Source organism: Adiantum capillus-veneris, chromosome 6, assembly GCF_014529385.1.
Source record: "Adiantum capillus-veneris isolate H3 chromosome 6, ASM1452938v2, whole genome shotgun sequence".
In the NCBI taxonomy this organism is placed as follows: Eukaryota; Viridiplantae; Streptophyta; class Polypodiopsida; order Polypodiales; family Pteridaceae; genus Adiantum; species Adiantum capillus-veneris.
In genome coordinates, this window is record NC_140936.1 from 92,829,318 (window position 1) to 93,117,675 (window position 288,358).

The 288,358-nt window shown below is 44.4% G+C and overlaps 2 protein-coding genes and 1 pseudogene across 8 annotated transcripts; 2 read left to right on the top strand and 1 right to left on the bottom strand.

The window, feature by feature from the left end:
- Positions 1 to 15,492: 15,492 nt before the first annotated feature.
- Positions 15,493 to 20,126, top strand: LOC147455895 (uncharacterized). 7 transcript variants are annotated; one of them, XM_086514521.1, is made up of 6 exons: positions 15,493 to 15,599; positions 17,468 to 17,636; positions 17,843 to 18,110; positions 19,197 to 19,284; positions 19,377 to 19,443; positions 19,541 to 20,126. In XM_086514521.1, exons 3-6 carry the CDS (start codon positions 17,984 to 17,986, stop codon positions 19,598 to 19,600), a joined length of 342 nt encoding a protein of 113 aa, XP_086370647.1. In that variant the 5' UTR covers positions 15,493 to 15,599; positions 17,468 to 17,636; positions 17,843 to 17,983; the 3' UTR covers positions 19,601 to 20,126. The 7 variants fall into 7 exon arrangements, with proteins under 7 accessions (XP_086370647.1, XP_086370645.1, XP_086370642.1 ...); XM_086514519.1 differs by having other exon boundaries at positions 17,848 to 18,110; XM_086514516.1 differs by having other exon boundaries at positions 17,468 to 17,581.
- Positions 20,127 to 53,520: 33,394 nt separating this feature from the next.
- On the bottom strand, positions 53,521 to 205,876 carry LOC147455896 (uncharacterized). Its single transcript, XM_086514524.1, has 25 exons — positions 205,644 to 205,876; positions 205,229 to 205,352; positions 204,907 to 204,975; positions 192,382 to 192,483; positions 149,917 to 150,085; positions 149,720 to 149,818; positions 116,683 to 116,832; positions 116,567 to 116,606; positions 115,938 to 115,998; positions 115,773 to 115,855; positions 115,558 to 115,656; positions 115,360 to 115,475; positions 114,206 to 114,324; positions 114,051 to 114,121; positions 83,451 to 83,556; positions 83,216 to 83,361; positions 56,114 to 56,272; positions 55,785 to 55,888; positions 55,459 to 55,637; positions 55,176 to 55,353; positions 54,980 to 55,079; positions 54,660 to 54,828; positions 54,404 to 54,486; positions 54,182 to 54,258; positions 53,521 to 54,085 (listed from the first exon to the last, which is right to left on the bottom strand). Exons 1-25 carry the CDS (start codon positions 205,713 to 205,715, stop codon positions 53,914 to 53,916), a joined length of 2,847 nt encoding a protein of 948 aa, XP_086370650.1. The 5' UTR covers positions 205,716 to 205,876; the 3' UTR covers positions 53,521 to 53,913.
- LOC147455897 (uncharacterized) lies at positions 160,122 to 161,820 on the top strand (annotated as a pseudogene).
- Positions 205,877 to 288,358: the final 82,482 nt, after the last annotated feature.

A 288,358-nucleotide genomic window follows, 5' to 3' on the forward strand; every position in this document is an offset into this window, starting at 1 on the left:
CCCAATAGCAGAAAGAGCAAAAAAGGGCATGATTTTCAACTAATTTTAAGGGTTGTTGTTTGATTGTAAAATTTTCTAGACTAACCCAAGTACATATGCCCTTATACAGCATGGATCTACAGGTATATGGGGCCAAATGCCAAATCAAGCCCCTAGGTGTGTGTATATAAGTAGAAATAGCCATTTTTTTGGCAAAATATTGATAAAACGGAGAAATCCGGCCATAAAAATTGCATGTGAGTGTATATAATGTTTTGCGGTGATGTTTTTTATTTATTATGATTTTTGGGGATTTTTTGGGTTTGATTTGCTATTTTCCTTTTAATTTTGCTAATTTTCGGTAGAAAAACTTCAAAAATACAAAAAGCAGGTGAAAAACGGTCGTAATGAAAAACAAAAAATATGGGGATGATCAGTGACTATAGGACAACCTATGGTACAGTGGGGGTGCAATTATAAGACTGGAGCGAAAAGCGTGTTTTGGCCAGATTTTGACCGAAATGCCAAATCTCTGGTAAACAGGGCAAATGGAGTCCAAATCAAGAAATTATTGCACCTAAACTGCATCTCGCAAGAAGTTGGGAGCACGTGTCAAATTTCATGAAAAGTGGTTTGGGGACCTCCATTATCAGAAATTTTCACTTCATTTTTAGCTCATTCCACTATTAACCTTTGAGAGAGAGCTTCTGCCACCTAGAGCGAGCGGAACTTCCAACAGCTTCTACAACGTGCACGACTACCCGACGGGCTTCAGACATGAGAGGTAAGCTCACCACCTTGATATTTTCGCGCATGTTTGTCGTTTTGTCGTGAAAACTAGCGTAGGGTTCACACACAAAGTAGGCAGTAGAGACCTACAACTAGAAGTGGCCACCTAACGGCTAACCCAAAAGCAACGAGACTTCATCGGCAGCTTACCCTAGCATAGGAGACTAGTCTTGGATGTCCAAAGGCAGTAGAAAACCATCAGGAAAAACCCTAATTCCTAGAATCCCGCAAGAGGCCACCAAATGGGAAATCGGCGAAGAGGCGCCCAAATGCTACCAAAATTCATGGGTAGGAGCATCTCGACATGCTTGACAAGTCTATGTAGCCCACACGACCAAAAGGTGACCCGAAGCGGCACTAAACTTCAGAAACGGCATCAGACACACAAAGCGTCAAATAGCTCCCGCGGCCAAACCGCATGTCCGTTTGCCACCAAACTTCACAAGCGGCTCTCCTAAACCATCAACAACCAAGTCCTATGGTGGTAGACCACCACAAATCATCGAAGACATGTAAACGCAACCATGGGTGCTTCTAGAGCGACAAATTGCCAAATGAATCTCCGATGAAACCAAAGTCGACAAAAACCATACGCCAAGGATCCCCAAGGGATCGAGAAGCTATGGAGACCAACATCAAGAAATTTCATCGCCGAAAAGCACTCCAAAAGTCAGAAAACGGCTTGGAGGCTCTGAAATCCACAAAGGGAGTTACTTTTTATCCATTTGACTTTTTTGTTGAAATTAAGCTTAAAAGGGACTCAGGGGGACTAAGGGCAGGCACTAGTGACGGTTTCCATGAAAAAATCATCAGGAGACATCCTACGCATAGGACGCGTAGGATGTCTCAAGGCCATTTCTGGGCACAAAACCAAACATTTTTCATCACACACATTTTTTGAATAGCCTTTACATGCTACCCACCAAGTTTCATCACATTTGGACCAAAATTGACCTCATATGCATGAAAAAAAAACGCAAAGTTGGGGCATAGAGGCAATAATGGGCCATAGACCTACCAAATCTTGTTCAAATCACATGAAACTTGCACAACACATTCATGAGCACATAGCCAACCAACCTGTGTGGTCACCTGCAAGAAATGATGAAGTAGACATCCTATGCGTAGGATGTCTATTTGACATTTTTGGCCTACAAGGGGTATTTTTACATTCCAGATCTTTTCTTATCATCTTCAAGAGCTCATATATCAAGTTTGAAGCCATTCTAATCAATTTTGACCCCCAACACCTTCAAGATACACTTTTTGAGCCCAAAAACACTACACAGGGTCTTACAATTCTTGTCCAAATCAAAATCCAAGAGCATGGCCATGTTCCACATGCCAAGGACTACCCACAGAACAAATCCCAAGCCATTTTGATGAAATAGACATCCTACGCGTAGGATGTCTCAAGCATGTTTTTGAACTTCTGTGCAAAGAATGACATCATGGGAGCCATTACCATGGTGCAAGGAGCCCATATATCATGAAGGAGTACGAGCGGAAGTGTGACGCGAGAGAGAGTGCGAGAAGAAGAGCACGACGATATGGTGAACTCGCTCTACTGTAATGTGTAGAGCATCGTTAGTTCTTATTAGGTATTTACAAAAGAATATGTGTACATACCTGGCGGCCCGCCCACTTACCTGGGCGACCACATTGGGCTTTATACCCCAACAACCTCCCACTTAAAGTCCAATGTGGTACTTTAAGTGTGAGAGAAGCTACTATACAAGCTAATGTACAAGAGATGTAGAGAAGTGATGTACTACCCTACACCTAACTGGTTGCGAAAATGCGCAAAGCTCTGTGAGGGAAGTCCTTTTGTAAGTAAATCAGCAGGATTTTCTGTGGTGTGAACTTTGACAAGCTGAAGTTGCTTATCCTCGAGCATTTCCCTGATGAAATGATACTTCACATCCACATGCTTTGTCTTTGAGTGATAAACTGGATTGCGAGCCAATTGTATAGCACTTTGACTATCACAATATAACACAGGCATCTCTTCTTTGATTCCCAAATGTGTTACTAGTCGATTAAGACAAATTGATTCTTTGCATGCCTCTGATGCTGCAACATATTCAGCCTCTGTAGTAGACTGAGTAACACAATCTTGTAATCTGAAACGCCATGATACTGCTCCACCAGCCAATGTAAAGACATACCTTGACGTAGACCTTCGGTTGTTTAAGTCACCTGCATAATCTGAGTCTGTAAAACCCTTTACACTTAGCTCCTGACTCCCATAGCATATACGCATACTCTTTGTAGCTTTCAGGTATTTCAATATTCCTTTCATTGCCTCCCAATGTTTCTTGCTTGGGTTTGACATGTATCGACTTACTACTCCCACTGCAAATGCAATGTCTGGGCGAGTAGCAATCATTGCATACATCAAACTATCCACTGCAGACGCATATGGAATCTTATCCATTTCAGCTTGTTCTTCCTCAGACACAGGACAATCTTGTTTGCTAAGTTTCACATATGGTGGCAATGGAACACTCAATGCTTTTCCCTTCTCCATATTGAAACGTTGCAAAACCTTGTCAATATACTCTGTTTGAGATAACCAAATCAACTTCTTTGATCTGTCTCTCTCAATGCACATACCAAGTATATGACTTGCCTCACCCATGTCTTTCATGTCAAACGATTTTGCCATCTTTGACTTCAAAGCTAAAATTTCTTCCAAGTGCTTGCCAGCAATCAACATGTCATCCACATACAAAATAAGGATCAGCCAACTGCCATCCTTAGCCTTCTTTGTATATAGACAGTGATCGAACTCACTACGTTTGTAGCCTTGAGAAAGCATAAACTTGTGGAACTTATGGTACCATGCCCTCGGTGATTGTTTTAAGCCATAAAGACTCTTTAACAACTGGCATACCAAATCTTCCTTGCCTTTCTCAACAAACCCTTCTGGCTGCTGCATGTAAATTTCCACATCTAAATCACCATGCAAGAACGCTGTCTTGACATTCATTTGGTGCAACACCAAATCTAATATGGCAACCAATGCAAGAAAGCATCTCAATGTAGTCATCTTGACCACCGGAGAAAAGACTTCATCAAAGTCAATGCCTTGTTCTTCCTTAAAGCCCTTGGCAACAAGCCTTGCTTTGTACTTTGGCTGACTATCATGAGCGGTGATCTTATACCTGTAAACCCATTTACAAGGTAGAGCCTTTTTGCCCTGTGGTAATTTAACTAGCTTCCATGTCTGGTTTTTATGCAGATCTTTCATCTTTGACTGCATGGCCAATTGCCAATTCCCGGAGTCCTTCATTTGCACTGCTTCCTTGTAACATGAAGGCTCATTGCAATCAGTCAACATGACATAGTTCATAGATGGAACAAACCTATCAAGAGGTCGCGTGATACGTCCAAATCTACGCACAATAGGTGGCTCAGGCTCAGCCACAACCTGTGGTTCCACTCTATCCTGTCCTTGCTCCTCTAGAGCCCTGACATTTTGTCTTGCACGTGCAAGTCCATCTTCTTGGAAGAAAACTCTTCTAATCTCCTCAACCCTCTCTGGTTTAGAATGATATTTGGCTTCATTAAAGTGAACATCATTGCTGCGGATAACCTTTCTCGATTCGGGATCCCAAAGTCTGTACCCCATCTCACCAGAATTACCATAGCCTAGAAAGATGCACTTTCTACTCTTGGGCTCAAGTTTGTTCCTAAATTCCTTTGCAACGTGAGTATATGCCTCACAGCCAAAGACTCTGAGATGCTTGTATGAGGGCACCTTGCTTGACCATACCATCTCTGCCACTAAATCCTTCTGCAAAACCTTGCTAGGAGATCTATTTATAAGATGAACAGCTATTGATACAGCTTCAGCCCAAAACCCATTTGGCAGTTGTGCATTAGACAACATACTTATGACCTTCTCTTGTATGGTCCTATTCATCCTCTCAGCAACACCATTTTGAGGAGGATTGTAAGGAGCAGTAAGTTCACGTTTTATACCTTTTGACTCACAAAAGTCCTGAAAGTCCTTTGAAACATACTCTCCACCATTGTCAATGCGTAAGCATTTAAGCTTCTTGCCACTCTAATTCTCCACAAGTGTCACAAACGTTTTGAAAACACTAAACGCTTCATCCTTGTGCTTGAGAAAGTAAACCCATATTTTCCTCGAGTAATCATCTATAAATGTCATAAAGTAAGAAGCTCCCCCTAGAGATAGGTTAGGCATAGGTCCACACAAATCACTATGAACAAGTGCCAACTGTGTATCTCTTCTACTGCTTCTATGCTTATGTGGCTGCTGTGTTTGCTTACAATACAGGCAATGTTCACAGAATTCAAAATCATTAAATGACAAGCCAGGCAAATAACCAGAACGAGACAAGATTTCCATTCCCTTCTTGGACATATGTCCTAACCGGCTATGCCACAAAGAAACGTTCGGCTGCTCAGTTACATTGATTACATTTTTAGAGACATTTGATACATAAATCATGTAAAGTCCTCCAGACTTTACTCCATGTGCTACTGTCATTGAACCCTTGGATATCTTCCACATGTTTTGTCCAAAAGTGGTGACGTAGCCAGCATCATCAAGTAAACCTGTGCTGATCAAGCTCTTTGTAATTGCGGGAACATGTCTCACATTCTTCAGCGTGAAAGAAGAGCCATTCTGAAACTTCAATTGAACATCTCCAACACTAAAGATCTCGCATGTCTGCCCATTGCCTAGCCGAACATGATCTTTAGTGGTCACATAAGAGGTAAACCACTCCTTGTTTGGAGACACATGAAGTGATGCCCCTGAGTCTATAATCCAATCACTCAGTGCATTTCCATCAGATGTTGTAAGAAGAGTTGAGTCCATTGTATTCTTCAAGAAGTAGATGTCTCCTGACACTAGACTGTCATCCTCTGCAACAGTGTTTGTCACATTTATTTCTTGAATCTTCATTGAGGACTTGTTCTTCTCACCATGGTCTTCTGCTTTCTCTTTGCCTTTTTCTGCTTTCCATTCTCTTCAGTCTCTTTTCATGTGACCCTTCTTGCCACAATGGTAGCATTCTATGTCACTTTTGCCTTTAGCATTGCGGGACTTGCTACGAGACTGATCCCTCTTTCCACCTTTGTACTTTTCTTTGGTCCTTCCTCTGACAACTAAGGCTGTTCCTTTGCCTTTGCCTTTGTCCATTGTATTTCTATTGGTTTCTTCAGTAAGTAGACTTCCTTCTACACCTGCTATGTTCAAACCATCTGGAGGTGCAGAATTACTCAAAGCTGTGCGAAAAGTGTCCCAACTTTTCGGCAATGTGATCAACAGGAACATAGCTCTAACAGGTTCATCAAACTTGACACCTTGAGCTGACAACTGACTGTAGATGGTGTTGAATTCATTCAGATGATTGGACATAGGTGTCCCTTCTTTCATCTTCAAGTCAACAAGCTTCTTAAGCCAGTATACCTATGAAGCTGCACTCTGCTTCTCATAAAGATCACTCAGCTTTGTCCATGCTTCATAAGCCGACATCTCGTCTGCTACATTGAAGTAAACGCTTTCTGCCAAAGTCAGCATAATGGTAGAAAGTGCCAATTCATCCATTTCGCTCCATTCATCTTCGTCCATATCTTGTGGTTTTATCCCCTTGAGCTTTATAGGTTTTATCTGCTTCTTTGGTACCAACACGTGCCAAATTTGCTTCTTCCACAATGGGAAATTAGTTCCATCCAGCTTCTTGATATTGTAAAGAGCAGTGTCCTGTGATCCAGCCATAACTACGCTTCACAGTAGTTTACTTTCCTGGGAAAAATTCGGCAGAGTTTCCCCTGTAAACTATCCTCTGAACCAATATCAACCTATCAAATGAACCAAGAAAGCTTCAGATTCTGCAGAAATTTCGGCAGAGTCTCCTTTGTAAAATGGCTCTGGTGTACTAAAAAACAGACCAAAAACAGCTCAAAAAACCACTGTCTCTCTAACACTGTAAGCTGTGGGTAAACCTGTCCTCCACCTGTACTGTCTCTCACTGTCCTGTCACTGTCGTGTAAGCATAGACTGCGACAATGCCTCAACGGCAGTAAAGCAAAGATGCAATCCCAATTGTCTAACTCACAGTCAATACATCCTAGCTGCCTATCTAAGGGTGCTCGAGGGATCGCTCCAAGACCTGTATCACCGAAAGGATCTCAACATTCGAGAATCCCCCAGCTCAATAAAACCTCACTCGACCCTCAACAAAGGCTGCAGTAAATCTGACAGTACATAGTCTTCCCACAAAGTCATACATCCACAAATTTCCCACTATATGCTGTAACCGCTGCCGCGGTTGTTTGCTGCGTGACTCACAGCCAGCAAACCCTCAACAGATATACATCATCTCTGACAATACATCCCATGTGGAAGTACCTGCAATGTCAGGATGAAATCTGGAATATCAAGCAGCAAACACAACCTACCTGATGAACTAGTGAATGTCGCCTACAGTCTGTGTGTAGATGCGTCCGTGTCGTATGTGACACGCCTCCAAGTTCTGCGCAGGCCATTTTCGACTACGTGGTCTCAGCGGGTGCAGATCCGACTCTGCAAATTTGGGGTTTGTAGGTGACTCTGGCTACCTACAAATGCTGCCCCGAGCCACGATCTGAGCTCTGATACCAGTTGAAGGAGTACGAGCGGAAGTGTGACGCGAGAGAGAGTGCGAGAAGAAGAGCACGACGATATGGTGAACTCGCTCTACTGTAATGTGTAGAGCATAGTGAGTTCTTATTAGGTTTTTACAAAAGAATATGTGTACATACCTGGCGGCCTGCCCACTTACCTGGGCGACCACATTGGGCTTTATACCCCAACATATCAATTTTCAACCCATTTGGACATCAATTGCTACCAATTGTGGAGATTCTACCCAATTGGTGACCTAAAGCCTGAATCAGCCCAAAAATCCGCTTTTTGATGCCCAAATCCAAATCCAATCACATAGCCATGTTGTACAGGCCAAGGACCACCAACATGACAAGTATCACCCAAATCTGATGAAAAAGACATCCTACGCATAGGATGTCTAAATGAATTTTTTTGGCCAAAATGGCACTGGGAGCACATGCACAGTTACCCAAGTTCCTTTTAAGTTTTATTTTCAATTTTCAAGTCATTTGGATAGTTAAAACTCAGGTTCTTAGCTGATATGGAAAAAAACGCTAACTTCGGACTATTGAGTGCAACAGGATCTATGGCAGCCGCCAAGTCAGCGGCAAAGAAGAAGAGGATGACCATAAAGGATTACTTGGAAGAAGTAGAGCCCTTCGTCATACCATAAGGAACTTTAAAGCCAACAAGCACATGGATCCAAGAAGATCTGCTAGAGTCAAATGATCTAAAGATTTACCAAGGCGTGTTCAAGGACACCGAAGGAAATGTGATAGAGCTACCAATGCTACCGCGAGAGCTCAATGAGTTCGTCAGAAGCAAAATGGCAGAGTATCTGGAGAAGATTGATCTCCACAATTATTTTGAAGTTGTGCCAGCAAGTGTCGACATAAAAAGAGTATGGGAATTTGTGACGACAATCAAGGAAGATGGAGTGGCTAGAGTAACGGATCTGCAGGGCAAACCAGGCACAGAGATTCTAATCACAGAAAGAGTAGTGGCTGTTGCACTAGACCTCTCCAACAAAGGGGATAGTGTAACCAAAACAAGAGACGAAGTAAAGGTGTACACCAAAAAGAAAGGCAACTATACCTTTGAAGACATTGCCAACCCCAAAGTGGCAATCATGAGTCAGCTGTACAATCAATATTTCCATATGTGTACAAAGCGGCCACAAAAGTACAGGATGCCGCCTGCAGCAATTGCCACAACATTCACCTGGGCAATGCAGAAAAGCAAGCCGAAGGTAATCAATTATGCAGCTTATGTACATGATAATCTGGTGAAGATGGGCAACAAGAACCCCACATACATTGTGCCGGGTGAGCTAATCACGAAGGTGATTTATGGAGCATTGCACGCCAAGGGAAGATGGCCCAACCCTCCATCACAGAACGACTGGCTAAGGCTCAAGGAAGATAAGGAAGACGAACAGCCAAAAGCACCAAGGGTGGCAACCCGTTTAAAACACCGGTTAGAAACCGTGCAAGAAGAGCACCCAGAGATGAAGAAGGGAAAGAAGGAATATGCCCAAGTGCCAGCAAAAGAGACGAAATCACAGAAAGCGGCACGGCTAGAGCAGCTGATGGAAAGCTTCAGGGCAGAAAGAGCCCTCAAAGGAGATTTAGACGAGCTATGGAAGCCGTCTCTAGAAGCAATGTCGGGATCATCTTGAAGGGTGCACAGAGACAGATTCGATGATTACATTAAGAATTTTGAGATTCTGGATGCCACAACAGAAAATATCCCACATGTACCATTTACAGAAGAGGAAGTGGAGCAAGTCCGCTGGAAACTGCTAGAAGAGCAGGAAGGCCAAGAGAGAGAAAGGAAGACAAAGGCGAACAGAGATTTCAAGAAAAAGCCAACAACTCCACCGGCCAGCCCTGAGTCCAGCCCACCGCCCTCACCATCTCCTCGTAGCCCTCCACAAAAAGAGAAAGAGGAGCAAGACAAACCAGAAGACCAAGAAGAATCAAAGCAAGAACAAAGCCAAGAGCAAGAACCAAAAGAAGAGGCTAAGCCTAAGAGTGAGCAACCAGAGCCAAATGAAGCAAGGTATAACACATTTCTAGACCTGCTGGCTGCCGGATATACAAAAGAAGAGGCTGCCACAGCCGCATTCGACTTGGCAAGCACAGGGCCCAAGGAGCAAATGCAAAGCCTACGGTTAGTGGAGCTAAAGGAGATGGCCACTGATACAGTGGACCTACACCTGCCCACCAATGATTGGGATGTGGTGATGAAAAAGCTAACCGGGCTAAGGCCTCAGAAAGTGAAATGGCAACCTTTAAAGCCAGTGAAGTGCAGATAAAGCTTGAAGTCGACACGTTACAAAAGCAAAGCCAAAGGCAGATAGGGAGAGAGACAGAGCTGCAAGCCAGTTTGGCAAAGGCATTGCAAAGATGCCAGGAAATGGAAAGAGAAAATGAGGCAGTAGCTCAAAGACTGCAAGGAGCCGAAGAGGAGTATAGACAACTCAGCAAGTCATTGACAGATGCAGAGAGGGAAAGGGATAACCTAACCTTACAACTTGCTGAGGAGTCCAAGGAAGTTGAGGCCATGCGAAATGCCAAAGAAAAGGCAGAAATAGACCAGGAGGCTAGCCAGGATGAGGTCCTTGAGCTCAAGGACCAGCTTAAAGTTAAAGATCAAACCATCAAGCGGCTACGGGCATCTCCTGCCAGAGTCAGAGCTACTAGCTCGACTCACACCACTACAGAGAGCCAGATCTATGAAGAACATATGAAAGAGCTCCAGAAGGAGTTGACCTTAGAGAAGAAGCAAAGGTTGATGATGGCAGAAGGGTCGGTGGTTATGCAAACACGCATGGAAGAAGAGCAGAAAGCAATGCAAGATGAGCTAGAAAATATCAAGAGAAAGCTCGAGGAGACGGAGAAGATAAACTCTGAGTTGACCTGAGACTTCATCTTCATACTCTATAGACCATCATTACCTTTTGCATGCAGTTCTTACGTAGGGTGTGCATACATTTTTAATTTATGTCTCGACTCATGCACGAAGTCAAACACGAATTGTGACGGCCTTTAGGCCCGCATGCACTCTGGTGAAAAAGGAACATCTCGACAATGGTAAGGTAGGCAATTGAGCATCAAACACATGTTAACGCTATGGGTGATCATCCAACATCATGTCCATGCATGGAGGACGCTTTTGCGACCCCTTATAACTGCAGCAACGACCAAGACCATATAAGGTTTGAGTTTTCCTGTTCTTGTGGTTTTCATAGCTTTATGTATCAGCTTGTCTTGCAAGCTCATATAATTAGGGTTCTCACCGTCATGGCACCCAGAGAGTTTACCTACAGCTCAACTATGACCATGGTCGATGCATTACGTTCACTTCATTTGGGCATTATCGTACTTTGACCGAGGGAGCAAGGCTCAAATAGAGATACGAGAGAGGTAATCGGCAAGGCCGATCATTGGTTTGATTCTAAGAAGCTGGCCGCCAAAACAGGTTATATGGTACATTCCAGCTATATGGTACATGCTAGTGATATTGGGCAACACAGGACTTTCTACAATGCCAACTATGTTGCTTTAATCAAGCATAGTTTGGCAATAGGTGACACTTGATAGCTAAGTTGTAGATGCTATCTCTATCAATATTGGGCAATCTCACGATTCTCAATACAGTGCACGATTCGGCAAGGCCAATTCTCTATGAACTTTTGACACGATCGATCTTCTCTACTTGGACACATATGTGTCACAAAGCGTACCTGTTTGCTATGAGCATTCAATATCAGTTTTGTCTCATCTTATTAATAGACTTCTCGAGAGCAAGGCTTCCCTTTAAAACATATGGCATAGCAATTTTTGACGTTTGGAATATGCTATCAACATATACACTTGGGAGTCTTTGCATGTTCTCTCAATAGAAATCGGATTAAACCAAGCCAAGAAGGCATATGCGGGACATCCAACAGTTCTCAAGTTATTGGCATATATGGCTATGAGCTGGATTCGAGTGCACTACCCAAAACCTGCCCACAAGTGAGCGACAAGGTTAGTCAATTTCAAGTTATATTTGTTTTTGTCTATATTTTACTTTTCGTTTTGGACAAGATCTCTTTGCTATGCAAAGCAAAGTGCTTGGGCAGACTCCATACAAAGCAAATGTACAAAGCAAAGTGCTTTTCCTGTCTTCATGTGAAGCACTACTTCTCTTATGTGCCATATATTATTGATTGACTTTGGATGAATGCTTATGGCACACATCTTTGGCACTATGTGGATATCAGCTCATAGTTTATGCAAGGGCGCACTGTGATGTATCCATGCCAGTGTAATCATGCACGGCACGTATACAACAGCTCACAAGGTTGAGACTGTCATTGAAGCCAAGGGCTTATCATTCTATTTATTGATATGTCTACATGGCCTACTAGTATGATGGACGTACAACACCCATCATTGCATACGCTTCCTCTCTCGCACTAGCTACTCTGTCCAGGACGAGCTCAATTGTTGCTATTTTTAGACATTTTATTTGTATGTTTATTCACAGGCAACGTGCCATACATCTGCACTCTGATATAATCACGCTCACATACAACACATTAGAATAAGGGGATTTCCTCATCCCAACATTCTCTCTCTCTCTCTCTCTCTCTCTCTCTCTCTCTCTCTCTCTCTCTCTCTCTCCAACTTCTATGCGGGAAAGGCGAAACTAGACACGATTTTATTAAAATCTTTCTATGATAATACGGTAAACAGGAAGGGCTAAGAGCCATCACTTACCACCTATTTGGGCATGGCTAAGAGCCATCTGTTTGTAAATGGACAAGCAAGAGTCTTGCCATTAGTGATTTTTTGGACATTATTTTCTCACTCCACACTTTAAGTGTGCAAGTCAAGTTGAGTTTTTTGAACGTCTTAAACTCATCCGGGCATATCTCTACCAAGGTGTAAGGATGAAGCCAACATTTCAGACCGTACGACTACTCATAAAAACCCCACATTATGGATTTTTGGGTGTGATAAAGATCTAGTTGTGCATACGAGTCCAATTTCAGTGGAGCTCCTATTAGCACTAAGAGTGCCTATATGAGTACAATTTGGGGTAAGACCTAGCGCATGATTACTAAATCACTTAGTAAGGGTTGATGGTCCATTCTTGGAACCTTCACACTTGCAGTTTCAAGGAAACAAGTCCACAAACTGCCAAGGGGTAGTGGAAATATTTCAACTTCAAAAGTAATAAAATGCCACAGGCAAACCCAAGGGGGGTCACGGACAAGGGCCAAGGGCCACAGCTGCTCGTTGAGCAGTTTTCATGTAGCATTTAATCAAGGGGTTTGACAATGTTGCTTTAACCAAGGGGTCTGAATTGCAAAGGCAACACCCAAGGTTACATGTGCAATCATGTGAAATACTACTTGCATTTTACTAATTTTCAATTAGTGTTCCTAGGCCTTTGCAGGCGGGAAATTTGGACAGATGCCTACAAATAAGTGAACTCTATGTTCACCCTCTAGGTACGCATCTGATTTGGTTTTATGTTTTTTGTTTCCTTTTCCACGTAGGATGCACAAACTATGTTATCATCCATTTTTTTCTCTTGCGAGGAATGACAAGGTCATGTACGGGCCACGAAATTTGGGCTGTAGTGTCCAAAATAAGTTTCTGCATTATGCAGTTATAGACCCACCTATAGGGTTTATTTGGCACATGTTGTCACACGTGATGCAACATGGTCTAGGAACTCAAGGAGTTCAGTTTAGCCAGTGTGGAGCATGGATAATGAGGGTCTCTCTCATGCACGTCGCATGCGTGTTTACAGTTACCTCCGCACCGAAATACATCTCGTACTTGAAGGACGTTCTTTCAGACATCTTCACATGTGGAGAATATGAGTCCCAGACATTGGCGCCGCTACTTCAATTATGTGTCGCGAAGATGTCCCTATGCGCTGGTCATATCTGTTTTCTAGACCATTTTCAACACGATGTATCAAGAGCAATTTCAGTGGCCAGAAATTGTTGGATACTTAGAATGACTTGTTAGGGTACAAGTGCTCCTAAACAACATTACAGATGGTTGTTTATACATATAGAAAGGCTATGAGTTGTTAATGAACAAGTTTCATTGTTTGCACCTAGAAGTGACTTCTGTTTCACCTTCTATTATGGTTCAAACATTTCAGCAAGGCTTTCAAATGATTGCAATAGCAAGTATTTAGTTTCTTTTTGCAACTATTTACACTCCTCTTCAATGTGCGCTAGGAGCATCACATTCGCCATAAGTATTGGCAAGGATGATTATAGATATATAGGTTCAGATTTGTTTTTTGCTAAATGCATGCACACTAGGTGTTATGGGCCCTAGTGTTTAGCAAACACTGATTTGGAACGGCATACGTATTCATCAAGTTGTCGCTTATGAAGCATTTTGCACTCTATGTGCAGTATCTCTATGAGCTTACTTTTGGGTCTACCAATCACCAATAGAGGTCATGGCTCGGTTTGGATGCTTGTGGATCTTTCAAGTTAACCACGATGGTTATTTAGGACATTGTTGATTCCTCAACAATGTTGTACAATATTGTGATCCCTGTTTACCAGTCGTCTGGAAAGACTGTCTGTAAATCGTGAGGGAAAAACACCTCAGTACTGTCATTTATCCAAGGGGATAGACAGATTATAAAGTATAATCTTGTGCTAAAGGAGATGCAAAGTTCGTACGTTAGCACCCGGCAATCCAATTAGTAAGCATTTATTGCTCTAGTTGGAGTTTGTTTACCATAAGTTATAGCATGCTTGCGACTAGGTTTAGTCTCTTCATGTATAAGTCAGGTTCTCAACCTTGAACACTAGTTATGGTGGGCTTGTCTGAGAACAAGTCAAGGACTTAAACTTGGCTGATGAGTTATGTCAGCAAGTTACTTTCATGGAAAGTGAAAAGAGGTACTCTTTCCGGTACATCTTTGTTGTGATAACTTGTTTAGCATGCTCATGTGCGTTCTAAATGGAGTCTACACACTATGATTGGATAGGAACCGATACAATCAGATGGTTGCAAATGGTACAACTTGTCCATGAGAAATGCCTTGATCAACAATTTTGAGAGGAAAAAAATACCTTTGTTGGATTTGGTATCAAGTACCTTGAAACTTGATATTTTTCATTAAGCTAATCTCTCTGTTGTCTTTCTATAAAAGGGTGCCAAACAAAGACCTTTTGGGAAACAACAACTCTTTACCTCCTGCTAGGCTCAACAAGCTCCTTGCAATCCCCTAATCCTCGCTCGTCGTCCTCCTTACAGCCCCCGCTTGGTCGCTCGCCCTCCTCCTTGAAATATGTTCCAATCCCCCTCCTTGCACGCCCCCACTTCCCCCCTTTTAGCACAAGAAACCCTGCGACCTGCGAGAGGCCCTGCGAGGTCTGCTTTCCTACGCGTGCACGATGGCCCTACGAGTGGCTGGCTTTTCTTTTCGGTCGACTCGCAGATTTTCGCTTTCATTCAGACGCTGTCGGTCGTGCGATTGAGGCCAAGGGCAATGGTCTAGATCATGCCAAGTGGCCACTCTTAGAATCAAGAAACTAAAAAAGCTCATTAGGCTCACCAAGTAAATATATGGGAAAATTACCAAAATACCCCTCTAATTTGTGGAAATTTCCAAAATACCCCCAATATTTTGTCAAGTATTCCCAAAATGCCCTTCAAATTTTCCAAAATTCCCAAAATACCCTTGGTTGTGAGATTAAATTTCTCCAAAGATAAAAAAGTTTGTAGCTTTTCGTAAGAATACTATTGTCTATCAATCCAACTAGAATTTGAGTTGGCTATGCAGGCTTTGGAGATGAAGTGCTTCGTTATTTTTAGACATAATTGCCTTTTTTGCAAGGTAATTTGAGACAAATTACATGCTAAGCACTTAAAAATGGATCTCAATTGTAAAAAAGGAATAACAATTAGAAAACCTTTACCAATCGAACCAAAATGGATACAAGGGTATTTTGAAATTTTAGGGGTATTTTGGGAATTTCCACGAATTAGAGGGGGATTTTGGTAATTTTCCCTATATATATATATATATATATATATATATATATATATATGGTCTGTCCGACCGGTCCGTCTAAAGAGCAAGATTCAAGATTCTTCCCTTTCGATATGCAGATCTGGTCTCTCCTGCAACTTCATCGAGCTAGGAGGCTGGAAACGCACGCAAGGTCTCTCTCTCTCTCTCTCTCTCTCTCTCTCTCTCGCACACACACACACGCGCGCGCGCATACATTATAAAATAGCGCCCTACCCCATCTGATGCAACAGTAGATCTAGCTTGCAGTGCTTTCAAGCGAGACCCAGAGACTCGTGTTGTTCAGCTTTGTTGATAAACACACACAAAGGGGCTCTTTGCGTGATAAACACATATGTAGAGTAGTCCTTGCAGGAATGCTTTTTAGCAACAAAAGACAGTTTGCAAAAAGTGATGGCAACGTGCGCAGTATAGCACAACAATAGCCTCGTCTTCTCGCTTACTTTGTGAATGGATACAGTGCTTCCAAGTGTCTGACATCGCCATTTGGACGATGGCATACGAAGCCACATCGCCACTGCCCCTTTGGGAGAGGATGCCATCGTGGTTTTACTGTAGTGTAGTGCACCAGTTGGCTGTGCTACTTTGATATCCTTTGCATGTATTATGGTAGGTGGATTTAAGGATGCTGTCGTGGTTTTACTGTAGTGTAGTGCACCAGTTGGCTGTGCTACTTTGATATCCTTTGCAGTCTCCTTGCTTTGTATGTCAGATTTTGTGACCTAGCATGTTTTGGTTTTAGCAGTTCTAAATGTAGTAGAGCTACAAAGAGCCCACTTATATATGTGAATTGACAGCTCGTCAAGAAATTTGGTTTTATGTTTTTGCATTTGTGTTATATGTGTTTGCTTTGATTGCAAACAGGGTTTTGTGCAACTGGCTTTTCATGGATTTCCTTGATGCCACATGTCTTAAACACAAATCGATTTCATGCCTATTGTATTTCTTTTTTACTTATCTATTGCAGAGCACAGGTGTCTGGATGCTTGTCTCCTTTCTTGCAATGTGCTCAGTGGTTCTCCTTGTGTACATTGCTCTCTACAAGTGTTATTCTGACTGCTTTTGTTATTTTAAAGCATACAAACTGGAAAAGTGGATGGAAGTTTTATATGCAAATGTTTAATCTGAAGGTCAAAGTCTTGGATGTCACTGTCAAGGCTTGGATGTCACTGAGGGACAAAAATAGTCCTGGAAGCATAGTTTTTGTAAACGGAGAAACGAGAACAGAAACAGAAGCTTATGGGAATGGAAAAACTTTGTAGTTTTGGGTAGCTACAGGAAGCAATGGAAACGGAAATGGACATAGAAACAACAATTTTGAGAAACAGGAAAGCAGTTGAGTTTCAGCCGAGGACAATCTGACCAAAGCAGGATTGCTTTAGTGTAGCCTGCTAGGTTGTGAAGTTATTGAACTTCTTGGCTTTGCGTAGTGAAGTTTCAGAGTACTGAGGATGCAAGCTTTATAAACTAGGCATCTTGTGGTTGCTCATTTCAAACCAAGTTTTTTCTTGTAGAGACATTTATTTCACTTGGGCCTTATGATCTTAAATTTTTGTTTGATAATTTGGTTATTCTACTTGCTTGTCATAAAAGGTCACTATTTGAAAATCATTGTGGTCCTTTTACTTTCTTGCTTCTTTGCTTTAGGAGCAGTGTGACATATCAATAGGCCATGTTGATTCAGCCTTGAATTTCAACGGTTCATTTGCTATGTTGGATTTTTTACTGCAAACCTTCCTTGTGGAACAATTTTGAAAGGCTATGCATTGTATGGTTTTAGCAGATGAGGGTTTCTGTGAGCTAACCTATATGGTATGAGAATGGCTGGATGTTTATGAATGGTGCAAACATTAAAGCAATGTTTTGCCCTTACAGCAGGACTTGTGCTTTTCAATGGCTTCCAAAGTTCCTGCTTATGTTTTGCAGTTTTTTGGTTTTTTGAGTAGACATAGCGTGTACATTTTCATTCTTAGAAGCTAATGTTGTGATGTACGTTGGCAGATTTTTGACAACAGGCACAGACAAGGAGGGATGCATAGAGGACAGACATTCTTAGTTAGGCTTTGCTTTTGCAAGTGCTGAGGATGAACTTAAAGCAGGGTTGTATTCATGGGTGTACGTGTTCTCTGGGTCATACACTCGTAGCATCGGGTTGAGTGGCGTGCATGGGGTCTGTCTTTCATGACTAGTCTTTATTGTGCTTTTATAGCAGTTTTTACTCTCTCTCTCTCTCTCTCTCTCTCTCTCACACACACACACACACACACACACACACACACACACACACACACACACACACACACGTCACATGCCGTTCTTACCTTTGAAGTGGGTTTTGCTTTAGTTACATGGCTGATGTGCTAAGGTTTTCAACAGAACAGTGGCTGTGTTGGAAGCTGTGCAAGAAGCACATCTGACGCAGTCATAGAAAGGCCATCGCGAAGGCACAGTTCAAGAAGAGATTTGCAAGGTCGTACTATTTCACATCGAGAGTGGTGGGCTGCCAGTTCTGATGAGATGGACAATAATGGGGCCAACTCCCGGTCTTCTCAACGGAGTACTCCATCACTGGGTGGTGCTGGCCCTCATGCGGGAAGTAGGATATCCTCCAGCAATGCTAATGGCACAGCTTTTGTAAATCATGGTGAGTCTCTTTGTATGTTCTCCTTCAAGCAAAGAGATTTTTTGTGGGTATTACTACATTATCTTTTTCCCTTTAGAGGTTAATGCTGTCTGCCTTGATTGCGTGTTTGTTGTTTTGTGTTTGATCCCATCCTATAGTTTGTAAGTTCAGACTTTCTGACTTCAAAAGGATGGTCATGTAGAGTGCTTGCCGAGGAAATGTTTTGACCTTTATGGTTTGGTATTAAGTCTAAGATGAAACCGGTTTAATTGATCATGTTTTCTCAAAGCTTGTTTCGCTCTCCAAAGCAGGCATCTGTCCAGGGTGAATTATGTAGATATGGAGCAGCTTCACGCCTTAATTTTGGCCTCCACTTTTCCTTCTTGTGTAATACAACCTCATATGGTTCTAAACCAGTTATAGGGTGACTAAGTTTTGTGCACATGCTCTTGCTGTGAGGTTGTGAAAGAGAGAAAGTTGCCTGTTTCATGCTAATGGGAGTGTTGCCATCTATTTTCGGTAGGGGTTTCAAGTGACAAGAGGGCTACCCATCTCTTAATGCTCAACTCCAATTGTAGGAACTGTTGTCGGTAAGTGACATGGGTGGAAGACCAGCACAATGTGCTGATCTCAATGTAGGTGGAGGTGAGGTAAACCAAAAGGTGGGTTGCTCCTGAGGTGCCTGTGTTGCTCGACCTGTGCATCTGCGCTGTGACTCATTCGACCTATCCAACATGCTCACTTGAGTCCATTGAAAGAAGGGCGCGATCAAGTGTATTTATCCCATGTATGCCGGTATCCACGTCATCGATGGTGTAGACGAGGCTGGCATGCGTCCTCTGTCCCTCCATTCCCTCCATCGTTGATCCCCTCTATCGTTGATCCCCTCTCCCCTTACCCCCACCACTTAAGGGCTGTAGGCTGTTATACATGCACAGCCACATTAAGTAAATTTTTTATTAACCTGGTTTTTTTAGTTTCTTTTAGACAAAGACGATGTATAATTAGCAACCAGATACTTCACTGTCTGTTTTCATTTGAGCAATCAAAAACATGTATTCAACTCTGAAAGTACCCTGAATGTTTCTTGTTGCACTACAAATGCAGCCTTAGTACTTTGGCAAGAGAGGAGGAGAGAATGGGTGGGAAATAGGCGTGAGCCACGACCTCAAGGCCCACGTGAGCCAGTTCTAAGGTATGTTTTAAGGTTAGAGCCTCTCTTCATTCGTTGTGTTGTTCGTTCTTTGCTTTTTGTGGTACTCAGTTCTGTATGTGGGCCATATGTAGCTGGACTGCCACCTATGATGATCTTCTCGCAACCAGTCGGCCATTTGCTAGACCTATTCCTTTAACGGTTTCTTTCATCTTGACTGTTCAAATTCATTGCGTTTAATCAAGAGAATTTAGCCAGTTTAGCTGAGTCACTTGTTTTGCCATCTTTGGATATGCAGGAGATGGTGGATTTTTTGGTGGATGTCTGGGAGCAAGAAGGCCTTTATGACAATTTCTGAGGAAAAACAAGCATTGTTGTGTTTTAGTCATATTGAGGGAATTTGCAGAGTTCCTCATTTACATAATTCCCAGGGGGCAGTCATGTTTCTTACGGTCTGTAGAGTCTCGACTCGATAAGTTGAGTTTTGGGGGAAAGCACTCCCACCTTTAAAGAGGTCATCAGAGAGCAATTTGTGAGTATAGCATGGGCAAAATTGCTGAATAAATCAAAAGAAGTGGAGTGAATGGATTTTGTTGCTTGGTATGGGATTTTGACGGCTGGTTTTTGTGAGCATATATTTGGGGATCTTTCAGCTTGATGGTGCCATTTTTACGCGTCAATGCACAATCATTTGGCAGGGTAGCCGTGTCTCAGGTGCTGTCAGGAGTCGAATGGTACCCTTTTTACACCATAATTGGCAACTCTTGACACTCACTATCATGATTTTTGATGAGATAGCTGTACCTGTTTGGTACCTTGGAAACTGCGATGTATTATGACATCTTACAGCAATGATTCATTGATCGTTTTGATTCGAAAAGAAACTGTCGATATAGCATTTGGTTTATATATTGTGTTGTAATGTGTGGTTCATCCGGTTATTGGCATTTTTTTGTAGCTTGATGATTGAAGATCTCTTCTGGTGTTGATTCTTGGCAAATTTGCTGAGATGATTCAGTGGGATGCAAATCAAGAAGTTGCGACTTATATGTATATGTTTTTAAGTATAGATATATGCACATTTATATGTAGATATAAGTATTGAGAAGCGTTGGCCTTTAATAGGCGACACAATAATCTTCTTCAGTTTCTCATTTTCCCTTTTTAACATGTTTCGATCCAACGAGTTATTTTTGGATGATGCCGACGCGTGGTTCTCTCTCTCTCTCTCTCTCTCACACACACACACACACACACACACACACACACACACACACACACACAATCACATCCACCCCCCAATAGAAAGCTAGAAAGAACTAACATACGAGCATCTATAGCTCAAATAAGAAAGAAGACTGTTGCTCCAAATTTTTCCCTGTTTCTTGATCAGCAGATTAAAGAAGCTATTGGAAACTGCAAGCTTGGGAAATGTCTTGGTTTGGATGCTTTGCCTGGATGATTTTTTGCTTGCATTTAATGTTGGGTTGAGGTAGTGGACATGAGTATCATTGTACTGTTGTTGGGCTTCACTGACATGGTCTACCTACGGAGAGTATTGGCCACTTATCTTGCAAGTGGAGGTAGTGGACATGAGGATCATCGTACTACCGTTGGACTTCACTGACATGGTCTTCCTATCGAGAGTTATGGCCACTTATCTTGCGAGCTCACTCACTAGTGGTTTCACATTAGTTGGGTACGTATTCACTGTGGCATGTTGATTTGCAGTTACTAGCAATTTCAACTTCATGTTCTTGAGTTGCAAAGAACAATTCAAAGTGAGGCAATCTTTATGGATTTGCTCTACCTTATGGCCTTGCTTCTTATTGTAATTGCCCTTGTAGCATGTGTGTAGGCCAACCCATAAGGGCCATGCGGACTTGATGTCATTCCCACCTTCTTTGGTAGTAGAACTATATGCAATCTCTTGTGAGTGCAACATCAACAATCATTCGGAGTAGTGAAAGAAGTATCCCAACTTCATTGTGTGCTCTCTTGGTTGTTTGCGTGTGTGCTTGCAAGAGCTCAAGCGCGCTCCTTCTCTATCTCTTTACATGGTAGCAGATCTTGGTTGTGGCTAAGGGGGTATGAGCGGCAAGTAGGAGTAAAAGAAGAGGTTGAGGGGAAGGGGTTCTTGATTCTCCTCCCTTGTGTGATGGTACTCACTCATCCTTGGGAAGCAGGGGTCGGTACTGATCTCTATTTTGCATGTTTTGTGTAGGAAATCATGTGTTTTGGGATTCTATTTACTTCTTTGGACTCATCCTTTGCACTTGGTTAAGTTTCAGGTGCATTTCAACCTCCACTTTGCAGTAGATCGTGTGTTTTGAAATTCTATTTAGTTCTTTGGACTCGTCCGTTACAACCGGATTTAGCTTTAGGAGTATTTCGGCCTCCATTCTACAGTTAGAGTGTTCTCTAGCAAGAATGCTAAGGTTTGGACTATACAAACCTCCCATTTTGGTGTTGCAGGAACCTCAGCTGATGCTATAGTGTATTAAGGGTATTTACGTTTAGTGGTCACAAATTGTGACAAACACTTGCTATTTCTTGTTTGCTTGCATGTTTTCTGCAGATTTTTGCAAACATGTCTTACAATAATGGAATTAATGATATTGTTAGTGAGAAGCTCGATAAGAACAAGTTCCATGCTTGATAGTTCAGAATGAAAAACTTTATCATGGATAAAGTTTATTGGGAGTACATTGAATGTTGCCCGAGGACGATTCTACTTCTCTATAGGTCAAAGCCTTCAAAGATAGGAACCACAAAGCAAGTTAAGGTCATGTATTGGCAGTCTATTAGTGTGGAGAATGCCATGATTAGGCTTATACAGATTGCCGAATCCCCCAAGGAGGCATTGGAGAATTTGGTCTTGCTAGACGTGACCAATAACAAGACAAGGAAGTTGTAGTTAAAGATAAGAGCTCAACACTGTAAAGAAAATGGGCCTCTCAGTGAATGAGTACGTTTTGAAGATTAAGGACATATATAAGCTCCTTGCTGTATTGGTGTCATGGTTGATGACAACATGGAAGCATGTTTGCGTGGTTCAGGGCCACTGCACAAGTAGTTTAAGGCCTCTAATCATACTTCGGAAAATATTAGATCATGTGTTCTCACTGATTGTGGAAGAGAAGAAAATCGGTGAAGATTCAACTTCACAAGGTGCAGATAATTATGTATAGGACTTCTCCAATAATAGACATAGTGATAGAAAATGTGGTGCACGCCAACGAGGCGACCAAGGTCGTGGAAACCGAAATCACAAAAATCTATTGATGTTTGAAAATCAAAGGCAAAATATAGGTGGTAGAGGAAACTTTCGAGTTAGGGGGAGTTAAAAGAGGTCATGAAAACTATCACATAAAGAATGCACTTAATAATGACACGAGACATTGGACATGTGTGATTAGACGAAGGGGGAGATTACTTCTTTGATGAGTTTAGATTTTTTTATAAAAAGAATGGAATTTAGAGGTAGTTTTCATGCAAGTATACTCCACAGTAAAACGGTGTTGTTGAGCGGGAGAATAAGCACATTGCAGTAGTTGCAAGGGCAATGATGGGCAACCTTAGTGTCGCAAGTTCATTGGTTATTACTTTGAGCAGAAAGGATGTAAGTGTTACAATCTTGTCAGTCATCAAGTGATGGTGAGCAAGGATGTTGTTTTTTATGAGTTAAAAGAGATGGTATACTAATGTAAAGGATTATTTTGGGGCTGATGTAGGAGAATGTGGTGCAAAAAATGTAGGTGCACAGTCATAGGTTTTGAGTGGATTGCAAGGGTCGCTTAGTTCAACTCATGCTCAAAATGCATGGATTGGAAGGTTTTTTGAGAGAGTAAGTTTTACAAATCATCAAATGTATCAAGGAAAGGTAAATGATGCCCCAAGGATTCCAAATTTGAGTGCGGGTCATGGTGATGGTGATTCAAGTGGCTCTGGGGAAAGTCATGATAACTCCGGGTGCAAGAATGGTGCATACAAAAAATAGGGCACCTGACCATGATCGTGGGTCACAAAGATATGGGAGAGTAGGGCAAATATTGACTTATGATAGTTATCTGGCTATATATGATGAAAATTGTGCAAGATGTAAATCCTACGTGTTTTGAGGGTGCTATTGGAGATCCCAATTATGATCGAGCTATGGATGAGAAGATATCTGTTCTTGATGCTAATGGAACATGGAATTTGATGCGATTGCCAAAAGGAAACAATGTGTTCAGTTGTAAATGGGTTTACAAAGTGAAACACAACGCAAATGGCTCAATGAGCATATACAAAGCTAGATTGGTGGCACAAGGTTGTGCACATACCTATGGCATTGATTATGAGGAGACATTAAGCTTCCTAGATAAATGAAAACTTTGTGTACCATTACTGCAGTGGTTATAGCAAAAGGTCAGGTTTTGCATCATATGGATGTGAAGAGTGCTTTCTTGGATGGTGACTTGCAAAAAAAGGTGTATATGGAGTAGCCAACCCTTAGATATTGATGGTCATGAAGAATATGAAGTTGAGCAAATCATTGACTCCAGCGTCTCTTGTGGAAGACTTCAGTACCTTGTACATTGGAAAGGCTATGATGCAAGCAAATAAACATGGGAGCCTGCATCTAACCTCCATCGTGAACCGACCAAAGTTTGGGAGTTTCATCAACAATATCCATCAAAACCTGCCCCTACATCAAGAAGGATAACCGCTCCTCATGGAACTTGTCGCTAGAGGAGGGGGTACTGTCACGGATGCAAGCTCTTAGAAAAGTCCCAGAAAGTTCTAGAAGAATCTAGAAGATCCTAGAAAGTTCTAGAAGCTTGTAGAAGAATCTAGAAGATCCTAGAAAGTTCTAGAAGCTTGAGGAAGAACCTAGGAAGAACCAATCACAATTGATTTTTTGAGTATAAATTGAGTATAGGGATGTTGTAGAGGAAACATGTTAGCATGGCTGAAGATGCTATTTGGAGAGTTGGATATAGAGATCAAATGCCCATTTTCATCTATTGCGACAACCTTAGTAGCATATAGTTGGTGTGAAGCGTAGTGTTCCACGTGAGGACAAAGTACATTGAAGGTGCAATACCACTTCATCTGAGACAGAATCTTGACTGGTCACATTAGCCTTATGTATGCGAGGATAGATGAGAAGGTTGCAGACATCTTTACAACGGTCTTGGGAGTAGAGAAGAGGCAATTTTGGGCTATGCATTGAGTACAAAACATGGAATTGAGCTAGAGCGGAGGTGTTAAGATATTAAGCTCAACACATATGGTATGCTTGGACCATCAGGAGAAGTTTGAGGTCTCAAATTACCCTGTAAGAAATGGTAGAGAGAGAAAATACTTTTTATTTTTGAAGAAATGAACAATGAATTTTAAAACCTAAAATTGGAGGGAAAACTTTATATTTTTACTGGGTGCACGAGATATCACTTTTCGGGGCCCCACATGTAGTGTCGTTTTCCAATCTCTTGGGAATGTATCCCTTTCCCAAAAATTCTCCCTCCCAATGCACTATTTTTCTCTTTTGGTCCAAATTTCAAAATTCTCTTTGCTCATTTTGTCCTTTCTCTGCACCATATCCAACTCATCATCTTCCCCACATTACATCCATGAATCCTGCTAAAAGAGGTATCCATCATCTCCATGTCAAGTTGTTGGAAGATGAATATTCCCCTCTTTGAAAAATAAGTAGGCTTTGTGAAACTCCTCCTTCTGCCACAAAAGCATTGAGATTAGAACAAAAAAAGCACATTGATCTATGGACAGAGGGTAGATGGTATCCCATAAACCCCATCACCAAATACACCCCACCATTTTTCTCATTGATGATATTTGTAGGAGATGGTATGAAAGGGCTATTAAGCTATACACAAAACATTGTAGCAAAGAGGGCCATTCTTAAGCTGGAAAACCATTTGCTAATACAGTTGAAGGATTCTCGTAATCATCAGCTTCAAGAAAGCAAGGAGAAGGTAAAGAACCTCCAATTGTTGTTGCTGAATACAGTGAGAAGAAAGAGGACAAAGCTTGGGCTTAGACAAAGACAAAGGAAGTTGAAGAATATAGATAGTCTCAAGCGAGGAGGTGGAGGCTGTAGTAGAAGAATCAAAGTAGTGAGGTAAAATTACTTTCTTTTATCAAATTGATATATGTTTTGCAAGTTGGTATCTCTGGGTGCTATAGTCTTTCTTTGTGTTTATCTCAGGTCCTTAGTTCAACCAGACTGTTCACAAGGAAACATGAGAGGTGCATCACAATCATTTTGTGAAGTGATTCCACATGTTGGCGACAACCTATTGAATGAAAGAAGATTTAGGGTTGCTAGGCAAAAATGCATCAGTGGATTTTTACAAAGTTCTACTTTGGAAAAAGATGAAGTTCAAGGGACTTTGGACAAAGTTGGAATCATAGGGCAGGTTATCGAAAGCTATTCAAGCTCATCAATAGAAACCTAAAGCAGTCAAGAGTGAAGGGGTCCTTGCTACCAAAGCCATCAGTTGTCCAACATGCTAGGCTCAAAATTAATTCCAAGGTCATGGAGATGCTTGGAGAGCCTTTCCACATCAATGACATACATCCTGGTAAGAAGAAAGACCTCAAGTTTAACGTCAATCTTGGAGGTAATCAAGTGGAGGCCAAGGCAATCCTAGATTCCGAAGCTCAAAGAAATCTCATTTCCTATGGCTATACAAGCAGCTGACACTTGATGGGCAGCTTCAACCGACACATCAGGAAATTCAAAGTTATTCGGAGCACTCAATCAAAGCAATAGGATGGGTAGTTGCGTCCTCTTCCCCCCTTGCCCACCCACATAATCTCTCAAGCACTTCTTTCCTCCTTTCCCATCGTCCCCCTATGCTATTGCCCCACTACTGTATCCCTCAACCCCTTCTACTTAAGAAGAAACATCTTTGCCCAGCATTCCCTGATAAGCAATCCCATTGACGTAAATCCAAGAGACCCTAACAAGAAATCCCATTGTGAATTCTTAAAGGCGAGAGAGAGAGAGAGAGAGAGAGAGAGAGAGAGAGAGAGAGAGAGAGCATGCAGTCTGTCGCATGTTTAGGGAGATAGGCCTCAAGGCCACAAAATTTCCCAAAACACAAAAATAACCTTAGCAAAGACAAAGACAAAGTGTCGTACAATATAAGTTAGACGTGGAACTTCCTTTTGCAAAGGAATCCCCCTCAAGACAAACATAGAAAGAGAGAGTATGTGCTGAGAGGAGTTGGGTTCCTTCAAGTTCTTAATTATGAGGAATAGAAGTCCATAATTTAATCCATGGATATTACCATGGCCCACTAAGGATTAGGAGGGAATAAGCAAAGGCATGAGAAATCCTTGCGGCTTGCAATGTGCAGATTTTACACACTGACATATCATGCAAGTAGACGTAAAGCGATGCTCATTATGTTTCAAGTTTTGCCGATAAAATTGTTATTCACAAGCAGAAAGTGTATTCAAAAATCTTGTAGACATCGTATAGTTGCATATGCATTTCTTATAATACCAATTGATAATAAGAGTCACTCATAAGTTCAAGAGAAGAGATAGAGTGAGTGAAATATGATTTCTGAAGGATGCCTACTAAGGGCGCATTTGAAAGTACGTTTTCAAGTTGAGCTTGGTATATGCTAAAAAGATTGAACAAATTTAGCTATTTTATGTGTCTTCCAAGATAAGGGGTTGAGGCCAAAGGTGGCAAATACTTCCATCTTAATAAGAAAATAAGATCCGGTGAGCCTTAATGTCTTTATATGTTCTTATACATACTAAGATACTAACAGCTATGTATAAGATACTAACAGGAAACGTTAATTAATTACCCATTGTGATGCCAACATAATCTTGCAATCCTAAACGAAAATGAAATTGGTATGTCGGCATCAACACAACACCCCCCCCCCCCCCCGCGCGGCCAGTGTCCCCATTGCCATGTGCCTGCGTCGGGCCTCACGGACATCCCCTCAGATGATATATTTCCCCTCCCAAGCCTGTGCTACATCTCCCCCCCCCCCCCTTCCCCCCCTCTCTCTCTCTCTCTCTCTCTCTCTCTCTCTCTCTCTCTCTCTCTCTCTATATGTCCTCCCTCACGATGCCTTGCTCTACCATCGTCGCTTGCAGCTCTGCATTGCTTTACAAATGCCAACCTCCATAACAAAAATATTTTTTTTTTCCTTTCACTCCATGCGTCAGCACTGCCCTTGCCTCATCTGTCTTTTTTTTCCTCTCTCCAAGCGTCACCACCATCGCTTCGCACACGAGAAATATCGCATCGACACCTCTACACGTGAAGATTCATTTTTCCAAGCAAACAAAATTTCTTTCCTTGAATTTGTGAAGAGGAAATTTCATAAAATTAGGTTTATTTTTTGGGTTTTCACACTAATTTTCTCTTTTGAGATAGAGTTTCTCTTTTTCCCCTTGCCCTCAACTGGCATTTTTGAAATTGAAAACGGCACGATATTTAGCCAAGACACATTTTTCCCGAACGTTGGTCCCTCAGAAAAAAATTTGCCATGTCTAAAATCTCTCTTTGTCCCTCTCTCTATCCCGTCCACGTGCCATGTCCATGCGCCCCCCCCCCCCCCCCCCCCCCCCCCCCCAAAACAAAAAAGAAAAAAAAATAGATGTGGCATAGCAACACACTAGCTGTAGACAAAGATGAGAGCAAAGAAGATGATAAGCATATGAGGTATAATCCTCTCTCATGCACAATTGAGCTCCTCTCTCATGCATGTATTTTCTTGTTTTAATTAAGCTCAAATTTTGCTTTCAAACGAGAGGTACTTTCCACTTTCAGTAGAAAGTACATGCTTCATTAAAAATAGTGTGTATGGTTTAAGAGAGGCTTCCTATGAACTAATAGGTAAGTAGGCTTTGCACTTTATTGTAGAACTAGAGGCCACCCACAATGATGAGTCCACATCTACTCACGTGCCAACACACACCAATCACATATAAGATCATATTTCTCACCAACGAAATATTTGAAGTGAATTAAAAATAGATAACAACATTTAATTCACATTTTCATAACATTGAGGGCACTAAATGATGGGCACAAATTGGATTTGTCGAAGGGGAAACACGCCTCTATACCTCTACTTTTTTGCATCATCATCAAGCAAACACCTAAGCCTACTTGAAAGGAGCTTAAAGAGAGTTAAAAGGACGCACCATCTAGCTGGTTTCCAACTAGGACATAATAGTTCTAAGTGCCAACATACCATACCATGGAACATGTAACCCAATTAAAAGTTATGACATGCCTAATAATGACACTCTAGAAGGAGAGATAAAACCCAAACTCCCAAAATCCCAGCCACATAGACAGTTGGATCCATACCATGTGCCAAACCTTTCTATGGTTAGTTTTTCCACAACAACATATAACACAAGGAAAGCAAAGAGCAATTCAACATGCCAGCCCACAAAAGAGAGTGAGCTAAACAAAGAGAGATTGATTGTTTTCACAAATAGGATTACATTGTGGCATCATGTTGATAAGTGATAAGACATTGGCCCAACCAAGAGAGGCTACCCTTGCAATATGGTACATGGTAGCATGCCTTATGTGTAGGTTATTGTGTGCCATTTGTGTATGGTGATGATCATAGCAAGAATTGTGTGATGTTGATGGTGGTGGTTAATGGTGATTTCTTCCTTGCACTATCATCATAGTAGGGAATGAAATGCATATGGCTACTATTGGGGTAAATCCCTATGGCCACCCATCCATGACTAACACCCTACACACTAACTCACTAACTTGATTTGATCTCATGTGTATATACAATAAAGCAATCTGTTGTTTTTCCCAGTTACTTTTCTCTTCTTCTTCCCTTTCCCACGCGCACGTGCATGGACACATCGCCTCCCACACAACCCCCTCTACATCTATACGATTTTGAGCATCAACGAGACCAACATCGGCATTGAGGCTTCTATTGAGGTTTAGAGATGGGGATATTGGGTATAGGGAGCACCCTTGGAACATGCCTCTTTTCCTCTGTCTCACAAGGGGATCATTTCTTAGTTTCTTTCCATGCAACTCCTAAATTGCCCCATGATGGCGTAGGAGATCTCTCTATTCTTTTTTCTCTTTGGTGCCATTCTCAATAATGGTGTTGAGGCTAGCAATGATGTTCCTTAGCTTAGCTACATCCATGGCTAGATCTTCCCTTGGCATGGCATACAAACGTAGCCATGAATGAGTGTCAAGAAGGGAAAGAAGCGCAAGCTCATAAATTTTTTCGACACCAAGACATTGTATGTCATGCTCAATGACGATCATGTAGAAGGCAAGGCCATTGATGCACAAAAGAAACCTTGAATGAAGCTAGGTACAACCAACAACTTTCACCATAGCCAAGCTCAATGAGTTCTTTATGCCATGCACACAACAAATCCTACAAATTTCCACACAGAATCAAAATATTGTTTAATTCGTGTAAAAGGGTTTTAGGTAGGGGCTTTGTTAAAACATGAGTGTGTATAAGCAGACTAATTAGACAATTATCTAGTCATATGTACAAAGTAGACAATTGAGCATTAAATGCAAAAAAATTATGCCATTAAAAATCTCATGGAAAATTCTTGTTATGGGTGACTATGATACATAGGATTCAAGCATGTGTGTAGAGAGTAGTGTGCATCTTCTTACCAAACCATGTGATAAGCCAACAGAATGGTGCTTGCATGCATCATGCAACAAAAAATATTAGTGCTTGCAACATGGAGTGCAAGTGTCATATTGATGCCTACTCTATGCAAAAAAGTGCATGATCTACTACATCATTTGAGATGCTAAGTTCATTGGATTGCAGTTGAAGAAGTAACGATCGATGAAAAATTCCTCTAATTGCCAAGACACTTGGTCCACAACCATCACTTTTACGAAGAGCTATAATGGTGAGTCCATGTTGAATATGGCAGGTGCATGTGGGAAAAGTGGGGAAGTGAAGGAGCCAAATAAATAAGAGTGGTCTACCCACCCTGGTGGGTGCGGAGTTAAAATCTCTAGACATGCAACTTATTTGTTTTAGTGGAACCATGTGATAAAGGATTGTAGGACAAGAAAAAATATCACTGATTGTATCTAATAAGCCATATAGAATTATCCACATCATGGGTGATATCATTACATTAGAGAGAGTTCCCAAGTTCTTCTTTACATCTATTAGGTTTTGTGTGTGTGTGTGTGTGTGTTCCCCCCCCCCCCCCCCCCCCCCCCCCCCCCCCCCCCCCCTCATCACTCTCTCACAATCAAAGGCTTGATGCTTTCTTGTTTCCTCTCCCTAACGCTTAATCCTTGACATCATTAGTGAATTTGATGTAATGGAAATGGCCTAGGAACTTTGAGAGTAGCGGAATTAGGAAATTAAAGAAAGCAGTTTTGTGAGAATACTTTGTGAGCATAAAGGGTGAGCTTAATTGATGGTAGCAATATAATCATAGTATTTAGTTAACTTGGCATGAACAATACTTTTGCAAGAGAGAGAGTTTAGAGAACATGACAACAGTTGAGGACCTGATTTATGTGGAGCCGATCTTCCCTTCAATAGGCATTTGTATTATAGTTTCTCCCATCAAGAGAGACTTGGTACAATACAATCTTTGTGTTCCTTGTGACCTAGGTGATTCTATGAAGATGAAAAGCTTTATGCATCACGAGCATAACATGAACTTTGCAAAAAGCATTAACTATCCTAAGGCCTCAAACACCTTCGAAGGTGGAGAGAGCTAGCGGGGAATGAGGATGGGAAGAGGAAGAAGAAACATTTCATAGGAGAAAGAATTAGTTCCTCACTTATCATCACTCTTCTTGCTAGCATACATAATAGCATAGTAATGAAGATGGAGAAGATGGCAAGCTTAAGCATTGAAGCATGGCTCTTGGTTGGATTTGCATTCCATAGCCAAGAGTGTTGGTGTAGGCTCTCAACTTCTCTACTAGTTTGGAGAAGGAGATGGAGCTCTTGCACTTTGCACTTCACACAATACGAGTGTGTGTTGAGTGTGTGTGGGAGAGTATACCCTCCAAGCTAGCCCCATTCTTGATTTGGTCGACCCCCCCTTGTAGCTCAAGCTTGAAGCTCATTGGACCCGAGGAATCCCAAAATTCGAGCAAGCCAAACCGAGCGAGCTATAAACCGAGCAAAACCCTTGAAGTTTATGATACCTATCCACAAAATGGTCAACTCACAATTTTAGGGTTGTTGTTAATTGGATACACATCCACCATCATATAGTTTTTAGATAGAAACTCTCTATTGAATCACTTGTTTACATGTCAAGTTAATTTTTTATGAAATCCATGCATGCCAAAAAGCTTGTATCAAAAAATGGTTATTTTAGTGATTGAAAAATCTTCTCATATATGCATCAAAAAGATACTATAATAGCATCAACAAAAAAATAGCGTACAGTAGTGGCTTGTTTTAGTGAGAAGCAACAAACATATATCTGTACTAGAGAATTATTGCATATTCAGCTTAGAAGTTGATCCTCCAAACTGTTTTTGACTTGACATCCATTTATGAAAAAACATTTCCAAACCTTTATGGTTGCAGATTCACATCGTACCTCTTGGAATCACTTCACTTTTGTTTAAGTAGCATGATGCATGAACTCATGACCCCAAGATTCAAGGCAAAGCACCTACATAAATATAACACAAATATGTTTATAATGCATATATGCACATCTCTTGCAGATGCACATTAGTAAAATTCAAATTGCCGTCGAGTATGTCACTCCCTTTGCACTATCATAACAAAGAAATCATGTATTCTATTAAATATAACAATGACCTCTTGTGCTAACTTTATAGCCATGGTTCTCTACCCAAGTTAATCGTGCTTTTTTATTTCTCACTAATCTCGATCTCCATGTCACAATCTTTCCATCTCAAAACTTGGGATGGAATGCACTTGGAGCTAATTTTTGGGCAATCAAAATATAGCCAATGTCATGCACTTGGTTTGCCTCATGAGGTTGTAGGTGTGTGCCCTCTGCCAGCATGCATACATTAGGAGTAATATAGCCATCGTAATAAATTGGGAGATCCTCAATACACACAACTTTCTTAGTTGAATGAAGTGCAATGCATAAATTTCTTTGCATATTTTATCATATCAATCACACTAGTAGGCACCACAACAAAGGAGGAGTTTTGGTCAGTGTCCACTTGAGCTATTATTGTGTTTTTGACCAAAACACTTTTGTTCAATTCATATTTTTGATATGAACCTTTTAGAACAAGTGCAATTCATGTCGATTAAGTATGAAGGTTTCTTCACTTTTGTCTAAAATTGTGGCTTCCATCTTCACTTTTGATCCCAATAATGTCCAATGAATGGAGGTCAACATGCTCTCCATCAAGCTAGAAATATGCTTTCAAAGTAGAAACATACACTTGAAAACATCTACTTTCAAGCATACACACTAGCTTTTGACCAAGGCAACGCTTGAATATGAATACTGCAGGAAACTCTACTCATTGAGTGGCTTGATCAAATTCCAAGAAAATAGGACACCCACATGTAGTTTTTTTATTTTAATATGGTATCACTAAAGCAATGTTTGGGAAAGATCTGCCTCAATTTAACCTGGAGCTACTTGAAAATAAAAAAAAAGTAAAGATCACATGAAAACAACTCATAAATCTTGCAAGTTTGCAAAAACCTACTAGTATTTCCAATTTTCATCTTTACAAGGAGAAAAAACGTTCTTGAAAACTACAATGAAAATTGCATGTTGAAATTTTCATTGGAAACCATAACTCTATTGTTGGTTGCTATGTTTTAAAATAGTAGGTATGACCAAGGTGTAGAATATTTTTAACTGCCCTCTAAATTTTTTACAAAATCTTGGGTAGATTCCAAGCTTGTGTTGAAGAAAACTAGTAAGATTCTACAAGTACATACTAGTGTAAGTGTACCCTTATTTTCTTTATTTAGAAAATATGTTTTTGGCAAACGTGCTACAAAAGATCTGGAATGTTGCAGCTGTCAGTCAATTGCCAATCCCTCTCTCTCTCTCTCTCTCTCTAAACCCTCAAGGCACACTCCCAAATTTTGCTACTAATGTGTACTTGTTCTACGCGTGAACTGAAGCTCTTGTCAATCCCCCCTCTCCTTTGCCCTGCATCAGCCCCTCCAATGGATCTTCACCCTTTAGTGTCATTGAGGAGTTCAACATCTGGCGTAGCAAGCCCGAGCTTGCCGAAGCTATTGCAGCCATCAAAGCTCTCACCCTTGTCATCTAGAGGAGAGAGGCAAACACCATGATGGGTCTTGAGAAAGAGGTCCATAATGCTTCTGAAGCACTAAAGGTACCCTATCTGACATTGATACTGTTGTGTTCTGTATGGCACTGTTCAAGGTGTAGATTGCTGCATGCAAGACGGTGTCAGTTTAGAAAATATCATCAATAGAGTAATTTGCATGCGGTACCTTCACACATGAAAGAAAAGTTGGCTGGATTGGATGGCATTGTAGAAAAGTCTACTAAAGAATGACCTATTTTTATCAGCCATCACTACGCAAGGACCAAAAAACTCTCCCTCCCTTTGCCAGATCGTTTGGATGCATTGCTACGATCAAATTACGTGTCATTTGCTTGTCTTACGACCACATGGCTCGTCTAGTTGCCTCTCACGCCTCAGGTACAACCGAGGGGATAACTGTGAGAGAGAGAGTTTCCCTCCATCGCCTTGCGATTACATTATCGTTCCTCCTAATGATTGCACCTGAGCTTGTCAGCCTACCTTACCCCCCACCATATCTAGATCCTAAGGTCAAAGGCAGTGCTCTACTGCAAGGTGTAAACTATGCTTCTGGTGCAGTTGGAATTCTCCGAAGCAGCGGCTTTCACTTTGTAAGCGTCCATTGCTCTCTGCATACTTGAGTAGCATGCAGCATTAATGAAATCAATCCATGGTGTCAATTGTGATTAATATGATTCTCCAGCTGTCACTAGGTGTAGATGCATCATTATACTAATATTAATGAGATTCTTTACGTGTCATTAAGGAGGGTTAGACGTCTACATGCATCTTTATACTATCGAAAGTGATTGATGGCGGATGCAATTCTCTTACCTGTTTTTAGTGCATCCTTTAAGTGGTCAATCTTGTAGGTGAATGTTGAGAGAGAGATAAATGGCTGTGCTCAGCATTAGCTGTAAAAATTTCTACTACCAAGGCTAGAGAGCCTTATAGCCTTGCATGCACGCAAACACTTTTACAGTCAAGAGGTGTGCCGAGGATGGAGAACCTTGTAGCCTTGCATGCACGCAGACACTCTTACTGCAGGTACAACACTAGACGGGATAGCTGTGAAATCCAAGAGGTGTATGGAGGCTGGAGAACCTTGTAGCCTTGCATGCTCCACGCAGATACTGTACTGCCTTGCTAAGTTTCCTATTGTTCCTATTCATCTTCTGTCTGCTCAACACGTCCAATTACCTAGCGCTGATGTTCAACATGTCTGCGCGTTGTTCCCAACCATGACAACGGTTGACACTAACCCTTTGCTTGTCATAGTTGACATGAAATCCCAATCATTGCGTGCATCTAGGGGTTGAGACCAACCTGCTCCTCATTGCCCCGCCCACCACGACAATAGTAATTAAAAAAACTTTGGTGGGGGGCGTAAGACTTAACAAGACCGGTTGCTCTTTGTATATGACTCTCCATTCACCCGCCTCTAGCCATCCACGCCGTCATGGATGGCTTGAGGTATAATGCCCATGGCCTTAGAGGATATACCTTTGTCCGGATGCACCTGCTTGAGAACTTTGAAGATGTAAATCTTGTAGGTCTTGGTGCTCCTGGCCTTCTTCTTCTTCTTCTTCTTGTCACTGCCTTCCTTAGCAGCAACAAGCTTCTTCCCAAGCCGCTTCTTAACCGCCTTGACGCCCTTCTGTGCCTTTTGCTTGGCTTTTGCAGCGAAAGTAGCACTTTCCTTGGATTTGGGCGCCATTCGAACTTTGCGAAATTGAACACCAGAGACGACCCTCTCTCTCTCTCTCTATAAAAACTCTCTGAGAGAGCACTCTCTCTCTCTCTCATTCTCTCTCTATAAAAACTCTTTGAGAGAGCACTCTCTCTCTGAGCTTTTTATAGAGAGACTCTCTCTCTCTATATATATAAAAACTCTGTGAGAGAGCACTCTCTCTCTCTCTCAGCTTTTTATAGAGACTCTCTCTCTCTCTCTCTCTATAAAAACTCTCTGAGAGTGCTCTCTCTCTCTCTCTCAGAGAGAGAGAGAGAGGGGGGGGGGGACAAGGTTTACATGCTTCAAGTTTCAATCAGCATCATTCAGGATTCTGAGTCGAGAAAATCAATTTCACAAATATACAAAATCCCCTATATGATAGATCCAAAGAGGAAATTTTACAAAATAGCCACCATTCTTTTCAATTTAACTCTAATCCTTCTTTCTCTCCAGTCAACCTAATGTTTTGATTTTTCAACCGGATCAATTCTAAGGTGAGGCACACTTTCCCCAAGTAGTGGCTTCAATGGTTGCCAATTTGTGAGTAACCTATAACCAGCCGTGCCACATTCTTGTGAGAATTACGAGCAATTGTGTAACTAATTAGATATAGGACGACTTAAATTTCGTGAGAGCCTGAAAAAGTACATCACAAGTGTCACTTTGCTTGTTGTGGTCTACCATTCCCAATGCCTAGGAGCAGGAACGGTTCAACTGGTTGCACCCTTTTTTTTCCCATCACAAGTGTCACATTGATTATTGTCTTCCGTCATTTCCTACTTGCTCCACCCTTGCGGGGAGGGTGCAACTGGTTGCCAACTAGTTGCTCCCTTTTTTTCCAGTTTCTCATGACTTGGTCTAGGGAATTGTGTGTGTGAGAGAGAGATCAAGAGATGCATTGGTATGGTTTTCATGAGGGCTAAGACTAAAGTGGGAGAATGCGCAAGCTGAACAGAAAGAGAAGAAAGAATAGCGAAAGATTTAAGTAGACCTAGTCAACTTTGGTCTCTTAGAGTGCAAAGAATTTCTCTTGGAGATTCTCTAGGCTCGACATTTTGTTGTAAAGATGTTTTGTATCTGCTAAAAACAAATTCCTTATTGTCCCGATGATAGTGATATTGATATTGTCCCGATGATAGTGGTAGTGTTTCTCTTTTTTTCTTTTTTTCTTTTTTGAGAGAGAGAGAGAGAGAGAGAGAGAGAGAGAGAGAGAGAGAGAGAGAGAGAGAGAGAGATTGATTTATCATCCACGTAGATCATATATGACCCATGGGACCATCACAAAAGACATTTCATCGACTCGTTGCTTCTAAGTGAAGCCATCGGATACATATCAGTTAAGGATTGAGGGTCCAATCATCGGGGTAAAAGAAAACGCGAAAAAAACAAGATCTAGGAGGGTTGGATAGAGCCTTTTTTGGGTTCAAGATTCTTGGATGACACCTCAATAGACTGCCCATTTACCTTGTTTGCGGGCTTTGTGCATCTTCTTGAGCTCGCTCTTTTTTATCTTCAATTGATTTGTCGTCAGCTCCTTGTTGATCCAAATCTTTGTCTCTTTGAGGAGTCGGGCTTGTCGTAGTAGCTGCATCTTATCATCTCTGTCTTTGAAAGTGAGAAGACAGTGTTTAGGCGGCACTTGCCTGTGTGTGTCGTTGATCCAAGAAACGTTTTTAGGTTTGATGTTAATTGGTTGAAGGATATCGTTGAGCTTGGTGATTACTTCCTCGAGAGTGTCCTCGATGACGCACCATGGTCAGGGGAGCCCACCAATTCGGACCTTGAGGGCATTTTCTTCTTGAAGTCTTTGTTCGCGGAACTCTATTGTCACACAAGTCTGTACTTTGGCAAAGGTGGCCGATTGGGCTTGGGTGACCTTTGATTCGACTTCTTTTACTTTGTCGGTGGCAAGCTCGACCATGGAGTCAAAGCGTGCCTCAAGCTTGCTAAGGCAAGCTTTGAGGTCACTGTTCTCCTCCATTACTCGGTTGAGGGCTGCTTGGAGCTGTCCAATCTGAGTGAGCTTGCTCGGGGCTGCTACGATTGCTGCGAGGCTTGGTCGGCTCTTTGCGGAGGGCTTAGGAGTGTTCATTCTTGAAGTAGGTCAACTGCCGCGGGAACAAACCCTAGGCAAAGAGTTGTTTGAATAGACTTAGGCGGTTCCAAGAAGAACACGAGTCGGGGCAGAACAAATGACAGGGCAGTCTCATTATGGGAGAAGCTGTTGCTGTATTGTTGGCGAGACCAACGAGGGGATAGGAGCAACCTCGTTGCGAGAGAAGCAGGAAGTTGCAGTTCGTTAGATCCATTGATTGGTCGCGGGCTCGCCAGGGGCAGGGCTGTGGCTTGACGCCCCTCCACAGTGGCAACCCCTCGCCCAGGGGGAGACAGAGAGGGTGCATGACGACGACGATGGGAACATGAAGAACAAGAAATGCTAGGGTTGAGAGAGAGAGAGAGAGAGAGAGAGAGAGAGAGAGAGAGAGAGAGAGAGAGAGAGAGAGATCTAATCATCTTCTCTGCGTTCTTCCCAGTGGATAGACATGACAGCTCTTGGTTTGGCAAGTCCCTATTGTCTACAAAACAATGTGTTATCAATATGATGCAACCCTTTCCCTCATCTAGCTAGCAAGATTTCCATACCACCTTGTCTTGAGCAAATACAAGCTCAAAAGAGACCGAATTTTACAGCAAATAAATTATGGCCTTCCTGATATCTGCCTCTATATGAGTTTCGGAAATCTCTCTCTCTCTCTCTCTCTCTCTCTCTCTAGAAAAGAAGTATACATATAATTGAGCAACTCACTTAATAACTTTGCTCGATTTTGAGCTTGCTCGGATAAGTTCACTCGATGTTTGGTAGAACCCATTGGACCCCTGCAAGACTGACCAATCACATGTAGAATTCATTACAAGCAACAAGGTTAATCTTGGGACAAGTGTCCGCCTTTCCCCTTTGAGAGAGAGGACTTGATAAATGCAAAAACAATTAATTAAATCTACTAAATTATCATTGGACCCCTTGGGAGGCTAACCAATAGGCTTTAGGCACACATGAGGGAAACATGAGGAGGAACTTGACAAGTGTCCTATATGCTTTCTTTGTACCAAGCTTGCCTTATGTGAGGGTGTGTGTGTTCTCTCTCTAGCCCCCTCTTGTAGGGCTTGCCCCCTCCTTGTAGGGAGAGTTGTTTACTTTGTGGAACACCTTACCCTCAAGCATCTTAGTTATCAAGCATGACAAAGCACCTCAAGCTCGGGTAATGTTCCCACAAGCATCTCAAGCTACCTAGTCGGCAAGCACGACAAGCACCTTAGTCAGCAAGCATGACAAGCACCTCAAGCACCTTAGTCATCAAGCACGACAAGCACCTCAAGCTTGGACCGGGTTCCTACCTCAAGCTCATCCCTAGCTTACCTAAGGTCAAGGACTTTTAACACTAACCTTTGGAGGTCTTTAATGAAGGTAACCCTAAGGTCATTTATGCTCCATTGACTAGCCTTGCTCTTTGACAAACTATCTCTCATTTGGGCCCCTTTACCATTGGCCCCGTGTTGAGATAGATCTGTAAGCACATATCTATATTCTAACCCTTGTTCTCGTTTATTCTCCCACATTAAATGATTAGTTTAATATGAGAAAATCATTTGGGTTGGTTAGATATTAGATTTTATGACATTACCTCTCTCTTGAAATCATAGTCGTCCTCGACTATGAGGTAGAAGAGATAAAGCCTTAGTCATTAGTCAATTTTCTTAGCGGGTAGAGGATCCCTTTTTACCCTATGACATCTTTACAAGATGGATGACTAATTCATTTGGTGCTTGGGAGACATGTTGGAAGAGGAGGAAGGTGAAGTGGAAGGAGAAGAGGGTAACCTCTTTCTTGCCCTTTTCTTCCTTTGTCTTCTTTTGGGGGTCTCTTCAAGAGGTCTCCTAAGCTCTCTCTCCTCTTGGAGAGGAAGGGAAATCCCATAAGCACGAAGTTGTTGAGTAACTTTGGATTGCAAATCAGGTTGCCCATAGCTTGTTGTAACCTAGTAACAAGATAATTGACAAACATGGGGGCATCATCAATAGCACCTGCATGTGCAAAATCAAAGTTATCAATGTTCATTCTACTCTCTTGGTTATTGTCAGCCATGTTAAAAAAATTTGAGTACTTGCTTAGTGTATGGTTTGGCAATTCAAAACCTTAGTTGCTACTCCTCTTAGCCTTTGAAAATCAGCACTTAAGTATCTACACCCACGGCTCAATTGGTTAATTATAGAGAGTAGTCGAGTGGGTCTAATATTGCAAAGTTTCCAAGGGATAGCTCATTTTAGACTTCTTATGACTCAATAATGATAAATCCCTAGCCAAGTCTAGAAAGAATCCATTATTAAGACCAAAGCTCCCAAGGTGTGCACCATATCCCACATAGTGAGCTCATCAAAACCGATAACAGATCCCAGTCCCACTTACCCTAATATAATTAACAAAATCAACCATTTATAGGCTACTTAAGGACCTCTCTTCTTAAGCAAGAAAAGAGAAACCAAATGCTCTCATACCAATATAATGGAAATGACCTATGAACTTTGAGAGTAGCGGAATTAGGACATTAAAGAAAGACGTTTTGTGAGAATACTTTGTGGGCATAGAGGGTGAACTTAATTGATGGTAGCAACATAAAAATAGTATTTAGTTAACTTGGCATGAACAATACTTTTGCAAGAGAGAGAGTTTAGAGAACATGAAAACAGTTGAGGACAGGATTTATGTGGAGCCGGCCCCCCCTCCAATAGGCATTTGTATTATAGTTTCTTCCATCAGGAGAGACTTGGTACAATATAATATTTGTGTTCCTTGTGACCTAGATGATGCGATGAAGATGGAAAGCTTCATGCATCACAAGCATAATATGAAATTTGCAAAAAAACATTAACTATCCCAAGCCTTAGTCCCAAGGTCTCAAACACCTTCGAAGGTGGAGAGAGCTAGCAGGGAATGAGGATAGGGAAGAGGAAGAAGAAACATTTCATAGGAGAAATAATTAGTTCCTCACTTATTATCACTCATCTTGCTAGCATACATAATAGCATAGTAATGAAGATGAAGAAGATGGCAAGCTTAAGCATTGAAGCATGGCTCTTGGTTGGATTTGCATTCCATAGCCAAGAGTGTTGGTGTAGGCTCTCAACTTCTCTACTAGCTTGGAGAAGGAGATGGAGCTCTTGCTTTGCACTTCACACAATGCAAGTGTATGTGAGTGTGTGTGGGAGAGTACACCCCCCAAGCTAGCCCCCTTCTTGATTTGGTCGACCCTCCCTTGTAGCTCAAGCTTGAAGCTCATTGGACCCCTGCAAGACTGACCAATCACATGCAGGATGCATTACAAGCAACAAGGGTAGTCTTGGGACACACAACACATTGATGATCAGAACTAAAGCATAGAACACACCAAGGTGGAATAGCAAGCACTCACCATATAGTGTCTAATGTTTGTTTCACCCCATGCTGTGCAACCACCTTTGTGAACTCCACCACCAAAATTTGGAATTGTTGTCCCTGCTCATTGGTTGTGCTTGAAGCCATAGCATCTTCATCATCTTCCTGAATACCGCCCGCACTTGCTATCGGCTAAGCACAAAACTTGCATTTCTATCTTCGTCCATTGTATACTTGCAAAGACCCTTCCACAACTCTCATCCACCTTCAAATGTTGATGATCTTGCATGTGCACTACTTTCCTTGGGTGGAACCCTTCTCAAAAAGTGCCTTGCCTTTAGTCCAGTCATGGACACTGGTTGGTGGGCCATTTTCTGAGTTCTTGCATTGTTCTTATGTGCAACAATGAAGGTGTTGGTCCCATGATAACCGATTGGATTTAAGAGCCCTTCCACTTTTGAGATAGCATCAACCGACCTCTCCGTAGGCTTCACTGTAAAGGCATTATCAATATGAAGCATTAATAAACAATCAAAGATGTGCATAAAAGCATGAAGTATGAAAAAATTCACATTCTTGAGAGGAAAGTTAATTATAGGGTTCCATTCAATGTCTTTTCTAGCATGATTGGGCTCCTCCAGTATAGGACATCATAGCACCGAATGCTCCTACACACGTGTAATTTGTGAATCGTCGCCTTCCTCTGCTTCGTCAACTATTGCGTTTTTATGTGCATTCCCCTTATAGCCCTTAATGCAAAATGGACAAGGATACAAGGCTCCAGTACCCTAGTATGCACTTGATTGTTTTCAAATTTTCACCTAAGTTCCAGTCAACTTCAAACTCCCCTATGCCATCTACTGTCAATTTCTCCACAACTAGCTGTGCCTTTATGACATCTGTTATCTGTTAAGGTATGGAGCCTGATTTACCCCTTGTAATTTTCTGTGGTAAAAACGCACATTTGTAAGGCCCCCATTATGAGGAGAAGCCATCGTGCGTGAAGGAAAATCACTCGCCGAAAATAAAAATCACTCACCGGAAACCAAAATTTTCACGGCCAACTTTAGGGGCCTCGGGGACTGACTTTTTTTCCTTCGCCGGAATATTCCTTTTCGCCTGAATATTATGGCCGGACGGCGCAAAAAAGTGGTCGCAAAATGACCGGTCAGTTGGCCGGTGGCCGGTAGTAGTCAATGGCCGGTGGCCGATGGTCGGAAGTCAATAGCCGGTGGCCGGTGGCCGAATTCAAAAGTGGACTTGTCTTCTCAAGGGCGGCCACACATGGGCGGATTGGAGTGTCCTATTTGGACTTATCTACACAAGGGTGGCTACACATGGCTGCCTCTCATGAGAGAGGGCAGCCCTTTTGGCCTATAAAAGGAGGCCATTTCTACACACATTTCATAGTGTGAAGTTGATCCAACAAGGTGGGTGTGAGGTGGTGAGAGTGAAGCAAGGCGGGAGCTATATAATCCCTTTGTAAACTACTTCTTGTTTTGAAGTACTAAAGCCATTGAGTGGCTTCTTTCCCGTGGACGTAGCCCACATTGGGTCCCAGGGCAGTCACTTATCAAAAGACCCCTATATCACGTGCGTTCAAGAGGTAATTAATAATACCCCAATATACATACTATTTTACATTGTGAGCCTATTTAAAAAACCCCCACCCCCCTCTGTAAGTATACATTTTTATACATTTTGGTCTTTTAATAATCCTCTCCTGTTAACTCACGTGATATCATACACATTCTAAAAAGTGACCGCCCCGGGCATTGGGTGAACCACGTATATTGTGTGTACTCTCTCCCTCTCTCTCTCTCTCTCTCTACTCTATAATCTCTCTTGTGTGAAATCTATCTCTCTCCATTAAGTAATCTACTCAAATATCTATTTAGCTACGTCAGATTTCCTAACATTATCCATGGAATACGTTTAAAAATCCAAGCAAGCACTTCATGGGTCTCCTTGGGAACCTCAATAGCACCAAGCCACCAAATTTCTTTCTCCAACTAGACACTAAAAGATGATACACGATCCTTGTTCATAGCTATACGTTTTGCATGAAATAATGCCTCTTTCATGAGAGTGATACTCATCCTTTCTAGTGTTCATTTCTTCACAATTTGATACTCGTCTAGCTTGAGCACAAACACCAACTTTGATCCTAGCACTACAAAATGTCCAAAATAACATATGAAAAACCATAATTTGAAAAAAAGAGACTATGCATTACTGTAGTCTCACCTTTAGGTGGTAGAGCATAACAATCTACTATTGCCATTTGAAGCTTTCTCAAATCAACAAAAATAAATTTATTTGACATTAAGAAAATCCCTTGTCCACTCTGTCTGCACCTATGCTTGCATAGGTACATTTCCTTACTCCTTTTGACGACTTGGTAAAGATGGATGAAGGCATTGTCTCCTCTATGTGCAAATAGCCCCCTATTCAAAAGTACACATCCTCATTCGAAGCCTTCTTAGCAAGATTGACCTTAAGTGGTATAGGAAAAACATTCTCAGTAATTCCTCTTTCCTTAAAGCATCCTTAAGGAGACCATATAACGCAATGTAGCCTTTAGTACTAATTCCCACTTCATCACATGCCTTCTGCATATCAACATCGCTAACAAGATTTGAAAACTTTTGCATCACCTCCTTTGTAACAACATTGTTTAAATGTTTTTCATTTGGTGCTCGTAGAAGGGCTACGAAATCTGATTTCTTGAGGCACAAACTCAACAAATGGATGTGATCGTCCTGGTTGTGGCCACCACACAACTCTTGGATAAAATTCCAACAAGAGGAGACAAAATCATAACCACAGAAGCAACTTAAAGCACAGATTGGAGCATAGCAAAATGCACCTTGTAGCTGTAACCCTTCTTTTGCGAGCACCGTCTTTGAGGGCTAAAGTCTCTGTGGATGAGATGATCCTCTTACGTTCCCTTGCACCTAAGGGCGTCTTTTAAAGATGCAGGATCTTACCTTCAACCTTCATAATCTTAGCATCCTTATCTTCCACATGTAGCTTAAGAGTTTCCACTTCCTCCTCTACATGAATGATGCTTTCGTGCAATCCACTAATGGTATGTGAAAGAAGTTTGCATTGATGCAAAGACCATTGTGCACTATCAACTCCCATAGTTGACAATCACTTGTAGTGTCCAAGAAGACCTTGCTCCCCTCTACCTACATATTGTAAGAATATAGCAAGCCTATTGAATGTTGGATACATATTGATGGCTGGATCATTAGAATAAAGGCAACCATGCACCCAAAGGTCCACATTGGTGTGATGTGCACTACTGCGTTGTTGTGTAGTTTGCAAGTAATGATGCTTTGAGGGTGCAAAGTCCTTTGGTAGCTAAAGATGTAGAGACATCATTTTCAAAAGTGGAAATCTTGCTATGGATGGGAGATTTGTAATGTCATTTAGCTCCATGGAGAGGGGAATAAAAGCTAGACTCAAGCAAGAGAAGGAGAGAGGAATTGTAGAGGGGATTAAGCTGGATGTTCAATGAAGTAAAGAGCTATGGGATGGAGAGCTACAGTAGAGCTACAAAGTGGAGAGCTATGGAAAGGAGAGCTATGGAGTGGAGATCTATGGGGGGAGAGCTGCAAAAAAGCTATGGAGTGGACAACTATGGAGAGGAGAGTTGCAACAAAGAGACCTGCAACAAGGAGAGGGAAGGAGGAATAGTTGTGTTGAAAACTAGGAGATAGAAGAGAGAGGGGGGAAGAGGGTATGCTAACAAGCAGGAGAGAGAAGAGAGAGGGAGAGGAGTGAGAGAGAGGATAGTGATTTTGGAGGGAAATACAAAAAGGAGGGAAGTTTGATATTTTGCGTGTGAGATTTTGAGGGAAAAATTTGGTTTTTGGGTATACATATAGGTTGAGGAGAAGTTTTGAGTAAAAATAAGGTCTATTTGTTTTTTTTTGAAAAAAATGATTTTTTGAACTGGGGTTATGGACACCCTTGATGATGTGGCAAACAAAAGGGAAGGAGGGTAGTTATTGTCATAAGGGCCACCAATCTTTTGGTGGGTAGAGAGAGAATGTACCTATCCTCCCTTCCTAGCCTCTATTTCAGCCTACAAAAACCCTGCGACAACTTAGAAAAAAGCCTATGAGAATACTCTCATTCAATGGCCTTGTCTTCTAAATCACACACATTTTTAGCCTTAATCCCTTGAAATTAGGGATCCTTACAAGGCCTTTTTGGGGTTCATATTTTAACTAATGTACATGTGGTAGTGATGTGTGTGAACACAATGATGACCACCGAGGCATTTTTTCTCTCATTAGGAGGTCCCCCCCCCCCCCCCCCCCCCATGCATTGTATATACGCCCATCATTCTAGGGATATCTTATATTTCCATTGCACACTAAGTAATACAACTCTCTGTTGTGTGCAATGAGCTTCCTTCGTCTTCTCCAAGCTGTGTGTGCTTCCTTGCAACCCTATTTTAAACAATTAGTATCAGAGCAGGCTGTGTCCTCCCGGGCATAGTTGCCAGCATCACCAGCACACGCTTGCTCACTTTCTTCGATTTCAGTGAGCTTTGTGAATGTTAGAAGGTTCATTTTGGCCTTCGTTTTCACTACAGACAGTGTTGTTCAAGCAATCTTGTTGTTTTGTGCAGAATTTATGTTTACTGCCGTTTTTTGCATCACAGGTCCTTACAATCTTCTTCGAGTTGTGGTACTTTGATAGTGGTGCTACAAAGAATATTACCTCCCATTGTGACTTGTTTACCTCTCTCGAGGATATCCCTCATGGGAATACAATCACTTGTGCTAACAATGTCTCTTATCCAGTCTAGGGAGTTGGAAAGATTGTGTTGACTGTTGCAAATGGCAGTTCTTTCACACTTGTTGATGCAATGTATGTACCTAGGATAAAAAAGAACCTTTTTTTTTGTATCTGCACTTGCTAGACTTGGTGTTGGAAAATTTGTGGCTGGCAGATGTACAATTCATGATCTTAGTTTTGGTGATGAAAGTGTTGCATCTGGCATTTTATGCCGTGGATTGTATAAGCTCACTTTGTATGACAAGTGTGGGTAGAATTTTAAAAATGAAGTTGTGGATTCAAAGGTTGTTTCAGATGCAAAGCTTTTGCATGCACATTTTGGGCATCTAAATTTTTCCAATTTACTACGTTTGCAGAAGTTTGATATGATTGCTTCTTTGCTGCCTCTTGAAGCACCTGTGAATCATGTTGTGAAGGCTAGGAAAGATGCGGCGTTCGAAGTTTCCAAAGGATGGTTCGATTAGGGCTACATGCAGATTGCAGCTTGTACATAGTGATGTTTGTGGGCCCATGCAAACTCCATCCTTGGGCAATTCCCTTTACTTTGTGAATTCCTTGATGATTACTCCAAGCATGCATGGGTATATCCGCTTAAATCTAAGTCCAAAGTGTTTATGTGCTTCAATTTTTTTTTGGCTATGGCTAAAAATGGCTCTAAATGTACTATGGGCATCCTCCGTTCCGATCAAGAGGGGGAGTACACGTGTCATGAATTTAGTGCATTTTAAGCTAGTCGTGGGATAAAACACCAATGTACAATGCCGTATACACCTCAGCAAAATGGTGTTGGTGAGACCAAAAACAGGCCGCTTACAAAAATGGCATGATGTATGGTCAAAAGTCAAGCTTTGCCACATTCGTTTTGGCTTGAGGCTATTATGTGTGCAACTTATGTACTTAACAGGTGTCCTACAAAAGATTTGCAGTCTATGACTCCATATGAAGCATGGCATGATAGAAAGCCTTCTATTGATCACATGCACGTTTTTGGTTGTTTGGCTTATGCTTTAGTGCCACAAACACAATGCAAAAAATTGGATGATAAGGCTGTCAAATGCATTTTTGTTGGTTATAGTATTGAGAGCAAAGGATACAAGTTATACCACATGCAAACAAAACGTATCTTGGTTTCATGAGATGTTGTGTTTGTGGAAGATTCTATTTAGCCCTTGTTGTCATGTACTAGAGACAATAATGTAAGCTCACATGACATTTATGATAGTTTGTTGCCTCTTTTTAGAGGTGGAAATTTGAATGTATGGGTTGAAGGAGACATTTGCTCCCAGTTGTTGTACGACTATTGTGCATTTTCTATGTGCATTGGCAACTCATTTTGGTTGGGATGTACATCAGTCAGACATTGTTACTACTTTCTTGAATGGTGACATATTTGAGGAAGTTTATGTAATGAAGCCTCACAATTTTGTCATCAAAGGGCAGGAAGATAAAGTGTGCAAATGTAAGAAATCTTTGTATGGGTTGAAGGAGTCTCCTTGTGCTTGGTATGAGAAGGCTGACACTCATTTGGTCAAACGAGGCGTTTGTAACATAACAAAAGCACTTTGTATGTAAAGCATGAGAGCGACGTACTTCTCATTGCTTCACCCTAGTGTTGATGGAAAAAGTGCAACATGTTTGGGTTTATTTGTGCACAAGTTGAAGCATCTATCCTGGTTTTTTTGGATGCTTTCATAGTATATATACCCTCTTCAAAAAATGAGTGTGCATGCTCATGATTTTTAGTGGACTGAAGATGCACAAGGAGCTTTTTACAGGGTGAAGGAAATCCTTCACGACACACATATTGTTTGTCCTCCCAACCATGAGGATGAATTCTATGTTGCTATGACGGTGGGTACGGTTACTATTGAAGCTGGTTTGCTGCAGAAGGTGGATAGATGTTACAAGCATCCCATCAGTCGGGCGATAAGTCCAAGGGAGATGACTTATACTGAAGGTGAGCAGTGGGTGATGACCTTGGTGTTTGCATGCAAAAATAAACTGTACTTGATTATTTTCAAATTCATGTGCTCACATATAATAATTTACTGCCTGAAGTGGTGCTCCATTTAAAGCCAGGGAGGCGTATCATGAATCGGGTGTTGGAGTTGGAGGAGTTCGAATTTGAATTTAAGGTTGACCATACTAGCGGGTCTCATCATCTAGCAGATAATCGGGTTAACAAAGGTGTTGATTCGCCGGTGGTTTGAGAAGAAGCTAGTAAAGGGCTTGACTTGGAAGGGGCTTGTATGATGTGGTTTGACATAGAGTCATGAGAGTGATGCAAAAGCAGGAGGAGGAGTGGTGTTACAAGATGTGCAAGGTAATATTTTATAAAGCTTATGATCTTGAAGATGTTTACACAAACAATGAGGCCGAGTAATTGGCTCTCTATTTGGGTCTAAAGCAATGTGTAGAGTTTGGAATTTCCAAGCTCATAGTGAAAGATGATGCACTCTTGGTCATCAAGCAACTTTTGGAACAATGGAAGGTAAAAAGAGACTCACTTAAGCTTTGGATTTTCTCTATTAAGAAGTTATTGAAGTCTTTTGAAGTAGTACAATTCAAGCATGTTAGAAGGGAGCAAAATCAAGTGGCAAACGGACTGACTAGTAGTTGTTTGCAAGTACATGTAGCAAGGCAATATGTAGCACCCGCCACATATGCATGAAGAGAGACTTTAAAGGAGATTGATGATTTTTTTGAGTAAAGCTCAATGTTGGTCATATATGTCTAAGCTACAGAAATAGAGAATTGTTCAAAAAGCTTGCAAATTTACTATGGTGGGTGAATATCTCATGGATTATGGTCGTGATGGGATGTTGAAGAGAGTCCTCTACAAAAAGAGGAAATTGGTATGGTTCTGAAGCAGTGTCATGAGGAAAGTAGACATCAAGGCAAAGATCATGTACTTTTTCATATTCTTAGAGTTGGATTTTGGTGGCCTTTTATAGTGTGAGATGTTCACGATTAGGGCAAGACTTGCCATGAATGTAACCATGGGAGAGTGAAGGCTGATAGTAGAATCACGAGGAGCTGTCATAGGTCAAAATATAGTTGAAAAGTGGGGTTTGTATGCCATTGGTTCACTTCCCAAGTCAGTAAGAGACGAAAAGTACATTATGGTGGCCAATGATTATCTTACAAGGTTGGTCAAAGAAAAGGCAGTCAAAGAGGTAAATGTTCGCACAATAGCTCGTTGTTTTTTATTGCATTTTTTGCCGTCTCAAAGTAGCATGGGTGTTGATTTTTGATAGAGGTCAAGGGTTTCGAAGCAAATTGGTGCGTGCATTAGTGGAAAAGTTAGGCATCCAGCAATGGTTTTCTTCACCCTACCATCCTTTGTGCAATGGTTTGGTTGAGAATGCCAATGGGCAGATTGTCAAGATGCTTACAATGTACGTGTACAAGCAGGTAGAGGGTTGGGAAGCTAAACTTGAAAAGTGTTTATGGGCTTATAGAACATCCTACAAGGCTACCACTAACTTTACCCCATATGAATTGGTTTATGACAAAGAGGCGGTGCTACCTGTACATGTCCAGTTGGGTGAATTGAAGGGTACATAGAGATTTAATACATCTCACCAAGATGGTTTGCAACATAGGATTTCTTTCCTTGAGGCATTGAAGATGGATAGGAAAGTTGCAACAGATTTCTATGTGAAGCAACGAGAGAAGTGAGTTACAAAGTTCAACTAAAGCTTGCCAGAGAAGAAGATGCAGAGGGAGATCTAGTGATGAAGTATGAAAGGTATCTCAACTTTACCTTCTAGAAGAAGTTCAAGAAAAAGTGGATGGAACCCTACAAAGTCTATAAAGTTCTTCCCAATGGTATATATTAGTTGGTGCGGTTAAATGGTAAACATCTCAAACACAGGATGAAGGGTGTACGTCTCAAGTTATGCTTTGAGGTGCCAAATGTGCATCAAGTTGTAGCAAAAGGGGTTGGGCAACCCGCTTAGAGAGAAGTTGCAGGAAATAAAATTAAAACTGTACATATGATCGTAGTTTTTTGTGTTTGCTCAATTGTTTGCTAGTTTTGCAATTTCCAAGTCAATAAGTACCTTTTTTTAGTTGGGCATCAATGCTCAACTAGTGAGTTGGACAATAATGGTACAACCAAAGAGTGTCAAAGCTAAAAGTCGTCACAAGCCAAGCTATGGATGTTTATATGTGCATAACAATGTGCAAGAGTAGGTATGAAGGTCGAGGGCAGCCTGGGGTATCCATCAGCGTATGTATTTGATGGCTTGTTTGGCCAAGAAGCTCTGTTTTGGGGCTAATCAGGGTGGTTTCTCAAGATGTCTAAAGTAAAGAGATCGTGCCACAAAAGGAGGTCTTCAAAGTCCTGTCCAAACTGGTCCAAATGGCTCCCAATCGGAGCTATAATGGTCAAGATATTGCACATCAAAGGGCGAATTAGTTTACAGATCCACCTCGGGGTGGACAAGTGTGGCCATAGCACGAGGAGTATGTGAACTAATGGGTTTGAAGTGCTCAATTTATGGTGCATGCCAGTCTTTGTAGATCAGCAATCGGAGTCCAGATGATCAAGTTAGCCTTGGAGAGCATACCATCGGAGTTTGTCCCAAGCTTGCAAGACTTTTCAAAGTTAGTGTGTAGTATATGGAACAAGCAGGAAGTTATAGAACCTTGATCGGAGTTACGAGTGCTGAGATATGGCCGGTCCAAGTTGACGACAAGGAAAGGAAGAATGGAAGCAGGTTAATTTTTCCACTTTTAGGGCTCTTGGTTTGAGGTCGCGTAGACATTGAATTGCGAAAGGGTTTAAATGTGGAATCTTGCCAAGGTTTTACAGATCGATCATTGGGCAACAGAATTGAATATTATTAGGTTTCTCAAACTGCATAATTTGTTCTCCTTTTGGGGGAGTTTGGATGATCTTAAACCCTTGAGGGGGTCCTTCAATGTGGAGCTTCCAACACATGGCAGAACGGTTATCCCACATACAATGGAAGGAGGGAATGCCATGGGGTATATAGCTACCATAGGTGCCCTCATTTGGGTATCAAAGTGGAGAGAGAGAGAGAGAGAGAGAGAGAGAGAGAGAGAGAGAGAGAGAGAGAGAGAGAGAGAGCTTGGGTGAGCCTGGCTATGGCACCCGTTCTCCCTCCTTGCACAGGTGATTGGTGGTGCTGTGTGTGCGTGGGCAGTAGCAGTGGAAAACGTTGGGTGGCTCTGGCCAACGTGGCGGACTATAACAGTCAATTTTACAAGGGTGGTTTCACATGGGGCCAAGGGCGCCCCCTTTTTTGTAGAGGAGAAATCCACACCCCACTATCGATATCACTAGTGCTAGGGGGGAGATTACGTGGGAGATTATATGGGAGAGGAGCATTTCCATAGCCAACATCAACCAATTGGTTGAGCACATGCAAAGATACTAAGAAGGTATCAGATAAGTGGGTATTGGGGAGCGGTTACTAAAAATATAGGAGACGTCTTTTATAAATAGATTTTTAAAAGCCATTTGGAGGGCTTTTTACCCTGGTCTTGAAGGAGAAGCCCGTTTTTTGTACAAGGGAGGATTTTACAAATTTTTTGGAGCAAGATCAAGCTAGCTCCACTGATTCCTAGTGTCGTTTCCCCTTCCCCTTCTTCTAGCTATTCTCTTGTGCGTGCGGTGTCAAATGAGTGTGTGCATGTCTCTCACCCCCCCGCCCCTGAAGGTCGTCTATGTCATGTAAAGAGTGTGTGTGTGTGTGAGAGAGAGAGAGGTATTGTGTGTAGTGGAAAACCTAGGACGGATTGCATCGATGTGTGTGTGTGAAGCTATCATGTTGCCGAGCGTGTGTGTTGGATCATGTGTGCAGACAAGGGTTTTCTAGTGGAAAGTGTGTTTCTGGAAGGTGTTTATGAGAGGATAGGGGTGTTGTGGATACCCTAAGCTATATAGAGGCCTTTCTGTGTGCTTTGGGTGTCATTCCATCTCTCCAATGTGTGCTATATAGCACAGCCTAAGGAAGTCTACAAAGTGTGCATTTTTCAAAAATCTATACTATCAAAAAACTTGAATAAAAGGATAAAATTGCCCGTGCAATATTACTAGTGCTTCATTATAGGCCAAAATAAGCCTGAATCTAAGTTTTGACAATACAGACCTCTACAACCATACCTAAGGATATATGCGAAGTGAATGCTTACAAAATATCACGTTGATCTAAGAAGTTGAGATGCCGAATCCTACTCTAATATCGATTGTTGGAAATGTACTTGCAAGAATGCACATGAAAGTGGAGAAGATGAAAGAGAAGCTCAAGGGCACACAACACGGGAAGTAGTATTCAATGTGCTAAAACAAAAACGAGACACTCTGTAATAATAGGTGTATATACAAGCTATGAAACAAAACCTTCTACCTAGAAAAGAAAAGCCCCAACAATCTAAGTGTGCTTGTATACATTACTACCATAATATGTTCACTATTATCTCTCCTTGTTTGCCTACACACTCGATATTGTTGTTGGAAGGCTCTCTTGGTATCTATCAAATTTTAAAACAAGAGGCCTCTCTTCGTTTTAATAAGCAAATATAATCACCTTTTGAGTATAAAGATGTTCTTACACTAAGGGTTAATGGTAGCTAGGACATAAACCTTGGGTTATGACCTCAAATGTGCAATGCCCCTCTAGATATTTACCCACGAATATCTCATATGGTCTTCTAAGTTTTGGAAAGAGTCTTTGCCAAAGTCCTAGAATTTTAGTCTGATCTTTGATCATTGGAGGCAATACCTCTTGATCATTGGAATAGGGGTGTTCAACAACCCTTGATCATTGGAGGCTTGCACCTGAGTGAAAGGGACATTTAAGTTTGCTTTAACTTCATTGTGACACCATGTGCACTAAAAAGTATAGATATGTGTACAGTTGTATTGGTTTGAGGTAATCTCCAAGGATATTTTCCACTGCTTGTTGGTAGGGAGAGATGCCTTGGATGATTATCAAAATGGAATACAAGATAAACCTTTCATTAACATGACGATAGGTAATTAAGTGATGTAGCAACAACAATGAACCATTAAGAGAGAGAGAGAGAGGTTAATCTCTACTTAAGGCCAATGTGGCCTATGAGACAACGAACTATATCTATATTTTAAATCACGTTATGTTTGATATCGTGTGTGTGTGTGTGTGTGTGTGCACGCGGAGAGAGAGAGAGAGAGAGAGAGAGAGAGAGAGAGAGAGAGAGAGAGAGAGATTCAAATTGCCCTAAACCACAACCTATTGATTTTTACTGGCAATTGAAATAGGCCATCTTTAAAATGTTTGATTTTCCCTTTAACATCATGGCTTTACTTTAGCACCCTCGAATCATTTGATTCTAAAGTGTAGAGATCATTCACACTAACCATGGATGGCACCACTTTTTCTCAACAGATCCCAAAAGAAAAAGAAAGATACCCTCATTTTTTGAATGTGTATGCCACTTGGGCACAAGGAAAGCTTTTTTACATGATCTCAATGACAGTATGCAACGCATAGGTTGACCTTCTTTCTTCTGTTCTAAAGAATTTTCTATGTCGGAAAATAAACACACCAACAAAATTGCAAAATATGGTATAATTCTGTAAACTGTATACATAGGCACGCATAGTTCCTGTTATGTTGCTGAAATTTGCAATGTCACAAAAAAAAAAACGATGTCTTTTTTGATACCCTTTTAAGTACAAAAACTATGGCGAAGAAAATGCTAAATGGGAAATAAGCGAAGAAAAACACAAACGTATTAAGGTGCACTTGACCATCTCTATTTATATGGACACAGAAAGTCTTTTGACTTTCGACTTTCCACTTTCCACTTCCATGGGTCTTTTCATTTCCTAAACTCACCCTTCACTTATGCACTCAAGATGTTTTGAAAGGCTTTTTAATTTTCCGAGACTGGGGAGACCTAATGGCGGTCAGTTAATGCCCGGAGAAAAACAGGGGGGATATTGCAGATATTGAAACAATGAAAAATAAAGACCCATCTGCGCAACTAGTGCCCACCATGGAACCGTACCGTTCAACTTCAAATACTTCGATAGACGTATTTTTTCATAAGAAAAGGAAATGGTGTCATTTTTACACACATTTTCCTTGCAGGTAATCTTCATTACAACAGAGCTATACTTGGTTGTACAAAAATTGCAGATCACCAGAGCCGATTTCAATTGCCTTGTAACAGGTTACAGATGTACTTTAGCTTGCTCTGCTATGCTCATCATGATCTCCTGATTCTTTCGAGAACAATGCAAAGAAGGATTTTTCCTGCTAGCATACAGCTCATAGTTGCTTCATAATTGCTATTTGGCACCTTTCGAAAGACCCTCCTTGTTCCTTCTCATTTGCCCCGTCTAAACACCGATCTGTCTTGGGTAGCTCGTTCACTGGAGTGGGTCATAAGCTAATTTATCTTCGGCTTGCTATGTCTTGGTTTCAGCCACAATAAGGCAAGCACAGCTAATGCTATTATGCTTAGTGCCACATATATTTCATAGCCCACCGCTATCTTTCTTTGGCGGGTACAGTGTATTGGATGCAACTCAGCTAATGTGGCATTTGTCGCTGTCATGAACCTGCTTAGACAAAATGTTGATAAAGATCGCAGCCAAAAACAAAAGGAATATTGTAAGGTTCATGTGGGATACTACATATGGTAGACTTATACATACCGTATACTTGCATCTTCAAGGTGGTGTAGCAAGCGTACCGCATCCAAGTAATGGAGATCCTCCATATTTTTAGCAATCTGTATCCATGCACACATTAGCTCATCTCACTCAGACTGATGTGTTCCGCAATAACAACATGAAATAAAAAGATACGAATATAGCTCAAGGTGCTGGTGGAATGCTGTAGTGTAAAGTTTGTAGAAAAAAGGGTAACCATTATACCCGCTTCCAAAGATTGATGACTGTGTTGTAGCTATTGAGGAGTATATGCTCTTGCCTTCTGAACGCTTCAAAAGACTCCTTATCTATCACGATTAAGGAAACAAGCTGTGGTAAAGATGATTGTAATTCTAACATTGACAAGCATACATGAGAAAGCATGCATCTTAATATGTCCACACTTGCATGCTACACCAAGAAAACCTTCCAAGGAAAAAGTTGAAAATGGCATGCATGGTCTTATTTGAATTTGGGATACATGTTTGTTCTTTGACTAGTAATTTGATGGCCTCATTCATTGTCTCAATGGCTTCGTCAAGGGTGGTAACAATATAGCTTCTCCCAATAGCATCATTTTGAAAAAGAGAAACATGCCATCCTGAAGCCATGCTTGAAAATGGATGGCAACCAACTGCCCATTTCCAGTCCTGCAATTTAACAGAGCAATTCAAAAACCTTGCGATTCTTACTGAGCAATGCTTGCTTGTTAGAAAGTATGGAATTTGCACGACTTTGCATAGCCAAGGCAACAAGGTGAAGCTGCATCTTCTTGCACAACTGCACATGACTTTGTCTAACCTGATCCCCTTTCTCATGGGCTTGACTGAATGTGAAGTGAGATGGCAGCAATCCCGCAACATGCTCAGCTACAGCTGCAATCGCATCTTTCAATGGCCGACTGTGATGCATGAAATGAAGCACATGAATCATCTTTAATTATGCTAGTACCCAAGATCTATAAAAGATAATAAGCTTTTATCCGCGTGCTACCGACCTTAGATCCCACAAAATGGGCTTCCTGTTGCACTGCAAGTGGCTTGGCCATGCTGCATTGCTTGATTGAACTACCACCACCATGTCAGGTAAGGCCTTTGCTACATGATGTTTATCTATAAGAAGAGGCTCCCCTTGCTGTATGAACCAGAAAATAGGGACTTCCAAAACCGATCTCTCTGCCCAGAAAAAACAAACACTTCTGAATCACATACTTGTTTCAATGCACAAAAAACCTTTTTCAATTGAAAATAATGATGTCCGAGGGTAGTAATAGAAACTACCACCAAGTGAAGAGCCACTTCCACTGAAGCGTTGCAGCTGATGTTGTAGAATCAGTGAGTCAAGGTACAATCGTGTTGTTGTCCTGTGTGTTCCATTAACTAGAAGAACAGGAACAACAGCAGCTCGTCGAGCCACGGAAAAAGCCATTGATAAAGCAGTGTCTTCAGACAAAGATAACCTGCAGTTCTTTACCAGTCAGCACCAGAGTCGATTGAACAGAAACATAAAGTTCATTAACAGAATTCATTGAAATATACTGATTGAAAGCATGTAGTCCCATGAATGAACTTGATGTACTAAAACAGTGGAGGAAAGAGAAAGAGACGTTTTTACAGAATATTGCACTTTCTGTCCTGGTACCGCTATGCCAGTGAGGGCCTCTTTGAAAAGAGTGACGTCTAGAGGAAGCAAATCCTTATGCCTGACTCTCTGCAAAAAAAAAAAAGCCCAGCTGATTGAATTTGTGTCTGCAATAGAGACACCACATATTTGCCTTATACTAACTAAGCAAGTAAGAAGTGCTCTCTAGATGTATCAATTCTTCCTACTAAGATCCCTTTTAATTGCAAGCACACTTTCAAAAGCTGCTAAAATTAAGTGCACACAAGAGGAAAAAAACAGAAAGAAGCTTTTAGAAAGGAATGTAAACATTACCTCTTGGGTGATCACATATATTTGGAAATGAACCTTCTCATAATAATGAAATGCCCCATCTGCAGTTGAGGGTGTTACGACATGCTTCATTGAAGACCACAACACTGCACCCATATTTGCCAGAAACCAATCACGTGCCACAGAGTAATTACGAATAGGCTGCAAAAAAAGTGCTGAAAACATTGGACCAGATTGTAGACTCCGTATTCTCCAGTAAAAACATATATAAATACCTAGATGAATCCAGGATAAGCCCAGATTCACCCTAAAGGGGAAGTGCATATTTGCTGATTACAACATGCAGCACTGCAGACTTTGACATATTTGATGGGTTACTACATGCAGCATTTGCACGCTTTGACAAAATGAAGCTTGAAAGCCTATAAGATATGGCAAGAGTGGACAAGGCTACAACATAGAACAAGCGGATTCATTGAAAAAGGAAACAATTGTGCACAAAATGCAAATTCCAGCCCGAAGCGACCTGTCTGAATGCAGCAGAGCGGTGTGCACACCGGCTGCCAGCCATTCTGCCGGACTCAGCTGCCATGCCCCTTGCAATAATTTGCGATGTTCTGCCACGGTCTGCAATTTGCATTTTTGGCAGTTGGCTCCTCTTGTTTTCAGAAAAGCGCCAAGCAGCTCTGAGTTTCTGGGGTCACATTCTAGCGGCCAATGTAGTCTGCCGTTTTTTGTGCTTGTTCAAGCTTCCCTTACCATTCTAAGGTGTGGGAGTTGGCTCTCTTCCTTCTATTTTTGTTGTCTTTGGTTTCTTCCGGTTTTTTTTGTTTGTTGTTTATTTGCTTTGCTCTTGGGGTGGGGTGACTTCCATTTCTTGGGTCCTCTGCAACAATTCTAGATAGTTCTAGCATCCTCTACACTAGATATATTTCTTAGATATTGCCGAGTAAGATGCCTACATGGCGCAATAGCATTGCAAATTACAAATATTATCTCAACCTTTATATGCCTATTAAAAGGCCTTCATACAAGCATGTGATGTACTAACGAGTTTATATATACCTAGATGAATCCAGGATAAGCCCAGATTCACCATTGAAGGAAAGTGCAAGGTATGGACCCATGGTAGTCACCCACAAGACAAATATAACCATCAGCCCCATCATGCATAGTATTGACTAAATACCACGACATCCCCACTAACGTCATCAGTGCCCAATAGTGGGTGTAGAACTAGGTACTAACATATGCTCCCCAACACAACACACACCACACGCACACACATGAGCATACATCAACACAAAGTTCAGCGTACTGAGTTTCTGTCATGACTCCGGAGATCAAGGGCAGGCTCAGTCATAATGAAGCCTAGCACTAACAGAAGTATTAAATCGGAAAAATTAGCACAAAAATGTGATGTACTAATGAGTTTGTTGACTAAGAGCAATACATTGCTAATAGCCCTAGCTATTGCAATTCCATTGTTATCCTCTCTCTCACTCTCACCATGATCTTGTCAGCCTAAGCATCCCATTAATGGTGCACACACAGGAATTAAACTTTGTGTTAGGAAACTCTAATCGCTTATGATGTGATTAGCAACTATTAGAGAGCTCCTAAGCGATTAGAGTGTAAGCCCTAGTGCTATGCATAAATGAAACTCATCCAGTGAGTGCCTCCACTACCAATGGAGGAGCACCGAGCTCCGCCCTAACAATGTCATGTGGTACCGAGGCCTTGGCCCTAATCATCCGAGAAATCATAGACACCAATGGCTTCTCCATACATCTCCATCCATCAGTACTGCCAGCTCCACTATGCTGATCAATTGAGGGGCCCCATATCTCCACTCAGCATGGCCGAAGTGACCAAAGTGTCAAAGAGCCAAAGCTTTGTCCGAGGTTCCTGGAACTGAACCTGCGAACATATCCTCTCAAGTCTCCCCAATGCTGCATAGGCTTTGGTCAATCGCGTATCTGCTACACGCCTCAGGGAAAATATTGGACCACTGAAAACCGCCCCAAGATAAGTGTATGTATCTATTTGCATACTCCACAGTCTCTTGACCATATGTAAAAGTGGGGGCGGACCTCCTTACCCACTGTGCCGTGGTGTTAAACACCATTACCTTGGTCTTACCAAGGTTCACAGACAATCCACTGACCCGTGCAATACATGCAGTGCATCCAAATGACGCTGCATCCCTTCTGGAGAATCGGAGATGAGCACAATATCATCAGCATATAATAGCAACGGAATCCATGTCCCTGCAAACTAAGCACCTCTATCACCCTCTGTATGTACATAATCTGAAAACTCATCTACATATATCCCAAAGAGAGTCGGAGATAGGGGACAACCCTGCTTCACCCCAATGGTGGAGTGAACTATGTCGGACATGCCCTGAGTAGTGCGTACCTGTCCTACCACTGTCATGTATAAAGCTAAGATCCCCCAGATCAGCTTTGTGGGCACCTCCATGTCTTGCAATCTGCGTATGAGTTTGGCTCGTGGCACTGTATCAAAGGCTTTGCGGAAATCCACAAAGCTACAATATATCCTCTTGCCATGGTGTCTACCCTCCTAATTAATGGCTCTAAGTGTCAAAATCTGGTCAAGAGTGGAGAAACCTCTCCTGAACCCTGTCTGTCCTGCTGCCCGTATGCCCTCTCTCTCTGCCCATCCACTTAACTCATGCTCAAGAATTGATGCATATAGCCTAGCCAGAGTGTGACCAACAGAGTTACCGGGGAACGCCCCCTAGCCCTCGTTCCGGCATTCCGGGGGGCAGTTCCCTTCCCGAACGTTTCGAAACGTCCCGGAACGTCTGACGTTCCGGGTGGCCAGTTCAAACCGGAACGGCCGTTCCGAAACGTTCTAGAACGCCCCTGGAACGTTCCGGAACGCCCCCGGAACGGCCAACGGCTACAAACAAATTTGGCAAAAATTGAAAAAATTGAAGTAAATGTTTGGGCTTCTTTTTGAAGTGTGCAAGGCCTCAAGGACTCATAAAATGCACCCCCCTCCCCCTTTCTCTCCACAAGCTAATCCTCAAGGCTCAAGCTCTCTCCCTCTCACACTCTCAAGATCTCTCCCTCTCAAGACTCACTCTCTCAAGGCTCAAGGCTTCAAGCCTTCAAGCTCTCTTCCTCTCCCTCCCACTCTCTCAAATCTCTCCCTCTCCCTCTCACTCTCTCGAGTCTCTCCCTCTCTCTCTCTCTCTCTCTCTCTCTCTCTCTCTCTCTCTCTCTCTCTCATCATCTAGTCATAGCAAGGTTGAATGGTCTTCAAAACGAGTTTTTTGTGAGTATTAGAGTCAAAGCACTCTAATACTCCTTGTATTTAAACGCAAGGAGCTAAAAAATGCACTATTTGGGTGTTTTTTATACCTCCCGTTCTGCGCCGTTCCCGTTCCGGACCCCTAGCCGTTCCCCCGTTCCACACGGATCCCGTCACCGTTCCCGTTCCACGTTCCGGGTAACTATGGTGACCAACCATGATGGTTCGGTAATTCCCGGGAAGCATAGGATCTCCCGACTTGAAGATAGGCACAATAGTAGACATACACCAAGTCTCAGGGAAACCCTCATACATGGCTCTATTAAACATCATAGCAAGAGGCTCTGCAAGAGGCTTGCAAGCATATCTCTGGCATGGATAAAGTGCTCTGCTACCAGACCATCATGATCCTGTGCTCTTCCTGTCTTCATCTTGTCAATGGCTTTCCTTACCCTCTCAGCAGTACAAAAAGTACATGTTTCTGGGCATGCCTTTGGAGGGTCAAGCAAAGGTGGCTGCCCGGATGTTGTATAGAGAGATGTAGCATATTCCCCCCATGTCTCTGTGGAAGTGATGGCTGGCGGTCGAGAGTGCTCATTGAAAAGCCTCCATGCCTCACTAGAGTCCCGACTCATAAACAACTGATACTGATCACATACTAATTGAGATAGTGTAGGGTGCAGCGGAATGAATGTTGTATTTTCTCAAGATTAGTGATCTTTATTGCTCAAGGTTCCTTTTAGTTCTTAGGGAAAGAGAGAGCTTTCCGTCTTATGGAGTGCTGTGGTCACGAACAAAGTGAGTGGATATTGTGCATGCAAGTGAATGAGACTGAGAGAAGGAGAGAGAAGAGATACGACACCGAGAGGTTGTAAAACCCTCCTCCGAATGCCCCACTCTCGTCGGCGAGAGTGGTCTAATCTTTGATTGCATAAAGGTGTACAATGCGTATGCAACGAACTGATGCAAGTTGGACTATGCCGATGACGACGACGACTTGATGGCTGAAATCTGTGATCTTCTAATCGCTGAATTCGGGGACTGTTTTGGTGGCTGAAAATGACTGTTTTGGCTACGTTTTCTTGGGCTAAAGTTGGGGGGACTTCTGCAACCGACTGGGGGCTGATCTGCTACTGTTCATCTGCTGGGAATCTGCGTTTGTCAATGGCTGAACATTTGCTACCAAAACGCTGCCATGGCTGAGGTTCTGCTGGCTGGAAAATGCTGCAGATCTAATGCTGTGTGGCTGAAATTCACTAACGCTAGGCTGTCCTTTTCCTTGCCAAAAACGCTGGTGCTGTAGAGGCACAAAACGCTAATAGGCTGACGTTGGGGATCGTGGGAAAACGCCAGAGAAAGACACTGCTGGCGAGGACTTGCTGTGGAGGATAAAACGCCAAGGAAGTGGAGTGGGTGGCGATGGTCTACTGCTGCGGGGGGGTACTGCTGAGAAGTTGCCTGTTGAGCGGGAAGCTCCTACTACCTCTTCTGCCAGAAAGTGCTAACTTGGGTTTGCTTATATATTAACTTAGCAAAATTGCTCTACCTACTTTTGTTGGAAAGTCACTTAAAAATAATAAGTGAAAATAACCAATAAATAGGAAAATAGGCTAAATGCACTGGAAAATTCCCCTAACTGATGCTAATGGATTTTGATGGGAATTCCGATGATCATGCTGTGTGCAACCGGAGGATATGCATCTATGCTAAGTGACTGGGCATGCACGGTCTACAAATAGACTCACAAAAGTGCCAGATCACTGCTAAATCTAGACTGATGGACTGACTGAACCCTGCTATGGTGTAGCTTGTCCACGGACACATAGGGTTGGGATGTGTCACGTGACAGATAGGTAAGCCCTCTTCTTTTGTCTGCGTGTAGGCTAGCTGTGGGGATATGCCTCTGATGTTGCATCATGCAACGTCTCTGTCAAAATCTGGGTGAGCTCATCTAGTGGTCGTCCTGGCTCTTGAGTGCGTAGCTGCCTATATATCTCATCAGTGTACACGTGATCCGTCTCCCTCGTGAAGGTATACCGAACATGTGTGGAGGCCTCTCCCAATGGAGCTATGTTGAACTGGAACGATACAGAGAAAGACAAGATAGCATGATCGACTGCTACCCAGACTGGTCTATTTCCCACCACGAAATCCTGAAAGGAAGGAATGAGTCCTAGCGGAGCCATAACATAATCCATTATACTAGCGCCATGCCGATGTGGAAAGCATGTAAAACCACCAGCTGTAGGGAATCGCTGTAGGCCATTCAAAATGGCCAATCCATGTGCAGTCCCCATATCAATCAAGTATCTGCCATACTCAGTGTGCTCCTCATCCTATGATAATCTAGATAGGCCCATTTCTGTAATATCAAGCTTCCGCATCAACTCCTCTGAGGTATCATAGAATACTGTCTGGTGGTGGGCAGTCCTAGCATTGAAATCCCCAAAGATAATAATGTCGCTGTCTCTGGAAAATTCCCATATATCTTCATCTAAAATAGAGAAGGGGGACTGTCCTCTAGGTGATGCATATACTGATGTACTAGGAGGAAAATAGCAAATAGGGATGTAGAGATATCTGCCTGTCTCTACCTTCAGTCTCACCCACATGTACCTCACATGCTCATCCCTCCCGAGCTATATGTATCAGAGACTGTAGCTCCTCCCTGAATAAGACTACCACTCCTCCTGAACCTCGTCCTCTGCGCTCTGATCGAGTCTCCTGTCTGCAAGTTGTCTCCCATCTGTATCCGCTCACATGGGGCATGGACTGCCCCGGGGCTTGATGCGTCTCAGAGTAGAAAATGATGTCTCTCCCTGTGAAACTATCCTCAAAGTCCCCTACATCAAGGCGCAAAGATCCATTACAATTCCATGTAGCCACTCTAAGTGTGGTCCCACAAGTGTCGTGCCGTCATGCGGGGCGCTTCTCCAGAATAACCACTTGTCCATCCCTGTAGAAGGCCACTTTCCCCTTCTCTCGAGCTGTCATTATCTCGGGCATAACTTCTTTCATATGAGCAAGCTGTGTGAGTGTGAGGTCATCTCCAAGGAATATGCCCGTTTTCTTTAGTGTAGGACGCTTCTTCAAGAAGTCCTTCTTTGCCTCCATTGATGGGAAGCGCATGATTAGAGCTCTTTCTTTTGAAGTCTCCCCATTTCCTTGTGTCTTCTTCCCTACCCTCCATGACTTTACTACCCATCATGCGGAGAAGTTCTTTGACTTCCCCTTCCACATCATCTCGGTCTTTTAGACCGGTTATTCGTATGTGCAAAGCTCTAGTCTTCCTTCGCTGCACTTCTTCTAAAGTCATGTTGATGATTGTAGGAGTGGGGATAGACGTGGTTTCTTTCCCTTTTCCTTTCTTAGCGACTTCTATCCATTTCTCGGCCTCATCCGCCTTCTTCTGTGTCTTCGTGATTACATCCACCCACGAAGACGTCTTTGCCCCATTGTGTTTCTCTTCCTGTTTGATCATCCGTACCTGTTCCTTGATGACCTTGATTTCCTCTATCACCGAGGGCTGGAATTCACCTTTCTCTATAGAGTCCATTGCTTGCTCTATCAGCACGCTCTCGCTTGAGGGTTCAGACCTCTTCTTTGAGTGCTTGTATCACTACGTGCAGGTCCTCTTTCTCCTCCCATTGCGTGCCTTCGTTGAGGAACGTTTGAAGAAGGTTGGCCTTCTCCTTCCACCATCCTTCCATCTCTGCTTTCCATTCCTTCATCTCCCTTTCCACTTGTGTTATCCGCTTGTTTGTAAGAAGGAAGGTCGCCTTCGTACGGGACTTGCAAACTGGTGAAGCGCTCATGACCTCCATCGTAACGGCCCCTGTGCGCATACCAGCAGGGCTGCGCGAACTAGCAAGTCTGTTGTTGTGTGCCGCCTTATTACTGCCAATTGCCAGAGCAGCAACAATCCCAGCTACGAGTCTCCAATCTGGCAATGGTCCCAAAGTATCACAAATACAAAGGTACAAAGGAGCACCAAACATGTGCCACCGATGGAGATGATGTCCTAAAGAGATGCACTGCGACCCTTTTTCTGTAATAGAGCCAAAAAGGGACTCAACTCGCCCCGTCCTTGCCAATTTTGCAGCTTTAATGGAGACCTTCGCAAAGAGCGATTTCCTTTTCACTTGAGCTCAAAATGCAAGCCTTCCTGGGCTTCCCTCTGCAAAATGCAACTCGTCTCCCTTTTTTGAACAAGATTCTTCAACGCAAAAGAGACGCGCAAAGAAGGTATTGTACCGCAGTGACGAGGGTGAAGTGCACTGAGCTGCAACAGGCAATGGAGACAGAAAGAAGAGAGCGGGCACCGGGGAAGAAGCAAAATGTGTGACAATTGCGTGAGCGTGTATTCGCCTCTGGGTGTGTATGTGTGCCGTGGGTGTGTGTGTGTGGTGAGTGAGAGGCGAACTGCTCTGTACCTTGCGCCCTGCGTGTTCAGCCTTGTCCTGCGCGCTCTGCTCGCGTTCAGCCCTGTCCTGCGAGACCTGCTCTCCCTGTTGCGAGGGCAGTGTCTCTGTCGCTGCAGGTTGTTGCTGAGAGTGAAACTACGTCCCGTTGCTGCTTATAGAGACCTGCGTGCTGCTGCCCGCCATGAGAGAACCTGCGAGAGAGAGAGAGAGAGAGAGAGAGAGAGAGAGAGAGATGAATGAAATGTTATATTAAACATCTTCAAAAGGTCAAAATGACCTATGAGACCAAACTGCTACAATCCTGTTGATGAATCAGATTGTCACAAAATGCTGACGTGTCAAGCCACCGAAGAACAAAGCTAACAATCAAATCTTGGCTGAGGGGCCTAAACCCTAAGAAGCAGCAGCAGAAGAAGTTTTACCAACTTACAATACCTTGCCGAGTGGCCTAATTTAATAGAAGTTCCCACCAACTTACGGGACCCCGTCTGATGGGGACCCAAGTAACCTATAGACTTGTAAATAAAACAGGAACCACACACCTCAGAAGAAAGACTGCACATCCAACTGATGATGTGGCATGATTGTACAAGCAACCCGCAAATCACGTTGATAGTGCCACGTGGCAGATGTACGGATTTCCGTGTTTATGCTAACGATGTGGCAGCTGTACGGATTTTCGTGAAACGCGTTCGCAGCTTTTGGCGTTAGCTTTGGGACCAGATGCTTTAAGAACTTGAAGTTTTTCATGTAACTGCCTTTCATGCCTTTAAATATGTGCCATGGGCTCTTTCTTTGACATGCTGGTAGAGGATGGAGTACTGGCATTGTACTGAGTTTAAGCAATATAAAGAAATAACGAAAGGGGCACCAGGGTTTGGGGCCATTGGTGGAACTCCGCGTCTCGTGTCTCGTGCATCTCTTTGAGTTCAGTTGTTATTTGAAGTGCTTGAAGGTGTTCAGTTTGTTCTTCTCCGTTGGCACGTGGTGCCCGTCCAGTTACACTGATACAATGTTAGGGTACAAAATGAAATGAAATAAAATAAAATAAAGACTAAATGGCTACTGTCATGAATCTATGCAACTCAGAGCTGTGCAGCACTATAAAGTGCATGTGACGGTGAAATAGTGGGCAGTACAATCTCACTGTGTGAACATCAATGTCCGAGGATGTCCGGCATCGGGCGTTGTCCGAGCATGTATTGCGTCGGTTGCTGTAGAATATCGTCGATGTCTACCATGGTAAGTACTCGTACCAAGAGAGCTTTATTGACATCTTCTAGAGGCCAAATTCGGCCAATCAGTAAGAGACAAAACAGCATACATGTATGTGTGTGTCCTCTCATATCCAAGTGCGGAGAATAAACCTGCTACAAAACAAAATAGACCGACATGGCGTGTGTGTATACATACATGAGAGGTGGAGGGATGGATCTGTGACTAATGGATGTGGTATCGTGGCTGCTAGATGAAGCCACCCTCTAGAATAGTTATTAAGTGCTCTCTATGATACTTCCTCTTATATGGAAGTGGCTGCCTAGGTGTAATCCATGTCTCTCGGATGTATAGCTGCCAAGGATGTATCATGTAAGAGGTGTATACATGGTGAGTCTGGGTCGTAAGGTGGGAACCGCTCTACCATGTGTGCTAAACCACCATGTCATATGCATACCATGATCTACAAATTACTCTCCCTTGCCTTTGCCAACTGCCTAGACGCCTTAGGAGCTGTGTATGAAAGACTGCCTTGCAATAGCTCCTTGAATCTTGGATGAAACATATTGTTTGAAAGAAAGCCTCCATTGCCATGGGCAGTGTGGCCAGCTCCGTTCTGGTAATGTCATGTGGGACGGAGGGTTTTCTGCGGATGATACGCAAGATCATCCTGACATATGGTCTCTCAATCAATGTCGACCAAGAAGCTGTAAGTCCGGGTACCCAAACTGTTGTTGCAAACATCATGGCAGGGGTGACTAAAGTGTCAAAAAGCCACCCCTTTATGCAAGGCTCCTGGAAGTGCGCCTGGTGGCAGCGCTGCTCTAGTATCATCAATGCGCCATACCCTCTAGTGAGCTTGTCTCTGGCTGTGCTCATCATTAAGTAACAGCCTAAGTGGCTATGAAGGTAATCCCAAGGTATACATAAGAGTCTACCACCTCGCCCGCCCTCCAGCTAGTGTGATTAGGGCTTTACTCTCAATCTGTCTAAATGTATATAAAAAATCAGAGCCTTGGTCTTTCCAAGGTTCACTATGAGTCCTCTCTGTGTGCAAAAATACTTTAAAGCCTGCTGATGGAGCTAGAGTCCCTCCTGTGACTCAGATACCATGACGTCTATAGCATAATATGAACTCGAGTACTCTAGCAGGGCTACAGACTACAGTGTCACTTGCATTGGACACACATTTATAGTTGGTCCTAGGTGTACACCGGGTGGACTCTCGCCTAGGTAATGACATGTGGCAGACACACGGGTGGTGATGTAGTGGACATCGTGGTCCGACCACCACCACCACAGTCCGGAGATAGACGTAGCTCGACTGCTAGGGATATCTTGTTAGCCGTTGGTTGCTCTTTATGGTGGTATACATGCTTAGTTGGGTTTAGTCGTCGGACACCTCATACTTTCTATGAGTCTGGAGTCTCGTGTCTTGTGTCTAGCACCCCACATCTGCACTCTCCCTGCACAATGGAGCCTTGACACCCCCATTGTACTTGTGAGTCCGGGGCTTCAAGCTGAGTGTGGTGCCAACCAGAGTCTATAATGGTCCCATGAGTAGTCTCATGGTTTGCGGTGTGCCATTGGTCAGATACGCACATCCTCACATCAGCTGGAGATTGAGACTAGTAGATTCAGAGGGATACCAACAGACAGCAGGATATGCTGCTTATGCCAGCTAGAGCCAGAGACAGAGCTACATTACATATGTCATTGCACAGTGTACTATGAGATCCGGGGCCGTTTCCACTGCTTATCAAGAGAGGGTTTCGGTCCTTTCTCTAGGGTCGTGAGTTATGAGGATCAGAGATGTCTTGGGCTATATCTACTTGAGTACATAGATATAGAGACACTTTGCTGGGGAGAGCTAGAGAGAGACATCCCCAGAGACGGATTACAGATTTCTTTTCACTAGATATGGGACAGCTAGAGGAGCAGCCATCACTGCAGAGTTCCGCCCACACTAATTCAACCACTACCGGCACTCTCATCGACCGAGCACTGGAGCTACAGAAATCCAGACGGCCACGATTGAAGAGAGGGGCTACACAACATCGACATAGACTACAACAGAGGATTCGAGCCATACTCTCGACATCCAGAGTGCAACTGAGGATGGATTCTAGTAGTAGTCGTATTTTTGTTCTAGTCTTTTTGTACCCAGACATGGTATCAGATTCACAAATTTGTAACAGTTTGGTCTCATAGGTCATTTTGGCCTTTTGAAGACGTTAATATAGCATTTCATTTCATTTCATCACATCATCGTCTCTCTCTCTCTCTCTCTCTCTCTCTCTCTCTCTCTCTCTCTCTCTCTCTCTCTCTCTCTCTCTCTCTCTCTCTCTCTCTCTCTCTCTCTCTCTGCGCGAGCCACGTCCGACTACAGCTATTGAGGATCCACAGATATGGCATGATTATGCAGAGCGACTTTACGAGGTGCCAGGACAGCCTCCTATCCCACAGCCACACGAGCCACGCCCCACGTGCTCCTCCTCCTTTACAGCACAGATGGTAGAGAGGGCCATACGCCGCATGCAGCACAGACGATCAGCTGACCATACTGGATTACAGAGTGAGCACATCATTTATGCGGCCTCCACTATAGCCCCGTTGATTGCACATGTCTTCAACCGGGCACCATAGTGCCTATCCACAAATCTGGCGACACCCTGGATCCAGGGAACTATAGGACTATCATGATTGGCCACACGATGGCCAAGCTATATGGAGCAGTACTTGAGGCACAGCTCAGCTGCTACGCAGAGATCGAGGGTTTACGAGCTCCAGGCCAGGCAGGTTTCAGACGAGCTTTCTCCACCACTGATCACATCTTCGTTCTGCGCTGCCTCATTGATGGGGCAAAGGCGCGGAAGAAGAGGCTTTACTGCTGCTTTGTGGATTTCCGCAAGGCCTTTGACACAGTCCCACGCGAGAGACTCTTCCAGCGCCTTCACAGCATTGGGGTACCAACAGAGATGATTTGGGCCATATATGCTCTCTACGAGAAGGTGACGGGTCGAGTTCGTTGCCCAGGCGGTTTTTCAGAGACCATTGCTAGCACCATTGGTGTTAAGCAAGGGTGCCCACTCTCCCCGACACTCTTTGGGCTCTACATCGACGAGATCTCCGACTACATACTGCGAGCAGGGGGAGAGGGGAGCGACTTGGCAGGTACTCCGGTCCACATCATGTTATATGCTGATGATATTGTGTTGATTTCAGAGTCACCCGAGGGCTTGCAACGCCATCTTGAGGCCTTGGACGAATTCAGCACACACAGGGGGTTGACTGTGAACCTTGGCAAAACCAAGGTTATGATCTTTCACACATCCAATGCAGTGAGGAGCGCTGCCACCTTCACAGCAGCAGGAGGAAAGGTTGATGTAGTCACCTCCTATGTCTACCTTGGCATCACATTCACCAGCCTACCAGGACCCTTCACTATGAGGCAGGTTGCTGCTGACAGGCTCACCCGAGGATATGCAGCTCTGGCCATGCTAGAACGGAGATGCCACCAGGCACACTTTCAGGAACCCCGCACGAAGGGGTGGCTTTTCGACACCTTAGTCACCCCGGCCTTGATGTACTCGGCGGCAGTATGGGCACCAGGATTGACAGCTGACCAGTGGACACAGCTTGAGAGGCCACAGGTATGTATGATCTCACGCTTGCTCCGCAGCAAGAAGACAGTGCCACATGACATTATTAGAGCCGAGCTCGCCACACCACCCATGGTGGTAGAGGCACTATTCCAGACAGTCTGCTTCATCCAGAGGATGAGAGAGCTACCTCCTGACAGACTTACTCGTAGAGCATGAGGCAGCTATACAGCTATCAGAGAGTGGGCATGAGAGAGCATGGTACTCACAGGTCAGAGCATGGTTTGAGGGACACGGTCTTGACATGGAGAGCCTAACACCATTCCAGTACGACCCCCACTCACCATATGTTCACCTCTCTCGCAGTGAGAGGAACTTGGTACTGAGACAGGATCTGTGGCAGCTATACACTAGGAGAGTCTGGGAGTCACCTGGCTTGGGGACGAGGATGTCAGATTACAGAGACCAGTTTCTCACCATATTGTCCGGGGGGTTCATACAGAGACCACGCTACATGGACACATATATGCCACATAGCTCACGGGTGGCGATTGGTCAGCTGAGAGTGGCTTCACACAGGTTAGAGATTGAGATCGGGAGACATACTGGTGTTCCCAGGGAGGAGCGCGTCTGCAGAGCCTGCACAGAGGAGGTGGAGAGTGAGGAGCACTTTGTATGTAGATGCAGAGCATACACTGAGATCAGAGGCAGGTATGAGGCCCTATTCAGAGGACAGCCCACTCTCCGAGAGATCATGGACTCTCGAGATCAGAGACAGCTCGGACGGTTCTTACTAGAGATACAGAGCCATCGGGACACACTACTACAGCCACACACAGCTACACAGACAGAGGGGAGACAGTCGCAGCTCACAGACTTCTTTCAGAGGATTACCGCCCCTCCCCCACAAGACACTCAGAGGGGAGTGACACTCCCACAGGCGGAGGTGAGCCGAGCTAGACGACGACCACGAGTCACAGGCTACAGGGGCGCGAGCTCCCACCACCGACAGATCGAGGAGATCCGAGCCCGGGAGCGCCGTGCCACTGAGGAGCGAGTGGCCCGGATGAGGGCCGACCCGACAGCTTTCATCCGGGCAGCCTTGGCACCAGACCCGCCCATGTACCACATCTTACATCCCCCCATTAGTACAGGATGGAGCTAGATAGCTTGATGCATTCTCATGATTGTACTACCTTGAGCATATAGACATGCATATACCCCTAGAGATAGAGCTCCATCCCTCCTCAGATACCCCACTACCTACACTCAGTTCAGTTTTGTATCAGTTTTTGTTTCATTTGTCTTTCCGATAGACGGATGACCTACACACCATGTACATTTGATTTGTCTCATAGGCCGATTTCGGCCTGACATAGACGTTAAAAATCTTTCTTTCTTTCTCTCTCTCTCTCTCTCTCTCTCTCTCTCTCTCTCTCTCTCTCTCTCTCTCTCTCTCTCTCTCTCTCTCTCTCTCTCTCTCTCTCTCTCTCTCTCGTACATGGATAGAGCCGGAACAGGAGTTGGGCACGCAGATGGCTTTCTATAGAGAGCATCTTCTCCACCTCACAAGGGATGGGTTTGTGATTCGACCTAGCTGTATGGACACGCATCTCTCTCATGGTTTGCGTTGTGCCGTTGGCCAGATACGCACATCCTCACATCAGCTCGAGATTGAAACTAGCAGATTCAGAGGGATACCATCAGATAGCAGGATATGCCGCTTATGTCATCTAGAGCCAGAGACAGAGTTACATCACATATGTCATTGCACAGTGTACTATGAGATACGAGGCCGTTTTCATTGTCTATTCAGAGAGGGTTTTGGGCCTCTATCTAGGGTCATGAGTTATGAAAATCAGAGATGTCTTGGACTGTATCTACTTGAGTTACACAAACATAAAGACACTTTACTAAGGAAAGTTGGAGAGAGAGTCCCAGCGACAGATTACAGATTTCTTTACACTAGATATTGGACACCCAGAGGAGCAGCCACCATTGTAGAGCTCTGTCCGCACTCATACTACCACTACTGGCACTCTCATAGAACGAGAATTGGAGCTAGGGAGATCTAGACCACCGCGATTGAGGAGAGGAGCTACACAGTATCGACGAAGACTGTCACAAACTGCTGACGTGTCAAAGCCCTGAAGAATGGAGCCAACTTACAGATGCCGGCCAAGGGGCCTAAACCCTAAGAAGAACAAGTAGTAGAAGAAGAAGAAATCCTACCAACTTATGGGGACCCTGTCTGATGGGGCCCCAGTGACATAAAGGGATTAAAGTAAACCAGGACTCTCACACACACACACATGCAAAACTGACGACGTGGCAGTTGTACGGACACTCCGTGTTTTGCGCTGACTGATGACATGGCAGTTGTACGGAATTCCACAAATCGCGTTGGCAGCTTTTTGGCATTGCTTTTGGATCAGAAGCTTTTGAGTTTTGAAGGCTTTTCATGTAAATTGCTTTTGAGGCCTAGGGCCTTTAAATATGTGCTAAGGGCTCATTCTCTGGCATGCTTCCTGGAGAAGGTGCAGAGTTTGGAGAACCGGCTTGTGCAATGTTGATGCAATATAAAGAAATACCGAAAGGGATGCCAAGGTTTGGGTGAAATTCCGCCACTCCGTGTCGCGTGTCGTCTCTCTCTCTCTCTTAGTTCAGTTGTTATTGAAGTGCTAAAAGTCTGTTCAGTATGTTCTTTTCTATTGGCACGTGGTGCCCGTCTTGTGACAGTGGTATTAGAGGATCAGGTGTGTGCTTTTATGAAAGCATACCGGTCCTACAAAAGAGATGACAAAGCTATTGGAATTTTACAAAAGAGTTGACAGAGCTATTGGAATTTTACTTGAAGTGGCTTCGGGCCCCGACCCCAGACTTATTAGGGACTCACCCTTACTTCATTGCGCATCGGGCGCGCTCCCGTTTTCATCGCTCCGTCTTACAGGGCATAAGCCATAAAGAACCCAAGACATGGATTCAACAGAATATTTGCAGTTTATGCTCAATGAACTCTACAACTTTCTTTCACGGCATCCTCAACAGAATCTTCCGATGCTGTAAAGTTTTCAAAAATTTCTGAACTACATGTTACCCCCTCTGATGCCCCAGGTAGTACCACCTCCTCCTCCTCTGCACTCTGGATGTCGAGAGAGTATGGCTCGAATCCTCTGTTGTAGTCTCCGTCGATGTTGTGTAGCCCCTCTCCTCAATCGTGGCCGTCTGGATTTCCGTAGCTCCAGTGCTCGATCGATGAGAGTACAGGTAGTGGTCGAATGAGTGTGGGCCGAGCTCTGCAGTGATGGCTGCTCCTCTGGCTGTCTCATATCTAGTGAAAAGAAATCTGTAATCCGTCTCTGGGACTGTCTCTCTCTAGCTCTCCCCTGTAAAGTGTCTCTATATCTGTGTAACTCAAGTAGATATAGCCCAAGATCCTAGAGAAAGGACCGAAACCCTCTCTGAATAAGCAATGGAAATGGCCCCGAATCTCATAGTACACTATGCAATGACATATGTAATGTAGCTCTGTCTCTCGCTCTAGCTGGCATAAGCAGCATATCCTATTGTCTGCTGGTATCCCTCTCAATCTACCAGTCTCAATCTCCAGCTGATGTGAGGATGTGCATTGTGCGTATCTGACCAATGGCACACCGCAAACCATGAGACATATGTGTATCCATGTAGCTGGGTCGAATCACAAACCCATCTCCTGTGAGGCTCTCTATAGAAAGCCATCTTCGTGCCCAATTCCTGTGGCGGCTCTATCCATGTCCTCCTTGTATCCAGCTAGATCAGGACCTGACGAATGAGTCTAGTAATCTCCACACGTGTAAGAGACATCGAGGGTGTCTGAAGAGAGTACTTGAAAGGGGGCAGCCTGTCCATGGTGAAGCCATGCATCTGAAACCATGATGTCATCTGTGCATACCAGCATAAAGTTCCCCCCTGAAGAGCTAATTGTCTCGAAGACTCAAGGGCCAGTCTAGCATAACTGTCTCTAGTAGTATCCCACAAGCTGTGCACAAAGGAGACTTATCTGGTAAGCGCCTCAATCTCCATAGGAGGGACAGCTAGCTCTGCTCGAATGATAGCGTGGGGTACGGAGGCCTTGGCTCTGATCAATCGAGAGATCATAGATACCAAGGGTCTCTCCAACCATCTTGGCCTAGAGAAGGTCCCCATATCTGCACCGCATACATCATAGCTGAGGCTACTAAAGTATCAAAGAGCCATAACTTTGTCCGAGGTTCCTGGAACTAAACCAGGGAACACATCCTCTCCAACCCTCCCAAGGCCGCATAAGCTCTAGTCAGTCTAGTCTCTGCTGCTCTCCCCAAAGAAAACCTCGGTCCAGTGAAGACAACCCCAAGGTAAGTGTATGCATCTCTATACTCTGACCATATGTGAACGTCGGTGCTGATCTCCTGATCCATTGTGGTGTGGTGTTAAACAACATAACCTTGGTTTTACCAAGGTTTACAGACAATCCATCATCCTCTGTTGAACTGTGTAATGCATCCAACTGTCGCTGCATACCCTCCGGTGAGTCAAAGCTCAACACAATATCATCAGCATATAACAACAATGGGATCCATGTCCCTGCTAGCTGGGCACCTTTATCACCCTCTCTGTCAATGTAATCAGACACCTCATCAACATACATATCAAATAGAGTAGGAGACAATGGGCAACCCTGTTTCACCCCAATGGTGGAGTGAACTAAATCAGATATCCCCTCCGGGGTGCGTACATGTCCCATCACTAATCTGTTTAGAGCCATAATCCCCCAAATCAACACTATGGGCACCCCCATCTCCTGCAATCTGTGCATCGATTGAGCTCTCGGTACCGGGTCAAATGCTTTGCGGAATTCCACAAAGCTACAATAAATCCGTCTCCCATGTGACCTGCCCTCCTCAATGATGGCTCTGAGTGTCAGAATATGATCATGAGTGGATAAACCCCTCCTAAAATCGGCATGGCCCTTTGCTCGTACACCCTCACCCTCTGCCCAATTACTCGACTGCTGCTCAAGAATGGATGCATACAACCGTGCCAATGTGTGCCCAACCATAATAGTGCGGTAATTCCCAAGCTCTGTAGGATCACTTGCCTTGAAGATAGGCACAATAGTAGACAACCTCCAAGTCTCAAGTAATCCCTCACACATGGCATGATTGAACAACACTGCAAGAACCTCTACCAGCAAATCTCTAGCATGTATAAAGTGCTCTGCTACTAGATCATCATGATCATATGCCCTGCTTGTCCTCATCCTATCAATGGCTCTCTTTACCATCTCAGTGGTAAAGTAGGTGCTGGAAGGTGGGCATGGCTCTGTAGGATCTCGAAGGGGGTCCTGCCAAGGAGCTCTATATAACGATGTCGGATACTCGCCCCACGCATCAGGAGAAGTAATCAGTGGGGGAGGGGAGTGCTCATGAAAGAATCGCCATGCCTCTCCTGAGTCTCTACTCAGGAATAGTTGATACAAGTCTCGCTCCATCTGGGCCAAATAAGCTCGTTTCTTCCGTCGCACAAGGCATCGGGAAGCAATCCAAGACTGTCTATAAGTGATGACTTGAAACCGGCCCGTAGGGCAGTGGACTTTGGCTTTCACCCGAGATTCTTTACTTTAGACACACACACAGAGCACTTCGCAAGGGTAACCTGTAACGGGGATTAACACCTAAGTACACACACGGCTCGGAAGCTAGAATGCTCCGAGCAGACGCCGCCAACCTGTAGGCCCCAAAATTGGCGCTCCTTTCGGTATTTCTTTATTCTTTAACAGAGGGAATAAAACCTGAGATCTCCTACGAGCTGCCCCTCACAATCTAGGCTAAGAAACACCTGTTCTGGCCCGATTTCGGCAACATAACTGTACTAGGACGCTTCACAATCAGTATCCCCACGCAATAGATGACTTTCCCGATGCATACGGACACTTTGCAAAACCTGGCGAGAATCTGCAGCACGCTGAATTCTCTGTTTTCTGCCCCAAAAATGCGTCAGTTCACCTGTACAGCGGTCCCCTCACGTCCCCGAACCTCCAGAGGGTATTAGGTCTGTTTAGGGCCAAAACCCTAAACCTGCAATAATACACAGCAGGCTGTAATTCCCTGTTTTGGGCTCCGTTTCGCGTGCCGATCGCATCTGTAGCAAGACCTCGAGCTCCCGCACCTGTAGGGCTACTTGCCCTTTGAATCGGACGAGATTTCTCACGTGAAACCTCTCCGAATTCACCTGTACCTGCGGGGGATCAGCCGCTAGCTAATCCAATACCTATGTAAGAGGCTCTTGCCTCGGCAATCGCGCATGAACCCACATAACTGTACATTGGTCAAATGAAAAGCCCACTAGAGGGACATAACATACTGCTCATAGGGGAGAGAGAGAGCAGTGCGTAGCGTGCAGGGCATCACTCCTGGCACCGTACTGTACATAAGGGGGAAAGGAAGCACTCCATAGCTCTTAACTTGTGACAGAGAGCAAATGAGGCCTCTTCCCAGCTTAAAAATCAACGCCTGCAGGAGGAAAGTGCATGAAAAATTGACACTTGGCGCATTTACAAGCATTTTCTTGTTTCGGGTTCGCTGCTTAAAAATCTCCCGACTGGTCGCCCAGTTGACTTCGCGGCAGAGTTGTAAAGTGTTCCCCTAGTCATACCGGAGGTAATGACACGAACACATTTCTTAGCCAAAATAGTAGTTCCCTCAATTTTAGGGAATGATTCCGTTGGGCTCCCTGTGGTCATCTGACCATCTATCCTCATTGGGACCACATCCAAAAGTGCAATGTGGCCCAACTGTCGGATACTTTTTGTTGGTAGTCACACCTTGACTTTAGGCCTTTATTGAGTTCACTTCCTAGTATCCACCAACTTGCTAAGTGCGACGGGGGCACCTATATGATCTTGCTCTGAGCCTAGACATCCTCTTACCATACGAATTTCAGTGCCGACCACTACCCATCTGCGGGTAAAACTACCGTTCACATTGGCCATGCAATGTCCGACCGTTTGCTACTTCAAGAAGAGGGTCTCAAAAATAAAACAACCCATTGGAAAGAAACCAACAACTAAAGTTAGCAATTGCCATGTCCTCGTGACATAGTTAACAGTTGCCACGTCCCCGTGACATACCCCCCTCTTGAAATCGCAAACGTCCTCGATTGCATACCATAAAGACACGCCACTGATGATCTTGTGCTATCAACACTCTTTTATCATCGCATGTATCCGCAAGAAAGGTCATAACACATAGATACAAATGACTTAATGAGACCTTCATACTTTTGTCATTCCCATCTATTACACTGAATTTATATGTACATTTGGTGTACTAGCTCTATCATTACCCCTCCTTTGCACACGTTGGGTTGGGGCATAAGTACGCTGTAACGCAAAGGCTTCAAGGTAAAGCTGCAATACATTTGGTGACTCTAACAGTTTATGCTCTTCCATCCACTTTGCATCCATACGCGGATAGTTCTTGAACTTCACCAAATAGCGTCTTGCAACTTGTCCTTTAACTTCTCTGTCCTTATGTGCCAATACTTGCTCAAGTACCAGGATCTCATCAAGTTCCTCAACTTCTAGTTGATCCTCATCTGGCATATCTTCTGGCACATCACCCACAAAGGGTCTTAGAAGACTCACATGAAACGCATTATGAATCTTCCATGCATCAGGCAATTTCAGCTTGTAAGCCACATTGCTGATCTTGTCAAGCACTTGAAAAGGCCCATAATAACGCATGCTAAGCTTAGGAAATAGCCGTTCCTTGCCCTTCATCTTCTTTAACCTTGCCTTTTCGAACCTTATCAGGACCCAATCACCAAGTGATAACAGCAATTCACGACGGTGACGATCAGCAGCCTTTTTTTGCTTTGCCTAAGGGAACTTTAATTTTCTTATACATCTCATCCATGTTCTCAACATATCAATCTGCCTCAAAGATCTTGTCCTTTGTATGCAAAATGGGAGGAACCTTTTTGCCGCCTTCAACAATCTCAAAAGGTGCCTTGCCTGTAGACGAATGCACCATATTATTGTATGCACACTCAAGCATAGGCAAATATTGTTCCCACTTGCCCTTATTATCTGACACATAGCATTTCAACAGATCTAAGACAGTAGAATTAGCCTCTTCTGACTGTCCATCAGTTTGTGGATGAAACGAAGACGAGAACTTGAGCGTAGTGCCCATGTTCTCAACAATCCTCTCCAGAACAAACTGGTCATGCGAGGATCACGATCAGTGATAATCGATTGTGGCGTACCATGGTACTTAAACACATTGTACATAAACAAGAGTGCCATCCGATCAGATTTTATCTTCTTCCTGACATGGATAAAATGGGCCTGCTTGCTGAACCTGCAAATAATGGTCCATATACCATCATTCCTTGTTGGTGTTCTTGGAAGGTCAAAGATGAAGTCCATAGCAATGCTTTCCCATGGCTTATCCGGAATCGGCAGTGGTTGTAACAACCCTGGTGCCTTTTTCCTGTCAAACTTGACCTTTTGGCAAATTATGCTTGCTCGCACAAAGGCATCCACATCTCTCCTCAAGGTAGGCCAATGGAAGAATGTCTCTACTGCTTTAACTGTCGCATCAATGCCACGATGCCCTGCATATGGTGGGACATGACTCTCTTCCATGACCTTATGTCGCAGTGGCCTAGTGACACAAAGTCTGCCATGCATCATCATAAAACCATCTCTGAGGAGGTAGTGCTCGTGATGTTGCCCCTCTTGTAATTGTTCAAAGATCCTTGCAAAATCTTCATCACCAGTATACTGTTTCTTCATGTCATCTAGCTCATGATGATATGGAATTGACAAAGCTGAAATTTGTGGCTTTCTTGATAACGCATCAACCACAACATTCTGCTTGCCTTCCACATGCATAATCTGGAAGTGGAACATGGAAAGAATGTTTGCCCATCGCATATGCTTTTCGGATAACTTTGACTGTGTCAAGAAGTATCGCAAGGTCTTATGATCTATTTGGACAACAAAATCAGCACCTAAGAGGTAGTGCTTCCAGCTAGAAAGTGCATGTATCACGGCCAAGAGCTCTTTTTCATAGACTTGCATAGTCCTCTCTGGCCCTTGCAAAATTCGGCTTTCATAAGCTACTACCCGTCCATCTTGCATTAGCATTACTCCGATGCTACTGCCACACGCGTCACACTGTACCACAAATGACTTCTTGAGATCTGGCAAAACAATAACTGGATCTGAAGTCAACTTTTCCTTTAAGAGACTAAAAGCTAAAATCTCGTTTTGGCTCCATCTGAAAGTGACCTCTTTCTTTTGCAAAGTGTGAAGAGGCGATGCTATCTCTGCAAAATTTCTGATCAATCTTCTAAAGTAGGAACACAATTCCAAGAAGCTTCTCACATCGTGCACAGTCTTCAAGTCTGGCCATGTCTTGATAGCTTCGACCTTTGCGGGATCCATTCTAACACCATCCTTTGAGACTAGTGGCCAAGAAAGTGGAACTCTTCGAGGAAGAATTCACTTTTCTTAGAATTGACAAGTAACCTGTGGTGGCTGCGCAGCTCTTCGAACACAATGGTCAAGTGACACCTATGCTCCTCTTCATTCTTCGAATACACTATCATATCATCGAAGAACGTCCCAACAAACTATTGATGCGAGCGGAAATCCGGTCCAACATTCTGTTGAACGTGGCAGGAGCATTTGTTAGCCGAAATGGCATCACTAGAAACTCATAGAGACCAAATGTCGTTCTATACGCAGTCTTATGCACATCCTCTGGCCTTATACGAATCTGATGGTACCCACTCTTAAGGTCTATCTTGCTGAAAATTGCAGCACCCTCTAAACGATCGAGAATATCACCAATTCTAGGAATAGGAACCTATTCTTGATGGTATTCTTATTCAACGCACGGTAATCAATACACATGCGCCATGAGCCATCCTTCTTCTGCACTAGGAGCACTAGGGAACAAAAGGGTGAAGAACTAGGCTGAATCAGCCCCTTCTCTAATAACTCCTCAATCTGGCCCATAATCTCTTTCTGTTGCGCCGCACTAACCCTGTAGGGAGATCTATTTGGTGGGCTACACCCTGGCACCAAATCTACCCGATGGTCCTCAGGTCTCTCTGGCGGCAATTGTGACGGTAATGAATAAGAAAAACAGTCACTAAATTTTTGCAAAAATGCTGCCTTTCTTTATCTAACACAGATAAATTTGACTGATCACTATCTGAGACATCATGTGCAAAAATCAAGTACACAGAAAGATGATTCTTTATTACAGAAGTGATAGCAGAAGCAGATACAATAGGGACTGACTCTCCTCTAAGCTTTACATCCAAGATGTGAGTTTTGCCCCTATGCTGTACAGTGATCTTTTTGTTGTAGGCATCCAAGACTCCATGCACTCGGAATATCCACGGGATTCCCAACAAGGCGTCACAACCTTCCAGCGGCATGATGTAGAACTCTTCTGTGTCCAAATACAACTGAATACGCAGACGAAGTTTTCCAATGATGAGAGTAACACACTCTGAGTGGCCAGGATATGCTAACCCTGCCTCTGCTGTGTACCCCATCTCTTCAGCTCTGATGCCCAGCTTCATAGCTAACTCTGGTGAGATAAAGTTGGCTTTGGCACCTGGATCAAAGAAGATGAGTGCCGTCTGATTGATTCCTAACTTTACCCCATGCCCTGCATAACTCACTGGCATCTGTGCTGGGCCTGTCACCCACCATGTCTGGCACTAAACCTGCCGTGGGTTTAAGCTTCTTGCCTTTCTGGTCGTCTTTATCCTCTGAGTCAGCTGGTCTTTTCCTTTGTGGACAATTGATAGCAAAGTGACCAAGCTGCTCGCATATAAAGCATTTGTTCTCAGCCATTAGGACCTTCTTTTCCTCGAGCAACTTGCGCACAAAAGGCTTCCTTTTCTGTTTCTTTGCCTGCGCTCCAGAAGTCCCGGCTGAATCCTTGTCTTTGGTGGCCTTTTCTGACCCCTGTGACGCATCAGGAGCCGTTTTCACAAAGGGCTTCTTCGCTGAATTTTTCTTTTGCTGCCCTCCTTTGTCGTTGCTAGGAAATCCACTATCCTCTCCTTTCAACAAGGCAAGACCAGTGTTCGCAACTTCCATAAGCTGAGTGAGGGTAGCCACTCTGTTCTTTGTACAATAATCACGAAGCCCTTTAGGCAACCCACAACAATACTTCTCTATCTGCTCTGTCAATGGCACAAATCTGTAGGAGGTCACTGAGAGTAACGCTTTACAAAACCTCCTATTGTACTCCAGCAAGCTCTTGCACGAAGCTGAAGTAAGCTGGTGCCAATCTGTCATGACGTCGACTTCAAATTCATTTGACAGCCAAGCAGATGCAGACACTTGCTTGAAGTAAACCCAAGTGGCGGGTGCCTGTCCTTGCATTAACAATGTCGTCCACCATGTAAGCGCATTGTCCTTTAAGAAAGTGGCAACTTTCTTGACCTTTGAGGCCTCTGTAAAATTCCCTCCCGCATAAGCTGTATCAAACTGCTGGAGGAAGGTAAGAGCCTTCGTCTTATCCTCGAAACCACTGAAGGTACTGAACTTTACAGCTGCACCACCTTCTTTGTAAGCCTTCGGCTTCTCTAGTGCCCCCGAGTTGTCATAAGGGATGGTTTGCAACATGGGCACTGTAGTAGGCATGATGGGCACATCTTGGCCATTCACATTTTGCGTCAGAGGTGTGATATCTGGCTGCTGTCCAGAAAAACCAGCCATGCCAAAATGACCCTCTAGCATAACCAGCCATATTTTGGAACACTGATCCACCCCCAAAATACCAAGGATGTACCGTGGGTGGTGAAAAAACTGGGTGCGGTGCATAGCCTGGTATCCAGTTCCCTGTCCATTCTAAACAGCATGCTCGCTCTGAAAGGTGGCGGGCTGAATTGGCATAACCTATGGAATAGGCGTTCTAGCCACCTGTTCAAGCACGGGAGGAACCTGTTTTGGAGCCCCTGACTCCGCAACATGCGAGTGTTCCCTATCCTCCTGAGCCGCATGAAGTACCTGGGCTTGAGCCTCAACAAGCTCCATCCGCGGCGTAGGTTGCCTATTTTGCTATTGCACTGGTGGCGCTTGCAAGAACTCCATAAACCTTGGATTCTGCATCAGCTGCGAAAAGACATTCACCGCGGCAACTAATTGAGTCTTGAATGCATCATCCTCAAGTTGCCCAATCATAAAGCCCTGTACTATTGGAGGGACATTCACATTGATAGGAGGTACAGAGTGACGTGGCCCTCAGCTCTCGCCAATCTCGAAAACCATAGGGATCTCCTACCTGTCCTTTGAAGAGGAACCCTCTTCCATAATGCCCTTCCCCCTGTCAGCCATAGTGTAATCCCGTGTTCCTGCACTCTGTGTCTTTACCCAAAACAATCCAGGCTCACTCTTTAAGGAAAAAGTGATTGATGTCCCGGCAACGGAACCATGAAACCGGCCCGTAGGGCGGTGGACTTTGGCTTTCACCCGAAATTCTTTACTTTAGACACACACACAGAGCACTTTGCAAGGGTAACCTGTAATAGGGAATAACACCTAGGTACACACACGGCTCGGAAGCTAGAATGCTCCGAGCAGACGCCGACAACCTGTAGGCCCCAAAATTGGCACCCCTTTCGGTATTTCTTTATTCTTTAACAGAGGGAATAAAACTTGTGATCTCCTACGAGCTGCCCCGCACAATCTAGGCTAAGAAACACCTGTTCTGGCCTGATTTCGGCAACATAACTATACTACGACGCTTCACAGTCAGTATCCCCACGCAATAGATGACTTTCCCGACGCATACGGACACTGTGCAAAACCTGGCGAGAATCTACAGCGCGCTGAATTCTCTGTTTTCTGCACCGAAAATACGCCAGTTCACCTGTACAACTGTCACCTCGCGTCCCCGAACCTCCTGGGGGTATTAGGGTCCGTTTAGGGCCGAAACCCTAAACCTGCAAAAATACACAGCAGGCTGTAATTCCCTGTTTTGGGCTCCGTTTCGCGTGCCGGTCGCATCTGTAGCAAGACCTCGAGCCGCCGCACCTGTAGGGCTACTTGCCCTTTGAATCGGACGAGATTTCTCATGTGAAACCTCTCCGAATTCACCTGTACCTACGGGGGATCAGCCGCTCGCTAATCCAGTACCTGTGCAAGAGGCTCTTGCCTCGGCAATCGCGCATGAACCCACATAACTGTATATTGGTCAAATGAAAAGCCCACTAGAGGGGCATAACATACTGCTCACGAGAGAGAGAGAGAGAGAGAGAGAGAGAGAGAGAGAGAGAGATCAGTGCGTAGCGTGCAGGGCATCACTCCTGGCACCGCACTGTACATAAGCGGGAAAGGAAGCACTCCATAGCTCTTAACCTATGATGACAGAGAGCAAATGAGGCCTCTTCCCAGCTTAAAAAATCAGCACCCTTTTTTCTGTAGGAGGAAAGTGCATGAAAAATTGACACTTGGCGCATTTACAAGCATTTTCCCGTTTCGGGTTCGCCGCTTAAAAATCTCCCGACTGGTCGCGGATACTTTCTGTTGGTAGTCACACCTTGACTTTAGGCCTTTATTGAGTTCACTTCCTAGTATCCACCAACTTGCTAAGTGCGACGGGGGGACCTATATGATCTTGCTCTGAGCCTAGACATCCTCTTACTATACGAATTCCAGTGCCGACCACTACCCATCTGCGGGTGAAACTACTGTTCACATTGGCCATGCAATGTCCGACCGTTTGCTACTTCAAGAAGAGGGTCTCAAAATTAAAACAAAACCCATTGGAAAGAAACCAACAACTAAAGTTAGCAGTTGCCACGTCCTCGTGACATAGTTAACAGCTGCCACGTCCCCGTGACATGACTCCTAAAAGAAGATCTCTCTGGAGCTGGGCTCTCATCTCTCTGCACTCCCCATCATACCAACTATTTTGGGGCATGCTTCCAGAATGTCGCCTCCGACCTGGCTGAGTGTGTGGGTATGCCTCTGCTGTGCACCATGCAGTGTCTCAGTCAGTAAAGTGGTGCACTCCTCCACTGAGAGACCAAGACTAGTTGTGCATAGACGGCTATAGATCTCCTCTGTATAAACCGAGTCAGTCTCTGGTGTAATGTTATAACGGGTATGTGACCTGCCTCCTGATGTCTGGGCTGTACTATACTGAAATGAAACGGACAATGTCTGATTCACTGCTACATCCTGAAATACAAGGAATAAAGCTCGGATGTGCCATAACATAGTCCACTATACTAGCCCCGTGTCTGTGTGGAAAGCATGTGAAACCGGCTGCTCCAGGAAATCGTTGTAAGCCATTAAGTATGGCTAACCCATGTGTGGTCGTCATCTCCGTGAGGTATCTCCCATACTCCGTCTGCTCTCTATCATATGAGCATCTGTCAAGCCCCAAGTCACCTACATCCAGCTCTCTAAGCATCTCATCTGAAGTGTCCTAGAAGGCTGTCTGAGAGTTGTGAGAAGATGAAATGAAATGTTATATGAACGTGAGAGCATGAGAGAGAGAGAGAGAGAGAGAGAGAGAGAGAGAGAGAGAGAGAGAGAGAGAGAGAGAGAGAGAGAGAACCTGCATCTCATGGGCATCGCTAAATAAGTTCCACTTCTCAATTCGTTTCAAAGCCTCTGCTGCCTTTTTTTTATGCACTTCTTCAGAGTCTGATGCCTCCAGATTTTTCAACTCTTCCTTCAAATCTTGGAGCCTTTCCTCAAGCTCTGCAAACTCAACAGAAATATTTGTAAGAACCACTAAGCGACCTGCAGAAAAGATGGATCACAATTAAACACAATTAATAAAGGTGCACCGTCACATAGGGTGACTTTGATTCGTCTCCCTTCACAATGCCTTTGAGAGAAAATCTCATATATGTCGATCTCAGCGAGTAGTGTATCAATGATATGGGGGTCTCCCTACAGAAACACAATTTTGGCATGAATCAGGAACAAAATTTAACCTGTTTCCTAATATTTCACCTTGAACAAGTTGTTAACCAGATTAACAAGACATTGCTCCAACCATAATAATGCTAATTGTCTTGACATCAAAGCTCTCAAAGTGTACATTTGATGCAAGGACACACCTTTTAAATGTCCTCATATACAAAAAAAATTAGCACGCTTGTTAGATGCACACACAAGTGCAACAACGAACCCAGAAAAATAAATCACAAATAGATACCCGTGCACATACACACAAAACACATGCAGGAAAAGCAAAGCAGAAAGAATTAACCATTTTTAAAAATATAGGCAGGAAACAGAGAAAGAGAACTAAAAGAATCGAAGAAGCAAATGGAAAACCAGAAAGGGGAAGTTCTTTTTTTTTCTGGAGAGGGGCGGTGGTGGGGTTGTTTTATTCCCATAATTGAGGTTATGCCGTTGGAAGGTGGTAATGTGCTGTTTGGGATGCCCCGCTACCACCAAAAAAAAGTTGCTATGGTACATAGAAAAAAGGCTCATGTGCTTGACATTAATCTAAAAGGCGAGTCGTTTCCGCTTTTGTTGTTTCTACTGTAATGAAAATCGTCTTTCTGCGAGCTTGGTTTTGCAAACGATAAGAGCAGATGAAGTTGATTCTAGTTAGTACTTTGTCAGCAATAAAGGACAAATTTCTTGAATTCTTTCAGTAATTGATTTTCCAAGTCTTTGCCAGGGAGGTTACCTCCTAAAAAGCCAAAGGATCACGCCATAGAACTAGTGCCAGGCAGTCGTCCACCACATAGGCCACCATGCAGGGTTAGCACAGCCCAACAAAAAGACATTATAAGTCCGTGAATGATCTTTTAGAGAAGGGGCTGTTTCAGGCCCGTTCTTCTCCCTTCTGTTCATCCATGTCCCTAGTACAGAAAACGGATGGTTATGGTGCATGTGCATAGGTTACCGTGCATGAAAACAAGAATACTATCAAGAAAGGGTTCCCATACCGAGGATTGGTTATATGCTTGACCACCTAGAATAGGCATCTATATTCAGCAGGATAGATTTAAAAAGTGGATACCATCAAATATGCACAAAAAGATGAGCATAGTCTACGTTTAGAACAACATTTGGACTACTCCATAAGTTTCTTGTCATGTCCTTTGGCCTTGTGAATGCTCCTGCCACTTTGAATCCAATGATGGATGGATCTTTCATCCACACAGATTTCGTTGGCGCATTCTTTGATGACATGATTGTGTCCTCCAAGAGTGAAGAGAAACATAAGGAGCATCTAACTAAAATGTTTGATGAGCTACACAAGAATAGGTTGCTTGTTAATGGAAAGAAAAGTGAATTCTTCTTGGAAGAGATTCACTTTATCCGGCACATTGTTTTAAAGATTGGACGTGTATGGACCTTGCTAGAGTGGAAGCAATGAAGCGGTACATGATGTCCGAAGCTTTCTAGACTTATGTTCATCCTATAAAAGATTCATCCACCATTTTGCAAAGATTGCTTCACTATTTCATGCTTTACAATGGAGAGGAGTCACTTTCCAGTGGACCAACAAAGAGATTGCAAGCTCTTGAAAGAGAAGTTGACTCGAATCCAGTACTCATTCTACCAAATCTTAGAATGTCTTTTGTGGCACAATGTGACACATGTGGGGAGTATTATGAGAAATAGTTACTTGCAGTTATCCATGTTCGTTCTAGCTAGAAGCAATACTTGTTAGGTGCTGAGTTTATTGTCCAAACAGATCTTCAGACCATGAAGATCTCTTTCATTACGATGCATGGGAGACTTAGTGTAAGCAGTGCCAAAGGTACAACTTACAACCTTTAGCAGGGCCAGATAGATGACGGAAAAGCATTGCAATGGATCCTATCTTTGATCCTCCAAGCGCGCGAAGTTCAAACAGGCTATGATGAGATCTGGACTATCATATTCAGATTCTGTAAGCAAGCCCATTTCATTCCTCTGAGGAAGAAGATAAAACCAGATCATATGGCAAGATTGTTTATACAAAATATTTATAAGCACTATGGCATGACACAACCCATTGTTAGTGATCAAAACCCGAGGATGACGAGTCTCTTTTGGGAGAGGCTTGTTTAATAGCATGAGAACTGTCTTCAAGTTCTCATCTTCGTTTCAACCACAAACAAGTGGAAACTCAGAAGAGGCCTACAATTTTAAATCTACCAATGGATGAAAAATGGATGGAAGAGGTTCAATTAGTAGAGCCGCTACATGTTCTGCAACCTAGATGTTCCAACTTGAAACCTATAGTGACTTTGGTCCAATCATGCTTTGTAGAGCAAGGATCAAGATGCTAGATGCTCAAGAGGAGGGTAGTGGTGGTGCCTCTGCTTCTCATGTTCTGGCAATTTAAGTGCCATAGATATTAGTAATGCTCGACATTGTTGAGAACACAAAGTGACTTCTATCTTGTAAATACATGTGGTTTGGCCTCAAGTGAGGTGTTATTGACCCTTATGTGCGCTCAGAGGATTGTTATTCTGATTATCCCTCAAAGAAATTTGTTGTTAATATGTGGCTTGCTCTTTAGCCATATGGTCTTAAAATACAAGGTGTGGCCCAATCGATGGTGTCTGGATGACCTTTTAAATGTGGACAGGGCAGTTGCAAAGTTGAGTGTGAAATGCCTAAATGAGAGGACAACATTTGTTTTGGACATGAAAAGAACTATAAGATTCACTTGTCCAAGAGTTCCGAGGCTTCATTAATGGAAAGTGGGAAACATGGTAGAAGGAGACTTACTTGCATAACATGTCATCATGCAAGAAGCAAGGGGCAAGCTTAGGGGCACCTAAATCAGTTTTGGCTGATTTTAAGACTGATTTTAACAGATTTTGCAGGTTTAGGTCCTAAACCCTAGACCTGAAGTAGCTTGTCCACATGCACATAGGGTTAGATGTGCACATGACATCCCCTCCTTTTCAAGGTGAGGTACTGGTATCGAGCTACATGGCTGCCTTGCAGTCTGCCAACAACTCTGGGTAATCTCTGGAAAACTCTTCGCCGGCCCACTATGAGGCGTAGGTCGTGCAATACTTGAATTTCATGAAGGTGTGCAATGCTTGCTTCTCTGGGCCGCACCGAAAGCGACATAAAGTGATCTGTGGCGGCTTCAATGCTCCAACTATGTCTATGGACGTAGGTCCACCTTCTTCAAGAATGTCCGAGGAGGAAAATTCCTTAAACCACTTCCAACACAAAATGATGAACATACCCATTCCATGTAGAGTGATTGGAAAAATACTATGCCTCCTAAATGAGTGTGCATGCAATGTTGATGAACAAATGGATGGAGTGTCAAACCGTTCACCAATTACATGCAAATAGTGAGACTCAATCTTGACTTTTCGACCTAAACCTATCAACTATCGCAAATCACAATGGAAATGCCGATGCTTGATGGACAATCTTACTTGTGCTCTTTCTAAGACCGTGTCATGCCAAGGAAGAAACATGGAATAGTGATTGACAAAACGGACAACCGAAAAACAATGTGAATTCCTTGAATGCAAACTTTTTTTCTTTTCGAGAAGATCTGCATACATTCGTGCTCATCCGTGAGTGAATGAGGTGCATCGTACAATATGGCATGCCTGTGAAAAGGGAACACGTAAAGACGGTGACAAAAATACAAGAAACCGTCACGAATGAAACACTCAAATAATGCGTGCTGACTAATCATGCGAACACACAATACTTCCTGAGTGGGTTCATTTGACCTCGGCTCGAGAGCCAAGATCGGTGCTGCATGACTGATCGTATCTGCAATGAGGTTACCTTCACTAGAAAAAGCATCATGCAAACCATCATCCTTGCGAACAATCACATCTCTATCATGCAAAAAATGTGTGTCGTGCGTCGGAAAAGAAATGACCGAGAGAGTCTTCTTTTCTTGTTCTTGTTCGGGTTCCGTGCCATGTGTCTTTTCATGTTCTTTGTCATGCAACAAATCATGCTTCACTAGAATGAGACTACGTGTTTTATCCTCGTCCAAAACATAAGAGTGAGAGATTAGTGACATAGATGGAATCTTAGTGTCACATTGAAGAACCACGAGAGGTGCTCCTTCAACTACGAGACTGAGAGTGTTTTCTTTCCAACAAACTTGTTGATTATGACCTTTCAACCACTTAATGCCAAAAATCAAATTGTATCTTGAGAGAGGAGAAATCACAAACTTTCGACGAAAACGACATTTTGAATGGACACAATCACATAAGGACATTCATGCGTAAACGAAGAGTGCATGCCAAGAGCAAAACCAGAGGCCTTATTGGGATCAATGGGTCGAGCTTCGAGACGTGCGCTCTTCACGAGTGTCGCTAATAACATCATGCATACTACTAGAATCAAAGAAGACCACAATGCGTTGACCATTCACATAACCATAACAATGTATGAGAGATGCATCGGCATGATCGTGAGAAACTTGGAACACATTAGTGTGCTCTCTGAGTGCATTAATAGAAAATTTGTGGGTTCTTGAGGTGCGTTCTTAGGACAATCTCGTCTTATGTGACCCTTAGTGTGACATTGATAACATCTACCTTCCTTAGAATAAATGACTGGATCTTCTGCCATTATGTATCCTCCTATAATTCCTTATGCGGCTTTTTCATATGGGGTTAGCTTAGGTTTAGCTAAGCTAACCTACGCTAACCCCATATGGTGTTACTCTTAGATTCATTTTGAAAGTTCTTTTCCAAAGGATTATCAAAAGATTGGCTAGAAGAGTTACCATTCTTACCGTTCTGTGGGTTTTGAGGAGTCTGAGAGGTATTGTGAGAAGAATTGTTCTCCTTAGGCTTTCCTTTGTTGTGCTTCATCTCCTGTGTGAGAGTAATCGGTACCGCCTTGTTGAGATCTATTGGATCGAGTACTTCGACATCAAACTTGATATACTCGTCCAATCCATAAAGGAATGCCTCTTTGCGCTCATCATCCGATTTGCGTAATTGGGTGCCGAGCTGCAAAACATGATTAGAGAAAGACATAACTGGCATACCATTTTGCTTGAGACTGCGCCAATCGTCTATCAACCGCGGTAGGTATTGAGGTGGCATAAACCGCGCCTTGAGCTTGTCTTGGAAGTCGGCCCAATTGAAGGAAAGGGGCACGCCTTCTTTGGCTTCCTCTAGGTGCACGGTCAACTGTGCCTCTTGCCAAGCATGATACCAATTAATGGCATCACCGGTAAGATACATGGCTGCCGTCAAAACCTTGCTATTTCCTGTTTTCTTAGTTGTCGCAAAGTAAGCATTAAATTGATGCAACCAAGAATGAATAATAGTAGCATCCATCTTACCGTCATACTTACTGAACGTCAACTTTTCAGTGACGGGGTTGTTGGAATCCGCTTCTCGACTTGTGCTACCTAATGATTCGCCCATGTCCTTGAGTGGCCGCATTTCGACGTGAGTACCTGTAGGACCAACTCTTGCATGGGTTGGTCTCTTTACGCATCACGTTCTAATTTCCAAGGTCGCTTGTCTTTCTTCGGCTGCCAAGCACGCTTGCTCACACTCACGCTCCAAGGCTACCCTTCTTTCTTCAACCGCCAAGCGTGCTTGCTCATGCTCACAGTCCAAGGTTACCGTTCTTGCTTCAGCCGCCAAGCGTTCTTGCTCACGCTCACATTCCAAGGCTGCCGTTCTTGCTTCGGTTGCCAAGAGCGCTTGCTCATGCTCACGCTCACGCTCCAAGGCTATCCTTCTTTCTTCGCGCTCGCGATCCAAGTCTGCCTTTCTTTCTTCGCGCTCGCGATCCAAAATTTCCTTTCTTTCTTCGGCCGCCAAGCACGCTTGATCACGCTCGCGATCCAAGGTGGCGCGTTGCACCTCTTGTCGTAGCATCATGTCCATCATCGACTTGACCAAAGCGTCCATAGGATTTAGTGCAACCCGTGGCGTAGATGGATAAGGGGGAGGGCCGAAAAAAAATTCTCGTGGTGGGGAAAATTCTTCTTCACCACCTCCATGCTCATCACCTTCACGCAAAGTATCGATTCCGCTTCGGGTGATGACCATACACTGAGATCTTGGGTACTTAAGTTCTCAAGGAACTTTGGTTCTTGAGGTTCTTCGGTTCTTGAGTTCTTGAGTTCCTTAGATTGCAATCGGTGTTTGAGAAGGCTTTTCTCTTGCTCGACTCTTCCCTGCGAGCGCACCCCTTGGTGGCCTTGCGCTCACACCAAAGTTGCTTTTTCCCACCTCACGTCGATAGGCCGGCGACCAAGTGCACGATCCGCTCTCAATGAGTGAAAAGAGAAACAAGGGGAGGCCGACAAGTCTTTCTTTCTTGGGTTACCTATCACTCTTCAAAAACACGATTAGGAGTTGACACACCCAAGTGGACTTGGGTTACGTGCGACTGCAACAAGCAAAAAAATTCTTGTGGACTCGCTCGTTGAAACCCATGCACTACCGGACAAAAGCATCTGCCCTGACCACAAGGTAACGCTGGCTCGCTGTTGCTGCTGCTGCTACCTTCGCACGCCCCCGCCCCGCCCCCCCCCCCCCCCCCCCGCCCGCTGCCCTTATGCCTCGCTGCCTACCCCCGCGCTGCCTGCCAGCCTCTGCCGCCCCCTGCATGCCGACCCGCTGCCTGCCCCGCGCTGCCTTCTAACCACTGCCGCCCCCGTCACCCCCCCCTGCTGCTGCCGCCAGCGCTTCCACCTTCCCCAGCCCGCTCCACCACCCCCCCCCCCCCTCCCCACCCTCGGGCCCGTCTTCCTGCCCGCCTCGGTTTCTCCCCGTCAGCCCGCTCCACCCACCCCCCCCCCCCCCCCCCCCCCCCCCCCCCCCCCCCCTCCCCACCCTCGGGCCCGTCTTCCTGCCCGCCTCGGTTCCTCCCCGTCAGCCCTTGCAATTCGGCCTCTTCAGCATTGTTCAATTTTTGGGGGAGTGCTTTCTGCGCCTGATTGCAGCGTCCACCCGTCGACCTCTTCTTACGACACAACAGTAGACACAGATGGAGGCTCCAGCTTCGCCACAGAGGGACTCGCCAGAAGCCCCCTCGCCCGACCCCGCTGAGCCCACCATTCGACTTGCTCTCTCGTCGACAAAGCAAGTGAGCCTTGCCGCAGAGGTAGAGCGATTGCATGCGACTTCGGTTATCTGCAAGATTCTCAGCACCCGACCTAGCAGAGGAGAGCTGCGAGACCTTCTCCAGGCCCGCCTTCTCGCAGAGGTGGGCAAGATCTTGGATGTCTAGATTCTCGGACGGGGGTACTATCAGATCGAGTTTGAGACCTCGGAGATGGCGTCCAAGGTCATAGCTATGAGTCCACTGGCCATCCGAGCATCACGCGCCCACTTTCGACAGTGGCAACATGGTTTTGACCCGGCTTCGGATGTTCTAGTAGAGGAGGCAGACATCCCCATCTCAGTCTGCTTTCCGGGTTTACGGAGGGAGTACCTACCACTTCTTTCCAGCATCGGCTCCGCCATCGGGACTATCCTGGAGACACCTCGTACGGCAGCATCAATAGCTACCAAGGCAGCTGGCATCCCCTCAGTTCGAGTTTTGGTCAGAGATACCCACACGCTCCCGAAGGTCATTCTTTTGCCTCGGGTGAGTGGGGGTTGGTTTAGAAAGATTGTGGAGTACTCAGGCCTCCCAAACCAGTGCTTCATTTGCCAACAGATAGGCCACCTAGCGAAGCCCTGTCCACGGAGGAGGCCGCGACCCACACCACAGCCTCAGCCCCAACCTGCTAGGGCTGGCCCGCAGCCACAGTCAACGGCACAGCGCACAGATTCAAAGCCACCCTCCGAGCCTGGGGCTCCAGCGGAGGAGGGGTGGCAGCAGGCCCGTGGCCGTCGACGCCAGGGGCCACAGCGGTAGCCTGACACTCAGAGTGGCCCTCACGTTCCTACTCAGCAGCAGTGGGTTCCCACAGGGAACCGCTTTGGTCCTCTTGAGCAAGAGGAGACCCCTGCGCCAGCCTCCATCTCCGCTTCACCCTCGATAGCCCCCCCCCCCCGAGTTCCCCTCCTCTTCCTCATCCTCCCCTCCGCCTTCTGCTCCCGTCACCTCTCCACCTTGCCCCTCTACCTCTGTCGCCCCATCCCACCCCTCTTCTCCTCCGCTCCCCCCAGCTCCTTCTCCCCCCCCCCCCCCTCCTGCTCCAGTTCCACAGTCGACTCAGGAGACTGGTCCCTCTCCGGCGGCTAGGAGACCTCTTGGTAGCGCCTTTGCCACGAGTCGCCTAGCGAGAGAGGGTCAGCCCTTCTTGCGGCCCCCTTTGCAGATTCAGACATCTTCCCTTGCAGCTATCCCTCGTGGTCTGATGAGCATTGACCTCCGACGCCCCTGGGACTTCTTCGACTACGGGTTCACTCGCTTTCTCGGCGATTCCGCAGCAGACCACGAGGCAGCCTGCTTCAGGGTCCATGCTTTGTTCCTCGCCGCTAGGGGGACAGAGGCCTTGGACTCAGCAACAGTTGGTTTCTCCTTCCCCCTCTGTGGTAGGGCCGAGACAGAGTGGTCCCTCGACTCAGTGTGGGGATGGTTGCATACACAGGTCCTCGAGTTCTCTCACCACATGGGAAAACTTGGAGTTACAGATTTACTGCAAACTTTGTGGCCATTGGCCAAGTTTGCGGTGACACCCCCAGACTCAGTAGGATGTAGGCACATTGTGGTATACTTCTTTGCTGATACGCAGTGTCTGCCTTGCTATGTATACATTCATGAGGAATCCTGGACAGAGGAGGTTGCTTTACGCATGGCTCGCTCTTCTTGGGCTTGGGCTAGGCACTCACTGCAGTCACGCCTATCTAGAGGACGCTCGGATGCGGATTACTCCCCATCCAAGCCAGCCTCGAAGATCGCTCGTCTTGCTGCTCCGACAGCATCTGTTCTCTCTCGCTCTCCATGAGGATCGTCTCGTGGAACATGCAGGGACTAGGTGGGCCCCAGTTTCAGCGATAGCGGGGCCGATTGCGTCAGGAGCTTCAGCGTTGCCTTGTGGGAGGAGAGATTGATCTCCTTATGCTTCAGGAGCACCATCTGTGTGAGAGCCGCATTCGGCGATGTGGTCAGATTTTGCGTGGACGATATGATACCTTTTGGTCAGCTGCTTTTGGACCTGGAGGCATCCAGGGTGGGGTATGTATGACTATTGCGGACTCATTGCAGCAGGCCATTGAGGACAGAGGGATTATTGTGCCAGGCAGGGCTCAATGGATTACTATGCAGGTTCAGGGTGGCCTTGTGGGCTTCCTAAACATCTATGCGCCCCAATGTGGCGAGTGCTCGTGCAGAGTTTTGGTCACAGATTGTTGAGTCTTTGCCGCAGGCCGATCATTGGAGTATAGGAGGGGACTTCAACATGTTGGAGGACCCTTCTGACAAGATTGGAGGCAGCCATGCTACTGTGCATGGAGTCGAGTTGGCAGCTTGGGAGAGGTTGTGTATGACTTTGAGGGTCTCGGATACATGGCAGCACTCTGGCTTTGTGAGGCCTCCAAACAGTCTTGCCTTCTCTAGATCGGACCGCAAAGTGGGAGGAGTGAATCTATCGCAGATAGATCGCTTCTACACTAGTGACCACTTCAGTGACTTGGGGGGATCAGTGGGCATCCTGGCAGGGACATCCTTCTCGGACCATGCACCAGCGATCCTCACAGTGGCAGACAAGCAGAGGAGTGGGAGCACGATGCTTCGCATCCCAGAGCGGGTCTTGTTGGACTCAGCACTCAGAGAGAGGGTAGAGGCTCTCTGGACAGAGGGCATGGACAGCCAGGTTCCACCTGCAGACAGAGTGGCCTCAGGCCTAGCTCAGCTTAGCCACTTTGTTCTTCAGGAGTCTCTGGCTCGCCAGGCTGCAGCGAGAGAGGAGGAGCAGCGTCTCAGACGAGGCATTGCTTTATTACAGAGGATGCAGGAGCAGCATCCAGACAGTCCATGGTTGGAGGAGCAGTTACAGCAGGCTCGAGAGGAGCTTCCTAGCACAGAGGAGAGGCGTCATGAGTTTGCCTTCCACCGACAGGCATCTCAGTGGACTCAGGTCGGTGACAGAGTGACTGGTGTTTTTTTTGAGACAGTGGGACCTCGACATTCGCATGCCAAGGTCAATCAGTTGAGGAGACCCAATGGGTCAGTTGCTTGTGAGCCCAAGGATATGCGTGCAGTTGCTACTGACTTTTACCGTGAGTTACTGTCGGCTGAGCCCCAGTTAGAGCGGCAGGATGCATGCAGGGAGCAGGTTTGGGCACAGATGCCTTGTCTTGTGACAGAGGAGATCCGCCATAGGCTAGAGATGCCACTTCAGCTTGAGGAGCTGCACACGGCTCTTAGGGCCCTCCCTCGTGGTAGTTGTCCAGGTGAGGATGGGTTGACTCCCAGCTTTTTCTTGGAGTACTGGGACCTGCTTGGCCCAGATCTTTGTAGTGCCTTTCAGTACATTTTGCACACAAGGGTGATGCCTGATAGCATGAGTGAGGGCATGATCTACCTCATTCCAAAGGAGGGTGGCTCCTTGGATGAGATTCGACAATGGCGTCCCATCACCATCCTCAACTCAGCCTACAAAATTCTTGCCAAGGCTCCGAGTTTGAGGATTCAGCCACTTTTGGAGAGCCTTATACATGGGACTCAGACAGGTTTTGTCAAGGAACGCAGTATCCTTGACAACATCTTCACTTTCTGGGAGGCTACTGCCCTGACACGGTTCCGTGGAGAGGACCTTGTGATTCTTCTTCTCGATTTTGAGATGGCATACGACAGAGTTGACTGTGACTTTCTAGAGGGCACTCTACGTAGGATGGGCGTCTCAGATGCTTGGATCAGAGGGGTATCAGCTTTGTACAGACAGGCTCACAGTCAGGTGCTTTTGGCAGGAGGTAGAGGTGAGCGCTTCATGCTCACACGCTCGGTCAGACAGGGTTGTCCTCTTGCCTCCTTTCTCTTTTTGTTCTATGCGGAGGTGATGAGCAGATTTTTGGTGTCACAGCAAGTTGGTCTACGGGGCTTAGCACTCCCTATTCGAGGAGATGAGCTGCTGGACGCTAAGTTTGCCAATGACTCAGCCTTGTAGTTAGAGGGCCAGGAGGCCAATCTGCACAGATGTGAGCAAGCTTTGGAGACCTTCTGTTGTGCATCGGACGCACTGATCAACTGGAGAAAGACAGTGGATTTCTCGGTTGGCAGTGCTCCTGTGCCAGATTGGATGCCAAAAGAGGGTTTCACGTGGATTCCCCCAAGGACTGCAGTTCGGTACTTGGGTTGTCAGATTGGTTTGGACTTGTCTCCCGAGCAGCAGATTGCTCCTCTTCTCCTGTCCATCAGGAGAAAGCTGTTACATTGGAGCTCAGCACGACTTTCGCTGGCTGGTAGAGTAGTAGTTCCCAACCAGGTGTTGTTGGCGACTATGTGGTACATCACATCTTGCTGGATCTTCTCGAGTTCTTGTATCAGCCAGGTAGAGAGGCTGATCAGGAACTTCCTTTGGTCAGCACGTGACACTCAGATTGCCCGAGCCAAGGTGGCTTGGTCGGTCATCACACTTCCTTGTTCTCAGGGAGGGCTTGGGATCATTGATCCAGCACAACAGAGCAGAGCCCTTCTTGGGAACTTCGTAGTCAGAGGACTTCTTCCAGGAGAGGAGCCCTGGAAGGAGTTCTTGCTGCAGAGGCTTCGTGCCAGGGTGCCTCAGTCAGCAGGCCCTTGGCAACCTTCGACCGCTTCGCTCTGAGTTTGCTTCGATCTTGGGAGCTCTTACAGCGTGGCCTGGAGCAGAGACAGCCGACGTGCACGGAGGAGCGCCTACGGCAGCCCCTCGTCTGAACCCCATGGTTAGCACTCAAAGAGGCCACTTGGTTGGTAGTCGGCCTCATGTTTCTTGGGGTCCCATGGTAGCAGGTCGTGGGACTCCAGGTTGCCGAGGTTGTGGGAGAGGTTGTGGGACTCCAGACAGCCGAGACGAGTCACCTTGTTTCAGTGGCTGGTCGCACACAAAGCTACAGCAGTAGGGAGCTGGCTAGTGCATAGTGGTCTCTCGGCCGCATGTGCAGCTTGTGACCATTTGGTGGAGAGTCAGCGTCACTATCTTTGGGACTGTCCCTCGGCCCAGCAAGTGTGGCTACGAGTTCTTCGATTGATGCTTGCTCTCTCCACGGCTCGAAAGTACACTTGGGGGGCAGCGGCTTGGTCCACCCTCACGGGCCCGGCACTTCAGTTTAGTTATCTTCCACCAGCAGGATGATAGTGATGCAAGGGGGACGACCTACACTCCAGTCTGCTACAGAGCTTACTCCACAGGAGTGGTGCAGTGAGAGAGAGGAGTGTTGGGAGCTCATCAGTGGCCTGACACTTTGGTTCAGCTGGCGGGCCCCTGTTTCCGCATCTTTGAGGCTCGCCCTGTGCTCCATACTCTCAGAGGACAGCTTGAGGGACTACAGGGCAGCTCCGACCGCATGCGGGAGCGCCGCGAGGCTTTCCTTTGACTCTGGCGCCCTGGGCCTTTCTACACCATAGTCCAAGGTGTGCTCAGATGGCACTACCGTCCACCTGTGTGGCTCTTCCCTCCTCCCATCTCTTGATTTATCCTCATTGTATATATGTTGTTTTTTCATTGGGAGAGTCTCCCCATCATGTTTGTTGTAGCCCTCTCTTGCAGAGGTGGTTGTAGCCCTATGGGTAGTTTTCATTAACTAATAGAAGGATCTTTTTCTCGGAAAAAAAAAAATTATTGTGGTTCTTTTCTTGATTGATACAGAACACTGCCAAAGCTCTGATACCAATATAGGTGCAGCGGAAGTGAATGTTGAGCTTTGCTCAAGATGAGTGCTCCGAAGTGTGCTCAAGGGTTCCTTTTACTTACGCTCTCCTTCCGTTCCTTCAATGAGAGAGTGCAATGATCACAAACAAAGTGATTGACACTCTGAATGAAGGTGCTGAGAGAGAGAGAGAGAGAGAGAGAGAGAGAGAGAGAGAAGAATACGACACCAGACGGTTCTCAAACCCTCCTCCAAAGGCCCCCCTCTCTATGGCGAGAGAGGTCTATGATATTGATTGCACAAATGTGATACAATGGTCTAGATGCAATGAACTTGCCAACGATGTCGACGACGATGACGAGGACCGGTTTGCAATCTGAAAACGCTAGGGACTGAAATCTGAAATCTGCTAACTATTGACTCTGTACTGAATACTGACACTGTGTCGGTGAGGACGGCGATGGTGACGACGTGACAACGATGCGCTAAAAACGCAGATGCTGAAATCTGTGGACAGTGCGCTGAATCTGAAAACGTTGGCTGACCTAACGGTACGGCAAGGATCTACTGCAGGGAGGTGAGATCTGCGAGGCTAATGGCTGAATCTGCGGTGTCTAAGTGCTGAAAACTGAAAATGCTGATGAATGGGGCTGATCTAACGCCGGAAACTGCGAAACGCTAGGCAAGGTCTACAATTGAAAAACGTCAGGAGACCTGTAGCAAAACGCCAAGGCTGATTTGCTATCTGCAGAAAACTCTAGGCTGAATCTGTAGCAGAAAACACTAGGCTGATCTGTAGCCAAAAACGCTATCTGTGTGCTGTTGGTTGGAAACGATAGGCCTCTTGCCGGTCTTGCTGAGAAGGTGCACTGCAAGCTGCTGGAGCTTCTGTTGCCTCTTCTGCCAGAAAGTGCTAGATGCTAGGTTTCATTTATAGTAGCTTAGCAAATTTGCCCTACCCAGTTTTCCAACAAAAGTCACTTATTAAATAATAAGTGAAAATGGGTTTTGTGCACTGTAAAATGCTCATGGTGGGTACTGACCGTCATGTTGATGATCATGTTGTCTGCAACCAGAGGATATGCAACTACTCTAAGTGCCTGGACATGCACGGCTTGCGCACAAGTTGACAAAGGTGCCAGAACACTTCCTAAGCTGACTTGAACCCTAGACCTGAAGTAGCTTGTCCACATGCACATAGGGTTAGATGTGCACGTGACAATAGACCTCATCATTGTATGAGCACCATAGCAGTAGAGAGAGAGTAGATTAGAGATAGTGTACTCAATAGAATGAATTAAACCTTGCTTGATTAATCAGAAATAGGAGATGAAAAACTAGTTTAGCGTAATGGCCTATAGGCTCAAGATGAAAGGTGGTAATAAATGGTGAACGGGATATGCACCACATGTGGAAAACAGCAAATAGCATTTGGACTACAACAAGTAGCAAGTGGCTATAATGTGTAGCATGTGGTTATCATGTGTAGCATGAATGAGAAGTGTCACAAACTGCTAACATGTCAAGCCACTGAAGAACGGAGCCAATGTGTGCAGGTCCTGACAAGGGCACTAAGAGAAGAAGCAGAAGAAGAAGAAGCAAGAGAAGCAACAGAAGTTTTACCAACTTATAAAGACTAGCCGTGTGGCCCTTTCCTAAAGAAGTTCCCACCAGCTTATGGGATCCCGTCCGATGGGGGCCCAAGTGATCTAAATAAAGCAAGAACACACCTTGTGTAGAAATTGATGACGTGGCAACAACACGGAGATTCCGCAATTTGCGTTGACATGCTGACGTGGTAGCAGTACGGAGTTTTTGCAATTTGCAACATGCTGATGTGGCAGGTGTATAGATTTTCGTATTTTTCGCTGGCTGATTTTAGCGTGGACCAGATACTTTTAGAACTTATTGCTTTTCATGTAAACTGCTTTTAGAGGCAATTGGCCTTTAAATATGATCCATGGGCTCTCCACTCTAACAGTCTACCCGCGAGAGATGCAGAGCAGAGCCATGAGAGTTGTATTGAGTTGAAGCAATATAAAGAAATACCGGAAGGGGCGCCAAGGTTTAGGGCTAGTGCTCTCTTGGGGTGGAACTCCGCCATTCCCCGTCTCGTGTTGTCGTGCACTCTGTGTGTGTGTGTGTGTGTGTGTGTGTGTGTGTGTGTGTGTGTGTGTGTGAATTCATTTGTTATTTGAAGTGCTAAAGTGTTCAGTCTGTTCTTTTTCCTTAGCACGTGGTGCTTGTCCCGTGACAGTGGTATCAGAGCTTCAGGCGTGTGCTTTTCTGAAATCATACCGCTCCTACCAAAGAGCGCTTCCAAGTTCCACAAGAAATTTTACTAAAGAATCTTCGTGTCCTAACCCCGGACTTATTAGCCACTCCCTCCCTTACTCCATAGCGCATCGGCCGCGCTCTCGTCTTCATTGCTCTGTTCTATGGGGCATAAGCCAAAAAGATCTCAGAGGCAGTGCCATGAAGTGGTGGATGTCTATAGCTACCGAGCTGCACACTCCAAGGACTTGGCAAGCTTTCAAGAAAATTTTTGCCAAAAGTTACATGCTTTCTAAGATCTTTCTTCGGAGTACAACTTCTGGCAGAGTGGGGTATCCTGAAATACTTACCACAGAAACCCTCGCATATTACAATTTGAAATTTCTCGACATCTCTCAGCAGTTGTCTCTTCTAGAACCGATAACCTTGGAGGTGTAGTGTGGTTGCTATATCTTGGGGCTATCATCGCCACAGGAACAGTGTCTGTCGAGGCTTGTTTTGACTATTGAAGAGCTTATGGACCATGTTGCGGTCGGCTACAAATTTATGGAAGAAACTTAACCCTGATTTTTGGTGCAGGTTTTAGGATGGAAAGCCAGTCGTCTTTCGAGCTCAACCGATGTTGAGATAGCTTTGAACTTTGTTTGAGAATCTATTTGGTGATCCTGTTTGGAATATGTTTGACGTGGATGGTATCTGTTTCGAACCTATCTTGGTGCCCATTTAAGTTGTTTAACTCTGGTTTTAATACCGGTTGCAATGATTGGTGATTTACTCCCGGGTGGAGTAGTGAGAAATGATGTTCGAGAATGCTTGCACATACTCATGGCCTGGACCCTGGTGGTTATTTACGGGGGGAGTATTGAATGTTCGAAATGTGCCTTTTATACTCATTGCCCTGATCCTTGTGGTTATTTATGGAGGGAGTATTGTTGTTGTTACTCATGGCCTGGACCTGGATGGTTATTTAGAGGGGGAGTATTAAGAAGTTTGAGCAATGGTTACTCTCAGTACCTCTACCGACGCAGGCTGCAGTCTGGGGGGCGTTTGGTTGTAAAAGGCCTCTATATCTCATGGCCCAGACCTTTTTAGGTTATTTGCGGAAGGAATGATGAGGGAGTCGTTGAACAGCTCATGGCCCGGACCAAGATGGTTATTTACTGGAAGAGTATTCATCGGCGGCTTTATGTTTCTATGTCTTGTAACATGCATATGTGAGCGTTTGTGTTGCATTGTGATGTGCCAACCGTTGAAAATATTCCTGATAGGGTGAGATTGCTTGGGTATGTAATTTTAGTACGTCAAGACACCTATTGGAGATCAACACGGTTTGGGTGTGATGGCTAATTTTGCTACGCCAGAAAATCAAGAGCTCCGATTTGGAATGAGAATATACTCCTTATTGGATGAGATTTTTGTGGGAAGCCAACGACCCGCTCCAATTTGAAATGAGAAAACTGATTATCCCTCGGAAATTTTTGAGCTAACTTGAGTTGTTTTGCAGATATGCTCAAGTCGCGGACCATTACTTTCTTTCAAGAAGGGGGGAATGTGACAAACTGCTAACATGTCAAACCACTGAAGAACGAAGCCAACCTGCAGATCTCTCTTGAGGTGCCTAAACCCTAGGAGAAGCAGCAGAAGCAGAAGAAGCAACAACAATTTTACTAACTTATTAAGACTAGCCGTGTGGCCTATTTCTGAAGAATTTTCCCACCAACTTATGGGACCCCATCCGATGGGGGCCAAGTAACCTAAATGAAGCAAGGACACACCTTGTTGCGTAGACATTGATGACGTGACAGCACTATGGAGCTTCCGCAATTTGCGTTGACATGTTGACGTGGCAGCTGTACAGATTTTCAAATTTTTCTCTTGTTGATTTCGACGCCAGCTTTTGAGACATGATGCTTTTAGATTTTCATGTAAAACTGCTTTTAGAGCCTAGGGGCCTTTAAATATGACCCATGGGCTCTCCACTTTGGCAGTTTTCGTGTCAAAGGTTCCTCTGAACTGGATGGCGGTTTTACAATGCTCCAGAGATTCTTTTTCATGAGTACTCCCTTCACTCTGGTTTGTTAGGTGTGATACCCAACGCCATTGAACTTGTGTATGTTCTTGGTGGACATTGTGTGTGTACGGCAGTCTTAACATACCTTGCGATACTTCTTGACACAGTCAAAGTTATCCGAAAAGCATATGCGATGAGCAAACATTCTTTTCATGTTCCACTTCCAGATTATGCATGTGGAAGACAAGAAGTAGATGATGAAGGAACAATATGCTACTGATGAAGATTTTGCAAGGATCTTCGAATAGTTGCAAGAGGGGCAACATCATGAGCACTACCTCCTCAGAGATGGTTTTATGATGATGCATGGCAGACTTTGTGTCACTAGGCCATTGCGACATAAGGTCACAGAAGAGAGTCATGTCCCACCATATGCAGGGCGTCCTGGTATTGATGCGACAGTTAAAGCGGTAGAGACATTCTTCTATTGGCCTACCTTGAGGAGAGATGTGGATGCCTTTGTGCGAGCAAGCATAATTTGCCAAAAGGTCAAGTTTGACAGGAAAAAGGCACCAGGGTTGTTACAACCACTGCCGACTCCGGATAAGCCATGGGAAAGCATTGCTATGGACTTCATCTTTGACCTTCCAAGAACGCCAACAAGGAATGATGGTATATGGACCATTATTTGCAGGTTCAGCAAGCAGGCCTATTTTATCCATGTCAGGAAGAAGATAAAATCTGATCGGATGGCACTCTTGTTTATGTACAATGTGTTTAAGTACCATGGTACGCCACAATCGATTATCACTGATCGTGATCCTCGCATGACCAGTTTGTTCTGGAGAGGATTGTTGAGAACATGGGCACTACGCTCAAGTTCTCGTCTTCATTTCATCCACAAACTGATGGACAGTCAGGAGAGGATTGTTGAGAACATGGGCACTACGCTCAAGTTCTCGTCTTCGTTTCATCCACAAACTGATGGACAGTCAGGAGAGGCTAATTCTACTGTCTTAGATCTGCTGAAATGCTACGTGTCAGATAATAAGGGGAAGTGGGAACAATATTTGCCCATGCTTGAGTATGTGTACAACAATGCGCTGCATTCGTCCACAGGCAAGGCACCTTTTGAGATTGTTGAAGGCAGCAAAAAGTTCCTCCCATTTTGCATACAAAGGACAAGATCTTTGAGGTAGATCGATATGTTGAGAACATGGATGAAATGTATAAGAAAATTAAAGTTGCCTTGGAGAAGACTCAGGCAAAGCAGAAAAAGGCTACTGATCGTCACCGTCGTGAATTGCTATTATCACCTGGTGATTGGGTTCTGTTAAGGTTCGAAAAGGCAAGGTTAAAGAAGATGAAGGGCAAGGAACGGCTGTTTCCTAAGCTCAGTATACGTTACTATGGGCCTTTTCAAGTGCTTGACAAGATCAGCGATGTAGCTTACAGGCTGAAATTGCCTGATGCATGGACGATTCATAATGCGTTTCACGTGAGTCTTCTAAGACCCTTCCTGGGTGATGTGCGAGAAGATATGCCAGATGAGGATCAGCCAGAAGTTGAGGAACTTGATGAGATTCTGGTACCTGAGCAAGTTTTAGCACATAAGGATAGAAAAGTTAAAGGACAGGTTGCAAGACGCTATTTGGTGAAGTTCAAGAACTATCCGCCTATGGATGCAAAATGGATGGAAGAACGAACTGTCAGAGTCACCAAATGTATTGCAGCTTTACCTTGAAGCCTTTGGGTTACAACCTACTTATGCCCCAACCCAACGTGTGCAAAGGAGGGGTAATGATAGAGCTAGCACACCAAATGTACATTTGAATTCAGTGTAATAGATAAAAATGACAAAAGTATGAAGGTCTCATTAAGTCATTTGTATCTATGTGTACGACCTTTCTTGCGGATACATGCGATGATAAAAGAGTGTTGATAGCACAAGATCATCAGTGGCGTGTATTTATGGTATGCAATCAAGGACGTTTGCGATTTCAAGAGGGGGGTATGTCACGAGGACATGGCAGCTGTTAACTATGTCACAAGGACATGGCAACTGCTAACCTTAGTTGTTGGTTTCTTTCCAAGGATTTTTGTTTTATTTTTGAGACCCTCTTTTTGAAGTAGCAAACGGTCGGACATTGTATGGCCGATGTGAACAATAGTTTCACCCGCAGACAGGAAGTGGTCGGCATTGGAATTCGTATAGTAAGAGGATGTCTAGGCTCAGAGCAAGATCATGTAGGTCCCCCCGTCACACTTAGCAAGTTGATGGATACTAGGAAGTGAACTCAATAAAGGCATAAAGTCAAGGTGGGACTACCAACAGAAAGTACTGAAAGTTGGACCACATTGCACTTTTGGATGCGGTCCCAATGAGGATAGATGGTCAGATGAGCAGTGGGAGCCCAACGGAAGCATCTCCTAAAAATTAGGTAACTGCTATTTTGGGCCATGAAATGTGTTCGCGCCATTACCTTCGGTATGACTAGGGGAACATTTAACAACTCTGCCGCGAAGTCAACTGGGCAACCAGTCGGGAGATTTTTAGGCGGCAACCCCGAAACGGGAATTGGCTTGTAATCGTGCCAAGTGGCACTTTTTCATGCACTTGCCGCGCAAAGGAAAAAGGGCGCTGAATTTTATGATGGGAAAGGCCTCATTTGCATTTTGTCACAGGTTAAGAGCTATGGAGTGCTTTCTTTCCCTCTCATGTACAATGTGGTGCTAGGAGTGATGCCCTGCACACTAGACATTGCTCTCTCTCCCCTACGTGCAGTTATGTGATGCCCCACAAGAGGGCTCTTCATTTGACTAATGTACAGCTGTGTGGGTTCATGCTTTTGTGCTGAGACAAGAGCCTCCTCGAGCAGGAACAAGGGTAGCTAACTGCTACTCCAAAGCAGGCACCGGTGAGGGTCATAACCTCACCGTACATGTGCGTTTTCAGCGCTGTGTATGCGCTGTAAATTGATTGTTTTTCAGCCATACGGACGCCAAAACCATTGGGAATAGTGCCCCACTGGCAGAGGACAGTTAGGGGACTGTTTGGGGCTGAAAACAGGGCAAAAACCAGTAAATACAGCGCGCTGAATTTACTGTTTTTGGGCAGGAATCAGAGGGTTTATGCCAGTGGAAGTGAGTTCCAGCAGAGGAATTGGTTTCGCGCAAGTTTTGGGGTTGTTATGCTGCCGAAATTTGGCCAAACAGGTCGTATCTAGCTAGATACAGGTAAAGGATTCCCAGGACTCTACTTTGTAATTTACCCTCTCAAAGTATAAAGAAATACCGAAAGGGGCGCCAATTTTGGGGCCTATAGGTTGTCGGCATTTGCTCGGAGCATTCTAGCTTCCGAGCCATGTGTGTGTTTAAGTGTTAATTCCCGTCGCAGGTTTCCTTTGCACGTTCTCTATGTGTGTATCTAAAATAAAGAATTTCGGGTGAAAGCCAAAGCCTACCACCCTACGGGCCGGTTTCAGGCTACCCTTCTCTAAAGAGGTGCCATCATCTTACTGGCTACCCATCTCTGAAGAGGTGCCATCCTGTGCACCTTGGGTCTTTGTTTGCTGTGCCTGACCAGCCTTGGGAGGCTGAGTGTGTGGCGCGGGTCGAGTTCTCTTGAGGGACATGAATTCGCAAGATGGCCCATTTGTCTACATATGAAGCCCCGAATACTGCACATTTTGACGGAACCAGCTGCCACTTATCCTAGTAGAAGGACTACCTTAGGGAGAGTGGGGGTGTCCGGACAAAATACGTACTGTAGGTATACCCGTAGCCTTGGCAGCGGCTGAAGCTGTTGTGCATGGAGTCTCTAAGACTGTCCCAATCTTGGAACCAATCCTGGATAAAGTGGGAGGTACTCTTTCCTCCCGGGCAAGCAAATTGAAATGGGCAAATCTGCTTCCTTGACAAGAATATCAGAAGCTTGGTTGAAACCATGGCATCACTATTGAAAATGAGCCTTGACTGCTCGGATGGCTATCGGGCCCATGGAAATGACCTTGGAAGCCATCTCTGGAGTCTCAAACTCAATCTGGTAGTAACCACGCCCGAGGAGCTGTATGTTAATGATCTTTCCCACCTCCGCAAGAAGGCGGGCGTCGAGGAGGTTGCGCACCTCGCCTCTGCTGGACTAAGTACCGATAGTCTTGCAAACGACAGAGGTGGCTTGAAGGCGCTCCACCTTTGCTGCAAGGCTCGCTTGCTCCATCAGCGGTAGAGCAAGTTGGATGGTGGTCAGGCGAGGGAGCTTTGTTTGAGTCCCTCTGGGGCGGAGCAGGAGCCTCCATCTGTGTCTAGTACCGTGGAAAATAAAAAAGGCAAGTCGATGGCAACGAGGAATGCAAGTAGAAGAAGAAAACGCACAAACGGTCAGCAGAGTGAGACGGCGGGGGGGGGACAGAGCAACAGCGAGCTCTGATGTTCATATAGCTTGTGCAAACAATAATCATCTTGTCTTGGTTCGTGCCACCAAACCCCACTAACGCAACAGAAATCAGCCCCATGTTTGACCACTTTTCGGTGTGCAAGTGCGGAGATAAATATACGGGGACCTACGGGATTTTTTGTTGCACCATTCCCTCTTGTTTCAAGAAGTTTTGCATGACAAAAATTAAGTTGTGTAGAACAACTCTTCACCCCTATATTTTACTAATTTCCCTAGCAAGTCAAATGCATAAGCAATATCCACAGCATTGTAGATCATCAATGTAGTTATCCATATTGATGGATGAGTATTACAAGCGGAAAATCAGGCTTCGAAGAGTTTGCAGCTGCAAAAAATGCATGCTACATAGAACAGGGGTGTGGGAGCACTGTCCAAGAACTACCAAGACCTATAGTATCACCTCGAGAAGCTCTTAGCTGTCTAAAGTTACTTTAGGTCAGCTTAGGAAGTGTTATGGCACCTTTGTGAGCCTGTGGGCAGGCCGTGCATGTCCAGGCACTTAGAGTAGTTACATATCCTCTTGTTGCACACAACATGATCATCGGCATGACAGTCAATACCCATCATGAGCATTTTACAGTACACGGAACCCATTTTCCCTATTTATCCATTTTTCACTTATTATTTAATAAGTGACTTTTGTTGGAAAACTGGGTAGGGCAAATTTGCTAAGCTACAAATACATGAAACCTAGCATCTAGCACTTTCTGGCAGAAGAGGCAAAGTTCCAACAACTTGCTGTGCACCTTCTCAACGAGGCCGGAAGGAGGCCTAGCGTTTCCAGCCAACAGCACAGCAGATAGCATTTTTGGCTACAAATCAGCCTAGCGTTTTCTGCTACAGATTCAGCCTAGCATTTTCAGCAGACAGCAGATCAGCCTTGGCGTTTTGCTACAGATCTCTTGGCATTTTTCGATTGTAGACCTTGCCTAGAGTTTTGCAGCTTCCGGCATCAGATCAGCCCCAATTCACCAGCGTTTTCAGTTTTCAGCACTTAGACACCACAGATTCAGCCATTAGCCTCGCAGATCTCACCTATCCATAGCAGATCCTCGCCGTACCGTCACATCAGCCAGCGTTTACAGATTCAGCCCGCTGACCGCAGATTTCAGCATCTGCGTTTTCGGCGCGTCGTCGTCGTCCTCGCCGACACAGTGTCAGTATTCAGCAGAGAGTCAGCAGTTAGCAGATTTCAGATTTCAACCCCTAGCATTTTCAGATTTCAGCCCGTTCTTGTCCTTGCCCTCGTCTCTCTCTCTCTCTCTCTCTCTCTCTCTCTCTCTCTCTCAATGCTCGTACGTGCAGTGAGCAGTGTGAGGCATATGACCACGAGGACCCAGAGGCACTACACACTCTAGATGAGGAGGCTACTATGAGAGATACAGCAGACAGAGCTCCAGTCACAGCCTACGGACGACATCTACTTCGACTTGGCTCCCAGCACCGTCTCGTTATTTATAACGGGATGGTCCAGTGGCCCACCTCAGGGGGCCTGACTTGTATGCCACATGGAGTTGCAGAGGGAGGGGGGAGTACAGTCGACTATATTCTGGGACCCAGGGAGGCTACACACCTTATCACATCCTTCACCATTCCACCCATACCCATCGGAGCCGACCACACATACCTCTCTTTCTCCATCACCGGAGATACCATCCCACACAGCTCCACAGCACACACTCCACACACCACCATCCATTTCACACATGAGCTAGCCTCTCTTTACTCGGCCGAGGTCGAGCATGGCCTATGCCTCCTCCACCCATCCACACCACTCTCAGTTCTCACATCACATATCTCTTCCGTTCTCCACACTTCAGCTATTAGCTCCTTTCCACACACCACTCACACAGGACGCACTCCCCCCCCCGGGACTATGCCTCAGAACCGCTGGTATGATGACGAGTGCAGAGAGCTATACCGACGCCTCCGCGCACAGCGAGCCTTAGGAGAGATCACAAAGAGAGAGGCCAGACGGCATATGAAGACGCTGACACGCCAAAAGCGGCGAGCATTCGAAGAGGCACACGAGCTTGAGCTATACCGCCTATTCATGAGCATGGATAGCGCGACAGCATGGCGCACCCTACGCGAGCCACGTCCGACTACAGCTATTGAGGATCCACAGATATGGCATGATTATGCAGAGCGACTTTACGAGGTGCCAGGACAGCCTCCTATCCCACAGCCACACGAGCCACGCCCCACGTGCTCCTCCTTCTTTACAGCACAGATGGTAGAGGGGGCCATACGCCGCATGCAGCACAGACGATCAGCTGACCATACTGGATTACAGAGTGAGCACATCATTTATGCGGCCTCCACTATAGCCCCGTTGATTGCACATGTCTTCAACCGGGCTATAGGGGAGGGCTTCCCAGAGGAGTGGACACAGCACACCATAGTGCCTATCCACAAATCTGGCGACACCCTGGATCCAGGGAACTACAGGACTATCATGATTGGCCACACGATGGCCAAGCTATATGGAGCAGTACTTGAGGCACAGCTCAGCTGCTACGCAGAGATCGAGGGTTTACGAGCTCCACGCCAGGCAGGTTTCAGACGAGCTTTCTCCACCACTGATCACATCTTCGTTCTGCGCTGCCTCATTGATGGGGCAAAGGCGCGGAAGAAGAGGCTTTACTGCTGCTTTGTGGATTTCCGCAAGGCCTTTGACACAGTCCCACGCGAGAGACTCTTCCAGCGCCTTCACAGCATTGGGGTACCAACAGAGATGATTTGGGCCATATATGCTCTCTACGAGAAGGTGACGGGTCGAGTTCGTTGCCCAGGCGGTTTTTCAGAGACCATTGCTAGCACCATTGGTGTTAAGCAAGGGTGCCCACTCTCCCCGACACTCTTTGGGCTCTACATCGACGAGATCTCCGACTACATACTGCGAGCAGGGGGAGAGGGGAGCGACTTGGCAGGTACTCCGGTCCACATCATGTTATATGCTGATGATATTGTGTTGATTTCAGAGTCACCCGAGGGCTTGCAACGCCATCTTGAGGCCTTGGACGAATTCAGCACACACAGGGGGTTGACTGTGAACCTTGGCAAAACCAAGGTTATGATCTTTCACATATCCAGTGCAGTGAGGAGCGCTGCCACCTTCACAGCAGCAGGAGGAAAGGTTGATGTAGTCACCTCCTATGTCTACCTTGGCATCACATTCACCAGCCTACCAGGACCCTTCACTATGAGGCAGGCTGCTGCTGACAGGCTCACCCGAGGATATGCAGCTCTGGCCATGCTAGAGCGGAGATGCCACCAGGCACACTTTCAGGAACCCCGCACGAAGGGGTGGCTTTTCGACACCTTAGTCACCCCGGCCTTGATGTACTCGGCGGCAGTATGGGCACCAGGATTGACAGCTGACCAGTGGACACAGCTTGAGAGGCCACAGGTATGTATGATCTCACGCTTGCTCCGCAGCAAGAAGACAGTGCCACATGACATTATTAGAGCCGAGCTCGCCACACCACCCATGGTGGTAGAGGCACTATTCCAGACAGTCTGCTTCATCCAGAGGATGAGAGAGCTACCTCCTGACAGACTTACTCGTAGAGCATGAGGCAGCTATACAGCTATCAGAGAGTGGGCATGAGAGAGCATGGTACTCACAGGTCAGAGCATGGTTTGAGGGACACGGTCTTGACATGGAGAGCCTACCACCATTCCAGTACGACCCCCACTCACCATATGTTCACCTCTCTCGCAGTGAGAGGAACTTGGTACTGAGACAGGATCTGTGGCAGCTATACACTAGGAGAGTCTGGGAGTCACCTGGCTTGGGGACGAGGATGTCAGATTACAGAGACCAGTTTCTCACCATATTGTCCGGGGGTTCATACAGAGACCACGCTACATGGACACATATATGCCACATAGCTCACGGGTGGCGATTGGTCAGCTGAGAGTGGCTTCACACAGGTTAGAGATTGAGATCGGGAGACATACTGGTGTTCCCAGGGAGGAGCGCGTCTGCAGAGCCTGCACAGAGGAGGTGGAGAGTGAGGAGCACTTTGTATGTAGATGCAGAGCATACACTGAGATCAGAGGCAGGTATGAGGCCCTATTCAGAGGACAGCCCACTCTCCGAGAGATCATGGACTCTCGAGATCAGAGACAGCTCGGACGGTTCTTCCTAGAGATACAGAGCCATCGGGACACACTACTACAGCCACACACAGCTACACAGACAGAGGGGAGACAGTCGCAGCTCACAGACTTCTTTCAGAGGATTACCGCCCCTCCCCCACCAGACACTCAGAGGGGAGTGACACTCCCACAGGCGGAGGTGAGCCGAGCTAGACGACGACCACGAGTCACAGGCTACAGGGGCGCGAGCTCCCACCACCGACAGATCGAGGAGATCCGAGCCCGGGAGCGCCGTGCCACTGAGGAGCGAGTGGCCCGGATGAGGGCCGACCCGACAGCTTTCATCCGGGCAGCCTTGGCACCAGACCCGCCCATGTACCACATCTTACATCCCCCCATTAGTACAGGATGGAGCTAGATAGCTTGATGCATTCTCATGATTGTACTACCTTGAGCATATAGACATGCATATACCCCTAGAGATAGAGCTCCATCCCTCCTCAAATACCCCACTACCTACACTCAGTTCAGTTTTGTATAAGTTTTTGTTTCATTTGTCTTTCCGATAGACGGATGACATACACACCATGTACATTTGATTTGTCTCATAGGCCGATTTCGGCCTGACATAGACGTTAAAAATCTTTCTCTCTCTCTCTCTCTCTCTCTCTCTCTCTCTCTCTCTCTCTCTCTCTCTCTCTCTCTCTCTCTCTCTCTCTCTCTCTCTCTCTCTCTCTCTCTCTCTCTCTCTCTCTCTCAGCCCCATACAGCAATGCTGAGGCCACCAAGGTGTCAAAGAGCCGGAGCTTCGTCCAGGGTTCCTGAAACTGAACCTGCGAACACATCCTCTCCAATCTACCCAATGCTGCGTGGGCTCTAGTCAGTCTGGTCTCTGCTGCTCTTCTGAGTAAAAATGTGGGTCCAGTAAAAACCACTCCAAGGTAAGTGTAAGCGTCTCTGTACTCCACAGTCTCCTGGCCGTATGTGAATGTAGGTGCTGGTCTCCTGATGCACTGTGGGGTGGTATTGAACACCATAACCTTGGTTTTACGAAGGTTGACAAACAAACCACTTTCGTGGGAAAACGTATGCAAAGTATCCAATTGGTGTTGCATTCCCTCTGGGGATTCGGAGATCAACACAATATCGTCCGCATATAACAAAAGTGGAATCCATGTCCCTACCAACTGTGCACCTTTATCCCCGTCCCTGTCAATGTAGTCAGAAACCTCATCCACATATATCCCGAAAAGAGTAGGAGAGAGCGGGCAACCCTGCTTCACCCCAATAGTGGAGTGAACCGGTATTGACAGTCCCTCCGGGGTACGTACATGCCCTACTACTGATCTGTATAATGCCATGATCCCCCAAATGAGCTCTGTGGGTACTCCCATTTCCTGTAATCTGCGCATCAGTCTAGCTCTGGGTACCGTGTCGAAAGCTTTGCGGAAGTCCACAAAGCTACAATAGATCCGTCTCCCATGAGATCTGCCTTCCTCGATGATGGCCCTGAGTGTTAGGATATGGTCAAGAGTAGAGAAGCCTCTCCTGAATCCTGCCTGCCCAGTTGCACGCATTCCTTCCCTCTCTGCCCATCTACTCAGCTGTTGCCCAAGAATGGATGCGCACAACCGTGCCAGTGTGTGCCCAATCATTATAGTGCGATAATTCCCAGGCTCCATGGGGTCTCCTGATTTAAAGATAATTATGATCGTAGATAGGCTCCAAGTGTCCGGTAGGCCCTCAAACATGGCACGGTTAAACATAACTGCTAGAAGCTCTGCTAGTAGGTCTTTGGCATGCATGAAATGCTCGGCTACTAGGCCCTCATGATCATATGCTCTCCCAGTCTTCATCCTGTCAATAGCTTTCTTCACCATCTCAGCGGTGAAAAAGACACATGTATGTGGGCATGGGTCGGGGGGGTTGGGGAGGGGCGGCTGTTCAGGTACTGTGTACAAAGATAATGCGTACTGACCCCAGGTCTCTGTAGAGGAAATAGCAAGGGGGGGGGGGGGGGGGGGGGGGGGGGGGGGGACTGCTCATGAAAGAGCCGCAACGCCTCACGCGAGTCTTGACTCAAGAATAGCTGATATAGATCCTGCTCGAGTTGAGCCAAAAAGCCCTCTTCTTCCGCCGCACCAGGCGTCGAAAGTCCATCTGTGACTGTCTGTGAGTGACGCCCCCCAACAGCACCTCCCTCTGAAGTCTGGCTCTAGTCTGGCAGCACTCCTCATCATACCAGCCGTTCTGAGGCATGCTCCCAGATCGGCGGCTCTGCTCAGGCACAAAGATGGCTTTCTACAGAGACCACCTTCTCCAGCTTACGGAAGATGGTTTTGTGATGAGACCCAGATACATGGATACCCACCTGTCTCATGGGATACGGTGTGCTATTGGCCAGTTACGCACATCGTCTCACCAGCTGCGGATTGAAATCGGGAGATACAGCGGAGTACCAGCAGAGGCCAGGACATGCCCCTTGTGTGACCTGGAACCTGAGACAGAGTTGCATTATACATGCCGCTGCCCCGTCTACTACGAGATACGAGGCCGCTTCCATTGCTTGTTTAGAGAGGGTTTTGGACCACTCTCAAGAGTAATGGGATACGAAGATCAGAGATGCCTGGGTTTGTTCTTGCTCGAGCTACGCGGACACAGAGAGAGCCTGATGAATGGCGAGGCTAACCAGTCTCAAAGACGGATTACAGACTTCTTCAGAGCAGACACGGGACAGCCGCAAGAGCCACTCCCACAGCAGAGCTCCCCCCCGTCTCACACCAGAGGCACATTGATTGACCGAGCGATTGAACTGGGGAAATCCAGGCGTCCACGACTGCGCAGGACTACACAGCATCGACGGAGGCTACGTCAAAAGATTCAGAGCACGCTGGCCAGGCATGCACGACGCCCGGTCAGACTACTAACCATAGAGGAAATTGATGAGATTCGCCAACGACCGATGCTAGATCTTTTGTGATTCAGCTATCCCAACTAGCCGCCCATTTTTGCTTAGTTTTCGGCTTAGCTCACATTGACCAATCTAGAATCCCATAATATATATCTTTGTTTTGTACTGTTGATTAGGTTATTTTGTTACTGTGACTTTGTATCAGATCCACCACCTTGTAACTTTCTGGTCTCATAGGTCACTATGGCCTTTTGAAGACAGTAATATAACATTTCATTTCATTTCATTTCTCTCTCAGCACGAGGTAGTCATTTTCTGCTGTGACAGAGCTACATCCACAGCCATATATTCATATGGTCAGTATCTGCGGTGCCAGAGCCATATATACCCATACCACCACACATTACCATCATACCACCACACTGCACATCCCGGTTCTAGATTAGCTTTCATTTCAGCATTTTATTTTCAGTGTTTTCTTTTCCAGACGCCCGGACTACCACTAGATGTACATTGATTTGTCTCATAGGCCGACTTCGGCCTTTAGAAGACGTAAATAAATCTTTATTTCTTCTCTCTCTCTCTCTCTCTCTCTCTCTCTCTCTCTCTCTCTCAACACCTTCATTCACAGTGTCATTCACTTTGTTTGTGATCATTGCACTCTCTCACTAAAGGAACGGAAGGCTCTCCCTTCCGTAAGTATAAGAAACCCTCGAGGACAGTTTGGAACACTCATCTTAAGCAAAGTTCAACATTCACTTCCACTGCACCTTACATCTATCCACCATAGCGCTTACACATATAGGTCCATACCTTGTCTCATAGCATCCAAAAAACATGAATGCTAGATAAAGTACACTATAAAATGTCTCATAACGTATGATACATAGCAATGGAGAAAAAATCAAAGCCCTTAAATCTTTAGTTTGTCTATTCTTTCTCACGTTTTCCCGGCCTAATTGCAAGTATATTCATTTGTAGCACTATATGTTTGAACAATATTCTAATTTTTTAACTGAAGATGGACTTCTCGAGACCAACCCCATTCTTGAAAAATGTATATTTTGAAAGCTCATGTGTTTCTATATCAGCCTCTTGTATAATACGTATTATACATGTATTACAAGTAGTTGTTTTGGACGTATTGTCTCGTACTTGGCTGTTGTGCCTATCTTCACATGTAAAGGAAGCAAAATTCTCTAGTTTAGTCCAAAGGACTCTATGCAAGAACCTCCTCTCCTGATCCGGTGTCTCACCCTAAGCTCTGAAGCAAACTCTCCCCAAATAAGAGATATTTACAATCCTCATGATAGGCCTGCTCATAAGGGGTTTAAGCTGCCTTCTGAAAAGCCTGTAGCTTACCACCTTGCAAGCCAAGCTGCACGTCTCCAAGATAGTTACTGAATCCTGGACCATGTAAGGAGAGACTGCCGATAATCTAACTCCAATGACACAGCCACCAGAGTCCATGATAGGAGGTTGAAGACTGCCAATTTGAAGCCACCGTGTTCGCAAGTTACCGGATGACTGAGACCCTACTATGCCCATGACCTCTTTTAGCAGAAAATCTATCTTGAAATGTGGCGATACTCTCCTTCAGCAGAAAACCTATCTTGAAATGTGGCAATATTCTCCTAGGTTTCTCCTCTCAAACCCTCGCTAAAGAATGAAGGAAAACCACTGCAGCAGGAAAGCGCCGGCTGTAATGTAGAATGGGCCAAGGTCTTCAGTGATGCTGCAATGAGCTTGTCACTGTGGAAAGTATGAGCTGCATCGCTACAAGGTAAGAAATATGTACATCCAGGTGGCATGTAGGACGATTGTTAAATAAACCACTTGGTAGGGCTGTGACATGGCTCATTGCTCTAAAAATTCAGGCAGCGTGCCTTCTATAGTGTTATAGAATGAAAAAAAATTGATTAAAGATTCAATACTTTTTTCAAAGCAAGCAGAACAACTTACCTCCTCAAAGGCTGAAAATCTGTCTTGAACAAGATTCGACAAATCTTCATGCGCCTCTTCATCCGAAGTGGCTGCAGCACCCAAATATACCTTATAATAACAGCAACGTGAAATTCAAGTGCTGCAAATCTCAATGCCTCCAACTTCATTAGTACCTGAAAGACTTTCTGAAAGTTTATCAATGGATGGTAGTGTAAGCTCTGTCCTTACACCTATGCCACCAACTGCTGGACCCCATGAAAAAGGGCCTGCAGTCAGATCGACAAAAGCCCATCTGAAACAAAAAAAGCAATCTGAGAACAATGAAGCAGAATTTTTCAAACAACAAGCGTTATGACTTGAGAATGCTTTGATCAGCTTCACAAGATCATAAGCACATTTTAAGCTTTAGTGTCAAACAATATTTATTTTTCAGCACGAGCCCTAGTCAACAAACAATGCAGTGATATTGTGAATGTGCGAGTGTGGAGAGATGAAAGACAACACGATACTCAAGACAACAACTGAAGAGAGCGATATTGTGTATGTGTGTGTGTGGAGTGATTAAAGACAACACAATACTCAACACAACAACTGAAGAGAGCGATTAAGAAGGCAAAGTGATGAATCCATGATAACAGTAGCACCACGTGCCATAAGAATGCTAACTAAGATGCTAGGGGTGTACTCAAGATGACACTGCCCTCGCTCACAATTAGATGGTGGAAGCTAGTGAGAATCGCTATTAATTCGCTTGCACCCTAAAAGCAAGGAATGACTCTTAACCAAAATAGAAGTCAACCTATAGAGCCTCCAAAAGCCACACTGCAAATCCACCAAGTAGGTTATTCGTTTCTAACTTCACCTGAATATGCTACACAACGGTGGAGTCTCCTGTTCCAGTACAAAACCCATTCCTACTCGTCTTGCAGCCAAATATATCAAAGATCAAGGGAAGACTAGCACAGACTGATGCTTCTCATCTGCAAATAAGTAAGATGGTGTTCTTCGCCTTATGGAATGTGTGTATCTATTGTCTTCGTCTACTAGCTCTAGCATGCTGCCTGAGATGTAAGAGCAGCCCAGCAATGCTTTGTCGTCTAATCATTGATGGACTGGTATCTGACATAACATAATATTCTTGCAAGTCATAGCTAGGGGTCTCCCCAAAATATTTGGTTTGGCTCGCGATCCTGCTAGAATCAAATTGTCTATAAACTTAAAGACCAACAAGATGTGCAACACATGTATACCTTTGCAGTCATTTGCGACCCAGCATAGTAACAGATGCAAAACAGCTAGTAGAAAAGTGAAATAGCATGAGCACAACCTTTCATTCCCAACCCATGTATCGACAAGACAATCTGCATGAAGGCCTGCATATTCTTCCTGCCCTAGTTCTCTTCGAAGCGCTGAGCCTATGCCTGAGCCGTCTTTATGCAAGATCTGAAAACTTAGGCATTTCAGAAAAAGCAAATAATTATTCATCAATGACATTCAAATCAAGAACAAAGTATCTTTAAAATACCTCCTGAGCCTTGGCTATTACAACATCTGAGGGTGATTTACCCTCCAGTGACTTCTCCACTGTGCTTAAAGCATTAAGGTTGGCATCAACCCAGTGATCCTGGAGAAACAAAACCATTGTACAACTGTTAACCTTGTTTAGTTCAGCAGACTTGACTGAAGCTCCTCAAAAACTCTCTATCCTCAAATGATGCAATTGTTTGGAAACCTTATTACCATGTCCACAGTATCTGCCATGGTCCAGGCAAATCTCAGCATAGGGTGCCGCTCATAAAGGGGCCGACTTCTCCTATCCATGTCTAGATCAGCAATTACCACACATAAATCACAGAACAACGCACCCTTAACATGAAGGTCTATTCACTCCCATCATATTCATACCTAAAGGATTTGGGATTTTTGATGGCTTTGATCTCAGGAGAGCCAATCGAGCTTCGTCATCCTGCCCAATTGTAAAGGACGCCTTGATTAGAGATATAGTGGAAAGCTTACTATCCCAGCACATCACAAAATGTGTATCATGATGTAAACAGCCTGGCTCTCTTAATCTAATTGTACTCTTATCGCCACGAGAGAACTCTAAAATCTAGCTTGCCAGAAATGTTGTTATACAAACTATTATGTGTTAAAGCTCACCTAAGCATAGACTAGAGTATTGACAAAACCCATTCAAAGCCAAAGACTACTAGGCACATAAACAGAATCTAAGACAGCCACTGCAGAAGATAAAGCTATAAAATCTTTGACTTCTTTTAATTTAACAAAACTCACAAAAGAGACAACCACTTTCATGGCTGCAAAGTAATTTGGAGATAGTCAAAGTTAAGGTTCTGTGAAAATCATATCTCGAAGGTCAATAATATGCAACAACTTGACTGTATTCAAGCCATGCACCTGAAGGCCTTCAAAGGCACTATCTTCTTTTCCTCCCAAAATACCCAAAAAAGAAGAAAATAAAGAAGTACAATGCAGCCCTGCCAGATGTTGATTGCATCAGGGAACACGCTCACCTCTTTTAAAAACTGTATTTCTGCACCAGAGAGACCCTGCCTACAAAAAAGGTGCCCAAAATTTTAAATATCCATGCCTAATGTCTTGATCACAATCTTAGAGTTTAGGAGTTTACCTATAACCATAAGAACTTTGTGTTGCATCACGTTTTGGGTTCAAAACAAAGATGTTATAGGCCGTCCCGAGTTGCAAGTAGTGCACCAAACTTGAGAAGAGATAGGAGATGCTATCCACATCTACTTGCCATTGAACTTTTGAGTCGGGACTGTGCATCCACCATTTTGTAAAAAACATGTAAGAAATCTCAGAAGTAAATTGACTGATAACCCAACAGTGCTCATGCATACACACGTGTGTATGCATGTACAAGTGCACAAATGTGTCTCTATCCCCAAAACCTTTACAATGCTTCAAGTCAAATGATACAGATGTATGCATGACATTATGTTTGTGTGCGCATGCCATCACTCCATGGGTGTTACTTGAATGTTCAATATATGTATGACAGTTTGTGTGTGTGTGTGGTAGTTAATCTATTTTGCCCAAGCCTAAAAGACATCACCAGCAGATACAATGGACTGTCTCATCAGCAACTCTCATGCAGTCAGTGTGTTGGAAATTGTACAGAAAGGTGGTTTCTTGTACAGTACAGAGGAGTTTTTTACTTATGGCAGAAAACTCGTAGATGAGTCACTCGCTGCTCTGCTGCTCCACGCCATTGCCCCCCACCCCGGGCCACAGCCCACTCGCGCTACCCTCTCCTTCTCCTCTCACTCGCTGCCCTGCCCCATCGCCCTTGCTGCCCCCTTTCTCCCTTCACCCATTGCCCACCCTCTTCCTCGCACGCTACCCTCCGCCAGCAGCCACCCGCCCTGCCCCTGCACCGGTTGCACCCACATACGCTTGCACTCCCACCAGCTGCACGCGCTGCCCCCTCCTCTTGGCACGCTGACACCCCTTAGCCTGCGTTATCCATAATCCCCACCCCTTCTGTAGTACAGCCTTCATTTGGTGCTCGGTCTCCCTTCAGAGAGAGGACTCGCACCAACAAAGGTCGCGTCACCACCACCCCCGCCAGCAGTAGAAGACAGGGATGGCTGCTCTTGCCTCACCACAAAGGGACTCCGAAGAAGTCCCCTCGCCCAACCCCGCCCAGCCCACCATCCGACTTGCTCTTTCACGGACAGAGCAAGCGAGCTTAGCGGCAGAGGTGGCGCGTCTTCAAGCCACCTCTGTTATTTGCAAGATCATCAGCACCCAACCTAGTAGAGGGGAGGTGTGTGATCTCCTCCAGGCCCTCCTTCTAGCAGAGGTGGGAACGATCATCGATGTTCATCTTCTCCGGCGTGGCTACCATCAGGGTTGTTCTCGTCTGTCGGACGGAACATTCCATTCAGTCCCGTCCATTCTCGTCCCGTCCGGTGGATTAGTCCGACAGGTTTCGACCAATGGTCAGTTTGATTGGGCAACGTCTGTTTTGACTGTTTGACTGCTCAGTTTTTGGGAGACTTTTTGGCATTGAATACTCCCACATTAGATACCTTTAAGGGCCAAGGCTTTAGGCTTCAACCTTGGATACCATTAGGCTTCTCTCTCTCTCTCTCTCTCTCTCTCTCTCTCTCTCTCTCCTCTCTCTCTCTCTCTCTCTCTCTGCTGCCGCCCCTGCTCCCGCTGCCCCCTGCTCCCTGCTCACGCACTCTGCTGCCGCCTCTCTCCTCCCGCTCTGCTGCCGCCCCTGCTCCCGCTGCCCCCTGCTCACGCGCTTTGCATTCCCCCCCTCTCTCTCTGTGTTGCTCGCTGCTGCCTGGCTTGCGCCCTGCCCCCCCGCCTCTGCCCCTCCCGCCCGCGCCTGCACTGCATCCACGCGCCCGCCGCCCTGCACCCCGCCTCTGCCCCGCACGCCCGTCGCCCTGCACCCCCGCCGCCCTGCCCTGCTCGCGCGCTGCACGCTGCCCTAGCCCCCCAACCTCTACGCGTAGCATGTCTCCCCCCCGCCGCCTTTCCTACGCGTAGCATGTCTTCCCCCCCCCCCCCCCTCTATTAACTAATGTTTTCACCCCCGGGCCGTACCGCCTCCGCTCTACCTCTCGCCGAGACCGCTGCTAGTGTGGGTGCACACGTGCATCTAACCCCCCCCCCCTTGCGGACAACGACCAAGCATGAGGAAGACAAACGATAAAGCCGACCCCCTAGAGGATGCCATTTGAAAATGCAAAGAGGAAATGACGGAGACCATCACCAAGTTGAACCGCAATCTCTGGGACACAATAAACATCCTCGAAGGACGCGTGCTGATCCAAGAGAGCAAGATAAGCACGCTGGAAGACCGAGTGACGACCCAAGAGGAAGAGATCACGTCACTCAAGAAAGAACTCGCCGAAGCCCGATCAAGAAACACACTGGAAGAGGGCGAACTGCAACCCTCAGTAATTGAAGAAATCAACACGATCAAGGAACAAGTACGGGCCATCAAAGAGGGAGAAGAACAGCACAAAGAAATGACGACTTCTTGGGTGGATGTTCTTACCAAAACCCAACAGAAGGCGGACGAAGCCGAGAAATGGATGAAGGTGGCCAAGAAAGGAAAAGACAAGGAGATAACGCCCACGTCCACACCCAACAACATCATTAACCAGACACTAGAGGAGGAGCAGAGGAGAAGGGTGCGCGCTTTACATGTGAGAATTTGCGGTCTTAAAGACAAAGGCAATGTGGACGAAGAAGTAAAAGAACTCACAGCCCTGATGGGGATTCATGAGCCGACACACACAAGGGCATGGAGAGTGGGCAACATAAAGAAAAATGGAGGCAGTGGAGAAACCTCAAAAGAAAGAGCACTCATCCTCCGTTTTCCCTCCATGGAAGCAAAGAAGTCATTCCTGAAGAAAAGACCAACTCTTAAGGAGACTGGCATCTTTCTCGGGGACGATCTCACCCTCTCGCAAATCGCTCATATGCAGGAAGTTATGCCGGAGTTTAGAGCGGCAAGGGGAAAAGGCAAGATCGTTTTTTACCGAGACGGAAAAGTAGTAATACTGGAGCGACGCTCCACATGACGGTGCGAGACTTATGGGACCACACTCAAAGTAGCTGCCTAAAATTGCAATGGATCTATGCGTCTTGATGTGGGTGCTTTTGAGGATAGCTTTACTAGAAGAGACATCATCTTCTACTCTGAGACACACCAAGCCCCGGGGCAATCCATGCCTCACATCAGTGGATATAGGTGGGAGACAGCCTACAGACAGGAGACACGCTCAGAGCACAGAGGGCGAGGCTCGGGAGGAGTGGCAGTGTTATTTAGAGAGAATCTGCAGCCACTGATACATATAGCCCGTAGGGACGAGCAAGCCAGGTACATGTGGGTGAGACTGAAAGCAGAGACAGGCAGATACCTCTATCTAGCTATTTGTTACTTTCCCCCGAGTACATCAGTTTATGCACCACCCAGGGGACAATCCCCTTTCTCTATTTTGGATGATGACATATGGGAGTTCTCTAGGGACGGTGACATTATCATCCTCGGGGACTTCAATGCTAGGACTGCCCATCACCAGGCAGTGTTTTATGATACTTCAAAGGAGATGCTAAGAGAGATAGATGTGGCAGATACGGGCCTTTCCAGACTATCACACGATATGGAATATACTCAGTATGGGCGACACCTCATAGACATGGGCACTGCACATGGATTGGCCATCTTGAACGGCCTACAAAGATTTTGTGCTGCGGGAGGTTTTACATGCTTCCCACACAGACATGGAGCCAGCACGGTGGACTATGTCATGGCACAACCGAATCTCATCTCTAGTATCCAGGATCTCACAGTTGGGCCCAGACCGGTCGGGGTGGCAGTGGATCATGCTCTAGTGTCAATGACCATCTCTTTCCAATTCAGTGTAGCGCACAGGCCACGAGTAGCAGCCCCTACTCGCCACACATTCACAACAGAGACGGACTCTGTATACATGGACGGAATCTACAGACGCCTATGCACTGAGGACCCGGGGCGACCTCTGGACGACCTAACTACTATACTGACACAGACATTACATGAGGCAGCAGCAGAAGCATACCCACACACCCACCCTAAGCAGAGCCGCCGATCTGGGACCATGCCTCAGAACAGCTGGTACGATGAGGAGTGCCGCCAGACTAGAGCCAAACTTCAGAGGGAGGTGCTGTTGGGGGACGTCACTCAAAGACAGTCATAGATGGACTTTCGACGATCGACTCGAGCAGGATCTATATCAGCTATTCATGAGTCAAGACTCGCGTGAGGCGTGGCGGCTCTTTCATGAGCAGTCCTCCCCCCCCCCCCCCCCCTGCTATTTCCTCCACAGAGCCCTTGGGTCAGTACGCATCACCTTTGTAACAGTACCTGAACAGCCGCCCCTCCCCAACCCCGCCATGCACATACATGTGTCTTTTCCACCGTTGAGATGGTGAAGAAAGCTATTGACAGGATGAAGACTCGGAGAGCATATGATCATGAGGACCTAGTAGCTGAGCATTTCATGCATGCCAAAGACCTACTGGCAGAGCTTCTAGCAGTTATGTTTAACCGTGCCATGTGTGAGGGCATACCGGACTAGCGATTCTCACTAGCTTCCACCATATAATTGTGAGCGAGGGCAGTGTCATCTTGAGTACACCCCTAGCATCTTAGTTAGCATTCTTATGGCACGTGGTGCTACTGTTATCATTGATTTATCACTTTGCCTTCTTAATCGCTCTCTTCAGTTGTTGTGTTGAGTATTGCGTTGTCTTTAATCACTCCACACACACACACACAATATCGCTCTCTTCGGTTGTTGTCTTGAGTATCGTGTTGTCTTTAATCACTCCACACACACACATACACAATATCACTGCATTGTTTGTTAACTAGGGCTCGTGCTGAAAAATAAATATTGTTTGACACTAAAGCTTGAAATGTGCTTATGATCTTGTGAAGCTGATCAAAGCATTCTCAAGTCATAACGCTTGTTGTTTGAAAAATTCTGCTTCATTGTTCTCAGATTGCTTTTTTTGTTTCAGATGGGCTTTTGTCGATCTGGCTGCAGGTCCTTTTTCATGGGGTCCAGCAGTTGGTGGCATAGGTGTAAGGACAGAGCTTACACTACCATCCATTGATAAACTTTCAGAAAGTCTTTCAGGTACTAATGAAGTTGGAGGCATTGAGATTTGCAGCACTTGAATTTCACGATGCTGTTATTATAAGGTATATTTGGGTGCTGCAGCCACTTCGGATGAAGAGGCGCATGAAGATTTGTCGAATCTTGTTCAAGACAGATTTTCAGCCTTTGAGGAGGTAAGTTGTTCTGCTTGCTTTGAAAAAAGTATTGAATCTTTAATCAATTTTTTTTCATTCTATAACACTATAGAAGGCACGCTGCCGGAATTTTTAGAGCAATGAGCCATGTCACAGCCCTACCAAGTGGTTTATCTAACAATCGTCCTACATGCCACCTGGATGTACATATTTCTTACCTTGTAGCCATGCACCTCATACTTTCCACAGTGACAAGCTCATTGCAGCATCACTGAAGACCTTGTCCCATTCTACATTACAGCCGGCGCTTTCCTGCTGCAGTGGTTTTCCTTCATTCTTTAGCGAGGGTTTGAGAGGAGAAACCTAGGAGAATATTGCCACATTTCAAGATAGGTTTTCTGCTGAAGGAGAGTATCGCCACATTTCAAGATAGATTTTCTGCTAAAAGAGGTCATGGGCATAGTAGGGTCTCAGTCATCCGGTAACTTGCGAACACGGTGGCTTCAAATTGGCAGTCTTCAACCTCCTATCATGGACTCTGGTGGCTGTGTCATTGGAGTTAGATTATCGGTAGTCTCTCCTTACATGGTCCAGGATTCAGTAACTATCTTGGAGACGTGCAGCTTGGCTTGCAAGGTGGTAAGCTACAGGCTTTTCAGAAGGCAGTTTAAACCCCTTGTGAGCAGGCCTATCATGAGGATTGTAAATATCTCTTATTTGGGGAGAGTTTGCTTCAGAGCTTAGGGTGAGACACCGGATCAGGAGAGGAGGTTCTTGCATAGAGTCCTTTGGACTAAACTAGAGAATTTTGCTTCCTTTACATGTGAAGATAGGCACAACAGCCAAGTACGAGACAGTACGTCCAAAACAACTACTTGTAATACATGTATAATACGTATTATACAAGAGGCTGATATAGAAACACATGAGCTTTCAAAATATACATTTTTCAAGAATGGGGTTGGTCTCAAGAAGTCCATCTTGAGTTAAAAAATTAGAATATTGTTCAAACATATAGTGCTACAAATGAATATACTTGCAATTAGGCCGGGAAAACGTGAGAAAGAATAGACAAACTAAAGATTTAAGGGCTTTGATTTTTTCTCCATTGCTATGTATCATACGTTATGAGACATTTTATAGTGTACTTTATCTAGCATTCATGTTTTTTGGATGCTATGAGACAAGGTATGGACCTATATGTGTAAGCGCTATGGTGGATAGATGTAAGGTGCAGTGGAAGTGAATGTTGAACTTTGCTTAAGATGAGTGCTCGAAACTGTCCTCAAGGGTTTCTTTTACTTACGGCAGGGAGAGCCTTCCATTCCTTTAGTGAGAGAGTGCAATGATCACAAACAAAGTGAATGACACTGTCAATGAAGGCTGAGAGAGAGAGAGAGAGAGAGAGAGAGAGAGAGAGAGAGAGAGAGAGAGAGAAAGAGAGAGAGAGAGAGAGAGAGAGAGAGAAAGAGAAGAAAGAAAGATTTATTTTCGTCTTCTAAAGGCCGAAGTCGGCCTATGAGACAAATAAATGTAGATCTAGTGGTAGTCCGGGTGTCAGGAAAAGAAAACACTGAAAATAAAATGCTGAAATGAAAGCTAATCTAGAACCGGGATGTGCAGTGTGGTGGTATGATGGTAATGTGTGGTGGTATGGGTATATATGGCTCTGGCACCGCAGATACTGACCATATGAATATATGGCTGTGGATGTAGCTTTGTCACAGCAGAAAATGACTACCTCGAGCTGAGAGAGAAATGAAATGAAATGAAATGTTATATTAACGTCTTCAAAAGGCCATAGTGACCTATAAGACCAGAAAGTTACAAGGTGGTGGATCTGATACAAAGTCACAGTAACAAAATAACCTAATCAACAGTAGAAAACAAAGATATATATTATGGGATTCTAGATTGGTCGATGTGAGCTAAGCCGAAAACTAAGCAAAAATGGGGGGCTAGTTGGGATAGCTGAATCACAAAAGATCTAGCATCGGTCGTTGGCGAATCTCATCAATTTCCTCTATGGTTAGTAGTCTGACCGGGCGTCGTGCATGCCTCGTATCTCGTAGTAGACGGGGCAACGGCATGTATAATGCAACTCTGTCTCAGGTTCCAGGTCACACAAGGGGCATGTCCTGGCCTCTGCCGGTACTCCGCTGTATCTCCCGGTTTCAATCCGCAGCTGGTGAGACGATGTGCGTAACCGGCCAATACCACACTGTATCCCATGAGACAGGTGGGTATCCATGTATCTGGGTCTCATCACAAAACCATCTTCCGTAAGCTGGAGAAGGTGGTCTCTGTAGAAGGCCATCTTCGTGCCTGAGCAGAGCCGCCGATCTGGGAGCATGCCTCAGAACAGCTGGTATGATGAGGAGTGCCGCCAGACTAGAGCCAGACATCAGAGGGAGGTGCTGTTGGGGGGCGTCACTCACAGACAGTCACAGATGGACTTTCGACGCCTGGTGCGGCGGAAGAAAAGGGCTTTTTGGCTCAACTCGAGCAGGATCTATATCAGCTATTCTTGAGTCAAGACTCGCGTGAGGCGTTGCGGCTCTTTCATGAGCAGTCCCCCCCCCCCTTGCTATTTCCTCCACAGAGACCTGGGGCCAGTACGCATTATCTTTGTACACAGTACCTGAACAGCCGCCCCTGCCCAACCGCCCCGACCCATGCCCACATACATGTGTCTTTTTCACCATTGAGATGGTGAAGAAAGCTATTGACAGGATGAAGACTGGGAGAGCATATGATCATGAGGGCCTAGTAGCCGAGCATTTCATGCATGCCAAAGCCCTACTAGCAGAGCTTCTAGCAGTTATGTTTAACCGTGCCATGTTTGAGGGCCTACGGGACACTTGGAGCCTATCTACGATCGTACTTATCTTTAAATCAAGAGATCCCATGGAGCCTGGGAATTATCGCACTATAATGATTGGGCACACACTGGCACGGTTGTGCGCATCCATTCTTGAGCAACAGCTGAGTAGATGGGCAAAGAGGGAAGGAATGCGTGCAACTGGGCAGGCAGGATTCATGAGAGGCTTCTCTACTCTTGACCATATCCTAACACTCAGGGCCATCATCGAGGAAGGCAGATCTCATGGGAGACGGATCTATTGTAGCTTTGTGGACTTCCGCAAAGCTTTCGACACGGTACCCAGAGCTAGACTGATGCGCAGATTACAGGAAATTGGAGTACCCACAGAGCTCATTTGGGGGATCATGGCATTATACAGATCAGTAGTAGGGCATGTACGCACCCCGAAGGGACTGTCAATACCGGTACACTCCACTATTTGGGTGAAGCACGGTTGCCCGCTCTCTCCTACTCTTTTCGGTATGTATGTGGATGAGGTTTCTGACTACATTGACAGGGACGGGGATAAAGGTGCACAGTTGGCAGGGACATGGATTCCACTTTTGTTATATGCGGACGATATTGTGTTGATCTCCGAATCCCGAGAGGGAATGCAACGCCAATTGGATACATTGCATACGTTTTTCCACGAAAGTGGTTTGTCTGTCAACCTTGGTAAAACCAAGGTTATGGTGTTTAATACCACTCCACACTGGATCAGGAGATCAGCACCTACATTCACATACGGCCAGGAGACTGTGGAGTACACAGACGCTTACACTTACCTTGGAGTGGTTTTTCTGGACCCACATTTTTACTCAGAAGAGCAGCAGAGACCAGACTGACTAGAGCCCACGCAGCATTGGGTAGATTGGAGAGGATGTGTTCGCAGGTTCAGTTTCAGGAACCCCGGACGAAGCTTTGGCTCTTTGACACCTTGGTGGCCTCAGCATTGCTCTATGGGGCTGAGATATGGGGACCTTCATTGGATCACCACGGGAGGCCGGGTCGCACAGACGGATGGGGGAACATGGAGAAGCCTCTCGTCTCTATGATCTTGTGGCTCATTAGAGCCAAGGCATCGGTACCACGGGCCATTATCCAAGCGGAGGTGGCGGCCCCCCCACTAGTGGTAGAGGCGCTCACCAGATCAGTCTCCTTCATAAACCGCACATGGGAACTTCCCAGAGACAGATATGCTCGCATAGCACTTGAGTCCTCCCGACAGTTAGCCATACAAGGAGATACAACATGCTGGTATGGGGAGATGACATCATGGTTTCAGGCGCATGGGCTCAACATAGACAGGCTGCCACCATTCCAGTACTCATTGGATGCACCATCTCTCATTATTACACAGTCGGAGATCACCAAGCTCATCCGCCAAGACCTGACCCAGCTAGACACCAGGAGGACATGGATACAACAAGCACAAGAACTGGGCACGAATATGGCTTTCTACAGAGACCACCTTCTCCAGCTTACGGAAGATGGTTTTGTGATGAGACCCAGATACATGGATACCCACCTGTCTCATGGGATACGGTGTGCTATTGGCCAGTTACGCACATCGTCTCACCCGCTGCGGATTGAAACCGGGAGATATAGAGGAGTACCAGCAGAGGCCAGGAAATGCCCCTTGTACGACATGGAACCTGAGACAGAGTTGCATTATACATGCCGCTGCCCCGTCTACTACGAGATACGAGGCCGCTTCCATTGCTTGTTCAGAGAGGGTTTTGGACCACTCTCAAGAGTAATGGGATACGAAGATCAAAGATGCCTGGGTTTGTTCTTGCTCGAGCTGCGCAGACACAGAGAGAGCCTGATGAATGGTGAGGCTACCCGGTCTCAAAGACGGATTACAGACTTCTTCAAAGCAGACACCGGACAGCCGCAAGAGCCACTCCCACAGCAGAGCTCCCCCACGTCTCACACCAGACGCACATTGATTGACCGAGCGATTGAACTGGGGAAATCCAGGCGCCCACGACTACGCAGGACTACACAGCATCGACGGAGGCTACGTCAAAAGATTCAGAGCACGCTGGCCAGGCATGCACGACGCCCGGTCAAACTACTAACCATGGAGGAAATTGATGAGATTCGCCAACGACCGATGCTAGATCTTTTGTGATTCAACTATCCCAACTAGCCGCCCATTTTTGCTTAGTTTTTCAGCTTAGCTCACATCGACCTATCTAGAATCCCATAATATATATATATCTTTGTTTTGTACTATTGATTAGGTTATTTTGTTACTCTGACTTTGTATCAGATCCACCACCTTGTAACTTTCTGGTCTCATAGGTCACTATGGCCTTTTGAAGACGTTAATATAACATTTCATTTCTCTCTCTCTCTCTCTCTCTCTCTCTCTCTCTCTCTCTCTCTCTCTCTCTCTCTCTCTCTCTCTCTCTCTCTCTCTCTCTCTCTCCGAGCCTGAGACAGAGTTGCACTACACATGCCATTGCCCCGTCTACTACGAGATACGAGGCCGCTTCCATTGTTTGTTCAGAGAGGGCTTTGGACCATTCTCCAGAGTCATGCAGTACGAGGATTAGAGATGCTTGGGTTTGTTTTTGCTTGAGCTACGCAAACACAGAGAGAGCCTGATGAGAGGAGAGGCTAGCCAGTCCCAGAGACAGATCAAAGATTTCTTTAGAGCTGCCACTGGACACCCGGAGGAGTTACTACCACAGCAGAGCTCGTCGCCTCACACCAGAGGCACACTGATCGACCGAGCGACTGAGCTAGGAAGATCCAGACGCCCACGACTGCGGAGGACTACACAGCATCGGCGGAGGCTACATCAGAGGATTCGGATCACTTTGGCTCGACATGCACGACGCCTGGTCAGACTACTGACCATGGAGGAGATTGATGAGATCCGCCAGCGACCGATGCTGGATCTCTTGTGATCTAGCTATCCCAGCTAGCTGTTTAGTTCACACCTAGTAGTTTAGGATTCCATAGTATTTTATTGTGACATTTGTCATTTTATTTTTGTCATACTCTGACTTTGTATCAGATCCACGACATTGTAACTTTCTGGTCTCATAGGTCACTTTGGCCTTTTGAAGATGTTAATATAACATTTTATTTCATTTCTCTCTCTCTCTCTCTCTCTCTCTCTCTCTCTCTCTCTCTCTCTCTCTCTCTCTCTCTCTCTCTCTCTCTCTCATATTATCTACCACATTCGGACAAAGCATGAGAAGGCCAGACAGAGAGAGATACAACGAGTCTTCTCCGACCCAGCTGCCATACTACAGGGGCTCTTCACACCCTACCCTCCTATGCATGATATCCTACACCCTCAGTTTTCTATTGGATGGAGCTAGATTGCATCTCATCATTGTACCCCCTGAGCATATAGTTTCACATCTAGTAGAGATAGAGCTCCATCCCCTCAGTATACTGGCACATGTATTACCCCACCTCTTATCCGATTACTGTAGCATTGTACGACCTCACATCTAGTCTTGTATCACTTTAGTTCAGTTGTTTTTTCAGCACTTTTATCCTTTTTTGGATACTCACAGAATACAAACATGTACATGGTTTTGTCTCATAGGCCGAGGACTAACGCGCAGGGCTGAAGAGTGCTCTGTTGGTTGGCTGTGCAGGGGCAACCTGCTTCGTTGAGAACTGGCTGGATCGCTCGCTTCCCCCTCTGCTGACGACCACTCTGCAAGCTCCTCTACGCGTAGAAAGTCCTATCCTACGCACGCCTCGGCACCCCCCCTTTTTGCATTTATCTACGCGTAGAAAGTCCTTTTGTCTCCTACGTTAAAGTTTAAAGCAAGGCTCTTTTTTGAAAGGTGACCCTAATCATTCATTTGAAGGGTAAATTTTACCTATCCTTCATTCAACTATATTTAGGCAAAAATTAGAAGGGCTACTCATAGATTTTTCAATATTCTATCCTTCTTTCGAAGGGTAAAAAAAATATTTTTGCCCTTCACTGAAGGATAAAAGTGCCTCCGAAGGGTATCGAAGCCTTCAAAAATTAGGCATGGTTTAAAGACTTTTAAGTTTTAAGTTAAACTTTTAAGTTAAACTTTTAGTTTTGCCCTATTCTCAGCCCCTCACCCTAGTACCCTAGTACCCTAGTACCCTACCCCACATTTGTGGCTCGGGTTCGATGGATCCGCCTACCGAAGGGGAAGGGCCGGGTGTACACCACCCCAAAAAAAACATCATCTACATTTAAACGGAGAAACAAAGATACTGTACTATCACCAGGATCCTTACGAGTTGGGAAAACCTCAAGGATACATGATGAGCTAATGATGGAGAAGGTCCGGGAGATGCTCAAATCAGAGCTAAACTATATGAGGGATGATATGAGGAAGGAAATGCACGCGAGCGCTGAGAGCCACAGATCCTCCATGTATGGAGACATGATGAGAGAACTAAGGAGAGAGATCCGGGGGATACAGAATGAGGAAATTCAGACCTTGAAAACGGAATTACGAAACCTAATCAAGGCCGAAGTAAATATAACAGAATGCATTATGCAAAAGAAACTCGATGAGGCAGTAGCAAGTTTTGAAGCATGGAGAACAAATATGGAAAAGCACATGGGGGAAAAAGATGCAATAATCGAGGAGATAAAAGGAGAACTTGCGGCTTGCAAATCTGCAACTAAGGAGAAGGGAGACGACCAACCTTCGGTGTTGAAGGAGCTCGAGGACATGAAGGATCAGATGAAAGCTCTACGGGAAGGAGATGAACAGAAATCGAAAACGGCATCTTCATGGGCGGAACGTCTTTTTAAGACACAAGAAAAGGTTGATGAAGCAGAGAAATGGATTGAGGATGCGAAGAAAGGGAAGGCCCAGATGCCCGAGACCACACCTACTTCCACCATTATTAATATGACCATTGAGGAAGAGCAGAAAAGGAAGAATCAGGCTCTGCATGTGCGGGTCACAGGAGTCAAAGACAAAGAGAATGTCGATGAAGAAGTGAAGGAACTGCTACAACGCATGGGCATCACAGAGCCTACTCACACAAGTGCATGGAGAGTGGGCAAGAAAGGAATCGATGAGAAGGGAAACGTAAAGGATAGGGCACTTATTCTCCGCTTTCGAATATAGAAATAAGGAAAGAATTTCTAAAGAAGAGGCCAACTCTTAAGAAAACCAGTATTTTCCTGGGAGATGACCTTACATTGGCACAAGTGGCACACATGCAAGAGTTGATGCCAGAGATCATGGCAACAAGAGAAAAGGGGAAAATCGCCTTTTATAGAGGAGGGAAAGTAGTGGTTCTGGAAAAGCACTCATCATGACGGTGAGAGACCTATGGGGCAACGCTCCGGATAGCGGCATGGAATTGTAATGCATCATATAGGCTAGATGTAGGTGCCTTTGAAGACACCTTTAGGGATAGAGACATAGTTTTCTACTCAGAGACACACCAGATACCGGGACAGCTTATGCCACATGTGAAGGGTTATTTATGGGAAACAGCTGGTCGACCAGACAAGAGATCTATACGGGGTAGCCGGGGTTAAGGAGGCTAGCAGTCTTATTTAAAGAGGAGCTGAAACCACTACTACAGATTATGAGGAAAGATGAGCAAGCAAGGTATATGTGGGTGAGAATGAGAGCCGAGACAAGTAGATTTCTATATATCGCTATATGCTACTTCCCTCCAAGTACATCAGTCTACTCCTCACCTATAGGACAATCCCCTTTCTCCATATTGAATAATGACATATAGGAGTTCTCTAGAGATGGAGACATCGTTCTCTTAGGAGACTTTAATGCCAGAACGGCCAACTCTCAAGCAGTATTCTATGATACTTCCGAGGAAATGCTCAGAGAAGTGGATTTATCACAGAGGGGGCTTACTAGAAACTCACAGGATAAAGAACACACTGAATATGGGAAACATCTTATGGAGATGGCAACTATACATGGTTTGGCCATACTTAATGGTATAGAGAATTTCCCTTTATCTCGGGGATTCACATGCTTCCCGCACAGGCATGGGGCCAGTACAGTGGATTATGTCATGACTTCACCAAGCTTCATTTCTAGTATCGAGGACTTTAAGGTGGGACCCAAACCGGTTGGGATTGCAGTGGATCATGCTCTCTTGACCTTATCAATCTCCTTCCAGTACAATGCCTCTCAAGTACAAAGGAAGAAGACACACACAAGATATACTTTCACGCCAGAGACTGATTCAGTCTATGTGGAAAAGATCTATAATAGGATGTGGGCAGCCAAGCCAGTATATACTGTAGAGGAGATTACTTCTCAGTTAACAGAGATACTACATGGAGCAGCACAAGAGGCATACCCACATACTGAACCTGATCAGAAAAGAGGATCTGGGAACATGCCTCAAAACAGTTGGTATGACGAGGAATGCAGAGAGACGAGAACCCAGGTCCAAAAAGAGCTTACACTTGGGATCATCACATATAAGCAGTCTCGGATTGCTCTTCGGCGTATAGTACGTCGCAAGAAAAGGGCATTTTTAGCCAAACTGGAGAAGGATTTATATCAGCTATTCTTGAGTCAGGACTCACATGAGGCCTGGCGTTTATTTCACGAGCACTCACCGCCTCCGACAATTACTTCTCCTGAGATTTGGGGTCAATATGTAACATCATTATATATGGTATCTGGACAGCCTCCATTACCAGATCCGCTAGAGCCATGCCTTGCTAATAGTACTTTCTTTACTACGGAAATGGTGAAAAAAGCCATTGATAAGATGAAGACAGGAAGAGCATATGATCATGATGGTTTAGTAGCAGAACATCTGATCCATGCCAGGGATCTACTTTCAAAAGTCCTTGCTCGTCTGTTTAATCGGGTCATGTGTAAAGGATTACCTGAATCTTGGAAATTATCTACTATCGTACCTATTTTCAAGTCAGGGGATCCTATGATACCCGGGAACTACCGTACCATTATGGTAGGTCACACATTGACCCGACTGTACGCATCCATTCTTGAACAAAAATATAGTAGATGGGCAGAGAATGGGGGCATAAGGGCAACAGGACAAGCTGGATTCAGGAGGGGTTATTCCACTTTAGATCATATTCTTACGCTCAAAGCCATTATTGAGGAAGGAAGAGCAAGCGGGAGAAGGATGTATTGTTGCTTTGTGGATTTTCGGAAAGCTATTGATACAGTAACAAGGGCCAGATTGATGCGCAGGATGCAAGAGTTAGGGGTCCCCAAAGAGATTATTTGGGGGATCATGGCCTTCTACGGGTCAGTAACTCGTTATGTACGTACTCCAGAAGGGGATTCTGACATTGTTCATTCCACCGTTGGAGTAAAGCAGGGATGCCCACTGTCCCCTACTTTATTTGGTATGTACATAGATGAGGTATCAGATTACATTGATAGAGAGGGTGACAAAGGTGCTCATCTTGCAGGGTCATGGATCCCTTTATTGTTGTATGCAGATGATATTGTATTGATAGCAGAATCACCAGATGGAATGCAGAGGCAGCTAGATGCATTACATAAATTCGCAGAGGATAGTGGACTGTCGGTAAACTTGGGTAAAACCAAAGTTATGGTGTTTAACACCACACCGCAGTGGGTTAGGAGATCGGCCCCTACATTGGCATATGGCCAGGATACAGTAGAGTACACAGATGCATACACATACCTTGGTGTGGTATTTGCATGACCGAAGTTTACTCTTAAGAAAGCAGCGGATGCTAGATTGTCCAGAGCCTCTGCAACCTTGGGAGGGTTGGAGAGGATGTGTTCACAAGTGCAGTTTCAAGAACCACGAACAAAACTTTGGCTCTTTGATACTGTGGTGGCTTCGGCTATGCTTTATGGGGTCCACATTTGGGGACTATCTGTGGATCAGGATAATTGGAAGTCAATGGAGAGACCTTTGGTATCTATGATTTCCCGAATGATTAGAGCCAAGGCCTGCGTACCACGCGCGATTACCCGAGCGGAACTAGCTGCCCCTCCGATAGAAATTGAAGCTCTTACCAGATCAGTGTCCTTTATACATGGTTTGTGGGATACAAATAATTGCCGATATACTAGACTGGCCCTCGAATCCTCTCGACAATTAGCAATGAAAGGGGATACATCATGCTGGTATGCGCATCTGTCCTCGTGGTTTCAGGGCCACGGGTTCAGTATCGAAAGATTACCCCCCTTCCAATACTCTCTTGAGGCTCCATCACTGGCAATTACACGAACGAAGATTAATAAAATCATCCGTCGGGATCTTATACAGTTGGATACTAAGAGGACATGGGTAGACCCTACACAAGAATTGGGCACGAAGATGGCCGACCACAAAGAAAACTTCCTACAGCTATCTGAAGATGGATTTGTGATTCGCCCGAGCTACATGGATACCCACCTATCTCATGGTTTGAGATGTGCTCTTGGTCAGATTCGTACATCCTCACACCAGCTGGAAATTGAATTTGGCAGATTTAGGGGAATCCCACCTGAGAGCAGAATTTGCAAGTTATGTGGAATGGAGCCGGAGACAGAATTACACTGCATATGCCATTGCACCGTATACTATGAGATACATGGGCGTTTCCATTGCCTATTTAAAGAAGGCTTTGGACCTCTAGATAGAGTCATGCAATACCAAGATCAAAGATGCTTAGGCTTGTACCTACTGGAACTACATCATCACAGGGATAATCTAATGAGAAGACAAAGAGCACTACAGCCTCAGAGGCAGATCACAGATTTCTTCGGATCGAGAGAAGCATGAGTGGAAGGAGAAGCAAGAGGCCAGCAGCCAGCACAATGGAGTACCCACATTCATACCAAAGGCACCCTCATTGACAGGGCGATTGAGCTTAGGAAATCGAGACGACCACAACCGAGATGCAGAAGCACACTTTAACGAAGGAGACTACAACAAAGGATTAGAAGCATTCTAGCCAAACACCCAGAATGCTCCTAAGAAGTTTATTTAATACTTTGTATTTAGTTTTTCACATTCACATTTATTTTCACACTTTCACACTTTTCACACTTAGTACTTTAGTACTAAGGTACCCAGACATTGTAACAGATTCACCACTTTTGTATCAGTTTGGTCTCATAGGTCATTCTGGCCTTTTGAAGACATTAATATAACATTTCATTTCATTTCATTTTCGCTCTCTCTCTCTCTCTCTCTCTCTCTCTCTCTCTCTCTCTCTCTCTCTCTCTCTCTCTCTCTCTCTCTCTCACACACACACACACACACACACACATTATCAAATCTCAACTTAGCTTTTTGATTTATGACATGTAATGTGAATCGTCGTTCATGCCCATTGTATCTCATTGTCTTGACTCTCGACTCTTGAGTGTCGGCACTTGGCACTTACAAGTTGCCTTCTTGTCCAATGTGATAATCAATTGTCTAATTATCTCAAATGTAAAATGTAGGTTTAAGAATTGCGTGTTTTTATTTTTGAATGTACATAACCATGTCATACGATATAAAATTTTCTAGTTCGATGAGTACCGTCCGTCTTCGTACGTGGACAAAACGTACGTGACCGTACGAGACCACCCTGGAGCCTACCATCATATTGAGTTTAAGACTTCCGAGATGGCGTCCAAGGTCATTGCGATGAGCCCCCTGGCCATTCGAGCAGCTAGAGATCATTTTCCACAGTGCCATGGTTTTGATCCGGCTACCAATCCTCTTGTCGAGGAGGTAGACCTACCCATCTCAGTCTGCTTCCCTGGCCTGAGGAGAGACTACCTCCCACTCCTTTCCAGGATAGGTTCCGAGATTGGGACTGTCTTGGAGACACCTCGCACAGCAGCTTCTGTTGCTACCAAAGCAGTAGGCATACGTACAGCCCGTGTTCTGGTTCGAGACACCCACACCCTCCCGAAGATAGTTTTACTACCTCGGGTGAGTGGTGGGTGGCTCCATCAGAATGTGGAGTATTCGGGCCTCTCGAAACAGTGTTTCATTTGTCGACAGATAGCCCGTATTGCGAAGGCCTGTCCATGGAGGAGGCCCCAACCCACGACACAGGCCCAACCTACTAAGGCTGACCAAGCCCAGCAAACAGGGACACAGGGAGCACATGCGGGTGCATCCTCCAAGACTAGTGCCCAGGCGGAGAAGGGTTGGCAGCAGGTTCGTGGCCGACGTCGCCGGGGTCCACCACGCGAGTTCGGAGCCCTTGGTGGTTGCCCTGCATCAGGCCAGCAGCAGTGGGTTCTTACAAGGAATCGTTTCGACCCTGTACAGAAGGACGTGCCGACGGACACCCCTTCCACCTCGGCCTCACCACCAACAGCCCCTCCTATCGCTCCACTTACCTCCCCCCCGCCTCTACCACCTCCCCATCCCCCCCCTACTGCCTTTCCCCCTTCCCATCACACCTGCCAGCCCCCTGCTCCGTCGTTTTCCCCCTCCTACACAACCGACCCAAGGACAAGACCTCCCTCGACAACTAGGAGGTCTCTTGGTAGTGTTTTTGCCACGAGCCGCCTGGCGTTGGAGGACCGGTCTTTTTTGCGGACGCAGATAAACTACTTTTGGTATATAATAGTGGTTATATGCATGGAATAGTGTATAAAAAGAGGTGTATACATGCATTTGGAAGGTTTTCTAATTTTGATATTTGGTTTCAAGTATGGCGAATGATGTATATATGGCAGATAGTCATGTCACGTGCCAACGGTTGGGCACACACACGTGCCTGGACACGGTATCAAAGCCTTGGATGTGGTCTTGAGTGGCTTCTTTTGGCTCTAGGAAATGTTTTTGAGCTTTTTAGAATGTAAATAATGCAAGCAACAAGTGTGGGCACTCTCAACCCACTCGGGAAGTTTGACACATGCGGTAACTGACTATTTGCGATCCCTACTATGTAGCGATGCGTGCACTGCCCTATAAGTGGTCAAAAATGGAATGTGGGGATGTGGCAAAGGACTTTGGGTATCAAGGATCAAGTTACAAAATTTGATAAATTCTAAAGTTTGTTTGGTATTTTTCCCACGAAAAATGCCCGTCGAGGGTCAAAACTGGTCAAAGCTGGGTCCAAAAAAGTCAAAGAATGGTCAAAATTGGTGTGAAAAGGCTGAAATTTGACACATCACTCACGGTGCCGAGATGGTTCAAGCTAAAGGAGAACTTTTGAAGCCAATACTCAGCACTTTCACCTCTCTCTGTGTGGGAGGAAGCAGGGTTCTTACAGGTGGTCTAGTGCAATCCCGACGCGTTTGCGTCCTGTTTTCGAGTGTGTGGAGGAGTGAATGAGAGTTTCTTCTCTTCAATTTTGCACTTGGGAGAGTCTATGGAAGTTCTGAGGTTTCCATGGATATGTGTGTGCGAGGAATTGCGGGAAGAAGGTGCGGCTTTTTGCAAGACTATGTGACCCTGTATCAGTGCCATTAGGATTGGGGCTACTCCAAAGAGTCCAACAAAGTGGAGTTTGGTGAAGGTTTTGCAATGGTTTGAGAAAGGCCTTTTGTGGCCGGAGTTTTTGATGGTTTTTCTTGTATATTTTGGTCACCATTAAGTGTGATTTCAAGTGTTGATCACCTCGACTCACCTTGTAGTGTTGGCGGTTGTGCACCTAGAATTTGAATTTTGAGCAGTGATGTATGCACATTTTGTATGTCGAAGGGAGTTTCAAGATGGTGGTACCATTCCAACCATCAATTTTCACAGGTTGCAAGGATGTAGACGACTAGCTTCCATCTTATGAGTTCCACTTGACATGTTTATGCCGTGCAGTTCCAAGTGAGGCACAAAAGCTTGCAGCATCAACTTGGTGGTCAGAGGTAATGCGAGAGATTGGTTTGAGGGCTTGTCACAGGATGGCAAAGTCAATTGAGACACGTTTAAGAGATGCTTTTTGAAGCGGTTCAAGAAGGTGATTCCTCACCAAGATGCATGGAAACAGGTCACTTGTTTGTTTATGCAAAAGCACGAGTCTGTTGCAGATTTTTGGTCAAGATTTGATGATGCTTGGAGAGTGTGGAAAGATGAGCTTTTTCATGTGGAAGCCGTGTCTAAAGATGGATTTCATTCCGCTTCCACAAATAGCCAAAGAGAACATGTACTCACGAGTTTGTTGCGGCCAATTCTTAGAATGAAAGTGCTTTCTTTGAGGCAGTGGGTCTCCGGCATACGCATGCCAAGGTAGGTCAGTTGAGGAGGCCCGACGGGTCAGTTGCTTCAGAGCCATAGGACATGCCTGCAGTTGCTACTGACTTTTACCGTCATCTATTGTCTGCAAAGCCTCAGTCAGAGCGTCAGGATACATGCACAGAGCAGGTGTGGGCACAGATGCCTTGTCTTGTGACTGAGGAGATGCGCCAAAGGCTTGAGCTGCCTCTTCAGCTAGAGGAGCTACACGCAGCTCTTAGAGTACTTCCCCGTGGTAGCTGTCCAGGTGAGGATGGTTTGACTCCCAGCTTTTTCTTGGAGTACTAGGACTTGATTGGCTCATATCTCTGCAGCGCTTTTCAGTACATCCTGCACACAGGAGAGATGCCTGACAGCATGAGTGAGGGCCTTATCTACCTCATTCCCAAGGAGGGTGGCTCCTTGGATAAGATTCGACAGTGGCGACCCATCACCATCCTCAACTCATCCTACAAAATTCTAGCCAAGGCTCTGAGTTTGAGCATTCAGCCACTTCTAGAGAGCATTATACATGGGACTCAGACAGGTTTTGTCAAGGAGCATAGTATCCTTGACAACATCTTTACTTTTTTCTAGGCTTATGCCCTTCCACAGCTCCGTGGTGATGATCTGGTGATAATTCTTCTCGATTTTGAGAAGGCCTACGATAGAGTTGACTGGGACTTTTTGGAGGGCACTCTACGCGGGATGGGCTTCTCAGATGCTTGGATCAGAGGTGTGTCAGCTCTCTACACATGGGCACACAGTCAAGTACTTTTGTCAGGAGGTACAGATGATCGTTTCATGCTCACACGATCGGTCAGACATGGCTGACCTCTTGCCCCCTTCCTCTTCCTGTTCTATGCTAAGGCGATGAGCAGGTTTTTGGTTTCACAGCAGGTTGATTTACGTGGCTTAGCGCTCCCTATTTGGGGAGATGAGCTATTGGATGCTGAGTTTGCAGACGACTCAGCCTTGTGCTTGGAGGGCCAGGAGGCCAACCTTCACAGGTGTGAGCAGGCTCTTGAGACCTTTTGTTGTGCATCAGGCGCACTGATCAATTGGAGAAAGACAGTAGCTTTCTCGATTGGTAGTGCTCCTACACCGGATTGGATGCCAGGTGCGGGTTTTAGATGGATTCCCCCAGAGACTACAATTCGATACTTGGGTTGTCAGGTTGGCTTGGACTTGTCTCTCCTCCTCCTGTCCATCAGAAGGAAGTTGTTGCATTGGAGCTCCGCACGACTTTCTCTGGCAGGCACAGTTGTAGTGGCCAACTAGGTGTTGTTGGCTACTATGTGGTACATCACTTCTTGTTGGATCTTTTCGAGTTCTTGCATCAGTTAGGTAGAGAGGCTGATCAGGAACTTCCTTTGGTCAGGGCGTCACACTCAGATAGCCCGGGCCAAAGTGGCATGGCAAGTCATCATTCTTCCTTGTTCTCAGGGAGGGTTGCGGATCATAGACCCAGCATAGCAGAGCAGAGCCCTTCTAGGGAAGTTTATCGTCAGAGGAATTCTTCCAAGAGAGGAGCCCTGGAAGGAGTTCTTGCTTCAGCGGCTTAGTGCTAGAGTGCCTCAAGCTGGAGGCCCCTGGCAACCTTCGACCAAATGGATTTTCACAGAGATACGCAGGGTTGGCTTGAGTAGGAGACTGGAGGACTGCTTCACTGTGAGTCTACTCCGATCTTGGGAGCAACTGCGAAGAGGCCTGGAGCAGCGTCAGCCTACTTGCATGGAGGAGCGCCTAAGCCTTGTTTGGAACCCCATGGTTAGCACTCAAAGAGGCCACTTGGTTGGTAGTAGGCCTCATGTTTCCTGGGGTCCCATGGCAGAGGGTCCCGCACGCACTTTAGGTGACTGGCTACAATTCTCAGGCTTGTCAAAGGAGCTTCAAGGCATCCAGCTACAAGGCATGAGAGGGGTGCAGAGCATGTGTCAGGACATCTCACAGGCAGTTCCTGCTGAGTGGCTCGCACCTCTCGAGTCAGTAGCGCACAGATGGATGGGGGCCTTCACACGACTGGAGGTTCTCATCGTAGTTTGGGCTTGCTCAGAGACTGTACCCTCCCTATTTTTTGAGCGACAGGGTGAGAGTCGTTTACAACGAGTTTCAGTAGACGCCCCACACATGGCAAAGTGCTGTTTTCAGAGAATCCGAGTTGTGGGCATCTGTGGGAGGACGTGTGTCATAGATCCTGACCCAGCAGCTCTAGAGACTCGTCATTGGAGACTGTGGGCTTGGGAGAGCTGTCCACTAGCACGAATGCAGTGGGATCCTGGAGAGTGGTTTTGGAGGGACCCTCTCTCCTCAACACATCATCCAGGTGTCCCTTTCTTTCAGTACACTGTTCGATTGGGACGTCACATACTAGTAGCACGGAGAGAGGCTCATCCTGCTGCAGCACCTCATTCGCAGGAGGTGAAACCGGCCTGTTCAATCCAAAAAGGGCGGTAGACTTTACTTCAAACCTTGATTTAGCTTTCACCCATTATTAGTCGTCTATTTTACCTGCGCTATAGTGACACAAGAGAGGGGAATGGGATACAGATGCTAGAATGCACCTGTATGAGAAGACCGACACCAGATTGGCCCCTAACTTAGGCGCCCCTTTCGGTATTTCTTTATTCTTTAAAAGAGGGAATAAATGCTGTGGATCCCTACAAGCTGCCCCGCACAAACTCGGCTGAATTTCCACTGTTCCAGCCCGATTTCGGCAACATAACTGTACTAGAACCCTTCACAGTCAGTATTCCCACGCATTGGCCGACTTTCCCGACACATACGGGCACTTTGCAAAACCTGGCGAGAATCTGCAGCACGCTGAATTCTCTGTTTTCAGCCCTGAAATTGCGCCAGATCACCTATACAGCGGTCCCCTTGCGTCCCCGAACCTCCTGGGGGTATTAGGGTCCGTTTAGGGCCAAAACCCTAAACCTACAAAAATACACAGCACGCTGTAATTTACTGTTTCGGGCTCCGTTTCGCGTGCCGGTCGCATCCGTAGCAAGTCCTCGAGCTCCCGCACCTGTAGGGCTACTTGCCCTTTGAATCGGACGAGATTTCTGGCGTGAAACCTCTCCGAATTCACCTGTACCTGCGGGGGGGATTAGCCGCTAGCTAATCCAGTACCTGTACAAGAGGCTCTTGCCTCGGCAATCGCGCATGAACCCACACAACTGTACATTGGTCAAATGAAGAGCCCACTAGAGGGGCATAACATACTGCCAAAGGGGAGAGAGAGGGCAGTGCGTAGCGTGCAGGGCATCACTCCTGGCACCGCACTGTGCATAAGAGGGAAAGCAAGCACTCCATAGCTCTTCACCTGTGACAAAACTGAAAATGAGGCTCTCCCACTCCTACATTCAGCGCCACTTCTTGTTGCATGAGGCAAGTGCACCAGAATGTGCCACTTGGCACATTTACAAGCATTTTCCCGTTTCGGGGTTGCCGCCTAAAAATATCCCAACCGGTTGCCCAATTGACTTCACGGCAGAGTAAGAAAATGTTCCTTTTGTCATTCCGGAGGTAATGATGCCAACACATTTTCAGGTCCCAAAATAGCAGTTCCCTAAATTTTAGGAGATGCTGCCATTGTATCTTTCTAGGTCATCCGACCCTCTTTGTACACTGCGGCCACATCCAGAACTGAAATGTAGCCTCTGTAGCAAAGGATTCCACTTTGGCTAGTCAATGACCCCACTTGGCTAACCATAGTCTTTGTCCAACCTTAGTGCTCTCTTGCCGTCAGGCCTGGACTCCCTCTGGACAGTTCCACACTAGCTATGCAATGCAGGGCAGTTAGATTTCCCGAGGGGTGTTTCCAAAAAGTGAAAGTAAATAGATAATAAGAAAGAAATCAACAAAAAGGATAGATAGTAGTCACACGCTAGTGACAAGAGGAGAGTCTCACAGTTGAGTTCTTGTCAGCTTTTTGGGAGAGGTTGTGGGACTCCAGAGAGCCGAGGCGAGTCACTTTGTTCCAGTGGTTGGTTGCACATCGAGCTACAGCAGTTGGGAGTTGGCTTGTACATGGTGGTCTCTCGGCAGCATGCGTAGCTTGTGACCATCTTGTGGAGAGTCAACGTCACTGTCTTTGGGATTGTCCTTTGGCACAGCAGGTTTGGCTTCGTGTTCTTCGGCTCTTTCCACAGCTCGGCAGTACACTTGGGGGGCAGCTGCTTGGTCCACTCTCACGGGCCCGACACTTCAGTTTGAGCTATTCTCCACCAGCACGATGATAGTGATACAGGGGTGTCGACCTACACTCCAGCCTGCTACAAAGCTTACTCCACAGGAGTGGTGCAGTGAGAGAGAGGAGTGGTGGGAGCTCATCTGCGTCCTAGCACTCTGGTTCATCTGGCACGCCCGTTGCTTCCCCATCTTTGAGGCTCGCCCTGTACCACCAGCAGAGACTGTTCGGGATCTTTGGCCAGAGCTTATCCATACTCTCAGAGGACAGTTCGAGAGACACCAAGGCAGCTCCGACCGCATGCTGGAGCGCAAATCCGGCTGAAAAAGACCTGTTCTGGCCTGATTTCGGCAACATAACCATACTAGGAAACTTCCGCAGACAAAATCCCCACGCACTAAGTGACTTTCCCAGCACATACAGACACTTTACAAAACCTGGCAAGAATCTGCAGCACGCTGAATTCTCTGTTTTCTGCCTCGAGAATGCGCCAGATGACCTATTTAACGATCCCCTCGCTTCTCCGGACCTCCTAGGGGTATTAAGGAACCATTAGGGTCAAAACCCTAAACCTGCAAATCTACACAGCAGGCTATAATTTCCTGTTTTGGGCGAGCCCATCCGTAGCGAGCCCTCGTACTCCCGCACTTGTTGGGCTACTTGCCCTTTGAATCGGACGAGATTTCTCGCGAGAAATCTCTCCAAATTCACCTGTACCTACGGGGGAGTAGCAATTAGCTAATTCAGTACCTAGACAAGAGGCTCTTTCCTCAGCATACGCGCATAAACCCACACAATTGTATGTACAGATGAGTAGCCCTCGAGTGGGGCATCACGGTTCTGTATTCAAAAGGGGAGAGAGGTGCACGAGAGCGGAATCATCGCACTACATAGTGCAAGGGAGAAGGCAAGCTTTCCATTAAAGCTTTAACACCTGCACCAACTACTCACACACTCATTGTAAGTCACAATGAGGAAGAAACCAGCCTCCTCTCTCAATTTGGGCACCCCCTTTTGCTGATGCTTCTAGCAAATGCATCAAGAGCCGCCATGTGTCCACTTAGCCTCTTTTGAGTTAATTTCCTAGTACCCACCAACTTATAAGTGTAGCGAGGGGCCTAAATGACTTTGAACTGAGCCTAGACATACTTTTGCTGCTTGGATTCCAATGCCGGTTGGCCCAACCAACTCGTGGCGACAAGGCCTTCCCATCTGCTGATGAAACTCTCCGCCGTCAGCCGTTTCACACTGGCCATACAATGTCCGACCATTTGCAACTTCAAAAGAGGGTCCAAAAAATTATATAAAAATCATCGAAAAGAAACCAACACCTAAGGTTAGTAGTTGCCACGTCCTCGTGACAGTAATTAGAAGTTGCCAAGTCCTCGTGACAAGGCCACCTATCAAAAGTTAGAAAATCTCGCAGATTCTAGACCACTCACCGTCTCTAAGCAAGAGACTTTATGTGCTTCGAAAGTCTCTTTGATGCATAATAACAAGCGGAAACTAGAAAAATGGAAAGTGAGATCGCGGCAATATGCTTTTATGGATAAAGGATGTTCATCCAAACAATTTTTTAAGCATTTGCATCATTCGTTGCAATCCATGGCCATTAAAAGAGTTAAGGATAATGCAGGACAATGGACTACAAATAAAATGCAATTAGCACATTCCATGGTGAATCATTTTCAATAGGTATTTTTGCAGCTCCTAAGGCCCCTTTGCAAGAGGTCTCACAAGCTAGACAATTTTTGTTAACATATTTACATCCGATAGTGATTGCTGCTGATGCACATACACTTGAGGCTAACCTTTCTGAAGCCGAGCTGCATAGTAGTCTGTTGCATCTTGGCCATTGGAAATCTCCCAATGGGATGGTGCTACGATTGAGTTTTCCTCCGCTTTTGGGAATCCCTAAACCAACCTTTGCTTTTCATGACGAACCATGCGTGGACTACACAATCTTTGCCACAATCGTGGAAAGAAGGCCTGGTGAAAATGTTGCTTCAGCAAGCACTCTGTGAATCCTTTTCTCATTGGTGGCCCATTATGCTTATGCCGGTCATTTACAAAATAATGTCGAAAATGATAGCTAAACGAATTAAAGATCATTTGTTTTCCGGTTGTTCAATATGAATTCATTCCTCACAAGCAAATTATGGATAATCTTGCTAATGCTTTCATCAACATTGAGTATGCAAAGTATATTAAACAAGATGTGCTAATCATGCAAGTTGATATAGGGAAAGCATTTGATACTATTCAATTGGACTTCGTTGCACAGATCATGGCCAGCTTAGGTTTTGGATTGAAAATGCGCCATGTGGTCCATTTTCTTTACGAGCGTGGTCAATTCTCGCGTGACACATCCAACCCTATGTGTACGTGGACAAGCTACAGCACGACAAGGGTTCAGTCAGTCCAGTCAGTCTAGATTTAGAAGTGGTCTAGCACTTTTGTGAGTCTGTTTGCAGACCGTACATGTCCAGACACTTAGATTAGATGCATATCCTCTGGTTGCACACAGCATGACATCAGATTCCAGTCAGATCCCATCAGTAGCATTTTTACGGCGCATTTAGCCTATTTTACCTATTTTTGACATTTTTCACTTATTATTTTTAAGTGACTTTTGTTGGAAAGTAGGTAGGGCAAATTGAGTAAGTTTGTATATAAGCAAACCTAGACTAGCACTATTTGGCAGAAGAGGCAGCAGGAGCCCAAGCTCAACAGGCAACTTCTCAGCAAGAACCCCCTTGGTGGTTTCTCCTCCAAGCAAAGAAGACCTTCCCTAGCATTTTTCATCAAGATCCCTCGCCACAGTTTTCCCTCTTCGCTAGCGTTTCCTCAGCAGATGCTCATCGCCAAGAAGTCCTCAGTGCTAGCGTTTTTCCTCCATGCAGCCTTAGCGTTAGCAAAATCCCCAAATCGCCCTCCATTGGCATAGCATTTTCAGCAAGTAAAGATCAACAGTTTTCAGCCCTAAAGACCACCAGTTTTCAGCCCCAAGGAACTGCAGATTTTCAGCCATAAAGACCAGCAAATTCAGCGTTTTCACTTGCGTTTTCAGCCGCAGCAGAATTCAGCCTATCAGCGTTTTTGGACAGCAGATAAAGAGTAGCAGATTTCAGCCCTTAGATCGGTCTCGCCATCCCCATCGTCATCATCGATCTAGCCTAGACTTGCATCAGTCACATGCATCAAATTTGTACCAGTTTGTGCAATCAATCGTAGACCATTCTCGCCAACGAGAGTGGGGCCTTCGGAGGAGGGTTTTACAACGTCTCTGGTGTCGTATTTCTCTTCTCTCTCTATCTCTCAGTCTCATACACTTGCACGCACTGTGTCCATTCACTTTGTTTGTGATCATAGCACTCTCTCATTAAGAACGGAAGGCTATCCCTTCCATAAGAACAAAAGGAACCTTGAGCACAGTTCGGAGCACTCGTCTTGAGCAAAGTTCAAACATTCATTCCGCTGCACCTTACATCAATCTTCCAGAATAATTGATGGTGAGCTTACACAATCGCAGGATCTTGGTCGTTCAATCAAGCAAGGATGTCCTTTGAGTGCCATGCTCTATGCTATTGCCACTCATCCTCTATTGCTTTATTTGGCCTCCTGGACGGCATCTTGTCAATTGCATGGATTGGAATTACCTTCTCGTAATCATTTTGTGTCGCAAGCGTATGCTGATGACTATGTTTTTGCCCAGAAATCATCCAGATGATGTTCGTTGTATTATGGATGCCTTGCACATTTATGGGTTCGCTATTAATCTTCAATGTTAACTTCCGAAAATCTAAGCTTGTCGCTATATCAAATGGATTGGCATTCTATATTATGGCCAGGTGAAATAGTAAAGCTTGATCAGCTAGTGCGGCAAATTGGACACCCGTTAGCTTGGTCGGTGAACAATGTCAAATGTTTGGATTGGGTTGAGCATAAGATTAGATCTAAATTGCAGTGTGGAAATTGTCTTCCTGGCCGTTATATGTACAACTCAGAATAGTGCAGTCCATCTTGATGACATATATGCAGTTTTTCTTACTATTGTTGCATTGGCCAACTCATCGACTTCGTGCTGTTATATCTCAGAATTTGGATCATTTCACGTCTACTTGCTCTCATAAAAAAGGGTTGCGATTGCTTGCTATGGATAAATTATGTACGCCATAGAAGTGTGGTGGTCTAAATATCTTACATTTGTGTTCTCATGTTATTGCAAGGAAGGCCACGTTATTATTGGTACAGGTGGAGCAAAAATAGCCCTGGACGCTGTTGTTTTCTTTTTTGTGCTCTCATGCGGTTTCTACACCTGCTTTTGGTCATTGGCAGCCTTCCAAGGGCTACCCCCTTGCTTCTAGTTTGGTAGCGGATTGGAAACAAGTCACAAAGCACTTGTCATGGATGGTCCGGATGCTCCGAGTGGCAATTCACCCAGACTTGAGAGCTTGAATTGGAGTTTGGCTTTTGATCAGACCCTTGTTCAACGGTCTCCAAGACGGGTATATTTTCTTTCCCAAAAAGGCATTGATGCGATATAGGATGTTGTCGACGTTGAGGGACATGTACTCTCGTTTCGACAAGCTGCTCTTACTTTTGGTCTTTGAATGCATTACAGACACACATGGCAAATCATCAAGGAGATTGTTCATTCTAGATCTCCCATTCCGTCACTTATCGTTGAAAATCAATTGTGTGATTGGCATTATACAGGATCCTCGATCCTCTCTTTATCAGCAAAAAGGATATATTGCCATTTGCAGTCATCTCCCTAGCTAGAGGAACACTGCAATAATGTATGGCATATGGATAAAGGTACTACATGGTGGCACAACAAAATTATGAAAGTGTGCCTCCTCGAGATGCGTTCATTGTGGTTCCCGTACGAAGAATATTCCACATTTATTGTGGTTTTGGTCTTGCGCACAACGGTTTGTGGATTACGTCTCTACATGTTTTCGCAATCGTTTTCCCAGGATACATTTGGCCGATATTTCAAGATCTTTGGAGTGCTTCCGTCACTGCTTCGACCGCATACATACTTTCTTGATTGGGTTAGATTCTAGGTGCTTTGGACAATTTGGAAAGCACGTAATTATCTCATGTTTCAATAGAGTTAGGTGGATTATGTTTTCCCCTTCAAAACCTCCCTTCGACAGTCTCTTAAATTTGCTCGAGATTTGGATGAGCTCTCCCCTCTTCACTATGAGCTCTACTTTGACTGTTTTTTATTTACCACATGTAATGTTTTCCATGGGTTTCGTCGATTTGAGGTTTTCCATTAGTAAATCAAATGATATTACTAAAAGCAAAAAAAATGTATGTGTGTGTGTGTGTGTGTGTGTGTGTCTGTGTGTGTGTGAGAGAGAGAGAGAGAGAGAGAGAGAGAGAGAGAGAGAGAGAGAGAGAGAGAGAGGGAGAGAGATAGAGAGAGAGAAATGAAATCAAATGAAATGTAATATTAACGTCTTCAAAAAGCCATGACCTATGAGACCAAAACGTTACATGTGGTGAATCTAATACCAGGTCTGGGTACAAAAAGTACAAAGAACTGAAAAGAAAATAGTGGGTAGGGGTGGGGTGAAAGCTGATACAAAGGGAATACACAGGGTGAGCTGATACAATGGAGCTCTCTAATAGTCGAGGCGTCATATACATATACATCAGTATCCGAGACGGCTCCTATGTCGCGCCAGTATGGTATGGATCCTCTATCGCAATCTGCGTCGATATCGAGAGGGCCCTCTCATCCGTGGGCGACGGGACCGCCCCAACTCTATCGCCCGACAAAGCAGTATGCCTCTGGTATCTCTGGTGTTGTTATGCTGTGGAGGCTGCTCGAACGTGTGTGTGTGTGTGTGTGTGTGTGTGTGTGTGTGTGTGTGTGTGTGTGTGTGTGTGTGTGTGTGTGTGTGTGTGTGTGTGAGAGAGAGAGAGAGAGAGAGAGAGAGAGAGAGAGAGAGAGAGAGAGAGAGAGAGAGAACTTGGAAAGGGTTAAGTCGGCCTATGAGACAAAACAATGTACATATGTGTGTCCTCTGGATATTCCAAAAAAACAGGTACGAAGTGTTGAAAATAAACATGCTACAAAAAAAATACACTAACGGGGGGGGGGGGGGTGTATACATATGTATAAGGGATGAGGAGGATGGCACTCCAACTCTAATGGACGTAAAACTATATGTGCAAGGGAGTACAACTAGAATGCAAAACTCTAGCTAGCTCCATCTGGTACCAAACTGGAGGTGTAGCATGGGTGGGTACGGAGTGAAGAGTCCCTGCAACATAGCAGCAGGGTCTCAGAAAGCCCGATCTATCTCCCTCTATCTTGTCTGCTCATGTCATAGTCGAATCTCTTGGATGGCCCTATGATGTACTCTTTCAGTCTAATACCCTGGTGCTCTCGGGCGTCTACAAGCTCGCACAATCTATATCTACCGTAGTGACCCCTCTCTAAATGTAGGTGGGTAGGATTGGGGCAGCTCTCTAAAAGAAGCCCCGTGAGGTGTGCTGTCGCCCCCCATTAGGGTGTGCAGGTGACTCGAGAAGAGGGTTTTTTTTGTGGCACAAAAAGTGCCTATATATTGTACACAGAGACCGTTGGGGATGCTCAAAATGTAATAGACTTCGACATTCCAAATCAAAGATCTACTGCAACACGTGAGAAAACTGCAAAGAACACACTATACTTGAATAGAGGGAGAGAGAGAGAAGAGGACACGGCAGGACGGAGTTCCGAGCCAAGGTGCGCTGGCCCCAAAGACTGGTGCAAAAGCCAGTGCTCAGACTCCAGAGAGCTGCCCCATAAATGCAGAATTCCATATGTTGTTCCACATCAGCAGGAAGCTGTAAAACGCGAAAATCCGTACAATCTTCCACGTCAGCATATCTACGCAATTTTGGTCCGTTTGCTTTATTTTTAAGAGTTTAGGCCCCCTCGGCCAAACACTGCCAGTTAGGCCATGCCATGTCATCAGTTTGACACACAAAATGAACCGTTGGGGAGGTGCGTAGTACCATGTAATGTGTCCATAGTGCAGACTGAAAAGAATTGAGGATCTCCTACGTGTCCTAAGAAAAGAGTATCTACGCCTCTCTGTAGCCCTTGGAGGAGCCCGTTAAAGTATTCCACAGGTTGCGAGTATACAGCAGCTCCGTCCAAATAGTTGTCAAAGTGGTCAATGTTGAGGAAGACTATGAGCTCAGAATGTGAGCCGCTCCATTAAAGTGATGCTACAGATCCTAGTAAAAACCTCATCCCTCTGAGAGAAGTCTAATTGATGGACAATATCTGGAACATCTGTAGAGTGCCCAATCTATTTCCCAATGAGGGCCCTCATGAGGTAAGCATGAGGGCCGGATCTGTTGGAGAGCCCTGAAAAAGAGTGTGTGACTCCGGAAATTGCAAAAGACATGCAACTGACCCCACGTCACAAATCCATCATGAACTGCCACCTGATCAGCGTACAACAAACCGCCCTCCACACTAGCTGAGAATACGAACAAACCCATTAACAGTGCCCAAAGGACTCATGCTGCAAAGTACACCTCTCGCAAGTCAGTTCATGTCCAATAATCTCAGCCCAAGTGCCAACTGGCAATCGTCCACGTGCAATCATCCACATGAAATAGCATATACGGCATCTGATCCTGATGCTCCAAATGCATGACCAAAACTGTCGCTGAAAGGTGGAGAAATGCATTGATCTCAGCACACCTCTGACTGACGTGGACAGTGAGTTGAGCGTCATGTCTTCAAGATGGTCCTCCTCCCAAGGGATACAGTGTACTCAGAGGTGCTCCATCAGCCTCTAAAGAAGACCACTGTCATGGCCAACTAAAGAGCTGCCTCTGGTCTCTCGCGTCCAAGAGTATTTTGAGTGGGCTGTCCTGTGAAAAGGGCTGTATATCGGCCCCGTATGAGAGCATACGCCAGGCATAGTGCTCCTCGCTCACCACCCCACCTCTAGATACCTTACAGATCCTCAAGTCTCTCTCAATCTAGGCTGCCTGCATGGCCGGGAGTATGTATGTGAGGGTGTGAATGCCATAAAATACACACAGTACTCTCATACACTCTGTCCATAGAAAGTGACCTATATACAGACAGCTACCCAAATTACCCACAGCTTTCATCCTGCCCCTTCCCAGCTATCCCCATTTTGAAGCCATGTCTATATCTTGTATGCCAGCATTGTCAACTGTCTCTATGCCTTAATGATGTGTGTTCCTCATGCTGGTTCTATCTGCTTGTATCGCTTCCAGCATGGTATAATGGAGCCTGGGAGGGCACGCACAACAGTTCCGACCAATTGCTGCTCTCTTTCATAGGGCGTTAAAACTTGCAAAGATCACAAATGCACTGCAATCCTCTCTCCACTCGTGTAGGGTGGTACCGACAATACTGGCAGGGCAAGGGGGAACACATCCAGGCCATGGTGGGAGTCAGTAATGAGTGCCTAACCTACATTCTCCTTGGGTCGAGGTTGCTGGGGATGGAAGCCTTGGGTTCACTATTGGCATATAGTGCCATCTTTGAGTTGTTTGCTTCATAAGATCATGTGAAGGTGTGCATGTGCAAAAAAGCATGTGCGAAGGTGTGCATGTGTGTATGTTCAAAATCAGAGGATTTACTATATGGTTGATGCACATCCCACACAGAATACACATTCAAACACAACAGATTCATAAATCACCTAGCGTCTTTAAAGTTGTCCCTTCGAGCGAGAACTTTCAAAGCACGTTCAAAAACCTTTGTCACCATTTCTCCCATTTCAATGGCATGGACAGAATAGCTGCAAAATCAAACCGGTCAGTAACATTCATAATTCTTGCCTTCAGAACAAATTTAAGAGGAGTCAACACAAGCGCAACAAATAAAAGTTTCCCTTACTTATAGTGAACATGGCTAACCAAGGGTAAATGGTGTCTTTGTTCACCATCCGCTCTTTGTCTATAAAACGGTGTGAGTGCTTCTCCCACTTGAGGAACTCGTGTGTGTTCTAAGATGTGGTCAATTTGAGTGAACCATCGCTGCAATTCCTCTTCTCCAAGCTTCATCCCTTATTAGAACACAACATAACTGACTAAAAATAATTTTTTTCTTGCATTTTGTTAAATAAAGACTAGAAAATCTAATACAAAGATAGAGAGAGAAGAAAGATTTTATTAGCATCTTCTAGAAGCCGAACTTGGCCTATGAGACAAATCAACGTACAACTATGGTATGTTTCTTTTTTTTTTTGTTGGAGAAAATGTAGTCTCCATATTACATTGTACAGAAATCCCCAGAGATGCTAAAAGCAGCCTGAGTCATGGGATGTACAAAGTATACATGGGCCACAATCAAGCTATACATCGAGGTGGCTCATGTGATGAATGGAGTAAGAACCACTAAGGTGGAGAATACTGCCACTGTATTTGTCCTCTGCAGAAAGTAAAAAACAGAGTTGATCTGCACCAATGTCGAAGAAAAGCATGCCACTGCCCTGGAGGAAATAACAAATGTATCCCATTGACTCCAAAGAGAGTGAATAGTGTTCAGACAAATGCTAGTGAGCACCACCTGGATAATTTCCCTCTAACCCAAAAATCTTGAGGCCTCTCATCCTCGTCCACGTCAATCATCCCTTTGATAGGTATCCATAGTGATCTTTGTACATGCCTAGCATAGCCCTCAAAAAATTCGCCAAGTCCTTCAGCACCTATACCTCTACCATATGATCCATAGGCACTCCCGCCAGCACCACACAATCCATATGCGTCGGCACATGCACCAAGAGCACCTCTAGCTGCCATGTCAAAGAAAGCAGATTCCTGCCCAAAAAGGATAGCAAAGGTGACACTTCATGGCGTTTGCTTGGCGAATGCCCCATGTTCTTTAACTACTATTGATATTGCCTTGGAGAAGCACTTTCTCTATCTTGATCTCGAGAGTAGAGTTGAGCTTTAGTGCTCTAGACTTCTTTGGGCAGTTTATCCACGAGATGTGTAAAATCGTACAAATCTTGGCTGCTCATTCGGCAATTTTGGTGCTGTAAGCGCCCCGTACTACTATAGAGTGCCTCTTTCTTATCTATTCGCTTCGTGAAACTTGGAATATATATATATATATATATATATATATATATATATATATATATATATATATATATATATATATATATATATATATATATATATAAAACACCAAAGAGAGAGTAGAGAAAGAATGAGGGTTGAAGATGGACAATGCCTCGTGAAGCGAAATCTATCTCTGCTCAATCCAAGTACCTTGGGATTGAACTCGGTTACGATCAACCCAAGAGTGACTTAGACTAAATCACGTCGTAGATCATGCAAGATTTCATACGTTATGTGTCATGCTTCACCTCAGAGGGACTCTAAAGAAGCCCCCTCGCCCGACCCTACAGAACCCACCATCTAACTTGCTCTTTCACCGACAGAGCAAGCAAGCGTCGCAGCAGAGGTGGAACGCCTTCAGGCGACTTCCATCATCCGCAAGATTCTCGGCACCAGACCCAGCAAAGGAGAGGTGCGTGATCTTCTCCAGGCTCGCCTTCTCGCAAAGGTGGGCAAGATCTTGGATGTTCAGTTCCTCGGACGCGGCTACTATCAGATAGAGTTTGAGACTTCCGCGATGGTGTCCAAGGTCATCACGATAAGCCACTTGGCCATCCGAGCAGTTCGAGCCCACTTTTGACAGTGGAGGCATGGTTTTAATCCAGCTAAAGATGTTCTCGTAGAGGAGGCAGACCTTCCCATCTCCGTCTGCTTCCCCGGTTTGAGGAGGGAGTATCTGTCACTCTTGTCCAGGATAGGCTCAGAGATTGGGACTGTCCTGGAGACACCTCGCACGGCAGCCTCAATAGCTCCAAGGCAGTCGGCATCTCTTCAGTACGTGTTCTGGTTCGGGACACCCACTCTCCCGTAGGTTATCCTACTACCTCGGGTGAGCGGGGGTTAGTTCCGTCAGAGTGTGGAGTGTCTGGGCCTCCCGAATCAGTGTTTCATTTGCAGACAGATGGGCCATTTGGCAAAGGCTTGTCCTCGCAGGAGACCTCGATCCATAGCGCATGCGCAGCCTCCCAACACTGAGCAAGCCCAGCAGCCACACACACAGGACGCACAGGCTGGTACCTCGACTGAGACCAGCGATCAGACAGCTGACGGTTGGCAGCAGCTGCCTGGTCGCCGCCAACAGGGACGGGCTCGCCCCACTGCTCCCCCTGGTGGCCGACCTTCTACAGCTCGGCAGCAATGGGTTCCGACTAGGGACCGTTTTGACCCCCTTCAGCAGGACCCGCCTAAGGAGGCCCCGTCCACTTCAATTCCTCCACCTCCACCCCCTCCTCCCTCAGACACTACCGCTCCGCCTCCTCCCCCTCCCCCTCCCCCTCTTCCGCCTTCGCCTCCCGTCCCTCCTCTCCCCGGTGGGGCCCACAGCCTCATCTCCCGACCCCTCCACCACTCCTCGGACACAGGGGACTGGTCACGCATTTGCTGCTAGGCGATCTCTTGGTAGTGCTTTCACTACGAGCTGAGTGGCTCGAGAGGGACAGCCCCACTTGAGGCCACCTTTTTTGGTGCAGATTTCTCCTTTTGCAACAGTCCCTAGAGGTTTGACTAGCTTTGACATTCGTAGACACTGGGACTTCTTCGACTACGGTTTCACACGGTTTCTCGGTGACTCTTCTCCTGACTTGGACGAGGCTTGCTTTGGAGTCCACGTCCTCTTTCTTGCAGCTAGAGGCATTGAGGCTTTGGACACAGCGGTGGGTTTCTCCTTTCCGCTGCACGGTAGGGATCTCACAAAGTGGACTCAGCACTCAGTTCTTGACTGGCTCCAGACTCACACTACTGAGTTCTCACACCACACAGGGGACTTAGGGGTGACTGATCTGGTGCAAACACTTTGGCCTCTTGCCAAGTTCAGTGTGACGCCTCCGGATGCAATGGGTTGTAGACACATTGTGGTGCATTTGTTTGCTGACACTCAGAGCCCTCCTTGTTATGTATTTGTACATGAGGATTCTTGGACAAAGGATGAAGCCCTTCGGGCTACACGCTCGGCTTGGGCCTGGGCAGGGCAGTCACTTCTTTCGCGCTTCTCTAGAGGTCGTTCGAATGAGAATTACTCCCCATCCAAACCGGCCTCAAAGATAGCGAGGTTGGCTGCTGTGGTAGCATCTCTTTTCTCCCACTGACTCCATGAGGATCATCTCATGGAATGTGTAGGGATTAGGAGGGCCCATGTTTCAGTGTCAGAGGGGTCGGCTACGTCAGGAGCTTCAGAGATGCCTTGTGGGTGGTGAGATTGACATTCTTATGCTACACGAGCATTATCTTTGTGAGAGCCGCATTAGACGGTGTGGTCAGATGTTGCGTGGTCGCTATGAGACATTTTGGTCTGCTGCATTTGGACCTGGGGGCATCCAGGGTGGGGTACGTATGACTATTATGGATTCTTTGCAGCAGGCCATTATGAGCAGAGGATTATTGTGCCAGGCAGGGCTCAGTGGATTACTATGCAGGTTCAGGGTTGCCTCATGGGCTTCCTGAACATCTACGCGCCCAATGTGGCGAGTGCACGTGCAGAGTTTTGGTCTCACATTGTAGAGTCTCTGCCGCAAGCAAAGCACTGGTGCATTGGGGATGACTTCAACATGTTAAAGGACCCCTTTCACAGGATTGGAGGTAGCCTATGGAGTTGAGTTGGCAGCTTGGGAGAGGTTATGTATGACTCTGCGGGTTTCAGATGTGTGGCAGCATTCTAGCTTTGTGAGGCCCCCAGACAGCCTAGCCTTCTCTCGTTCGGACCGCAAAGTGGGAGGAGTGAATCTATCTTGGATAGATCGCTTCTACACTCGTGACCACTTCTGTGTGGGGCAGTTTGCATTCTGGCTTGGACTTCTTTTTCGGACCATGCACCAGTGATCCTCACAGTGACAAATAGATAGAGGAGGGGGACCACGATGCTTCGCATCCCTCAAACGGTCTTGCTGGACTCTGCGCTCAGATAGCGAGTAGTGGCTATTTGGACAGAGGGCTTAGACATGCAGGACTCTTGTCACGTGACACATCCAACCCTATGTGTCCATGGACAAGCTACAGCATGACCAGGGTTCAGTTCAGTCAAGTCAGTCTAGAATAGGAAGTGATCTAGCACTTTTGTGAGTCTGTTCGCAGACCGTGCATGTCCAGACACTTGGAATAGATGCATATCCTCTGGTTGCACACAGCATGACCATCAGATTCCAATCAGATCCCATCACTAGCATTTTTACAATGCATAGACCTACTTTCCCTATTTTTGACATTTTCACTTATTTATTAAGTGACTTTTGTTGAAAAGTACGTAGGGCAATTTTGATAAGTTTGTATAAATAAAAACCTAGCGCTAGCACTTTTTGGCAGAAGAGGTAGCAGGAGCACTCGCTCAATAGGCAACTCCTCAGCAGAACCCACAAGATCCCTAGCGTTTTTGCCTCGAAGGAGCTACCCTAGCGTTTTTGCATCAGTAGACCAGCCCTGGTGGTTTTGTTCAGCAAATCAGCCCGACGTCATCATGACACAGCAGATCAGCCTAGCATTTTGCATTTGCACAACAATCGGCGGCAGCAGAACCAATTTCAGCCCTAGCGTTTTTGGGACAGCAGAGCACCTAGCGTTTTGCAGTTCCTCCGCGACGGAATCAGCAGAAGCATCAGCGTTTTCAGTTTTCAGCCTTAAGCACTCGCAGAAGAACCCCCAAACCTCGCAGATTTCACCTTCCCGCAGCAGATCCTCGCCGCACGGTCAGATTCCGCAAGGTTTATAGATTCAGCCCGGAAAACGCAGATTTCAGCATCTGCGTTTTCAGCACGTCGTTGTCGCATCGTCGCCATCGACATTGTCATCGACATAGAGTCAAAATTCAGCAAATAAAGATTTGTAGATTTCAGAGACCGCTCTCGCCATAGAGAGTGGGGCCTTCGGAGGAGGGTTTTACAACGTTCCTGGTATTGTATTCTCTTCTCTCTCTATCTCTCAATCTCATGCACTTCCATTTACAATGTTCATAACTTTGTTTATGATCACTTGCACTCTCTCATTAAAGGAACAAAAGGCTCTCCCTCCTGTAAGTAAAAGGAACCTTGAGCACAGTTTGGAGCACTCATCTTGAGCAAAGTTCAACATTCACTTCCACTGCACCTTACAACTCTCCTGGTGACAGAGTGGCCTCTGGACTTGCTCAGCTTAGTCGGCTATTTCTCCAGGAGTCTACGGCCAGCCTGGCTGCAGCAAGAGAGGAGGAGCAACGTCTCCGACGAGGCGTTGCTTCCTTGCAGAGGATGCAGGAGCAGCATCCAAACAGTCCTTGGTTGGAGGAGCAGTTGCAGCAGGCTCGTCAAGAGCTTGGCAGCACAGAGGAGAGGCGCCAAGAGTTTGCTTTTCATCGACAGGCATCTCATTGGACCCAGGTGGGTGACAAAGTGACAGGGGCTTTCTTTGAGACAGTGAGGCCCCGACATGCGCATGCCAGGGTCAGCCAGTTGAGGAGGCCTGACGGGTCAATTGCTTCAGAGCCAGAGGACGTGCATGCAATTGCCACCGACTTTTACCGTGACCTGCTGTGAGCAGAGCATCAGGATGCATGCAAAGAGCAAGTGTGGGCACACATTACCCGGATGCCAATGGGAGATACCTGCTATAGCAAAATGTTGGGAACAAGGGAATGTGTATCAGGAGCCCTTAGGTAAGTTGCTGATTTCATAGAATAGGAACCAAGCTACTTTGGTATGTATATTGAATGTCTGCATTGTGCTAGGTGAGTGAGTGGTTGTTGACCAGGGTTGTCACCCAAATGCTTCCACATCATTCACACATTTGTGATCCATGGTTAGAGAGATCATTATGATCATCATTTACTACCTGATCTTCTCACATTCTTTTTATGGAAAATCAAGGTATTGATATCCGGAAGGACGAGGCTGCTGTTGTTGGGCTGTGTTCTCCCATGAAACACATGCCTTGTCTTGTGACTGAGGAGATGCGCCAGAGGCTTCAGCTCCCTCTTCAGTTAAAGGAGCTCCACGAGGCCTCGAAGCACTTCCCCGTGGTAGTTGTCCAGGTGAGGATGGTTTGACTCCCAGCTTTTTCTTAAGAGTACTGGAACTTGCTTGGCTCAGATCTCTGCAGCGCTTTTCAGTACATCCTACACATAGGAGAGATGCTTGACAGCCTGAGTGAGGGCCTGATTTACCTCATTCCCAAGGAGGGTGGCTCCTTGGATGAGATTCGATAGTGACGGCCCATCACCATCCTCAACTCAGCCTACAAAATTCTTGCCAGGGCTCTTAGTTTGAGGATTCAACCACTTCTACAGAGAATCATACATGGGACACAGACGGGTTTTTTCAAGGAGCGTAGTATCCTTGACAGCATCTTTACTTTCTGGGAGGCATCTGCCGGGTGCCCTCGCACGCCTTCGTGGTGAGAATCTAGTGATACTTATTCTAGATTTTGAGAAGGCTTACGACAGAGTTGACTGGGACTTCTTGGAGGACACTCTACGCAGGATGGGCTTCTTAGATGCCTGGATCAGAGGTGTGTCAGCTCTTTACAGACGGGCACACAGTCAGGTACTTTTGTCAGGTGGTAGAGGAGATCGTTTCATGCTCACACGTTTGGTCAGACAGGGCTGCCCTCTTGCCCCCTTCCTCTTTCTGTTCTATGATGAGGCGATGAGCAAGTTTTTGGTTTCACAGCAGGTTGGTTTATGTGGCTTAGTGCTCCCTATTCGGGGAGACGAGCTACTGGATGCTGAGTTTGCTGACGACTCCACCTTGTACTTGGAGGGCCAGGAGGCCAACCTTCAGAGGTGTGAGCAGGCTCTCGAGACCTTTTGTTGTGCATTAGGCGCACTGATCAACTGGAGAAAGACAGTGGCTTTCTCGGTTGATAGTGCTCCTACGCCTGATTGGTTGCCAAGTGAGGGTTTCACATGGATTCCCCCAGGGCTTGGACTTGTCTCCTGAGCAGCCGATTGCTCCCCTCCTCCTATCCATCAAGAGGAAGTTGTTACATTGAAGCTCAACACGACTTTCTCTGGCAGGCAGAGTTGTAGTGGCCAACCAGGTGTTGTTGGCTTCGATGTGGTACATCACTTCTTGCTAGATCTTTTTGAGTTCCTGATTCAGCCAGGTAGAGAGGCTAATCAGGAACTTTTATTGGTCAGGGCGTGACACTCAGATAGCCCGAGCCAGAGTGGCCTCGCAGGTCATCACTCTTCCTTGTTCTCAGGGAGGGTTTGGGATCATAGACCAAGCACACCAAAGTAGAGCCCTTCTTGGGAAGTTTGTTGTCAGAGGATTACTTCCAGAAGAGGAGCCCTGAAGGAGTTTTTGCTTCAGTGCCTTAGTGCTAGAGTATCTCAGGCTGGAGGCCCCTGGCTACCTTTGACCAGATGGATTTTCACAGAGATGCGCAGCAGGAGACTGGAGGACCATTTCGCTGTGAGTCTGCTCCGTTCCTGGGAGCAGCTACGGAGAGGCCTGGAGCAGCATTAGCCTACTTGCACGGAGGAGTGCATGAGACAGCCCATTGTTTGGAACCCCATGGTTAGCACTCAGAGAGGCCACTTGGTTGGTAGTCGGCCTCATGTTTCTTGGGGTCCCACGACAGAGGGTCCAACACGCACTTTAGGTGACTCGCTACAGTTTTCAGGCTTATCAGAGGAGCTTCAGAGCATCCAGCTACAGGGCATGAGAGGGGTGCAGAGCATATGTCACAACATCACAGAGGCAATACCAGCTGAGTGGCTCACACCTCTCAAGTCAGCAGTGCCCAGATAGATGGGGTCCTTCACGCGATTGGAGGTTCTCTGCAGTTAGGGCTTGCTCAGAGACTGTACCCTCCCTGTTTTTCGAGCTAAAGGGTGAGGGTCGCTTACACTGAGTTTCAGTAGAGGCCCCACAGGTGGCACAGTGCTGTCTTCAGAGGATCCTAGTTGTGGGCATCCGTGGGAGGACTTGTGTCATAGATCCTGATCCTGCAACTCTTGAGACTGGCCATTGGAGGCTCTGGGCTTGGGAGTGCTATCCACTGGCACAAGTGCAGTGGGATCCTGGAGAGTGGTTTTGGAGGGACCCTTTCTCCTCAGTCGACCATCCAGGTGTCCCTTTCTTTCCATACACAGTCCGACCGGGACGTCACATACCGCCAGCACACAGAGAGGCGCGTCCTCCTGCAGCACCTCACTCGCAGGAGGAGGGTCTCACAGCTGAGTTCTTGTCTGCTTTTTGGGAGAGCTCGTAGGACTCCACAAAGCCGCGGCGAGTCAGTTTGTTCCAGTGGCTGGTTGCACATCCAGCTACAGCAATTGGGAGTTGGCTTGTACATAGTGGTCTCTCGGCAGCATGCGCAGCTTGTGACCATCATGTGGAGAGTCAGTGCCATTAACTTCGGGATTGTCTTTTGGCACAGCAGGTTTGGCTACGTGTCCTTCGGCTGATGCCAGCGCTTCAGTACACTTGGGGGGCAGCTGCTTTGTCCACTCTCACAGGCCCCGCACTTCAGTTTGAGCTATCCTCCACCAGCAGGATGATAGTGATGTAGGGGGGTCGACCTACACTCCATCCTGCAACGGTGCTTACTCCACAGGAGTGCTGCAGTGAGAGAGGAGTGTTGCGAGCTCATCTGCGGCTTGACAGTCTGGTTCATTTGGCGGGCCCGCTGCTTCCCATCTTTGAGGCTCGCCCTGTACCACCAGCAGAGATTGTTCGTGATCTTTGGCTAGAGCTGGTCCATTCTCTCAAAGGACAATTTGAGAGACTCCAAGGCAGCTCCGACCGCATGCGGGAGCGTAGAGAGGCCTTCCTTCGACTATGGCGCCTTGGTATTTCTTCACCATGGTCCAGGGTGTGCTGAGATAACACTACCGTCCACCTGTGTGGCTTTTCCCTCCTCCCATCTCTTGATTTAGCTTCATTGTACATATGTTGTTTTTCATTGGAAGAGTCCCCCTTATGATTGTTGTAGCCCTCTCTAGTAGAGGTGGTTGTAGTCCTATGGACAGTGTCGTTAACTAATAGAAGGATCTTTTTCTCGGGGAAAAAAAAACTCTCTAATAGTCTCTACCTGTGTAACTGGATCACTTGAGGTAGGGGTATCCGAAAGAAAAATATACCTATGCAACCTGGAACCAAAACTGGGAGAACCAAGAAAACCGTCTCCCCACTATAAAGAATGCTCGAGCTAACTATAATGGTTCCTAGTCCAAGAAGGACTACTATCCACCTGAGCGAAGTAACATGCCAGTCTAGGGATAAGGGAAGTAGGTGTGTCCTCGATGATACAATCTCCATGGGCCAATCTGGAAGACAAAAAAATAGGAACTAATGCTCGGATGCACTGGGAAGAGCAACCGTCACACCACAAATTCGAAAGACGAAGCAACCACCGAAATGGATAAAGAAAACATCCGCCAAGGTACTAACTACACTATGGGTTGAAGCACACCATCCAAAGCCGCAAGAAATGGGCAAGGAAACCAAGGACTAGCAAACACCATGCATGGTACTGTGCAGAATGGAGCACCGGAAGTCTAATGAAGATAATAACCTAGAAGCCGCCTCTGAAAGAGAAATATCCTCAAAAAATACGCTTTGAGGTAACAAACTGACTCAACTCCACGTCGAAACAGAGCAAACACTGTCACTAAAAGCTCCAGACCTAAAGCCGAGAGATCCCCTCAAGATAAAATTCCCCCATTCCCACTCAATCTTAGGAAACAAGAATAAGTACCATTTGAGACAACCTGGAGTAAAATTGTTCACTCTGTAACTGAATAGCAAAACCAAAATCTCAAGGAGCTCGAGAATCAAATACTTCTTGCGAGCGGTTGATGCGGGAGCAAGGGGGAAAAAGGTCACGGGTGCCTTCATTTACCGCCACATTCATCAAGCCATAAAAGAGGTAAAAAATTTTATTCCACTCTCAAGTATCTACTATTTTCAATTTTGTCTTTTGCCTTGGCTCTTCTCACTTTCCCTTCTTTCTCCGTATGTAGATCGGTCCAAGCAACGTCATTCAAGTAATCACCGACAATGCCTCCAATTGTGCTTCCATGGCCAAAAAGCTAGAGGCGGAGTATCCACACATAGTATGGACTCCATGTGCATCACATTGCATTGACCTCCTCTTGGAGGACATTGGCGACCTACCTTGGGTGAAGGACATTCTATCCCAAGCCCTCTCCATCGTCAACTTCATCAACAAAAAGGTGAGAGTACTTGCGATATATCGCACTTACTCTGGCTTGAAGTTGAAGAAGCCTTCCGCCACACGCTTTGCCGCTATGTGGCTCCTCCTTGAGCGCCTCTATGATGTGCAAACCAACTTACAAAAGACAATGGTCTCGGATGAGTTCAAAGCATGGATTGAAGAAAAGACCCAATCATCCCAACAAGATGCAAAGACCATCCAACGGCTTTGCTTGACGGAGGAGTTTTGGCAAGAGGTCAAGGGTCTTGTCATGGTGGTATTGCCATTGTATAAGGTGCTTCGGATGACCGCCATGGAAGGGTCTACCATAGGTCTCCTTTACCACTTCATGGAGGAGGCTTACAAGGAGATTGAGAGATCCACCATTCTTGATGGAGCACCCGATGGTTCACGGTAAACATTTCACCTTATGATTTATGTACATTGTAAGTTGTCTTTTTCCATCTACGGTTCTACCCTTCCATGCTTGACTATCGTTCTCTCTCTCTTTGTAGTGATGTGTTGGAGGACTCTCCAAAGAGAGATGACATTCTCTTCCTTGTTAAAAAGCGGTGGGATTGGATGAGGCGACCAATCCATGGCTTTGCTGCCCTCTTGCATCCGGCTTTCAAAAAGCCATCCATCTTTGCGGATCAAGCACTTCAAGAGGAGCGCGACAAGTACCTTCCAAAGATACTCAATGAAGAACACCATGGAGAGTTTCTCCAAGAGCTCATCAACTATGGAGACCAAAGAGGCACGGCATTCGCTTCCTCGGTGTGTTGGAAGAGGGATTCGTTAGTGAAGCCTCTTTTTTGGTGGGAATGTTTTGGCTATCAATTGCCTCGCCTTCAAAGGGTGGCATTGAGGGTTCTTGGACAGGTATATCATATATATTAATAATTATACATAATACCATACCATAAATTATAAATTTATAATCTCAATCATGTCATCATTTGACATTCATCATTCATGTGACATAAGTCACCTCTCATTTCCCACAATTCAAATCTCATGCCTCTCTTCTATCATCTATGTGCTCTAGGATTGCTCATCGGGTGCATGTGAGCGGAATTGGTCGGCGTATTCTCTTATACACACCAAGATCCGCAACAAGCTTTCTACGAAGCAATTGGAGCGGCTTATCTATTGTCGCTCCAATTTACGCATGTTGAGGTCCATGCATGAGATGCCAATGGCTAGGCAGGTAATTGAGTTGGCTACATCATACTCTTTATTTATGCTTTCACATGTATGATGTAATATGTATGATGTATCATGTGCTCATATTTTTGGCATGCCAAATTGCTAACTCCATTAACCTTCTTGCATGTTGTAAATGACAAATAGGTGAATGTAGATGAATGCAAGCTCTCCATTGAGACTCTTAAGAGTCTCAACAAAGATCGCGATCCACAGGAGGAGCAAATATTTCGAGACCTCTACTTGGAGTTGGGAGGAGATTGATCGCCGTGTCTCTCGCACACGGTCCCGCAAGAAGGTGGTTGTGAGAGCTTTGGCAACTACAGGTAGAGGAGCTTCCACTTAGGTTGCTCGTGGGAGTGGAAGAGCGCCGGCACGGACACCCAGGACCTATGTGCGACGAGGCTCGGGTAGCGGATCTACTATGGCGGACACCACTTTGGAGAATGTGTCCATTTCTAGGCCTGCGGATCCTAGAGAGCCAGAGTTTGATGATAAGGGCAACATCCTTAGTGAGAGAGATTATGGTCTTGCATCTAGTGCATCTCATGCAAGTAGTGATGAGGATGATGCAGCTACCTCTAGCTCAAGCTCGGACCACAACTCCGGTGATGAGAGCGATATGAGCACTTAGAACTCTCTCTTTATGCTTTAAAGTTTGCACCCATGGGCCATGAGACTATGAGTTGTGTCACTACTTTTTGTCACTTGTATCTCTCAGGCCTCGACTCTCTACTTATGTAATGAATTATGAAATCAAATGCAATCATGATCATCTTTTTTCGAACATTGCCGTTTCCAATGTCCATGGCCAAATCTTTAATGTTCTTACTTGTAAGACATCTCCTTTAAGTTGTATGTACTTAATATTAAGTAGTTACTCATAACAGAGTAAAAGCTCTGAAAAATATATGATTTATTTTTTTGCATCGTACGTTACTTCAACGTACGTCTAATTTTTTCTAGTTCGATTAGTACCGCACATCTTCGTACGTGTAACCATCGCACGTGACCGTACGTGTCAACTATGGTGGGTACTAGGAAATTAACTCAAAAGAGGCAAAGTGGACACTTGGCGGCTCCATACCATTTTGCCAGACTCAGCATGAAGAGGGGGGCGCCCAAACCGAGAGAGGAGGCTAAAATTTCTTCGTTGTGAACTATTGTGTGAGTGAGTAGTGGATGCAAGTGATCACAGCTTCAATGGAAATCTTGCCTTCTCCCTTGCTCTATGTCGCATGATAAATCCGCTCTCGTGCATCTCTCCCCCCCTTTGATACAGAAGCACGATGCCCCGCTCGAGGGCTTTTCATATGTATGTACAGGCGTGTGGGTTCATGTGCGATTACCGAGGCAAGAGCCTCTTGCGCGGATACTGGATTACCTAATTGTTGATCCCTCGCAAGTACAGGTGAATTTGGAGAGATTTCACGCAAGAAATCTCGTCTGATTCGAAGGGCAAGCAGCCCTACAAGTGCGGGAGCTAGAGGGCTTGCTACGGATGTGACCGGAAAGCAGAGCCCGAAATAGTAAATTACAACCTGCTATGTATTTTTGCAAATTTAGGGCTTTGACCTTGATTGATCCCTAATATCCCCAAGAGCTTCAGGGAAGCGATGGGATCGCTCCAAGGGTGATCTGGGGCATTTTCGGGGCAAAAAACAAAGAATTCAGCGTACTGCAGATTCTCGCCATGTTTGGAAAAGTGCTCATATGCACCGGGGAAGTCATCTTTTGCATGGGGATTTTATCTGTGAAGCCTCCTACTGCAGTTATGCTACCAAAATCGGGCTAGAGTAGGTCATTTTCAGCCCGGTAAAAGCGGGACGCACATGCTTTTGGATACAAGAGCTTTTAGGGCTCTGCTTCTGAGCAACCCTTGTACTGTTTATAAGTGCCTTGAGAGCCACTCTCTAGAGAGCATCTAGACGCAAAGTCCAGGGAGAGATGGACCCTCGGGGAGTTATACCTTTGCGAAGCAATAATAAAGAAATACCTAAAGCGGAGCAAGTCTTTGAGGCCAATGCATCTAGGGACGGAACTCCACCTGTCAACTCTCCTCTTCTGTCATTTTCTATTCAAGTTCAGTTATTTGCAGATTTTGTTCATGTGTTGCTATTGATTTCTCCCTTGGAGTGGCCAAGCCTGTAACAATGATATTAGAGCTCAAAACGATTCTTCTTCTACCGAGGATCCGACCGTATGTACAACACACATGGGTTCTCACGAAGAATCCGACACAAACAGCACCCCTCCAATGGTTGGTCTACGGGGAGATGAAGGAGATTCTATCTGGATAAGATGATTGAATATTGTTGTTAGTGCATCAAGAGTTTCGAAGATGAGATGGCTACACAGAGATCTAGGTGCATCAAGAGTTCTGGATTGGATGAGATGAATAGATTGAATGTTTGCACCTTGCTGTTTAGTGTGAACTAAGTGTTTGATTGGTGAAATGCATACTCTATGAATGTACTGTCTTGTTTGGGATGGTCATTGGCATATTTGCTTGAAATGTGAGAAAAGATATGGATATGGCAGTGACAAGATTTAGAGGATCAAGACATCTCTGAAAAGATCAGCAGTTTTGATGTGATTGCTAAATATGTTACAATGATCATCAGTTGTATCTAGGACCCTCAATGCAAATGTGATTGATCAAAATCTGATGTCTTTATGCAAGTGCTAGATGTGTCCAATCTAGTGCACGAGTACATAGAGTCAGTGTCAATTGAGCTAGTTTATGTCCTTTATCTCTTTTGCAGGCGTAATCGAGGGTCATAACTATTCTTTCAAGAAGGGGGTATGAAACCGGCCTGTTCAATCCAAAAAGGGCGGTAGACTTTAGACTTAAACCTTATTTGCTTTCACCCATTTAATTTGTCGCCCACTTTACCTGTACTTTCAAAACATAACAAAGGGGAAAGGGATATAGGCTGCTAGATTGCACGTGTATGAGTAGACCGACACCAGATTGGCCCCTAACTTAGGCGCCCCTTTCGGTATTTCTTTATTAATTAAAATAGGGAATAAACGTTGTGGTTCCATACAAGCTGCCCCACACAAGGTCGGCTGAATTTCAACTGTTCCATCCCGATTTCGGAAGCATAACTGTACTAGGACACTTCACAGTCAGTACTCCCACGCATTGACTGACTTTCCCGACGCATACGGGAACTTTGCAAAACCTGGCGAGAATCTGCAGCACGCTGAATTCTCTGTTTTCAGCCCCGAAAATGCGCCAAATCACCTGTACAGCGGTCCCCTCGCGTCCCCAAACCTCCTGGGGGTATTAGGGACCGTTTAGGGCCAAAACCCTAAACCTGCAAAAATACACAGCAGGCTGTAATTTACTGTTTCGGGCTACGTTTCGCATGCCGGTCGCATCCGTAGCAAGTCCTCGAGCTCCCGCACCTGTAGGGCTACTTGCCCTTTGAATCGGACGAGATTTCTGGCGTGAAACCTCTCCAAATTCACCTGCACCTGCGGGGGGTTAGCCGCTAGCTAATCCAGTACCTGTGCAAGAGGCTCTTGCCTCGGCAATCGTGCATGAACCCACACAACTATACATTGGTCAAATGAAAAGCCCACTAGAGGGGCATAACATACTGCCATAGAGGAGAGAGAGGGTAGTGCGTAGCGTGCAGAGCATCATTCCTGGCACCGCACTGTAAATAGGAGGGAAAGCAAGCACTCCATAGCTCTTATCCTATGACAGGAAACTTGAAAATGAGCTCACAGCTGAAAATCACGTTTTTGCCTTCTCTATAAGTAGTAAACTGGCCTCAGAGTGCCAAGTGTCACTCATTTGTGCATTTTCCCGCTTTAGACCCTCGGGTCTAAAAATATCTCACATGTAGCCTCTGTTGACTTTGCCACAGAGTAACAAAATGATCCCCATGTCAAACTGCACGTAATGACGCGAAGACATTTTCAGGTCCCAAAATAGCAGTTCCCTAAATTTTAGGAGATGCTGCCATTGTATCTTTCTAGGTCATCCGACCCTCTTTGTACACACCGAGAACTGAAATGTAGCCTCTGTAACAAAGGATTCCAGTTTGGCTAGTCAATGACCCCACTTGGCTAACCATAGTCCTTGTCCAACCTTAGTGCTCTCTTGCCCTCAAGCCTGGACTCCCTCTGAACAGTTCCACACTAGCTATGCAATGCAGGGCAGTTAGATTTCCCGAGGGGCGTTTTCCAAAAAGTGGAAATAAATAAATAATAGCAAAGAAATCAACAAAAAGGATAGATAGTAGTCACACGCTGGTGACATACCCCCCTCTTGAAATCTCAAACGTCCTCGTTTGCATCTATGTCGTTCATGCTCACACTCAACACTGATGTATTCAACACCTGTCGACACATGTACGACACATACATGCTCATTGTCAACCCTGGTGTATTCAACACCTCGTCGACACATGTATTGCCTGCGTGTGAACCATGTCCCAATGACATAGTGGTAGCTTCGTACTCTGCCATTGCTTTGAGTCACTAACTTTCCAATGACAAAATGGTAGCGACACATTTTGCCACTGTCTTATAGTACACGTTGGGCCCAGTAACACTTTCGAGCATACCCAAACTGACAGTTTAAGAATGCAGTTACACATGTACCCTTTAATAGAAGCAATTACTGTATCCTTGACAAACTGACAAGAAATACTCACTTCTATAGCACTAACCAAACTTTTGGACATTCCATAAGAGCAATTGCCAAACTGACAATCTGTACAGCTCTAACATTGATGTAACAGGTATTTCATTTGAGCTCACTTTAAATACCATGTACATCATTTGTTTCAAAAGCCATTGTCACACTGACAATCCATGTAGCTTTGAAACTCAACGGGTCAAGGTAGGTTGCAAATCGAAGGCTTCAACGTAAAGTGATAACACAATTGGTGACTTTGCAAGTTCACCTTCTTCCATCCACTTAGCATCCATTGGTGGATAGTTTCTGAACTTTACCAAGTAACGCCTAGCTACCTTGCCTTTCACTTTTCTTTCCTTATGTGCCAAAATCTGTTCCGGGACCAAGATCTCGTCAAGTTCCTCGACTTTCGGCTGATCTTCAGCTGGTATATCCTCTGGCACATTACCCACATAGGGTCTGAGAAGACTCACGTGAAACGCATTGTGAATCTTCCAACTGTCAGGCAATTTCAACCTATATGCAACATCACTGATTATGTCGCACACTTGAAAAGGCCCATAGTAACGCATGCTGAGCTTTGGAAACGGTCTTTCCTTGCCCTTCATCTTCTTTAACCTTGCCTTTTCAAAGCGTAAAAGCACCCAATCACCAAGTGAAAATACCACTTCACGATGGTGAAGATCAGCTGCTTTCTTTTGCTTTGCTTGAGTCTTTTCTAAGGCCACTTTGACCTTCTTGTACATTTCATCCATGTCCTGAACATACTTATCTGCTTCAAATATCTTGTCCTTTGTATGCAGTATGGGAGGAACTTTCTTGCCACCTTCAACTATCTCAAAAGGTGCCTTGCCAGTTGATGAATGCACTGTATTATTGTATGCATACTCCACCAATGGCAAATATTGCTCCCACTTTCCTTTATGCTCTGACACATAACACTTCAGCAGATCTAGGACAGTAGAATTTGCCTCTTCTGACTGCCCATCTGTTTGAGGATGAAATGACGAAGAGAATTTGAGCGTTGTGCCCATATTCTCAAACAAGCCTCTCCAGAACAAACTTGTCATGCGTGGATCACGGTCGCTAACAATCGACTGTGGCATGCCATGATACTTGAAAATATTGCTCATAAACAAGAGTGCCATCTGATCTGGCTTTATCTTCTTCCTGACAGGAATAAAATGAGCCTGTTTGCTGAATCTGCAAATAATGGTCCAAATACCATCGTTTCATGTCTGCGTTCTCGGAAGATCAAAGATAAAATCCATAGCAATACTTTCCCATGGTTTATCTGGAATAGGTAGTGGTTGCAATAACCCTGGTGCCTTTTGCCTGTCAAACTTGACCTTTTGGCATATTAGGCATTCTCGCACAAAGGCATCCACATCTCTTCTCAATGTAGGCCAGTAGAAGAATGTCTCAACCGCTTTAACTATAGCATCGATACCACGATGCCCTGCATACGGTGGGACATGACTCTTCCATAACTTTGTGTCGCAATGGCTTTGTGACACACAATCTGCCATGCATCATCATGAACCCATCTTTGAGAAGATATTGTTCATGACGTTGTCCATCCATTAGCTGCTTGAAGACCCTTGCAAAATCTTCATCATTTGCATAGTGTTCCCTCATATCATCAAGTTCATGATGATAAGGAATTGACACAGCTGAAATTTGTGGCTTCCTTGACAAGGCATCAGCCACAACGTTCTTCTTGCCTTCCACATGGACAATCTGAAAATGGAACATGGACAAGATATTTGCCCATCGCATATGCTTCTCAGATAACTTTGTCTGTGTCAAGAAGTATCACAAGGTCTGATGGTCCGTTTGGACAACGAAATCTGCACCTAGCAGGTAGTGTTTCCAACTTAAGAGCGCATGAATCACAGCCAGTAACTCTTTCTCATAGACCTACATGGTCATCCCTGGCCCTTGCAAAATTCGTTCCATGGACAAGATATTTGCCCATCGCATATGCTTCTCAGATAACTTTGTCTGTGTCAAGAAGTATCACAAGGTCTGATGGTCCGTTTGGACAACGAAATCTGCACCTAGCAGGTAGTGTTTCCAACTTAAGAGCACGTGAATCACAGCCAGTAACTCTTTCTCATAGACCTACATGGTCATCCCTGGCCCTTGCAAAATTCTGCTCTCATAGGCTACTACCCTGCCATCTTGCATTAGCACTGCACCAATGCTCCTACCACAGGCGTCACATTGGACCACAAATGACTTCCTAAGATCTGGCAACACAATGACTGGATCTGAAATCATCTTTTCCTTTAAGAGATTAAAAGTTGAAATCTCTTTCTGTGTCCATCTAAAGGTGACTGCCTTCTTTTGAAGAGCATGTAAAGGTGAAGCAATCTCAGTGAAATTTCGGATAAACCTTCTATAATAGGAGCATAGTCCCAAGAAACTTCGAACATCGTGCACCGTCTTCAAATCTGACCATGACTTGATCGCTTCAACTTTAGCAGGATCCATTCTGACACCAACCTTTGAGACAATGTGTCCGAGAAAATGAATCTCTTCCAGAAAAAATTCACTTTTCTTTGCATTGATGAGCAACCTATGACTGCGTAGCTCTTTGAACACAATGGCCAAGTGATGCCTATGCTCCTCTTCATTCTTTGAGTAGACTATCATGTCATCAAAGAATGTACCAACAAACTGCTGGTGTGGACGGAAAATTATGTCCATCATCCTATTGAACGTAGCAGGAGCATTTGTGAGACCAAAGGGCATCACTAAAAATTCGTAAAGGCCAAACGTTGTTCTAAAAGCAGTCTTGTGCACATCCTCTGATCTAATGCGGATCTGATGGTACCCACTCTTTAGATCTATCCTGCTAAACATAGCTGTTGCTGCTAATTTGTCCAGAATGTCATCAATTCTAGGTATAGGGAACCTATTCTTGATGGTATTCTTGTTCAGTGCATGGTAGTCGATGCACATACGCCATGAGCCATCCTTTTTCTGCACCAACACCACTGGAGAACAAAATGGGGATGAACTGGGCTGAATCAGCCCCTTTTCTAACAGCTCCTGTACTTGGCCCATTATCTCTTTCTGTTGAGCCGCACTAACCCTGTACAGAGGCTTATTTGGTGGGCTACTACCTGGCACCAAATCTATTGCATGGTCCTCGGGTCTCTCTGGCAGTAATTGAGACGGTAATGAATCGGAGAAACAGTCACTATACTGTTGTAAAAACATTGACCTTTCTTTATCTAACACACATAAATTTGATTCATCACAATCTGATACTTCACGTGCAAAAACCAAGTACGCAGAAAGATGCTTTTTCATTACAAAAGTAATAGCAAAAGCTGATACAGTGGGAATAGACTCCCCTTTAAGCTTTACATCCAGAATGTGAGTCTTTCCCCTGCTCTGTACAATGATCTTTTTGTTGTAGGCATCCATGATTCCCTGTACACGAAACAACCAAGGAATACCTAACAACACATCACATCCGTCCAGTGGCATGATGTAAAATTCTTCAGCATCTACATAGGGCTGGATATGTAGGCGCAACTTTCCCATGATGGGTGTCACAGCCTCTGTATGGCCAAGACATGCCAAACCTGCCTCTGCTGTATACCCCATCTCTTCATGTCTGATTCCCAACTTTGAAGCCAATTCTGGGGAAATGAAGTTGGCTTTGGCACCTGGATCAAAGAAGATAAGCATTGTTTGATCCCTCACCTTTCCCCATGCTCTGCAAAGCTCACTTGCATCTGAATTTGGCTTGTCGTCCACCATATCTGGCACTAGATCAGCCATGGGCTTCTTTCCTTTCTTGTCCTCCTTGTCTTCAGAATCAGCTGGCCTTTTCTTTGTAGGACAATTGTAGGCAATGTGGCCAGGCTGCTCACAGATGAGGCATTTGTTCTCTGACCTCAGGACCTTCTTTTGCCCTTCCGACTTGCGAGGAAAACGTCTTTTCCATTTCTTCGCTGGTCTCTTTTCTGATTCAGCCGTAGCTTTGTCTTTCCCTGCGTTGGCTGGCTCTTGAGTCACTTTAGGAATCTCCTTGGGAACATACTTCTTCGCTGAATTTTTCTTGGTTGATCCTTCCTTGACGTCTGTATTGAATTCACAATCTTCTCCCTTGAGCAAACCATTGCTAGTGTTTGCTATCTCGATGAGCTGCGTCAAAGTAGTGACTTTGGTCTTCGTGCAGTACTTTCTCAATCCTTTGGGTGGGCCACAACAGTATTTTTCAATCTGTTCTGTCAATGGCACAAACCTATAAGAAGTTACTGGAAGTAGAGCTTTCCAAAACTTCCGATTATAGTCATCCAGATTTCTGCAAGTGGCAGCAGTAAGCTGGTTCCATTCTGTCATGACATCTGCTGCAAAGTCATCAGATAACCATGCTGCTGCAAAAATCTGCTTGAAGTAAATCCATGTGGACGGAGCTTGCCCTTGAAGGAATAAAGTTGTCCACCATTGTCCCGCATTCCATGTCAAGAAAGTGGCTGCCTTGCGGATCTTTAAAGCCTCTGTAAAGTTTCCCCCTGCATAGGCCTTGTCAAACTGCTGGAGGAATGAGAGAGCCTTCTTCCTGTCATCAAACCCTGTAAAGGTCGTGAAAGTCATACCTTTGCCACCTTCTTTGTACAGAGTTGGCCTCTCCAGCGGCGTTAAGTTGTCATATGGAAATGACTGAAACATGGGAACACTGTTAGGGTTCATTTGTGTTCCCTGACCGCAATTAAGTTGACCTGGAAATGCCATATTTGGCTGCTGATTTGTAATTCTAGCCATACCAAAATTTGCCTGTGGCATCCCAATTTGGCCCTGAGTGCTTTGAAACCCTAGTAGCATGCCCGTGACACCATACATGGGGTTAGGCATCATCGTTTGAGCACCCCCGAACATTGTTCCTGGCGTGTAAAACCGATTTCCAGGTGCATGACCAGCCATGCTCTGGAATACTGATCCACCTCCAAAATAGCCAGGGTGTACTGAAGGTGGTGGGAAGACCTGTTGCATAGCCTGTAGGTTGCTTCCCTGCCCATTAGAACCAGCTATAGGCTGCTGAAAGGTGGCGGGCTGAACTGGTACAGCTTGAAACACTGGCATCTCAGTCACCTGCTCTTGCACCTTAGGCACAGGTTGTGGAGACTGCATGTTCTCCGTCAAGTGTACAGGTGTTTCCATTGACTGTGCAATATGAATCACCTGTGCTTGAGCCTTAACAGGCTTGTGAATATGATCCAGTGACCCAGTTGCTGAGACGGAAGAGGAGGTTGCAGAAAGGCTAAAAACCTCGGGTTCTGCATTACTTGTGTGAACATAGCCACAGCAGTAGCCAACTGGGTCCTAAATATATCATCATCCGTCTGTGGTGGTCTTGAGGACTCACCCACTTCATGTGTCTGATGACCCTGTGAAGAGGAAACCTCTTTATTCACATCATCTGGTCTGTCAGCCATAATTGCAATTCCCTGTGTCTCGTCTATGATCCCCTGTGTCTTCAAGCCCAACCTGACCAAGACTCACTTCTATGGGAAAAAGTGATTTAATCCCGGGGATGGAACCATGAAACCGGCCTGTTCAATCCAAAAAGGGCGGTAGACTTTAGACTTGAACCTTATTTGCTTTCACCCATTTAATTTGTCGCCCACTTTACCTGTACTTTCAAAACATAACAAAGGGGAATGGGATACAGGCTGCTAGATTGCACCTGTATGAGTAGACCGACACCAGATTGGCCCCTAACTTAGGCGCCCCTTTCGGTATTTCTTTATTGATTAAAAGAGGGAATAAACGTTGTGGTTCCCTACAAGCTGCCCCACACAAGCTCGGCTGAATTTCAACTGTTCCAGCCCGATTTCGGCAGCATAACTGTACTAGGACACTTCACAGTCAGTATTCCCACGCATTGACTGACTTTCCCGACGCATACGGGAACTTTGCAAAACCTGGCAAGAATCTGCAGCAAGCTGAATTCTCTGTTTTCAGCCCCGAAAATGCGCCAAATCACCTGTACAGCGGTCCCCTCGCGTCCCCGAACCTCCTGGGGGTATTAGGGACCGTTTAGGGCCAAAACCCTAAACCTGCAAAAATACACAGCAGGCTGTAATTTACTGTTTCGGGCTCCGTTTCGCGTGCCGGTCGCATCCGTAGCAAGTCCTCGAGCTCCCGCACCTGTAGGGTTACTTGCCCTTTGAATCGGACGAGATTTCTGGCATGAAACCTCTTCGAATTCACCTGTACCTGCGGAGGATTAGCCGCTAACTAATCCAGTACCTGTGTAAGAGGCTCTTGCCTCGGCAATCACGCATGAACCCACACAACTGTACATTGGTCAAATGAAAAGCCCACTAGAGGGGCATAACATACTGCCATAGAGGAGAGAGAGGGCAGTGCATAGCGTGCAGGGCATCACTCCTGGCACCGCACTGTAAATAGGAGGGAAAGCAAGCACTCCATAGCTCTTATCCTGTGACAGGAAACTTGAAAATGAGCTCACAGCTGAAAATCACGTTTTTGCCTTCTCTATAAGTAGTAAATTGGCCTCAGAGTGCCAAGTGTCACTCATTTGTGCATTTTCCCGCTTTAGACCCTCGGGTCTAAAAATATCTCACCTGCAGCCTCTGTTGACTTGGCCACAGAGTAACAAAATGATCCCCATGTCAAACTGCACGTAATGACGCGAAGATATTTTCAGGTCCCAAAATAGCAATTCCCTAAATTTTAGGAGATGCTGCCATTGTATCTTTCTAGGTCATCCGACCCTCTTTGTACACTGCAGCCACACCGAGAACTGAAATGTAGCCTCTGTAACAAAGGATTCCAGTTTGGCTAGTCAATGACCCCACTTGGCTAACCATAGTCCTTGTCCAACCTTAGTGCTCGCTTGCCCTCAGGCCTGGACTCCCTCTGAACAGTTCCACACTAGCCATGCAATGAAGGGCAGTTAGATTTCCCGAGGGGCGTTTTCCAAAAAGTGGAAATAAATAAATTATAGGAAAGAAATCAACAAAAAGGATAGATAGTAGTCACACGCTGGTGACAGGGTATGTCACAAATTAGTGACGTGGCATACACTGAAGAAAAGGGGGGGGGGGGGGGGGGGGAGGGGGTGGGTTTACCAATCCTAACCAGCTTGCAAAATATGGCCGAGGGGCCTAAAACCCAATCATTAGAGATGATGACATGGCCCAATAATGTAAAATGTGAATATGCTACTGACGTGGCATTTGTATGGTAGGCCCGGAATTCACGGAATTAATGACATGGCAGTCAGCTCGCAAAACACGGAGAGTTTCTCACGTGGTAGAGGCAAATCTGCGCAAGCATTTGGGGCCAATAGTGTCACGTGACACATCCAACCCTATGTGTCTGTGGACAAGCTACAGCATGATCAGGGTTCAGTCGGTCCAGTCAGTCTAGACTTAGAAGTGATCTGGCACTCTATTCGTAGACCGTGCATGCCCAGTCACTTAGTATAGATGCATATCCTCTGGTTGCACACAGCATGATCATAAGTATTCCCATCAGAATCCATCAGAATCAGTCAGTGGAATTTTCCAGTGATTTTAGCCTATTTTACCTATTTTTGGCATTTTTCACTTATTAATTTAAGTGACTTTGCAACAAAAGTAGGTAAGGCAATTTTGCTAATAAAATATATAAGCAAACCAAAGTTAGCACTATTTGGCAGAAGAGGCAGCAGGAGCTCCAGGCTCAACAGGCAACTTCTCAGCAGACACCCCCAAGAGACCTAGCATTTTGCAGATCCAGCATCACCTAGCGTTTTCATCACAAGATCAACCAGCGTTTTGCCTTTGCAAAGCCCGGCGACAGCAGCACCTCAGATCAGCCCTAGCGTTTTGCATTTGCAGAGCCACGGCGACAGAAACACAGATTTTCAGCCCTAGCGTTTTTGCATCTACTACACACCCTAGCGTTTTGCAGATTCACCGCGATAGAAAGTCAAGGAACATCAGCGTTTTCAGTTTTCAGCAGTTAGTACACGCAGATCAAGTCTCACCTTCCCGCAGCAGTTCCTCGCCGCACGGTCAATTTCCGCCAGGTTTACAGTTTCAGCCCGGAAAACGCTGATTTCAGCATCTGCGTTTTCAGAGCGTCGTCGTCGCATCATTGCCATCGACATCGTCACCGACATAGAGTCAGAATTTAGCAGATAGAAGATTAGCATTTCAGCCCATAGCGATTTTGGACGGCAGTAGAAAGATTGCAGATTTCAGCCCTTAGGTCGACTTTCTCATCCCCGTCATCATCGTCGACATAGCCTAGACTTGCATCAATCTCATGCATACCATTTGTACTAGATTTTGCAATCATAAGTAGACCACTCTCGCCAACGAGTGGGGCCTTCAGAGGAGGGTTTTACAACGTCTCTGGTGTCATATCTCTCTTCTCTCTCTATCTCTCAGTCTCATACACTTGCACGCACAGTGTCCATTCACTTTGTTTGTGATCATAGCATTCTCTCATTAAGAACGGAAGGCTCTACCTTCCATAAGAACAAAAGGAACCTTGAGCACAGTTCGGAGCACTCATCTTGAGCAAAGCACAAACATTCATTCTGCTGCACCTTACAAATAGATTTTGGGCCAAGTGCTTTTAGAACTAATGCTTTTGAGGGTTCTACTATCACTTGACACATCCAACCCTATGTGTCCGTGGACAAGCTACAGTACGACAAGGGTTCAGTCAGTCCAGTCAATCTAGATTTGGAAGTGATCTGGCACTTTTGTGAGTCTGTTCGCAGACCGTGCGTGTCCAGACACTTAGTGTAGATGCATATCCTCTGGTTGCACGCAGCATGATCATAAGCATTCCCATCAGAATCCATCAGAATCCTTCAGGGGAATTTTCCAACGCATTTAGGCTATTTTCCCTATTTTTGACATTTTTCATTTATTATTTTTAAGTGACTTTTGTTGGAAAGTAGGTAGGGCAATTTTGCTAAGTTTGTATAAATAAAAACCTAGCGCTAGCACTATTTGGCAAAAGAGGCAGCAGGAGCACATGCTCAACAAGCACCTTCTCAGAAGGACCCCAAAGGCTTCTGGCGTTTTTGCTCCGCAGCAACTTGGCTAGCGTTTTTGGACAAGACACAACAGATCAGCCAGCGTTTTGCCCTTGCAGATCCCTAGCGACGAGATCACAGCAGTTCAGCCTAGCGTTTTTGCATTTGCAGAACCTCGGAGATAGAAACACCATTTTCAGCCCTAACGTTTTTGCATCTGCCAGCAACCTCAGCGTTTTGCAGATCTATCGCGACAGAATCAGCCCTAGGATCAGCGTTTCCAGTTTTCAGCAGTTAGACACCGCAGATCAAGTCCCAAACCTCGCAGATCTCACCTTCCCGCAGTAGTTCCTCACCACACAGTCAGTTTCCGCAAGGTTTACAGATTCAGCCCGGAAAACGCAGATTTCAGCATCTGCGTTTTCAGCGCGTCGTCGTCGCATCGTCGCCATCGACATCGTCATCGACATAGAGTCAAAATTCAGCAGATAAAGATTTGCAGATTTCAGCCCTTAGAGTTTTCAGATTTCAGCGCGTCTCGTCGTCGTCCTCATCGTCGTCGACATCGTCGGCAAGTCCAAGCATTGTAGAGATTTGTGCAATTATAACTAGACCGCTTTCGCCATAGAGAGTGGGGCCTTCGGAGGAGGGTTTTACAACGTCTCTGGTGTCGTATTCTCTTCTCTCTCTATCTCTCAGTCTCAGCGCTTCCATTCACAGTGTCCATTCACTTTGTTTGTGTCCATTGCACTCTCTCACTAAAGGAACGGAAGGCTCTCCCTTCCATAAGTAAAAGGAACCTTGAGCATAGTTCGGAGCACTCATCTTGAGCAAAGTTCAAACATTCATTCCGTTGCACCTTACATCTACTTTTAGCATCCTATGTAAGTTTACACACCATGGTGTGTAGACGGATGACATACACACCATGTACATTTGATTTGTCTCATAGGCCGATTTCGGCCTAACATAGACGTTAAAAATCTTTCTTTCTTTCTTTCTTTCTCTCTCTCTCTCTCTCTCTCTCTCTCTCTCTCTCTCTCTCTCTCTCTCTCTCTCTCTCTCTCTCTCTCTCTCTCATATATATACACAGACATATACATACATACATACATACATACATACATATATATATATATAAAATTCAAGTTCAATTATTTGCAGTTTATGTTCGTGTGTTGCGATTGATTTCTTGCTTGTAGTGTCCCAACGCACCCCTTTTCTGGGTCGTGGGGTTTTAGGTTGGTTCGGGTAGATGTAGGGGACCTTTTATAAGGCCCCCGAAGTCCCTATAGAGGGACCTCCCCCCCCCCCCCCCCCCCCCCCCCCCCCCGAGCCCCTTTTGTGGTATTCATTTCATGCGATAGTAGAGCTTGCTAGTGTTTGAGCTCTCTCTCCTCTAGCGTTTTCTCTCTCCTGCAGATAGGTAGCGTTTTTGGTTGCAATCTTTGCCTCTCTCTAGCCTCTAGATGTGCTCACTTGCGTGCAGAATTGCAGGTTTTGGCATTGCCCTAGGCCCATGCGATGGGTTGTCCTTGTTCGGAGGCTGATTCAGTTGCACTGGATCTGATATCCAGTGGCTACCTATGTTCGTAAGGAGGCTTGCTAACAATTGCAGATTTGATCGTCATCCGCTGATTCATGTTTTCTGTTGCACCTTTGACAAGATCTTATTCGACAAGATTGGACATTAGAATTTTGCAAGCCTATCAGCACTCCAACGATTGTTGAGTCTAGGACAAGAGTTGTTTTTACACGCAATTCGAGACATCTTTCTTGGAGTGGTACACACTTTGAGCCGGCAAAGTATGGCACTTCCTAACATTGCTTGTGACAGCATCTACTTAAAGATTTCTTCGCTGCTAGAGTTCCGCAGACTACTGCTTTGCAGCAAAAATCTTCTTTCGAGGCCTCACATCTTCAGCTTATACTAAGTTGTTCAGCATTAAGTCTTGAGAGGGGATAGGAGTTACACCACTCTGCTACTTCGCTTAAGGTTAAGGCATACTTGTATTGGCTAGTGTGCTTCTGGGTTGGCCACCCATGCATTGCATTGCATTGCACTTAGGTCCTGCCAGGCAAAATTGTAACTATTAGACATGTTTAGGTCCATGCACCCTTTTTAAGGTTTTTGAATTTTTTCTAGATTGCTTGGCGGTGAGGCCTTCTCTAAGTTAGCTAGCCTATGTCTTGAGACCTATACAGGTTGACCCCAACCCTTGAGTCTGTTATGATCTATATTTGCAATCCCAACCACGTGGGGGGTGCACCTTCATGGTCACCATGGACAGCATGCCCCCTTCTCTGTGATCTCTCTCTCTCTCTCTCTCTCTCTCTCTCTCTCTCTCTCTCTCTCTCTCTCACACACACACACACAAACAAAAAACGAAGTTATGCCCGAGATAAGGACAGCTCGGGTGTCACGTGATACATCCAACCCCATGTGTCCGTGGACAAGCTACAGCATGACCAAGGTTCAGTTCAATCCAGTCAGTCTAGAATAGGAAGTGATCTGGCACTTTTGTGAGTCTATTCGTAGACCGTGCATGACCAGTCACTTAGATTAGATGCATATCCTCCGGTTGCACACAGCATGATCATTAGAATTACCATCAGAATCCATCAGGGGAATTTTCCACTGCATTAAACCTATTTTCCCTACTTTTGACATTTTTCACTTATTATTTTAAGTGACTTTTGTTGGGAACTGGGTAGGGCAATTATATATAAGCAAACCTAGGATTAGGCTAATTGGCAGAAGAGCAAGGAGAACACAGGCACAGGTGCAGCAAGTTCCCCCTCTCTCTCTCTCAGCAAGACTCCCCCCCCCTTCTTGGCTGGCGTTTTTCACCAAGCTTCATCAGCAAATTCAGCCTTGCCTTGGCGATTCCAATCAGTCTTTTCAGCCAGCGAATTCAGCAACAAAAAGCCTCTTCAGTTAGCGTTTTGGTTCCCCTGCTGTCTAGCGTTTTTCAGCCAGCCTTTTCAGCGTTTTACAGCAGCAATCCAGCGTTTCCAACAAGGGCATTTTCAGCAAGAAAGTGCACAGTGTAGCAGCGTTTTCAAGCAGCCCCAACAGCGCCTACAAACAGCCCAATCCAGCGTTTTGTTTCAGCCACAGACGGCGTTTTTAGGCAGCAGCAAGCAGCATTTTCAGCGAACAATTTAGCAAGCAAAACAGTAGCAGATCAGCCCGTCAACTTCGACCCTCTTGCAGATTCACCAAGCATTCAGTTTCCAGCCATAGTCTCGTCATCGTCGGTACCACCGCCGGCCTCGACATAGCCATTAATTTTGCATCAGTCATTGTACCACATTGTGCAATCAATAGTAGACCACTCTCGCCATCGAGAGTGGGGCCCTTGGAGGAGGGTTTTACAACGTCTCTGGTGTCGTTTTCTCTTCTCTCTCTATTTCTCAATCTCATGCACCTTCACGCACTATGTCCATTCACTTTGTTTGTGATCACTTGCACTCTCTCATAAAGAACGGAAGGCTTTCCCTTCCTTAAGTAAAAGGAACCTTGAGCACAGTTCGGAGCACTCATCTTGAGCAAAGTTCATCATTCATTCCGCTGCACGTTACATTGGTATCAAAGCTTTGGCAGTGTTCTGTATCACTTAGGGAAAGAACCCAAGAACCACAAGTTTTTTTTTGCTTGTTGCGGTCGCACATAACCCAAGACCTAATGGGTGTGTCGATTCCTGCTCGTGTTTTTGAAGAGTGACTGGAAACCCAAGAAAGAAGGGCTTGTCCAGCCTCCCCTTGTGCCTCTTTTCACTCATTGAGAGCGGACCGTGCACTTAGCGGCCGGCCTATCGACGTGAGGTGGGAAAAAGCAACCTTGGTGTGAGCACAAGGCCGCCAAGGGGTGCCCCCGCGGAAAAGAGTAGAACTCTGGTGAAGAGAAGATCCTTCTCTAACACAGATTGCAAGCGAAAGAAGAACCTCAAGACCCTGAAGAACTCAAGACCCTCAAGAACCCAAGAACCCAAGACCCACGAGAACGCAAGTTCCTCGTGAACTTAAGAACCACAGATCACAGTGCATGGTCATCACCCGAAGCGGAATGGATACTTCGCATGGAGGTGGTGAGCGTGGGAGTGGCGAAGAAGAGTTTTCCCCACCAGAAGGTTTTCCTGACCCTCCCCCTTCCCCATCTACGCCACGAGTTGTACCAAATCCTATGGAGGCGATGGTCAAGTCGATGATGGAGATGATAGCACAACAACAAGAAACGAATCGCGTTGCGATGGCACAACTAGAAAGAAAAGAAGAACGACAGGAAGCCTTGGAGCGTGAACGCCAAGACAGACAAGAAACCCTGGAGCATGAATGCCAACTCAGACTTGGCACCGAAGAGGATTTGAACGCTAGATGGTGCCGGTGAAGTGGTTATGCGACACCGAAAGCTTTAAGAAAAAAAGCCTTACGTGGCAACTATTCGATCTAAAGAGATGGGTAGCTAAAGTAGTAACGAGTGCTAGCTACACCTTTTTATTACTATTCGACAAATGAAAGATGGTGCGTTGCGAAAAAAAATCGTCGGTCCGAAGAGGAATTTATAGAAAAGGCCATAAATACAATTTCCAATAACGAAATAAGCAATACCATCACTTCTCTCGCGGGCTCAGGGCGCCTGACAAAAGGCGGGTCTTTTTCAGACCATTCCAAGACACCTTTGAGCGTGAGCGTGATCAAGCGCCCTTGGCAGCCGAAGAACGACAGGCAGAGCGTGCGGCCCAGAGTGAACAACAAATGCAAGAGTTTGTACGACATGTTCTCTCCTCGAAGTCCGAGCCAGCCAAAGATGTTGGTAGTTTTTCAAGTGGCGCAAGCCGAGATTCGAACTCCAACAACCCAGTCACAGAGAAGTTGACTTTCAGTAAGTATGACGGTAAGATGGATGCCACGGTTATTCATTCTTGGTTGCATCAATTTAATGCTTATTTTGCGACAACTAAGAAGACAGGAAATAGCAAAGTTTTGACGGCAGCCATGTATCTTGCCGGTGATGCCATAAATTGGTACCACACATGGCAAGAGGCACCATTGGCCGCGCACCTAGAGGAAGCCGACAAATTCACGCCTCTTTCCTTCAATTGGGCTAATTTCCAAGACAAGCTCAAGGCGCAATTTATGCCACCTCAATACCTCGCAGGATTGAAGGACGATTGGCGCGCTCTAAAGCAAAATGGTATGCCAGTTATGTCTTTCTCTAATCGTGTTTTGCAACTCAGCACTCAATTACGCAAATCGGATGCGGAGTGCAAGGAGGCATTCCTTTATGGATTGGACGAGTATATCAAGTTTGATGTGGAGGTACTTGATCCAATCGATCTCAACAAGGCGGTAGCAATTGCTCTCGCACAGGAGATGAAGCACAACAAAGGAAAGCCTAAGGAGAACAAAACTTCTCAAGGAACCTCTTAGACTTCTCAGAACTTGCAGAATGGCAAGAACGGTAAGAATGGTAAGAATGGTAACTTTTCTAGCGCATCTTCCTCTAATTCTTCGGAAAAGAACTCTCGAAATGAATCTAAGGGTAAAGCTAAAGCACCTGCAAAACCTAACTAACCCCGGATGAAAAAGCTACACAAGGAATTACAGGAGGATACACCACGGCTGAAGAACAAGTGATTTATGTTAAGGAAGGTAGATGTTATCAATGTCACGTCAAGGGTCAAATTTAAGAAGGCTTGTCCTAGGACAGCCCCACCTAAAGAACCAAAGGCACCCACAGCAACCACAAGCACTTTAATGAACCAAGCTGAATCTTCTCATGTCTCTGACACACACATTGATGAGTCTCTCATGAAGTGTTGTGGTCATGTAAAGGGTCAGCGTTTTATCATATTGTTTGATCCAGGCAGTATGCATGATGTGATTAGTGCCTCTCTTGTTGAGAGAGCCTGCCTAGAGGTTAGTCAGAAATCTCCTCTCGAGGTTTCTGGCTTCGTTCCTGGTATGGACTCTCTCATCACGAAAGAGTGCCTTGATGTGTTGTTTACAGTTCAGCAAGCTGCTTTCCGTAGAGAATTTCTCGTGTCTCCTCTTTCAGGATGTGATATGCTTTTGGGCATTAGATGGTTTCGTGAGCATAACCCTCTCACATTAAATTCCCAGACTTACTTCTCTATCATCATTCGTGCTGAGAAGGGTCTGCATTCTTTGCCTCTCATTTCTCATGTACAGGTAAAGCGTGAATTACGACGAGGAGCACAAGCGGCATTCATCTATGCTGCTCCAGTTTCCCAGAGCATTCAAGCTCCAGCTAAGTATTCAGATTTGTTTACCAAGCTTAAGCATCTCTTTTTGCAGGATGATCTTCTACCCCGTCGCCCACCCGAGTGGCCGGAGGACCATCGCATCGAGCTTATGGAGGGGGCACAGCCTGTCAGTAAGGCTCCCTACCGTTTGAACAAGACAGAGGAGGAAGAGTTAGAGCGACAACTCACGGAGTTGGTGGCCAAAGGATTCATACGTCCTAGTGTAAGTCCTTTTGCTGCTCCTATTTTGTTTGTTCGCAAGAAGGATGGTTCGTCTCGTTTGGAGTGTGTTGATTACAGGGCTTTGAAGAAGATGACCGTCAAGAACAAGTTTCCAATGCCTCGCATTAGATCAATACGGTCTAGGTGTGATGGCTAATTTTACTACACCGGAATATCAAGAGTTCCGATCTGGACGAAAGGAGAAGCTAACTCCTTGATCAAAAGAGCAGAAAGCAGAAGCTAACTCCTTGATCAAAAGAGCAGAAAGGAGAAGCTAACTCCTTAATAAAAAGAGCAAACTGATTGTCCTTCGGAATGTCCCTCGGAAATTTTTGAGCTAACTTGAGTTGTTTTGCAGATATGCTGAATCGCAGACGATTACTCTCTTTCAAGAAGGGGAGATGTAACAAACTGCTGAGGTGTCAAAGCCTAAAAAATGGAGCCAGCTTACAGATGCCGGCCGAGGGACCTAAACCCTAAGAAGAACAAGTAACAGAAGGAGTGTCACAAAGTGATGACGTAGTTGCCCAAGAGCAGAAAACCCTAACCCTAATTTCTGCCAAAAACCCTAACTGCTGAAACCCTAATTCTGAAAACCCTAACCCTAAAACCTGCAAACCCTAATTCTGGAAACCCTAACCCTAAAACTGCAAAAATGTGGCTGATTTTCGAAAATTGCGTTGGCATGATGACGTGACAGGCTGTACAGATTTCCGTGAATTACGTTGACAGCTTTTGGCATTGTTTTTTGGTCAGAAGCTTTTGAGTTTGAAGCTTTTCATGTAAACTGCTTTTTGGACCAGAAGCTTTTGATTTTGAAAGCTTTTCATGTAAAATGCTTTTTAGGCCAAGGGCCTTTAAATATGAGGCTAGGGCTCATTCTCTGGCATGCTTCATGGAGAAGGTGCAAAGTCTGGAGTACCGGCTTGTACTTTGATGATGCAATACAAAGAAATACCGAAAGGGGCGCCAAGGTTTGGGGCCAATACTCTCTGGGGTGGAATTCCGCCACTCCGTGCCGCGTGTCGTCTCTCTCTTTCAGTTCAGTTGTTATTGAAGTGCTAAAAGTCTGTTCAGTTTGTTCTTTTCTATTGGCACGTGGTGCCCGCCTTGTGACAATCTGACCACTTGTTCAAGGACTGGAGGAACCTGTTTTGGCACCCCTGACTCCGCAACATGCGAGTGTTCCCTATCCTGATGAGACGCTTGAAGTACTTGGGCTTGAGCCTCAACAAGCTCTGTTTGCGGTGTAGGTTGCCTATTTTGTTGTGGCACTGGTGGCGCTTCCAAGAACTCCATAAACCTTGGGTTCTGTACCTGTTGCGAAAACACATTCACTGTGGCAACTAATAGAGTATTTAACGCATCATCCTTAAGTTGCCCAGTCATAAAGCCCTATACTGGAGGGACATTCACATCAACAGGAGGTACAGACAAACGTGGCCGTGAACTCTCGCCAATCTCGAACACCATAGGAACTTCCTGTCTGTCCTTCGAAGAGGAACCCTCTTCCATGATGTCTTTTCCCTTTGTCGGCCATAGTGTAATCCCGCGTTCCTGTACTCTGTGTCTTTACCCAAAACAACTGAGGCTCACTTCTTGAGGAAAAAGTGATTCTTGTTCCGGCAACCAAACCATGAAACCGGCCCGTAGGGCACTAGGCTTTGGCTTTCACCCGAAATTCTTTACTTTAGAAACACACAGAGAGAATTTTGCAAAGGTAACCTGCGACGGGAATTAACACTTAAAGCACACATACGGCTCGGAAGCTAGAATACTCCAAGCAGGCGACAACCTGTAGGCCCCAAAATTGGCGCCCCTTTCGGTATTTCTTTATACTTTATGAGGGTACTTTACAAGAAGAGTCCTAGGAATTCTTTACCTGTATCCAGCTAGATACCACCTGTTTTGGTAAAATTCGGTAGCATAACAACCCCAAAACTTGCCCGAAACCAATTCCTCTGCTCGAACTCGCTTTCACTAACATAAACCCTCTAATTTCTGCCCAAAAACAGTAAATTCAGCACGCTGTATTTACTGGTTTTCGCCCTGTTTTCAGCCCTAAACAGTTCCTGAACTATCCTCTAACAGTGGGGCACTGTTCCCAATGGTTCTGGCATCCGTATGGCTGAAAAACAGTCAAAATCCATCGCATGACCAGCGCTGAAAATGCACCTATACAGTGAGGTTATCACCCTCACCGGTGCCTGCTTTTGGAGCAACAGTTAGCTACTCCTATTCATGCTCAGAGAGGCTCTTGCCTCAGCAAAAACACATAAGACCTCATAGCTGTACATGAGTCAAATGAAGAGCCCTTATGTGGGGCATCACATTACTGCATGTAGGGGAGAAAGAGAGAGCAGTGTGAGGTGTGCAGGACATGACTTCTTGCACCACACTGTACATGAGAGGGAAAGCTTGCAGTCAATAGCCCTTAACCTATGATGACAGCTTGCAAAATGAGACCTCCCAGCTACAAATCGAGCGCTACCTTCTTCTGTATGAGGAAAGTGCACCAGAGAGTGCCACTTGGCACATTTACAGGCAATTTCCCGTTTCGGGGTTGCCGCTTAATCTCCCGACTGGTTGCCCAGTTGACTTTGCAGTAGAGTTCTAAAATGTTCCCCTTGTCATTCCGGAGGTAATGACACGAACAAATTTTATGGTCCAAAATAGCAGTTCCCTAAATTTTAGGGGATGCTTCCGTTGGACTCCCACTGGTCATCTGACCATCTATCCCCATTGGGACCGCATTCAAAAATGCAACGTGGCCCAACTGTTGGGTACTTTCCCTTGGTGACCGAGTCTTGGCAATGCCCGAGTCAAAAAGTGTCAATGGAGTGGCATGCCGAGCACAGGCCAACATGGCGGAATGGTGGGAGGAAGTAAAGACAATCTCCAAAATGGTGAAGCCTATCATCCACCTCCTGCGGGTGTTGGATTCCATGAAACCTTGCACCGGCAAGATATATGAGGCCATGGACACCATGATTGACTCTCTTGAAAAACTTGTGACCGACCCCAATAGGTATTCACGTCGCACGAGTCACTTTTAAGTTTTCCCTGTCACGTGATACATCCAACCCTATGTGTCCGTGGACAAGCTACAGCATGACCAGGGTTAAGTTCAGTCAAGTCAGTCTAGGATAGGAAGTGATCTCGCACTTTTGTGAGTCTGTTCGCAGACCGTGCATGTCCAGGCACTTAGATTAGATGCATATCCTCTGGTTGCACACAACATGATCATCAGCATTCCCATCAGAATCCATCAAAATCCATCAAGGAAATTTTCCAGAGCATTAAACCTATTTTCCCTATTTTTGACAATTTTCACTTATTTATTAAGTGACTTTTGTTGGGAACTAGGTAGGGCAATTTTGCTAAGATAATATATAAGCAAACCAAAGCTAGCACTATCTGGCAGAAGAAGAAGGAGAGCATCTGGCACTCAAGTGCAGCAGGCCTCTGGAGACCCTTCTCAAGCAAGACCTCCCCAACCAAGCTTGCGTTTTCTCTCTAGCAAGCATCAGCATTTTTCAGACCTTCAGCCTTGGCGTTTTCCCCAACAATCCCAGTGTTTTTCCCAAACTACACCAGCCCTGGCCTTGGGCGATTTCAGCCAGCAAAGGGACGGTAGCTTCAACCTTTTTTGAACCAAAACCCCTAGCGTTTTTCAGCCAACCTGCCAGCGTTTTTCAGCCAGGCCATTCAGCGTTTTCACATGCTACAGCATTCAGCGTTTTTGTAGCAGAAAACTCTGCCAAGCACAACGTTTTTAGGCAGCAACAAGCAGCAATTTCAGCGGACACTTTATGTAAGGTGTAGCGGAATGAATGTTGTATTTCTCAAGATTAGTGGTCTTCATTGCTCAAGGTTCCTTTTAGTTCTTAGGGAAGGAGAGAGCCTTCCGTCTTATGGAGAGTGCTATGATCAAGAACAAAGTGAGTGGATATTGTGCGTGCAAGTGTATGAGACTGAGAGAAGGAGAGAGAAGAGACACGACACCCGAGAGGTTGTAAAACCCTCCTCCGAAGGCCCCACTCTCGTCGGCGAGAGTGGTCTAACTTTGATTGCACAAAGGTGTACAATGACGATGCATGGACTGATGCAAATGGTGACTATGTCGAAGACTTTAGGGCCGAATTCGATGCTCTTCTAACTGCTGTCCACAAAGGGCAAAGGCTGAGAATCTGTACCACTTTGGGGGCTGAAAATGACTGGTTTTTACTGCTAATTTATGGCTGAAAATGACTGCTCTTGTCGGGGCTTAGGAGAAGATGAAAAACGCTGAATTTCTTCCCTAATCTGGCTGCGTTTTTCTGTCACTGTCGTAGGCTGAAAACGCTGGTCTTGCAGCCATATCCCAGGCTGAAAAACGCTGGAATGAGAGGTTCTCCAAAGCTGAACAAAAACGCTAGAAAGGCTGGTTGGCTGGCGTTAGTGAATTGGCTGAAATGGCTGCCCTTGGTGGTAAGGGAAAAACGCCAGGAATGGTCACTTGTAGGCAATGTTGTTGTGAAGGAAACGCCAAGGGAAGTGGGAGGCTTGATCTACTGCTTGAAAACGCTAGGGGTGCTGAGGGGGGGGTACTGCTGAGAAGTTGCCTGTTGAGCGGGAAGCTCCTATTGCCTCTTCTGCCAGAAAGTGCTAACTTGGGTTTGCTTATATATTAACTTAGCAAAATTGCCCTACCTACTTTTGTTGGAAAGTCACTTAAAAATAATAAGTGAAAATAACCAAAAATAGGGAAAATAGGCTAAATGCACTGGAAAATTCCCCTGACTGAATCTGATGGATTCTGAAGGGAATAGTGATGATCATGCTGTGTGCAACCGGAGGATATGCATCTATGCTAAGTGACTGGGCATGCACGGTCTACGAATAGACTCACAAAAGTGCCAGATCACTGCTAATCTAAACCGACTTGACTGACGGGAACCCTGCTATGGTGTAGCTTGTCCACGGACACATAGGGCTGGGATGTGTCACGTGACACTTTAGCAAGCAAAATAGTAGCACATCAGCCTGACGACTTCGATCTCTCGCAGATTCATCAAGCACTCAGTTTTCAGCCTTAGCATCGTCCTCGTCATCCACTCTGTCGACATCGACATAGCCCATTAGATTTGCATTCAGCATCTTGTACCAGGTTGTGCAATCAATAGTAGACCACTCTCGCCATCGAGAGTGGGGCCCTTGGAGGAGGGTTTTACAACGTCTCTGGTGTCGTATTCTCTTCTCTCTCTATCTCTCAGTCTCAGCACCTTCACTCACAGTGTCCATTCACTTTGTTTGTGTCCATTGCACTCTCTCATTAAAGAACGGAAGGTTCTCCCTTCCATAAGTAAAAGGAAGCCTTGAGCACAGTTCGGAGCACTCATCTTGAGCAAAGTTCAACATTCACTTCCGCTGCACCTTACATTCCCTATGTAACTTTGTTTTGAATCTTGATAACGTAGGTCCAAGAATTGTGTGTGTCGAGGTGGAATACCTACCATTCTCCTCTTCATGCGGTCGCTTATGTAGTGGATCCACAAAGAACAAGGGAACCAATGGAAGGACAAAGAGGTGATGAATAGTTGGCAAACCATCCTTGCACACCTTGTGCCCGACCCAAAGGAAAGGACCAAGATTCGGAGGCAAATCAATGCCTACAGGAATGGAAAGGGAGAAATTTGTCACATGCCTGATGCACAAGCATCTCGCTTTGAGATGGGGCGTGCTCTTTGGTGAGAGGAGTTTGGGGCAGAGGATTGGGCGATTTACAGGATTTGGCTATTCGCATTCTTAGCCAAGCATGCACTACGAGTTGCTTGGAGCAACTTTGGAGTGTGTATGCTCATGTAGCCTCAAAGAAGAGGAATCGTCTTGATGTGCAGAGAGCCAATGATCTCATATATGTCTCATCAGATTTGAAGATGCTTTCTAAGTCAGACCAAAGTGATGATTTCGCGGAGAGGACGCTTGTAGAGGATGATCCTATCCCAGAGACACAGATAGATGCAGAGGGAGAGATTGAGACAACACCACTTGAGGATGATTTTTTTGGATCAAATGGACTATGCAGAGCCAGTTGACATTCAGTTGGCACCATGGGCCAACATGTAGAGTCTAGAGACTAGACCTCTTGAGTCTTGACTCTTGACTCTTGACTCGAGTCCTTCCCTTTTTGACTCCCATTTATGCTAGACTCTACTGATCCACTCTTCACTTGTACATCATTAAGTTTTGCCCTTTGGCGAGGATGAGGAGTGAGATTGTATTAGTGTGATGTTAGATCTCTAATCCCTTTTTTAGTTAATCTCTTCTATCCACACCGTTTTTCATGGTGTGTGAGGGCTATGCCTTCCCTCTCTTTCTCTCTCTCTACAAGGTGTGTGGTTAGTGTGTGTGCATACATGTTGCATTGAGAGGATGGACCGGAATGGCCACACTAATGCGAAGTAGGTATGTGAATTGCATTTTTGTGTAGTTGTGTGATTAGGAGTTGTGATTAGGGTGATTGATGTAAGAGGTTAATTTCAATCACATGATTGTGTGCAAGTGATTAGTAAGTATTAATGTATGGTTGATTAGAGGAAGCCCCTTCCACGAATTGCTTGATCACCACACAAACGGTGTACCGTGTCGCGCAGGCCGCACGCCCTTTGTTATATTTTGGTATTATGTAATATGTATTATGTAATATAAGTGCAAAATCCACTTTTTCTTTGCAATGTTTTGCTCTTAGTGTTCGCTGTTGTCTCAGTATTAAATTTGCAAAGAACTAGTGTTTTTTGAAGCGCGTCCCCTGTTTTGCCACGTCCCCGTCCTCGAGACCCGCCACGTTCCTAAGACCCGTCCCCGTCCCCATGTGACTATGGTGCACATGCCTTGTCTTGTGACTGAGGAGATGCGCCAGAGGCTTGAGCTGCCTCTTCAGCTAGAGGAGCTTGACGTGGCCCTCAGAGCACTTCCCCGTGGTAGTTGTCCAACCTCCAAGTGAGGATGGCTTGACTCCCAGTTTTTCTTAGAGTACAGGGACTTGCTTGGCTCAAACCTTTGCAGCGCTTTTGTGTACATCTTACACACAGGAGAGATGCCTGACAGCATGAATGAGGGCTTGATTTACCTCATTCCCAAGGAGGGTGGCTCCTTGGATGGGATTCGACAGTGGCAGCCCATCACCATCCTTAACTCAGCCTACAAAATTCTTGCCAAGGCTCTGAATTTGAGGATTCGGCCACTGCTAGAGAGCATTATACATGGGACCCAGACAGGTTTTGTCAAGGAGCGCAGTACTTTTTGGCAGGCATCTGCCCTCGCGCGCCTCCGTGGTGAGGATATGGTGATACTCCTCGATTCTGAGCCTATAATAGAGTTGATTGAGACTGTTTGGAGGGCACTCTTCGCAGGATGGGCTTCTCAAATGCTTGGATTAGAGGTGTGTCAGCTCTTTACAGAGCCTATAATAGAGTTGATTGAGACTGTTTGGAGGCACTCTTCGCAGGATGGGCTTCTCAAATGCTTGGATTAGAGGTGTGTCAGCTCTTTACAGACGTGCACATAGTCAGGTGCTTCTGGCAGTAGGAGGTAGAGGAGATCGTTTCATGCTCATACGTTCGGTTAGACAGGCCTGCCATCTTACCCCCTTCCTCTTTCTGTTCTATGCTGAGGCGATGAGCAGATTTTTGGTTTCACAGCAAGTTGGTTTACGTGGCTTAGCGCTCCCTATTCGGGGCGATAAGCTACTGGATGCTAAGTTTGCGAACGACTAAGCTTTGTACTTGGAGGGCCGAGAGGCCAACCTACACAGGTGTAAGCAAGCACTTGAGACCTTTTGTTGTGTATCAGGGGCACTGATCAACTGGAGGAAGACAGAGGCTTTCTCGGTTGGCAGTGCTCCTACGCCTGATTCGCTGCCAGGTGAGAGTTTCAGATGGATCCCCCCCAAGAACTGCAATTCGGTACTTGGGCTGTCAGTTGGCTTGGACTTGTCTCCTGAGCAACAGATTGCTTCCTCTCCTCCTATCCATCAGGAGGAAGCTGTTACATTGGAACTCGGCACGACTTTCTTTGGCAGGCAGAGTTGTAGTGGCCAACCAGGTGTTCTTGGCTACTATGTAGTACATTACATCTTGTTGGATCTTTTTGAGCTCCTACATCAACCAGGTAGAGAGGCTGATCAAGAATTTCCTTTGGTCAAGGCACAATACCCAGATAGCCCGGGCCAAAGTGGCCTAGCAGGTCATCACTCTTCCATGTTCTCAGGGGGGGTTGGGGATCATAGACCCAGCACAGTAGAGCAAAGCCCTTCTTGGAAACTTTGTTGTCAGAGGATTGCTTCCAGGGGAGGAGCCCTGAAAGGAGTTTTTGCTTCAATGGCTTAGAGCTAGAGTGCCTCAGGCTGAAGGCCCTTGGAGACCTTCCACCAAATGGATTTTCACAGAGATGCGCAGAGTGGCCTGAGCAAGAGACTAGAGGACCGTTTTGCTGTGAGCCTGCTTCGCTCCTCGGAGCAGCTGCAGAGAGGCCTAGAGCAGCACCAGCCTACTTGCCCGGAGGAGCACCTCCGAAAGCCCCTTGTTTGGAACCCCATGGTCAGTAGTAGGCCTCATGTTTCTTCAGGTTCCATGGCAGAGGGTCCAACACACACTTTAGGTGACTGGCTACAGTTCTCAGGTTTGTCAGAGGAGCTTCAGAGCATCCAGCTACCAGGGCATGAGAGGGATGCAGAGCATGTGTAAGGACATCATAGAGGCAGTACCAACTGAGTGGCTTACACCCCTCGAGTCAGCAACGCCCAGATGGATGGGGGCCTTCACATGACTGGAGGTCCTCATCGCAGTGCGGGCTTGCTCAGAGACTGTACCCTCCATGTTTTTCGAGTAATAGAGCGAGGGTCAATTGCACAGTCTCAGTAGAGGCCCCACTGGTGGCAGAGTGTTGTTTTCAGAGGATCCGAGTTGCGGGCATCTGTGGGAGGACTTGTGTCATAGATCCTGACCCGGCAGCTCTTGAGACAGGCCACTAGAGGCTATGGCACAAGTGCAATGGGATCGTGGAGAGTAATTTTAGAGAGACCCTTTCTCCTCAACCGACCATCCAGGTGTCCCTTTCTTTCAATACACTGTTCGACTGGGACGTCACATACTGGCAGTACGGAGAGAGGCTCGTTCTACTGCAGCACCTCATTGGCAGGAGGAGGGTCTCACACCTGAGTTCTTGACAGCTTTTTGGGCGAGGTTGTGGGACGCCAGAAAGCCGCAGCAAGTCACGTTGTTCCAGTGGCTGGTTGCACATAAGCTACAGCAATGAGAAGCTAGCTTGTACATAGTGGCCTCTCGATAGCATGTGCAGCTTGTGACCATCCTTTGGAGAGCCAGCGTTACTATCTTTGGGACTGCTCTATGGCACAATAGGTTTGGCTTCAGGTCCTTCGGGCCTTCGGCTGATGCCAACTCTTTCCACAGCACGACAGTACCCTTGGGGGGTAGCTGCTTGGTCCACTCTCACGGGCCCTGCATTACAGTTTGAGCTATCCTCACCAGCAGGATGATAGTCATACAGGGGGGTCCACCTACACTTCAGCCTGCTAAAGAGTTTACTCCACAAGAGTGGTGCAGTGAGAGAGAGGAGTGTTGGGAGCTCGTCTGTGGCCTGACACACTGGTTCATCGGACGGGCCCGTTGCTTCCGCATCTTTGAGACTCGCCTTGTGCCACCAGCAGAGATTGTTCGAGATTTTTGGCTAGAGCTGATCCATACTCTCAAAGGACGGTTCAAGAGACTCCAGGGCAGCTCCGACCGCATGCGGGAGCGTAGAGAGGCGTTCCTTCCACACTGGCGTCCTGGGGCCTTTCTTCACCATGGTCCAGGGTGTGCTCAGATGGCACTACCGTCCACCTGTGTGGCTTTTCCCTCCTCCCATCTCCTGATTTAGCCTCATTGTACATATGCTGTTTTTTCATTGGGAGTCTCCCCTTATGATTGTTGTAGCCCTCTCTAGTAGAGGTGGTTGTAGCCCTATGGGCAGTTTCATTAACCAATAGAAGGATCCTTTTCTCGAAAAAAGCAAAAAAAAAAGCCTATGAAGGTCGACGCCTTCATAGCTGCACCAAAAAGCACCCAATGTCCAGCAGCCTGCCACAACATCACGAATCCGTACCGCCACGTAAGCGCGTCGTACGACGCCATGCATCAGTCCCACAATTCGTGCCATAGTCAATGAACAAACCATCGTGATGTCGGTTTAATAGGCGTTGATGGGCCCTAGCATCCCTTGATATGATGTGTCCCAAATAGTAAAGCTTGTTTACAAAGAAATACCTCTTGTTAGCCGGATAGAGTCGATGCTCTGATGATTGAGAGACTATATATTAAAGTCTGCAATAAGGTAGGGTGAAGGCAACAAAGGGCAGTAGCCCCACAAGACAGCAAAAACAGCAACAGCCCAGGCAAACAGCCGGCAACCCTACGTGAGAAGCAGGAGAGGAAGACAATACATTCTTGTATTAGGCCCAAGAAAACTGGCCTATGACACAACAATGTCTGCAACCTCCAGATATCATATGTGAGAGAGAGGTCTTCAAAAGGAAACACTGGCCTATGAGACCCAAAAATATAGATATGGTGATGTAAGAATACTGCCTGAAAACCATAAAAGAGAGAGGGGAAAGGACGGTCTTTTCTTTTCACAATGATAATTATGCAAAATCATTCATGGCAATCAAATGGTCGCAAAATAGAAACATACCTTGGTTTCCTTTGCCATCGAACCCAATAAAGATAAAATTGATAGGCAGTGGAAGATAAATTGACTCTACAGGTGCCAACTTCAGATAGTCCGCCAGGGAAGCTGCAAAAGGAGAAAAAAAGGCCTAAAACTTCTGGATGAAATTTTAAGTTCATAAAACAAAACGAAACTGTATGATGGTTGCAACTAAACAAGATGATTCAATCCTTGCTAAAATGTAGGCAATATAGAAACAAAGACAAACGTGTACAAGGGTCTGTCTGACCTGCTTAAGACAAGTGCTACAGATCAAAGTGCATATCAAACTTCAACTGGAGAGGAAAAGGTGAAATTATTCGCAGACAAATGAGAACAAAGAAGACAAAATTTAACACTGCCTCTTATTATAATTGCAAACAAGTACACAATATAACTACTGAACCCACTCAAATCCTAGGCAAGAAACAGGTCGAATTTGCTAACAGACTACGGTAATATCTTCTCAAACAATAATAACGATCCAAAATCATGTCAACATTTATCTTAAAAACGACTTCTCCTCTGCATACGTCATAGTAGTCTCATTAATGACCACATCCTTGCCCATGAATAATTCTTACAAGAAACCACATTATACACAGCAAGCATGTCGGCGATCTTGACCCTCATTCTTAGCACAAACATACAAAACGGAAAATTGAATACAACTTGATGCATAACAAACCTTGTTCGTTTACTATCTAAGGAGTAAGCCACGACGATCTTGGAGGTTAAGGATGTTATCAGCCAGTAACATTTCTTGCTGATTCACCATCGTCCTAACCTCAACCAGACGGCCAAGATCCATTTCAGCTCCAGAACCTTTGTTAGCTTAAATATTTGAATCCTAGCTGCTTGTCCTCAATTTCATTGCTATCGAGTCTCTCCTAAATTCAATCAACCTCCTTAAAACATGAGAGATACAAAAACTAGGATATCTCACAAAAGCCGTTATAATCACCATGCTTTTTCTTCCAAGAGAAATTGACCTCAATACCAAAGTGACGAACACTGGGTATGAGACCAACATCTGAGGCACGAGCATCTACACCATTTGCTGCCCTGGTAAGGTGCCTGCTAAGGTATCCCACTAGCTGCGCAAAGTGTGAACAAGTTCCGACCATAAGCCGGTAAAGCGATTGTTGGGGTAAAGGTGGTGTGCCTCACTCCAAGGCCAGGCACAGTGTCCGGCCGCCCACTTATCTCATACCTTATTCGTTGTAGATATATATGAATCAGGGGCTCCTCTCATTGTGAGGTTGGCTCCTCCCATCTCTGTGAGCCATCACCACCAGCACACACGTACGGTGCACGCTTCCGCACTTACGGTCCCTTTCAATTGGTATTAGAGCCGAGGCAAAGGGGGAGCGACGCACCTCGTGTGTCGTGCCAGATTTTCCGACTTGGGGTGTCCAAGTTTGTTACAATGATATCAAAGCTCAATTGATTTTCCTTCCAAGGAGAATCCCTTCTATGCGACACACATGGATTCAATCAACAAATCCCGCAAGGATCAACACAACCCACTTGACAACTCCGGGTCGGGAGAAAACACAAAAGATTCAAACAGACGACAGCCACCTTCTGGAGATTCAAAAGAAGAGTACGGGCCACCCCGACCCACGGAGTATGAACGAATGGAGATGCAACGTCAACAGCAAGTTGATGCCTGTGCTCTGCAGATGCTCAAGTATTCTAAACATCCCTATGAGAGTGCACGTGTGCGGAAGAGAGAGAGAGAGAGAGAGAGAGAGAGAGAGAACACAACACCTGTGTGGGAAAGGGGCGATCAAGCCCCCCATGACTACCAGAGCAAAAGACCCGTACAATGATCAGATGATATGTATGAAATGGGTTACCCCCTGGCCCCATATATAGGAGTGCCCAAGGTGGTCGCCCAACTCAAGTGGGCGATCGGTCCCAAACTAAGGCGGCCGGACAAGGTACAACCTAGACTATGGGTGGGTAGCTCGGAGACACTAGCCGTACAAGGAAGTGTCCTAGACCTGTGTAAAGCAGCAGAGTGGTGTAAATCTAACACCCCCTCTCAGCACCGGATGCTGAACAAATCATGTGAAGCCGAAGATGTGAGGCAAATGATGAAGATGTTTGCTGCAATGTCCACTGAAGGATACTCTATGAGTGTAGCAGCAATCTGGGTTTCCAAACCTCCAAGAGATCTCGATGGTAAAGTGTCGTCACGAGCAGTGTAGCAAACTGTTGTACTCTATCAATACATGGTGAAAATACTGTGTGAAGGTCCCGAACTGAGTGTGAAAACAACTCCTTGTCGTGAAAGAAGTGCCAATAGGCCTGCAAGTGTCCTGCCCAATAGGATCTGTGGCATCTGTAGTCAAACTGTCTAGAGAAAATGGGCAAGCCCAGGAACCGTCATGAGAATGACCGGAAGCCTGTCAATGCATGAACCTGCAACCTAGTGTGGCCAGGTGGCTAAGCTGTGTAAAACTCTAGGCAGGCCAGATGTAGCAATCTGCACCGTAGACTCCTCCGAAATAAGGAAAGCTAGACTAAACATTCTGCACTGTACAAGCTACCGTAAGCTACAATAGTCATCGGGAGACTACATAGACCACCACCGGATGGTGTCCCGTCAATAGGTAGGGTAATCCAAGATGAGGGGAAAGCCAGACTCAACAGTCTGCACTGTGAAGGGCCTCTGAGAAGAGATGTGATCAGACCAAGTTGTCTGCACCGTAATCATCCTGTATGAAGAAGGGAAGCTAGACTGAGCAATCTACGCTGTGAAGAACCTTTGAGAAGATGAAAGGCTAGACCAATCTGTCTGCATCATCTTGCCTGTATCTCATCCTCTAGTGTAAACCAAAACAGAATCCACACCAACGCCACCAAACCGCAACTTGGTGTAACATCAATGTGAATGAGCTGGGAGTGGCCTACTGCCCAGGTCGGGGGATAAGTTTGTTGTAAGGTTACCGAGGGTGAGTGTAAGCAACTCTAAAGATAGCAATCCAAATGATCAGGAGTGTGGAAGATCAATTGCACTACTATCCAAGCCAAGCTCCCGGTGACTCCGGATGTAGTCGCGGGATGCCTGATCCCCCGCATCTCGCGGGTAAACTCTCCAAGAGAGTCCAAAGCACTGAAGTCCCACTCCAGTCTGTAGTAGATCCAAGCAATGAACCTATTCAAGAAAAGATCCAAGATCCTCTCCCTAAGTCCATGTAGATGCTCCTATGTAAGCAAGTGTTCTGACGTGTCGAGGTCAAGTGGTAAGTGTCTGTCCACCCAAGATGGTGGTGTCTTCTCTGGGAATGTCGGAATCCCATCTGCCATGAGCATGGCCATATCTCGTGTGAACTACTCTGATGAGTGCATAGGTGTGTCCATAGCAAACCACAAGTCACCACCCCCTCTGGAGTGCGCAACCGTCGAAGAAAGGCTGGAATGAATGGATCTCCCAAGAATTGTACGCCCATAGATGATCAAGCCGATGTCGAAGATACCGTGTATTGCAGCAGTCACTAAGAGTTAATGGCTAAAATCCGACGGAAATGGAGAGGATACATGCCGGCAAAGCACCGGATGCCAAGCCGGTGTGGAAGGCAAGATCGGAATGGGCATAGCGCTCTCCCCTCCTCTGATGCAAAAAACGCTGCAGCCTGATAGAAATGCCAGATCTGATTGAAAAACGCAAATAGAGGAGATGGGTTTTCCACACAACGTCGACAGAGGCTGCATCAGAGGCTTCGGATCACTTTGGCCAGGCATGCACAACGCCCGGTCAGACTACTGACCATGGAGGAGATTGATGAGATCAGCCAGCGACCGATGTTGGATCTGCTGTGATTTAGCTATTTAGCTATCCCAGCCAGCTGCTTACTTTGCTTAGTTCACATCGAGCAGCTTAGGATTCCATAGTATTACTCTCTTTGTATCAGATCCACCACATTGTAACTTTCTGGTCTCATAGATCACTTTGGCATTAATATTAATCTCATAGACATTAATATTACATTTCATCTCTCTCTCTCTCTCTCTCTCTCTCTCTCTCTCTCTCTCTCTCTCTGGCGAGGCGAGGGCGAGCAGGCTAAGGCGAGGGCAAGGAGTCTGAGGCGAGGTCGAGCAGGCTGAGGCGAGGTCGAGGGCGAGAAGCCTGAGACGAGGGCGACCTCTCTTGAGACGAAGGCGAGCCCGAGGCGAAGGCGAGCAGCCTGAAACGAGGGCGACCACTCCTGAGACGAAGGCGAGCCTGAGGCGAGGGCGAGCAGCTTGAGACGAGGACGACCTCTCCTGAGACGAAGACGAACCTGAGACGAGGGCGAGCAGCCTGAGACAAGGACAAAGGCGAGCAGCCTAGATGAGGGCGAGGGCGAACAGCCTAGACGAGGACGAGCAGCCTGAGACGAAGGCGAGCAGCCTAGACACGGGCGAACGGCCTAGACGAAGACGAGGGTGAGCAGGTCGTCTAGCGAGGGCGAGGGCGAGGGCGAGGGCGAGGGCGAGGGCGAGGGCGAGGGCGAGCAGGTCGTCTGGCGAGGGCGAGGTGCAGCAACTTACATTGCTCTGTCATATCAACACTAGTGGCAGTTGGTGAGGGCTTGACTCAGTGCTCCCTCTGTTCCTCTCTCTCGGATGGACCAACCAGTCGAGGATGGTGATGCAAGTGGTTTCACCACCCCACAAAAAATGAAAGCGACATTCAAGCGGAGGAACAAAGATAGTATACTCTCGCCAAGCTCTCTACGGGCAGGTAAAACGGTCAGAGTCCAAGATGATTTAATGATGGAGAGGGTTCAAGTGATGATTAAATCGGAGCTCAGCTTTATGAGAGATGACATCAGGAAAGAGATGTACGCAAACGCAGATAATTATAAGAACTCTATGTATGCAGATATGAGGAAAGAATTGGATAAAGCGATGCTTGATAAGCATGATGAGATGTATCTATCTGTGAAAAGGGAGATGCAAGCTCTAATGCGGGTAAAAGTGAATGTAATGGAATGTATTATGCAAAAAAAGTTGGATGTGGCAATTGCAAGCTTTGAATCTTGGAAAACCACTATGGAAAAGTGCATGAAGGATAAAGATGCAGTGATCGAAGAACTTAAAGGGGAACTTGCAGCTTGCAAATCTATGCCCAAACTGGAGGGGGGAAATCAGCCCTCGATGCTAAAGGAGCTCGAAGAAATTAAGGAGCAGGTGAAAACTCTGCACGAAGGGGAAGAACAAAACTTGAAAGAGGCTTCCTCATGGGCAGAGCGCCTTTTTAAAACACAGGAGAAAGTTGACGAAGTAGAAAAATGGATTGAAGGTGCAAAGAAAGGGAAGGCCCGGATGCTAGAAGCCGCACAGACTTCTACAATCATCAATATGACCATTGAGGAGGAACAGAAGAGGAGGACTAGAGCCCTCCATGTGCATATTACTAGTATCAAAGACACCGAAAATGTAGAAGACGAAGTGAAGGAACTCTTGCAGCGCATGGGCATCCCGGAACCTATGCACACAGGTGCTTGGAGAGTAGGAAAGAGAAGGGAGTGGATGATAAGGGAAACGTCAAAGAGAGAGCACTTATTTTGCGTTTCCCGACTTTGGAAACAAGGAAGGAATTCCTGAAGAAGAGACCAGCACTTAAGAAAACTGGAATATTTATGGGGGATGACCTTACTTTAGCACAAATAGCACATATGCAAGAGTTGATGCCAGAGATCAAGGCAACAAGGGAGAAGGGAAAAATTGCCTTTTATAGAGGAGGGAAAGTATATACCTTCATAAGTTCAGACAAAAGTATATACCTTCATATATACTCACGAACTATAAGAGGGAATAAAGCACTCATAAAACTATAAAAGCAAGGGACACAAGAAAAGAAAAGAAAAACAAAAACAAACAAACAAACAAACTAACACTTTGTTTGCTACGAAACAAAACTAGATAAAACAAAACATTATTAACTTAAAAAAGTTTTTAGAAAAGACATGTGTAAAATAAGATGACGCAACTTACTTGGCTTAAAACAAGTACTCAACTTTAAGCAAAAAAAGGATAAGACAACTTAAAAACTTAATCCTAGAAATCAAACTTCACACAACAACTTCTAACGGAACACATTCTTAAGTCCTCAGGTAAGCTAAATACGAAAACGAAAAATGAATACTACTACAAACCTACGAAGAGCAAAAAACCAAACTTGACAATATGTGATCTCAACTTCGCTGCTTGTCCAAACAGGAAGAATAAGATTATCACCTTTATCATGCATAGCTTGGACAACAGCTATAACATCCCTACTCACGTCGTCAGTGCCCAAGAGTAGGTGCAGGTTTATATAGAGGTCATTCATGCTTTGAACATACTCTTCAAAACCAACGAGCTGAGTTTCTATCACCCTCCGGAGGTGATGGGCATACTCAGCCATGATAAAGGCTAGCATTTGTCAAGCTATAGTAAAAATACTAGAAGCGCTAAAGATCAAAACAACAACATAAGGTGTTATTAAGTCAAACAATAAGTGGGCTTTTTAGCTCCCCACTTCTATTGAATTTACTACTGATTATCTTGAACATTCCAAAGGAAGAAACATTAAAAATAAACTTACTACGATGCAAAAATGAACGAACGTTTTTCATGATTCTTTTGAATGAGTATCCTTTTTCAACTATTAAAGAAATAAGATGGCAAGGTTGAACAACAAAAGTAGATTTACTAGAACAAAGACGAGAAAATCTAAATAGTTGAGAGCAAATGACACCGTACTTAGCTAAAAGAGAAATGTTCGAAGAAATGTGAGACATACGAATGATTTTTAGATTGGCATATTCTGGTTCAAGGCGCTTATCATAGATATCTACCTCTAATCCCAAGGGAGTCTGAAAAATCTTAAGGTCTAAAAAAGCACAACAATCACTATTTGTGGTACAGTTAAGTTCACAAAACTCCTTGGGATAAATTCCTCCACCTACAGAACTCAAATTCAAGTACATAAAATCTTGAAAAGAAGGAACGTCAGGGACAAAAAGATTATCTACAAAGCGTCTTACATTGCATAACTTGTGCAAAAATATTGGGCAAGTGTTAGCAAGGACAAGACGCTCCATAAAATCAAACTCATAAGTAAAAAGATAGAAATTAGCAAGAAAAACAGCACAATTGGTGCCCATAGGGATACCAATTGTTTGCTTGAAAAGAGAGTCACAGATGGTTATATATAAATTGTCCAAAAGAAAATCTAACCAAGATATGATGTCAATGTCATCTACAATCATGGTGAATCTCTTTCTGCCTTTGTCTACATCTGCATTCTTATTTTTCAACCATAAGAAGTCAAAGTTCAAGGTTGACTTTTCTACTAGCAATGCCTTGTACCTATCCTTCTCAAGCTTGTACGCGAAAACTTTTGAAATAAGAGACTTGACTCTAAATTTAAGGTCCTCCAAATTTAGCTTCGTGTATAGCGTTGTAAAGTCAAAAGTTTGGAGACATAAAGGAGAAGATTTCTCCTTAAGACTTCTTGAAGAGTTCAAAAACTTTACAACAGGAATCACACCTACTGAATCATTTAAAATCCAACTTGAATCGGTAGGTACATCTACTTCCTTTAGCATATTTTTCCACAATTCATTTACGCTAGGTAAAATGGCTTTGAAACAATAACTAAGCCATTTGGAAACCTCGGTCAAAGAGGTGTTACAAGAAGCAGCTATAAATCTAGGCTTTATAGGGTTCTTGTGGAACTTCCAAACGGTATATAAAAAAGGTAATTTAGGCTAGCACTTGAAACCAAAAGACTTACAAAAGTCTTGGTGCGAGACATATGGTACCACACTCCAGATGGCGGCATGGAATTGTAATGGATCATATAGGCTGGATGTGGGTGCCTTTGAGAATAGCTTCACAATAGAGACATTGTATTTTACTCAGACACATCAGAAATCTGGACAGTTGATGCCAAGTGTGGCTGGTTACTTATGGGAGACAGTTTGTCGGCCAGACGCTAGATCCCAGCATGGGAGTCGAGGTTCAGAAGGGGTAGCAGTCTTATTCAAGGAGGAGTTGTAGCCGCTATTACAGATTGTCTGGAGAGATGACCAGGCGAGATACATGTGGGTGAGATTGAGAGCTGAGACAGGTAGATTCTTATACATTGCTATATGTTACTTTCCCCCTAGCACATCAGTCTATACCTCACCTAGAGGGCAATCCCCCTTCTCTATACTTCATGATGACATATGGGAGTTCTCTAGAGATGGAGATATCATTCTTTTGGGAGACTTTAATGCCAGGACGGCCAACTCCCAAACGGTATTTTATGATACCTCGGAGGAGATGCTTAGAGAGATGGATATATCGGAGATGGGGCTTGACAAACACTTACAGGATAGAGAGCACACAGAGTATGGGAGATATCTCATGGAGATGACGACTACGCATGGTTTGGCCATACTTAATGGTCTAGAGATTTTTCCTTTGTATGGGGGATTCACATGCTTTCCACACAGACATGGGGCCAGTACATTGGACTATGTCATGACTTCACCGAGCTTCATCTCTAATATTCAGGATCTCAGTGTGGGTCCTAGACCTGTTGGAGTAGCAGTGGACCATGCTCTCCTGACTTTTTCAGTCTCTTTCCAGTATAGTGCCTCTCAGACACCACGGAGGATTGCACACACACGGTATACTCTTACACCAGAGACAGACTCAGTTTATGTGGAGGAGATTTACAGACGGATGTGGGCAGCCGAGCCTGTATATACAGTGGAGGAGATCACCACTTTATTGACGGAGATCTTGCATGGGGCAGCAGCAGAGGCATACCAACATACTCAACCAGATCAGAGAAGACGTTCTGGGAACATGCCTCAGAATAGTTGGTATGATGAGGAGTGCAGAGAGATGAGAGTTCAGATTCAGAGCGAGCTTATAGTTGGAGTAATTACATATAGACAGTCTCGGATTGCCCTTCGGCGTTTAGTGCGACGGAAGAAGCGGGCCTTTTTAGCCCAGATGGAACGTGATTTGTATCAGCTATTTTTGAGTCGAGATTCAGGTGACGCCTGGCGTCTCTTCCATGAGCACTCACCTCCTCCAGTGATTACTTCTCCCGAGATTTGGGTCCGTATGCAGCATCATTATATACAGTACCTGGGCAACCACCATTACCAGACCCTCTAGAGCCATGTCCAGCCACTAGTACCCTTTTTACCACTAAGATGGTGAAGAACGCCATTGACAGGATGAGGACTAGGAGAGCATATGATCATGATGGTTCGGTGGCAGAGCACTTGATACATGCTAGAGATTTACTGTCAGAGGTTCTCGCGCGGTTGTTTAACCGTGTCATGTGTGAGGGACTACCCGAGTCCTGGAGATTATCTACTATTGTACCTCTCTTCAAGGCAGGGAACCCCACGGTGCCAGGGAACTACCGTACTATTATGATAGGGCACACATTGGCACGATTGTATGCATCCATTCTTGAACAGCAACTGAGTAAATGGGCAGAAAATGAGGGCATACGAGCAGCAAGACAGGCTGGATTCAGGAGGGGTTTCTCCACTTTGGACCATATTCTTACACTCGGAGCCATTATTGAGGAGGGTCGAGCACATGGGAGACGGATGTATTGTTGCTTTGTGGACTTCCGCAAAGCATTTGACACAGTGCCGAGGGCCAGATTGATGCACACGCTACTAAAGTTAAGAGTACCCACAGAGATCATATGGGGGATCATGGCTTTATACGGCTCAGTGACTGGCCAGGTACACACTCTTGAGGGGATTTCTGACATTGTTCATTCCACTATTGGAGTGAAACAGGGGTGTCCTTTGTCCCCTACACTTTTTGGTATGTATGTAGATGAGGTCTCTGACTACATTGACAGAGAGGGTGACAGAGGCGCTCAGCTAGCAGGGACATGGATCCCTTTATTGTTATATGCTGATGATATTGTGTCGATATCAGAGTCGCCAGAGGGCATGCACAGACAGTTGGATGCATTGCACAACTTTGCAGAGGATAGTGGATTGTCTGTGAACCTTGGTAAAACCAAGGTTATGGTGTTTAACACCACACCACAGTGGGTCAAGAGATCGGGACCTACACTCGTATATGGTCAGGACTCTGTGGAGTACACATATGAATATACATATCTAGGGGTGGTATTCACGAGACCGAGGTTTACTCTGAGGAGAGCAGCAGAGGCTAGACTGTCCAGAGCCTATGCGGCATCAGGAGGGCTAGAGAGGATGTGTTCGCACGTTCAGTTTCAAGAACCACGAACAAAGCTATGGCTCTTTGATACTTTGGTTGCTTCAGCTATGCTTTATGGGGTCCAGGTTTGGGGACCATCTGTGAATCATGACAGTTGGAGGAACATGGAGAGACCCTTGGTATTTATGATATCCCGGATGATTAGAGCCAAGGCCTCCGTACCACATGCGATTATTCGAGTGGTGGTAGCCGCCCCCCCTATAGAGATTGAGGCTCTTACCAGATCAGTGTCCTTTATGCATAGTCTACGGGATACACATAGAGGCAGATACACTAGATTGGCTCTCGAGTCCTCTAGACAGTTAGCGATGCAGGGAGACGCATCATGTTGGTATGCGCAGATGACCTCATGGTTTCAGAGGCATGGTCTCAGCATGGATAGATTGCCTCCTTTTCAGTATTCCCTGGATGCACCCTCCCTGACAGTCACACGGACGGAGATCACTAGACTCATTCGTCAGGATCTTATACAGTTGGACACCAGGAGGACATGGGTAGAGCCGATGTAGGAGTTGGGCACGAAGATGGCTTTCTACAAAGAGCATCTTCTCCAACTTTCGGGAGATGGGTTTGTGACTCGTTTGAGCTACATGGACACTCAGCTATTGATCAGATTCGCACATCCTCACACCAGCTGGAGATTGAGACGGGTAGATTCAAAAGGATACCACCGGAGTCTAGGATATGCCAACTATGCGGTAGAGAGCCAGAGACAAAGCTACACTACATATGCCACTGTACTGTGTATTATGAGATACAAGGGCGCTTCCATTGCTTATTCAGGGAGGGTTTTGGACCCCTAGATACAGTCATGAGGTATCAGGATCAGAGATGCCTTGGCTTCATAGTAACAGGGGACGCCCTTTTTCGGGCTTCCCGTCCCCACTTTTCCGTCCCCACTGGCCGTCCCGCTCTCTTTTTTACACTAAAAATCCATTTCAGCCCCGTCCCCCGTTCCCCCGTCCCGGAATGCGTCCCTTGTGACTATGCTTGGCTTATATCTACTTGAGCTACACCGACATAGAGATAATATGCTGAGGAGACATGGAGTACGACAATCACAGAGAGATCACAGACTTCTTTGGATCGAGGGAGCCAGGAGACCAACCACCAGCACAGGGTTGTACCCGCATTCATACCAGAGGCACCCTCATTGACAGGGCGACTGAGCTCGGGAGATCTAGACGACCACGACCGAGACACAGGAGCACACTCCATCGACGGAGACTCCAGCAGAGGATCAGAGGCATTCTAGCACAACACCCAGATTGTCATTGAGGGCCTATTCTACATTTTCGCATTTCACATTTCACGTTTCACACTTCAATTTCAGTTTTCATTTTTACATTCAGTACTACTTTTTGTATGATGGTCTCATAGGTCATTTTGGCCTTTTGAAGACGTTAATATATCATTTCATCTCTCTCTCTCTCTCTCTCTCTCTCTCTCTCTCTCTCTCTCTCTCTCTCTCTCTCTCTCTCTCTCTCTCTCTCTCTCTCTCTCTCTCTCTATTTTTTTCCATTACTACTATGCTATGTTATGAGCTGTGAATCCCCTTCTCTATCTGCTATCTAAGCTAACCTATGAGCTGAATACTCTCCTACACTCTCCTTCTATGGTGCTGAAATTTCAGCTTGCAGTAGAATAAAAGACCCAACCTCAGTGCCTCCTCGCTTATGCTTTAAGTCATACCAACCCCCACATCCCACCTGGCCACTAGAGGATAAAGTGGTGGTAATGTGAACACTCTGGAGAGCCAAGCCAGCACACAAGCCAGGCATCTACAACGCTCGACATGGCACGACACGAGGAAAATACCTGGCACAGTCATAGAAAATCGCTCACTCCCCATACATTCCTCCTTGGAACTGAGCACACACAAGGTACAGACTACAGATGAAAAACCCTCCACGTTTTGCCACAGGCGAACTCTCCATTAAAGAAGAAGCTTCTTCTGGCAGTTCCTGCCTCCAATTCTTAAGAAGAAAAATGACTGATGGCCAGAATTTGATTCAAACAGTTTCTCAAGTTTCCGCATATAGCGATATGAAGAGTAAGGCCCAGCTTCTCCTTCCAGGGTTTGGGGCCAGTGCTGTCTGGGAGTGGAACTCCGCCACTCCGTGTCCACCCTCCAACAATTTCATTAAACAAGGGTAATAAGTTCACTTCAACAAAGTAGCATTTAACTACCACGTTACCTAAATGGCAACAAATAGCGGTAGAATTGGAAACACTAATGTAACGGAATCGTACCAGCCATAGTATAATTTGTTAAGGCAGCTTTGGTTGACCCAGCATCTGGACGTTCCAAATCTTCAAACTCTACAAGAAGTCAAAAAGATTATTCAGGTTCACTCCATAGAGGTGTGTGGACGATAACAAATTTGTGCCAATTGATCCAAACATTACAGATACCAAGACACAGCAAAATGGATATTTGTATGAATATGAGACAAAGTACTCTCCCTATGACAGCTATCCTCAAAACAATCATGACAAAAAATAAGATGAGAAAGGGAACTATATTTGCAACTAGCACAAACAAGCAGGGCAATGCTTTAATTAGTCTTCTTACCGTCATGCATTACTTTTTCATTCCAAAATTTACTTCTGCCTTTCAAATTGAACAACGAAAGAATTGGAGACTTTGATGGTCTCTTCAAGGTAGCTCCATTAGCTAAGTTGTCAACTCCAAACACCTTCAAAACAAAAGGAAACTTAAATTAAGACAAGATCAAAAATAAATTCAAATTTTGCGATTTTCTGGTGAATTGCGGAAGCATTAATAATCAGCCAAAATTGACCATAGCAAAAAATGCACAATCTGTTAGTGTTCCATGACATTGCAGGCTTCTGGACAGGTTTCCTCTTGATAACAAGAGGACAGCAGCTTCTCATCACTTTCTAAGTATATATACACCTTAACAATCCTTAAAACTCTTTAGAGAAAAACCACTCTTTGTCGTAGCTTTAAATAAGAAAACGCATACCTGCGGAGTTTGGTACAAGAAGGTTGCTGCCAGCAAGAGAACAAAGCAACAGAGCTGCGGCCGGAACCCCATTTCAGAACCGCTGTGCAAGCGATCTATGATCAGATGAACATCGACCCTTTGGAGTGAACAAAGTGGACGTAGAGCTATTTAATAATCAACTATCAAAATCGGCTACCCCCTTAAGCTTACAAATAAACCCCCCACGACCAAGTACTACATCTTTGGTATGGTGGGCTGCCCACAACACTAAGTGGCACGGGGTATTCAATGAATACTACATCTTTGGTATGGTGGGCTGTCCACAACACTAAGTGGCACGGGGTATTCAATGAAGGTGGAGGGATGGGATCGACATCTCGGAGTCAAGCGTAGGAATCTCGAAACGGGTGGACCGATCCAAAAATCAAAAGTCAACACCCGCCACATCATCATCCAACACCTTTGTTTCCATATGCACAACCATAACGTATGTTTGTCCCAATATAAGCAAATACAAGGAATGCTCTTGTACAAAAAAAGTACTAATCATCACAAACATCATTAATAGTTACCTTCACGTTCACACATGCACCATAAAAATCGCCTTGAAGAATATCGGCAACTCAAATCTACAAATCCTGATCCACATAGATAGGCCACTTCCCCCTTTGGAACATGCTTTTTGCCATAATATTAATCTCTCAACCATAGTCCATTAGTGCTAAAATCCTGATCCACATAGATAGGCCACTTCCCCCTTTGGAACATGCTTTTTGCCATAATATTAATCTCTCAACCATAGTCCATTAGTGCTAAAATCAGCACATCAATGTTGCCAAGCTTAACAATGGCCTCTCTTGTTTCTCTAGCCCAATGGGTCTGGTAAAGTTGCTCTTGAGCACAATTTCCTCAACTCCATCATCATTAAAATGAACATGTTTTACCTCAAGTGTTATCTGATTTGAAACCACCACAATATTAGACCCTTCTTCTTTAAATTCTTCTTCATAAGCATCCCAAAATGAATCGATATGTCAAAGCATTCAACTCGTGACAAGATCAGGTTCCTGTTCACTTGGTACATGGTGTTTCCTCTTAGTAAATCAATTAACACTAGATTGGTAACATGACACTTTTATGTCTTGTTAACCAAGCAATTTTATGGAATTATTGAAAGATACGCAAATTTATTTTGAAGTGCTTTATATCCCCAAAGTTGTGTAATGAGCTAAAAAAGATGGTATTTTTTGGACGTATGTATTCAACCATCAACCTTGTGATTTTAAATTATCTTTCAAACTAGTCTATGCCACCAGATGTGTGGTATGTTTGGATTTTTTTCATAAGTTTCCACTATGACTACCTTGAAAGTCATCTTTGTGAGGTTTAAAGTGGTATATAGTTAGATATTGTCATTTTCAACATGTGTGAATTCTTAAAAAGAATAGTAAAGTTGGAAAAAAGGGTTGCAAGGAAACAAACATAGCTTGGAGAAGATGAAGAATCTCAAGGCACATCCATTAGAGCGTATACTGCTTAGTGCACAAATCGAAAGATAAAATAAGCCCTATAGCAATGGGTGTTATACAATGCACAAGGGGGAAAACCTCCTAGTGAAGGAAAAATGCCTCGTCAGTCCTCGATGTGTTCACACACATTACTACCACAAATATATGGTAACAAATCCCCCCTTGGAGTGATGCGGTGAACGAGAGCTGGGACCTAGTGTTTAGGGAAGAGCCATGCATCAAGGACATGATCAGTCCACAAAGCGGAGTAAGCCCAAAGCTTTGTGGAAAGCTTCGAACTTCTCACGAGGCAAAGCCTTTGTGGAAAGCTTCAAACTTCTCACGAGGCAAAGCCTTTGTGAAAAAATCTGCAACATTATCATTTATCGGCACATAAGCCAAGTTGATCTCTCTTGCTGAGAGTCTCTCTCTAACATAGTGATAATGCACCTCGATGTGCTTTGTGAGAGCATGAAAATTTGGATTCTGCAACTGCCAATGCGCTCCGACTATTAGTGTAGATGATGTTGGCAGTGTTTTATCCAACACCCAAATAAGCCATAAGGCGCCTGAGCCATACACACTAACCTACACTTAGCTTCACAACTGGAAGTGGCCACAGTAGGTTGGTTCTTGCTCAACCATGATATGCATGAACTGCCAAGCATGAAACCAAAACCGCTTGTGGACACTCGTGTGTCATGATAACCAGCCCAATTTGAGTCCAAAAAAGCATGTAAATCTAGCGGCAATAATCCCCCCTTGGGATAAAATAAGCCAAGATGTAAAGTGCCACTCAAGTAGAAAAAAATCATCTTGACATCCTGCCAATTCTTAGATTCTCGGCTATGCATAAATTTGCTTACTTGTGAGACTACAAATTGAATATCGGGCCTCGTATTGCATACATAAATAAGACATTCATTGGTAAAGAGTGACATTGGTAGAGTCACAAAGACTTAACTTCAAAACTATTTCCATGGGAGTAGCAATAGGTTTGCAGTCCTCAAGTCCAAACTAACATAGTAATGTTTCTATGTAGTGGGTTTGACACAAGGCAATACCACCATCACACTGCTTAAATTGTATGCCCAAGTAATGATGCAAAGGTCCAAGTCTTTCATCTTGAAAGTAGCATTCAAATCAACCTTAAATTCAGCAATATGTATCCCATTTGGGTCAGTAATCAACAAAATCATCAACATATAGAACAACGATGAGAAATACATCACCCTCACGCTTTTCCATACAAAGTTCTTTTTGTTGGACTGTTATAAAAGACTCATTTAACCAAATGAGTGTCAACTTTCTCATACCAATCACAAGGAGACTGTTTCAACCCATACAAAGCTTTCTTACATTTGCACACTTTATCTTCTTGTCCTTTCTTGACAAAACCGCAAGGCTGTGTTACATAAACTTCCTCAAATATATCACCATTTAAGAAAGCAGTAACAATGTATGAAATCCAAAACGAGGTGCCAATGCATATAGAAAACTCTAAGTAGTCATATGACAAGTGGGGGCAAAAGTGTTACCATATACATGTAGTAGTGATGTGTGTGAACACACTAGGACCGTCGGGGCATTTTTTCTCTCTTTAGGAGGTTTTTTCCCCCGAGCATTGTATATACGCCCATCACTCTAGGGCTACCAATCTTTCCATTGCACACCAAGTAGCACACTCTCTATTGTGTGCCTTGATCTTCCTTCGTCTTCTCCAAGCTATGTGCGTTTCTCTACAACCCTAATTCCAACAATTGGTATCAGAGCAGGTTACGTCCTCCCGGGCTTAGTCGCCAGCTGCTCCAGCACACGCCTGCTCACTTTATCCGATTACAATGAGGTTTGGCGAGCGTTCGTCGCAGGTCGACAAATATTTTGGATGTACTTGTAGAGCTCAATTTGCTCACATTTTTTATTCGGGCTCATTTCGGCCTCTGTTTCCACTACAGGCAGGTCTGCACATGCAATTTCGTCATTTTGTGCAGAATTTCAGTCAGTGTTGATTTCTGCATAACAGGTGCCTTACAATCTTCTACGGTTTGTGCTATATAGCACGTGTTGTTCCCTCTTCTTTTCTCCTATTTTTGGGCAGTTTTCACATCAGGTGCAGCATTTACCATGGCTGATAACAACACAGATGTCTTCAAAATGTTTGCTGCTGAGCACAGGCTGGATGGGGACAATTACCCTATGTGGGCTTATATGATGCAACACGTTCTTGTGTCAAAGGGCGTCTAGAATATTGTGCAGGGCATCGATGTACGTCCTGGTTCCGAGGATGTTGCAGGTCTTGCTGCAAGGATTGCCGCTATTAGAGTTGTTTTGCCTACGGTAGAACAAGCTCGTTGGGATGTAAAGGATGCACATGCTCATGCATTGATTACGTTGTCTGTGAAGCGCACCATTGTTCCTCACATCCGTTCAACAAACTGCAAAAGAGGCTTGGGATATTTTGGCTGGTCTTTATGAAAGTCGCAATGAGGCTAAAATTGCTTTGCTGCGTAAAGAGCTGGAGTCAAAGATTATGCATGAGGAAGATGATATGGACACTTTCCTTCCTAGTGTCAAGGATATCAATGAGCAACTTATTTTTGCAAGTGAAGTCATTTCAGACAAGTCCCTTGTGCAGACTGTTCTTGATGCCTTACAAGATTCTTACCAAACTTTTGCTAGTACTTGGAGACTTATGACCCAAGGAAATCCAGAAGCTATCAAGTTTGATGAATTATGCACATTGTTGTTTCAAGAGTCACTTTCCAAAAAAATCAGGACTAGACAGCGTGGAGTTGAACAGGCTTTTATTTCTTCTCAAAGAAAGGGTGGTGGTAACATCAATGCAGCCACTTCTTATGGTTCTTACGCGAGTGGCAAAAACTCTGTTCCTAATGCTTTTGTTGGCAGCACTTCGTCTGGCAATTCTGGTGATAAGGGCAAAAAGAAAACGTGTTGCCATTATTGTAAAGCTAATGGTCACTTGATTAGGTCGTGTCCTAAGTTGAAGGCCAAAGAGGCTAAGAAGAAAGAGGGTGGTTCCACTGCAAATGCTGGTTCCACTACAAATGCAGCCATTGTTGAGTCTTCTATAAAAGGAGACTATGTTGCTAATGTTGATGCAGAATGGGCTTTTAGTGCAGAGTGCACTTACAATCCTGCTGTCCATAATGCATGCTTGTCAGTTGCTGCAGATTCACATGTGTGGTATTTCAACAGTGGTGCTACAAAGCACATTACCTCACATCGTGAATTGTTCACCTCTCTCGAGTCTGTTCCTCATGGGAATTCAGTCACTTGAGCCAACAATGCCTCTTATCCGGTTCAGGGAGTTGGAAAGATTGTGCTTACTGCTGCAAATGGCAGTTTCTTCACACTTGTTGATGCACTTTATGTACCTGGGATCAAGAAGAATCTCTTGGCTGTATCCGCACTTGCTAGACTTGGACTTGTAGTAAAATTTGTGGAGGACAGATGTACAACTCATGATCTCAGTGTTGGTGATGAAATTGTTGCATCTGACCTTTTGTGCCGTGGGCTGTATAAGCTCACTTTGTATGACAAGTGTGGAATTTTTTTTGCAAATGCTGTTGCAGATTCAAGGGCTATTTCAGATGCAAAACTTTGGCATGCACGTTTTGGTCATCTGAATTTTACCAGTTTGCTGCGTTTGCAGAAATCTGATATGGTTGCTTCTTTGCCGCCTCTTGAAGCACCTGTCAAACATGTTTGTGAAGGCTATATTTTGGGTAAGATGCAGCGTTCTAAGTTTCCAAAGGATGGTTCAGTTTGGGCCACATGCAGGTTGCAGCTTGTGCATAGTGATGTTTGTGGGCCCATGCAAACTCCGTCCTTGGGCAATTACCTTTACTTTGTGACTTTCATTGATGATTACTCCAGGCATGCATGGGATTTCCGCTTAAAGCGAAGTCCGAAGTTTTTATGTGCTTCAAACAATTTCTGGCTATGGCCGAAAATGTCTCGAAATGTACTATGGGCACCCTCCGCTTCGATCAAGGGGGGGAGTATATATCTCATGAATTCAATGCATTTCTGGCTAGTCGTGGGATAAAACACCAATGTACAGTGCCTTATACACCTCAGCAAAATGGTGTTGCTGAAAGGAAAAACAGGTCACTTACGAAAATGGCATGATGTATGGTCAAAAGTCAAGCTTTGCCGCATTCTTTTTGGCTTGAGGCCATCATGTGTGCCACTTACATACTAAACAGGTGTCCTACAAAAGCTTTGCAGTCTATTACTCCATATGAAGCATGGCATGATAGAAAGACTTCTATTGAGCACATGTGTGTTTTTGGCTGTTTGGCATATGCTTTGATGCCACAAACACAGTGCAGAAAATTACATGATAAGGCTGTCAAAATGTAATTTTGTTGGTTATAGTGCTAAAAGCAAAGGTTACATGTTGTATCATCCGCAAACAAAATGTATTCTGGTTTCACGGGATGTAGTGTTTGTGGAAGATTCTGTTCAGCCCTTGCTGTCATGTACTAGAGACGGTAATGTAAGCTTACAGGACATTTATGACACTCTGTTGCCTCTTTTCAGTGGTGGAAATACGAATGTAAGTTCCAATGAGGCAAATGTACAACCTATGGGGGTTTTTGAAAATGTTACAGATCGGCCTATTATTACTGATGCAGATGTACATGATGTACTTGATGAGGAAAGGGTTGAAAATGAGCAGGCTAGAGTATCCCAAAATGGTTGGTGCACACTTTGCGTGACAATAAATTGGATGCACCTTTGTCTAGTCGTACTTATTCGGCTCTTGCCATGGATCTTATGCATCAGATTGTTATGCTTTGGCTGTGTCTAGCTTACATAATGTTGAGGAGCCTCTGTCTTTTGATGAAGCACATAATTCAGAAAATTGGATGGCTGCCATGCAATCAGAATATGATGCACTTATAGAAAATGACACATGGACTTTATGTGATTTGCCTCCTGGCAAAAAGGCCATTGGTACGAAATGGGTCTACAAGTTGAAACACAAACCGGATGGTGAGATTGATTGCCATAAGGCTCGACTTGTTGCAAAGGGTTATGCACAACAAAAAGGCATAGATTATGAAGAGACTTTTGCTCCCACTTGTCGTATGACTTCTGTGCGTTTTCTATGTGCATTGGCAGCTCATTTTGGTTGGGATGTACATCAATCAGACATTGTTACTGCTTTCTTGAATCGTGACATATTTGAGGAAGTTTATGTAGCACAGCCTCACGGTTTTGTCATAAAAGGACAAGAGGACAAAGTGTGCAGATGTAAGAAGGCTTTGTATGGGTTGAAGTAATCTCCTCGTGCTTGGTATGAGAAAGCTGACACTCATTTGGTCAAACGAGGCTTTCGTAACGATCCAACAGAAAGCACATTGTATGTAAAGCATGAGGGTGATGTGCTTCTCATTGTGGTTCTTTATGTCGATGATTTGTTGATCACTAGGCCAAATGAGAGACATATTGCTGAATTTAAGGCTGATTTGAATTCTCCATTTAAGATGAAAGATTTGGGGCTGCTGCGTCATTATTTGGGCATATAGTTTAAGCAGTGTGATGGTGGTATTGCCTTGTGTCAGAAAAGCTACATAGAGACATCGCTATGTAAGTTTGGACTTGAGGATTTCAAACCTATTGCCACTCCCATGGAAACACGTTTGAAGTTGAGTCTACATGATGCTGGCGATCCTGCTGATGTCACTCTTTACCAAACTGTTGTTGGTTGCCACATTTATGTATGCAACACGAGGCCGGATATTCAGTTTGCAGTCTCACAGGTCAGCAGTTTTATGCATAGCCCAGGGTCTAAGCATTGGTAGGCTGTCAAGAGGATATTCCGCTACCTTAGTGGCACTTTACGTCTTGGCTGGTTTTATCCCAAGGGGGGATCATTGCCGCCAGACTTACATGCTTTTTCGGACTCAGATTGGGTTGGTTGTTTTGACACGCAAGTGTCCACAAGTGGTTTTCTTTCATGCTTGGCAGTTCATGTATATCATGGTTAAGCAAGAAGCAACCTAGCTACTGTGGCGACTTCGAGTTGTGAGGCTGAGTACAGGGCATTCTTCACAGCTACGGTTGAGTGTGTATGGCTCATACGCCTTATGGCTGATTTGGGTGTTGGACAGGACACTGCCAACACTATCTACATTGACAGTCAGAGCGTATTGGCAGTTGCAAGGAACCTAGTGTTTCATGCTCGTACAAAGCACATCGAGGTGCATTACCACTATATCAGGGAGAGGCTCTCAGCAGGAGAAATCAGCTTGGCTTATGTGCCAACACAGGACAACCTTGCAGATCTTTTCACAAAGGCATTGTCTGGTGAGAAGCTTGAAGCTTTTCGCAAAGCTTTGGGCTTACTCCCCTTTGTGGACTGATCATGTCCTCAGCGCATGCCACTTCCCTTTACTCATGTGCCAGCTCTCATTCACCGCATCACTCTGGGGGGGGGGGGGGGGGGGGGGGGGGGGGGGGGGGGGGGGGTTGTTACCATATACATGTGGTAGTGATGTGTGTGAACACACTAGGACCGACATGGCATTTTTTCCCTCTTTAGGAGGTTTTTTCCCCCGAGCATTGTATATACGCCCATCACTCTAGGGCTACCAATCTTTCCATTGCATACTAAGTAACACGCTCTCTATTGTGTGCCTTGAGCTTCCTTCGTCTTCTCCAAGTTGTGTGCATTTCTCTGCAACCTTAATTCCAGCAAAAAGTTGCTTCATAATCTATACCTTTTGTTGTGCACAGCCTTTTGCAACAAGTCCAGTCTTATAGTGATCAATCTCACCATATGGCTTTCGTTTCAACTTGTAAACCCACATCGTACTGGCCTTTTTTCTAGGAGGCAAATCACATAAAGTCCATGTATCATTTTCTATAAGTGCATCATATTCTAATTGCATGACAGCCATGCAATATTTTGAATTTTGTGCTTCATCAAAAGACAAAGGTTCCTCCACATCACATAAACTAGAAATAGCCAAAGCATAACGATCTGATGCATAATATGCATGGCGAGAACCTGAACGAGTATGACCAGACAAAGGTGCATCCAATTTACTGTCACGCAAAGTATGCACCAGCCATTTTGGCATACCTCTAGCCTACTCATTCTCAGCCCTTTCCATATCAAGTACATCACGTACATCTGCATCAATATTAGGCTAATCCGTAGCATTTTTTAAAATGCCCATAGGCTGTACATTCGCGTCATTGGAATTTACATTGAAGTTTCCACCATCAAAAAGAGGCAACAAAGCTATCGTAAATGTCATGTGATCTTACATTACTGTCTCTAGTACATAACAACAAAGGCTGAATAGAATCTTCTACAAACACAACATCTCGTGAAACCAATATACGTTTCGTTTGTAGATTGTATAATTTGTAACCTTTGCCTTCAGTACTATAACCAACAAAAATGCATTTAACAGCCTTATCATCCAATTTTTTGTGCTGCGTTGGTGGCACCAAAGCATAAGCTAAACAACCAAAAATGCGCATGTGATCAATAGATGGCTGTTTATCATGCCATGCTTCATAAGGCATCATAGACTGCAAAGCTTTTGTAGGACACATGTTAAGTACATAAGTAGCACACATGATAGCCTCATGCCAAAACAAATGTGGCAAAGCTTGACTCTTGATTGTACTTCGTGCCATCTCCATAAGTGACCCATTTTTTGTCTCAACAACACCATTTTGTTGAGGTGTATACGTCACTATACATTGGTGTTTTATCCCACACAAACATTCTTCAAAGGTGCTTCAAGAAGTGGCAAAGAAGCAACCATATCAGATTTCTGCAAACGCAACAAACTGGCAAAATTCAAAATCCCAGAACGTGCATGCCAAAGTTTTGCATTTAAATAGCCTTTGAATCCACAAATGCATTTGCACTTGTCGTAAAAAGTGAGCTTATATAGTCCACGACACAAAATGCTAGATGCAATAATTTCATCACCAAAACTGAGATCATGAATTGTATATTTCTCATCCACAAATTTCACAACAAGACCAAGTCTAGCAAGTGCAGATATAGACAAAAGGTTGTTTTTTATCCCAGGTACATAAAGAGCATCAATAAGTATGAAAGAGTTTCCATTTGGGCAATCAGCACAATCTTTCCAACTCTCTGGACCGGATAAGAGGCATTGTTGGCACAAGTGATTATATGTCCATGAGGGACATACTCAAGAGAGGTAAACAAGTCACGATGTGAGGTAATGTGCTTTGTAGTACCACTTGTAAAGTACCACACATGTGAATCTGCAGCGTAGTGGAACCAGTCTCTTTCTTCTTGGCCTCTTTTGCCTTCAATTTGGGACACTACTTAATCAAATGGTCATTAGCCTTGCAATAATGGCAACGCATCTTCTTTTTGCCCTTTTTACCATAATTCCTAGACGAGGTGTTGCCAATAGTAGCAGTGGAAACATGTAATTTTTCACTCGTTGAAGAACCACGAGTAGTGACTACATTGTTGTTACCACCTTTTCTTTGAGTAGCAATAAAAGCATATTCAACTGCATGCTATTTAGCCCTTGTTGGCGGTCAAGCCAGACGGGCATCCTTTGAGTCGGTCCCTTGTTCCATAAGCCTAAAATTTCCATATCTCTTCATGTATTTTCTTAAAAGCCTTGTAAATATTTATTATAAATGGGCAAGCTGTAAGATGTAAATTTGTAAAAGTCTGTAAAACGTCCGAGTTTTGTGAAGTCGGCCATTGGCCAAGAGAGCCCTAGGTATAAAGCCTATGTTGTAAAGTGGGAAAAGGACTTTTATCTCTATCAAGTTTTGAAGTACTGAGCGTATGACTGAGAGTGACAACTCTTTGGCAACTTGTAATCATCATATCTTGAGCTCTGGTAATGAAATTTTAGTTTTGAAACTTGGATTGTGTTCCTTGTTTGATGCTCTTTCATTCAAGTACTTGCATTGTCGATTTTGTTGTGATTTGTGACTACATGTTAGTAGGCTAAATCTGATGATTTGAGAGCATTAAAGACTATTTTTTGACATTCCGACCATAGGAGAGTGTTCCTAGACCCTAGGGCGACCTTTTTGGTATGTTCTGTTGCAGTTTTGAGGACCTTGATCTTGATGGATCGTGATTTTTGTACCTCCTCCGAATGCGACCAAACATTTTAGGTTAGTGTCCCTAAGTGTCTTGGACATCATCGTAAAGTTTTGTTTCATTTGGATTCCATTTGAGTGTCGAAACATGTTGATGATTGAGTGCGATGAAGTAGGGCATATGCAAATTACCAGATTTGAGAGCGATAGCTTTGCATGTGCTAGACATAGTGTTATTCCATAGGTTCACTTCTTGAGGCTAACACCCTCAATGAGTCTCCATACCCCATCATAGTCTCTTCCCCAAGTATTGACATTGTGTTAGTGGCGGAAAGCTATGCTATAAACATCCGTCTCGCAGCAACCCGCTAACATTGGCGCCGTTGCTGGGGATAGTGATCCTTAGGTGGTGAGTGACCGAGTTGTAGCTTATACTTCGAAACTTTGATTTTACACATTAGCAGTTGGGCAGCTAGACACGGGGTTTAGTGCTTGGTAGAGTCTACAAGTCGAGGGCTTGCTAGATCTATCCTTGAGAGGTGAAGAAGGTTGTGAGTGGGATAGCCAAAAGCATTTCATTATCCAAATTTCTCCTTACTTTTAGGGTGTTGTACCATTTTTCGTTTTGACTTCAATTTGTACCGTTTTGTCTGTTTTTGTTTCATGTCTCATTTTAGTACTTAGGAGTAGAGTAAGTCGAAACTATCACCATCAAATCCGGGCAAAAAAATAAGAGGAAAAAGGGTGAAAACCATATTTTTGGCAAAAACACCATAACCCATATTGACTTATCAAAGTATGACTGGAAGACAAAGCTACATAGCGTTGGACTGTGGCCGGAGCGTTGGTGAGGCCAAAAGGCATCACTCTGTAGGAAAAACATCCCCATGGTGTTATGAAAGTTGTCTTTTTCTGGTCTTCTTCTGTAATGCTAATGTGAAAGTAGCCTGAGTAGCTATCACATACTGTGTAGCACTCATGACTTGCTACCTTGTTGAGAATCTTGTCTTGGAATGGGAGGGAAAAATGATCCCTCTTTGTTGCTGCATTGAGAGGTTCAAAGTCTACACAAACCCTCCACTTACCGTTCTTCTTTGGCATGACCACCACTGGAGAGACCCACTCCGAGTCTTTGATGGCGTAAATGAAACTTGCATGTAGCAAGCAGCCTTTCGAGGCTCGCACATAGTGCACAGGCAAGATCCTAGCCTTCGATAGGTGTGGCGAAGCGTACATTTTTTGCACCGTTGCCGGGGACTGCCTTGCATTAAGCTCGAGGAGCACCCAGTGCTACCTCTAGAAGCCTTTCTTCCATCCGTTTTTTGTTTTTTGTTGAGTTGTGTGAGAACTATTAAGTGGCTGCAATGGGCAGATTAGCAGGTTTTTGTTAGCTTCTGTTAAGTGGTTGTAAGCTCTATTAGTGCTACATTCTACTTGTTTTTGTTAGTTTTGCAAGATTTGTAATGTGCAGGTGTTAGGTAGTTAACATTAATTAGCTGTTAATTAGTTGTGTTAGTTGAAAAGAGGTTAGACAGAGCTTGCAGGAGCTGTTGTGTGTGCGTGGGAGCTCGGTGACCACGCGGAAACATTATCCTCATGAAAAATTGAAAAAAAAAACGCTCGGGATATTTGGGACTAAAAAGAAAACTCAAAACAAAAAATAAAAAAACCTTACCTTAAACACTCAATCTCGATATATTATTGTTGCCACTGACTATGGCCATGGGTTGCACACCACATTTGACATAATTATTAATCAAACATGGCATTATTTCCATAATTCCTTATCGTATCATTAATTAATGCATTCCAAGTGATGACTATCTCGATAGAAGCCCTTCAAGAATAATTATTTGAGCTTTCGTAAAAGCTTCACGCTTAGCACAGATCAACCCTGAACACTGATAGGCATAACATTGAGCGTACATATCAATCAAGACACTACAAGACTCCCAATTTCTGACTAAACCAGTGTTGAGCATAGGTTTCATTGTATGCACACTAACTTTCCTTGATCATAAATGTCCAAAACTGTGAGGAGAGCTGTATTGGTCATAAATTGAGCACTCGATGCCCAATTTGAGCCCTGTAAGCACATACTCTAGCCCGTACTAGATGCTATCATCCGGAACCCTTTAAAATTGAAGTAGATCACTCGATCACATATCCCAACTCTGGTATAAATATAGCAGATCCGACCCTTGAAAAATGCTAAATTGCCCATAACTTTTCCATCCAGACTCCCATGAAGAGTTGTAAGGACATGCTTATAGAGTATTCCAAGTACTACAACTTTGGTCTATAAAACTTCATTCTAGCAGCATCACCACAAGCTTGGCCCGTAGGCATCAATCTTCATTTCTTGGCCCCAAAACCCATAATAAGCATACATATCAGTCAATCTTGCTATCATATCAGATTCTGGCAACAATGATAAGTTTGGCAAAAATTTGAAAATGTTTGCAAATCCTCCTTTTTCATACCACGCTTGCAAAGCGGCACGACAACGTGGAGGAGACAAAGAAAAGCTTTCATAGTTGGATGCGGATGCTCTTGTTTCATCCATGGGGCCTTCACTTTACTGCATGTCACCTTTGTTGCCGTTTCTTTTTTATCTCTTTTTGCGATCATGATTGATTGTATTGGCCAATTTTATACTCTTATCAAATCAACCAAACTTTTGTAATTGAAACACAACAAGAGGCGCTTAAGGGTTGTGATGGCCTTAACGATAAAAATTTATGGGGACAGTTTAATCCCTTGTGTCACTAAAAACGTCGCTATTAGCGTCAAAACTCTTATAGCGATGTTGCATGCCCAAAATGATGATGCTATATAGCATGATGCATATAGTGACGTTGCAAGGCCCTAAATAGCGACGCTAGAGCACAAAAAAAATTGGTGGCACGGCATTGTGGGTGGCATGGCACACAATGCCTTGCCACCCAATCAACCATATAAATTGAACGCAATATAGAAGCATAGAATTGACAAAAGTAGTGTGAAATAACAAAAACGTAGAATTGACAAAAGCATTGTAGAACCAAATTAAATTACAATGTTGTTCACAATCTACAAAAAAGTATTGCAGGACCAAATTACATTATTGTTAACAATCTACAAAAACTGTAGAACCAAAAGCCATTATGAAAAATTGTAGAACCAATTACATTGTTGCAATCTATAAAATTGATATATACACATCATCTTCTAATATGCTATATAGAAGTAAGACTAGCTAGTCCTAGCTAGGGGTAGTTTGACGTCTCATCGCGATCCAACGTCGTATCTGTCAGATTTTATACAAAAAACATATAATTTTTTGTAACTTTAAACATTTAAATATAAAACAATCTAACAACTTATTATTAAAATACAATAAAGTTTAGAGTTTAAAATTAATTAATTACCAAGTCGAGTTGAGAGCTCATAATGTCCATAAGGGCATTTAAGCCCTTTCTGTCCGCATACTCCTGCTCGTATGGTGTAGGATCACGTCCAATCATCAATCACTCTTTAGAACATACAAAAAAACGTTATGTTAAAATTTAAGATTATAAATACCCGAAACTACTAAACGTAGAGAGCAATGCAATAACACTTACAAAGTTGGCCTCAAATGACGCCCATCCGTCGCTCCCCAAGTGGCACAAACTCCCTGTCTCTACTCACGCTTTGGCTGCCTCGTTTTGTTGCTTCCACTTGTTGAGATTCTTGCATGCTTCTCGCTTCACAATCTTTCGATCTTCTTTACTCAGCCAAGCTGGCTTGCTCCACCCATGCTTTATTGCTAGTGGTGTATAGCCAGGAGTGCGTGATAGTCACGCAAAAGCCAAACTAGAAGCCGACACCGTGCTGGTGTGGGGGCGAGCACAGAAGGGGGAGGTAAGGAGCCTTGATGACTACGAGGCTGTGTGGAAGCGTCAGTGGTGCCTCCTTCATAGTAGCCGCCGCCTCCACCACTAGAGTGTTGGTGCCTAGAGGAGTGTATAGTCTGTCTAGTTGACACCAAGCTCTCGAAGTGTGCTAATCGCTCCTAAGTAGATAGAGACTTCGAAGGAGTGCAATGACAAGCCTGTGTGCCGATGTCATGGTGGATGTTGTACCACCTTCTCTGCTTGAGGTCCAAGGAAGCATAAAACACCTCTAGATCTATACTTGCATTTTAAAAGAAACACATTTTACGTTAAAACATGTTAATGATAACAATTTAATACAAAGTTTGAAGTTAAAACAATTTGATTCACAATTTGAAGTTTCACAAGTTTAGTACAAAGACAAAATGAGGCAAAATTGCTCAAACACAATGTTCATGACAAAAGGGAGCAAAATTGCTCATATACAATGCCCATGACTTTAAGAGGTCCCTCTCTCATCCTCGCATAACTCAACATAACTCCCTATGTCTATATAGAGCTCTCCATCTAAGCAAATGTCTAGAGTTTCATCCATGAGGTCCTCCGCATGCATCCCTCTTTTAGAAGCAATTTTGAGCTCATCTGGTGCCACATCTGTGGCTTCTTGTTTGTTTTCCTCTCCCGTCTCCTCCACGGATGCCAAGGCAATTGGAAAATTATAGCTCTTGTACACCCATGCACTGCATGGGGCCACCTCTATAATATACCACTAGTTTGGCTACGACTTTATAGGACGGAATATCACCTGCAAGAGCGACGTATCTTACATGAGTAGTCAAGGCACACAAGTCCTCTAAAAGTCGAACTTGACAAAATTTACCAATTTACTTGTTCGCAATGCTCTGGTAATACAAGAGTGTCTCGAAGGTCGGTCCACTTTTTGGTTGAGTCCACCTCAAGGAAAGTTGACTCTCGTTTATGCATAGTAGCATTGCAGTCCTCCATGTTGAACCATTGCACGTCAAACAAAATCCACAAAAATCCTCTGTAGCCTACACTCAAAATTTCTTGTAGCATGCCAAAGTATGTGAGTTCCGCTACCACAAGATCTACATCGGAGGACCGTTGTAGAAGGCAAGGACAATCCCAGTAGGCGAAAACTGCTCCTTAGAAGGCCGATCAAACGGAACAACTACAGTAGCAGTAAGTACAACAATTACTACAATAACTCTGTAAGCCTATAAATAGGAGCTACTATAATGTATCCGGGGCTTTTTTGGACTTTTGGCTTACGTGCTCTTACTTCTAGACTTTTAGCTTCATAAGCTTTTGGCTTTCAACTCTGTAATCACTTACTCCTGTAATCAATCCTCAAACTTCATCTGAGCTTAGCCTTGTTGTACATTGTACTGATTATCTTTGTATTACTGATCTGAATCTATAATACCATTCCCAGTCTTCCAGTTTGTGTCTTCCACTTCAGTACATTATTCTAGTTCAGTTCTCTGTTTCAGTCCAGTGCTTAATTCCAGTCCTCACTAACTGAACCGCCTAGATAATCAGTAGTAGCTGTCTGAAGAGACCAGCTCTCATTCCATTTTGGCGATCACGGTGGCTAGAGATGATTGCTCTTAGACAAACGAGCTCTATCTCCCAATTAGAATTCTTAGCTACAAACATGCCACCCAAAGTCAGTCCTGGTAAAAAATCATCAACCTGGTTTCACACTGATTCCACACGAGTCGACCCTATTCAAGAAGTGTCAGCAAGAGAGTCTAATATTGAGAGGGACCCCGAGAGTGAGACTGAGGCTCAAGAGGAGCGGAGTAATGTTGAAGAGAGGCCAGAGACTCTCAGCATTCAAGTCACTCAAGGAGGAGGAGGGCTGAACGTGAGGAACACAAAACCAGGACTCAAGGTTCTAGGTCCACACACAAGACAACTGAGGCCAAGGGTAGCAAAGGCAGTCATCATAGTACAAGCAGGAAGGCCAAGGTAGAGACTGATACTAAAACTGAAAAGGAAGGTCACTAGGATGCCGACACTGATCATTACTGGAAGTCATCCAGACGCAGTCAGGCTACCAAGACCAAAGGAACCAGAGATGATACAGACATGCATGATTATAGTGCTTCCTTACAGGTCTCTTTTCTGAAGGAGTACGAGCGGAAGTGCGACGCGAGAGAGAGTGCGAGAAGAAGAGCACGACGATATGGTGATCTCGCTCTATTCTAATGTGTAGAGCATAGTGAGTTCTTATTAGGTTTTTACAAAAGAATATCTGTACATACCTGGCGGCCCGCCGCTCACTTACCTGGGCGACCACATTGGGCTTTATACCCCAAAAACCTCCCACTTAAAGTCCAATGTGGTACTTTAAGTGTGAGAGAAGCTACTATACAAGCTAATATACAAGAGATGTAGAGAAGTGATGTACTACCCTACACCTAACCGCTTGCGAAAATGCGCAAAGCTCTCTGAGGGAAGTCCTTTTGTAAGTAGATCCGCAGGATTTTCTGTGGTGTGAAATTTGACAAGCTAAAGTTGCTTATCCTCGAGCATTTCCTTGATGAAATGATACTTCACATCCACATGCTTTGTCTTTGAGTGATAAACTGGATTGCGAGCCAATTGTATAGCACTTTGACTATCACAATATAACACAGGCATCTCTTCTTTGATTCCCAAATCTGTTACTAGTCGATTAAGCCAAATTGATTCTTTGCATGCCTCTCATGTTGCAACATATTCAGCCTCTGTAGTAGACCGAGTAACACAATCTTGTAATCTGGAACGCCATGATACTGCTCCACCAGCCAATGTAAAGACATACCCTGACGTAGACCTTCGGTTGTCTAAGTCACCTGCATAATCTGAGTCTGTAAAACCCTTTACACTTAGCTCCTGACTCCCATAGCATATACGCATACTCTTTGTAGCTTTCAGGTATCTCAATATTCCTTTGGCTGCCTCCCAATGTTTCTTGCCTGGGTTTGACATGTATCGACTTACTACTCCCACTGCAAATGCAATGTCTGGGCGAGTAGCAATCATTGCATACATCAAACTACCCACTGCAGACGCATATGGAATCTTATCCATTTCATCCTGTTCTTCCTCAGACACAGGACAATCTTGTTTGCTAAGTTTCACATATGGTGGCAATGGAACACTCAATGCCTTTCCCTTCTCCATATTGAAACGTTGCAAAACCTTGTCAATATACTCTGTTTGAGATAACCAAATCAACTTCTTTGATCTGTCTCTCTCAATGCGCATACCAAGTATATAACTTGCCTCACCCATGTATTTCATGTCAAATGATTTTGCCATCTTTGACTTCAAAGCTGAAATTTCTTCCAAGTGCTTGCCAGCAATCAACATGTCATCCACATACAAAATAAGGATCAACCAACTGCCATCCTTAGCCTTCTTTGCATATAGACAGTGATCGAACTCACTACGTTTGTAGCCTTGAGAAAGCATAAACTCGTGGAACTTATGGTACCATGCCCTTGGTGATTGTTTTAAGCCATAAAGACTCTTTAACAACTGGCATACCAAATCTTCCTTGCCTTTCTCAACAAACCCTTCTGGCTGCTGCATGTAAATTTCCACATCTAAATCACCATGCAAGAACGTTGTCTTGACATCCATTTGGTGCAACATCAAATCTAATATGGCAACCAATGCAAGAAAGCATCTCAATGTAGTCATCTTGACCACCGGAGAGAAGACTTCATCAAAGTCAATGCCTTGTTCTTGCTTAAAGCCCTTGGCAACAAGCCTTGCTTTGTACTTTGGCTGACTATCATGAGCAGTGATCTTATACCTGTAAACCCATTTACAAGGTAGAGCCTTTTTGCCCTGTGGTAATTTAACTAGCTTCCATGTTTGGTTTTTATGCAAAGCTGTCATCTCTGACTGCATGGCCAATTGCCAATTCCCGGAGTCCTTCATTTGCACTGCTTCCTTGTAACATGAAGGCTCATTGCAATCAGTCAACATGACATAGTTCATAGATGGAACAAACCTATCAGGAGGTCGCGTGATACGTCCAGATCTACGCACAATAGGTGGCTCAGGCTCAGCCACAACCTGTGGTTCCACTCTATCCGGTCCTTGCTCCTCTTGAGCCCTGACATTTTGTCTTGCACGTGCAGGTCCATCTTCTTGGAAGACAACTCTTCTAATCTCCTCAACCCTCTCTAGTTTAGAATGATATTTGGCTTCATTAAAATGAACATCATTGTTGCGGATAACCTTTCTGGATTCGGGATCCCAAAGTCTATACCCCATCTCACCAGAATTACCATAGCCTAGAAAGATGCACTTTCTACTCTTTGGCTCAAGTTTGTTCCTAAATTCCTTTGGAACATGAGTATATGCCTCATAGCCAAAGACTCTGAGATGCTTGTATGAGGGAATTTTGCCTGACCATACCATCTCTGGCACTGAATCCTTCTGCAAAACCTTGCTAGGAGATCTATTTATAAGATGAACAGCTGTTGATACAGCTTCGTCCCAAAACCCATTTGGCAGTTGTGCATTAGACAACATACTTATGACCTTCTCTTGTATGGTCCTATTCATCCTCTCAGTAACACCATTTTGAGGAGGATTGTAAGGAGCAGTAAGTTCACGTTTTATACCTTTTGACTCACAAAAGTCCTGAAAGGCCTTTGAAACATACTCTCCACCATTGTACGTGCGTAAGCATTTAAGCTTCTTGGCACTCTGATTCTCCACAAGTGTCACAAACATTTTGAAAACACTAAACGCTTCATCCTTGTGCTTGAGAAAGTAAACCCATACTTTCCTCGAGTAATCATCTATAAATGTCATAAAGTAAGAAGCTCCCCCTAGAGATAGGTTAGGCATAGGTCCACACAAATCACTATGAACAAGTGCCAACTGTGTATCCCTTCTATTGCTTCTATGCTTATGTGGTTGCTATGTTTGCTTACCATACAGACAATGTTCACAGAATTCAAAATCATTAAATAAAAAGCCAGGCAAATAACCAGAACGAGACAAGATTTTCATTCCCTTTTTGGACATATGTCCTAACCGGCTATGCCACAAAGAAACGTTCGGCTGCTCGGTTACATTGATTACATAATTAGAGACATTTGATACATAAATCATGTAAAGTCCTCCAGACTTTACTCCATGTGCTACTGTCATGGAACCCTTGGATATCTTGCACATGTTTTGTCCAAAAGTGGTGACGTAGCTAGCATCATCAAGTAAACCTGTGCTGATCAAGCTCTTTGTAATTGCGGGAACATGTCTCACATTTTTCAGCGTGAAAGAAGAGCCATTCTGAAACTTCAATTGAACATCTCCAACACCTAAGATCTCACATGTCTGCCCATTGCCTAGCCGAACATGATCTTTAGTGGTCACATAAGAGGTAAACCACTACTTGTTTGGAGACACATGAAGTGATGCCCCTGAGTCTATAATCCAGTCACTCAGTGCATTTCCATCAGATGCTGTAAGAAGAGCTGAGTCCATTGTATTCTTCAAGAAGTAGATGTCTCCTGACACTAGACTGTCATCCTCTACAACAGTGTTTGTCACATTTATTTCTTGAATCTTCACTGAGGACTTGTTCTTCTCACCATGGTCTTCAGCTTTCTCTTTGCCTTTTTCTGCTTTCCATTCTCTGCAGTCTCTTTTCATGTGACCCTTCTTGCCACAATGGTAGCATTCTATGTCACTCTTGCCTTTAGCACTGCGGGACTTGCTATGAGACTGATTCCTCTTTCCACCTTTGTACTTTTCTTTGGTCCTTCCCCTGACAACTAAGGTTGTTCCTTTGCCTTTGTCCATTGTCTGTCTGTTGGTTTCTTCAGTAAGCAGACTGCCTTCTACACCTGCTATGGTCAAACCATCTGGAGGTGCAGAATTACTCAAAGCTGTGCGAAAAGTGTCCCAACTTTCCGGCAATGTGATCAACAGGAACATAGCTCTAACAGGTTCATCAAACTTGACACCTTGAGCTGACAACTGACTGTAGATGGTGTTGAATTCATTCAGATGATTGGACATAGGTGTCCCTTCTTTCATCTTCAAGTCAACAAGCTTCTTAAGCCAGTATACTTGTGAAGCTGCACTCTGCTTCTCATAAAGATCACTCAGCTTTGTCCATGCTTCATAAGCCGACATCTCATCTGCTACATTGAAGTAAACGCTTTCTGCCAAAGTCAGCATAATGGTAGAAAGTGCCAATTCATCCATTTTGCTCCATTCATCTTCGTCCATATCTTCTGGTTTTATCTGCTTCTTTTGTACCAACATGTGCCAAATCTGCTTCTTCCACAATGGGAAATTGGTTCCATCGAGCTTCTTGATATTATAAAGAGTAGTGTCCTGTGATCCAGCCATAGCTACGCTTCACAGTAGTTTACTTTCCTGGGAAAATTTCAGCAGAGTTTTCCCTGTAAACTGACCTCTGAACCAATATCAACCTTTCAAATGAGCCAAGAAAGCTTCAGATTCTACATAAATTTCGGTAGAGTCTCCTTTGTAAAATGGCTATGGTGTACTAAAAAAACAGACCAAAAACAGCTCAAAAAACCACTGTCTCTCTAACACTGTAAGCTGTGGGTAAACCTGTCCTCCACCTGTACTGTCTCTCATTGTCCTGTCACTGTCGTGTAAGCATAGACTGTGACAATGCCTCAACGGCAGTAAAGCAAAGATGCAATCCCAACTGTCTAACTCACAGTCAATACATCCTAGCTGCCTATCTAAGGGTGCTCGAGGGATCGCTCCAAGACCTGTATCACCGAAAGGATCTCAACATTTGAGAATCCCCCAGCTCAATAAAACCTCACTCGACCCTCAACAAAGGCTGCAGTAAATCTGACAGTACATAGCCTTCCCACAAAGTCATACATCCACAAATTTCCCACTATATGCTGTAACCGCTGCGGCGGTTGTTTGCTGCGTGACTCACAGCCAGCAAACCCTCAATAGACATACATCATCTCTGACAATACATCCCATGTGGAAGTACCTGCAATGTCAGGATGAAATTTGGAATATCAAGCAGCAAACACAAGCTACCTGATGAACTAGTGGATGTCGCCTACAATCTATGTAGATGCGCCCGTGTCGTATGTGACACGCCTCCAAGAATTGTGACCCGTCCTTCGATGTGTAGACAGCCACAAATCAACACTCTAGCGGTGCCGATATCCTCAACACCTGCAGTCGTAGGCCGAAACCCCAAATTTGCAGAGTCGGATCTGCACCCGCCGAGACCATGTAGTCGAAACTGGCCTGCGCAGAACTTTGTCGAAGCTGAACGGTGGCCGAGATGGCCTCAGAATGAAATCCTGAGAACACAAAGCCCTTCGGGTTTTCCCACAAGAATTGGGGCAGTGTCTTCGCCTGTCGAATCTCACTCCAATCTGAGCAGGTGACTTTTGCTACCTGCAAATGCTGCCCCGAGCCTCGATTTGAGCTCTGATATCAGTTGAAGGAGTACGAGCAGAAGTGTGACGCGAGAGAGAGTGCGAGAAGAAGAGCACGACGATATGGTGAAATTGCTCTACTCTAATGTGTAGAGCATAGTGAGTTCTTATTAGGTTTTTACAAAAGAATATGTGTACATACCTGGCGGCCCGCCCACTTACCTAGGCGACCACATTGGGCTTTATACCCCAACATTTTCCAATTTTCAAAGGTGGGAAAAAACATGATCTCGATGTCCACATTCAAGCCTTTGAGCAATATGCTGAATTATAGCATATTGATGAAGATGACTAGGGAGAGTATTTTCCTCAAACATTGAAGGATGCGGCAAGAAAATGGTATTACCACTATCGACTTTGCCAGCTCAAGTCTTATAATAAACTAATCAAGGCTTTCAAGCTTGAGTACTCAGACAACAAAGGCAATGAAGACATTCTCTATGAGCTGGACAAGATCAAGCAAGGAAAATTGTATGTAAGAAGCTGTGGAAAAGATCAAAGAGTTGACCGGGCAGCTGCAAGAACCAACTTTAGAAAAAAGATTGCGTGCATGGTTTCTGAATGGATTTTGCAGCAAGAAGCTGAGAAAGCAAGAGGTACATGCACCTATGAAGAAGTTTAATGACTTGGTGCAGAGAGCTCTAAAGCTCGAGCAGCAAGCCAAGAAGGAGCGAAGCCATAAGAAGCGGAGGTCTAGCAGTAGCAGCTCTTCTATGGAGAATTCCAACTCCAGTGAGACTTCCAGCAGTTCTGATAGTAGTTCAGAAAAAAAGAGCAAGGACAAAGCTAAGAAAGGGTCTTGGTCCAAAAAAATCGACAAAATGGCTAGACAGATTGCTGAAATTAGCCAGACCAGACCACCAGTCAGGAAGATGGACACCTGATACTCCAAGTGCAAATCCAAAGATCATGTTTCCAACAAATTTCCACATTGCACGTACTGCAAAGCATATGGCCATCTGTGAAATAACTATGGCATCCGAATCCATCATTTCAAGAAAGGTAAGGATATGTCTCTAATTGCACTTACAAATGCCGAATCAACTGAGGTAGAGTCAATCAGTGGACCTAAAGAGGAAAATTCAGGTACTAGTGGGATTGGTACTGGGCACAACAGAAACAAGGGGGTACTGGTCGAGGCCGAGGTCATGGCAATTTCCAGAAGCAAAGTCTTAACTACTATAGTTGTGGAAAATATGGGCACTTTGCAGCTCAGTGTCCAGATGCACCCAGTATTGAGGCTACTAAGGCAAAAGCGCCGGAACCAGTTCCAGTACGGGCAGTCACTCATAGTAAAGGGGTGATTATTGAAGAACTTCTAGACGAGCATGTGAAACTAGTCATTCCTAAAACGAGCAAATGGACTCAGTAGAGAGCAGTTTAGAAGGCTAAGGACAAGGAGAAGGTAGTTGATGAATGGCAAGAGCAGCGAAAACTAATAGCTAAGATCACAGGGGATCTAGCTAAGAAGCTACCAGAACAGCTAGAGAGTTCTGATGCTCGTGTTATTTAGAAGATACTAGCCCCGTCTTCTGAGAAAAGGCAGCCAAATCAGTCAGGATCTAGAATCTCTGAGACCATGCTTGCTGCAGTGCAAGGACTGGTGGATGATCTAGGGCAGGACAAATCAGATTTTACTACAATAGAAAACACTGAATTGGGAAAAGCGCAGTGTCTTTCTCAATGTCAGTCAAGGCTCGGTACAGACACCAGAACAATAGAGGATTGGCAATGTGAAGATGGTCCTAATTCCTTGAGTTTTGATAACAATTCTTACCATGAGAGAGAAGAGATCTATGTCAAAATCTGTGAACAAATTCAGAAATTGACTGTCGAATTAGATGATATCAGGAAGACTTTGCCTGAAGCAGCAAAGTTTATTAGATAGTGGAGAAAAGTTGAAAATGATCCCAGAGCAGTTGATTTGTCAGTTGTCAAAGATGATGAGGTGCCAGTAATCCAGGTGGATTACAAGGTCAGGAAACAATGGGAGCCGCTATCCGGTGTTATATTGGATGGAGAGACATGTGTGAATATTTTGGGGGAACCTATTCAGCAAAGGCTTGGTATCACTGATTTAAAACCAACACCCTTTAAGGTTAGAATGGCTGATCATAGGCAACTGGTATGATTGAGAATATGCAGATTAGGGTGGGTAAAGAGAAATTCAAAACCAACTTTATGGTACTGGATGTCCAAGGAGCATATGGTATGCTACTGAGACGACCATGGCTTCAAACGGTGCAGGCTATTCATGATTATGTGAATCATACCATAACCATTCAAGGAAGCAATAGGAGAATCCAACTCTAGACAAACAACACCAGAAGCTGGAAGAAAGCACTTCAAACCTGAGGAACTTTTCCAAAAATATGGGGTTAAGAAGATTGAACGGATGCTTGCAGCCATAAACATTTTTTCGTTAGCTGAAATCAACTTGAATGCAGTGTTATTTGATAAGGCTCAAGCTAAGAAATAGAAAAAGTAGTTCCCAGATCAATTCACTGAACTGAATCCTGGAGAGAGACCAGTTCAATTGGCTGGTCGGCCAGAGGAACCATCTGACTCCAAAGAGGGATATTTAGATTCCAGTACACCAGTGCACACTGAAGAGGTCACTGGAGTTCAGAATGAGAATGCAAAACTAACAAATCCATTCAGGGATTATGCTGCAGAGTCACTGGCCAAAAGGAAGGGAGGTGGCCCAAAAATTGGCTGCTCTAAGATGATCAAGAGATTGAAGAATGGAATTTGGGTTCTGAAGAAAATCCTCGATTAATCAAGGTGAATAAGCATCTGAACCCAAAAATGAAGGAAAAAGCCAGACTTATGTTCCAGAAATACAAAGATGTATATGCATGGGAACATACTGATTTGAAAGGTGTAGATCCAGAGGTTTGCTAGCAAAGAATACCTCTGAAGCCAGATACCAGACCAGTACGTCTACAGAGGTACATAATGAATCCGAACTATGGTAAGAAGGTCAAAGAGGAAATTGACAACCTTCTAAAAGCCGGACTCATCACAAAAGTTGCCAGTAGTGATTGGCTATTCCCTATAGTGGTCGTACCAAAGAAGAATGGGAAAATCAAAGTCTGTGTGGACTACTAAAAATTGAATGCTCAAACTATCAAAGACCCCTTTCCATTACCCTTCACCGATATGCTTCTCGATGAGATTGCAAGCCATAATATGTATACTTTTATGGATGGCTATAGTGGTTACAGCCAGTTAAAGATTGCTCTTGAAGATAGAAGAAAAACCACTTTTATTATTGAATGGGGTGCATTCATGTATTTAGTCATGCCATTTGGTCTCTACAATGCTCCAACAACATTCTAGCGTTACATGATAGAGATATTCAGTGAATTCTTGCACAAATTTCTAGCTATATTTATGGATGACTTCACTGTATTCTCAACCGAGGAGAAGCATCTACTATTTTTGGAAATGGTTTTTCAGCGATGTAAGGAGAAGAGGATCTGCTTGAATCCACTCAAGTCTATCTTTTTGGTCTGGAAGGGACAATTACTGGGGCATATAGTGTCCAAAAATGGCATAGAGATGGCCAATGATAAAGTCCAGTGTGTCCAACAAGCCAAGGCACACCGACAACGTTTGAATTGAGTTCATTCTTGGGGTATATAAATTTTTACAGAACATTTGTTCACATGTTTGCTACAAAGGCATTACCTCTATATGAGCTTACCAAGAAAACCAGTAAGTTCATCTAGACTTCTAAATGTGAAGAAAGATTTCAATGCCTTAAAAATGCCATTATCAGTAAGCCGGTACTCCGAGAACTAGACTGGAATGCTATATTCCATGTGCATGTCGATGCTTCGGGGCTGGCAATGGGGATAGTACTAGCTCAACCAGATGGAAGGACGGATTATCCAGTTTATTTGGCCAATCAAAGATTCAGTCTAGCTGAACAGGGATATATTACCACGGAGAGAGAAGCATTGGGAACCGTTTTTAGTGCCACCAAGTTTCGGCATTACTTATTGGGAAAATTATTTCATTTTTATGTGGATCATTAGGTGCTACTTTTTATCAACACAGTTGTATCCAAGGAAGATTAATCAGATGGATGATGTTCCTGATGGAGTTTGAGTTCCGCATATTCCACAAGCCTGGTAAACTCATTGTCGTGCTGATTTTCTTTCTACAAGTACTGAAGGATATTCTGAAATATCCTTAAGGGATGAGCTAGTAGATGCAGAGCTATTTCAGGTGACAGTTGAGGAAAATTCAGACCTTGAATGGTATAATGTATATCAGTTCCTTTCACGAGGAGGATTCCCAGACAATTGGACTCAGAATCAGAAGAAAGCTCTAATCATTAAGAGTCTGAAGTACATCATAATAGGAGGTTTGCTCTATAGATTGGGCATAGATGGTGTTCTTCAAAGGTGTGTGCCAATGGAAGGGAGGATGCAAGTCATCTTTGAAGCACACGATGGGGATTTTGGAGGACACTTCTCCACTGATATCACTTATAAGAAGATTCTGCAAGCTGGATTATGGTGGCAAACTGTAGAGTGCGCAGGTGATGGAGAAGGTAGGAAAGAAGACTACACACACACACCAACACACACTGAGACACACACACACAATCGTTACCCTGCAGCAGCCATTCAACGAGCTGCTCTTCTCTTCTTCTCTTTTGAACTATTATCCAAAGTATATTTACAACATAGTATAGTCAGTGTCCAGCCGCCCATAGCACAATGGACATATTCTTTAACATCATATTCTTTAACACTCCCCCTCAAGCTCAAAGTGAGCTTGCATATGATGGATTCCCAATGCTTCACGAAAGTAGCAAAACTTCTCCTTTCCAAGAGCTTTTGTGAATATATCCGCAACTTGATCATTTGTCTTCACATACACCAAATCAATCTCACCTGCCAAAACTTTTTCTCTAATGAAGTGATAATGGACCTCAATGTGTTTAGTGCGAGCATGGTAGACTGGATTCTTTACCAACATGATGCTGCTAATATTGTCACAATATATAATGACACTGTCAAGATAGTCAAAACCAAAGTCTACTATAAGTACTCTCAACCATGACTCTTCACATGCTGCCAAAGCTGCTCCACGATATTCAGCTTCTGTACTTGATAATGCTACAGTTGATTGCGTCTTGCTACTCCAACTTATCATACCATTACCAATGGAAAATGCATAACCACTTGTAGATCTTCTATCCATAAAATCTCCTGCCCAATCTACATCTGTGTAACCATAAAGACAAAGCTTCCCATTCTTTTCATAAAACATTCCATAACTGACAGTGGCTTTCACATATCTCATAATCCGTCTCACTGCATCAAGATGACTTTTACATGGATTTTGCATGAATTGACTCACAACACTCACTGCATAACTCAAATCTGGCCTTGTTATTGTCAAGTAAATAAGGCTTCCAACCATCTTGCGATACATAGTGACATCCTCAATGTAATGTCCATCATCAAACAACTTCACATTTTGATCAAGAGGTGTATCGACCGGTTTGCACGCTGTCATTCCATACTTCTCAAGCATATCCAACGCGTATTGTCTTTGTATCATCCAAATTCCTGATAAAGTATTGACAATTTCAATTCCCAAGAAATATCTCAACTCACCAAGGTCCCTCATGTTGAATTCTCTCAACAAACTCTTCTTGACATGCAAAATTTGCTCAACATGACTTCTAGTGAGAATCAAGTCATCAACATAGATAACAATAACGACGATCTCTCCATCAACATGCTTCAAAAATAATGAGTGATCAGCAGTAGATTGTTTAAATCCAATCTTCTTCAAGAATCTGGTTATCTTTTCACACCAAGCTCTAGATGCTTGCTTCAAACCATACAATGCTTTCTTCAACTTACACACATAATATGGAAACTCTGGATGTTGATAACCCTCTGGATGTATCATATAAACTTCTTCTTCCAAGTCACCATTCAAGAATGCATTATCCACATCCATTTGCCGTAACTTCCAACCGAACATACTTGCCATTGCTATCACCAATCTGACTCTTGTCATCTTTACAACTGGACTAAATGTCTCATCATAATCAAGACCTTTTGTTTGTGCATAACCTTTAGCAACAAGCCTCGCTTTGTATCTTTCCACACTACCATCTGACTTGCACTTGACTTTGTATACCCATTTTGAACCAATTGCTTTCTTTCCACTTGGCAAGCGAACCAAATCCCAAGTGTCATTCTTCACAAGAGCATCCATCTCATCATCCATAGCTGACTCCCATTCTGATTTTCCAATTGCCTCTTGAAAACATGTAGGCTCTTTATGTTGCACACGTGAAACCATGTATGCATAATGTGTACGCATGTAACCGTTGTATGTCAATCTATCAACTGGATAACGCACCCTCTCTGATCTTCTCAACTGTGGTGCACTCTTCTCTTCAACTCTTGCATATGGGGGTACATATTTCTCAATATGCTTACTGCCAGGTGTCCTCAAATGTGGTAAACCATGCTCTTCATCGAGGCTTTCATCTCCAGAACTCTCTTCAACCACTTTCTTCTTGCCTTTCTCGTCTTGCTTCTTATCTCGCAAACGACCGCTCCATGGGTTGACACTTCCTGTACTCTCCTCTGCCATATGTGATCCTGAAATAGTTCTTGTTGATGGTCCTGGCTTATCAACAACATGATGCACATTCTCTTGCTCTTCATACTCATCTTCTATCATCACTGGCTTTGGTTTATACCATGGTTCACGCTCACAAAATCTGACATCTCTACTGACATAAACTTGTCTTGTCGTAGGATCATAGCACTTGTAACCTTTCTTTTCAACTGGGTAGCCCAAGAATATACACTTCACTGCCTTTGGCTCCATCTTCTTTCTTGCTTCATTTGTCACATGAACATAGCAAACACATCCAAAAACTTTCATGTAGGAAACTGTTGGCTTGATCCCATAAAGTCTCTCATAAGGTGAAATTTCATGAATGGCAGCTGTTGGTGTTCGATTCATAATGTGTACTGCTGTATGAACTGCTTCAGCCCAATATGTTAATGGCATATTCATCTCATTCATCATGGCTCTTGCAATCTCTGCTATGACTCTATTCTTTCTCTCAGCAACTCCATTTTGTTGTGGTGTGTATCTGCAAGTAATCTGTCTTCTTATGCCTTGTTCACGTAAGTAATCATCAAAATTGTGTGACATGTACTCTCCCCCTCCATCTGTACGTAGGCATTTAATTTGACAACCATTCTCTTTCTCAACCATAACTTTGAACTCCAAAAATACCTCAAATGCCTCTGACTTTGCCTTTAGAAAGTAAACCCATGTCATTCTGTTGTAATCATCCGTAAATGTGATAAAATATCGACAACCATTTGGTGTAGCATGATCATAAGGTCCCCAAATATCTGAATGAACAATTTCCAAAGGACTTTGGCTAATTCTCCCCCTCTTTGGAAATGGTAAACGAGATTGCTTTCCAAATTGACAAGCTTCACAAACATGATCAAAATTCAATCTGCCAAACTTTGGTAATCCACGTACAATTTGATTTGATTGCACATGCTTTAGTCTTCTAAAATTGACATGACCAATCCTCTTATGCCATAAATTTGCCCAATCATCTTGGGTGGCTGATTTGTTTGCATACATACCACTGTGTAAACATGGATCTCCAGCTTCCAATGAGAACAAACGACCTTTCTTTCTTCCACGTGCCAATATCTTGCATGGTCTGCCTTTGTGAAACTCCTCTATGAAGCATCCATAACGATTAAAACGGACTTGCAACCCTTGATCTGTCATTTGTCCAACTGATGCTAAGTTCTTTGTGATTGAAGGCACATATAGAACATCTCCCAATGTGTTGTATGTCCCGTCTTTTTCTAGCAATGGAACTGAACCAACATGTGTAATCCGATGCATAGTATCATCACCTTTAGCGACAAAATCATCCTCTTCTAATTTCTCTTTTCTGTCAAACCATTCACCATGATATGTCATATGATTTGTGGCACCACTATCTAAATACCAATCATCTGTATGATGTGGCTCCACCATGCTTCCAACAACATGCTCCATAGGAAATAAATGTCCACTCGACCTATTGACATATATATTTTGATCATGAGGATTGTATCCAACAAAGTTTCCTCCATGTCTGCCATAACCTCGGCCTCTTCCACCACGATCACGATTTTGATTTAGCCTTGTGTAACATTCTCTTTCAAAGTGACCATAAATGCCACATCTGTTACAATATCCATCTCTTTGAGGATGTACAAATCGTCCACCTCCACGTCCACGAGTTCGGGCTCTCCCCCTGCTTCTTTGGCTATAATAATTGTAACTTTGACTTTGTTGGTTTTGCCATTGACCTCTTCCAACATTGTTTCCACGACCATAGTTTCCTCTTCCACCTCTATTGTTTCTACGACCTCTAGAGTAAAAAACCTGATCTCTGGAATTGTTATTTGATGTAGAAGGACCTGACTTGCCTAACTTCACCTCTTCTTGCAAACAAAGGTTTACTAACTCTTCAAAATCAGGCATGTGTCCTCGAACAGATATAGATGTATCCAATGACTTGTATTCCGGTCCCAAACCATTCAATGTCACTGAAACTAAGTCATCATCTGGAACTTCAACATTAATGCTCGCAAGATCTTCCTGTATTTGCTTTATCTCTGTCACATAATCTGATATGGATCTATTTCCTCGCCATACACAATGTAACCTTTGCTTCAAGTGAACTTTTCGTGGTTCTGTATTGGAGCTGTTCATTCTTGCTAGTATCTCCCATGCTTCCTTTGGAGATTGAGCCTTCTTCACATGTGGTATAAAGAAGTCACTAATGCATAGTGAAATCCAATGCATCACTTTCCTTGAATTCTCGATCCACTTCTTGTAAGCTTCTACTCCTGCTTGCCATGTTTTATGTGCTTCAACATTCTCTCTATTTGGTTCCAAACCAACCTCGGGACACTCTTGCTCACCTGTAACATAATCCCATAAACCTTTGCCCATGATAAAGTTCTCCATCCTGTAAGACCATATGGTGTAGTTCTCTCTGGTCAGCTTCTCTCCAACAATCTGTGTGACTTGAGTTGAACTTTCTGCCATCTTCACTCTCTCAATTTCTTCCAAAGGATTTTGATAAAATTTTGGCAGAGTTTCGTTTGTATTTGGACAATATCTCAAGTGAAAATCTTAACCAAAGTGCTCATAAACACTGACATAAAATCTCTCACTGCCAAGGGAAAATCCACTGACTCACTTTGCCACAGACTGACTCAATACTATGCATAAATACTTTAAAACAATGTCCACATGGACCTGTATGCAAATGCAATCCATACGTTGTCCTATACCACATATCCATACATCCACCTTCTTCCCATAGTCGTAAACGACAGATGAGGTCTTTCGCGGGGCCAGTCGGGGGTTCGCTCCAGTACCTAATCCACCTTGCCAAGGTACCAAAGCTCCCAAGGCAAGGCTTCCAAAAACCTCACTCGACCCTCACAAAGGCTGCAGTTTTCCAAAATACATTGACCGCATATCCATACATAACCACAAAGTACTCAATCTGACAATATAACCGCCTCAACTTCTTCCCACAACCTTTCTTACATAGGCGGCTGTCCATAACGGACCCACAACAACCAAACATAATCTTCGATAACACAATATCATGATGCAAAAGCTCTACGTCGCTCTCCAAAACCTGTGTAAGTGCTGAATTCTTCACCTGTAACCTGTAAATCTACTGCCGAGTGCAAACTGGACATCTCCTATGCTTGTGTGAGCTGGCTGTTTGCTGCAGAAAATTGCAGATTTTGGCAAATCTGAGTATGCCAATGCGTCCGGAACGCCCAAAAACATAAAGATAGACTCCTAGATCACTGTATTCCGAGTTCGGGTGAGGAAGTTATGACCAAAAAACCTCTCTTTTTTGCTGTTTTCCAGAGCTGCGGAAACCTGTGTATTGACTGTAGCTCCTCAAACTAAGCTCTGATACCACTTTGTAGAGTGCGCAGGTGATGGAGAAGGTAGGAAAGAAGAGTACACACACACACCAACACACACACACACACACACACACACAATCGTTACCCTGCAGCAGCCATTCAACGAGCTACTCTTCTCTTCTTCTCTTTTGAACTATTATCCAAAGTATATTTACAACATAGTATAGTCAGTGTCCAGCCGCCCATAGCACAATGGAAATATTCTTTAACATCATATTCTTTAACACAAACCATGATGGCGGATGTTCGAAGTTTCTACAAGACTTGTGATATATGTCAGAGAAGGGTAGACCAACAACAATTAATATGACTCCACTCACTCCAGTACAGCCACTGGGAGTATTCATGAAATGGGGTCTGGACTTCGTGGGACCATTCAAGAAGGTCACTCCAAGAAAGAACCGGTACATCTTGATGGCTACCTGTTATGTCACTAAATGGGTAGAGGCCAAGGCTCTTCCAGATAATACTTCCAAGTCCACTACTATTTTTTTGTTTGAAAACATTATTTGTCGCTATGGATGCCCCATTGAAATTCTGTCTGATCAAGGGACACATTTCATTAATGACACAATGGAAATTTTGATGGAGATGCTCTCAGTTAAGCACAGGAAATCAACTCTGTATTATCCGAGTTGCAATGGTCAAGCAGAGAGCAGTAGTAAAACGATCAATAATATTTTGACCAAGATTGTTCAAAAGGAGCCACACCATTGGGATATCAAGCTCCAGACTCCTCTATGGTCCTACATAACAACTTATAAAGTCACCACTAGAATGACACCTTTCAGAATGGTGTATGGTACTGAAGCTGAAGTGCCTATTGAATTTGTAATTCCCAGTCTCACAATGGAAGTTGAATATGGATTAGATTTTAATCATACAGACTGGAGAAATTATTGTAGCTGGATGAGTTAGGACAAAGAGCCATGCTGGAACAAGAGATTGTTTAGCAAAGCAGAAAGCACTAGCATGATAGAAGGATAAAGGTTAGGGAGTTTCAGAAGGGTGACTTAGTTTGCTATATCAGTCCAAACTGGGCCCTAAGAAATCAAATTTGACGCTCGCTTGGAATGGTCCATTTGAAGTTGATTGGGTATTTTCAAATGGCACAGTGAGGCTGAAAGACTTATCTGGATTACTGCTGCTAGGTGTTTATAATGGGGCCAAGATCAAGTTATATCATTCTAATGGCAAGGAGACCTCCAGAGGTGATGATATTGGTATTCCAGGTACTGATGACCGCGGATTGTCAGACCCGAATGTTCTAAATCTTTCCATGTCAACCCAGTATTAGAACCAGTAAAGTCTTAGTATGACAAACTAGTGCCAATGGAGTTTCAGAGTCAATACCAGTTTCTATGGGCAAAAGGGCTAACTGGAATAAATATGTTAATCATTAAGGAGATTATTGAACAAAATGGCCAATGCATGTGTGCCACGTTGCCATCGATGCACATAATTCTAGGAAGGGTAAGTAGTGGAGCTTTTATGGTGCGTACACGTATAATAGTGAGGCGTGTGGACACTCTTCCTCACAAGTCTCATGCACAAAAACTACATGGTGTCACGCACTTACCATTGCCAAGCTTCGAGAACTCTTTGCTCCAACCTGAAACCTCCTCGTCGACAGCTTTTGCTTGTCCCTATCTGACACTACCTGATACACCTTGCTGCGGGTTAGGATACACAAGTAAGTCTTCTTCCTCTATAGATTTGCAGTCATCACACTGTATGGGTCGCAAGAAAATGTCAGAGAAGATGCTGGACACAATGGCAGAGATTGCAACAGTCATTACTTCTATTCAGGCCTCCCTACCACTCATTCCATACAGCAAGATACACAGATATGTGTCTAATGAGCAGGCAAAATCGCTGCTGCAATTATGGGACCTGCATGTGGTAGTACAGGCTACGAAGTTTGATTTTGATGCAGCCATTATTAAACAGGTCCTTGATTCTTTTGATGCCGATGAAGGCAGTGCCACTGTTAACAGAATTAAAATAACAATGACACCTAAAGCTATTGCTTATGCCTTCAGATTGCCCAACGAGAAAAACCCAACATAGCATCTGCAGACTAGATCAGTCTGGCTCTTAAGGAAGATGAAGCAGCTAGAAAGAAAAGGAAGGCTGGTGGGCAAGGGATTCCAATAGCTGGACTAGATGTTCCCTTAGCCTACAGGTTTATTGCAAAAGCTGTCAGTCTGAAAAAAATCCGACATATGTGTTTGAGAAACTGTTTGCAATGCTGCTGGCAAAAAGGCTGGATGATAAAGCCAGAATCAATCTATGCCAAATTTTATCTCACAACGTCTTACAGCAGACTGCTAAGCTGAAGTCACAGAGTCTATTTAAAGCTTGGTATGTCTGGCAGTTTTTGTACTGGACTACTGCTCTAGAAGCCTTTCTCTAGGTAAAGCTGGCTTGGAGTCCAAAGACTATTCTGTTAACTGCTGCAGTAACTCTGTAAGCCTATAAATAGGAGCCGCTAAAATGTATCTAGGGCTTTTTTGGACTTTTGGCTTACGGGCTCTTGCTTCTAGACTTTTAGCTTCAAAAGCCTTTGGCTTTCAACTCTGTAATCACTTACTCCTGTAGTCAATCCTCAGACTTCATCTGAGCTTAAGCCTACTATACAATGTACTGATTATCTTTGTACTATTAATCTGAATCTATAATACCATTCCTAGTCTTCCATTTTGTGTCTTCCATGTCAAAACATTATTCCAGTTCAGTTCGCAGTTTCAGTCCAATGCTTAATTCCAGTCCTCACTAATTGAACCGCCTAGATAATCAATAGCTCTAAACTCTAACAGTGGAATGGCTGTCTGAAGAGACCAGCTCTCATTCCAACCGTCGTCAACTTGATTGTTTAAATTTTTCCATAACTCCATAATCTTGTGTAAAACAGTTATTGTCGATCCGTTGTACCCTAAAAGGCCGCCAACAACGATAATGAGTGGTCGTCAATTAAAAAAACATTCCACGGGTCTAAGATTATAAGCATACTTTGGGGCTGCATCCTTGTGAGTAAAATGTAACAAAGCTTTGTATGGGTTGAAGCAATCTCGTCGTGCTTGGTATGAGAAGGCTGACACTCATTTGGTCAAATGAGGCTTTTGTAATAGTCCAACAGAAAGGACATTGTATGTAAAGTGTGAGGGTGATTTACTTCTCATTGTCGTTCTCTATGTGGATGATTTGCTGATCACTGTACCAAATGAGAGACGTATTGCTAAATTTAAGGCTGGTTTGAATGCTACTTTCAAGATGAAAGATTTAGGGCTATTGCATCATTACTTGAGCATCAGTTTAAGCAATGTGATGCTAGTATTTCCTTGTGTCAAACAAGTTACATAGAGACATTGCTATGTATGTTTGGAATTGAGGATTGCAAACCTATTGCCATTCCCATGGAAACACGTTTGAAATTGACTCTTCATGATGCTGGTGATCCTGACATCGCTTTACCAAACTGCTATTGGCTGCCTTATTTATGTATGCAACACGAGGTCGGACATTCAGTTTGCAGTCTCACAGGATTGCAAATTTATGCATAGCCCAGGGTCTAAGCATTGGCAGGCTGTCAAGAGGATTCTTCGCTATTTGAGTGGAACTTTACATCTTGGCTTGTTTTATCCCAAGGGGGGATCATTGCTGCCATATTTACATGCTTTTTAGGACTCTAATTGGGTTGGTTGTTTTGACACGTGAGTGCCCATTAGTGGTTTTTGTTTCATGCTCGATGGTTCATGCATATCATGGTTGAGCAAGAAGAAACCTACTGTGGCCACTTCTTGTTGTGAGGCTGAGCACATGGCAGTCTTGATAGCTACAATTGAGTGTGTATGGATCTGGATGATTTAGGTGTTGGACAGGACACTGCCAACATTATCTGCACTGATAGTCAAAGCGCATTCGCAGTTGCGAGGAACCTAGTTTTTCATGCTTGCACCAAAACACATTGAGATGCATTACCACTATGTCAGGGAGAGTCTCTCAGCAGAAGAGGTCAGCTTGGCTTATGTGCCAACACATGACAACCTTGCAAATCTTTTCACAAAGGCTTTGTCGCGTGAGAAGTTTGAAGCTTTCCGCAAAGCTTTGGGCTTACTCCCCTTTGTGGACTGTTCATGTCCTCAGGGAATGGCACTTCCCTTTATTCTATGTGCTAGCTCTTGTTCACCGCATCACTCCAGGGGATATTTGTTACCATATACACGTGGTAGTGATGTGTGTGAACACACTTGGGACCGCCGGGGCATTTTTTCCCTCTTTAAGAGGTTTTTTACCCCGTGCATTGTATATACGCCCATCATTCTAGGGCTATCTATCTTTCCATTGCACACTAAGTAAAATACTCTCTATTGTGTGTCTTGAGCTTTTCTTCTTCTCCAAGCTGTGTGTGTTTTCCTGCAACCCTAATTCCAACAATGTCTGACATTCCATAGATGCGCTCTTTTTGATGTGTGACAAAGATGATTGGGCACAATAGGATCTCAGTAAGTTTAAAGAGAAACTCTCTTGCTTCTAAAGAAATCATTCAAGACAACATGGATAGACACTCAAATTACTCATTACATGGTACTCTTAGAAACATTCCTTTGGTTAGAAACAACTATATCATTCTTCTATGTGCTTACCAACTTTGCTTCATTTGTAGCACATCATTTTCAACCATTTACCATACTTTATTCAAAAGAACAGAAACTCAAGCATATGGAATGCCCAAGTCTTAGAAAAGTCTCATTACATAGCGAGGAATGCCTACATCAAATACATTGAGCATGGTGGCTCTTGAGACAAGGCAAACAATTTGAAAGAGCTTTTCCAATGGTTCTATTGAAGAATCGTTCACCGCATGTAGCAAAAGAAAGTATTACTTCAACAACAACACATGAAATCAAACATTTACAACAAAGAAAAATTAACACTCTGAGGCTTTCAACGACTCTAGTGCTTGTGAAGGCCAAAAAAAGTGGAGAGAGACAATGGAATATGTGAACCATAGGTGGAGCAAGAGGCTCTGAGTGTTTAACACAATATGAACTTGGATATATTTTGAGAAAATTGCACAAATGGTAATGTGTTTACCACACAACGTGTACAAATATGGAATAGGCAGATGGTATTGTTCTTAAGACAACATGTACAAGTCACAAGTTGTATTTCAAATTGTTTTAGAATTAACATTTTTTTTTTTTGGCACATTGCCCTTGTATCTTATCATCAAGTGTTTGCCATACTTTAAGAGTTCATTTGGGTATTGTTTTCCTAAGGATAGTGCCATTGCTATGCATGTGTAGTAATATGCGGCATGACCGCTTGTATACTCAAGACTGTATCCGAAACTCTCTCTCGCAAATGTTTTATCGACAAGAATGACTTTGTCCATGTTTTGTGGCAGCATCGGCCCACCTAGGAAGCGAGAGCGTGTCTTCAAGGCTAACATTGCCATGGTCCCCTCTTGCAACATTCCGTTGCGAACGACAGATGAGGGGGACTCTAAATTCTTGTGAAATGGCCTCTGCAGGCCGTTTGGCTACTTTTGCCTTTTATGGGTTTATATATATATATATATATGTTCTATATATACTTCTAACTAACTAACTAACTAACTAACTAACTAACTAACTAACTATATATATATATATATATATATATATATATATATATATATATATATATATATATATATATATATAGTAAGAAGTATACATATATATAGTGAGAAGTGGATATAAACATAGTGAGAAGTAGCCAAACGGCGCATAGAGGACATTTCTCAAGAATTTAGATTGCCCCTCGTGCGCCGTTCGGCTAAAACCCCTTTATTTATATACTTCTTAATAAATCACGATTATTAATAGCAGTGAGTTTTTGACCTAGTCGTTTTTGACCCAGAATACATCTAAATGCTTAGCAATGATGCCCCAATACCCGACCTATACTTATTTTATGATTTTGAAGCTTAAATTCCTACTTATGATGAAATTAGGTTGCGACGCCAAAACCTACGAATTACCATGAAATGCTTACGTCAATGCGTAGAGCTCTTACCTGCAGTTGCAACGCAACAAACGGCACTGCAATGTGACAACCGGAAAGGAAGTAGGAAGCGCAAGAAGGAGAGAAGTGAGCGTCATTAGCTCACACTCATTATCCAAAAACTTAATAAAATCTTTACAAAGTTGACTTTTATACCTTATCTACGGTTTAAAATGTGTAATGTCCGGTGCCCAAGACCTTTAAGGCTCCACACTTATTGTATATGCAATCTAGGTACACTAACTTTCCTATGCTTTACATCTTCGAACTCTTACGAGCCCATAACATGTTACAATTATCACAATGGCTAAATAAATTGGAAGATTACAATACATGGCCATTTTGGAAAAATGTGAAAAGTCTATAACTCCAATCTTCTCACTGCTTCTTCATATTCATCTTCGATGTGCATTCATAAGGCTTCGATCTTTAGTAGCTCCTGTTAACTAACGTCGGCTCAATTAACATTTCCCCTTCCGATTTTAGTGCCCGTCCTCGGGCACTGTTGAAAAGTGTTCGTGGAGGTTGTGAAAGGTTTTTGATTGGTTGTTGATGGGCTGATTGTCTTCATTTGTCATTGAATTGTTGATGAGGTTCAATTTGCTGCAACAACTTGATTGGTTCGAATATGTCTGATGTGAGAGATGATGTTGCATTTGTCCATTGTAATAGCATAATGATGAGGCTGCTGTTTATTTATGAAAAGTATGTACAGAAAAAGTAAAATGAAGAGGATCAAAATTAAGGTCTAATACCTAGATGACCAAAGGGAAAAAACCTGGTGGGAAAAAAGTGCCTTTGGGATACGCACATTATTGGAGTATTTATTAGCATGGAAAATATTCATAAAGTACTCAAGGGATTATTTGCTGATAGATATGGAATTAAAAAGGCAGCAAATATGAGAGGGTAGCATGATGGAACATTGGTTTTCTTGCATAGGTGGAAGCAAAAAAGAGTGTCTAATGCATATGTCCAATGGTGGGACATCCTATAGATGAACAGACAAAAATGCATGGAAAACAATATGCTGCACCAAAAGGATTTTGAGGGGTTCTTCAGAAAGATGGTGTAGCTATATAAGCATATGACATGGCTTTGCAAGCTGGCACCCCTTTAAGAATGGTTTTCGTTGTTGAGGATACGTGTTCTCATCTTACTGTGCACTGTGCGTGAGTGTTGGACTCTACAACACTCCATGAGGATTAAGTTAATAGACTTTGACTCTTATGCTCATCTCATCCAGCATGAGCAACATGACTTAGATATGCTCAACTCTGCCAGCTTGAGCGTAAGCCTAGTAACTACGACTCTTAGCACAGATTTTATTATGACTTGAAGCTTTGGGACTAATGCTTTGCCCATTTTATGGCTCAACAAAAACCGATTACGATAAAATCCTTGTCTAAGAGGAAGATTCTTTGAGATCTGTCTCTATTCTGTATTCTCTTGAGAGTTGTGGTAGACTTTAGCATCTTTTGATGTTATTTTGTTGTATACCTGCTTCTTAAGTATCGTAGGATATTGTCAAGGTTGATACCTGGCGGGCCTTCTTTCTTGGGAGGGACTTGATGTTACTTCATATGCCCTAACCTGCGGTTTTGGTACCCATATCTGTCTATCTCCTCTATAGTACTCTTATTTCTTTAAGGTCCATTGTGATGGTATCCATCCCATGTGTTTCTTTTCTTGTGTTGATTTCCTGTCTTTAATCCAAACCAGATCATTGACTTTGACTAAACTGCTTGGAACAAACACTTGCTTGATTATCTTTTTCTTTCTCGAGTACTTTGGCTGAAATATCTTTGCTTTTTTGGGTGTCTTCTTAGAGATTTCCATTGGGTCAGCAATTGACTTGAAGTTTTGAAAGCCTGACTTGCTAGAAGTATCTGATCCACGGGGGTTCTTTGATGTAGAGGCATATGCTGTCACACCTTCTTTGTTAATCAGTGGAGGGTTCACTTTAGCTTTACCTTTGTCTGCAAGATTTGTCTTCGATTCTTGTGACTTTTGCAACTCTGAATCTAGCATTAACAGTACTTGTAAATGCTATTGGCTACCTCTTGGAAAAGAGAGTATTAGCATTTTATCTTTTTTGTAGGCCTTGTGTTGGTCTAACCACTGATGTCCAATGATGACATTTGCAAGCATCTTTTTTGAAGGCTTCACCTGAAACTTCACCTGCTCTTCATGATTTTGGATGCTAAGGGTAGCAACCATGTCTTCTTCTCTCGCAGCCTTACCGAGCATTGCCTTATTGTTCAATTTTACTAGAGTGATCTTGAGTATTCTTTGGATGCTATCTACAATCATATTGCACTTTGCTTCTTATCCACTAGAGCATTGCATCTGGCACTTGCTCCTTTTGTGTTGTTGAGAACTACAAGTATTATCATTATTGGTTCTATTGAAGATCTCTGTCTTGCTTTTTCCATGGTCTCATCTTGATCTAGTTGTGTCTCTTGGAAGTTCACTTGAGACTTTGTGCTCCACTCTGACTTACATAGGTTGATTTGATTGGCAATGTCTGGATCTAGTTGTGTCTCTGTCTTGATTTTTCCATGGTCTCATCTTGATCTAGTTGTGTCTCTTGGAAGGTCACTTGAGACTTTGTGCTCCACTCTGACTTACATAGGTTGATTTGATTGGCAATGTCTGGATCTTTGGACTTTCTATTGCTTCATGGTTGTTTGCAACCCCGTTCTTCTTAACTTCTTGTCTTGGTGGCATTCTCTGCTCAATAGCTATCGTGGCTGCTCTTTACTCTGTTTCATCAGCACTTGCTATTGCCTGATTTTCTTTAAGCTCTTCTAAGTTTTGTTTGATGGAGATGAATCATCTTCAATAAGATCTTCCATTTGAATTGTGCTTGAGGACTTTGTGTTGTCATCCGCGAGTGACCAGTGTTAGTCTTCATTCTTTGTTGTCTCTGAAAACTGCATCTTGTTTACGTTCTGTATCTCTAATATATGGGCCATTGGCATTCCCATTATGATGTCATCTGGCATATCTTTTGTTGTGATCACGTGAAAATGAGCTATGATGATCTATGGACCTATTTGAATGGCGGTGGAGATGATTCCCCAACATTTTGCTCGTTTTTCTCCAGATATTCTCAAAAATTTAGGAGCATCTTCTAGCTATGGTTGGCCACATTTTTTCCAAGTGCAAAAAGACATGAGGTTCTTGTCTAATTGAAAATCTATCTTTACTTCACTTGATAGCTTTTCTTCATTTTCACTGGTGATGTTGCACTTGATCTTCTCAGGATTTCTTTCTGTATTGATTGATTCTGTTGTGGCAGTGTCCTTGGGTTGAGCTTTTTCTACATTGGCTTTGTCTTGATCACCTACTTTTGTTGATGTTGGCTTGTTTTGTTGTAATATTGCACCTTTTTCTTGCAATTGTTGAGCATTGTGTGCCTGCATTTGAGTAACTTTTGATCTTAGAAGATGCACCATACTTTCTGGCAGAATCTGTCTCTTTAAAGGAGATTTTGGTGGTGACCTTTGTGTAACCTTCTAGACTTTAGATTTCATTGATTTTGCCTTTTCTGTCACCTGTTCTGGCAGCTTGAGGCTTTGCATCATCTTCAAATATTCATGACTTTAGGTTTAGCATCCATAGTACAAGGTCATGAACCTGCTGAGAATCATTGCCATTTGCATCTCGATATGCATATGTGAGCTTGGTCTCATGCAATTGCTTGAGCACTATGGGATTTATTAGCTTTTGGCTTTTGCTTGTGGAGATCATCTGAAACTTTTGCACTTGATGATCTTCATAGAAGAAGTTTTTTGCAGATTTTGATGGGATTTGGGTCAGTGGGAAACTTCCAGCAACCATATGATCTTTCAATGGATTTTGCTTTGAAGGGGTCTACTGGCTAGAAGTTCTTGGGCTTCTAACTGTTGTAGCATTTTCTGGTACTAAAGATGAGCTTGATAGATTTACAGCTCCCCCCTTCCTAGGGTGATCACTATAGCCTGCTTCATTATGAGAGTTCAATTTTTTTTGGCTCTGGTTTAGTCTCACCTTCTGGATTGTGAAGGTACACTTTGGGTAGCATTTTTGATGTTTGGCATCTGTAAACCTTCTACATAATTTCCTATGTATCTCCGTGAAACATGAAAAATTATTCCCCAAGTCAAGCTATAGATAGCATTATCTTTGCCCTGATATTGTCTATCCCATGGGTCTCCTATAATATGCGCTTGTGTGGTTTCAGGACCCAAGGCATCATAGATGCTAGACTCTCGTCTATATCTATGATTGTTTTGGTCAAAGTATGTACTCGTTTGGTCACAACGTCGAAGCTTGATTTTCAATGGAGAAGAGTTTGGCTCTGAATAGATTTTTGGGTTTACTCGAGTAATATCCTTCAGCTCTAGAGAGGATGGGCTATAATAAATTCTTTCCTCTGAAATGAACCATCCTTTCTTTGGACGCACTTCTATGAGTTGGTATGTGGGCCGTTCAAACACTTGTTGATCCTCTTTGTACAGTTTCCCTTTTTGGTCTACATAGTGTGCATATGAGTCATGTGTGCCATACAATGCTAACAACCTTCTATTTGATGTGTCCCTTAGACTCGTGAATGATTACACACTTGTGACATTGGATGCAAAATTGTTTGCAAATCTAACAGTCTTTTCAACATTCGGTGGTTTTGCAAATCTAACAGTCTTTTCAACATTCGGTGGTATCTGAACACCTTGACCAAATTCATGCAGAAATTTGTTGTTCAAAGGATCAACTTTAAGCTTTTCAATTGCCTGTGCATCTTTATGCTTACTTTGAACTTGCAGTGTTTTTACTGGTGCTTCTAATGGTAATGCAGAATCATCTAATTGCACTAAAAGTGACAAGTTAAGTGCACTTACATTGAGATTCTCATTTCCAATTTTCTTTGTACCTTACTTGGCGGTTGATGTGTCCTTGTTGTCTTGATTTCTTGGACAATCTTCAGAAAAATGTCCACCTTTTTTTCCACAATCTGAGAAATACGCTGTGATTCGTGGTATTTCCTTTGGTTCTGTCATGTCAAGCTCATGCTGAGAAGTTTCTGTTTCTATGCTTGCCAAATTGTTGGCATTTTCTTTTAAAACACTAAGCATCAAGCTGTAGACTGCTCCATCTTGACCCTTGTACTATCTTTGGCTCGGTTCTCTAATTAGATTGGCTTCAATTGGTTGATCTATTGGATCTTGCAATTCTGGCTCTCGACAATAGATCTAACCACTGTAATCCATGTACAATGACCGTGATTGCATATGCACTAAGTGGATGCTTTGATGGCTTGTGCAGGTTGTTGGATAACCACTTGGATCAATCTTTTGCACTTCTATCTGCACTTCATTTTTTAGCTTGCAATACCTCGCTCCACTGAAATCTGTGAACATCTGGGAGTTCTCTGAATTTGACTTTACTCTGATCAATAGGATCGTGGCTCCTATGCTGCTTTTGCCACTCATAAGATACCTATGGCCTTCCGGATCTGTATACAAAACCTTATCTCCAATGTAGCCATCGAGTTGTAAAATTTGCTTTATTGCAGTTGTACATGTGTTGCCATTGCTACTGGTTAGCTTTGATTCTTGTGCATTTGAACTCTTGGCTTGACTTGAGTCCATGCTACGCTTAATTTGTAAAGATGTCCTTTAGCAGATTTTGATGTTGCTCGGTCAATTTTCTCTTGCTTCGGCTTGACAAAACTACTTGGGACAAAGTCATTTTTTGCAGTTGACACTCTTTAGAGTCCAAGAGTTGACTAACTCTAGCTTGAATGTGTCAGAATTGATTGCAGCTTTTGAAAAAATGAAAATTTGGGCCTTGAATAACCTAACCGGAGGCTGATTAGATTGTTTCTATACTTTTTAGGCTTGTTTTTCCAAGTAATCACCTTGTTGTGGTCTCTAGACAAATTTGGTTGAGTTGGAACAGATTTGTTCAAGTTATCAAATTGTTTACTGTCCGCCGCAGACTCTGATTCCAAGAATCTTGCTTAAGTCTCAATTTTGTGATCCAAATTTCACCAAATTTGATTTGTGGAGTCTACTTGATATGCTTGACCTTGTGGTATACTCAATTGTACAAACTTTCTCAATTCTGGAGTAGATGTAAATAATCACGATTATTTACTTCTCGCATTTTTTATAACTTTTTGTCAAAATGTTGACAACTGGTTAAGCAACTCAACTTAAGCTCCCTAGCAAAGTTTCACCAAGTTTGGATAGTCCATGTTCAAATGGTCAACAGTTTTGTGTCTGCAAACTGACTTTACAAATTTGGCCACAGTTTTCACTCCAATGATCCAAATCTTATAAAATTTGGTTTGTGGGCTTAATATAACATGCTAAAACTTGTGGTATGCTTAGTTGGTCAAAAAAATTGAAAAATAGGACAAAAGTAAATAATCGCGATTATTTACTTTTGACAAATTTTTACATATTTTTGGTCATCTGAGCATATACACTAGTTTAACACTTCAATCTAAGCTTGTAAGTCAAGTTTCACTGAATTTAAATAAGATTTACCAAGTCACACTCAAGTTCTCGACATTCAGTATAGATTTCAGTTTTTATCAAGGTTTTGGTCAGTTTGGTGATCCAAATTCTATGGGCCTTTACAAAAGATGTTTGCAATCATGCATAGTGTCTCTGGTATTAGCCTTGATCCATTTTGAGCCCAATACAAAAAGTACATTTATTTACTTTTGACCTAAAATGAACACTTTTTGCAATTTTTTCACTAGACATTCTTTTATATGACCTGTTTTAAGCCTTTGAGTCAATTCAAAACTTAATTTGAACAAGATTCTGTTACCATATACATGTGGTAGTGATGTGTGTGAACACACTAGGACCGCCGGGGCATTTTTTCCCTCTTTAGGAGGTTTTTTCCCCCGTGCATTGTATATACGCCCATCACTCTAGGGCTATCTATCTTTCCATTGCACACTAAGGAATACACTCTCTATTGTGTGCCTTGAGCTTCCTTCGTCTTCTCCAAGCTGTGTGTGTTTCTCTGCAACCCTAATTCCAACAATTGGTATCAGAGCAGGTCACGTCCTCCCGGGCTTAGTCGCCAGCTGCTCCAGCACACGCCTGCTCACTTTCTCCGATTTCAGTGAGCTTTGGCAAGCGTTCGCAGGTCGACAAATATTTTGGGTGCGCTCGAAGAGCTCGATCTGCTCAGAATTTTGATTTGGGCTCATTTCGGCCTCCGTTTCCACTACGGGCAATACTGCACAGGCTATTTCGTCATTTTGTGCAGATTTTCTGTCAGTGCCGTTTTCTGCATAACAGGTGCCTTATAGTCTTCTACGGTTTGTGCTATATAGCACAAGTTGTTCCCGCTCCATTTCTCCTATTTTCGGGCAGTTTTCACATCAGGTGCAGCATTTACCATGGCTGACAACAACAACACAGATGTGTTCAAGATGTTTGCTGCTGAGGACAGGTTGGATGGGGACAACTACCCTATGTGGGCTTATATGATGCAACACGTTCTTGTGTCAAAAGGTGTCTGGAACATTGTGCAGGGCATTGATGTACGTCCTGGTTCTGAAGATGTAGGCGATATTGAGGATGTTGCAGGTCTTGCTGCAAGGATTGCAGCTGTTAGAGTTGTTTTGCCTACAGCAGAACAAGCTCGTTGGGATGTTAAGGATGCGCAGGCTCATGCATTGATTGCGTTGTCTGTGAAGCGCACCATTATTCCTCACATCCGTTCAGCAAAATCTGCAAAACAGGCTTGGGATATTCTAGCAAGTCTTTATGCAAGCCGCAATGAGGCTAAAATTGCTTTGCTGCGTAAAGAGCTAGAGTCGAAGATTATGCATGAGGAAGATGATATGGACACTTTCCTTGCTAGTGTCAAGGATATCAATGAGCAACTCATTTCTGCAGGTGAAGTCATTTCTGACAGTTCCCTTGTGCAGACTGTTCTTGATGCCTTACCAGATTCCTACCAGACTTTTGCTAGTACTTGGAGACTGATGACCCAAGGAAATCCTGAAGTTGTCAAGTTTGATGCATTATGCACATTGCTGTTGCAAGAGTCACTTTCTAGAAAAAACAGGACTAGGCAGCGTGCAGTTGAACAGGCTTTTATTGCTTCTCAAAGAAAGGGTGGTAACAGTAATGCAGCCACTTCTTATGGTTCTGCTGCGAGTGGCAAAAATTCTGTTCCTAATGCTTCTGCTGGCAGCACTTCGTCTGGCAATTCTGGTGATAAGGGCAAAAAGAAGATGCGTTGCCATTATTGTAAAGCCAATGATCACTTGATCAAGTCGTGTCCTAAGTTGAAGGCCAAAGAGGCTAAGAAGAAAGAGGGTGGTTCCACTGCAAATGCTGGTTCCACTACAAATGCAGCCATTGTTGAGTCTTCTGTGAAAGGAGATTGTGATGCTGATGTTGATGCAGAATGGGCTTTTAGCGCAGAGTGCACTTACAATCCTGCTGTCCATGATGCATGCTTGTCAGTTGCTGCAGATTCACATGTGTGGTATTTCGACAGTGGTGCTACAAAGCACATTACCTCACATCGTGAATTGTTTACCTCTCTCGAGTCTGTCCCTCATGGGAATTCAGTCACTTGTGCCAACAACGCCTCTTATCCAGTTCAGGGAGTTGGAAAGATTGTGCTCACTGCTGCTAATGGCAGTTCCTTCACACTTGTTGATGCACTTTATGTACCTGGGATCAAGAAGAATCTATTGTCTGTATCCGCACTTGCTAGACTTGGACTTGTAGTCAAATTTGTGGATGACAGATGTACAGTTCATGATCTCAGTTTTGGTGATGAAATTGTTGCATCTGGGCTTTTGTGCCGTGGGCTGTATAAGCTCACTTTGTATGACAAGTGTGGACAAAATTTTGCAAATGCTGTTGCAGATTCAAGGGCTATTTCAGATGCAAAACTTTGGCATGCACGTTTTGGTCATCTGAATTTTGCCAGTTTGCTGCGTTTGCAGAAATCTGATATGGTTGCTTCTTTGCCGCCTCTTGAAGCACCTATCAAACATGTTTGTGAAGGCTGTATTCTGGGTAAAATGCAGCGTTCTAAGTTTCCAAAGGATGGTTCAGTTAGGGCCACACGCAGGTTGCAGCTTGTGCATAGTGACGTTTGTGGGCCCATGCAAACTCCGTCCTTGGGCAATTACCTGTACTTCGTGACTTTCATTGATGATTACTCCAGGCATGCGTGGGTATTTCCGCTTAAAGCGAAGTCCGAAGTTTTTATGTGCTTCAAACAATTTTTGGCTATGGCTGAAAATGTCTCAAAATGTACTATGGGCACCCTCCGTTCCGATCGAGGGGGGGAGTATATGTCTCATGAATTTAATGCATTTCTGGCTAGTCGTGGGATAAAACACCAATGTACAGTGCCTTATACACCTCAGCAAAATGGTGTTGCTGAGAGGAAAAACAGGTCACTAACGGAAATGGCACGATGTATGGTCAAAAGTCAAGCTTTGCCGCATTCTTTTTGGCTTGAGGCCATCATGTGTGCCACTTATGTACTTAACAGGTGTCCTACGAAAGCTTTGCAGTCTATTACTCCATATGAAGCATGGCATGATAGAAAACCTTCTATTGAGCACATGCGTGTTTTTGGCTGTTTGGCATATGCTTTGGTGCCACAAGTGCAGCGCAGAAAATTGGATGATAAGGCTGTCAAATGTATTTTTGTTGGTTATAGTGCTGAAAGCAAAGGTTACAGGTTGTATCATCCGCAAACAAAACGTATTCTGGTTTCACGGGATGTAGTGTTTGTGGAAGATTCTGTTCAACCCTTGCTGTCATGTACTAGAGACAGTAATGTAAGCTCACAGGACATTTATGACACTTTGTTGCCTCTTTTCAGTGGTGGAAATACGAATGTAAGTTCCAATGAGGCAAATGTACAGCCTATGGGGGTTTCTGAAAATGTTTTAGAACAGCCTATTACTGATGCAGATGTACATGATGTACTTGATGAGGAAAGGGCTGAAAATGAGCAAGCTAGAGGTATGCCAAAATGGCTGGTGCACACTTTGCGTGACAGTAAATTGGATGCACCTTTATCTAGTCGTACTCGTTCAGGCTCTCGCCATGCATCTTATGCATCAGATTGTTATGCTTTGGCTGTGTCTAGTTTACATGATGTTGAGGAGCCTCTGTCTTTTGATGAAGCACAGAATTCAGAAAATTGGATTGCTGCCATGAAATCAGAATATGATGCACTTATAGAGAATGACACATGGACTTTATGTGATTTGCCTCCTGGCAAAAAGGCCATTGGTACGAAGTGGGTTTACAAGTTGAAACGCAAGCCGGATGGTGAGATCGATCGCCATAAGGCTCGACTTGTTGCAAAGGGTTATGCACAACAAAAAGGCATAGATTATGAAGAGACTTTTGCTCCCACTTGTCGTATGACTACTGTGCGTTTTCTATGTGCATTGGCAGCTCATTTTGGTTGGGATGTACATCAATCAGACATTGTTACTGCTTTCTTGAATGGTGACATATTTGAGGAAGTTTATGTAACGCAGCCTCGCGGTTTTGTCATAAAAGGACAAGAGGACAAAGTGTGCAAATGTAAGAAGGCTTTGTATGGGTTGAAGCAATCTCCTCGTGCTTGGTATGAGAAAGCTGACACTCATTTGGTTAAACGAGGCTTTCGTAACAGTCCAACAGAAAGCACATTGTATGTAAAGCGTGAGGATGATGTATTTCTCATTGTGGTTCTTTATGTTGATGATTTGCTGATCACTGGACCAAATGAGAGACATATTGCTGAATTTAAGGCTGATTTGAATGCTACTTTCAAGATGAAAGATTTGGGGTTGTTGCATCATTACTTGGGTATACAGTTTAAGCAGTGTGATGGTGGTATTGCCTTGTGTCAGAAAAGTTACATAGAGACATTGCTATGTAAGTTTGGACTTGAGGATTGCAAACCTATTGCCACTCCCATGGAAACAGGTTTGAAGTTGAGTCTACATGATGCTGGCGATCCTGCTGATGTCACTCTTTACCAAACTGCTGTTGGCTGCCTCATTTATGTATGCAACACGAGGCCAGATATTCAGTTTGCAGTCTCGCAGGTCAGCAGATTTATGCATAGCCCAGGGTCTAAGCATTGGCAGGCTGTCAAGAGGATTTTCCGCTACCTTAGTGGCACTTTACATCTTGGCTTGTTTTATCCCAAGGGGGGATCATTGCCGCCAGACTTACATGCTTTTTCGGACTCAGATTGGGCTGGTTGTTTTGACACGCGAGTGTCCACAAGTGGTTTTTGTTTCATGCTTGGCAGTTCATGTATATCATGGTTGAGCAAGAAGCAACCTACTGTGGCCACTTCGAGTTGTGAGGCTGAGTACAGGGCAGTCTTCACAGCTACGGTTGAGTGTGTATGGCTCAGACGCCTTATGGCTGACTTGGGTGTTGGACAGGACACTGCCAACACTATCTACACTGACAGTCAGAGCGCATTGGCAGTTGCGAGGAACCCAGTTTTTCATGCTCGCACAAAGCACATTGAGGTGCATTACCACTATGTCAGGGAGAGGCTCTCAGCAGGAGAGATCAGCTTGGCTTATGTGCCAACACAGGACAACCTTGCAGATCTTTTCACAAAGGCATTGTCTCGTGAGAAGCTTGAAGCTTTCCGCAAAGCTTTGGGCTTACTCCCCTTTGTGGACTGATCCTGTCCTCAGGGCATGGCACTTCCCTTTACTCATGTGCCAGCTCTCGTTCACCGCATCACTCCAGGGGGGATTTGTTACCATATACATGTGGTAGTGATGTGTGTGAACACACTAGGACCGCCGGGGCATTTTTTCCCTCTTTAGGAGGTTTTTTCCCCCGTGCATTGTATATACGCCCATCACTCTAGGGCTATCTATCTTTCCATTGCACACTAAGGAATACACTCTCTATTGTGTGCCTTGAGCTTCCTTCGTCTTCTCCAAGCTGTGTGTGTTTCTCTGCAACCCTAATTCCAACAGATTCATCAAGTCAGACACAATTTCTCAACAATTAGTACGGATTTCAAATTTTGCCAAGTTTTTGGTATGTTTTGTGATCCAAACTCTATGAGCATTCACAAAAGATGTTTGTAATCATACATAGAGTCTGTGGTATCAACCTTGATCCATTTTGAGCCAAATGCAAAAAATACGATTATTTACTTTTGACCTAAAATGAACCCTTTTTTGCAATCTTTTCAGTGGAGAGTCTTTTTATGACGTGTTTTAAGCCTTTGAGTCAAGTCAAAACTTAATTTGGTCAAAAATCTCAAGAAAAAATAAATAATTTGAGTTTTTGTAAACTCTTGAAAATTTACCTCAAATGCATCCTTAAGCTTACCCATTGGTTCATACAACTTTTATGAGCATAATCTCTAGTCGATTCAGTGGTTGATAGTCTTTTGGTGTTGTTTCAAGCCGTAGACCTGAAATTATGCAACTTCACATAAACAACTCACAAATGATTCCTTTGGAGTGAGCAATGAATTGAAATCTCACCTTGGATTCTACTTACCCTACTCCTAGGTTCTGGGGTTGTGAAAAGTATCCACAAACACTTGTTTTCTTGTTTTTTATGGTTTTTTGAGCCTTGATATTAAGACTTGTCTCGTCCCTCAATCATTCTCAAAATCCTAATATAATCCTACAATCCAACAAGATACTTAGCAAGTACAATCTACTCCCAAGCTACCTCTACACAGCAAAAGAAAACACTCTTAAGCTATGTGGTTTTGAAGAGAAATTTTAACTCTAGGTGAACCTAGAGGAAGTTAATGGACAACTAAACAAGATGCTCTTGTTTTCCCTAGTTTAGATCTATTCGTCCCCGGCAACGGCGCCAAATGCGGGACGGGTGTCTAACCTCACTCCTATCTTATTGCAAACATAATATAATTGTCAATCTATGGGACAAAGCTAACTCCACTAGTGCGTAGAGGCTACACGAGGTTGTCAATGTCTTGGAAAACAACAAACAACTCGCATCTAGCTCAAGCTACACTCAAATGACAGAAATCACCAAAAGCTAGTCACTCATCGGCAAACAAATCACAACCGTTACAACATCAAACGACATCCAAACATTATGAAACTTTTAGAACATGTTTTTAAGACCTAAGCACACATGCTTATGGTCTCAAATCTCACTTTAGGTCAAGTGCAAAAATCACGATTATTAACAGCAATGAGTTTTTGACCTAGTCGTTTTGACCTAGAATGGATCTAAATGCTTAGCAATGATGCCCCAATACCCCACCTACATTTATTTTATAATTTTGAAACTTAAATTCCTACTGATGATGAAATTAGGCCACGGGTAAATGACGCCAAAAGCTACGGATTACCATGAAATGCTTGCGTCAATGCGTAGAGTTCTTACCTTTGGTTGCAACACAACAGACAACACTGCAATGTGACAATCAGGAAGGGAGTAGGAAGCATGAGAAGGAGAGAAGTGAGCATCGTTAGCTCACGCTATGTTTCATTATACAAAAACTTAAAAAAATCTTTACAAAGTTGGCTTTTCTACCTTAGCCAAGGTCTAAAATGTGTAATGTCCGGCACCCAAGACCTTTAAGGCTCCACACTTATTGTATCTCCAACCTAGCTACACTAACTGTCCTATTCTTTACATCTTGGAACTCTTATTGAGCCCGTAACACGTTAGAATTATCACAATGGTTAAATAAATTGGGAAATTACAATACATGGCCATTTTGGAAAAATGTGAAAAGTGTGTAACTCCAATCTTCATTGCTTCTTCATATTCATCTTCAATGTGCATTCATAAGGCTTCAATCTTTAGCAGCTCTTTTTAACAGACATTGGCTCAATTAACATCCAACTTATGGTCTGATTTGTTCCAACTTGTCATAAATGGTCTTGGATGGCACTTTAGATCCCCGATGGTGATCAATTTGTCTGACATTTGACTTTGTTGATGATTTGGAATTGAAGGTGACATCATTTTTTATAATGATTGTGGCCATGGTTCATCTACTTCCGAAATTGGTAGCATCTCTAAAAATCTCTCTTCATCTGTTGCGTTTGCTACCACCTTCATGGTCATAGTTCTTCCTTGGTTGTTGTTTTGGGTTTAATTTTGTTCTCTGGATTTTGTGCACAATTCATGAACACGTGATCTTTTCCACATCCGCCACAAAACCCTTGAAACACAAACTTTTCATCCATGTTTGGTTCTTTTTGTGTTCTTGTTCTTTTTTCCAACCCGATGTTTTACAGGCTCCAAAAATTTTGGACCTTCAGGGTGCATCAAGGCTTGAGCACTTTCTACAAGTCTTTTGTACACCCCCAGTCTTCTGATTTCATCTTCTGACTGCAAATAGGTCCTAAGTCTTTGTTCTAAAGTATGGTTGTTATCAATCCTTGCTGCACAGGCTTGTAGCATTGCGTCTAGTGGCTTGTTTACCTTTCCCACCAAGACTAAACCGCCCGAGCCAGTCTTTGACCCTCTAATATTAGGTTTAATGGCCATGTGGCCGATCGCTTATCACTAACTGCTACTAACCCTAAATGTACAGATGTACACTTGTGTGAGCCACTAACACAAAGTAGAGTGTGTATTATGCCTAAGTGTGTAAGATAGAGAAGAAAGAAAGAGGGCACACACTATGTGTCGGCTCTCCCCCTCCAACCTGTGTGTGTGGCTATGGTGGTGTGTTTGTGAGTGTATGTGAGTGTGTGTGCGTATTCATCTTTCTCTTCTGCTGTGCTCCCAGTTCCTCTCCTTCATCTCGTATCAGAGCTGTTTCCCAAAATCCCTTCTATGTGCGCCGCACTTTCAAGAGTGCAAACAGGGTTTCGACTTCGACATCGACAAATTCAGCATTTCCCTCCATCATGCGTCCTGAGGTTTTACCCCCCTTTTGGAGCCATTCATGCCATCAAAAACCTCATTCAACTATATCAATGATTTTGATTCTCTTTTTGCCCAGATTTGTGCACAATGCAGGACCATTCATGATGAGAAGAAAGCAATCTTTTTGCTTTGTTCGTTGCCAACCTCTTGAGATATCTTATGCGCAGTTGTTAGTAACTTTGTTCCTAATGGTACACTAATATACAATGATGTTACTAGTGCACTAATGCAAAACATCAGCAATTCAATCAAAACATCTACTATCACATGATAAACCTTTTACACTAAAACAGATAAAACTGTCGAACATTGACAGTAAAAAGTGCTCTAACACTTCCATGGTAGCCCGTACAAAGGGACTACACCCAATGAGAAAGAAAACGACATTTGAAAGTTCTTGAAGAATTGTTGAAACACATACAGACCATTCATCAAGTGTACTTGTAAGAAGAATCTCGGTTCAAGCTGCCCACCAACAATCATATGGTTTGATCACCTTCTTTGGTTTGTATTTTAAAATCTTCCAAAGTTCTTTTCCTATTCCTCTGGACCCACACAAGTATATGCTTTTATTGGATGGGCAACATTTTTCCCATTGAAGTTTGACATGCGGTAGTGGTTTTTTACACTCTTCATGAACATGTGATTCATGCAGCGAAAGGTTTAGTATTATATACACCAGGGACTCCATTCCTCTCTTGCATTCAACACCACCCAATTGGTCTGACCATCAACACAATTTTCAAGCCCTCTAGAAGTAGGGAACAACTGAAGCGTATTGCTAGCACACCAAGCAATACGACATCATCATCAAAACAACCTCGACAATTTTGCGGATCAGAGGACTTTAGCGAGACTCCAAGGATGCTAGAATACAATACATATGACAAGGTATGACAATTAATTACTAGACCTAATGATTTACAATGGTTTAAACAAGGTAATAAAAGTAGATATCGATTTTCACTAATAAATTTATGGAGTTTGTACACCCTCACACTTTTTTTAATGAATTGTTAAAGGATATTGGAATCAAAAATAATCTTGAGCATTTTCACATTAAATTTGGATGGAAATACACGAACAATGTTGGCCAATAATTATATAAACCCATTGATACCTTTGCTGAGCCTTTTGATATTTATAAACCTTGTGTTTGCCAGACCCAAAAACGATTAAAAAACTTCCTGAAAATTTTTGACCATCTTGGTGAGCATGTTCTTACTACTCAACCATCGTTCATAAGACACCACACATTAAGGGATAATGTATCCAAAGGCTTCAACCATATCCCTCTTGTCCCTATACATCTGCATTTAGTTAAAGCTGAGTGCAAGAAGGATTGGGAAAAATTGTGCCATTTACTAAATCTAAACTGTACACTGTCTCACTTTCATTTGATTGAAGAAAGACTAGAAAAAACCTTCCAATCCATCTTTCCAAATTATAGGCATAACCAATTCCCTAGTTCATGGAAAAGGAGATCTTAGACGAAATCGAGTTTATCCAAAAACACATTTTTATATGTGGTTTGGACAAATCGGTCCAAACTCCTGTCTTTATTTGTAAACAAATCATTAAACTGCATGCAAAGAACAAATTGAATTCTTCGGAGTTCATGCCTATACACAAATGCACTAACACCATCATCTCAGTCATTAATACACGATGCAAGGAGTTTGATATTATAACTTCTCATGATAGAGGTCTTCCCTACATTATGGGAAATTATAAAATTCACAAGTCAGAGATTCATTGGATAACAAATGCACATGATTGTGTTTTCTCCCATGTGGCTAGTATGATCACTAAGTTTTTACATGGTTTATCTATCGGGCTTATTGAATAGACTGAGAACTTTCAAAAAAACCTTCAAACATTCTCAAAGGTGAATACAAACACATACTGGATCATTAACAACTAGTATAAAGCTTTGATGAACCTTCCTTAACTGATTTACTCTATTCATACATATGATATTAAAGCTTGTTATGAAGCAATCCCTCACCATAGGAAGCATAGCCTGATGGAGTCGTTGAGAAACATTAAAAGATCAATAATTGGTCAAGGTTATAAAGGGTCTGAACCATCTAGAAGCAAAATCACCCTTGCAAAAAAGAATTCAGAAGTAAGTGGTCCTTTGAATTCTTTGATGCTTTAAATATCTTTGTGTTAGACAATTGTTTCTTAAGGTTAGTGTCTGATATATATCGACAAACTAAAGGAATCCCAATGGGATACTCATGTTCTCCTTTATGTGCAATCTATACCTTGCTTGGTTTGAGCTAGAATATGCTAGAAAATTATCTAGACTCAAAAAGATTGATATGCTTTTAGCTTTCATACACTCTAATCGGTATTATGGATGATCTTCTATTCCTAATCAACACATAGGTGGACGCGAGACTCTAGTAGACCGTCTCACTCCCTGACCATTGCTATCCGCTCCCTCTGAAACATTGCTAGTGGAAGGTACATCACTAGCCCGCTGAGTTGATTTCACTCTCTCTGAGGCAACATCCTCAAAAGTGACTCTCCGAATCTCTATTTCCTTGATAGGTTGTTTATGCATCTTTGACTCATTGAAGATCACATCTGAACTACGGATGACTGGACAAGATTCCGGGTGCCAAAGAAGATATCCCATCTCTCCATTTGCAATGAAAACATGTTTTTGTGACTTTGGCTCTAACTTCTGTCGAAGTTGTTTAGGCATATGAGCGTCAGCTTCACAACCAAAAACACGTAGATGGTCATAGTGGGGCTTACATTTAGACCATAACTCTTCTGGAATCTCATAATTCAATGGCATACTAGGCGAACGTTTTATGCACTGCGGTCAAGACGGCTTCTGCCCAAAATCCTTGTGTGAATGGTTGTGACTCTTTCTTGAATCGTACAATTCATGCGCTCAGCAACTCCATTCTGAGCTGGTGTATATGGTGTAGTAAACTGCCTTTTAATCCCCCCTTTTAGCACAGAAATTGTCCAACTCCTTGGAGACATACTCTCCACCATTGTCAGTCCACAACCTTTTAGCACAGAAATTGTCAAACTACTTAGAGACATACTCTCCACCGTTTTCAGTCCACAACCTCTTGAGTTTCTTGCCAGACCGATTCTCAATGAGTGCCAAAAATTTCTGGAACACAGGAAGAACTTGATCCTTATGTTTCAAAGGATATGCCCACACCTTTCGAGTAGAGTCATCTATGAATGTCACAAAATAGCTGCCCCCCCTAGAGATTTGGTTGACATAGGACCACAAACATCACTATGTACTAAATATAGAGGTTCAGCTCACTTTTGACCCAATGGTAAGTGCACGGACCTAGTCTGTTTTCCATAGATACAATGCTCACAAACAGGAAAGTCAACATAAGACAAGACAGGTAAGTAGCCAAAACAAGTCAGAGTTCTCATTCCTTTTTGGCTAATATGACCTAGCCAGCAATGCCACAACTCAGTAGACAGCAGCTCAGCTATAGATATGTAATCATGACCAACACCTGACACATGCATGGAATACAAGGTACCATGCTTTTGACCTCTGAGTACAACAAGATTACCTTTGTGTACTATCCACGAACCATTGCCAAATGTGGTGTTGGAGCCCAAATCATCAAGCTAACCAATAGAAATTAAGCTTTTAGTCAACTTGGGCACATGTCTGTCATTACATAAAGTAAAGTGCGTGCCATTCCTTAGATGCAATTTGATGTTTCCAACACCCTCACTGTCTAGTTCATAAGCATCACCAAGTCTCATTTTTGCCACAAGAGTGAGAATAAGTAGAGAACCACTCTCTATGTGGTGTCACATGGAAACTCGCACTAGAATCTACTATCCAATTCTGTGCATATTGCGCATCTTCTGTAACAAGAGCCTCGATAGGTAGATCTGCTGTGAAGATCAATACGTCAGAGATAAGTGGCATAACAACCGTTGGAAGAGTCTCTACAATAGGAGCATTTGAAGACTCTAGCACATTGATCTCCTCTAACTTTGGTTTGCCCTTATTTGAATCATCAGACTTAGAAGTTTCACCGGATTGTTTATCCTTCTAGCTTTGTTGCCATTTCCTGCAATCCTTCTTCACATGCCCTTTTTTATGGCAGTGATAGCACTCGACATTATGCATAGAACCCCGAGACTTACTGCGTGAGCCCCCACGTTCCTTGCTTTTGGCACGACTTTGAGTGCGACCCCTCTGTCTATCACTAGCAACATACGCATCACCATCCTTCTTGCCTTCAAGAGATTTCTTGCGAATCTCCTCGGTAAACAGACTCCCAATGACGTCATTGTAGACTGGATCGGTACCAGGTGCTAAGTTGCTAATTGTAGTATAGAACGTATCCCAAGACGAGGGTAAACTACATAGCAAGAATATACATTTGATTTCCTCATCGAAGACCAAACCCTGAGTGGTCAACTGACTGAAAATGATATTGAACTCATTAATGTGAGTAGAAATAGTGCCCTCTTCCTTCATACGAGGTCAAACAGCTTCTTCATCAAGAAAACCTTATTAGTAGCACTTTTGTTCTCATAACTAGAACACAACTTATCCCATACATCTCTAGCAGTCCTTTCTCCAACTATAGTAAAGTACACAGATTCGGACAAATGCAAACGGAGGGTAGATTTGGCCTTAGCATCAAGTTTCTCCCACTCAACATCTGTATACTCGCCCTCTGGGCGCTCCACGATAGGATCTAGCTGGCCTTTTTGTATAAGAACATCTTGAATCTGCTCTTTCCAAATAGCAAAATTCATTCCATCAAATTTCCGGGTATTGTAAATATCCTTTTCACCACTAGATGACATGGATGCAAACTAAAGATAATATGGTGATAAACACTGGTAATTATGGAAAAAATTTGGTAGAGTTTCCCAGAAAAATTGACAAAATCTCAATCCAAAACTATCACAAGAGATCAGTAACACATCAAAAGTAATGCTCTCAAAGCATCAGACATGCACATCAACCACTAACTGTGCATAAAAAGTCAAAAGCTGACCCAAGACTGCCAACCCGGCGTCAAATGCACCTAGCCCTCTCTATATATGTCCTATGGCAAGGCCACATAAAGGGGTACTCCAGCAACCTGTATCACCGAAAGGATCTCAACATTCGCTAATCCCCCAGCTCAAAAGAACCTCACGCTATCGACCCTCACAAAAGCTTATGCAGACAATAAACCAGCCCAGTCTCAAAAAGGGCCTCCAAACCGAGTCTCAGAAACAGTCGGGGCTACAAGAAACAATCCAAATTGCTCCACAAAAGGTACATTTCGCAGTTTCCGCAACTCAACATACATCCACTATCAACAATACTGCAAGGTGCAGTATACGCGCTAAAACGGGCGCCAAACAAAATGTGCAAGCAATAAACAAATACCTGCGGGGAGTAAAACCACTCTCAAAAGAGCTCAAGCACTATCAAAAGTGCCAAAACAATGCATATGCACATCAAGTACTCCCATTGAAATCTGTGCTGATGCAAAACACTGCAACTTGTAAGAAACCTAGATGTCCAGTATGTATGCAAGAACCAGGACACCTGACACCTGGTGGAAATGCTCTCAGAACACTGAATTTGTCGATGCCAAAATCAAAAACCTCTTTGCACTTTTGAAAGTGCGTGCGCACGGACGCAAAAATGGCAAGCACAAACCTCGCTCTGATACCAACTGAAGGTGACGCGGGAAGCGTGTGCGAGTGCAAGTACGAGATCAGAGAGAGAGACCTGCTTTGACTGGAGTGCACAACAACGTTATCCTATTGGCAGCTCCTTATTCTGTTGTATTAAAGAATAAGTATATAATAGTTAAGTTAGTAGATGGGTTAGTAGTAAGTGGGATGTCCAGCCAGTTGGCCTGAATCTCAACAATTGGTACGATTGTTGTGTCCGGTTTGATGAGGAAAAGTGGTTTGCATCCTTCCGGAAAATCACGTATGGTGGAGGGACGTGGCTTTCTATTGGAAAGGTAACATCGTTTACGAGTGTTTGGGGTCGCATTGTCAAAGGATTGTATATCCCCGTAGGTGGGCTTCCGATTGAAAGCACCATACCCTTTAGTACAATTTCATAAACCAATTATTGTCTACTTGTGGTCTATCCTAGAAATAATAACTTCTAAGCCTAGCTGGAGACAATTAAAGAGGGAAGCAACATTTTTGTATGGAGTGTTATATGTGAAACTGGAGAACCCATCCTATAGGTAGAAAGAGTGATATTTTTGAGAGACTTCAGAGAGAACGAAGTAAAGATAGAGAGAGACAGAGAAAAGTCAAGTTTGGGGATATATACTATGTAGGTAATCTTTTCAAAATATAAGATGTGTATTATCTGTCAATCTAGAAATACTTTATTTTACCAAAATTTTGGCAAAGAATTGTTTGTAAATAGACCCATTTCTCAAAAAAGTAAACCGGTCCTCCTTCTCTAGGAGCCTCACATGAGGATGTAAATGATAAACCCAAAATTACTTGACAAAATTTATTATAGTGTTTATCTCAATTTATGAATATGGTTTATGCAGGCATTGACCTTTAAGTAAAAAAGCTTATTTTCTATCTTTTCTATTTTGCCAAAATTTTGGCAGAGTTTTTCAGTTTTTCAATTTAAGCATGTCCTCCTCTCTGAGGAGCCTCACATGAGGATTTTCTTTTTAAAAAAAACCAAAAATCTCTTCTTCAATACGCATACTAGTCAGCATACCATTTCCACAATAACTTACTTTACAAGTTCTTAGTTCAAAAAAGTAAAGCAAACCTTCCTAAATGGTTTAAGACCAATACTCAAAGTAGCTTTTGTTTACGAACTTATAATGTCTAGAAAGACTTAAAAAGAACCTATGCCAATTCTTGTTGGACATCCTCTCAGTAGATCAAAACCTGAGAGTTCGGGTTGTCATCCATACGCTTTGTGTTGAGACCGTTTTGAATGATTTTCGATGTAAGGCTGCAAAAAAGACCATACAAAATGCCATTTCATGAGCAGATGCTTACCATTATGTGACATTCAGTCAACCAGTGTTCAAAAAATTCATTTTAAATACGACATATTATGTATATTGCTAAGTTCTTCTCAACAATAATCTTACCATCTTTCAGACTGTGTTTTATAAAAAATAAAACCAAAACATGATATATCAGATGCACGTTCATGGATTTACCACCATATATCCTAGTATTTGCTACACCATGTTGACTACTTTTGCATAACTTCATTTCTGTTTACCAACCAGAGTGTTCTCCATCATATTGGATGGAGAATTAAGAGCTAGTTTGGCTTGCTTCTTGCCTATCACCTATGTATCCCTAGCCAGCGTCCATTGTCATGAATATGAGATATTCATTACACGGTGTTCCAAACCATGCACATTATATGGCGTTCCGGACCATGTGGGCAGTGTTTATACTATGCGGATTTTTTCTTTTTGAATATTTCCCCCATCTTATGCCCTTATACACATACTCAACAAGTATACGGTATGCTATGCAGAGAGAAATTCTTTATTCCCAGTTTCTCCATGTCTATTCATATAACTTTATTTTCTATTTAAATGCAAAGAGTTTTTTTTAAAAAACAGAACGAAAAACCAGTGTCTGATTACCTATATGAGCAGCACAACTCCTTTATGTATTGCTGTGCGCACCACCCAAAGTTGCTAACGATCCCACTACTTGGATGCTTCAATGCCGTTCGTGCGATGGGGTAGTATGCCGCCAACCGTATGTGCTTGTATGTGTGCAAGCTACATTCTGTGTAAGAGAAGATCCAGGTAGCAAACGCCTTGCCTGTTGTATGTTGTGAGAGGATACAACTACACATGTAGGTTAGATGAAAGCATTCGGGTATGACAGTACAATGATTAGCACTCTATGGGCTTTAGGTGGAGTTGTGGTATTGCAGCCTTGCATTTTTATAAGTACCGCGCACCAATTTCCCAATCGGCGTCTTCAATACACCCATGAGCTCTAGAGATTGAGTGTAAGGTGCCAGCTATTAGATACTCCTTATCAGGCATGCACCTCATGGTGTATTTAACGTATTCCATTTGTCCCCTCCATGTTAAGTATTTCCAGTAGTTGCACCACCTTACACAAGGTTCTATTTATTTTTGGCCTTGGACTTCCAATGTGTACTAGAGAGAGAGAGAGAGAGAGAGAGAGAGAGAGAGAGAGAGAGAGAGAGAGAGAGAGAGAGAGAGAGAGAGAGAGAGAGAGAGAGAGAGAGAGAGAGAGAGAGAGAGAGAGAGAGAGAAGAGAGAGAGAGAGAGAGAGAGAGAGAGAGAGAGAGAGAAATAGAAAATTGGATGTAACTTTAAGAATTGTTTTTTCTAAAACGGTATTGACCTAGATTTTACATTATCTCGGCAAGGATATTCCCAGAGAGAGATATAGATGGATAAAGACCGATATAGAGCTATACCAAGAAAAAATACCTTCTAGGTTACTAGCTATGTTCGTAAGTCGCCTAATATTATCCAAACATGGATAGAGTGAGAAAACCACGGGGGTTTAAATAGGTAGATACCACTAGAAGTGTTGGTTAAAACTTGAGAGAGAGAGAGAGAGAGAGAGAGAGAGAGAGAGAGAGAGAGGCCCACCCCCAACCCTAGGAGTATGCCCCATTTGGTGGGGGATAGCCCACCAAGTGGACTTATCCCCCGCCAATGATTAAAATTTGAGTTTGTCTTTAGACTCTAGTTCTCAATTCTTTAGTGATCTTGAGGCAATATCCATCTTTCCAAAATTTGGTGTTTGTCAAATTTTACTTTATCCAATAGTACATAGTATCTATGTCTATGTGAACCATAATACCCATGATTATTACTGTAACACATTTGGTAAACAAACTATCTTGCAATGTTTATTTTTTAGAAAACACTTTTGTACAACTGTCATGGTATCCATTCCATTTTCCAAAGAAATTGATGGGGTAAAAATCAAACTTATATTGAAAAACAAGGGGGGTCATAAACTCATATGAGTTACAAATGAAAATAAAAATTCGCCATCATGTTGTGTGATGAAATGGTATTTTTGTCTGCCATCCTTCTTTTCATTGTGTATCCTTGCTTTGTTGATTACTATCCTGCATCCAACCTAGTTGTTTCATAGATATTTATTGTATTATTATTAGAATTATGTGCATCTATTTCTTGTTCATCCAGTATATCTGTCAAAGATCTGACCTTGAATCTGATACCAGGGAAGTTACCTTTTAATAGAAACTTTGTGATTAATGTTTTGATGCGTGTTCTTTTGAATCCGTTTGTAATAAACATAAATCTCAGTCGTTGTGAATCATTAAATGTTGTAACTACACATGAAGCATTATAATCATGGGTAAGATTTGTGACACACATACTTTGTATGCTAACCATGTAGGGTGATTGTTGGTTGCTTGTATGAACGATACTTGGTGTCCTGGTAATGCGTCTTTTTTCCATGCTGTTTCCGTAGTATATTCTCCGATGAAAGGTCTTTGTAGAATTATTTTCGTGCTCAAATATGTAGAGCCAAACTTTGTATGAGTTGGTTTAACTGAAATGATATCCAATGGATATATTGTAAAGGGGTCCTCAGGGGACAAAGGTCTATTGTGATTCATGCATTTTTCAATATGCGTTTCGAGCCAGGTATTGATTACATCATGTTGACCAATTGCGGTGAGCCAAGCTGCTACCAAGAAGCCATGATGACGGATGATGTGGTGAAGTGGGAGCAGGCTATGGAATCTGAGTATAACTTGATTCTGGCTAATGACACTTGGGACTTGGTAGAACTGCCAAATGATGCAAAAGCTTTACCTTGCAAATGGGTTTACAAGAAGAAATTTACCTCAGGTGATCCAAATCCACAGTACAAGGCTAGACTTGTAGCCAAAGGGTTCAAACAGCAAAAGGGAGTTGATTTTGATGAAATCTTCTTGCATGTGGTCAAGATGACGACGCTTAGAACCGTACTTGGTCTTGTAGCGATTGAGGACATGGAACTTGTCGAAATGGATGTGAAGACAACATTTCTTCACGAGGATCAATGATGAGGATGTTTACATGCCGCAGCCTGAAGGGTTTGTTTAGGAGAACACATCTCGTGAGGAGCTAGTATGTAAGCTCAAAAAGGCACTTTATGGCTTAAAGCATGGCTCAAGGTAGTGGTACCATAAATTTGCTGCATGTATGAGGTCTCAAGGATATAAAAGGAGAGAAGAGGATCACTGCTTGTACACAAGAAAGCTAGGTAATGGCTCGATGATCATTCTAGTTTTGTATGTTGATGAAATGCTTATAGCTGGGAAATCCATTGCGGAAGTTGCCAACTTGAAGAAAACACTTAGCATTAATTTTGCAATGAAAGATTTGGGGATGCTACCCACTTTCTTGGCATGCGAATCAAAAGAGATCACAAACGTCGTAGTTATCTCAAGAAACATACATTGAGAAAGTTTTGCAACGTTTCAATATGCAGGGGGGGAAAGCATTGAGTACCCCAATGCAGGCATTCTTGAATCTCGGCAAGGAAGATGCACCCAAATCTGATGTTGAGCGAGCTGAAATGGCTAAGGTACCATATTCTTCGGCAGTGGGCAGTCTCATGTATGCTATGGTAGCCACAAGACCAGACATTGCTTTTTGAGTGGGAGTGGTGAGCCGATATATGGCAAATCATGGCAGCAAGCATTGGGAAGCATCCATCGTGGGTTATGCATATGCAAACTATGCGGGTTGTGTTTACAATAGGAGATCGACATCTGGCTATGTCTTCATATTTGCTGGAGCAGCAGTATCTTGGAGGTCATGTCTTCAAGATTGTACGTCGCCTTCCATTGTGGAAGCAGAGTACATTACATTGTCGGATGCAAGTAAAGAGGCTATATGGTTATCTCGCTTAGTCATAAATCTTGGCATTGATGAGACTCCAGTGATATATTGTGATAGTCAGAGTGCTCTTGCATTGGCAAGGAATCCCGTGTTTCACTCCAAATCGAAACACATTGAAGTCAAGTATCATCTCGTGAGAGATTTCTTGGCCAAAAAGCTCATTGATCTGGTCAAGGTACAGAGTGACGACAACACAGTAGATGCTTTGATGAAAGGCTTAGCTTTGGAGCAGTTTACACATTGCAGTGAGTTGATGGGTATAGGTTGAAACCACTAGATTGCTTCACGGTTGTACATACCAAGTCACTTGGGCTGCGTTGGCCTTCAAGTGGGAGTTTGTTGGGATTCAAGCCAAGTGGCCGGACATCCCACTTACTACTAACCCATCTACTAACTTAACCATTTTATACTTATTCTTTAATACAATAGAATAAGGAGCTGCAACAGGATAACGTTGTTGTGCGCTCCACCCAAAGCAGGTCTCTCTCTCTCTGCTCTCGCACTTGCACTCGCACACGCTTCCTGCGGCACCTTCACCAGTTGAAACTATCATAGAGAAGAATTTACCAAACAAGCCTATTGAAGAAAGTACCATTACAAAATGGATCATGCCCGATAGAGAAGCAAAGGAAAAACTCCCTCGAAATGTGTATAAGGAGAGTGAAGGGGTTTAATTCTATGGGACAGCAATGACAAGCAGAATAGACTGTTTGGATACCTGTCTTCCCATCAAGGTTTCCCATGTGCTAACAAGCTGCTTGTGTTGGATGGTGACAGGTATAGGTCTATTCTTTCATGGATTCTGAGGCTCAATTAGTCTCCTACCAGAACCGAATGTACCAGCATAAATTAAAGAATTTTGGCTTCTGTCGATTTTGTCTTTGTATATTGTCTATTGTCTTTTATGTCTTATCTATTTTGGTCAAGTGTCAATATATGGTTCTCTAAGAGGGGATATCAAATTTAATATCTCTCTCTTTATTTCCCGAGTTGTCCTTGGTTGGACAACTACCATATACTGAACTTGCCTTCATTCTACACTATTTGCAAATTTATCTCTGATAACACCCTTCAGGTTGGCTGGATTGTATCTCTCACACGGTTTGGATACTTCGATGATAAAAGGATTCATATCCCACCTATTGGGACATAATGCCTACTCTCGTGCTTCAAGGGGATTGACTTTCATAAGAGTATTCTTGACTATGAGAAAAAGGAAATACAGAAACAAGAGCTTTCAGTTTTAAAAACATCTTCTATTAATGATTGGTTAAAACTCTTAGCCCTTGTCAAAAAAGATCATGCTCAACTAATTAATGCATTAAGCCTTTCTTATTATCATTACGCTTTATTGATGCTCAAGACTGCTCGGATTTAGACTTCTATTTCTCATCAATAACTTCCATAGTTAATAAGCTCTATTTCATTAATAATCTCCCTATCCTTTCTCTTGAAATTAGGCAATCTCAAGAGATTGTGAACCCTCCTTTGGATCTAGAGCTCTTGGATCAAGAAGAAAAGGAGGCCCTCGGCCTAGCAGATGACCCTTCTTTTCAAAAAATTGAAAGGTCTATGCCCAGGCATTTTTCTGAAGTCATTCTACTACTCCCTTTCAGACAAATTGAGCTCGATGCTGTTCGTCTTGAAAACAAACTCGGGGATTGTGAGAAATTGAATCAATGTGCTCCGTTCACAATTGATTCTTTAGCTCTACTTTGTAGTTTGCCACCGATGTGGTAGAACAATGCAAAACATTAGCACTTCAATCAAAACATCTACTATCACAGGATAAACCTTTTACACTAAAACAGATAAAACTGTCGGACATTGATAGTAAAAAGTGCTCTAACACTTCCACGATAGCCCGTACAAAGGAACTACCACTCAATTAGAAAGAAAACGACATTCAAAAGTTCTTGAGGAATTGTTGGAACACATACAGACCATTCATCAAGTGTACTTGTAAGAAGAATCCAGGTTCAAGTTGCCCAGCAACGATCATATGGTTTGATCACCTTCTTTGGTTTGTATTTCAAAATCTTCCAAAGCTCTTTCCCTATTCCTCTGGACCCGCACAAGTATATGCTTTTATTGGATAGGTAAAATCTTTTCCCATTGAAGTTCGACATGCGGTTAGTGGTTTTTTACGCTCTTCATGAACATCTGATTGATGCAGCGAAAGGTTTAGTATTATATACATGAGGGACTCCATTCCTCTCTCGAGTTCAACACCACCCAATTGGTCTGACCATCAACACAATTTTCAAGCCCTCTAGAAGTAGGGAACAACTGAAGTGTATTGCTAGCACACCAAGCAATATGGCATCATCATCAAAGCAACCTCGACAATTTTGCGGATCTGAGGACTTTAACGAGACTCTAAGAATGCTAGAATACAATACATATGACAAGGTACGACATTTAATTACTAGAACTAATGATTTACAATGGTTTAAACAAGGTAATAAAAGTAGACATCGGTTTATTCACTTAACTTTCACTACTCACAGGAGTAGGATCTCCGTACACATGGAATTTCCTTAGAGAACGCATTATAGTCTCTCTCTCTCTCTCTCTCTCTCTCTCTCTCTCTCTCTCTCTCTCTCTCTCTCTCTCTCTCTCTCTCTCTCTCTCTCTCTCTCTCTCTCTCCGCGATCTCCATCTCTTTCAAACAAAGGGTTTTGTAAATACCATCTTGAATCAAGTTTACCCTCACATTCCGAAGGGTTTTCATCTCCTCCGTCTATGTCTCTCTCTCTCTCTCTCTCTCTCTCTCTCTCTCTCTCTCTCTCTCTCTCTCTCTTTGTGCGGTGTGCTGTGTTAGTGTTATTTGAGTCGATGTTGTCCGCGTCCTAGCTGCTCAAAGCTAGGTGGTGTTGATAGCTAGTTTTTAGAAATCAAGAGAAAAAAAAGAAAAAAAGTCTATCTTTTCTCTGCCCAAAGCACGACAACACCACCGGAGGGCTCGACAATTCCCCGATCGATTGGTGAGCCATGAATTGTCTCTTTCTTTTCCCTCCCCCCACCACGGCCCATGCGGCCCAGCTCTGAAGGCACCCCTGGCCATGGCCCGTCACTGTCCATTCATTAGCGGCCGGTTTTCGAAGCCGTGACCGCAAGAACCAACCTCAATCGGGAAGGAGCACAATACCAAGAAATGATTTAAAATAAATGTTGTGTTTACATTCACCACCCCCCTTCTATACTTGCCCTCTGGCAGGCCGCCTCTCAATTTGACCACACCCCTCCATTATCACCAAGAGGACAACTTTTCTCTCTCCTGCTCAGCTCCGCCAACCCATCATCTCTCTGTCTTACCTTGCTTCTGTGTCACCTAGCCCAATGGGCGCATAAAACAAGCTGCCACCCTCTTTCTTCCACTGGCGGGCCGCCATGCTTTTACAAAAGTCTCCCTCTATCTGTTTCATTATTCATATTAGCACTCTCTCTCTCTCTCTCTCTCTCTCTCTCTCTCTCTCTCTCTCTCTCTCTCTCTCTCTCTCTCTCTCTCTCTCTCTCTCTCTCTCTCTCTCTCTCTCTCTCTCTCTCTCTCTCCCCTCCTTGCTCGTCCATTCTCCCTCCGACAAGCCACCATACCACACTCTCTCTCTCTCTCCCCTCTCGTCCACACTCCCTCGACCTCACTCTCCCCTCCCTCTCTCCCCTCTTGTCTTTCGCCCTCTCGTGAGCCGCCACTCACCCAAGCCCTCTCACTCACTCATATCTCTCTCTCTCTCTCTCTCTCTCTCTCTCTCTCTCTCTCTCTCTCTCTCTCTCTCTCTCTCTCTCTCTCTCTCCTACTCTCTCTCTTCCTCCCTCATTTTAACTCTCTCTCTCTCTCTCTCTCTCTCTCTCTCTCTCTCTCTCTCTCTCTCTCTCTCTCTCTCTCTCTCTCTCTCTCTCTCTCTCTCTCTCTCTCTCTCTCTCTCTCTCTCTCTCTCTCTCTCTGAGCGGCCCCGCGGGTGCATCATAGAATCTCTCTCTCTCTCTCTCTCATAACCCACACACACACCACCGCACCCCCCCCCCCCTTGGCCCGCTACTTCCCCCCATCCCGTTGACCTCACCCCCCCCTATCGTTCCTGTCGGCCAGCAGTCCAAGCCCTCTCTCTCTCTCTCTCTCTTTCTCTCTCACGCTCTCTGTGTCAAGCCCACGCATAGGCACAGCAATACAGAGGTCTCTCTCTCTCTCTTATTCACACACACACACACACCCCACACTACCCCCTCACACCCCTCAACACTCATTCTCCCATCTCACTCCCGCCCTCTATGTCTCTCTCTCTCTCCCCTAGTCGAGCCCGAAGGTGCAACACGCAGTAGCCCTCTCTCTCTCTCTCTCTCTCTCTCTCTCTCTCATAATACAAACACACCCCCTACCTCGCCACACACACACACACGCACACACACACACACTCTCCATCCCTCACCCCTCGTGCTCACTCACGCCATCGCCCCCCCCCCCCCCGCCCCAGCCTGCGTAGTAAGCAGCCATAAAAAAGTTATATATATATATATATATATAAATTACTCCCTCCCTCTCGTTCCCACACACACACACTTACACACAACCTATATACATATGCACATCCAATCACAAGCACGCCTACACGCACACATATAAACACACAACACCCACACGCACGCCATACGCACCCAAAAAAAAAACAACAACGAAGTTCGACGCCTCATTAAAAGAAAAGAAACAGCCAAGTCGCACAATGCCGACACCAAATCAAGGAAAGACGCCGAAAGCATGCCTCGACCTGTGCCCCGAAATTGGCGAACGCACTATACCGACACACCAGCCTGAGGCTCGCTATTCTCCGTGATCTCGTCCACAATGCATCTCTACAGTAATATCCGTAGGTTATTATTATTTTCCCGTTTCAAGCCAAGAAAACCTGTAAAAAATCCCTTGTAAATTGCCACCTCTCTCTAGGTGATGGTCACAAAGGCCCACCCAGGAGTTTCATTTTACAATTCTCCAAAGACAAAGCAAGGGTCAACCATCTAAGACCCAACCCCTTGCTTTTTCTCCCCTGATTAGGTCCCTAACCTAATCTGATTACCCTAACCTAATGCAGCCTGCACCTATAAAAAGGCAGTGAGAGGTCACTATCGGTGGGGGCCAGTACTTGGTAGCATTTTGGTGGGAGGGGATTGGCAACACTTGAATCAAGAGAGAGAGTATTTTAGTGTAGCATTTTGGGAAATTAGCACTATGGGAAGAAGCCATGTCTACACCTTGACTCCAATGGTCGCCACACACTCACAATAGTAGAAATGTCTGTGCTCGTGAGTCGCCTCTAGAGAACACACTATAGGCTCACTATCTCTCTCTATCACCATGGTTGCCACCTCGCCAAAAATAAGGTTGCTATAAATACTACATTAAATCAGTTTTCCCTCGCACCCCGAGGGGTTTTCATCACCTGCATCTCTCTCTCTCTCTCTCTCTCTCTCTCTCTCTCTCTCTCTCTCTCTCTCTATGTGTGTGTGTGTGTGTGTGTGTGTGTGCAGAGTTTGTGCTATTTCAAATCATCGTTGTCCGCGTCCTTGCCGCTCAAAGCTAGGTGGTGCCTCCTGTTCATCTCACCGTGGCCAGCTCACGTGCATCGGCTCCTGGCCTTTGATGCTGTTGGGATCCGTGTCGCTCTTTGCGCTCGTCATTTGGTGCCTCCACGGAGGAGAGCTTCTTGGAAACCTCCAGTTTACAATGCTGAAAACAACGCACATCATCAATCATGGATGAATGGCTGAAAGAATTCTCCAATTGGAGAACGCAGGGGGAGGAGATTGAAGAAGCACTGACCGCCTTCATTGAACTGCTACTGCTAGAATACACCGTCATAAACATCCAAGAGGTAAATTCCGCGTCTCGCATCTCTCGCTCTAACTGCAAATCAAGAGTCACCCTAGGGGGGGGCTGGAGGCTGCCCTCATTGTCGTCGCCCACCGCACTCTATCAATGAATGCCGTCAACGGAGGTAAAGAAGAGGTAGAAATCATCTAAATTGACGTCCACCGTGAGGAGGTCATCCATATAAAGGGAGAAAAAAGATCGGTAAGGCCTCTCTTTCCTAAGGAATCTACAAGCAAAGGTATAGCCTCTACTCCTAACTGGCCAAAAGGGGCTACTCGAGCCAAAGGAAAGGAAGGGCTAGGCCAGTCCTGAAGCACATGACCCCAAAGGAAGAAGCACCTGGCCACACGAGTGCTTCAAGTTTGGGAAGCAGAATCGTGTCTAGTTTGCCAAAAAGAAGGTCATCTGAGCCGAAGTGGCAGAAGGTCGCCTATCGATTCGCACGGCGCATGCGAGTGCTGCCAGTCCACTTTGACAACCCCGAAGTAGAAGTGGTAAGAAGGTTTCTATGCCCTAAGGAGGAGTGGTTTGGCTACTGCCCTTGCTGCTTTGGAGAGCGGGTAGAGGGTCTTCCTCCTCTCCCCATGTTGTCATCTTAAAGAAACTGTCCACCATGGGTGTGATCGAGTGGGCTGGAGATGAGTTACAACTAAATGGAGTGGAGTTCATGCAACACGCCGACTACGGTAATTACTTGCAGCTACTGCTAGCTAAAAGGCTAGGAGTAGTCAAACGTGTCCCCAACACTCTGTATGTGCTGAGCGACGAAGGGAAAGTGGAGCCTATGAAGGGCGACGACCTCTTGTGGATGTGCCGACTCATCAACACGGCACGGTAAAAGTACAAGTAAGTGCTCCACCTTCTGTACATTATGGAAAATGAACCAACAACTTTTCCGTTTAGGTTTCTGCAACACATGCATGTGTGGATAGGGAAATCTTCTATCAACAAAAGATAGTGTATCTGTTTGGTGTTGCGGTGCTGGGAGAAATCCTTACTCGCCGAACCCCATTATTCTCCCCATGTTGGATTACCACCACTCTTTCAATGTTTCCATTTTTATCCTGTTTTAAATCTATCCACCCAATCCTGTATGAAAGCCGCTATGAGCCGCTAATGTCCTTTGTGATTTTTATTATTTTTAAGTTTGTGATTTCCTGCTTATTGAGTTACTACCATGGCAAGTGTCTCTTTTCCCACATTTAGTGGAAAAAAGGGAGAAGACATCACCATCGATTTTTTGGATGACTTTGCCATCGCCTGTGTGGTTTCCAACAAGGATGATGATGCCTCACAACTATGAATCTTTCCTCTACTGATGAGAGTAGAGGCCAAGTCTTGGCACAATGCTTTGCCCCAAGCTACCAAGAATGCATGGGACGTACTACGTGTTGCCTTTGTGAAGAGGTTTGGTGAAGGCACAACCTCAGAAAAGTTATGGCAGTTGCTGATAGAGTTAAAGCAGGGAGGTCTGCTAGAGTATGCCACTTACAAATCCAAGTTCGTGGATTTGTGGGAGCGATGGGTTGCCTCACTGGAGGAAGGTGAAGGAGCGCTTAATTTCCTGAAGAAGGATCGTTTCATTGCTGGCCTATGGTCGTTGCTTAAAGAGAAGGTGAAGGGGAGGTTCCCTGCAAGGTATGATTTTGTTGTGGAAGTAGCCCCCCTTAAAGACAAGAAGCTGCACATGCAAGCAAGAGTCAATGAATCAGAGGAATTGAGCTCAGTCTGACTAACCCTAGTGACTTCAACGGCCACTCATAGAACCCAACCACAACAAGAGGCATCAGAAGAGCAGCAAGACCTGTTGAGTCACATCACTTCTCAACTTGAAAGTTTATCCGTGCATCTAGTGCAACAAGGGCATGCACCTGTCAAAAATCCAGAGCAAGGGAGAAGACAACAGAGGCAAAACCAAGAATACCACTACTACAATTATGGGGAGGACGGCCATGGCATGTATTATTGCCCTCATCCTAGAAGGCAAAACTTCAATAGAGGAGGAAGACAGAATCAAATCTCTCCACCAAGGATGAGGCCACTGCCACCCAGGCAACCAATCCCACATGTTCAAGTTCCACCACCAGTCATGCAAACACAGCCAATCCCACCAGTTCAAGTCCTACAGCCACCAATGTAACCACTGCCACAATCACCTCTTACACTCATCCTACGTCCACCACCAATTGGCAGCCGCACATTAAGTTTAATTGGTCTTGCAAAAGAGGTCAAGATGAAGATAACAAAAGAAGGGTCAAGCGAGAAGTTTGTTCAAAGGACTGAAGCAGTGGAATAGGAGGTTAACACTAGTCCTATAATTTGACATTCAAGTGCCCTGAGACACTAAAGTGTCATGTTTTCCTACCAAATTTTGGCAATTTATTTGTCAAGCTAGAAAAATTTTTTTACACCTTGCTTCTACCATACATTGGTTATGAGGGAAAGAAAACCTTGGATTTTTCTCCATGCCAAGATACAATCCCTATGGAGAGAATAATGGTAAGTTCTAAGCTATAAATTTTAGTAAAATTTCAAGCTGTTTTGCCAAAAAAAAGTCATAAAATTCTTATATCTTTTTGTAGAGATGGCCTTTTTTATGTTTATAAAAGTCAAGTGCTAGTACTTAGTGCTACAAAACAATAGAATGCCCTTCAAAGACTAGTTTCCATGTCACACGCAAGTTATAGACATAATTTCATACTTGAGCATGTGTTGAATAACAGCATAATTTTAGTCTTCCAAAGGTCCCCTCATGGACTTGTGGCTATTCTAGTATGCTTTGACAACTAAAAATTACTTTATATGCTAAAACCAAGAAAGTACGTATTTTTTTGTCTCCCTAACTCAGTTAAATCTCATTGCTTGAACTCTATCTTGAAACTTTTACCGTGCAAAAACTCTTAAAAATCTTATGTTCTCCATAATAACATTGAAACCAAGGTTTTAAGCGCTGCAATTGTGTCTGTACCATGTACTTTGATACTTTTAGTGGATCTATGTGGAAGGTTTGATATTATTTGAGGATTTGAATGCTTATGTCTCAAGAATGAAAATATCAAAGTTTTCTCTTACGTAGTTTTGAATATTTTAAATAATCCAATAATTGTTGCATACCAAAGCCCTTCTCCTTGCCACCTTGAGTCCTCAATGAAGAGGGTAAGCAACATATCACTTTCTAAAACTCACAAATACATCAAAAAAATGTTTTTCTTTGGTATACAACGTATGCTCGAGATGGCTATATCAAACACGTAGAGCTTTCCATTATTTTATATACTTGAAAGTAATTTTTTTTGCACATGCAACTTTCAATTATCAATAGCACAATTGTGGAAAAGTAACGTAAAATTTTCTACAAGGTTGCTTCATTTTTTCTTGAGCTTATAAAGTCGATTTCTTCAAAGCATCAATCACAGTCTTATGAGGGTCAACTTGATGAGTATAGTTAATGATCGTGGTAGCTTCTAAAATACAAGGTTATATTTTTAAAAGACCCTCTATCTGATATATTTAATCATATCAAGAGGGTTTTCTTAAATACACCGTCTAATGAAATTAGCATTTAATTTAAATTTGTGAGAAAAGGACACTTAAGTGTCCAGTTTTGGTTCCAAACTAGCGTTAAAGAGTCAAGAGATGCCACCCCAGTGAAGGAGGTAAGTCAAGAAAATTTGTGTTACAAATGCTAGTACATCTCTAACCTTGGATGAAATAGACACCAAAGCGATCAATCGACAGCATTGGGCAATAAGGGTAAGAAGGTGTAAAGTGTTGATCAAGCCTCGTCAAAGTAAGAGGAATGCAAAGAGCATGGAAGATACAAGAGAAGAGGAAGATCAGTCTACTAGTAAGGCTTTGCAGAAGATGGACAACGTATCAAGCAAAGGGGAGGGCTTTGAAAACGGAAGCCTATGCACCAGCATGGACCAAGAACAGTATAGCAAGCTGAAGGCATCCTGTATCAAGGAAGTTTCACCAGAGGACCATAACGAAGAGGTAAGTATGAATGAAGGTTTGGAGCTGGATATTGTTCCAAGGGCTTGGCAATCGAGCAAGACTTTATTGTGTATTGTCATAGACTTGGAGATGGGTAATGCCTCTAGTCTATTGAAAGGTGTTATAAACTTGGAGATGGGTAATGCCTCCAGTTTATGTGAGGGTGTTCAAAGTAAGTTTGATGATCAACATGTTGCCAACCTTTTAAGGATGTTCCAGACTCCTCCACAATGCAACATTGTGTTTGCATGGGATGCATCAAACCTATGGCTATGGTTAACCACTAGGACATATGGGCGTAAGATCATCATGGAGATAAAAGTTAAGGAGCCATGGATAGACAAAAGGCTGATAGAATGCAAGACTGAAGGCCTCATTCCCATTCTGTGCAATTTTTTATAAATAGTGCATCCTCTCTTTGGAGAGAGATGAGTGGATTACGCTTGTATTTAAGCCGCAAGGTATATGGCTTACTATCAACATCAGAAAAGACAGTTGACATGTTTGAGCACACCCAAGAGGAGCATGATATGCTTGCTCGTTTTTCTAGTCAACGGCAGTAAGCAAGATTTTGAAGACAACTGGAGCTCACCACAACAACACCAAGGCGACCATTTATGGTGGATTCTTGGCACACTCTTGGGAATCATTATCTTCAGTTCTGCCTTTGCAAGAGCCAAGATGCTCATTTTTCCTCTCTCTACTAGTGGTTATAAATTTGGTCCTATTTGGCATGCAAATTTTATTGTTCAGACACTGTAGATAATGATCCTATTCTTCACTTGGGATCCAGGAGGACACTGGCATAACGTTCTGGAAGCCATGGGCTTCCCATATAATCAGGCCACTAAATTCCAAGGAGCACGCTATCATTCAGACCTGTTGCAGATTCATGGGTATCCCAGAAATCTCACTAATGGCCAAATGGAATGGCTAGTTCAGAAGGCAACTTGATATCGGCTCCTACAGATCAGCTGAATAAGAATCAGCTGAAGAGTTAGAAGCATGAATGCCTCTAGCCAAAAGGGGAGGGCTAATGATAGCCGATTTCTGAAAATAAAGAAAAAAAACAAAAAAATTCTATCTTTTGTCTGCCCAAAGCACGGCAACACCATCGGAGGGCTCGACAATTCCCCGGCCAATTGGTGAGCCACGAATTCTCTCTCTCTTTTCCCTTGCCCCACCATGGCCCACCCACACACACACCACCGCACACCCCCCCTTGGCCCGCTACTTTCCCCCATCCTGTTGACCTCACCCCCCCTCTCGTTCCTGTCGGCCGAGCCCACTCTCTCTCTCTCTCTCTTTCTCTCTCACGCTCTCTGTGTCAAGCCCGCGTGCAGGCACAGTTATACAGAGGTCCCTCTCTCTCTCTTATTCACCCATACACACACACACACACACCCCACACTACCCCCTCACACCCCTCAACACTCCTTCTCCCATCGTACTCCGGCCCTCTTTGTCTCTCCCTCCCCTAGTCAAGCCCGAATGTGCAACACGTAGTAGCCCTCTCTCTCTCTCTCTCATAATACACACACACCCCCTACCTCGCCACACACACACACACACACACACACACTCTCCATCCCTCTCCCCACCCCTCACCCCTCGCACTCACTCATGCCATCCCCCCCCCCCCGCCTGCATAGTAAGCAGCCATAAAAAAATTTATATATGTATATATATAATAAAATTACTCCCTCTCTCTCGTTCCCACACACGAGCATCTCTCGTTCCCACACAAACACACTTACACACCCACACACAACCTATATACATACGCACACCCACTCACAAGCATGCCTACACGCACACATATAAACACACAACACACGCATGCCATACTCACCCACAAAAAAAATAGAAAAAACAACGAAGTTCAACGCCATCGACAAAAGAAAAGAAACAGCCAAGTCGCGCGATGCCGACACCAAATCAAGGAAAGACACCGAAGGCATGCCCCGCCCGGCCCCGAAACTGGCAAACGCACTACACCGACGCACCAACGAGGCTCGCCATTCTCCGAGATCTCGTCCACGACGCATCTCTACAGTAATATCCGTAGTTTATTATTATTTTCCCGTTTCAAGCCAAGAAAACATGTAAAACACCCCTTGTAAATTGCCACCTCTCTCTAGGTGATGGTCACAAAGGGCCACCTAGGAGTTTTCATTTTAAAATTCTCCAAAGACAAAGCAAGGGTCAACCATCTGGGACCCAACCCCTTGCTTTGTCTCCCTTGATTAGGGCCCTAACCTAATCTGATTACCCTAACTTAATGCAGCTTGCACCTATAAAAAGGCACTGAGAGGTCACTATCGACGGGGGTCAGTACTTGGTAGCATTTTGGTGGGAGGGGATTGGCAACACTTGAATCAAGAGAGAGAGGATTTTAGTGTAGCATTTTGGGAAATTAGCACTACGGGAAGAAGCCATGTCTACACCATGACTCCAATGGTCGCCACACACTCACAATAGTAGAAATCTTTGTGCTCGTGAGTCACCTCTAGAGAATGCACTATAGGCTCACTATCTCTCTCTATCACCATGGTTGCCACCTCGTCGAAGATAAGGTTGTTGTAAATATTGCATTAAATCAGTTTTCCCTCACACCCCGAGGGGTTTTCATCACATGCGTCTCTCTCTCTCTCTCTCTCTCTCTCTCTCTCTCTCTCTCTCTCTCTCTCTCGGTGTGCAGAGTTTGTGCTATTTCAAATCACTGTTGTCCGCATCCTAGCCGCTCAAAGCTAGGTGGTGCCCCCTATTCATCTCATTGTGGCCAGCTTGGTGTGCATCGGCTCCTGTCTGTGTCGTGCTTTGTGCTCGTCAGTGCCCCCTGTTCAATCCCCGTGATGAGTCCTATGTGCACGAGCTTGGCATAGAGGCCGCTAGGGTCCGTTTTGTGCTTGCGCTTGTCATTTGGTGCCCCTATTGAGGAGGGCTTCTCAAAATCCTTCAGTTTACAACGTTGAAAATGATGCACGTCATCGACCATGGATGAGTGGTTGTAGGAATTTCCAATTGGAGAACGGAGGAGGAAGAAATTGAAGAAGCACTAAGAGCCTTCATCGAAGTGCTGCTGCCGGAATACACCATCGTCAACATCTAGGAAGTAAGTTCTCCATCTCGCATCTCTCATTCTAACCGTGAAGCAAGAGCCACCCGAGGGAGGGCAGCATGCTGCTCTCATCAATGATTGCCATCAACGGAAGTAAAGGAGTAACGGAAGTCCTCTACATCAACCTCCACCACAAAGAAATCATCCATATTAGGGAAGGAAAGAGGTTAGTAAAGCCTCTCTTTCCCAAGGAATCTAAAAATAAAAGTGTAGCGTTGGCTCCTAAGTGGCCCAGAGGGGCTGCTCGTGCCAAGGGAAAAGGAGGGCTAGGCTAATCCTAAATCACATGACCCCTAAGGAAGAAGAAACACATGGCCCCGCGAGTGCTTCAAGTTTGGCTCTGGAAAGCAAAATCTTGCCTAGGCTGCCAAAAAGAAGGTCATCCAAAGTAAAGCGGTGGAAGATCGCCTATCGATTCACGGTGCGCATGCGAGTGCTACCAGTTCACTTCAACAACCCGGAAGCGGAGGTGATAAGGAGGTTCCCATACCCTAGAGAGGAGTGGTTTGGCTACTGTCTTCACTGTTTTGGAAGGCGGGTAGAGGGCCTTCCTCCTCTCCCCGTACAACTTATCCTGAAGAAACTGTCTACCACGGGTGAAACCCAGTGGGCCAAAGATGAGCTACAATTAAATGGTGTGGAATTCATGCAACGAGCCCATTACGGTAACTACTTGCAACTGCTACTAGCTAAAAGGTTAGGAGTGGTCAAACATGTCACCATCACTCCATATGTGCTGAGCAATGAAGGGAAGGTGGAGCCTATGAAGGGCGATGACATCTTGTGGATGTGCCGACTTGTCAACACCGGCATGGTAAGGGTATAAGTGAGTACTCTACACTCTGTGCATCATGGATAACAAACCAACCGCTTTTCGTTTAGACTTTTGCAACACATGCACGTACATATATATGTAGATAGGAAGATCTTCTATCAGCAAAAGATTATGTTTTTGTTTGGTGCTGCGGTGCTAGGATAGATCTTTAGCTCCCTAAATCCCATTATCCTCCCCGTATTGGATTACCGTCACTCCTTTAATGTTTTGATTTTCATCGTGTTTTGATCTATCCACCCAACCTTGTAAGAAGCCTGTATAAGACGCTAAACTACTTGTGTTTAGAAAGAAAAAAAAGAGTTTGAAAATTGTGTTTTGCAATGGCAAACGTTTCCTTCCCAACCTTCATGGGTAAGGTGGGGGAAGATGCTTTGGATTTCTTAGATAATCTTGAAATAGCATGTGTCGTCTCTGGAATGGATGACGGTGCTTCACGTCTACGTATTTTTCCAATGTTAATAAAAGTGGAAGCAAGATCATGGTACAACGCCTTGGTGCAAGCCACCAAGGAGAGGTGGGACCTACTAAGAGCAGCATTTCTAAGGCGCATTGGAGAAGGCACCACATCAAAAAAATTGTGGCAATTGTTGATAAAGTTAAAGCAAGGAAGTATGGCTAGATATGCAGCATATGAATCGAAGTTTGTGGATGTATGGGGACGATGGGTTGTATCGCTGAGGGAGGGCAAAGAGGCACCCATTTTCCTAAAGAAAAACCGGTTTGTGGCTGGTTTATGGCCAATTCTTAAGAGAAGGTGAAGGAAAGATTTCCTACTACGTATGAGGTAGCAGTTGAAGTAGCCCGCCTTAAAGATGATAAATTGCATCTACAAGCCAGAACTACCGGGGAAGAGGGACCAGGTAGGACCCGACCACACCTAGCCACACCTGTAGCAACAGTTTGGAGGAATCAGCCATAGGAACCGGCTGAAGATCAACAAGACCTGCTCAACCGAATCACCAACCAGTTAGAGAATATTTCGGTACATCTAGTGCAACAAGGGCATGCTCCTGCCAAAAATCAAGAGCAAGGAAGAGGGCAGTGAAGACAGAATCAAGACTACCATTGTTACAACTGTGGAGAGGATGGCCATGGCATGTACTACTGTCCTCATCCAAGAAGATAGAACTTCAATAGAGAAGTAAGGCAGAATCAAATTTCTCCACCAAGGGCGAGGCTACCACCACCTAGGCAACCAGAGCCGATTCCACCGGTCCAAATCCTTTGACCATCCATACAACCACCACCAACACCGCAACCTCTAATTCCACCTCTACCCCTACCACTTGCTAGAAACCAAGCAGTGAGTGTCATCAATCTTGAAGCTAAAGGAAAAGTGAAGGTAGAAGAGCATGTTGGAGAGAAGGACAAAGGAAAAGAAAAAGTAGATGCCATGGGAGTGAAGCATTCCAGGCACGAAGAGGTCTCTCAAAGGGAGGAAAAGATGAAAGCAAAAGGAGAGTCTAGCAAGCATGAGTCTAAGCCTCGACATAAAATTGACATCGTGGATTTTTCGTTGGGCGAGTATGCTAAACCATATGACCTAGTTCAAGATGTTTTGATGCAGGGTCTGAAAATAACCTGGCCTAAATTACTCCATCTTGCACCCAGGATGAGGAGACAATGGACGAAGATGGTAAGTACTAGAAAGTCAAGACCAAGGATAGTTGGGGCTATCTCTGGGAAAAATTTAGATGACATCCTACCTATCATGGATGCCCACATAAAGGGGCAACGCATCTCAAACATCTACATAGATGGTGGTGCACAAATATGCGTCATGAGTGAAAAAATGATGCACCATCTAGGCCTAGAGGTAAGTAGGCTAGAACCCTATCGAGCTAAAATAGCAAATAACGTCAAAGTGAAGAGCGTAGGCATTGTCAATGCATTCAAGGTGAAGGCATTCAACACGGAAGTAGAGGTAGACATTTTTGTCATGCCACACAAAGGGGAGGGCTATCCTATCATTCTCAGAAGACCATGGCTCATGGTTATGGAGGCTAAGCAGGACTGGAGTACCGGAATGATTCAGATGAAGGATGCTAAGGGAAAGCCCTTATTCTACGACATGAAGACTAGTAAATAACGCAACATGATCTTGGAGGCAACAGAAGATGAATTCACCAGTGATTCTTCGATCACCTCGGGAGAAGAGACAACAATAGCTAAAGAGAGCAACAATAGCATCGAAGTGATGGGAGTCATTCTCAAAGATCCAAAGAGATTGACACAGTCTGAAGCACCACTAGAGAACCAAGAGGGACCATCAGGTACGCAACCCTTGGTGGATACAAGTAAGTTGAATTGAATGCTCTCCAGTGAGTTAGCTAGTGAAGAGAGAGAAGAATACATCTCTATGATGGGTAACTTCACCACACTTTTCATTGATGGTTATGACGAGACCACAGGCATCACAGTGGTGCAACACCACATAAGACTCAAGGAAGGAAGTAAGCCTGTAGTGCAAAATCTCAGAAGGCTTGGGGTAATTCAACAAGAGGCATTGCTCAAAGAGGTAAGGAATTTGATCAAACTAAATCTACCCCTCTTTCAGGGTAGCGATGCTATGCCTGATACCATCAGCTTCTTAGATACAGGAGAATGTCGTGAAGGGTATACCAAGGGCCAAAAACAATGGCTTGTCCAAAAGGCAACAAGATACCGCCTTATAAACAGCACCTTGTATTGCAAGGGCAAAGACCAGATTCTCAGGCGAGTGCCAATCTCCAGTGAAATCACGGAGGTGATCTCAAGTTGCCATGATTGTGTTTGCGGCGGCCACTTTGCTCTAGATATTACTAGTAGGAAGATTCTACAGGCAAGATTCTCTTGGCCTAGTCTGAACAGGGATGTGCATCCTTGGTGTAAACATGCAGAACTTGTCAAGTATCTAGTGATCGAACACTAAAGTATGAGCCGCAGACTCCTATCATCTCGTATGGCCCATTTGAGAAGTGGGGAATAAATGCGATTGGTCCTTTACCAAGGACCCAATCAGGTAAAGTGTACATTCTAGTTGGTGTAGACTACATGACCCGATGGGCGGAAGTAGCAACCACCACACGCATTACATCCCAAGAAGTGGCGAAGTTCATATTTGAGCACATCTCTTGCCGCTTTGGCACACTTTTGTAGATAATATATGATATAGGACCAGGTTTCAGAGGTGACTTGGTGGGAGAACTGATGAAAAAGCTAGGCATCACACGCCGACACTCAACTCCATACTATCCCCACATTGCAATGGTTTAGTGGAAAACATAAACGGTTTAATATGTAAAATCATCACAAAGCAGGTGAATAACCACACCAGTGATTGGGATAAGCATCTCATGGCCGCTCTTTGGGCCTACTGCACGACATTCCAAACATCACTAGGCTTCACTCCTTTCCATCTAGTATATGGAAAAGAGTCCATTCTACCGATCAAGGTGCAGATAGCCAGGTTGTGAGTCATGGCGAGCCAGTTACAACGCCCAATTTCCCATCTTCGCAACCACATCTTGAATCTAGAAAGGCTTCAGCTAGACAGAGAAGATGCGATCAACTTCTATATGATGCAAGCAGAACGACCCCGACTCACATTCAATCAAGGGCTTAAGGAAAAGGGTCTGAAGAAACGCATGTTAGTATTGAGATACGACAACATATTCGACAGTAGGAAAGATAAGAAGTTTCAGCCCAGATGGGAAGGGCCATTCATCATCAAAAGGTGATACGCCGCTACAAATTGATGGAAGTAGATGGTCTAATTCACAAGACCAGAGTCAATGGATGGAGGCTCAAAAGGTACTTTTTAAGGTTTGATCCAGATTTCATGGTAGATATTCTAGAGGAGGGAGAACCCTCCAACTCTGTTGCTAGAGAATCGAAAGCAAAGCCAAATAAAAAAAATATTAAAAAATGTTTTTTTGCTACAAGTCGCTGCCACCACCCCTCCCTTGTCCTTGCACTCATAGAGGGGGCCGCCACCCTTGGCACAACCCTCTCTCTCTCTCTCTCTCTCTCTCTCTCTCTCTCTCTCTCTCCACATACACACACACACACACACACTCACATACACCTACACACACACTCAACTTCAGCTCCCTCTCTCTCTCGCTCGCTCTCTCTCCATCACTCTCTCTCTATCTCTTGCTCTCTCTCCATCTCTCGCTCTCTCTCCATCTCTCTCTCTCGTTTTGTGAAAAATTCAAGCTCACTCTTTCTCTTACCATACACACACACATACACTCACACTCACAAACACTTACAAACACACACTCACCCTCACATAGGCTCTCCCATCTCTCTCTCTCTCTCTCTCTCTCTCTCTCTCTCTCTCTCTCTCTCTCTCTCTCTCTCTCTCTCTCGTTCAGTAAATTCAGCCCTCTCTCTCTCTTTCCATACACACACACACACACTCACAAGCACTTATATGTACACACACATGCATACACTACACACATAAGCGCACGCACACAGTCACATATGCACCAACAACGCACACACACGGCATGCACAGGAAGCAAAAAAAAGCAAAAGGATTAGATATCGACGCATCAACAAATGACGAAGGACCCAAAACACGTGATGGCGACAACAAATCAAAGAATGACATCGAAGGCATGCCCCAACTGTCATCGAAGTTGACAAGCGCACTACACCAATGCACCAGTGAAGCCTGCGATTCGCCGGCATCTCATCCACGATGCACTTTCTCAGTGAACATCCGTAGGGTAATTTATTTTCCGTTTTCCAAGCCAAACTTCGTAAAAAACTTTTTGTATATTCAACCTCTCTTTAGGTGATGGTCACAAAAGCCACCTAGGAGAATATCATTTCTTATTTCTCCCAAAAGAAAGCACTAGTCAACCATCCGAGACCTAGATGCCTGCTTTGTTTATCCAGCTTAGGGCCCTAAACTGATCATTTTATACTAAACTAATGCAGCATGCACCTATAAAAGAGCACAGAGATGTCACTATCCTCCGTCTACGTCTGCATATCTCTCTCTCTCTCTCTCTCTCTCTCTCTCTCTCTCTCTCTCTCTCTCTCTCTCTCTCTCTCTCTCTCTCTCTCTCTCCGCGGTGTGCTGT

Coding starts and splice junctions, on each gene's coding strand:
- LOC147455895 (XM_086514516.1), top strand. Junction 19,285..19,376: donor CCACGTGAGCCAGTTCTAAG/GTATGTTTTAAG, acceptor GGCCATATGTAG/CTGGACTGCCACCTATGATG. Junction 19,444..19,540: donor CTAGACCTATTCCTTTAACG/GTTTCTTTCATC, acceptor TTGGATATGCAG/GAGATGGTGGATTTTTTGGT.
- LOC147455896 (XM_086514524.1), bottom strand. CDS start 205,715: ATGGGGTTCCGGCCGCAGCTCTGTTGCTTTGTTCTCTTGCTGGCAGCA. Junction 55,354..55,458: donor AAGTGGCTCTTCACTTGGTG/GTAGTTTCTATT, acceptor TTTTCTGGGCAG/AGAGATCGGTTTTGGAAGTC. Junction 54,487..54,659: donor ACTAGTCAAAGAACAAACAT/GTATCCCAAATT, acceptor TAATCGTGATAG/ATAAGGAGTCTTTTGAAGCG.